At 44.7% G+C, this 288358-nt stretch overlaps 1 protein-coding gene across 1 annotated transcript; it reads right to left on the bottom strand.

Moving 5' to 3' along the window:
* Nucleotides 1–88795: 88795 nt before the first annotated feature.
* On the bottom strand, nucleotides 88796–274742 carry hcn2b (hyperpolarization activated cyclic nucleotide-gated potassium channel 2b). The gene is made up of 8 exons (XM_086004598.1): nucleotides 274069–274742; nucleotides 256117–256540; nucleotides 205916–206077; nucleotides 191912–192130; nucleotides 135142–135288; nucleotides 133244–133484; nucleotides 125476–125640; nucleotides 88796–90362 (listed from the first exon to the last, which is right to left on the bottom strand). Exons 1-8 carry the CDS (start codon nucleotides 274740–274742, stop codon nucleotides 89434–89436), a joined length of 2961 nt encoding a protein of 986 aa, XP_085860724.1. The 3' UTR covers nucleotides 88796–89433.
* Between the last annotated feature and the right edge of the window lie 13616 nt (nucleotides 274743–288358).

The following is a 288358-nucleotide window of genomic DNA, read 5'->3' as shown; positions in this document are numbered from 1 at the left end:
CATTCAAAGACCGAATGGATGAACTACAGAATTTGTTCATCCCAGATTGGCATAAAAATAAAACAAAAAAGGTGACCCAACCGTGGCTAACAAGGGAAATTAGGAATAGCATAAGGTCCAAGGAGAGGGCATATAAATTGGCCAGAAAAAGCAATAATCCTGAGGATTGGGAGCAGTTTAGGATTCAACAAAGGAGGGCAAAGGGATTAATTAAGAACATAAGAAATAGGAGCAGGAGTAGGCCAATCGGCCCCTCGAGCCTGCTCCGCCATTCAATAAGAAAGGGAAAATAGAATATGAGAGTAAGCTTGCAGAGAACATAAAAACTGACTGTAAAAGCTTTTATAGATATGTGAAGAGAAAAAGATTGGTGAAGTCAAGCGTAGGTCCCTTGCAGTCAGAATCGGGGGAATTTATAATGGGGAACAAAGAAATGGCAGACCAACTAAATACATATTTTGGTTCTGTCTTCACAAAGGAGGACACAAATAACCTCCCAGAGATGCCGGGGAACATCGGGTCTGATGAAAGGGTGGAACTGAAAGAAATCAGTATTTGTCGGGAAATGGTGTTAGGAAAATTGATGGGACTGAAGGCCGATAAATCCCCAGGGCCTGATAATCTACATCCCAGGGTACTTAAGGAAGTGGCCCTAGAAATAGTAGATGCATTGCTGGTCATCTTCCAGAACTCGATAGACTCTGGAACGGTACCCATGGATTGGCGGGTAGCTAATGTTACCCCACTATTCAAAAAAGGTGGTAGAGAAAAGGCGGGGAATTATAGACCAGTAAGCTTGACATCGGTAGTGGGGAAAATGCTAGAGTCGATTATAAAAGATGTAATAGCAGAGCACTTGGAAAGCAGTGACTGGATCGGACAAAGTCAACATGGATTGACAAAAGGTAAATCATGCTTGACTAATTTACTGGAATATTTTGAGGATGTAACTGGTAAAATAGATAAGGGAGAACCAGTGGATGTGGTGTATTTGGACTTTCAGAAGGCTTTCGATAAGGTCCCGCATAAGAGATTTGCGTGCAAAATTAAGGCACATGGGATTGGGGGCAAGGTATTGACTTGGATAGAGAACTGGTTGGCGGACAGAAAGCAAAGAGTTGGAATAAACGGGTCGTTTTCCAAGTGGCAGGCAGTGACTAGTGGGGTACCGCAAGGATCGGTCCTAGGACCCCAGCTGTTCACAATATATATTAATGATCTGGACGAGGGAATTGGATGTAATATCTCCAAATTTGCAGACGACACAAAGCTGGGGGGGAGGGTATGCTGTGAGGAGGATGTCGTGAAACTCCAGCACGATTTGGACAGTTTGGGTGATTGGGCAGAAACATGGCAAATGCACTATAATGTGGATAAATGTGAGGTTATCCACTTTGGTGGCAAAAACAGGAAGGCAGATTATTATTTGAATGGTAATAGATTGGGAGAAGGGGAAGTGCAAAGAGACCTGGGTGTTCTTGTACACCAGTCGCTGAAGGTAAGCATGCAGGTGCAGCAGGCGGTTAAGAAGGCAAATGGTATGTTGGCCTTCATAGCAAGAGGGTTCGAGTACAAGAACAAGGATGTCTTGCTGCAGTTGTACAGGGCCTTGGTGAGACCACACCTTGAGTATTGTGTGCAGTTTTGGTTGCCTTACCTGAGGAAGGACGTTCTTGCCATGGAAGGAGTGCAGCGAAGATTCACCAGGCTGATACCTGTGATGGCAGGAATGACGTATGAGGAGAGATTGTGTCGATTGGGCTTATACTCACTGGAGTTTAGAAGATTGAGAGGGGATCTCATCGAAACCTATAAAATTCTGTCAGGTCTGGACAGACTAGATACAGGAAGGATGTTTCTGATGGCCAGGGAGTCCAGAACCAGGGGTCATATTCTAAGGATAAGGGGTAAGCCATTTAGGACTGAAATGAGGAATTTCTTCACCCAGAGAGTGGTGAACCTGTGGAATTCTCTGCCACAGAGGGCGGTGGAGGCCAGTTCATTAAGTATATTCAAGAAAGAGTTGGATATATTTCTTAAGGCTAAAGGGATCAAGGGATATGGAGAGAAGGCAGGGACCGGGTACTGAATTTGGATGATCAGCCATGATCTCATTGAATGGCGGAGCAGGCTCGAAGGGCCGAATGGCCTACTCCTGCTCCTATCTTCTATGTATCTATGTGTCTCCTGAATCTCTTGTGAAAGCAGTGCAACTGGAGTGAGCTGAGGGAAGGACAGGGAATAAGCTTGAACATGCGCCATACAGGAGGAGGAATTGGGTACTTGTAGATTAGTTGGGGAGATGAATTACCTGCTTATTGGATCATTTTTAATATTTGATATTGAGTACTGTCTCATGCCCTGTACAAAAAAGCATTTCCTGTGCAAATCACAGCAAAGAAAACCTCAAATCATATTGGCATGGCAGATCAGTTGGAAGCTATAATAATGCTCCTTTGGTTTAAACTACAAATTAAGTTTCAGATCAATTTACTGGTGGAAGTGCTGTAGTGGTGGTTTCTATCAACATCCAATAGTACATCTTTTCAATTCAGTTATCATTACTCATAATGACCCTACACCTCATCAACAAGATAGTCCACCTGTGAGCTGAGAAGCACCACCCTCGTACTGGGAGGCAATCCTCCGGGCTATTCTCACAGTCACGGCTGCATATCTTTCTAGGTACACATGTAAGAATTGAATGACATACCATCATTACTTTTCTGCTCTTCTGATTTCTCTCCCATCTAGCTACTATTGTAATTACTTCAGTTCTCTGCGATAGTTCTGAGCCTCCCTCCACCTCAACTCCTGTTCCTTAGGTATGATATGTGCTAAAGGTGCATATCTTCTGGGCAGCTGACAGCAGAAGCTCCTCGTCCCCCTTGTGACCATATTCTTCGCTACTCTCCCTCATCACATGTAAACTTGTTTCACAGCTTCCCTTGCCCTCCAAGTTTTCATCTTTCCCAGGTATGGCCCCATAACTGTGTAACATGTTCTTCCTTTATATCTCTTAATGTCAACAACGCCTCTCAAGATCCATGACGTGGGGTACAGTAGCATAGTGGTCATGTTACTGAACTAATAATCCAGAGGCCTGGAATATTGATCCAGAGACATAAATCCCATCACAGCAGTTGGAGAATTTAAATTCAGTTAATTAAATAATTTTTTTTTTAAAAGCTAATATCAGTACAGGAAACTTTGGTTTATCCGGAGGTTGTATGTCCAGAAACCTCGATCTACCGGCAGAAATCAGGAGCCGTTTTGTTAGGTTTTTTTTTCTTCTCGTGGCTTTGTTTTCAACAGTCGGGCTCTGGAAAGTCTCTCTGAAGTTGTTGCTAAGCTACAGAGACACTTCCAAGGTACGGGCCGACTGTTTACAAGCTGTGTTTGTTGTCAGATACGGAGATGAAAACCTCCGTATGCTTCAACATTAACTTTGTATGTCCGGCAGTTTTGATAGATCGGCAACAGCTCGGTCCCGTCGGTGCCGGATATAACAAAGTTTCCTGTAATTGGTAACCATGAAACTACCGGATTGTCATAAAAACCCATCTGGTTCACTGATATCCTTTGGGGAAGGAAATCTGTCACTCTTACCTGGTCTGGCCTAAATGTGACTCCAGACTCTCACCTGTCCTCTGAAATGGCCTAGTAAGCCATTCAGTTGTATAAGGTGGCTCACCACCACCTTGTCAAGGGCAATTAGGGATGGGCAATAAATGCTGGCCTTGCCAGCGATGCCCACGTCCTGTGAATGAATAATAATTTTAAAAATTGTCCCCTGAGTGTTGTAATGAGCTTAGATTGATGGCATGTATAGTAGTTCTGCATCATGAACTAGAGGTCATACAGTTTATGCAGCACAAGATATGCCCTGCCATTCTAATAATTTTTTTTGTTCTATTCCACTGATTATAAGATGTCATAAATGTCACCAACCACCCACACCCAACACAACCAAACTCCTTGTAGAGAATTCACTTGGTCACTGCCTCACTCCTAGTTTTGCTGCTAAATTTTAAAATTTAAAAGTAAGTAAATCTAAAGAATCTGCTAATATGGACTAAGATCAATTGGTAGTATTCTCTTCTCTGAGCCAAAAGGTTATCTATTCAAGTTCCATTCCAGGACTTGAGCACATAATCCAAGCTGACACTTCAGTGGAGCACTGAGGGAAATGCAGTGTTTGCATGAAACATTAAGCTGAGGCCCTGCTTGCCTGTTCAGATGGATGTAAAAGATTCCCTGGCACATATTTTAAGAGCAGGGAAATTTTCTAGGTATCCTTGTTAACAATCTTCCCTTAACTAACACCACCAAAATAGAAAAACTAGACAAATTGCAGTAATACCTACAAAGTAGCAGTGACCACACTTCAAAAGTAATTTATTGGCCATGAAGCGCTTCAGGATGTCCTGAGGACATGAAAGATGCTGTATGAATGTAAGTTCTTTCTCTCTGAACTTCTCTCCTGCCCTAACTCCCTCAGTCTTGGAGAAAAAAACTTCCTCACTCAGTCAAAATTTCACTTCACCAAGACAATTACAAGAGACTAGGGCCTAGAAATTCGGCAGCGTCCAGTTTTGGGCACCTTACCCACAGAGGGTTAACAGCCCAAGCTCAAATCGGGAGGTCCAAGGAGCCCGGAATTTTGGGCATCGGACCTCATTATCATGTAGATGGCGCAGCGGTAGGAGCCCGCACAGGTTCGTGCGGCACTTTTCAGGTAAGTGATTGGGTAAGATCGTGGGGGTCTGGAGGAGGAATGGTTGGACCTCGGGGTGCAATCGGAGGGCTGTCGGGGAAGAAGATCGCGGGGGTCTGGAGGAGGAATGGCTGGGCCTTGGAGTGCGATCGGAGAGCTGTTAAGGTCAGGGAAGATGAGATGATCGCGGCAATCTGGATTATTGCTGGGGTGGGGGTGCTACAAGGTCGGGGCCGGGAGGAGATCAGAGGGGCCGGGAGGTTGGAGTCAGGAATGAAGTCGGAAATCTCTGGACCGGGAGCGGCGGTGATTATGGTAAGTACTTACCTTTTTTAAAAATTCTGTGCTGTTTAGCATTGGCTATCCCGGAGGCAAACCAGAGTTGCAAGAGGGCAGGCATTAGGACCTTATTTGCATATGTTAATGGCCTGCTTCAGACGTGGGTAAGGGACACCTCTTGTTTGGCCTTTACCAAGATGGCATCTGGCGCGGCCCACAAAAGAATTGTGCGCGCACGGCGCGGACGCCACTTTGGACACAAAACGGCACCCATAGTGCTGAAAAACCAGGTGCTATGGAGCTGAATTTCTAGCCCTAACAGTATAATATTTGACTTACATGATGCATAACCCATTTCAAAAGAATAAAAGCTCTGAAATTTTAAGTTTTCTACGTAGACAATATTTAATGTCTAATGTATAGTAAGAATCTATCAGTATACTGTGAATTGTTGTTCAGCCCATAGCTGTCTACTGCTGTGCAAAATGTTTCATGTTCTAACAGAAGTTGGCATATATTGTCAGTGCAGTGCCTGCTGTTGGTAATTTCGAGCTGAGAGCTTCACAAGCATTTGCCTGTCAGCAGTTCGACAATTAATTGGAAGTGTGTGGATTCTGGGTATTTTCAGGAGCTTTTGATGAGCTATTTAATGAAATTTCCGATGGGCAATGACTCCATGGAGCCCCTCATAGCCTCACATGGCGTAGGCAATGTGAAGCAGGGAACACAGGACCCAGGGCTTCTTGCCAGTTATAAGCCTGCCTTTTCTTTGAAGCATTACAAAGTACTTACAGCACAGAAACAGGCCATTCGGCCCAGCAGGCCTGTGCAGGTGTTTATGCTCCACACGAGCCTCCTTCCACCCCTCTTCATCTAACCCCATCAACCTATCCTTCTATACCTTTCTCCCTCATGTGCTTATCTAGCTTAACCCTTGAAGGCATTTGGTGGGCAGGGAGGGAGCAGCCAGAGTGATAGGGGAGGAATCTTGGTTGGGGTGATGAGGCCCAGTGCTGCCTCACTGCCTGAATTTTCCCTTATTCTTCGCTGCAAGACAGCCAAATTTCAGGGAGGACAACTGAGGAGAATTCCCCTCTCAAGTTTCTGCTGCAACTAACCAAAGCCAATTTTAATTCGTGTTACTCTGTCTACCTAAAGTCACTCAAAAAAAAAAATACATGACAGTTTTTTTCTCTATGATGCACCACTGAGCTCTGTTTTCATCACGGTCAACTCTTTGTTAACATTGAAGAGAATAAAGATTAGGTTTAAAATGTGCCCATGAAGTCAAGTGGACCACTGGGAACTTTGCGTTGTGCTTGTTAAAGAAATGGCACAGCTGCTGCAAAGCCGAAGCAGCGTCAGGTAGTCGCCCACTTCTTGCCTAAATTTGATTCACCCAAATTACAACATATAGTTTGTATTGATATAACACTGAAACTACTTTGCATCGACACAGTGTAGAATAACTGGCCTAAAGGGTTTTCTTTTGCACTGAATCAGGAGACTGAGGGTATGCAGCCTTCAGTTCACCTCTCTACCTTCAGTATTGTGATACAGCACAGACAGTGGACCTTTATTGCTGAAATAAATCACATTAAATCCATTGGATTTTTGTAGCTGTCTCACCTGCCAGGAAGCTGCCCACAGCCAATCTGTTCGATTTTTCCGTATTATTCCAGGGTTTGTTCAGTGAAGCAGGCCCTCCAGAGTTCTGACGTTATCCAGGAGAGGAGTTGTCTATTTTTGGATTGGTTGCTATTCCCAGTAATATTTCCATGCAATTCCTGTTCCCTTGAACTCTGCGGTGTGAGTGACAATGACTGAATTACATAGAAACATAGAAGATAGGAGCAGGAGTAGGCCATTCGGCCCCTCGAGCCTGCTCCGCCATTCAATGAGATCATGGCTGATCATTCAAATTCAGTACCCGGTCCCTGCTTTCTCCCCATATCCCTTGATCCCTTTAGCCTTAAGAAATATATCTAACTCCTTCTTGAATATATTTAATGAATTGGCCTCAACTGCCTTCTGTGGTAGAGAATTCCACAGGTTCACCACTCTCTGGGTGAAGAAATTCCTCCTCATCTCTGTCCTAAATGGCTTACCCCTTATCCTTAGACTGTGACGAATTGCTTTTAAAGATGCACCATTGGATGTTTCTGGAAACCATTGCTTTAGCATTTCTACCAGTAAATTGATCTGAAACTTTGTAATTTAAACCAAAGGAGCATTATTGCAGCTTTCAACAGGTCGGCCATGCCGTTAAGTGTGTGATTTGAAACACTTTACTGTACAGGACAGAATACTGGAGACCAATATCAAATATTTAAAGTTGTTCAAAATACAGGTAATGTAATCCCTGCACCCCCCGCCCCCACCCACTCCAAGGATCCAGAAGTACCTAAGTCATTGTCCTCTATGATGTGTGTTGAAGTTAGTGCTCTGTTCCACTCCATTAGCTCACACCATATTGGTTGCTTTTGTAAGAGTGATTCAGGAGACATTACTGGGGACCATTGCTATCCCAGTCTCCTTTGAGCTTTAAAGCCAGTCTATTACTTAAAGTGATAATGGACTGATTGATACTGAATGATTTAGCCCTGTGACCCAGTACTTTTCTAAATCTCATGAGGCAAGAGAGTGAGCAGTGCCAGTTTAGCAACATTTAAGAATAGATTAGTCATGTGGCTGAAGGAAAGGGAATATAGGGACACTAGAACAGAACAGACACATGGAATTAGGACCACTGATCATGTGGGGGATAAACTCCAACAGGGATTTCTTTGGCCAAATAACCCATTTCTGTGTTGTAATTTCTATAATTGTTTGCAGGCAAATAGAATAGGGATGGGGAGGCTAAGTGCACATTGGAAAGGAGCAGGAATTCATGCATGTGGAGCACGTGGGAGGGAATATCGGATCGGACGAGGTGAAAATAATATAGGGCTGATACTGTTGTCAACTCATTTTGGGGAGGGGAAATAAAACTCGTTAATGTAACCTCGCAAGATGCACAGACTACAGACATTGTAAACAGGAGACCATTTATGAATTTTGTGTTTTAATTGAAAAAGTTAAAAAATACAAAAATTGTATTCATCTACTGTGGAAAAAATATTGGCAAAAGAAATGTAATGCATTCTCATCAGTTACCTGAAGGGTATGTGTAATTGAAACAAAGTTAGCAGGGAGCCCTCAATGCAGCACGCCCTGTCGAAATTTTGACTAAGCATATGTGGTTATTTAAAAGTATTTTGAATGAAAATAGATAATTTGTTATCTTTATCCAGCACAAAATTTCTACATTTAAGAACATAAAAAAATCAGAGCGAGATAAAGACAATTTGCCGACTCTATTCAGAGTCCATATATCATTACTCTATCATGGACGTATCTCCCACGTTATCTGTTGAATTCCCTGGCTTTAGAGAACACTAATTTTCTTCACTGATCTCCCCAGGGGAAAAGAATCAAGCTGTCTTGTTAAAGAAAGACCTGAATTTTTATAACGCCTTTCATGGCCTCGGGACGTCCCAGAATGCTTTACAGCCAATGAAGTACTTTTGAAGTGTAGTCACTGTTGCAATGTCGGAAAGACGGCAGTCAAATTGCGCACAGCAAGCTCCCACAAACAGCAGTGTGATAATGACCAGATAATCTGGTTTTTATTTTAGTGATGTTGGTTGAGGGATAGCTATTGGCCAGAACACCAAGGAGAACTCTGTGCTCGTCTTTGAAATATTGTCATGAGATCTTTTATGTCCACCGGAGGTGGTTATTTAACGTCTCATCCGAAAGACGGCACCGTCGATAGTGCAACACATCCTCAGTACTTCACTGGAGTGCAAGCCTAGATTTTGTGCTCAAGTCTATGGAGTAGGACTTGAATCCATAATCTTCTAACTCAGAGGCGAGAGTGCTACCACTAAGCCATGGCTATCTCTATGACCCTCAATCTCACTCATCAACCATTATCGAGCAAGGTCCTTTTTTAAATGTCAAAGACTGAATCAACTGCCTTCTTATGGGAGTTTGATCCACATGTCAACTATCCTCTGGGAAAAACAGTTATTTTCTAATGCCTAAACTTTCTGGTGGATTTTGTACTTGTGTCCTCTAGTCCTGTGTTTCTTTTCCAAGTTAAATAGCTTGTTAACTTTCACCTCATCTGTTAAGTCTGTGTGTTATATTGAGAATTACTACACAGACCACAAGAGTAAAATTTAACAGGTCTTTACTAGTCGAAGGTCAGGGCGGAACTGCCCAATAAATCATTACACAGCACTTATATACCGGTGTGGTCACCACCGGTATTACAGTATACAGCAGCCAAGATAAAGTAGTGCAACTCTTAAAATAGTTCTCTTAAAGGTGGAATGGTTACATACACCACAATCCTCCCTTTATAGCTTAACAGTATATATTCCCCATTAACATAACATAATAACATATATACACAACTTCATGCAAAAACAGTTCACAGATTCAGTCTCTCTGGAGGCTTCCTGACTCGGTCCGGATAACGCCTCGGTGGTGTAGTAGTTTTCGGTGGTGTAGTAGGTTCTTTTGGCAAGGTCGATTCGGCTTGAATGCCAGTGTCGGGTTCATCTGGTTCCAGTATCACCGGATCGGAGGTAGATCCTATGGGTATCTCTGCTTCATCATTAGGCGTATAGAGTTGTGGAGTAGGTTGTCCCTTTTCGGATGACTCTATGATCTGGTCAACATGGCGCCTTATTATGCTTTCACCAATGTCCACGGTATACATCAGCGGTCCTAGTCGTGTGCAAATAGTTCCAGGCTGCCATTTCTCGGTACGGTAGTCCCGGGCCAAAACTTGTTGACCTATCTGGAAGGTTCTAGTTGGCCTTTCATTCATGCCTTGAAATTGCCGGTTCTCTACGTCCCTTCTGATGTTTGGCTTGATCAAATCCAGCCGGCATCTTAGTCTTCTATTGAAAAACATCATGGCGGGAGTTTGGTTTGTAACTGCATGTGTTGCATTCCTGTATGCCAACAAGAAGTTATCTACCTTATGTTGTAGATTTATGTCTTCCTTACCCATGGCCTTTATGGCCTTCTTGAAGGTCTGGACAAACCTTTCAGCTAATCCATTGGTGGCGGGATGGTATGGGGCGGACGCGTAGTGCTTAACCCCATTGTTTTTTAAGAACTTCCTGAATTCTTCGGACACAAATTGCGGTCCATTATCAGAACAGATCTGTTCTGGCAGCCCATTCCTGGCAAATATGGTCCTTAATACTGTGATGGTTTTTTCCGTGGTGGTGGAGGACATCTTTATTACCTCCGGCCACTTGGAGTGTGCATCCACCGCGATTAAGAACATTGAGTCCATAAATGGACCAGCAAAGACGATATGTACCCTTTGCCATGGAGATGAGGGCCACTCCCATGGATGTAGAGGAGCTTGTGGTGGGGCGTTTTGGACCTTCTGGCATCCTAGACAGCTCTTGGTCATTTCTTCGATGTCTCCATCGATACCTGGCCACCACACAAACGCTCTGGCTAGGTTCTTCATTTTCACTCCACCCAGATGCCCCTCGTGAAGCTCCTTTAGCACTTTATGCTGGAGTTTGGGTGGAATCACCACTCTGGATCCACACATCAAAGTTCCTCGGCACACTGACAGCTGTTCTCTTCTTTGCGAAAATGCTGGCAACAGTGGTTCGCCATGTGCTGGCCATCCCTTCACCGTTAAATCGTAGACTCGTGAGAGAGTCGGGTCATTTCTTGTTTCCTTTTCGATCGTAGAATTTGTTACTGGTAGACATTCCACTATGGTTGAGTGGAACATCTCCACTGGGTCCACTGTAGGCGCCTCCTCCACCATTGGCAACGGTAGGCGCGATAAACCGTCAGCATTCCCATGCTGTTTTGATCCTTTGTATTCTATGTCATATTGGTGTGCCCCTAGGAAAAGGGACCACCTCTGCAGCCTTTGCGCTGTCATAATGGAAACGCCCTTTTTAGGGTTGAATATGGATACCAACGGCTGGTGGTCTGTCAGCAGTGTAAACTTCTGGCCCTGCAGGTAATGATTAAACTTCTTTACTCCCCACACCAGGCTGAGAGCCTCCCTATCTATCTGAGCATAGTTGCGCTCAGCGGAGGTTAATGATCTGGATGCAAATACGACTGGCCTTTCCGAGCCATTTGGCAACTTGTGTGAGAGTACTGCTCCAATACCATAAGGAGAAGCATCATAAGCTAAACGAATAGGTAGCGTTGGGTTGAAGTGAGCCAACACTTCCTCTGAGGTGATCAATGCCTTGCTTTTGCGAAAGGCCTTCTTACAGTCCTCGCTCCACTTCCATGGTACTTCTTTCTGCAAAAGAGCATTCAGCGGGTGCAGCACCGTGGATAGATTTGGCAGAAACTTATGGTAATAGTTAATCAACCCTAGGAACGACCTCAACTGGGATACATTTTCCGGAGCGGGAGCCTTCACAACAGCTTCGATCTTGTCAGGTGACTTGTGCAGCCCCTCCTGGTCAATGACATGACCACAGTACGAGATCCGTTTCTGAAAGAACTCACATTTCTGGCGATTAACTCGAAGGCCATATTCCTTCAACCTGGTGAGCACCAGTTTCAAATTTGCAAGGTGTTCCTCATCGTCATCTCCTGTAATCAGGATATCGTCCAAGTAACATTGAGTGCTTGGAATTCCCTGTAATACCTGCTCCATGGCCCTCTGCCAAATTGCTGGAGCCGAAGCCACTCCAAAAACCAGTCTATTATATCGATACAAGCCTCTGTGCGTGTTGATTGTGAGATACTGGCGCGACTCTTCCTCAACTTCCATCTGTAAGTACGCTTGCGCCAGGTCTATCTTGGTGAAGCGTTTCCCGCCAGACAATGAAGCAAAGATATCCTGAATCCGCGGAAGCGGATATTGCACCGTGTGAAGCACCGGATTAACTGTGATCTTGAAGTCTCCACAGATGCGGACCTTCCCCGGTTCCCCTGGCTTGTTACTCGATGAACGCTTCATGACGGGAACAATGGTAGTGGCCCACTCACTCCAGTCCACCTTAGACAGTACTCCTGAATGCTCTAGCCCTTCCAGCTCAGCTTCCACAGCAGGTCGTATCGCATAAGGTACCGGTCTGGCTTTGAAAAATTTTGGGTTTGCATGTTCTGCAATCTTGATTTTTGCCTTAATTCCTCTCAGTGTTCCCAGTCCCTGTTGGAACACCTCTTTAGCCTCATCCAATATTCTGGACAATCGTTCAGGTTTGACATCTTTTTTTCCGGAATCTACCGTTATTGCGTTTAGGGAGTGCCAGTCCATATTTATTTTCCTGATCCACTCCCATCCCAGAAGTGGTGGACCTCCCTCAGGTAGTACATATATGTCCATTCCTTGGTGTTCTTTGCCCTTGTGTACCACCTTGATTTTTATCTTTCCGATGGGGTATACTCTTTGCCCCGTGTATGTCTGCAATACTATCTCCGTATCCCGTAGGGGAATATGTTTGAATAACTTTTTGTAATCTTGCTTATTCATGACCGTCAACGCCGATCCGGTGTCCAATTCCATCTTGACTTGGACTCCTGCTATCTGCAGTGTGACCCAGATAGTTTGTCGGTCAGCTTCCTTACTCACATTGTGAATTCTCAGACTACCCAGTTCCTTGCTGTTGGAGTCTGAATCCGAATTCTGTTCATCCGAACTCTTCTCAGCCACCTTATGTACCTTTCTGCACTTTTCCTGTGGTGACTTTTTGTTGCTGGTCTTCTTCCCTGACCGGCATACTTTAGCTATGTGACCAAGCTTGCCACATTTTCTACATTCCTGGTTTTTAAACCAGCATTGGTTCTGATCGTGTGTTGTCTTTCCACAACGATAACATTTCGTTGTACCCAAAGCCATTTGATCTACGCTGAGTACCGCTGCCTTCAGCTGCATTTCCGCAGTGCCTCTCGCTGCGGCTTCGTGCGATGCTGCAATAGTGACAGCCTTATCAAGTGTAAGATCATTCTCTTCAAGTAGCCGCTTTTGTGTTCCTTCTTTCGACAATCCACACATGAATTTGTCTCTCAGTGCCTCTGTCAGGCTTTCCCCAAACTGACAGTATTTCGCTAACTTACGCAGTTCAATTAAATACTCCGCGTTGCTTTCCTCTTTCAGTTGCGTTCTCGCATAAAATTTAAATCGTTCCGCTAACATCAGTGGTGTGGGGTTCAAATGATTCTTCAGGACAGCAACAATATTAGCGAAAGCCTGATCCGCCGGTTTAGCTGGTGATAGAAGATGCTTCAATAGCCTGTATGTCTTCGCACCCATTGAGTTTAGTAAGGTTAGTGCTTTATCTTCATCTGATATTTTATTTGCCTTACAATATATCTCTATGCGTTCTACATACATGGCCCAATCTTCAACATTGGGATCGAAATCGTTGATGTTACCACGCTTAGGCATCCTCGTGATCTTCTTGAGAACCAAAAAAAAGAAATTTTTCTTTTATTTATTTTTCTTCAAAATGGCGGTTTCCCACGCTTGTCTTCTTCCCCCGCCTCCGAAAATGGCGGCTTCCCGCATTTGCCTTTCTCCCCCCCCTGCTGGCTGTAATGGCGATTGCCGTATTGCTGCGTTCGCCCTCCCCCAGCGGTTTTCAAATCGTGCCTCCCAGCCCCTCTTGCAGTCCGGTCCTTTCCCCCGGCTGCGGCTGAGTTCTCCGCGGTTTTTTTTAAATTTTCTCCCGCGCCTTACGCTGACCCGGTCGCTGCGCCTCGCGGCCTCGGTAGCTGCCCGGCCTTTTTCACCGGTCGCGGTCGAGCTCTCTCTCGACGCTGTTGCGTCTCCCAGCCCGCTTGCAGCCCAGTCTTTTACACCGGCTGCGTTTGCATTCACCGCGGCTCCCATGCCTTACGCTGCCCCAGTCTCAGCGCCTCTGGCCCCGACTTCTGTCCGGCTCTTTTCCCCGGCTGTGGTCGAGTTCTCCGCCCTTATATCCTCCGTTTTTCCCTCCCCTACTTCACGCCAACGTGGCCGACTTGCTGCTCGTCGCTGATCGGCTTACCCACCACCGTGATAGAAGGGATGATCACTGCCTGTTGCTGATGGAAGGCTTCGTGTCAGAATTCTTCCTTTGCTCTGCAGACCCGAGTCTTTTCTCAGCAGAATGATGAGGGCGGATGCCTCCTCTCGACGCCCATTAAACTGCCTTGGATGTATCTCTGCCGCAGGGTAAGATCGTACTCGTCGCCACTGTTAAGTCTGTGTGTTATATTGAGAATTACTACACAGACCACAAGAGTAAAATTTAACAGGTCTTTACTAGTCGAAGGTCAGGGCGGAACTGCCCAATAAATCATTACACAGCACTTATATACCGGTGTGGTCACCACCGGTATTACAGTATACAGCAGCCAAGATAAAGTAGTGCAACTTTTAAAATAGTTCTCTTAAAGGTGGAACGGTTACATACACCACATCATCTATGTCTTTCGTTATTTTGAAGTCTCTCAATCGCTTCTCAAGCAAAGGGGGAGGAAGAAGAGTGGAAGTGCAATCGCGATAGGGGATTCATTGGTTAGGAGAACAGATAGGCGTTTCTGTGGACGCAGACGTGACTCCAGGATGGTATGTTGCCTCCCTGGTGCCAGGATCAAGGATGTCACTGAGCGGCTGCAGGACACTCTGTGGGGCAAGGGTGAACAGCCAGAGGTCGTTGTCCATATCGGTACCAACGACATGGGCAGAAAGAGGGATGAGGACCTGCAGGCAGACTATAGGGAGCTAGGAAAGAGATTAAAAAGCAGGACCTCAAAGGTAGTAATCTCCGGATTACTCCCGGTGCCACGTGCTAGTGAGTACAGGAATAGGAGGATAGAACAGATGAATGCGTGGCTGGAGAGATGGTGCAGAAGGGAGGGCTTTAGATTCCTGAGGCATTGGGACCATTTCTGGGGAAGGTGGGACCTGTACAAGCCAGACGGGTTACACCTCAACAGAGCCGGGACCAATATTCTCATGGGTAGGTTTGCTAGTGCAGTTAGGGAGAATTTAAACTAGCTTGGCAGGGGGATGGGCACCAGCATATAGGAGTAGAAAAGAGTGAGTGTGTTGGATAGTACTAGAGAAGAAAGTAATACTAGAGGCGGAAGTAGTACCATATTAGATAGGAGCAGACTAAGAAAGACTACGAAAAATTCAAAAATGGGTTTAGATTGCATGTACATAAATACACAGTGTGGTGAATAAGGTTGGTGAGCTGCAAGCGCAATTAGCCGTGTGGCAATATGATGTTGTGGCAATAATGGAAATGTGGCTTAAAAACGGTGAGGACTGGGCACTTAATATTCAAGGGTACAAGGTGTTCAGAAAAGATAGGGAAGGAAAAAAGGGAGGTGGGGTGGCAGTGCTGATTAAGGAAGTGTTGGAAAGGGAGAATGTTCTTGAGGGGACAAGGACAGAATCCATTTGGTTAGAGTTGAGGAGCAAAAGGGTATAATCACACTATTGGGGATATTCTGCAGGCCTCCAAATAGTGAGAGGGAGGTAGAGGAGCAAATCTGCAGGGAAATGGCAGAGATATGCAAGAGCTATAGAGTGGTGATATTGTGGGACTTTAATTACCCAAATATCGATTGGGATAATGCTAGGGTAAAGGAAAAGGAGGGGGAGGAATTTCTGAAATGTGTTCAGGAGAATTTCCTTGACCAGTAAGTTCTTGGCCCAACTATTGCTGGACCTGGTGATGGGGAATGAGGTGGGCCAGGTCGACCAAGTGTCTGTGGGAGAACATTTGGGTACAAGTGATCATCGTATCATAAGATTTAGATTAGCAATGGAGAGGAGCAAGGAACAATCTAGAGTGGAACTTATAAACTGGAATAGGGCTAACTTCAATGAGATGCGAAAGGATCTAGCCAGAGTAAAATGGAACCAAAGACTGACAGGAAAATCTGTAATGGAACAATGGGTGATCTTTAAGGAGGAGATGTTCCAAGTACAGGCTAGGTACATTCCAACAAGGGGGAAGGGTAAGGGAACCAATGCAAGGGCTCCTTGGATGACGAGGGAGATAGAGAATACGATGAAACAAAAAAAGAGGGTGTATGATGAACGTCAGGTGAATTCTTCAAGGGAGAACCAGATCAAATACAATAAGTTGAGAGGGGAAGTGAAGATGAAAATAAGATTGGCAAAGAGAGAATATGAGAGTCGAATGGCAGTTAACATAAAAGGGAACCCAAAAATCTTCTACCGGCATGTAAACAGTAAGCGGGTAGTAAGAGGCAGGGGGTCTGTTAAGGACAAAGAAGGTTATATATGCTTAGAGGCACAGGGCATGGCTAGAATACTCAATGGGTACTTTGTATCTGTGTTTAGTAAGGAGGTGGATGCTGACAAAATATCGGTAGAAGTGGAAAAGGTCGAAGCAATGGAAGGGGTGAAAATTGATAGACAGGATGTACTAGAAAGGCTGGGTATGCTTAGAGTGAATAAGTCACCTGGTCCAGATGGCTTGCATCCCAGGTTGCTAAGGGCATTGGGGGAGGAGCTAGCGGAAGGGCTTGCCATAATTTTCCAATCTTCCCTTGATGCGGGGGAGGTGCCTGAGGATTGGAAAGTGGCAACGGTGACACCATTGTTCAAGAAAGGGTGTAAGGACAATCCTAGTAAATACAGGCCGGTCAGTTTAACATCAGTGGTGGGTAAAGTTTTAGAAACAATAATCAAGGAAAAATTAACGGGCACTTGGAGAGGTTTAAGCTAATAAGCTATTAAGGAGAGCCAACACAGATTTGTAAAAGGCAGATCGTGTTTGACTAATCTAATTAAATTTTTTGATTAAGAAACAGGAAGAATTGATGAAGGGGATGCAATGGATGTTGTTTACATGGATTTTCAGAAGGCATTTGAAAAAGTACCACATAGAAGGCTGGTTAACAAAATTGATCCTCATGGAATAGATGGGTCAGTGGCAGCTTGGATAAGAAATTGGCTTAAGAACAAAAAACAGTGAGTTGTGGTAAATGGCTGTTTTTCAGACTGGAGGATGGTAGACAATGGTGTTCCCCAAGGGTAACTGCTGGGGCCACTGCTTTTTTTGATATATATAAATGACCTGGATATTGGAATAGAGTAGAATTTTTAAATTTGCCGATGACACCAAACTTGGGGGTGTGGCAAACAGTGATGATACCAATCAACTGCAGCAGGACATAGAAAGGCTAGCAGAATGGGCAGACAAGTGGCAGATGGAATTTAATACAGAGAAGTGTGAGGTGATGCATATTGGCAGAAGAAACAGGGAGAGGCAATATACACATAATGGCACAGTTTTAAAGAGTGTGCAGGGACAGAGAGACCTGGGAGTTAATGTGCATAGGTCCCTGAAGGTGGCAGGACATATTGAGAGAGTGTTTAGCAAAGCATAGAGGATCTTGGGTTTCATAAATAGAGGCATTGTGTACAGTTCTGGTCACCACACTTTAGGAAGGATGTGAAGGCCCTTGAGAGGGTGCAGAGGAGATTTACTGGAATGGTTCCGGGGATGGGGGATCTTAGGTTGGAGAAGCTGGATTTGTTTTCATTAAAGCAGAGGCGGTTGAGGGGTGATTTGATAGAGGTGTACAAGATTATGACAGGTTTGGATAGGCTAGATGGGGAAAGGCTGTTCGCATTAGTTGATGGTACAAGGACTAGGGGACACAGATTTAAGGTTTTGAGCAAGAAATACAGGGGGGACATGAGGAAAATCTTTTTTATGCAGTGAGTGGTGAGGACCTGGAACTCGCTGCCGAGGGAAGTGAGGGAAGTGGTGGAAGCGGAGACACTCGATGTTTTCAAGGGGAGACTGGATAGGCACTTGAGGGAAATAAACTTGCAGGGCTACGGGGATAGAGCAGGGGAATGGGACTGACTGGATTGCTCTACAGAGAGCCGGCACGGACTCGATGGGCTGAATGGCCTCTTTCTGTGTCGTTATGACTCTAATCACGAGCCTTTCTTAATTTTCTATGGTCTGAATTCATCCAGGTTTCTCTTCTCTGGACCCTCTCTAATGCATCTATATACTTTTTGAGGTAGGATGAGCAAAACCAGCTGCTGTATTCCAGAATTGACCCTACAATTGACCTACAAAATGTCCATATAATTTGTTTTAATAATCCAGTGTCCTTCAAATGCCCTCCTAGTGCCTCATTTGTCTAATTAATAACTCACATGAGGAACTTTGCCAAATGTCTTTTTAAAATTAAAGTAAACTACATCTATAAAATCCGTTATCCTCTAGCCCCTTTACCCCTCAAAGAATTCCAGTAAGTTTGTACGGCATGACTTATTACTTCTAAAACCAGGTTGACCATTTCCTCTCGATGCTCAGCTTAAGAGGAGACACGAAATTTGGGGGACAAACTGCACACCAATTACTACCTTTGTGGCACAAGATTCTGTTAGTTAAACTCTTGCATTGGACCCGTTCACTTTTTTTAAAAAGGCATTCGAGAAACAGCACGGGTAAATCTAAATTTTTAGTGAATCGTTTTCCAAAATTGTGCCTCTCCAAGCTTCGCAATTTAAGAATGATTAGCAAAGAGCATCCGGAGTGAAGTTATTTCTGGAGTAATGTTTCACGAATGCAGTTGGCACCTACAAGTGCATGTTAAGGTGCAGAATTATTGTCACTTCCTATTGTTGGCACGGTGGCTTGCTGACAGGTTTGTGGAAATTTGTGGTTACATTTCAAGTGGAAAGCAAGGATTGACAGTCCATTTTTTGTCAACACAACCTGTACCTTTCTAATTGCTAGGTTGGATTGAGTGAGAAGTCTGGCTGCTTCCATTGTTGGCTGTTAAGTTTACTATCCACCCGCAGTATTTTTATTGCAAACTTGAGTACGATCAGCATTTGAAGTGTATTACACGTGGGAATAGTGCCTCAGGAGTTAATTGCTCTCTTCTCGTCTCCAGCTACCAATTTGAAGAGAGGCAGCAGAGCGATTGCAGTCCATGTATTTCCATCCAATCAAAAAGCTATTTAATATTCCACACACCTCACGACCAGAGCAGTGTAACAGTCTTTCTGGCATTTTTGTTGTCAAGACGGGCTGCTCCTCTTTCATTTTAAACATGCCTGGACTCTGAACCTCAAAGGTTTATGCTTTAAAACATGCTTGCACATTAATCAACATAAACTGAGAATTACCTGTTATCGAAAGGGGTTGAAATTTCAAAACAGAAAAATGCTGGAAATACTCAGCAGGTCAGAACGTTCTGACGAAAGGTCATCGACCTGAAACGCTGACTCTGTTTCTCTCTCCACAGATGCTGCCTGACCTGATGAGTATTTCCAGCAAAATCTGTTTTTATTTCAGATTTCCAGCGCCCGCAATGTTGTGCTTTTGTATTGGAGGTTAAGATTTTTCTGTTTCTCAATGTGATCATTTTGGAGTTTCTTTGACTGGTGAATTTAATTTATGCTGCTTCCTTTTACCAATCCTAGTTGTACTTAGCCCCAGGCTTCATTTCAAAGCTCCTGCCTTTAGCTTTAAAGCCTGCCAGCATTGAAATAGCCTTTTTGCTTTGGAGAAGTAAATTCACAGGAAGCACAATCCCTTACTTTCATTTTAAATAAAAAATTAAAGTGAGACAAGTTGATTCTTGCATCCCTTTGATCTGCATTTTAACCTTTATCCCTTCTTTCTGTTCTATCTTTAATTTCTCGTATTCTGAAGTCTTGACGTTAGTGGATGCTCATTTTTTGTCCTTCTGTCTTGGATTCTCACAATTGTTTCCTTTTTCTCTGGCCTTTATGTCCATCGCTCTCCTGTTTGTGAAGGTTTGCATTTAACTTTGACCGAGTGCCTCTGTGAGCTTATCCATTGAGTAGCTAAGCTATACAGAGCAGGAAGACCCCAGGTTCAGTCGCCACTACAATTGGCCTTCGCACCCCCTGGATTAGGTAGGGGCAAATCGGCCAATTTCTTGCTGCTGAACGCTATTCGGTGACCTCTGCTGCAATTGCGTGTGTGTGTGTGTGTGTGTGTGTATGGTTGCAGAGTTCACTGTAAAAATGTGATGGTTTAAAAAAAAAAAATTATTTGAAGTTTTAGTGATTTTTGGGGCTTATAGCATTTATAGGTTTGACAGCTCTTCCTGTCAAACTTATGAATGAAGCATTCCCTGCTACCATTGGCTCTCCATGGCCCACGTGATTCCAGGGGACGCATCGAACTAACTGCGCCCCTGGGATACGCAAGCACTGCGCGCTAGCAGTTGGAGGAGGCCCAGGATCGGAATCCCACGCGGGCCCACAGCACAACGGCCGACGCGCTAGGTAAGTGCAGGTCAGGGACTTGCACCCGCGGGAAGCCCCCGACCCGAATTTCTGGGCCATTGTCTCCTTGGAGGATGATTGGCAACAAGAAATAACTACCTTCAAGAAAGAAGGGCAGAACATTGGCAAGGAGAAACAAAAAATATGGTTTCCTTTTCCTGTTCCTTCAGAGCTCATAAAAAATAATTAGACACTTGCCTTTAGCAGCGGGCCTCTTTGGTTCCATTGCCCGTGGAACCAGTTCCAACCTAAAATGACAATCGGGGTCTTATTTACGTCATAGGATCCCAATTTTCATATTCAGCCTGTTGCCTGAAAACAGAGGATGCATTGGACACCTGGTGACGGGCCCCTCTTAAAATTGAACCAGCCACGTTGCCGGTGTTTTCGGGGCAAAGGCTACTGACCCCGTTTTGAGGCCGTTACCGCCCCGTTAACGCCAGGCGAAGGGAGTCAAAATCGATCCCTTTTTCTTTGCATCTCTAACCTGAGCAAGCACTGTGTGCACAAGCAGAAAGAGAAGTTTGATGAGGCTGTGGAATTGCCGAGACCACCTCAAATTGTTAATCCTTAGCGCCATAAAGTAGCCCAGACAAAAGAGGTAGGTGAAATGTGGCATGAATAATAAATACTGCTGAAATTAAGACAGGCTGGAATTGTTCTGTAAAGGTTTTTAACTTGGAAATTGTGTGTATTTTGCAAGAGTTTCACATTTTTTATGTATATGATTTGTAAAGAAATAAATAACTTGCATTTATATAGCACCTTTCACATCCTAAGGGCATCCCAGATAGCTTTGTACCTGATGAATTACTTTCAAAGCGTAGTCACTGCTATTACGTAGGCAAATACAGCAGAAATTTGCACACACAAAGATCCCACAAGCAACAAATTAGATAAATGACAAGTTAATCTGTTTTGAGGATATGGGTGAGGGATGAATGTTGGCCAGGACATTGGGACAACTCCCCTGTTTTTCTTCGAATAGCACCATGGAATCCTTCACGTCCACTTAAACAGGCAGCTTGGGCCTTGGTTTGATGTCCCATCTGAAAGATGTTTTTTCTGACAATGAAGCATTCCCTCAGTCCTATTGCAGTGAGGTTATTGAGGACTGAGTGGTCAGTGGGAGTAGCTATAGAGGAGGAGTATCATGGGAGTGAAGGGAAGGACTCGCTCAAAGAGTGAAGACTGCTTTAATAAACTTTATATAACATTGAGACAAAAAACACAAGAGTTTTGTTTGGGCCTAATTGTGCTAAAGATTGTGGTCCAGAAATTGGATAAGGCCCAAAAACAGGCACAGAGAACGTGATACATGACTGCCCTGCACCCGTTCTTTCTGATGCAGGCAGCACATAAAGTTTGTGCTACCTGTTCATTTAAATGACAGCAGCCCAGCCCTGTGCTAAACATGCTGTTGAGTGGCTACATGCCGCAGCAGGGGGATCCAAGTTCGTGCGAGGATAGCACCAATTAAAGCCAGCCTGCACCTCTTAAAGGTGACTTGTTACTCGATTTCACACTCGCAGCCACCTGCTCAGACACTGACACTGTGCATACTTTAGAGGATAGGTTAGATGCGGGATCTGCACGTGGTGAGACGATGGCCATGAGTGGCCTGCAGCCAGGGCAGGGGGAAAGGGAAGCGCAGGTGCCAGCTCCCCAGAGGGCGAGGATGCACACAAGTTCTGCTCCATCGGACTCAGATGAGGACTTCGATGGGGCGGCCTACAGAAGAATACTGATGGCTATGCACAATGAAATACTTGGTGCATTGCCAGAAAACCTGAATGCGACATCAAGGAGTCTGGCATCAACCTTGAACAGGGCTTTGTGCAGAGCTTGGAGCCTATCCTTTCCAGCATGGAAGTGGTGGGCAACTCCATTAGTGCACTTGTGGACCCAACCATGATGCAGCTTCTGATGGCCAATATCTAAGCCACCCAACGTCTGAGTGCTGCAGTGGAAGCTCAGACTGAAGTCATGCAAATTCAGACTGCTGTCATCACGGCTGTGGTTACCAGTGTTGAAAGGGGCTTGCAGGGTGTCACAGCAGTCCAGCAATATGTCCTCCAACAGATTACTAGGATTGCTGAGGTGCTGCCCCAGGGGAGTGGCAGTGACATCGTGGAGCACGAGCCTGCTGTCCTCTCTCAAGGTGACAGAATTCATCCTCCAACCACTGCCACTCCGCCAGTGTCCTTGCTGTTGCCTGTCAGCCAGACAGCCCAGATTGCTGTTGCCCATGCCAAGGTGCTGCAGTCTAAAGCTGGGCCTTTTAGGCCCAGAGTTGCTCGAGGTCATCCTGCAAGGCCATCTGCAGTCTCCCCCACTGAAAGTCAGCAGCCTTCCACCAGCAATGCTGCAGCGACTGGGGTGGCACTGCGTAGGAGCACGAGGACAGGCAAAGGCATAAGGGAATGCACAAGGGTGCTTAGTTGACTTTGTTATATAATATTGGATGGATTAATGTATAAAGTTGGTTTGGAAAGTTTGTTTTGTGATGGCTTTGGATGAATGGGGAATTGGGGTTGCGTTCACTGGTACCGCAGTCAGATCAGTTGATCACAGGCAGCCCAGTTAGGAAGGGGCTGTCTTCTCCTCCCTTCCTCTTCCTTATCCTCTTCCTCCTCCTCAGCTCTTTGCTGTGTACCTGGTGGCAAGGGCTGTGCCCTCATGATGGCGAAGTTGTGCAGCATGCAGCAGACCACAACGAATCTTGAGACGCGCTCAGGCGAGTACTGCAGCGCTCCTCCAGAGCAGTCCAGGCAGTGGAAGCATTGTTTCAGGACCCCAATGGTCTGCTCGATCCATTTCCGTGTGGCACCGTGGCTTTCATTATATGCATGCTGCCTGTGTGTTGCACACCAGAGTCCTGAGCCAGGTGGTCAGCGGATAGCCCTTGTCGCCCAGAAGCCATCTTCTGGTTTGTTGTGGTGGCTGAAAAGCAGGTGGTACAGCGGACTCCCGCAGAATGAAGGCATCAAGCATGATGAGCCGAGTACGGCCGCACACCAGCTGGACATTGAGGGAGTGGATTCCCATCTGGTTGCGGTACATCTCTGAGTTCACATGCGGTGCTCGCAAAGCAGCGTGTATGCAGTCAGTGGCCCCCTGGACCATGGGGAAACCTGCTATCCTGGCAAAGCCGCATGCTCACTCCGCCTATTTCTCTCTGGCAAGAGAGAATGAAATGTATTCACCTCGCTTTGCATACAGAGCCTCAGTGACCTCCCTTATGCAACGGTGAACTGAGATATTGCAAATGTCGCCTGCTCCAGCCTTGAATGAGCCCGAAGCATAAAACTTCATGGCCACGCTTATCTTCACAGCCACTTTGTAGCCGAATTTCGCGGCCTGTGTTTTATAAGGGAAGTAATCGTTTATCGCTGGCCTTCATTACAAGAGGATTTGAGTACAGGAGTAAAGAAGCCTTACTCCAATTATATAGGGCCTTGGTGAGACCACACCTGGAGTACTGTGTACAATTTTGGTATCCTTACCTAAGGAAGGATATACTTGCCATAGAGGGAGTGCAACGAAGGTTCACGAGATTGATTCCTGGGATGGCGGGACTGTCGTATGAGAAGCGATCGAGTAAACTAGGCCTGTATTCTCTTGAATTCAGAAGAATGAGAGGGGATCTCATTGAAGCATACAAAATTATTTCAGGGCTTGATAGGTTGGATGCTGGGAGAATGTTTCCCTTGGCTGGGGAGTCGAGAACCAGGGGCCACAGCCTCAGGATAAAGGGTAGGCCATTCAGGTCTGAGATGAGAAGAAATTTCTTCACACAGAGGGCGGTGAATCTTTGGAATTCTCTACCCCAGAGGGCTGTGGAGGCTCAGTCATTGGGTATATTCAAAACAGAAGTCGATAGATTTCTGACTAGTAAGGGCATCAAGGGATATGGCGATAGGGCTGCTGAATGGAGTTGAGGCAGAAGATCAGCCATGATCTCATTGAATGGCGGAGCAGGCTCGAAGGGCCAAATGGCCGACGACTCCTATTTCTTATGTTCTTATTTAGTTTATGTTACAATTTCTGCATTTTGATGGCATTTAAATTAATTGCAGAAATGAAAGGATAACCATTGTAAAAAGAAGTTTAACAATGTGAAGGAGTGCATCCGTGAAATTAAGCTACTAAAGTTTTTTGTGGCCAACAGAATGGATGGATGTGAAATTTGGACCTTGAATACTTAAGTAAGATGATGACTGGAGGCTAGCTAGCTGGCTTCAAGACAGAAAGCAGAGAGTAGGGGTAAAGGGAAGCTATTCAGTGTGTCAGAAGGTGGGGAGTGGTGTTCCACAAGGATCAGTGCTGGGACCACTGTTGTTCACAATTTATATTAACAATTTAGCCCTTGGAATCAAAAACACAATTTCTAAATTTGCAGACGACACCAAAGTGGGTGGGGGGGGGATAGCCAATACTAAGGAGGACTGCAACAAATTACAAGACAACGTTAAAAAACTTGCAGAATGGGCATATAATTGGCAAATGAAATTCAGTATAGATAAATGTGAGGTATTACATTTTGGTAAGAAAAATAGGGAGAGCACATTACTTGTAAAATAAGAATCTAAATGGGGTAGAGGAACAAAGGGATCTAGGAGTACAAATACACGAATCACAAAGTATCGACACAAGTTAACAAGGCCATTAAAAAAAGCAAACCAAGCACGCGGGTTTATTTCTAGAGGGAAAGAATTGAAAAGTAGTGAAGTTATGCTAAACTTGTATTGAACCTTGGTTAAACCACACTTGGAGTATTGTGTGCAATTCTGGTCGCTGTATTATAAAAAGGATATAGAGGCACTGGAGAGGATGCAGAGAAGATCTACAAGGATGATACAAGAAATGCGAGGGTATATCTATCGGGAAACGATGAACAGGTTGGGTCTCTTTTCTCTTGGAAAGAGAAGGCTTTGGGATGACCTAATAAAGGTCTTTAAAATCATGAAAGGTTTTGATAGAGTGGATACAGAGAGAGTGTTTCCACTTGTGGGGAAGAGCAAAACTAGAGGACATCAATATAAGATAGTCACCAAAAAATCAAATAGGGAATTCAGAAGAAACTTCTTTACCCAGAGAGTAGTGAGAATGTGGAACTCGCTACCACAGGGAGTGGTTGAAGCGACTAGTATAGATGCATTTAAGGGGAGACTAGACAAGCATATGAGGGAGAAGGGAATAGAGGGTTATGCTGATAGATTTAGATGAGGAAAGACGGGAGGAGGCTCGAGTGGAGCATAATTATCGGCAGGGACTGGTTGGGCCGAACGGCCTGTTTCTGTGCTGTATAGCCTATGAAATTCTATGTAAATTGAGTTATATTGCTAGTTGTAAGAAGAAGATGCTGAAAATTAGTTGGACAAGAGGAATGATTAATGAGAAAGTCCTTGAAGTAACACAAGCAGAGCGAGAGATGTAGCGAGGTTAATTACAATGAGAACGATGGCATACGGGAATTATTTGGGAATTGCAAAGAAAGTTGAAGTTGTTAGGGTCAGGGAAAATTCATGGTAATAAATCAAGAGGCAGGCACGGAAGAATGTGTAGGTTCAATCCATTTGTACAGACATCAGAAGGTATGGAGTGCACTGGGTACCAATCTCCAGAATGGAGAAGGAACATAAAGGATAATTGTGCGAGTCTACATTGCCGATAGAGATCGTGGGCGGCACATGTCTGATATGCACTGCCAGCGGGCGAGGCCTCCCTACCCCTGGTAGCAGCTTGAAAGGATAATAATGTCAAGAATTTGCTTTAGCCATATACATATATTGAATTAAAATAGTTTCCGTCAGAATTATAACCCAACACTTCCAGAACGCCACCTCATTGATGGGCACTGAAGGTGAACAATTGACTCCCCTCTATTAAAACATTAATTAAAATTGGCTTCTGTACCATTTTGACCTTGCTTCCATCATGTGATAATTAAAATGCTGAAGCAAAGGCCATGAAATATACTGTGTGGATATTAGCATACGGAATTCCCTTGTCTGCTATTTAACTGAGGCGATTTAACCATTTTTTGTAAATATTAAGATCATTCTGTTAAAATAACAGACTTCATATGAATGTGTTAAGTGTTTAGATGCACAGCATAATTTCAGAGCCTGAATTTTGTCTGGGTATATCCGTGTTTCTCTTTCTATGGATTTTCTGTTAGTCTGCTCCTTCTCCTTTCTGTGTATCTTAGTTTATGCACATTTTACCCACCTTCTTTTCTTTCCCCTCCTCCTCCTCCACTAACCCTAGTTTAAAATAAAAACAGAAAATGCTGGAGATACTCAGCAGGTCAGGCAGCATCTGTGAAGAGTTTACATACTGTTTTCCAATCACAAAACAACTCAAGTACATTGAGGGGCACATTAACAGTAGAATCCCATGTGTCCTTCTATTCTTCGATGTACTGTATATGTTTCCTGTCCTTCAACTGACCTTGCAGTGCAGACAAAGATTTGTTGCCTGCGACAGCCATCTCATCACACATGCGGCTGGAGTTGTGGCTGCAGGGGAACTGTTGAAGCTGGAAATGACTACACGATACAAATCTGCATATCACAAATGCCATATTAAATCGCTATTAGCAAGAGGTAATGAGAAGTGAAGATCGTTCGGCAGGGAGGTAAATCCAAGTGAAATGAAGAATTACTTCAGGCTCCTTTTATTTGGAACAGCTTTATTTTCTGAGAAGTAACTTGCCCGTTAAGTAATACTTACGGAATATGCGTAAAAGTGGCGAGGGAATAATCCAATCAAAAGGTTCAGATGATGACGTAAGGCATCGGATTGAACATCAAACAATTTGTGATCATCTTCTGAAACCTGAAATTGGAATTAATCATTGTTAGGCACTGTCTTACTGAGTGTGGTTAGGAACCTTGCTCTGTCAAGCCCGTGTGGTAGCTGGTGTGCAACGGCCACCCCACGTTAAAAGAATTCACGCACAGGCATCTTCCACCCTTTTAAAATGAAGTTCGGGACCTGGAATGTCAGGACCCTCATGGATAACCCCAACGTCAACCCAGGCACCCCACCCACCTGCTCGTCCCTTCAACCACTGCCTGCCCCACCTGTGACAGAGACTGTAGGTCCCGCATTGGACTCATCAGTCACCTGAGAACTCATTTTTAGTTTGGAAGCAAGTCATCCTTAGTTCCGAGGGACTGCCTAAGAAGAAGGTAGTGGTTAGGACGCTGAGGTGTGATACAGGACAAAGGGTACTCTAACTGACTAAGTTCGATTCAAAAGTGTGCAGTCATATGGCAGTTGTCATAGTATTACAAGGTTATATTATAAAGCAGTTAATCAATTTAATATAAAGAGTAATGGAAGGAGTTAAAATGCAGGAACACAATTCAATGTCCTCAAGAATTTAGATCAAGTTACTTTAATCCTGATGTTGTCTCATTGCCTTTGGCAGACTTCTTTATTTGGCGAAAATCGAAAGATACGTCGGATTCTACGCTGACCTTGCAAACCAGCACTGAAACTAAATTTCTTGCCAATCGTGTTCGTATATGCCAGAATGTTTAAAAAAAAAACGTGTAAACAAGTGGAAATCGGATTAGACAACTGGGGCCCGAGGATAGAGCAGTCCTTGCTCTACATTCCTTCCTTAACTCACTCTTTGCCTATGAAAATTAAAGTTCAAAGCCAATAAACCATCACTTATGCACATCAGCCACAACATATTCAAGAAAATGCAACTGTGGAAGCTTTTCAAAAACACCATAAATAGTGAGTTTGGTTCCTGCTGTATCGAATTTTTCTTTGGTTTAAATCTACACCCGCAGAAATCTAGCGTAAATTCAGGAATTTCGCAAGAGTTTCTCTTTTGCATGGGGGCGGGTGGGGGGCTGCTGCTATGTTAATAGTTTGAGGAAACTGGGGTAGCGTAAAAAATGGTGTAAGTCACTGAAAATCGACCATACTAACACCACTGTTTCGCCGTAAGTTTCCAGGAAAATCTGGATTAAAATGGATTTTGTATGTGAAAATATTGGGCCGTAATTTGCGACCCCTACGGGTGCGTACGAGGTTTAGGCATGTGCGAAAAACTGGAACTTGTGATCTGTCAAGAGTTTTCTTGACAGATCCTACGCACCCCCAGGAAAAGGACCTCCGCGGGCGAAGATTTGGGCTATTTGCCCAACTTCTACCCAGCGAATGCCCGTGAAATTCTTACACTTGGTAAAGGCAGGTGTAAGGACTGCTTTTACCAGCGTAAGAGTTTTAAAAAACAGAAAAATAAAAATTTTTCAATAATTTATACATTTAAAAACCTGTGAAATAAGGTAAGTTTATTTTTAGCCCCTTTAAAACATGTAAAAAATAAACATTTTAATTAAATTTTTGTTTTAAACCTTTAATTAAATGCCATTTTAAATATGCGATTTTAAAAAATTTAGTTAAAGTGTAGAGGTATTTTTTGGGGTATTCCCAATCATTCTACAGTAATAGGGTTTCCGTACATACGGAATTCCCATAATCATGAATGGGGATTCCCTTCTGTCATTTGTTGGGCTGGTCCACGTGATCCCAGGGGTGCTTGCGAATCGCCTGCGCCCCTGGGATATGTGGGCCTCTACACATGTCAATGCATATAGGCCCAGGAGCATGAGTCTCCGTGGATCCCGAGGCAGAAGGTAAGTTCGTAGATTTTTTTGCGGGCCGTAGGCATCCACCCGCAGGAAGCCTCCGGCTGCAAATTCAGGCCCATTAAATACTTAGCAGGGTCCTTTTATCCACACAACAGCCATTCAAATCAAATCAAATCAAATCAACTTTTATTGTCATTGTTAGTGCACAAGTGCAGTGCAACGAAATGTAGGCTTGCGGCTCCCGAGAGTGTACAATTTGGATTAGGACACTTAAACATTTCAACATACATTTGTACATATATATTAGCATAAATATGACCATAATAAAGTGCATCGGCAGATGTGCAGGCTTTAGTGTTTATTTGTGGAGTTCAGTAGGATGACAGCCCTGGGAAAGAAGCTGTTCCTAAATCTGGTCGTACAGGTGCGAATGCATCTGTAGCGTCTTCCAGATGGTAGGAGGGTGAACAGACTGTGGCTGGGGTGGGTAGGGTCTTTGATGATGGACCGTGCCCTCCGTAGGCAGCGTTTCTGATATATATGTTCTTTGGTCGGTAGCCGGGTGCCGGTAATGCGTTGGGCAGTTTTGACTACCCGCTGCAGGGCTTTCCGGTCATGGGAGCTACAGCTGCCGTACCATACCGTGATACAGTTTGTCAGGATGCTCTCTATAGTGCAGCGGTAGAAGTTAGAGAGGATCGGGGGTGACAGATTACATCCCTTCAGCCTCCTCAAGAAATATAGGCGCTGCTGGGCCTTCTTCACCAGAGAGGAGGTGTTGAGGGACCAGGAGAGGTCTTCCGTGATGTGGACTCCGAGGAACTTAAAGCTGGCCACCCTTTCCACCTCCGCCCCATTGATGTGGATGGGGGTGTGACTTCCGCCTTTGGACTTCCTGAAGTCCACGATTATTTCCTTTGTTTTCTTGGTGTTAAGGGCCAGGTTGTTGTCGGCGCACCACTTCACGAGATGCTGGACCTCCTCCCTGTAGGCTGACTCATCGTTGTTGGTGATCTGGCCTACTACCGTGGTGTCATCTGCAAACTTGATGGTGTTGGAACCATTAACAGCCACACAGTCGTGGGTGAAGAGGGAGTAGAGGAGGGGGCTCAGCACACATCCTTGTGGGGCCCCCGTGTTCAGGGTCAGGGGGGGGGGGGAGGTGTGGTTGCCTAATTTGACAGACTGTGGTCTGTTTGTTAGGAAGTTCAGGGTCCAGTTGCAGAGGGAAGTGTTCAGGCCAAGAGTTTGGAGTTTGGTGGCCAGCTTGTTGGGGACGATAGTGTTGAATGCTGAGCTGTAGTCTATAAACAACATTCTGATGTAGGTCTCCTTACCATCTAGGTGATTCAGTGCCGAGTGTAGAGCAGTAGTGATTGCATCCTCCGTTGATCTGTTTGCCCGATAGGCAAACTGGTGTTGGTCAAGGGAGGCAGGAACACTGGCTTTGATGTGGGCTAAGACCAGTCTCTCTCAACACTTCATTATGATGGGTGTGAGTGCGACAGGTCGATAGTCGTTCAGACACGTCACAGCCGCTTGTTTAGGCACAGGAATGATGGTGGCGGTCTTGAAGCATGTAGGGACTACTGCCTGGGCCAATGACAGGTTGAAGATGGCGGTGAAGACATCAGCCAGCTGATCAGCACATTCCTTGAGTACCCGTCCAGGGATGCTATCCGGTCCAGTAGCCTTTCGTGTGTTCACTCTGGGTAAAGCGCCCCTTACGTCGGAGGTCGACAGAGTTAGCACCTGGTCTTCCGGGGGTGGCAAGGCTTTGGTAGCCGGCTCCTTGTTGTCCCTGTCGAAGCGAGCGTAGAAGTTGTTAAGCTCCTCCGGAAGGGAGGCGTCGCTGACCGGGGGACTGGTGTTTTTGCCCTTGTAGTCAGTGATGGCCTGGATGCCTTGCCACATGCGCCGGGGGTCCGAGTTGTTGCGGAAGTGATCCTCTATCCGCAGTGTCTGTTTCCATTTGGCAGTCCTGATACCCTTTTTTAGGTTGGTCCTAGCTGCTCTGTAAGCCGCCGCGTCGCCAGATTTAAATGCTGCATCGCGTGCTTTCAACAGTGAGCGGACCTCTCCGTTCATGCAGGGTACTGCACTGCAAAAGTAATTCATTGTGTGAAACACTTTGAGATGTTTTGATTTTTTTTTATTCATTCATGGGATGTGGGCATCACTGGCAAGGCCAGCATTTATTGCTCATCCTTAATTGCCCTTGAGAAGGTGGTGGTGAGCCACCTTCTTGAACTGCTGCAGTCCGTGTGGTGAAGGTTCTCCCACAGTGCTGTTAGGGAGGGAGTTCCAGGATTTTGACCCAGCAATGATGAAGGAACGGCGACATAGTTCCAAGTCAGGATGGTGTGTGACTTGGAGGCGGTGGTGTTCCCATGCGCCTGCTGCCCTTGTCCTTCTAGGTGGTAGAGTTCGCGGGTTTGGGAGGTGCTGCCAAAGAAGCCTTGGAGCGCTGCTGCAGGGCATCTTGTAGATGGTACACACTGCAGACATGGTATACCGGTGGTGGAGGGAGTGAATGTTTAAGGTTGTGGATGGGGTGCTAATCAAACGGGCTGCTTTGTCCTGGATGGTGTCGAGCTTCTTGAGTGTTGTTGCAGCTGAACTCGTCTAGGCAAGTGGATGTGACAAAGTGGTATACAATTGCAAGCTTTACTGTTAGTCTCAGAGCTGCCTCCGTTCCACCTCTAGAGGGGTCAGTGAGCACATATTACAAACATCTCTGGCATAGGCAAGTGTGTGATACCACTCCAGTGATGGGTTTTTCTAGTAAGTTACTTAGTTATTCATTGCCTCATGGTACATACGATTCAATTGATATATTTCAAGTGTCATGGGAAAGGTTAGTATATCAGTTAAGAAATAATGCATTTTAACAGATATAATTGACTCATCTCCTACAGTGTGCAGTCTAATTGTACTTGCATACAAGAAATCAGATAAGGAATAAGTGCATTCAATCTTCCTGCATTCAGGAAGTGAACCTTTTATTCTCAATACTATATTCATAACTCCAAAACCCACAGTCATCACCTCATATTTCTCCAGTTTTCCAGATCAGCAAGATATGATTATACTTGTGCTTCATGTGCATTTTGCAATGTTAAAAATCAACACAGAAGCCAAATATTACAGAAGCTGGTTTCTTTAAAAAAAAAAGAAAGTGCTTCCCTGGTTATTAATGAGGAGTGTCATTTTTTTTGTCTGTCAAATTCAATATGTAGACTGCTGGTATTTAAAAGATTCATTTTGCAGGGTGAATACTGATGTACAATTAGCATCGGAACTATTTTCAGATTAACATAACCTTTCCTGGAATTTTCCCATTTAACAGAGTTGTTTCAAATTGGCAGTGATCAAGTCAGAACATTACTCCCAACTCTTTTGGGATTTCTGGGTTTAATGAGAACATAAGGAATTGCCAAAAAAAATCCTAGCATTGTGCTCCTCTGAGGGGGGGCTTTCATTGCCTACATATTGGCTCCTAAACTGATGCCCGTGACCCTATTTTTCAAGATGGCAAAGTCTGTAAAATGGCAGTGACAATGTAAGAAGAGCTATGGTGCAGACCATTCTGGTACTCTGTGGAGCATACAGATTTTTTTTTAAAGAAGCGCAGATACAATTCTGATCTTCCACCCATTTATATTAAGGTTAGGAAATGTATGATCTCCGCCTCAGATTTGATTTATTTTTTAAAAGATTAGCCTTTGCTGTTTGTGGGAGCTTGCTGTGCGCAAATTGTCTGCCACATTTCTCACATCACAACAGTGACTACACTTCCAAAGTATTTCCTTGGCTGTAAAGCGCTTTGAGACGTCTTGAGGTTGTGAAAGGCGCTATATAAATGCAAGTCTTTCTTTCTTTAGACTGTTGCTAGGTCCAAGGTAAAGGCTATCACCCTGGCCTGGATGGTTTTGCTAGCTTTCAGTTAACACGCCATGAAGCTGAAATTCCCATTAATATTACACTAATACAGCTACTTAAATGTAAGAGTCACTTTAGTACAGGAATATTAATGGACCTTCAGTGGCATTGCTCATAGCTAGTCAGATGTATGTTGTATGTTTAGCTATGCTAACCTGGCCTGTCCCTTTAGAGCAGTGCTCAAATGCTCCTGTGGGAAAATGTGAACTCAGGTGAGTTCTGGTCACCATATAAAAAGGATGTAGAGGCACTGGAGAGGGTGCAGAGAAGATTTACAAGGATGATACCAGAAATGCGAGGGTATACATATCAGGAAAGGATGAACAGGCTGGGTCTCTTTTCTCTTGAAAAAAGAAGACTGAGGGGTGATCCAATAGAGGTCTGTAAAATTATGAAAAATTTTGATAGAGTGGGTACAGAGAGAATGTTTCCACTTGTGGGGAAGAGCATAACTAGAGGCCTTCAATATAAGATAGTCACCAAGAAATCCAATAGGGAATTCAGAAGAAACTTCTTTATCCAGAGAGTGGTGAGAATGTGGAACTCGCTACCACAGGGAGTGATTGAAGCGAATAGTATAGATGCATTTAAGGGGAGGCCTGACAAGCATATGAGGGAGAAGGGAATAGAGGGTTATGTTGATAGGGTTAGATGAGGAAAGACGGGAGGAGGCTCGAGTGGAGCAGAAACACTGTCATAGACTGGTTGGGCCGAATGGCCTGTTTCTGTGCCTTATATCCTATGTAATCCTGTGTAATCTTAATTGCTGTAAATGCCTCAGGTCAATCAGAGGGCAACTGCAACTGCTTGTAAAATTCTGGCTCCAGGTCAAAATATCTCATCATAAAATACGAACAGGAGGTAAGCTGTTTCACCCGTCGATCTGCTGCATCATTTTTTATTACTGACGTCAGTTCCATTTACCTTGATCACAATTCCCTGTCCTTTCTCAATATCTTTTAATATTTCTGTTTCTCAAATATGTGTCTTTTTCCCTTTAAGTGCCTCAGTTGACCTTGTATCAATGGCCTTCTGGTGTGTACATTCCACATTTTTGCAACTCTTCATGTGAAGATTTTTAAAATCCGGATTAGCTTTTAATCAACTTAGCTTGAATAATAAGATTATGTCCCCTCTGTTGGACTCCCCTTCAAGGGGAAGATTCATTCCCTGTCTATTTTTTCAATTCCCTTCATCATTTGTGACACTTCAATCACATCACACTTTAGCCTCATCTCCTGACAATATAGTTCAGGTTCATCTAGTTTCTCATAAAACAGTCACTTCATCCCAGGTGCTATCCCGATGAATCATCACTGGACTTTCTCCAAGGCTAGTATATCCTTCAACGACAGCAGCAATTTGAATTTATATAGTGCCTTTACTATAATAAAAATGTCTCCAGGTGCTTCACTCAGGTGTCAAGAGAAAATAGAGACTGAGCCAAAGGAGATTTTGGCTGAGAAATTCAGGCTTGCCCATTTTTGGGCATGCGGGGGGGAAGTGCAGGGTGCCCCAACGTTGGTGGCCGTGCCTTCAGCGGCCTGGATCCCAATCTCTGGAATTCCTTCTCTAAACACCTTTGTCTCTCCATTTCCCCCACCTCCTTAAAAAACGACCTCTTTAACCAAGCCTTTGAACACCCCTCATAACCAAAGTTCACGGTGGACCTCCCAAGCAGTCGGCTCACCAGCTTTTCAATGGGAAAAACCGCGCATTGCGCGCTATTTTGAATGCGCCGTGCAGCCCCTTAAAGGGGCTGTGCGTCCAAAAAAATTTGAAGGAAACATTGCTCGTAACATCTCCTACTTTAGTTTGGTGTCTATTTCAGTACCACGCATCAATGTTCCTGCTAAGCTGCGTGGTCGCGCGGCGGTCTGGAGGTCCCACGCAGGCCGTTCACCGGCTTTTACATAGAAGAAACCGTGCATGCGCAAAATTTGAATGGGCCGCGCAGCCAGTTAAAGGGACCGTGCATGAAAAAAGATTAGACAGAACCTGGCCACACACCATTCAATTTCTGTTGAATGTGTAAAACTGCTTCCAAAACATAAGATACCTTACTTGGGATTTAAGTGTCTTTGATGAAGACATTGGTTGCCAGGAAAGATTAATGAGAAAATAAATTTGAACGTGCAGTAATTTAGTCATGTAATGCTAAATTATTCCAATCACATTGCGATGTGACTTTAACACAGGTAAAAATATTTGTCACACTCATATGTATAGCAATTAACACATTAGCACCTTGAATAACAAAACTCTCAGGATTCGTGGGATGTTTCTGAAAATAAACATCAACACTACAGTTCCCATTAAAACCAGAGATAATTTTCATCATGCTCATCTTTTCTGGTTTGTGCTTCAGTGATGAACTTTTCAATCTTTACCAAAACCTCCCTCCCACAGCACATCTATCACAAAGCTGCATTCTTCCCACACACTGCTCTTACTCAGCTTTGCTTAGAAGTTCGTTCAAATAAGAATCAAAAATTCTCTCCACTCCTGCAATGTTTTATTCATCTTCAGTCTATGAATGCAAAATAGCCAAAGATATAAAAATCCTTGATAACATTGTTGAGTTGTGTGTGTGTGTGTTTTAAGGTGAGGTGAGGTGGAGAAAGGGAGACAGAAAGAGATTAAAAGGAAAACAAAAGTGTAAATCTGAAATAAAAGCAGAAATAAACAGAAATGAACAACAGGTCCAAGAAAAAAGATAGGTTAACATTGCAGTAGACCCTTTGTCCATTTTAATTTTGAGTAACCTGCTTCTAAACACCTTACATGATGGGGGAAGCAATGGATAAGCTGTTTGAGTTATCCCAATTAACGGTTATAAATCATACCTCATTATTTGTCTTTTATGCAGTTCACTATATTATGCAACATTATATAGACAGACAAGCATATTAAAGATCACAATAATGGGCACAGGAGACAAAAAAAGACAGAGAGAGGAAGTATCAGTGGATTGATTGATGGATAATGTGACAGATATTTCAGTTATGTAATGGGACGAAGCTTTAAATAAACAAAATACATCAAAGAAACAAATGGTGGGTGGTGAGGGTTGAAGAGGGGTGGGGGTGTGGCCTGAGCTGTTCCTATTGACCTGTTCTTTCTCCTTTGGCAGCTGATAGACACACTGTGACATAATAAAACTCACTACGCACTTGGTTTGAGTATAAAGCAAGGCTTTAATCAACTTGTTTCAGAAACATGGAGGTCTAGTTGTCCTTCACTAGTTCCTTGTCTTACAAAATGTCCCTGGAAGTATTTATACTCCTTGGACAGCGCCACCAGCTGGCCGTCCAGCGTTATTTCATGAGTAGTTTCTTGATGAATGATGAGATTTATAACACACTGTTCTATGCCAGGCATAAGAAATAGGAGTAGGCCATGCGGCCCCTTGCGCCTACTCCGCCATTCAGTAAGATCATGGCTGATCTTCGACCTCGGCTCCACTTTCCCGCCCGATCTCCATATCCCTCGATTCCCTTAGTGTCCAAAAATCTATCGATCTCAGTCTTGCATATACTCATCGACTGAGCATCCACAGCCCTCTGGGGTAAAGAATTCCAAAGATGATCTGGTTAAATTTCAAGCCAGCTTGAATTTCAAACCCGATCCCCTGGATTTCCAGTATGAACAAAAAGCAGAATACTACAGAAAAGGCTGGAAACACTCATAGGAACATAAGAAATAGGAGCAGGAATAGGCCACTTGGCCCCTCGAGCCTGCTCCGCCATTCAGTAAGATCATGGCTGATCTTGGGCTCAAAGCCACTTCCCCGCCCGTTCCCCATAACCCTTCACTCCCTTATCTTGCAAAAATCTGTCTATCTCCACCTTAAATGTATTTAATGACCCAGCCTCCACGGCTCTCTGGGGCAGAGAATTCCACAGAGTTACGACTCTCTGAGGGAAGAAATTCCTCCTCATCTCAGTTCTAAAAGGGCGACCCTTTATTCTGAAAGTATGCCCCCGAGTTCTAGATTTCTGCACGAGGGGAAACATCCTCTCTGCAGGCTAGCTTGAACACAAGCTTAAGGAACAACACCTTTAAGCTTTCTACAAAGCACTTTGCAGCCCTCTGGGCATAATATTGACTGAAACAATTTCAGACCTTAACTATTGCTCCCATTTTCTCTCTGGCAAGAAGTGATGGGAATGTTGGTTGGGTGTTCCGGCATTTCTGGAGATGGGGGAAGGAGTGGGCTGATGTTTGGGGTTAGTACCTTCTGGTACCCACAACACTGTGCTGGCAAGTGGGTCTGCACCCTTGGTGTTGACCTGCATTTTCTTCCACCAGGCTCCAGGGCCACTGGAGCCTGTTCCAATTTGGCAGTTTTTCATGCTTCGCTTTCTACTTGCCTATCCCTTACCCCATTACCTATTCACTCGCTCTCGGGGGTGGGGGGGGTGGGGATTTTAACCTAAAAAAAAACCGGAGGGTTGGGGTCATGTGGGAAGTTAAAGTGTTAAAAATCTGAATTCCGACCTGAGCCCGCTTGCAACCTGTCCACTTCCGGTTTTAACATGGGCGGGACGGGGGGGTGGGCCATCTATTTAAATGTTATAATGAGGCATCTGCTTTAACCTCCATTTTGAATTCAGCTAATGCAAGGCGAGGACTGCTGGATCCAGGAGGTAAGTGCCTTTTGTCGAAGTCTAAACCCCAAGTAAAGACTTTACACAAACTGGGTATCGTCAGAGAGACAAAGCTTTATTTTACTTGCATACAAGTGTATACAAGGAGAGAGCTGCCTGGACAAAGGCTAGGCCAACATCTCTAAAGGACATCAGCAAATGCAACATATTTATACACTCAAACAAGCAAGCGTTCCATAGATCACGTGTAATGGTATTGTATCATCTTAAACACATTAAGAGTTTAAACAAGGACAATCAAAAGGTCAGCAGGACAGAAATGTCTTCAGACAAAGTTAGTTAATTATATTCTGTCAGGAGGTTTTGTTTGAATCTTGTTACCAAAAAAATGATTTGCTCACTCATGTCTGATTATCATATTTATACAGTGAAGAACACAAGTTCAATATGATCATGTATAAAGAGAAACGAGATTGACCTTTAACAGAATTGTTTTCATTCTTTGGCCAGATGTCATTAGCAGTGCGGTTACCCAATAGTTCTGCAATGTATTGTTCTGGCAGGTTGTGATGAACTTAATTGCAATAGGTCAGAAGATTACGTTAGTTGCTGCTGACTCGGTTTTAGTCCACAGGCAATGGTACAAAAATACATTAGATGTCAAGTATCCCATCATGCACTAGTAAGGGCAAAATCATATTTCCACACTTTACACTTACTTCCTGAATCCAGAGTACCTACCTAACCCACCCCCTCCCAGGCCTCGGATCCCCCCCTCCCAGGCCTCGGATCCCCCCCTCCCAGGCCCCGGATCCCCCCCACGCCCCCGCAAGGCCTCTGATTCACCCCACCTCCCCCAAGGCCTACGGTCCCCACCACGAGGCCATCCCCCCGCCCCATGCTCCCCCGAGAGTATTCCATCTCCTGACTTGTTCCTTGTAGATGTGCATGTGTATGTATGGGGGCAATTTTAACCTAAAAAACGGATGAGTTGTGGGCGTGGGGGTACTTAAAATGTTAAAAAAATCGGATTTCCGATCTCAAACTGCCTCCAACCCGCCCACTCCCAGTTTTAACAGAGGTGGGACGGTGGAGACAGGCAGCCAACCTGCTCCCAGGAGGCGGGACATCAATTTAAATATTATAATGAGGGCGGAAGCCTCTTTTTTAACCCATTTTGTTTTTAACTGCATGTAGACGGGTTTAGCACAATTCGTAAAACCCGGCAGTTACAGCAAGGTGGGGACTGCTGGATCCAGGAGCTAAGTGTCTTTACACCTACCTCCTGGATCCAGGGTCCCTACCAAGCCCATCCCCGTGATGGGAGACCCTCACACGAGGCCTCTGATCACTTCCCCCCTCCCCCCCCCCCACCCCAACCCCAGGCCTCTACCCCACCAATGATTCTGAGGCTGGCCACAATCTTCTCCCCCACCCCACCCCACCGATCCTCCAGTGGCTAGCCACGATCTTCCCATCACCCACCACTGCCACCCCATCATCCAGAGGCCGGCCATGATCCTCTCTCCCACCCCGCCCCCTCCCCCCCCGATCCTCTGCCCAATGGCCCCCACCCATTCCTTTTAACGGCCCGGCCCCCACGTGAACCCTCCCTCCCGCCTCAGTGCGGCCTAGTGCTGCAGGCCTACCCGCCCGCAGTCAGCCAGCCTCTCAATCCGGCTTGGCTGTGGGCAGGAAACCGAGGCCTCGCATGCAAATCAGGCCCTGCCGTTAAGTTGGCGGGGCCTGCGGGAAACCCAACCCGCCCTCCTCCTTAAAATCCAGCCCTATGTGTCAAATTACCTAATTGAATTGTGAGGTATTCACTGTGCTTGACCACCCCCAAAACACCCCAATCAGTCAAACAGCCTTTTTTCCCCCCACCATCTCCAATATTTTTTATAATTAATAAACAAAAGTGTTCAAAGAAAATTAAAATACACGCAATTTATTTTTAAATGTCCCTATGATTTTTCTCCCGGAGTTGCTCGCAGCTGTGTCCAGGGGATTAATCTTTAATTCCTGGAGATGCCAGGACAGTCCTAATCATGGGGGCCACGTGAGATCGGCTTGCAGGATTGGTCAGTGGCGCTAAACCTGAATCATAGCAGCTCAATAATCTCTGGATATCACAGTATTTCCTCAGTGCATCGAGATGCTTCCATCCTGTCCTGTGAATACGACCATTCTAAAAAGTTACGCTGTTTCTTTTGCAAAGACTGCCATAGAGCTGTAATGAACAAAATTAATTACCATCAAAAATACTGTATGTTTGCTTTCTTCTTCAAAACAATTATAACTTTTGTGCCCACAATTAATTAAAAAAACCAGTGGGAATATTGACACTCCATGCATTTTAAGGCACACGTTTCAAACCATTGAAAGACTAATGCTTCTCTGAATAATTTCAGAGTGCTCGTTTTGGGAGTCTCGTATCGGGCATGCGGACAATGTGACCCGTCCATCGGAGCTGATTGAGCGTGGTCAAAGCTTCGATGCTGGGGATGTTGGCTTGAGCAAGAACACTGACGTTGGTGCGGCTATCCTGCCAATGGAATTGCAGGATCTTGCGGAGGCAGCATTGGTGATACCTCTCCAGTGCTTTGAGGTGCCTGCTGTACATGGTCCATGTCTCTGAGGCATACAGCAGGGCGGGTATCACTGCTGCTCTGTAGACCATGAGCTTAGTGCCGGGTTTGAGGTCTTCAAACACTCTCTTCCTCAGGTGACCAAAGGCTACACTGACACACTGAAGGCAGTGTTGGACTTTGTCGTCGACGTCTGCCCTTGTTGACAGTAGGCTCCCAAGGTATGGAAAGTGGTCCACGTTGTCCAAGGCCTTGTCATGGATTTTGATAATCGGGGGGGCAGTACTGTGTGGCAGGGGCAGGTTGGTAGAGGACCTTTGTCTTACGGATGTTTAGTGTAAGGCCCATGCTCTCATACACTTCGGTGAAGGTGTGGACAATAGTTTGGAGTTCGACCTCCGAGTGAGCGCAGACACAGGCACAAAATTAATTACCGTCAAAAATACTGTATGTTTGCTTTCTTCTTCAAAACAATTATAATTTTTGTGCCCACAATTAATTAAAAAAAACCAGTGGGAATATTGACACTCAATGCATTTTAAGGCACACGTTTCAAACCATTGAAAGACTAATGCCTCTCTGAATAATTTCTATTAACAGTGTGCTTTTCAAATATCATCTTAATGTGTGTGAAGTATAAAGATGAATCATCCGCCACCCAGACATGCCAAGTTCTCTGACGAGCTGAAATTTTAGTAATATCTATTGTCTGCTTTAAGATGCATGATCTACTTAGAAAAATTACTGGTTTTAGGGAGTGTCACTGCCATGTGCTTTCCTTGCCTCAGCTTATGTTAAACCTATAAAGGGTCAGCCTTTAGTTGCAAATGATGGACCTGGATCCTAATCTGGACTTTATCCCCAGCAAAGATTTCGCTAGTGTCTGACGCACATAAATCTTTGATGGGCTCTCTTTCATACTTTACATTTGGTCTCCTTATTTAAGGAAGGATATACAGGAAACTCTCGATTTACCGGCACCTAAATAACTGGAAATCTCTGTTAACCGGCAAAACTCAGGAGTAGGTTCAGGTAAGTTTTACTTCATATTAGTGGCCGTTCCTGGATCTGTGGCTGTGTAACTGGGGTTCATGCACCTGTTGCTGAGCAACAGGGACGCCTGGATCTTGTGGCCGGGGTTCCTGCACCTGTTGCTAAGCAACAGGGAAGCCTGCATCTGTTGCTGTGTACGGGGCTCTCGTAACTTTTACTATACCTCTCTGTAATCCGGGCTTTTTGATAAACCGGCACCACGCCTGTCCCGTCGGTGCCGGATAAAAAAGAGTTTCCTGTACTTGCATTGGAGGCAGTTCAGAAATGATTCACATGGTTGATTCCTGAGATGAAGGGGTTGACTTATGAAGAAAGGTTGAGCAGGTTGAGCCTATACTCATTTAAAATTTAGAAGCATGAGAGGTGATCTTATTGAAACATATAAGATACTGAGGGGGCTCGACAAGCAGAGAGGATGTTTCCCCTCGTGGGAAAATCTAGAACTCGAGAGCACAGTTTCAGAATAAAGGGTCGCCCTTTTAGAGCTGAGATGAGGAGGAATTTCTTCTCTCGGAGGGTCGTAAATCTGTGGAATTCTCTACCCCAGAGAGCTGCGGAGGCTGGGTCATTAAATACATTTAAGGTGGAGATAGACAGATTTTTGCAAGATAAGGGAGTGAAGGGTTATGGGGAGCGGGCAGGGAAGTGGCTTTGAGCCCAAGATCAGCCATGATCTTGTTGAATGGCGTAGTAGGCTCGAGGGGCCAAGTGACCTATTCCTGCTCCTATTTCTTACGTTCTTATTTAACACTCTGTGCATTTTACATAACATGTACTGGAGAGCATCAGAATTAGTTCCTAATTTAGTTCCATTGCTAAATGGATGATTGTGTTATCTGTTTAAAATGTTATGGCACAGTGTTGCAATCTGAAATAATTGAGGATCTCAGATAGACTCTTGCTACGGTCCAATGGGCTCCAATAATATTTAAGTGTACACAAAGTAGCAGTAGCATTTTGGGGAGCCCTTGTTGAGGTTACTAATGAGGGCCGTTCTACCCAGCCTAACCCATTTTCACTCCGTCATCCAAGCTGTCAATATTGGGCAAAACTTAGACATGACATTTTCAGTCATGAATCTTATACCTGAGGGGTGACCTCCCCACAAAAGCACAAACACATGTGCTGCAAGAGAATGCCACGATTGGTCAATGTATTTTTCCCTGCTTTTTTTTTGTCCACTTTCGCCTCTTTTTATTTTCCTTTCTATTTCTATTTCTTTCTTCACTGTCCTTCCGGCTGTGGGATTGTCTCTTGCTGGAAATGCATGCCAGGAATTGGCAGCACGGCCTATTCATACGTGAGATTGCAATTCTGAGGTGGAAGGACAGCAGCTGATCCTAAGTTAGCTGCGAGTGTGCAGCTTTCCCTGAATCGCTCAGTAAGTAAGTGTTTTGGCCGGTGTACTGATGAGCTAAATAGTATCAGCCGTGGCACAGTTGGCAACACTCTCGCCTCGTGAGTCAGAAGGTTGTGGGTTCAAGTCCCACTCCAGAGACTTGAGCACAAAAATCTAGGCTGACACTCCAATGCAGTACTGAGGGAGTTCTGCACTGTCGGAGGTGCTGTCTTTCAGATGAGATGTTAAACCGAGGTACCAGGTGGGCGTAAAGGATCCCATGGCACTATTTTGAAGAAGAGCAGGGGAGTTATCCCTGGTGTCCTGACCAATATTTATCCCTCAATCAACATCACTAAAACAGTATCTGGTCATCATCACATTGCTGTTTGTGGGAGCTTGCTGTGCGCAAATTGGCTGCCGTGTTTCCTACATTACAACAGTCGTCGTCGTACGTGTCTTCACACTGTTCCCTTTGGGGAACTGTATGAAGTGGTGGAAGGATTTCTGGCCGCGATTAACGCTCCTTCCGTGACCGTAACCATCTTCGTACCAGCCATTAGGGTGGTTAGTCCTATGGCGGGAGGGTTTTACGGGCTCCCACAACCCATACGAGGGGGGGGGCCACCCACACCCACGGACGCAAGTATCCCGCTGGATGTCAACCCAGAATTTAGAGCTGGAGCTCCGACTCCACTTGCCGGGACTGTCTGGAGCGGGGTTCGAAACCCTACGCCTTCTGGCCCAGCGGCGGGGATGCTACCGCTACGCCAAAGGCCCACTCCCATTACAACAGTGACTACACTTCAAAAGTGCTTAATTGGCTGTAAAACACTTTGAGACATCCGGTGGTTGTGAAAGGCGCTATAGAAATGCAAGTCTTTCTTTCTTTAAATAGATCCAGAAGGTCCCATTCTCGATCCCCCAGTGTGGGCTACAATTTGGTTCCCTTGTTCGGCTCATTTAATGTATGCTGGTTTGTGCAGTGTTGAGCTAAACAGATCCAGAAAGTCCAAAGTTCAATCCTTGGTATGTGCTGAATTAATTTAAACTATAATGGACACCTTCTGCTGACTCCCTTCATGGGCAGAGAACAAGAATCAACATTAAAACATCTGAAAATCTAGGACACTACATGCCTGAAAACAATGCCCAAGCAAGACATTTCTGTGACACTAGCTAAATGTTTTAATAGCAGAAACCAGTTATTATAAAATTCTCTCTTTCTCTCTCATCTGTTTTCTTCCTCACTTGTGAATGCATCACATGTTCCTCACTGGAAATTAATGAGACTAAAATTTAGTGGCAATACCAGCATGGTTCATTTACCTTGAAATTACCCTGTGTGGTATTAGCATTTCAATGCTTAATCTGTTCTAATGAAAAGAGCCCTAGTTTCTCCAGTCTCTCCTTCTAACTGAAGCATTTCATTACTGGTTTTATGTTAACAAATCTCTTCTGTATTGTATCATGACTTTGGCATCCTTTCCAAAGTAAGTCACCCAAAACTGGACACAGTATTCTAAGTGCAGCTGGACCAATGATTTTTAGACAATAGCAAAATACTGCGGATGCTGGAAATCTGAAATAACAACAGAAAATGCTGGAAGCATTCAGCAGGCCAGGCAGCAACCGTGGAGAGAGAAACAGAGTCAAGGGGCTGGATTTTCATTGAGGAGGCGTGTAGGAAGTGGAACTACAACTTTCGGGGTTGTAGTCCCGCCTCCATCGAGTTGTGGCCAACCCACGCGATTTTCACTTGATTGACCTTGTTGAGCCTGCCCAGCGGGCTCAGCAGGCCAATTAAGGGCCACCCGGCAACAGGTGACATTACAGATTGATATTTCATCTGTCAAGACCTTTTGACAGATGAAATATCGCGTTCGACAGCTCTTTGAAGCTGCTAAACACTGACAATCTGTACTCCAAGTTAATTCCTTCCTCTCAGGATGATTTAGAGATCTCTCCGGAACAGAAAGCTGAATGCTGCAATTTTTGATAGATCGCGGCCATTCTGCTTTCTGTGCCGGTGAGATGAGGGACTCCCGAGGCCTGAAGGAAGGAAGGCTGTAAAGGTAAGTAAAACTTCTTTAAAGACTTTAAACACACCAAACACACTTACCTCTGCACTCATGCACCCATCACTCACCTGAACACCGGACATCTCGACCCCTCCAAACCCTTCAGCCCGACGGCCCGCCTTGCTAACTTGGCGTGGTTTGGAGCCGTCGGGAATCCCACACTTCAAGAATGAAAATAGGGATTAGGCTAAAAACTGCCTGTTAACTACCTGTTAACAGGCAGTTAATTGGCACTAATCCCCTTCCCGCCTCAGGGAGGCGGGTCCCAGTGCGGGTCGGGTACCCGCCTCCTTTGAAACTAGCATGGGGGCGGGATGGGTTCATGTCCCCCGATTTCGGGATTTTAACCCCCCACACGCCTCCAATCCCACCTCCACGGCCCAATGAAAATCCTGCCCAACGTTTCAGGTCGGTGACCCTTCGTCAGAACTGGAAAAAGTTAGAGATGTAACAGGTTTTAAGCACGTGCAGAGGCAGGGAAAGGGGGAGGGAAAGAAAGAATAAAAGGAATGGTCTGTGCTCGGTTCAATGATTTTTTGAGGTTTGTCATTACCTCTTTGCTTTTGTACTCCATGTCCCTATTTATAAAAGCTAGTATCCTGTATACCTTTTGTTTTACAGCTTCATCAATTTGTCCTCCCACCTTTAAAGATCTGCTCCTTTGCTCTTTATAAAGGATTGCTACATATGTTCTCTCCTTATTCTTCCAAAAACGTATCCCCTCATTTCCTACATCACAACAGTGACTACACTTCAAAAGTACTTCATTGGCTGTAAAGTGCTTTGGGGCGTCCTGAGGTTGTGAGAGGCGCTATATCAATGCAATTCCTTTTTCTCTTATTACCTGACATTAAGTTTCATCTGACGTCTAGCTGCCCAATCTACTGTGTTCATTTTGCACTATGAAGAAGCAGATTTTAGATGAATGTGGATATTGATTCAGAAATAGCTTTTACATAGTTAATATCTGTTATAAGGGACTGGCTTCCAAGGCTGGATTGATGAAGGCACTATATGATGTGGTACTTAGCTATACAAGCCTGGGTGGCAGGGAAAGCTTGGCAATTAACCTCAACATCACTGGACTAGAAAATTTCGGCTCAGTATCCTGTTCCTGACGACTATCCGGTAAACCACTGCTAGAAATATATGCGTGTACAGACCTTGGATGAGACAGGGATTGTGCTCTCTGATTTTCCCATGGTCAAATCTCCTTCCAATACAACCTGCATAGGCTCATGCAAGAAGCCTGGCCATTCGGGCAAGGTACTGGAGGAGTACAAGTGCCTGTGGAAACTATATTGTCACCTTCGGGTCAGGAGAGAGAAAATTGAAAAAAGAAAACTGCCACAAGGCAGAAGGAATCTGAATTATGTTTCAGGGAAATTTGATTTTTTTTTTGTTGAGATTGGCTAGCTGGAATGCCTGTTGACATCTGCCTGCATTGTCAGGCCTTTACTGTGTAATTCTTCATTGATAATCTCAAATTACAAGAGGTTACGCACAAAGCAAGTATGCATACTTGAAGTAATATGGCTGTATTAATAAAAGTATCAATTATCATGCATTTTGCCTGGCGTGTTCATTGTAACTAATGATTTTACTCTTGAATAAAAGTGGAGATATATGTGAAATTGACTAATTGAAGCCCTAGATTTAATGACAAGCATTAATGAATTTTCTGACGCGAGTACCTCTGATAAAGGATTGCATTATTAGGAGCTACTAATCTGGTTAATTAATGTGTTGGTGGATTATTACATTAATCAGTAATGGATATTGAAACATTGGTAGAATGTGATTGAGTAGATTTTCTTGTTGCACTTGCTCAATGTGGTTGGTAAATAATGAAAATACCTAATTACAAAAGAGACAAGAGGAAGAAAAAAATTGGCCAATGGCTTGATGGTCACGACAGACACACAAAATGTTGTATAAAGATTGTGTTTATTGTAATGTAGCTTGACCGTCCTTTGGGTATATGTGAATATAGTAATCTGGGATGTTATGATTAAGGTTATCCACCAGGTGGTGCTGTAGCGAGTGCTGCTACTAGTTAAGGTCAGCGGAGGTGGAATGAGAGGATGCAGGCCTGTAGGTTTGTTACGCAGTTGTTTAATAAAGTACACGGACTAATTCTAATATCTCGCCTCTTCGAGTTCCTTGTTTCACTACATGGATTTATCACATTTGGCGATGAGGTAAAAGGACACTGAATAAAGAAAAGTCTGCCGGGACTTTTAAAAAAACCAGCTCACGAGCTAAAGTTAGCTACCAATTGGACGAGAGCATGGCTGCCACGGTAGGAACGGTCTCCGTTTTTGATATTCAAGCACAAACCTGGGAGGAATACTGTGAAGTGTTGGGTTATTTCTTTGAAGCAAATGAAATAAATGATGCCGGAAAAAGGAAAGCCATTCTGCTTAGTTCAGTGGGAAGCCAAACCTGCAGTTTGATGAAGAATCTGCTCAGTCCTGAAAAGCCTGGAGACAAATCAATTGTTGAATTAGTGGCCTTGCTAAAAGAACATTTCAACCCTAAGCCTAGTGAGATTGTACAGCGGTTCAAGTTTAATTCAAGGAACAGAAAAGAGGAAGAGAGTGTAATGGACTATGTAGCAGTGTTGCGTAAATTAGCACAAGATTGCAATTATGGGAACAACCTGAAGGAAATGCTGAGAGATAGGCTAGTTTGCGGAATAATGGATGACTGAATGCAGTGTAGATTATTATCCGAGTCTGGGCTTACTTATGAAAAAGCATTGGAACTTGCTCAAGCCATAGAGACAGTGAACCGAAATGTAAAAGAAATACAGGGTTCAGACAGGGCTAATGCTAAGCAAGTCACAGGTCAGGTTATTGTGCACAAGTTAAACATGCGTCAGAAACCACAACGTGAGCATGTGAAGGCATGTTATAGATGCAAGGGCAATCACCTGGTGAGTGAATGCCGGTTTCTGGAGGAAAAGTGCCACAAGTGTGGGAAACAAGGACACACAAAATGAGCATGGAGGGCAAAATCACCTGTGGAGGAATCCAAACCAAAAGGGGGAGGAAAGCAAAACCAAGGAAGAGAAGTGAAAAAACATGGAGCACACCACATCAGCGGGGAAGCTGAGGAAGAAGAGGACATGTTCATAATGTATAGCATGTTAGAGAACATTCCAAAAGTGGCTCCTATCACATTGCAACTGACAGTAAATGACTAAGGTGAACTTTGAAGTTGATACAGGGTGCGGTGTAACCATAATAAACAGGGCAGAGTACTCAAAATTGGGGAACTGTGCAAAAGTTCCAGAGTTAAAGTCTTGCTCTCTGCATCTTAAAACATATACAGGTGAATGAGTAGCGACATTAGGTGCAGCTAATGTAACTGTGCAACACAGGGACACAGTGGAACAGCTACCTGTAGTTATAGTATTGGGTACCGGACCAAACCTGTTAGGTCGGGGCTGGATAAAAGAACTTAAAATAGACTGGGGAGCAGTAAATCAAATAGATGAGGGCAAACAGTTAACTTTGCAAGAAGTGTTGAGTGAGCATGAGAATGTGTTCAAGGAGGAACTTGGCACATTTAATGGCCCCCCAGCTAAGATTTATGTAGACAAGGAGGCACCGCCAAGGTTTTTTAAACAACGACCTGTGCCTTATGTTGTGTCTGTGTATAATAAGACACAGACTGCAGGAGAACGGTACAACAGGTGTTTACTCAACGTGGCTCACCCTGGCAGCACGGTGGCATAGTGGTTAGCACTGTTGCCTCACAGCGCCAGGGACCCGGGTTCGAATCCGGCCTCGGGTGACTGTCTGTGTGGAGTTTGCACATTCTCCCCGTGTTTGCGTGGGTTTCCTCCGGGTGCTCCGGTTTCCTCCCACAGTCCAAAGATGTGCGGGTTAGGATGATTGGCTATGATAAATTGACCCTTAGTGTTAGGGGGATTAAATACGTGGGGTTACAGGGATAGAGTGGGATATGTGTTGGTGTAGGGGTTACGGGGATCGGGTGGGATATGTGTCGATGGGCCGAAATGGCCTCTATCTGCACTGTGGGGTTTCTGTGAACTGATCTGTACAGATTACTACTCAGTGCTATATACAGGTGTGGTCACTGCCGGTACTGCAGTATACATGAGCTGTAAAAGATAGTTCCCCCCTTAAAGGTATATACATTACAATTCCTCCCCTTTTAGATTAACAGTACCATAACACTCATTTAACAATTAAATATCAAACTAATTACAATTAACACTTTTAACATGCAACGTTAGCTGAATATAGTCTATTTATATATTCAGTCTTTGGGGAGGCTTCCTGATCCTTTCTGGATAGAGCCTTTCCCGAGTGTCTTGCTCTTGGTGCGGAGGCGATTCTGGCCCCCTGTCGTCGGTTGGTTCATCAGCTTCCGATGCTACTGTTTCTGGGGCAGATGCGACCTGTATGTCGGGTTCATCACCAGGTACGTATGGGCGAGGCATGGGGTTGACTTGTTCCTGTGACTCTAGGATCTGGTCAGCATAGCGTCTCATGATGCTCTCCCCAACGTCCACTGTGTACATTAGTGGGCCCTGCCGTGTGCATATCGTTCCTGGCTGCCATTTTTCTGTTCGGTAGTCGCGGGCCAAGACTGGTTGCCCTACATTGAAGCTCCTTGTTGGCTTCTCATGGATGTGCTGGAATTGCTTACTCTCAACATCTCTTCGTACGTTTGGTCTGAGCAAATCCAGGCGAGATCTTAACCTTCGGTTAAAGAACATCATGGCTGGGGCCTGGTTGGTGACTGCATGTGTCGCATTCCAGTAGGCGAACAGGAAATTGTCCACCTTGTGCTGCAGCGGAATGTTGTCATTGTACATAGCCTTTATTGCCTTCTTAAAGGTTTGTACGAACCTCTCAGCCAATCCATTTGTGGCTGGATGATACGGGACGGATGTGTAATGCCTTACCCCATTCTTTTTCAAGAACCTCCAGAACTCTTCGGACACAAACTGTGGCCCGTTGTCGGAGCAAATCTGTTCTGGCAAGCCATTCCTGGCAAAAATGGTCCGTAGGACTGCAATAGTTTTCTCCGTGGTGGTGGAGGGCATTTTGATGACCTCAGGCCATTTTGAGTGAGCATCCATGGCTATTAAAAACATTGAGTCCATGAATGGACCAGCAAAATCAATATGCACCCGTTGCCATGGAGATGAGGGCCACTCCCATGGGTGTAGAGGGGCCTGTGGTGGTGCATTTTGGACTTTCTGGCATCCTGAGCAGCTCTTGGTCAGGTCCTCGATTTGTTTATCGATTCCCGGCCACCACACATAAGCCCTGGCTAGGCTTTTCATTTTTACCCCTCCCAGATGACCCTCATGAAGCTCATTGAGCACTCTATCCCTTAACTTGGGTGGAATTACCACTCGGGATCCACACATCAAGGTCCCACGGCACACTGACAGCTGTTCTCTCCTTGTCGGGAATGCTGGCAACAGTGAGTCGCCATGTGCTGGCCATCCCTTCACCGTCAAATCATATACCCGAGACAGTGTCGGGTCATTTCGGGTTTCCTTTTCGATACAAGCGTTAGTTATCGGTAGGTATTCAACTATAGTTGAATGGAATATTTCGACAGGATCCACTGCTGGTGCTTCCTCCGCAGTAGGCAGTGGCAGGTGTGATGGCCCATCAGCATTTCCATGCTGTTTCGTGCCCTTATATTCAATCTCATAGTGGTGCGCCCCTAGAAAAAGGGACCATCTTTGTAGTCGTTGCGCAGTCATCACTGGAACGCCCTTCTTCAGATTAAAAATGGAGACAAGAGGCTGGTGATCAGTCAGCAAGGTGAATTTCTGCCCGTGCAGATAGTGATTGAACTTTTTCACTCCCCACACTAGGCTGAGGGCCTCCCTGTCAATCTGGGCATAGTTACGCTCGGCTGAGGTTAGTGATCGTGACGCAAAGGCTATTGGCCTCTCTGAGCTGTCCGAGAATTTGTGCGACAGCACCGCTGCAATGCCGTAGGGTGGCGCATCACATGCCAACCGAATTGGTAATGCCGGGTTGTAATGGGCCAATACCTCTTTCGATGTGATTAGTGTTTTGCTCTTCTGGAAAGCTCGTCTACATTCGTCACTCCACTTCCATGGCACCCCAGTTTGCAGTAGGGTGTTCAGTGGGTGTAGTATTGTGGACAAATTTGGCAAGAACTTATGGCAGTAGTTTACCAGCCCGAGGAACGACCTCAGTTGTGACACATTTTCCGGTGCTGGAGCCTTGACTACTGCCTCAATCTTCTCTGGGGACTTATGTAACCCCTCTTTATCGATAACATGGCCACAATACGAGATCTGTTTTCTAAAAAACTCGCATTTGGGGCGGTTAGCTCGGAGCCCATATTCCTGCAATCTAGTGAGCACCTGCTCCAGGTTGGCAAGGTGATCACTGTCATTTTCGCCCGTGACCAGGATGTCGTCCAAATAACACTGGGTCCCTGGGATCCCTTGCAGGACTTGTTCCATTGCCCTCTGCCAAGTAGCCGGAGCTGATGCTACCCCGAATACTAGCCGGTTGTATTGGTAGAGACCTTTATGGGTGTTGACTGTGAGGTATTTTTTTGATGCTTCTTCTACCTCCATTTGCAGATACGCCTGGGCCAGATCAATCTTAGTGAAGCGTTTCCCTCCAAGTAGCGAGGCGAAAATATCTTCAATCCGCGGAAGTGGATATTGTATGGTGTGAAGGACCGGGTTCACTGTTACCTTAAAGTCCCCACAGATGCGAACCTTCCTTGGTTCAACGACTTTTTCATCACAGGGACGATGGGTGTAGCCCACTCGCTCCAGTCTACCTTGGACAGTACACTTGAATGTTCCAGACTCTCCAGCTCTGCTTCGACGGCTGGGTGGATCGCATAAGGTACCGGTCTGGCCTTAAAAAATTTTGGGCTTGCGTTTTCTTCAATCTTAATCGTCGCTGTCATGCCTTTTAGTGTTCCGAGTCCTTGCTGGAACACTTCTTTCGCGTCAGTTAGGATCTTTGACAGTCGCCCAGGTGTGACGTCGTCATCCTTTTTGTCAGCCACAGTCAGTGCCTGTATGGAATGCCATTCCAGTTGTATTTTCCGGATCCATTCACGTCCCAGTAATGGTGGTCCTCCATCTTGCAATATATACAGGTCTAGTTTTGGTGTTTCCTTACCGTTATATATAACGGTCACCCTTATTTTTCCTTTGGGGTAGACTTTTTGCCCCGTGTACGTCTGCAAAATAATTTTTGTGTCTCTCAAGGGTATGTGTGAGAATAGCCGCTCGTAGTCCCGTCGGTTTATGACTGTTAGGGCTGATCCTGTGTCCAATTCCATCTTTACCTGGACTCCTGCTATCTTGAGAGTGACCCAAATGGTTCGGTGATCCTCCGTTGTGATCACATTATGTAGTTTCAGACAACTCAGTTCCCTGCTTTCGGAGTCGTTATCACTCTTTTGTTCGTCTGAACTATTATCCGTCATCTTAAGTACCTTCTTGTACTTTTCTTTGGTAGGTTTCTTATTGCTGGTTTTCTTTCCCGACCTGCAGACTCGTGCTATGTGTCCTACTTTTCCACACTGTCTGCACACTTTGTCTTTGAACCAGCAATCATTCTGGTCGTGTGTTGTTCTGCCGCAGCGATAGCACTTCTCTGTTCCATATGACATTTCGTTTGTGCCATATTCTTGCGGTCTCTGTTGTATCTCTGCAGCGCCCCGTGCTACTGCTTCATATGATACCGCAATGCTGAAAGCCTTTTCCAGCGTAAGGTCTTTTTCAGATAAAAGCCGTTTCTGGGTTCCTTCACTTTGAAGCCCACACACAAATTTGTCCCTTAAGGTATCTGCCAGTCCCGCTCCAAACTGGCAGTGTTTCGATAGTTTGCGCAGTTTTGTTAAATAATCAGCATTGCTTTCATCCTTATGCTGGTTCTGTTTGAGAAACTTGAATCTTTCTGCTATCAGCAGTGGTGTGGGGTTTAAATGTTCCTGTAGTATCGTTACTATGTCTTCAAAACTCTTTCCCATTGGCTTCGTTGGGGTTACTAGATTTCGTAATAAACCATACGTCTTTGCACCCATTAAATTTAACAATCCCAACGCTTTCTTGTCATCTGACACCTCATTTGCCTTGCAGTATACCTCTATTCGTTCGACATATGTAGTCCAATCTTCGACTTCATTGTCAAATGCGATGATACTGCCACTCTTCGGCATTTTGGGTGTGGTTTAAAATGGCGCCTCCCAATGGCTTAAAATGGCATCTCCCGCGCTTTCCTTCCTCCCCCGCTGCTGCCCACGCCGCTCCCGGCGGTTATCGTGGCAATGGCGGCGCCCTGTAGGTTTCGCGCGCTTCTCCTGCGCTGCTGCGAACGCCGGTCTCGGCGGTCCTCGTGGCAATGGCGGCGCCTCGTGGGTTTCTGCGCGTCTCTCTCTCCCTCTCTTCGACGCTGCTCGGCCCCTGAACACCGGCTGCGCCCTGTGCGCTCTGCCCTCTCTCTCTCTCTCCCCCGTCGACGCTGCTCAGCCCTTTGCTGTGCCGCTCGGTCGGGCTCTAGCCAGCTGCTGTCCGGGAAGGGTCTGCGCACTACCTGTTGCCAGCCCGTTTCGCTGGACCACCTCGACTGGAAAGCCAAGCCTGGCTCTCGACAGCCTCCCCCGCAATTCTCGAGTCTCTGCTGGATGACTGGGCGGTTGCCCGTGGTCGACGCCCGAGTCTCTGGCCTAGACCTCCAACCCACTGATCTCCAGGAACGAATCCCCGGGAGGTGATGCAGAGTTGCAGGTAGGTTCGAACTTGCCTCGTCGCCAATGTTGTGTCTGTGTTTAATAAGACACAGACTGCAGGAGAACGGTACAACAGGTGTTTACTCAACGTGGCTCACCCTGGAACTGATCTGTACAGATTACTACTCGGTGCTATATACAGGTGTGGTCACTGCCGGTACTGCAGTATACATGAGCTGTAAAAGATAGTTCCCCTCTTAAAGGTATATACATTACACCTTATGCCATGAAACCAAAGATAGAGGGTGAGCTTGACCGTCTATTGAGAGAGAACATAATGGAGCCAGTGAAATGTCAGAATGGGCAGCTCCCATAGTACCAGTTCTAAAACCGGACAATTCGGTAAGGCTCTGTGGAGATTATAAATTGACAGTCAATCGGGTGTCCAAACTAGAGCAGTATCCTATTCCCAAAACAGAGGATCTCTTTGCAAACCTGGCTGGAGGAAAGAAATTCACAAAGTTGGATATGAGTCATGCATACTTGCAGATTACACTGGATGACGAATCAAAGAAGTATGTTACCATAAATACACACAAGGGCTTGTTTACATATAACCGCTTACCGTTTGGGGTCTCATCTAGTCCAGCTATCTTCCAGAGGACAATCGAAGGAGTACTGCAAGGGATTCCACATGTTTCCTCTTGTGACGCTTCACCTTACGGGGTGGGGGCAGTTCTTGCACACCGCATGAAAGATGGAACTGAAAGACCAATAGGGTTTATGTCCCGAACTAACACCAGTGGAAAAATCTATTCCCAGTTAGACAAAGAGGGGTTAGCAGTAATGTTTGGGTTACAGCGGTTCCAGAAGTACATATATGGCAGGAAGTTCACCATATGCACCGATCATAAACCTCTTCTCTCTCTTTTCAATGAAATGAAAGCAGTTCCACAGATGGTGTCACCCCGGATCCAGAGGTGGGCAGTGACGTTGAGGGCATATGAGTATGTCATCGTCTACAAGGCGGGCAAGTACCATGGGAACGCAGATGCCTTGAGCCGTCTTCCACTGCCAGGCACACCTATCCTTGCAGCTCCAGAGGACAGAGTTTTGATGTTGGAGGACACTGACACGGCACTTGTGACTGCAGAACAAGTAAGAACATGGACAGGTAAAGATCCAGTACTGCCTAGAGTTTGAGAATATGTGGTGAGGGGATGGCCACAGCATCCGGAAGGGACTGACTTCACACCCTATAGTGTCAGGAAAACAGAGCTGAGTGTGCAGGATGGTTGTGTGTTGTGGGGAGCACGAGTGATTATTCCACAGCCAGCACGACAGTCTATCCTAGAGCAACTACATCCATGTCATCCTGGGGTGTCACGTATGAAAGCCTTGGCTAGGAGTTACTTGTGGTGGCCAAAGCTAGATGAGGAGATAGAAAATCTAGTCAAGACATGCAGCACTTGTCAGGTACACAGGAAGGCACCAGCAGTGGCTCCTCTCCACCCCTGGGAGTGGCCGGATAAACCATGGAGAAGATTGCACTTAGATTATGCGGGTCCATTCATGGGGAAGATGTTCCTCATAATCATTGATGCACATTCCAAATGGATGGATGTTTATCCTGTTAATTCTGCTTCCTCCACTACCACTATTGACTGCCTGCGTCAGAGCTTCAGTAATCAAGGGCTACCGGAGATCGTGGTAAGTGACAATGCCACTTGTTTTGTGAGTACAGAGACAAAAGAGTTCATGAGAAACAATGGCATAGTGCAGGTGACCTCGGCTCCATATCATCCGTCCTCGAATGGACTTGCGGAGAGAGCCGTACAAACATTTAAAGAGATGATAAAAAAAAGTGCAGAAGGGAATTTAGCAGCCAAAGTGTCACGGGTTCTGTTCAGCTACAGAATAACACCTCAATCCACCACAGGACTCTCTCCTGCTGAGATGTTATTAGGTCATAGACTACGCTCCGCTCTTGACCTTGTCCACCCAGACCTAAAAAGGAAAATGGAAAACAGACAAAACAAACAAAAAGAGAACCATGACAAAAGAACAAAGAGCCGAAGTTTTGTAAGAAGATGATGCGGTCCTTACCAGGAATTTCAGTTATGGACCAAAGTGGATTCCTGGCTTCATAGACTCAAATGACAGGTCCAGTATCATACAAGGTCATGTTGGGAGATGGTAGGGTAGTACGCAGACATGTAGATCAGATACTTCCCAGACAAGGGGAAATTGAAATTGAGGTTCCAGATGCAATGGCTGAGGACAGGTTTGCCCCCAGTTATCCAAGTGCATCTGTGGTGCCACCACCATGGACAGAGACAATTCCACAGGAACCCATTCGTCAAGAGGAAACCATCGTTGCAGAGTCAGATGCTCTGAGCACTGCTCAGGAACAGCTGGTGGCTTCACCACAAACAAGCAGGGACTTTACTGTTAGACGTTCACAAAGGACTCGCAAGCCACCAGAGAGATTTGTACTGACCTGTTAGATTTGTCAAGTATTGAACATAGTGAATGGAGACTTCTTATGTGACCCTGAGGAATGGTTGTTAAGAAATTCATACTGAAATCTTAAGGGGGGAGGAATATAGTAATCTGGGATGTTATGATTAAGGTTATCCACCAGGTGGTGCTGTAGCGAGTGCTGCTACTAGTTAAGGTCAGCGGAGGTGGAATGAGAGGATGCAGGCCTGTATGTTTGTTATGCAGTTGTTTAATAAAGTACACGGACTAATTCTAATATCTCGCCTCTTCGAGTTCCTTGTTTGACTACATGGATTTATCACAGTTGCACTTGCTCAATGTGGTTGGTAAATAATGAAAATACCTAATTACAAAAGAGACAAGAGGAAGAAAAAAATTGGCCAATGGCTTGATGGTCACGACAGACACACAAAATGTTGTATAAAGATTGTGTTTATTGTAATGTATCTTGACCATCCTTTAGGTATATGTGGAGCAATAAGGGCTGCTTCTCCAATACCCCCGTTCTCAAACAGCGTCTGAACACTGGGTATAAAAGCTAAATACTGCAGATGCTGGAGATCTGAAATAAAAACAGAAAATGCTGGAAACAGTCAGCAGGTCAGGCAGCATCTGTGGAGAGAGAAACAGTGTTGACGTTTCAGGTCGATGACCCTTTGTCAGAACGTTCTGACGAATGGTCATCGACCTGAAACATGAATGCTGTTTCTCTCTCCACAGATGCTGTCTGACCTGCTGACTGTTTCAGCATTTTCTGTTTTTATTTCTGAACAATTGGTGTTAATTCTCTTCGCTCTGATTCTGTCCCTGAATAGAACTGCGTTCAAATTTGCTGTATGATCTTTCTGGTGCCTGCACCTGACTATGCTTGAAGAGGGCACAGCAAAATAAATTACTTGCAGATGAATGCCAGAGGGCTCTGTGCACAGATTGCCTTGAATAGTGCTGAGTGTAGAATCAGGGGCTGTCTGGTCCCAGAATCGCCTACCACTGCTCCTACCTGAACTGCTGATTCGGTGCTGTCTGTCTTAAGGGACATGTTGGTATTATCAAGGTGGTTCTTTATTTTGGACTAAAAAAATAATTCTTTGCTTCAGAATTCATTAGAGAATGCTTTTAGATCGGCTTTGCCACCAGAAATAAACTCTATCAGATTTACACTTTGGGTACATCACTTTCAACTCATTAATGCTGCAGATTCCTCTGTGAACAGTCATGTGGTTTGAAAAAATGCATATCATTTGTACAATCCATTTTTCCTATTAATGAACATGGTTAATAGAAATACATTGATAATCTCTACGGGATCATCAATTAGTTCCCTTTATTATTTGAAAGGTTCTAAAATCTATTTGGAATGCTCAGGCTGAATATTGTCAATAAGAAGCAGGAGTTAGTCTGGCGAGCAGCCTGATTGTCCTTTTGTACATGCATGGGTAAATCCACTGATCCGGTGCTCCCAGCAGAGAGCTGTGCTTGAAAGAAGTGCTGCCTGGAGATAAGGCTGCCGTGCTGATGCTCTGACCCCACTTTGAGTGTTGCTCCACACGCAGAGCGTATGACTGTTAAATTTACCCTGTCGTGTACTGACCCATCCCATTGTGGCATAGATAAAGTTTATCATTTTTACGGGAGGGATATCATGCAGTCCCTGCTTTCTGTCTGACATTTGAGCTCTAATTTTGTGAGGCCTAGATGGCAGTGAGGAGGCCTTGCAGACAGTGGGTATACATAAGAAAATTGGGCGCGTACTCTCGCACAATTGAATCATGATGGCAATTTGGGGGACTAAAAACGAGGCCACACTACTGGTAAGCATGGCTTTATTTTATAAGTAAACATAGCTAGAAAGAATTTTAGGTCGAGTCTTGTACCTGTCATCAATATGCTTCCAGCTCATTAAAAGTGGCAGGGCTGGTCCTAGGACCCGAACTGCTCAGATAAGCCTCTTTAAGATCATTTGTGGCTTCTGTTGGCGCTCATTTTTTGCTTTTTATTTATCTCTTGCCAATCTTTGCTCCACGTATTAGTTGGTTTTGACGGGTAGTCCTGTACTTTTCTTTTCTCTTGCCAATGCTTAACTTTATTATTGTTCGTTGCAGCTGGCTTTGAAATCAAAAGAGATGAGGTTGGGTATTCCTTTGGGGGTTCTAAACACACTGTGCAATTGGCATAAGGGAGAAGAGTTCATAGGTGCCAACGAATGCAAGTGCACCTACCTCTGAGCTGTTATGGACACACCTATCATGACCCCAAGACCAGCATTGAGACATCTCCATACCACACTAAAGAGATTTGCCACCTCCACTTCATAAGGTAGGCAGCCACCAAGTTGTGCCATCTGCTGCACAATAACCTGCAGACGATGTCGTGATTAGGGATGCTCTTCCTGCAGAAGTGACGATTACCTCAGCCTGTAACTTTCATGCTATTGGATCCTTCCTAAGCCACCCCATATTTGGCAGTCTGTAGTGTGCATATGTATCAAACAAGTGACAAATGCTATGTTTGCAAGGGGCATCTTCATTGCATTGCCTATGGAAAGAAGGCATCAGGTGAACGAGAAACACAGCTTTCACTAGAACCAGCGACCCCGCTAGGCAAGTTGTCAAAAATGTCGGTCTTTTTATATGAACCCCGTGGACTTCATGAACAGAAAGGGTTTGTGTGTTCAGGTTGTATCTGAGCATAGAAACATCATTATGCACATTAGCGGTCATTATCTAGGAAGCAGCAATGGTGCTTCATTACGCAACATTCCACGATGAAGGCATTATTTCACAAGAAACACTGAGTGGATGGCTCGTAGCTCTCTGCATCCATGGCTGGTGGCCCCCACTGAGGAACCTTTAACTGCAGATGAACACTTCGACCTGGGCACTTCATTAACTGTTTGCTGTTTCTCGTTAGCTGTTCTTCAGCTGCTGCCTCCGCTCATTAAGCAGTTAGGGCATGAAAAAACAGTGTGGCTGTAGACGATACTTCAAATGGTAATTCCCAGAGGGTGTGAGAATTCCCAACTTAGGTTTGTGTGTTGTTTTATGGGCCACATCAAAACTTCCACTTTGCTCCTGATACCGGCAGACTTCTTCCTTATTTGAAGTCAGGTATGTGGACCCTGGGTGACTGTATTGACGGTTAGAAATCTCCATCCATTCAGCTGGCACCTGTACCTTTATTGGACATTGACCTTCAGTACCAAATATGGCCATCCCCCATTACTGCACCTCCCCCAACAGGACTCTCAAATCTTCCACATCTAAAGGAGCAGTGTTGCCCACATGCCTTCACTGTGTCTTTGTGAACAATTAGTTTGTTTTTGGCCACCAGTACAACTTCCCCTTTAATGCAACCCTTTAAGAGCCGTCGCATCACCTAATTTTTCATTTTCAAACTTTGCCTGTTCCAGTACCCCATCACCCAAATTTGCCACGGCCTCTGTGCAAGCCTGTGCGCTGGGCAACGTGCAAAACCAGAGCTTTGATGTAGTGTATTGATCCATTCTGTGTTTCCTACCTGGCATTTGGTGTAGAGCATTGACCCACTCCGTGTTTTGCATCTGACACTAGCACAATCTGATCATCGCAGGTCAGAAGTGACTGAGTGAGTAAGTGGCCAACAAGATCCAATTAGCACAGATTGGGCCTGAAATTGCAATCGGAGGCTTCCCGCGGGCGGCTGCCTCGACCTGTTTAAAAAAAAAAAAAAAATCTACGAATGTACCTGGTGGCCCAGGAGGTATGGAGGCTTGTGATCCTGGGCCTCTCCGGGTCTGTGCGGGCAGAGGCCCCATGTATCCTGGGGGTGCAGGCGGTTCGCAAATGCCCCTGGGATCGCATGGGCCGGCCCAACCAATAAAAGAAGGGAATCCCCCTTCATACTTATGGGAGTTCTGTACGTACAGAACTCCCATAAGTATGAATGGGGATCACTTACAAAATACATGAACACATGAAATTTAAAAAAAAATGACATATTTAAAATGAATGAAAATGCCATTTAATTAAATATTTTAAACGAAAATTAAATTTTTTGAAAAAAAAGTATATGTTTTAACGGGGCTAAAAAATAAACTTACCTTATTGGACAGGGTTTTTAATGTATAACTGAGTGATAGCATTTTATTTTTCTATTTTTTAAAACTCTTATGCTGGTAAAAGCAGGCACTATGCCTACTTTTACCAGGTGTAAGAATTTGGCAGGCATTCAGCGGGCGGAGGTTGGGCAAAAAGCGCAACTCTCCACCGGCGGAGGCCCTTCTCCCGGGGATGCGAAGAATTCTTGACTGATCGCAAGTTTCGGGTTTCAGCGCATGCGCTTCGCACGCCTAAACCCGGCACTTGCGCGGCCCCTATGGACGTCTGCGCACCTGTGGGGGTCGATAATACAGCCCATTGTGTTAGAGGGGGTTATTTCAGTTGTTTTCTGCAGTCAGTGTTCTGAATTCATGTCCTAGCCGTTATTCACTATTGTACCCAATATGGCTTTATATTCTCTGGTGCCATTCAATACTTTCTTATCTTTTTAATTCTCATTTTTAAATACATTTTCTCCTTTACTTTTTTATTTGCTTCCCCAGTGCTTTTCACTGATCATGAAGGTGGCCAGGTTAGACTTGAGGCCGCGATTTTCCCCACCTCTGGCGGGTCTGTGGCGGACGATGTGGTGGTGGGTCCCGACCCCGCTGCTGGCTCCATTCCAGCTTCCGGCATAACTTTCCCCTAATTGGACTTGTTAAGCCCACCCAACGCGTTGCCCGGCCAATTGCAGGAAGCGGGTCTGGTTACGTCATTTGATGACGAGTCATCAGCCGGTTTCCTTAAAGGGACCGTGGCCAACTTTATTTTGACATTTGTGCTGTCAGTGTTCTACAGCATTGAGGTGCTGCAAACACCCAGGCTCTCCCATGACTCCCTCCATATGCTCCTGGAGGGAGTCACAGCAGGCAGCAAAGTCCTCTTCCCTTCCAATGGGTGGAAGAGACCTCCCCAGGAGACCAACGCAGCCTGATTGCACATTGCACAAGAGGGCACAAGCAGCGATGTCATCAGGAGGACTAGGCTACAGTGGCGCAAGCCTTTCAATGATCTCAGTAGATCACAAAACGTTACTGCAAAGCCACACTCAACCTCATCCTGCTGTGCCACTCATCACATCCCCATCACTCTGCCTTCCCTACCCTACTCCTACACATCCTTACTCACACCAACTTACCTTGCACCTCCACCCATCCTTCTCTATCTACAATATCACTTCCCTGTAGTGTCCATGTGTTGACAAAGACACTGAAGACAGGAGTTGGTTCATAGGTATTTACTAAGCAAAGTCTGGGGGGGAGGGGGGTTCTAACGGATATACACAATATACAGGCTTATATAGCCCGAGTGGCAATTACCGGCATTACAGCACACCTGGGGCTCTTAAAGGCACATACACCACAATTCCTCCCCTTTTAGCTAACCAGTACATCATATTTTAAGTAATTATTAATTACATGTTGTAAGCAAAATAATATACATTGCTGTAGTTAATTAATTATAAGTTAGTCTCTCAGGAGGCTTCCTGACTCGGTCCGGATAACGCCTCGGGGGTGTAGTAGTTTCTGGTGGTGTAGTAGGTTCTTCTGGCAAGGCTGATTCGGCTTGAATGCCAGTGTCGGGTTCATCGGGTTCCAGTATCACCGGATCGGAGGTAGATATGGGTATCTCTACTTCATCGTTAGATGTATAGAGTTGTGGTGTAGGTTGTCACTTTTTGGATGACTTTATGATTTGGTCAGCATGGCGCCTTATTATGTTTTCTCCGATGTCCACGGTATACATCAGTGGTCCTAGTCGTGTGCAGATAGTTCCAGGCTGCCATTTCTCGGTACGGTAGTCCCGGGCCAAAACTGGTTGACCTATCTGGAAGGCCCTAGTTAGCCTTTCATTCATGCCTTGAAATTTCCGGTTCTCCACGACCCTTCTGATGTTGGGCTTGACCAAATCTAGCCGGCATCTTAGGTTTCTATTGAAGAACATCATGGCGGGAGTTTGGTTGGTAACCATATGTGTTGCATTCCTGTATGCGAATAAGAAGTTATCCACCTTGTGCTGAAGTTTTATGTCTTCATTACCTATGGCCTTTATGGCCTTCTTGAAGGTCTGGACAAACCTTTCAGCCAATCCATTGGTGGCGGGATGGTATGGGGCGGACGTGTAGTGCTTAACCCCATTGTTTTTTAAGAACTTTCTGAATTCTTCAGACACAAATTGCGGTCCATTATCAGAACATATCTGTTCTGGCAGCCCATTCCTGGCAAATATGGTCATTAATACTGTGATGGTTTTTTCCGTGATGGTGGAGGACATCTTTATTACCTCCGGCCACTTGGAGTGTGCATCAACCGTGATTAAGAACATTGAGTCCATAAATGGACCAGCAAAGTCGATGTGCACCCTTTGCCAGGGAGATGAGGGCCACTCCCATGGATGTAGAGGGGCTTGTGGTGGAGCGTTTTGGACCTTCTGGCATCCTAGGCAGCTCTTGGTCATTTCTTCGATGTCTCCATTGATACCTGGCCACCATACAAACGCCCTAGCTAGGTTCTTCATTTTCACTCCACCCAGATGCCCCTCGTGAAGCTCCTTTAGCACTTTATCCTGGAGTTTGGGTGGAATCACCACTCTGGATCCACACATCAAGGTTCCTCGGCACACTGACAGCTGTTCTCTTCTTTGCGAGAATGCTGGCAACAGTGGTTCGCCATGTGCTGGCCATCCCTTCACTGTTAAATCGTAGACCCGTGAGAGAGTCGGGTCATTTCTCGTCTCCCTTTCAATGGCAGAATTTGTCACTGGTAGACATTCCACTATGGTAGAGTGGAACATCTCTACTGGGTCTACTGTAGGTGCCTCTTCTACCGTTGGCAACGGTAGGCGCGATAAACCATCAGCATTCCCATGCTGTTTTGACCCTTTGTATTCTATGTTGTATTGGTGTGCCCCTAGAAAAAGGGACCACCTCTGTAGCCTTTGCGCTGTCATAATGGGAACACCTTTTTAGGGTTGAATATGGAGATGAGGGGTTGATGGTCAGTCAACAAGGTAAATTTTTGTCCGTATAGGTAATGGTTGAATTTCTTCACTCCCCATACCAGGCTGAGTGCTTCCCTGTCGATTTGGGCATAGTTACGCTCAGCTGAGTTTAATGAGCGTGACGCAAAAGCTATCGGCCGTTCTGAGCCATCAGGGAATTTATGGGATAACACTGCTCCTATGCCGTAAGGGGATGCATCGCACGCCAGTCTGATTGGCAGTGATGGGTTGTAATGAGCCAAAACTTCTTCGGATGTGATTAAGTCTTTGCATTTATGGAAGGCACGTTTACAGTCTTCGTTCCATTTCCAAATCACTCCTGTTTGTAGAAGTTCATTAAGAGGGTGTAGAAGAGTTGATAAGTTCGGTAAAAATTTATGATAGTAATTTATTAATCCCAGGAACGACCTTAATTGTGAAACATTTTCAGGTGCTGGGGCTTTTATAACCGCTTCAATTTTTTCAGGTGACTTATGCAACCCTTCATTATTAATTATGTGGCCACAATATGATATCTGATTTTGGAAAAATTCGCACTTGGGGCGATTCGCTCGTAGGCCCCGTTCTTTCAGCCTAGTGAGCACCTGCTCCAAATTGGCAAGGTGCTCGTTGTCGTTTCCTCCTGTTATAAGGATGTCGTCTAGGTAGCATTGAGTCCCCGGAATCCCTTGCAGGACTTGCTCCATAGCTCTTTGCCAGATAGCTGGAGCTGATGCTACTCCAAAAACCAGTCGATTGTACTGGTACAGGCCTTTGTGTGTGTTTATCGTGAGATACTTTTTAGAGGCCTCCTCAACCTCCATCTGTAGATATGCCTGTGCCAAGTCAATTTTGGTGAAACGTTTCCCTCCGGATAGTGAGGCGAAAATATCTTCTATCCTCGGAAGAGGATACTGTACTGTGTGAAGGACCGGGTTTACAGTCACCTTGAAGTCACCACAGATGCGAATTTTTCTCTGTTCTTCAGATTTATCTTTATTCAATGCTTTTTTCATGACTGGAATGAAGGGTGTTGCCCATTCGCTCCAATCTATTTTGGATAATACACCTACTTTTTCCAAATTCTCCAGCTCTGCTTCGACTGCTGGACGTATTGTGTATGGCACCGGTCTTGCCTTAAAAAATTTGGGAATTGCTGCATCTTCCACTTTTATTGAGGCGGTGATGCCTTTCAAGGTTCCTAGTTTCTCTTGAAACACTTCTTTGGCGTTGGCCAAGATGTCTTTTAATCGTTCAGGTATGATGTCATCGTTGTTTTTTTCCTTACTGGTCACCGTCAGTGCCTGAATGGAGTGCCAGTCTAACCGTATCTTCCTGATCCATTCACGTCCCAACAACGGTGGACCACCATCTTGTAGAATGTATAAATACAACTTTTGTATTTCTTTGCTGTTGTATACAACAGGCACCCTTATTTTTCCTTTGGGATATACTTTCTGCCCCGTATATGTTTTTAAGATAATGGATGTGTCATTTAGAGGTATATGCGAAAATAGCCTCTTGTAATCCCGTCGATTTATTACGGTTAGAGCTGATCCTGTATCTAGCTCCATTTTAACTGGGGACCCTGCTATTGTGAGGGTAACCCAAATGGTTTGGTAATCATCTTTGGCAAGTACATTATGTAATTTGAGACAGCTTAGTCTCTTGTTTTCGAATTCACTATCGCTCTTCTGGTCTTCGGAGCTACTGTCCGTCATCATTTGTACCTTCCTGTACTTTTCTTTATTGATTTTTTTTTTTCTGTCAGTGGATTTATTTTGTCCAGATCGGCATACCCGTGCAATGTGTCCAATCTTCCCGCATTGCCTGCATGCTTTGTCCTTGAACCAGCAGTCCCTCTGGTTATGGGTGGATCTGCCGCAGCGATAACATCTTTCGAAACCCTGTGTCATTTCATGGGTGCCGAAGTCCTGTGTCTTTTGTTGTATCTCTGCAGCTCCTTTTGCTGCTGCTTCGTATGATACAGCCATACTGAAAGCTTTGTCCAATGTTAAATCTTTTTCAGAAAGCAGTCTTTTTTGTGTTCCTTCACTTAAGAGACCGCAAACGAATTTGTCTCGAAGATAATCTGATAGTCCTGCCCCGAATTGGCAGTACTTTGATAGCTTTCTTAATTCGGCTAGGTAATCAGCGTTACTTTCATTCTTGTGTTGATTTCTCTTGAAGAACTTGAATCGTTCCGCTATCAGCAGCGGTGTTGGGTTTAAGTGCTCCTGCAGGGTATCAACAATTTCTTTAAAATTCTTGTCCTTTGGTTTGGCTGGAGTGATTAAATTTCGTAACAGCCCGTATGTCTTTGCGCCCATTAAGTTCAGAAGTACTGAAGCTTTTTTTTCATCTTCTATTCCATTTGCAGTGCAATATACCTCTACTCTTTCCACGTATGTGGTCCAATCCTCTATTTCGCTATCAAAAGCATCAATATTACCAGATTTAGGCATTTCAGAAAAGATATGGCGCTTCCCGCGCTTTTTTTTCTTTTCTGTAGCAAAGATATGGCGCTTCCCGCGCTTTCCCACCGCTGCTGCCGATAACAACGCTGTTTACTGCGGTTTCCGTTCTCTTTTTTTTAAATTTACTGTTGGGGTCTTGTTCCCGCCGGAGGTCTGAACGCTGACCTGCTTGCCGCGCCGGCCGTCTCCCGAGTGCTCCCTCCCAGTCCGTTATTGCTTGCCTCCGATTTTGCTGCCTGTCTCAGCTGTAGAGCCAGCCGCTGGAGCCCCAGCCTGACGCCCAGGAAGGATTAGCGCAGTACCTGCCACCAGCTTGGCCAGCTGGTGAAACCACAGCTTCTTTCACTTCCTTGAGTCTTCTGGACGCCCGAGGAATCGATGTCCTTGAGGTGCTGCCGAATTGCAGGTAAGTCCGTTTCCACTTCGTCGCCACTGTAGTGTCCGTGTGTTGACAAAGACACTGAAGACAGGAGTTGGTTCATAGGTATTTACTAAGCAAAGTCTGGGGGGGTGGGGGAGGGGGTTTCTAACGGATATACACAATATACAGGCTTATATAGCCCGAGTGGCAATTACCGGCATTACAGCACACCTGGGGCTCTTAAAGGCACATACACCACATTCCCCATCTCACTAGCCACCCCTCACACTCACTCTCATCCAAGTGCAATCATACCAATTAACAACACGCAGTTGGGTGTTTTAGCCAATGTTCATGTAAAGTTTCTGTTAATGTGGTGTCAAACATTGAAATCTTTATTTTCAACACTTTGTGTTCTTGGACAGATTTGTAAGCATCTTTGGAAGTTGCAGTGAATGGTGAGACATAATGGTACCCCCCGCAATGGTGATGAGTGTGAAAGGAATGGCTTGGGCATTGTAGGGATGCATTATGTTGTTGGTGTGGGGTGGTGCCAACCTGACGCATCATGTGGCAGCCAAGGTGTGCAGCATCAAGTGAAGTAAATGTGGCCATGTGGTCGGGTGCTGATGCCCTCTGTCCTGTGCAGCATCAGGTATTTGCGGAGAAGGTTGATGTGGTTGTTGGTGCTGCTGGTGTGCCTGCTGATGCTGATCTTTCGGCTGATCGTGGTCAGATTCTGAGGACCAAGGTGAGAGAGTATAAACCGTACCCATGCTGATGGAATAGATGGCAGATGAACTTGAGATGACAGAAGCGATCGGTCAATGGTGAGAGCGGTTGTTCCAATGAGGTGTCACTGGATAGAGAGTTTGCTCCAAACATTTGCAACCTGCATAAAGCTCAAACTGTCTTCCAAATGCAGTAAGCAACAACTTCTGAACTTGGAAAGTGAACAGGTGCGAGATGGGAGCTTTTATAGCACATTTCAAGCCGTCAAGTAATGAGATGATTACATGGCCATTGAACTCCCACCCAGCTTAACTGACGTGATCCCCGAGCAGCGTGGACCTCATTGGCGAGCTGGTAAATTCTAAAGGTGAGCTCAAAATTGTTGTTAATCCTCTGATAACAGGGTCCTAATGACCTGAATTGCCTCCCCCCACCTCTGCGTGTCTGGTCTGCTCAGCGCTGATGGACCCAACATTTGGTAAAGGCATGTGGCAGCTGGTTGACAGCGGGGTCCCGACCTGCTGTCAAAAAAAAACACTTTCCCACCCGACCCGCCACCAATCGTGCCTGCTGACCCCCCCGGAAAATTTCCCCCTCAGTCTCTGCTAATGTGGCTGTTTCGGCAAATATCAGGAAGTGAATGAACATGGCATAGGGTTGAATCGCTCTCTAAATTTCTGTGTCTGTCTGGAGAGACACCTTGTATCTGTCTCGCATTTCCTTGTAATGGGGTAGCAGAGACAAGGAACCTAGTACATGGTAAAATGAAATACAGTCTGTTTCCTACTACTGATGGAACAGGGCATTGGAGCACCTTGTACTTACAAGCAGCCTTGTGTAAGAATATTCACATCCACTTCATACTGTGTATTTAGATTCTACGGACAGATATATGCTGCTGTATTTATAATCACTAAACAAAGAGCAAGTTGTTTCTAATCAGGCCATATTGTAGCATCTTCAAAAACATTCTCTCATCTACTCTGTCACCAATATTCTCAATACAACAATTGGCATAAGCACTTAAAAAATAGAAACCATCCCGATGCCTCAGAGGTTTAGCGGTGCTCAGGTCGGGTTTGGAGGTGGGACTGCTGGCAAAATCAAAAAGATTGGCAGCGGGTCCCCAACCCGCCTCCAATCAATCTTCCCGGGAGTCGGGACCCCGATTTGCACAGGGACCCAACTCCTAGCGGTGGGAAGAGGATTATAGCCACTTAACTGCTTGTTAACAGGTAGTTAACAGGCAGTTAAGAGGCTTTTTCAAATTTTGACACTTCTACTGCGGGCTTCCCGACGTCGGGAAACTCCGCCAGGGTAAGTGGCGTGCTGTGGGTCTACTGTAATGTTTGTGTATAGATGACAGCTGCAGAAGTGGTGTGAAGGATCCAATGGGACACTGGTGAGTTGCAGAGGTAAGAAAATGTTGGGAAAGTCATTTTTAATGTGTTTAGAATTTTCTGTACGTGACAAGCTTTGAAGCGTTTGTGTAGTCCCACATCACTGGGAGAACCTCTCTCACCAGTGACACATCACTTCTGTAACCTCACCTGCAGCTGCCATCTGTTTTAGCCTAAGGAGAGTGTCACTGGAGAGCCTGGGTGCAAGGGCTCACCTTTGTACAGTGATTGTCAGTGTTTGCAGCACCTCAATTCTGTCAACCACTGAAAAAATCATGTCAAAAGAAATGGTGGTGGCCCCTTTAAGAAAACCAGCAGCTGACCTATCATCAACTGACGTCATCTGACACCGGCTTTCTCTCAATTGGCCGGCAAGCCCGCAGGGCGGGCTTCACATGGCCAATTGACGCAAAATAGCGTCTGTGCATCGGACGTTGCTGGGGGCGGGACTAGAACCTGAAAGGCAGCAGTCCCGCCCCCAACGTGCTTCTTCAGGTAAGATCCTGGCCATAGTCTCTGATCTGGAAATTCCTGGGGCCTCGTGTAAAGTGTGACAAAATAAAACCTCCACCCACCTTCACACAAGGCTGGAGGCCTTGTCACAAATTCTGTGGATGGGGTATTTGCATAGATGGGGCAGGCTGCTGGCGCCCGGCCTGGCTGGACCAGATCTGTCCTTGTACGGTGAAGTGGGGTTCTTTGGACTTTGCTTCTCTCCCCATGCCTGTACCATTACCTATAGAGTCCCCTGAGGATCTATCCTTGGCCCTCCTATTTCTCATCATTTAGTTGGAGGAAATTTCTGCTCATCTGCTTCTGAAACCCTCATCCATGCCTTTGTTACCTCTAGACTTGACTCACAACTGGCCTCCCATCTTCCACCCTACATAAACCTGTGCTCATCCAAAACTCTGCTGCTTCCAGTCCGGCAACGCCTCAATTTTAAAATTCTCATCCCTATCTCTGTAACCTCCTCCAGCCCTACAAGCATCCGAGATCTCTGCCCTCCTCCAATTCTGGCCTCTTGCACATCCATGATTTTAATAGCACCGCCATTGGCGGCTGTGCCTTCATTTGCCCTAAGCTCTGGAATTCCTCCCTAAACCTCTCCTCCTCTGTAACCTCTCTCTCCTCCTTTAAGATGCCCATGCAAACCTACCTCTGTCCTAATATCTCCTTTCGTGGCTCGGTGTCAGATTTTGTTTGATAACGCTCCTGTGAAGCGCCTTGGGACATTTTACTACATTAAAGATGCTATGTAAATGCAAGTTGTTGTTGTTTGCAGGTCCCACTGGAGACACTCTGATTAGAGAAGGTAGTTGTTCCCCTCCAGGATCTATTATTTTACTCTAGTGAAGGCTTGTGACCTTTAGAAGGCCTCAAAGATATTCACTCCATGCCTCAGTGTCAGTTCCGCTGAGGCTTTGCAAAGGCGTAAAAGGAGGAATTTCCCAAGGAAGCTTGGGAACTCCTTTCAGGCACGCCCCCTTGACGCAAGTGGGAGCAGGAGGAAGATCTGCCAATGGCCACCCGACAGAAATTTAACGGACTGGCCCAAATGAGGCCGGAATCCCGGTGGAGCTAGGATCCAGCCCATATTCCCGCCGCCCACCCTCGCCCAGGCGTAAATGTGACTTACAACTTCTCCAGCCCCAGGAAATTCAGGTTTTCTATCTTTCACCACATCAGTAAGATCCCAGGTTCAATCACATCCTCAGGACATCCTAAATGCTTTACAACCAATACATTACTTCTGACGTTTAATCACTGTTATGTAGGCAAATGAGACATCCAAATTGTGCACAGCAAAGTCCCACAAATGGAAATAAATGAATAGCCAGGATAATTTATTTTTGATGGTATTGATTGAAGGAAGAACGTTGGCCAGGGCAAGTCCCGTGGGACCTTTCACATCAACTTGAATTGGCAAATCGAGCCTTAATTTAATGTCTCGCCTGAAAGACAACACTTTTGGCAATGCAGCACTCCTCAGTCATGCACTGAAGTGTCAGCCTAGATTCCATGGCCCGATCCCACAAGCTTCTGGCTCAGAGGCAAGGATGCTATCAAATGAACCGAGCTGACAGTGTTGAGGCTGATGATGTGCAATTGTTTCACCTGCAATTGGGGGTTTTGGCTGTCTGGATTTTGACAGTTATTTGATCAACTGAACATGACCTGTTCACTCCAGGATATCCAATTTCCTTGCTTTGCATTACATTTGAATTTAGAAAAGGTAATTGACTGTTCAGTTGTACAGACTTTTAGGCTAACTTAATCAAAACAGAATCTTTGAAAGATCGTTCCAGCAATGTGTAGCCAAAAGAGCACAAGTATAGAAATGTACTTTTAAGCAATTATATGGACCTTTGTCACAAAATTTAAAATGGATTCTGCTGTCTGAAGACAAGATAACCCAGGGGAGAGATTGGTTACTTTATTTCATCTGTTTAGCATTTAATATTTAATGAAATGTCATTCTGTCATTCTCAATTAAGAGGGAATATTGTTATAAGTTTCTGGATCATAGCAAACATAATAAGCGTGAAAGCAAAATACCGCGGATGCTGGAAATCTGAAATAAAAACAGAAAATGCTGGAAATACTCAGCAGGTCAGGCAGCATCCGTGGAGAGAGAAACAGAGTTCATCACCCTGAAACGTTGACTCTCTTTCTCTCTCCACAGATGCTGCCTGGCCTGCTGAGTATTTCCGGCGTTTTCTGTTTTTATAACAAATGTGTTGTATATGTGCCAGTTACAGATTGCACAAAGCTCAGCTATTGCCAGAGATGCCCAATAAATACCAGCGTGATTAAAAGTGAGCTGAGTTGCTACATGTGCAGAACTTGAAGCATCAGATGAAGTGTTAACTTCTGTCTTTTATCAATTGTTGAAATTCAAATCTACATGGCTGTGGTTCTGGCAAATGACAAAAAGAGCATTATTGGGTTGAAATCATGCTGTGCGATTTTATTAACAAATGTGTTAAACAGATTAATGTGTCCAAAATAATAGTAATTTCATATGAATGCATTAACATGTTTATTATTTACATATTGCACAGTGCAATTTCAACCCTTATGGCCACAATTTGCATTTGTCTGCATAATGATGACTGGAGTTCAAAAGTGTAGTCTTCTTTTATTCAGTCACAATTTAACTATCTGTTAATTCCCCCTTTTTAGGTCTAAGTTTCCACTTGTTTTATTTCCACTGCTTATTTCAAACTATTGGATAATAAGATTGTTTTTATTGCAAAGGTTATCAGGAGTAGACTGTGAAGAAATATAGAAGATAGGAGCAGGAGTAGGCCATTCGGCCCATCAAGCCTGCTCCGCCATTTAATGAGATCATGGCTGATCTTCCAAATTCAGTACCCTGTCCCTGCTTTCTCCCCATATCCCTTGATCCCTTTAGCCTTAAGAAATATATCTAACTCCTTCTTGAATATATTTAATGAATTGGCTTCAACTGCCTTTTGTGGTAGAGAATTCCACAGGTTCACCACTCTCTGGGTGAAGAAATTCCTCCTCATCTCTGTCCTAAATGGCTTACCCCTTATCCTTAGACTGTGACCTCTGGTTCTGGACTCCCCGACCATCGGGAACATCCTTCCTGTGTCTAGTCCTGTTAGAATTTTATAAGTTTCAATGAGATCCCCTCTCATTCTTCTAAACTCCAGCGAATATAAGCCCAATTGACCCAATCTCTCCTCGTATGTCATTTCTGCCATCCCAGGCATCAGTCTGGTGAATCTTCACTGCACTCCCTCCATGGCAAGAACATCCTTCCGCAGATAAGGACATCCTTCCTCAGATAAGCATCCTGAAGATGTGATGAAGCTCTATATAAATACAAATTGCTTTTTCTTTCTTACATGTCGTCAGGTATTACATTCCACATTGTACAATCTCTTGGTTTTATTACAGAGAGGCAGAGAGTTCCTGATATCAATAACTGTCGAGGATTGATGAGTTACTTCAGTTTTAAATTTGGCTTGCTGGGAATCCACAGCTACAGTACCGAACTACTCTCAGATTGGCATCAAGACTATGTAAAGGATGAACAGAAATGGTTATGGAGTCTTTTCAATCTCAAAATAGTTTAATTCTTACTTTGATGCCTGTCTTCTAAAAAAAAAAAAATCTTAATGGAATTAGGTAACTATGTCTGCACACATTCCTTGTGGTGTCTGTTATGCATAAACATATGTTAAGGGCCTGAACTTTTTAGAAATGTAAAAAGGAGGCGTAAGGACTTAATTATTTAAGGTAAGTGGTCTATTATTTAAAATTATAACATTTTTTCCACAGCTTTATTGTTTTTAAGGACTTTGCAGTAAGGTAAGTTTATTTTTAGACCCGATTTCTTAAAAAATTATTTTTTTCAAAAATTTGATTAATTGTTTAAAATAGTTTTTAAAAGTTATTTATAGTTCATTTAATTAGTGGGATGTTTTTTAAAATTTTATTTAAAGTTTAAGTAGTGTTTTGGGCGCCCGTAGTTTTCATGAGTTTGACAGTTCTTACTATCAAACTCATGAATGAAGTTTCCCCTCCCCTGATTGGCTGCCCAGTGCTCACCTGATCCCAGCTGGCACATCGCACTAACTACGCCGCTGGATCAGGCAAGCACATCGCGCCGACATCTGAACCGGGCCAGTGACAGGAATTCCAAGCAGTCCCAGGCTTCAGCTGTCGGCGCGCCGGGTAAATGCACATCGGGGGCTTGCACGCGCGGCAAGCCCCCGATCCTAATTTCTGGGCCGTTGTCACCCTCAGGGCTTTATACTCAGCCTCACCTTGTTGTATCATTTTAACATATCCCAGGAGGCTGTCTGATGAATTGGCGCTGCTAAAATGGAGCGTGATTAGGAACAATTGCATTGTGAGGGCGATAAAGGTGAACTCAACATTGCTCTGACTCAACGTATACCTGAATTTGGAATGCTTAGAACTGTGACTGGATGCAAAGAATAAACAAATTCCCATCAACAGCAATATTGTACCTCATTTAATGACCTGCACATTGAAGATAATAGTCGGATCACAAACAAATCTATTTTAATCCCAATCTTTGTAAAAACAAAAATGTTTCTCATATGAAAATAACATATATCCAAATAGGTTAGCAATTATGGAATAACAATCTCTGATTACTGAATTCAATTAATTAGAAGTACTAAACAGTCGATAGAAACACTGTGGGTAATTTTCAGCTTCGGCCTCTGGGTGGTAACCTGGCAGAACAGACCGCCCGCCTGTTATAGAATCCGCCTGGCTTTTAATTCCATTCATTTCAATGGGGCGAAAATCAAGCGGGTTCTACAACAGGCAGGCAATTCACTCTACCAGATGGTGAGGGTGAAAATTGCCCCAGTTATATCTCAGATTGGTTGAAAAAAACAAACGAGGAGCTGACGTGAAGGATGAAGGTGTGCTTAAAGTGCTAAATAATTGATACACGATCAAAATGAATTAACTATAAAATAGTTACAGCTCTTTAATGTTATTAGTGTCCATTCATTCTCTTTTATGATAATTAGTAATGTTTATGTCTTATAAATAATACATTGCATTATAGCAGTACTTAGATTACAGTTGCTGATAAGGAATAATGTCGGAAATCAATATTTGAGGAAGTGACAACAAGCCCATTTTTAAAGAATTGTAGGAATAGTGTTATTGTGCTTTTATTTTCCAATTCTGTCCCTTTTCTCCTCTTTCCTGAAGGCACTGGTGTGCAGTTGCGGACAGTTGTTGGCTAGTCTTTAGTACTTTCCCATTCTTCATGTGTGAGCACAATCAGTGTCAGCAGACTATTCAATTGAAGGGGCATCACAGCCAATGCGTTGTTTCCAGCAGGGGTCATTGGAAAGAAATTGAGGAAGTAATTCTGCCTCACTAGCCCAGGGGTGTTGAAGCCTATTGTAGCTGTGCCCCTGGCTGAGAGCAGCTAAATGAATGCTGATGGAGGATCATTCCTTGGGCCTTGATGGTCTGTCTGCCTCAGTACATTGCGCAATTCATTTACCAACTGAGACACCAGGAGGTTTCTTTCTAAGACAAGTTGTGATTAACTTTGGAATACGGACATTAATGTTCAGCCCCTTTTAACATTAGCAACAATAGGTGGACATTGAAAATTGCCTTGAGTAATCATTAATAGTTGACTTAGTTACTACAGGAAACTTTCTGGTATCCGGCACTGACGGGACCGAGCTGGTGCCGTCCCATCAAAACTGCCGTAGAAACCAGCGCCAATGTTAAAACATACGGAGCTTCTGAGCTCCGTCTGAAGCAACAAACCCTGTTGCTTAGCAACAGCTTCAAAACAGTCGGCGCAGCTTGCAAGCGTCTCTGTAGCTAAGCAACAGCTTCAGCTAGACGCTTGCAGAGCCTGACTGGAGAAAAAAAGCGACGAAAAGTAAAAAAAAACTTATCTGCACCGACTCCTGAATTTTGCCGGTGGATAGAACTTTCCGGACATTTAACCTCCGGTTAAACGAAAGTTTCCTGTATATGAATATGGGCTTCACAAGGAAGGAATGTTACGGTTCTCCCTGATACAAGTCCACACCTACCCTACACTGATGTGTGACACCACCCTTCTTATAACATTAAATTGTGTTAGTGGTTCTCTTTCAAAAATATTTGTGCAGACTAAATTTCCATGCCATTGTGAAATTCGAGTGTCACCGTGACTCATTGGTAGCACTCCGCTGTTGGTCAGATGGCTGTGGGTTCCAGCCCCACTACAGACACAGGAGTACAGCATTGTTCGAATTGCCGTATTTCAGCTGAGATGTTACATGGGGGTCCATCAGCAGGTAGATGTAAAAGATCCCATACCATATTGGTAGACGAGCACGTAGTACCCCTGGTGCTCTCCCTCAACCACCGTCACCAAAAACACATGAGGTGGCCATTCCTTTCATTTGCTGTTTATCTACCGCATTTGCTTACAAAAAAAAACAATGTCTACATTTGAAAAAGTAATTCATTGGCTGTGAAGCACTTTTGGACATCTTGAAGACATGAAAAGCACTTTATAATTGTAAATTCGTCCTTTTTTTCCCTTCAGAACAAAACATGCGGAGATTATAAAGAAACGTATTCTAAAAATATTTTTTTCTTTTCTAGGGCTAAGGCAAAATTGCTTTATTGTGACCCTGCGCCTAAATAGGCTGGATTCAGAAAGAGTTAAACGAATACTCTGGGGGCAAGTACAATGCCTTGATGAAAAGCTTTGTTGAAGCAAACTGAAAGTGATGCCTGCTGGGCTTGCATACTGTATTTTTAGCAGAAAAGGATAGCTGTTGGATAAGGCTCGGTAGTGATAATGACATTTAATATTCATTCTAAAAGTACACCCTTGTATTAATTATTTGTATTTTGTTTATGTTATATATATATATATTTGTACCTGTCAGCAATCTTCCAATCAGGGTTACCAATTCAAAATCTAAGTAAAATTGCTATTAACCATTTCAGTACCTTATCCCTTATTTCATATTGAAAGCAATGCAGTACTTGCTAGGGACTGAGACATACACAGAGATGCAGCTCTTTCTGTTCGAAACAGCAAGAAATATCCTTGTTTTCCCTTATGATTGAAGCACAAACTTGCCAAAAGCAGTTAAAAATTAGTACTGCAGGTTGTATTCCAATACGAAAGCAATTCATTTTGCCTACCCCCACAACAAAATGCATTGTGTCAGTTAGTTCAAGTTGTATATCTCCAATACTTTGAGATTCCTGCCCTTGGAATTCCAATGCTATAGCCAGTGAATCACAGAAAACTGTTTTCTTTTCAGAACTATTATTGGACTGAATACTAGTTGCAAGAAGGGTAGCTGACTGCTCAGAAACTACTTGCCATATGTTCTTGTACTGAAGAACGTTAATGAGCTGTGCCTTTCAATGGGCAGGGCTTGTGGAATAGTTGGATAGGTGATATTTTTAATATTCCTGCACCTTGTTTCTATACAAGCCCATATGGGAATGAAATGCATCATTGGACAAAATGTTCCTCAAGCTGTTCACTGCACTCTATAATCTGGCAGTAGAGCGTCTCACTGCAACATTGAAAAGCTGGTTCTTGCCCCCTATTGGATTATACAAACAGGAGTAGGCCATTCAGCCCCTCGAGCCTGTTCCACCATTCAATTAGATCATGGCTGATCTGTACCTCAACTTCATTTATCCGACTTTGATCCATATCTCTTGATACCCTTACCTAACAAAAGTCTATCGATCTCAGCCTTGAAAATTTAAATTGACCCAGCATGCACATCCTTTTTGGGCAGAGAATTCCAGATCTCCACTGTGTGAAAAGTGCTTCTTGATTTCACTCCTGAAATACCTAGCCCTAATTTTAAGATTATGTCCCCTTGTTCTGGATTCCCCACCAGAAGAAAAGATTTTTTCTGTATCAACCCTATTGAATACTTTTATCATTTTAAAGACCTCAATTAGATCACCCCTCAGCCTTCTAACTCAAGGGTATACAAGTGAAGTCTATGCAACCTGCCCTCATAATTTAACCTTTTACGTCCTGGTATCATTTTGGTGAATCTGCACTTTAATATGAATCTTAGAATGATACTGAAGGAGGCGATTCAGGCCATTGTGCCTGTGCCAGCTCTTTCAAAGAACTATCCAATCAGTCCCACTCCCCTGCTCTTTCCTCACAGCGCTGTAATTTTTCCCTTTTGAAAGTTACTATTAAATCTCCTTCCACTACCCTTTCAGGCAGTTAATTCCAGATCGTAACAACTTGCTGCATTAAAAAAATATTCTCCTCATCTCCCCTCTGATTCTTTTGCCAATTACCTGAAATCTGTGTCCTCTGGTCACTGACCCTCCTGCCAGTGGAAACAGTTTATCCCTATTTCCTCTATCGAAACATCTCATAATTTTGAACACCTCTATTAAACCTCCTCTTAACCTTCTCTGCTCTAAGGATAACAATCCCAGCTTCTCTAGTCTCTCCACATAACTGAAGTTCCTCAAATATATCCTTCCTGAGGCACGGTGCCCAAAACTCCAGATGTAGTCTGTACAACTGAAGCATCACTTCCTCACTTATAAATTCCAGTCCTCTTGAGATAAAGGCTCATTCCATTAACCTTTTTGATTACTTTTTGTACCTATGCACTAGCTTCAAGTGATTTGTGTACCAGGACACCCAAATCCCTTTGTTCCTCCACAGTTCCTAATCTTTCTCCACTAAGAAAATGGTTAGTAAGATGCACAGCCATGTGTGGAACTGAGCTGTGAAGAGTAAGTAGGTCCCAGCTTTGATCCCTTCTCTGAGCTGAGTTAGCTTCTCTCTGTGGCCGTAGCGTTTATACACTGGCCTGTTTCCCTGAGGGGGGCGGGGGGTGGGGGGGTGGGGGGGTGGTGCGTGAATCACCCAGAGTTCCAGATCTTGATTGCTATTCAGAGATCTCTCTGAGAAAGTGCCAATGTGGATCTTGGGTAACAGTAGGATTGGGTTCGGAGCTGTGATACTGATTGTGATTGAATAGTCTGCCAATGACTGACTTGTGAAGTGAAGTGCCGACAGGCTGTTGCACCTTGTGAAGCTTTCACCTTCAGGAAAATAGGATAAGCTTGGGAGGGCGGGGGGGGAACCGTATCTGTATATGAAAAAGATAGCAAACACCCAGACACTTGGATTTTTGGCCATGACTATTTGGTTTGATTCATATGAAGTGATCAAATTGTTACTCATTCTGCTCAGTTAAATAGTCACATTCTGTGCAAGACATATGCGCTCACACATGCTTACTCACTCTCCTACAGGATGAAATCACGTTATGTGAGATTAGCATACTCGTTTATTTTAAACCATTTGCATGCTAATATCACGGTGTCATTTCGCCCCATTAGTTTGTGACAGCAGACTTTAAGTGAAGGGATGAAATCGCAATTTAATGTTAGAGTTGGAAAAATTGAACAATACTAAGAAAACGTACATAGTGCACATTGTTACACTTTATTTTTCTTTGGAATTTTCAACAGGCTTTTAACGAGTGGTTTAATCCATTACTATTATATCTGTAACACCATCGACATACTTCAGGCACAAACCAAACAGCAGCAGTAGTCTGTGCCAACACACAAAGGCAAGCACTATATTATGGAGGGAGATGGTATATTATTTTATTCAAACAATATTTGTAAAAGAAATAAACATAAAGACATTGAGGGAAATACTCATATCTTTACAAACACAAGTCTTTGTGATACAAGGTACAATAAGCAATTGGTAAATTCTCAAGGAGGAACCACATTATTACTTACGATGATAAAATAATTCAGGAGCTGAACTTTGACCCAAAGCTGTATGCATATTTCATAATAGGCTGCTTTATTTTCATATTTATTTCCTAGGAAGGTGGGAAGGGAGGGGGGAGCTTATGTAGTTGAAGTTCCTTTCACATCTAAAACAGATCAACTGGTCATTATCATATTGCTGTTTGTGGGACCTCGTTGTGTGCATATTGGTTGCCGTGTTTCCTACATTACAACTACATTGTGACTACACTTCAAAAGTACTTCATTGGCTGTAAAACACTTTGGGATGTCCTCAGGTCATGAAAGTCGCTATATAAATGCAAGTCTTTCTTTATTTCTGGTGTTAGTACAAAATTCCACCACAGTCATCATGTTAATTTATATACTGGAGATTAACTTTGCCTCACTTATTCATGCACATATTATATTCCAATCAAAATGAGGAAACAGAAAGTAAGACACTTTATCTGAATGACAACATAAATTAGATTCAAATATGAGTTAACTTATCTGAAGATGTAAGTGGCCTTCAGAGATATAGCTGTACAGTCAACTACAAGCTGTTCGCAGCATTTTAAAAAAAATGGCTTATTTAACATATTATATTTTTCTCCCTTATTCAGATTTCCGCATTACATTTCCTCCTTCAGCCGGGAAGGCAGGATCAATCTAGCGGAAGATTTCCCGAGTTTGCTGTCAGTACGTGAAGGAGAGAAAAATGGAGGGATACGGGGAAAGAGCGGGAGAGTGCGACTAACAAAATTGCTTTTCCAAAGAGCCGGCACAGACTTGATGGGCCGAATGGCCTCCTTCTGTGCTGTACCATTCTATGATTCTATAATTCCACTACACAGTCAGCAGGCAGTAGTGTGAGTTTGTAGCGTATGGACTGGCCTTATCAGTTCTCTGTTCATGGAGTCTGCTGTCATATGATACTGCACTTAGCCAGTTTTTGACTGACTGCTAAACTATCCAATACGCGGCTGTACTGTGTATATAAGACTTAAGGAAAGGTTTCAGACAATCCAAGGCTGGGAGTTAACCATTCTGCTACTGAAACGACTGGGGCATCTTTTTAAAATAGAAGCATCAATAAGGCAGTTTCAGAGGAGAAAGCATTGCTCCCACACTTTAAGCCATATTTCCTACAAGTAGTGGTGGCTTTGGTTGCATAGTGCCTAAACAACACATCATCTTAGTTGCTATGGGACTGTAGAAATGAAGGAAAAGCTCTGGCTGTCAGGTCCCTCCCACTTCCAAAATTCTACTGACACCATTGCTTTAAAAGAGAATTGCTTCACAACTCTGGCAACAATAAGGTCATCAGAAGAGTCAGGAATGAGAAAAGTCCATTCGGTCCATCATTTTGCATAATCCATGGGATTAAAAGGGTAGTGTCAGCGTGGATCCGTGAAAGGGTTAAAGCGAACCCTCTCAGTATTTGAAATGCAGGGCTAACAAACCACTTCAGACAAAGGGAAGAGTGGGGGGGTGGTTATGTGCGGATCACCAAGAGCTGAGAAGAAACCAGGTGGCGATACAGCCAGCCCAGCTCAATGACAGTGTACAATGGAGCTCTATAAGAACAAGATAAGGCACAGCCACCAGGCTACATACAGAACAATGCTGAAATGTGGGAAAGATTTAACAAATGTCAGCTAAACTTAGAGTAGTAACATAAAGAAACAAAATGGCTTGCATAAAATATTAATAGTTGTTTTGAGTTTCAGAAAGGTAGGAAAAAGGAACCTCAGCCTAGCAAATATGGTCTGGCAGTTTGTAGAACTGGACTTCATGGTCCAGATAGCAGAGATAAGAAGCAGAACAGAAAGAGTGGGCTCAGTTACAGATAAGTTGTTTGTAAGTAACCTATGACCTGCAGCCTAGTATTGCAGACCAATGAGGTCACAAGGGCTTAACTGCCAGAATCATTACAGGGTAGGGTCAATTAGCTATTGTACAATGTCCAATCAATTGAAAGAATAGATTTTGTTATAAATAAATTGTTTTTGACAGATTTTAACTGGAAGATAACTGTTGCTAAGGCAGTGATGTAATAACCACGTGAATTTATGTATTTTCACAGCTCTTTGAGGTGTATAAAAGGAGCCTAACAGCTATTGTAAAATGAGAAGGTGCTCGCACAGACCGCGGGGTCTGAGACGCTTCTCCCAGAGCTCTGATAATAAACTGCATCTTTTTACTTCTACACAGTTTAGATGTGAATTTATTTTCACCACAACAATCCGTAATTGGCTGAGAGACAGAAAGCAGAAAGGAGTGATGAACAGTTGTTTATCAGACTGGAGGGAAGTATACAGTGGTGTTCTCCAGCACTCGGTATTAGGACCACTGCTCTTTTGGATATATATTAATGACCTGGACTTGGATTTCAAAGTTTGCAGATGACACAGAACTCTGAAATGTAGTAAACAGTGAGGAGGATAGTAGCAGATATCAGGAGGACGTAACATAGGCAGACTGGTGAAATGGGCAGACACATGAAATTTAATGAAGAGAAGTGTGAAGTGATGCATTTTGGAAGAATGAGGAGAGGCAATATAAACAAAATGGTACAATTTTAAAGGGGGTGCAGGAACAGAGAGACCTGGGGCTGTACGTACACAAATCTTTGAAGGTGGCAGGACAAGTTGAGAAGGCTGTTAGAAAAGCATATGGGATCTTGGGCTTTATAAATAGAGGCATAGAGTACAAAAGCAAAGAAGTTACATTAAACCTTTATAAATCACTGGTTAGACCGCAGCTGGAGTATTGTGTCCAGTTCCGGGCACCACACTTTAGGAAGGATGTCAAGGCCTTGGAGAGGGTGCAGAGGAGATTTACCAGAATGATACCAGGGGTGAGAGACTTCAGAGAGACAAGAGAAGCTGGGATTGTTCTCCTTAGGACAGAGATTAGATTAAGGGTAGATTTAATAAAAGTGTTCAAAAATGATGAAGGGTTTTGATAGAGTAAATAGGATAAATTGTTTCCACTAGTAGGAGGGTCGGTAACCAGAGGGCACAGATTTAAGGTAATTGGCAGAGGTGAGATGAGGAGAATTTTTTTTAAGCAGCGAGTTGTTATGATCTGGAATGCCCTCCCTGAAAGGATGGTGGAAGGAGATTCAATAGTAACTTTCAAAAGCGAATTGGATATATACTTGAAAAGGAAAATATGCAGTGCTATGAAGATTATGGGGTGATAAAATTAAGGTGCTTAAGATGATTAAAAGATTTGATAGGATAGTTAGAGAACTATTTCCTCTGGTGAGGGAGTCCAGAACACGGGGACATAACCTTAAAATTAGAGCTAGTCTATTCAGGGGTGATGTCAGGGAGCACTTCTTCACACACAGGGTCGTAGAAATCTGGAACTCACCGTCCCCTCCCCTTCCCTCCAACCCCCCCCACCCCCCAAGCAGTTGAGGTTAGGTCAATTGAAATTTTCAAAACGGAGATTGATAGATTTTTGTTAGACAAGGGTATTAAGGGTTATGGAACGAAGGCGGGTAGATGGAGTTAAGACACAGACCAGCCATGATCTAATTGAATGGCGGAATAGAGTCAAGGTGCTGAATGGCCTCCTCCTGTTCCTATGTTTCCTTATTTCTTATGGGGAAAGAGCAGGGCAATGGGACTAATTAGATAGCTCTGTCAAAGCTGTCACACGCAGGATGGGCCGAAAGGCCTCCTTCTGCGTTGTATGATTCTTGATTCTATGAACCCCGAAGCTAAATAATACCAGCTAGTTTAAAAAAAAATAAAAAAATATTCAACGATACTGAGCAAATTTTATAATTGTCCACACTTACCAAGTTCTAGAAAGGATCGTGAATGAAAATTTGCACTTTTTATAAAGCGAAAATGGTGTAGTGCACTCTTCAGTCATGAATCTATTAGTCGGCAATCTTTCACCATCACACTCCACCCCAAAAAATAAACTGGAATGTAAAGGAGGTTGAAATATGATCGTCAGTGAGTGCCGTAGCGTGGGATTGGATTTACAACTTCACGCAAACTGTTAGATTCACCCTACTATATTCAAAACCGCAGCGTTACCACTGTTAGTCAATAAACTCCATGATTTTTCTTTCCATTTTATTACTAGAGTACCAGTTATTTTAATAAGATGGATGCTATTGAACTGCGCTTAAGATGTGCTTTAAATTCAGTATTAATAATACTATAGTTTTGATGCCTAGGAATCCATTTATGAAGAAATGCGCCTATAAATTCCTTTTTAATATCGTCTTTCCTAAAATTTATGGAGCTTATTAATTGAGAAAATGTTGAAGCCAATTACATAAGCAAAATTTTGTGCATTTTTATCTTGAAGTTATAAAATTAATCTCTTGTTACTGAGCTGTTTTTTGCTAAAGTGCACAGCTTCTTATAATTGCTTCAATTTATGTGAATATTACTGGGGGTTTTATTATATCTATGGCTGAAAAAGCAAAAACTCAGCAAAGCTTTTGTTTCAACCTAAGCCCTGAATTTATGCCCTGGGATAATCGCATCCGAACGCCAAACAATTTCGGCTGAAATTTCTCTCTGCACTATTTTAATGGGAGTGTTAGCTGGTTTATAATAAATGGGTTTAAACCTCTACTAAAATAACAATTTCAGATGTCCCCATTATGCATTTGTAGGCAAATATCGTATAGTGTAATTTTAGGGCCCTCCTTTTTAATTATTAATACTACAGGGAGGGTATTTGATGAGGCTTTGGGGTGTGGTTCACTTTCCAAAAGCAGGCTACCCTGATAATTCACAAGTAACAAGTTTATGAGTGAGTTAGTGTCAAAATGGGATATAATTAATAGCTTATCCTGCATGATACAAAGGCAATTAAAATTTGAATAGCAAGTTAGATGTAAATATATTCAATTTAAATATGAAGCCTACTACAGTAATAGTTCTATAAAAGCATTGACTGTGAAGTGTAATATGTAATTGCTTTTAATACTTACAGCTACTGAAGTGTGACTCCTATTTTTAATAATGAACTACACCTGTATTGACAAATTGCACAGTAAATTTGATGATGCCACTGGGAACTTCTTCTACAATCCTATCAAGTATCCATCACATTGTTTATTCCCATAAAATGCAAAAAAAAATCTCAAAGGAATCACCATACTTGTCCATTGTGTTCTGCCCATCTCGTAACAAGTCTCGCTCACCCATCACCCCTGTGTTTGCTGACCTACATTGGCTCCCAGTCTTTAACACCTCAATTTTAAAATTCTCATCCTGGTTTTCAAATTCCTCCATGGCCTCACCCCTCCATATCTTTGGAACCTCCTTCAGCCCTACAACCCGCCAAGATATCTGCGCTCCTCCAATTCTGGCCTCTTGCGCATCCCTGATTTTAATCGCTCCACCATTGGTGGCTGTGCCTTCAGCTGCCTAGGTCCTAAGCTCTGGAATTCCCTCCCTAAACCTCTCCGCCTCTCTCTCTCTTCCTTTAAGACAATCCTTAAAACCTACCTCTTTGACCAAGCATTTGGTCACTTGTCCTAATAGCTCCTTATGTGGCTTGGTGTCAAATTTTGTTTGATAACACTCCTGTGAAGTACCTTGGGATGCTTTACAATGTTAAAGGCGCTATATAAATGCAAGCTGTTATTGGTGGTGTTTTTGTTGCCCTAGATCAGGTCCTAACTCAAGTCTCATACATGAGATTCTTGAGCCATTTAGTAGAGAAGAGTAGCTGAGGTGGTTTCCCATTTGTCTTCCTCACGGTTTTTATCTTTGCAGTACCTTCTCTTGCATTACAACAGTGACTCCTCTTCAATAGTACTTCATTGCTGTAAAGCACTTTGAGACATCCTGGGATCATGAAAGGTGCTATATAAATGCAAGTCACTCTCTCTTGGGTGGGCTGCAACCTCTGCTAAACAGCCCCACGAACTCTTTATAATGAATAGGGTCACTTGTACCCATCAGATACAAGAACCCTCGCTGGGCGTCAACCCAGTATTCAGAGCTGGCGCTCCGGATTCCGCTCGCTGGGGCCGGTCTGGAGTGGGGCCCAAACACTTCTGACTCAGAGGCGACAGTACTACCACTGAGCCAGTGGCCACTCCGTTTGGATGTGCGAGTACCCTGCTGGATGTCAGCCCAGCACTTCGAGATCGCATTCTAGTCTCCACGCACTGGCCCTGCCTGGTGTGGGGCTTGAACCTTTTAACTACTGACGCAGAGGCGGGATTGCTATCAAAACGCCAAAGGCTCAATCCTATCACCATGTATGGTATGTTTAATACTGCCGTCGACATTAATACCTACTTTAGAGCAGTGCGAGCAGGCAGTATTTAGGAATACAACTGGCTTTACCCCCACTCTGCACTCAGGCAAAGCGACGCGTTTGGTATGCCGAATTTAAGCCATTCCCGGAGCCTCAATATACAGCATCAGAATGGCCATGAAATCTTTAAGATGTGTGGTGAACTAACGGTCTAGTCTAATATTAAAACTTAAAGGTGGTTCAATGGATATTTTCCATCTTTCAAAATAAAGTTTAAAAAGATGGGTTTGTGATGATTACAGTTACATTGCAGCAAGTTTACTATCTACCTCTTTGACCAAGCTTTTGGTCATCTGTCCTCATATCTCCTTATGTGGCTCGGTGTCACATTTAGTTTAATAGCCCTCCAATGAAGCGCCTTGGGACGTTATACTATGTTAAAGGCACGATATAAATGTAAGTTGTTGCACTGATGGGACATGAAAGCATGTTGCATTGACTCACAACCTGCAGTATAACTGGGCTATTGTATATCTGAATAATATAGGCCTTGAAATTCCATTGTGGGATAATATACACAAACACTTAAAATAAATGGGTCAACACAACTGCTAAAATAGCAGAGAGGGGAACTTCAGATGAACACATTATCCCCACTGTAATTTCAAGGCTTCTTTAATTAAAAAAATCCAGACACCTTTATGAATCTGCGTTATTTATCGTTACCTCAGGCATAATGCAAGAGAGCGGTTACGAGTAGCTGGAAACAATATAAATTATATACTTTAGCAAAATGTGACTCTACCTAGCTCACTGTAGCAAAAATAAAGGAATGGAACATGCATACAAATATTGGACCAAGTTCTGATATGTTAAACAAGTGTAATCTAGTTAAAACAGCTGCCAGTAAGAAGTGTAGCCCAGGTGGGCCTCTGTTAAGTCAGGACCTACAACTGGTTCAACTAGTATCTTGTTGGAAACAAAAACCACAATACACAAAATAAAAGAGAGAACTTTGCTGCAAAATACATTTACCCCATTGATAAGTCTACCTTATTGATACTGTCCCAGAACAATTTCATTCAATGAGCTTTCACACACTAACATGAGGCTTCAATGCATTTTTTGTCCCAATTCTGATTTTGCCAGGCACGAGCTTAGTCTACTTAATCACAGAAATAACAGGGAAACTTCATCGACATTCAAAAGCAACATGAACACTTGAAATGTTATAAGTGCAGTGAGAAATTACCTGCATTTAGGAATTATAAACACTCCACATTGCTTATTTTTTCATTTTCTTCCATAGGCTGGAAAGTTATGCATAAAAGGTGTAATTTGTTGGAACCAAAGGAGCTTATGTTTAGTCTATACATTATTTTACAGTGCAAACATACAACACTGAAGAAATACCGTTGCATTATTACATTTTAGGCAAATTCTAACATATATAGGATAACTCTTTCAAACTTTCTTACATTTTATGTTACAGAACAGTTAACTATTTGACATAGTATACATAATATTGGACCCCTGTATGGCCAACATAATGAGTGCACGAAAAGACATTCTATTCAATACGTACGTTCAATAAAGATTCTGCAAGTTTCTTGGTGATCCAACCTGCATCCTTCTCTATGAGACTGAAGGTATTAAATTCACTGGATGTCAGTGCAACCCCTGAACAGGCGTTACTATTGAATGCTATGCAATTACATATTAGTAGATCACAGAGCACACAGAGAAAGCATAATGTCGGACACAAAACCTGCAAAAATGAAAAAAATTGTTGCAGGAAATAGATTGCCACTTTAAACATTTAATAAAATCTCTATCCTCTTCTGTGCCTGAAGTGCATATATGGTGCTATACATGTTCTAGCAGTGTAAGGCTATGGAGTTGCTATAGGTGGTGAAAAGCCTGTCCTCGTGAAACAATGAATGTAAGATTAACATGTACCTGCTATTGATTTAGGTGAGGAATTTGCTTTTGACATATTTGCATATAAGTAGATTTGACTGCATAAACTTAAGACCAGTATTTCTATAGCGATATCAAAAAAGAAGTCACTGATTTGGAGTATGTGCACCTCAAAGTATTTAATCACTCATTCTGAAAATAAAAATGAAACTTGTGTTATAAAAATAAAAATAAATGTTCCGCTACACAGAAGGTGTTGATATGCATGGGCTGTGGTTATGAAGAAAAATTCAACGTGTGGAGCATGACAAGAATGAAGAAAATGGAGTCACTATAACTCTTCAATCGTGATCATGCACATAGGCCGTCAAGAATTCAGTACTCTGGGTACAAATAAAAAGTTTTCCCACGTATAACACGTTTTCTACATAAAAAAAATCAAGCTGGTCAATATACAACTCCAATCATTTTACAAATTAAGAAAACCCATTTAATTTGGCTTGGAAATTATTCTTAAATCTTTATTATATGGTTATTGGATTTGCTAATAGAATCCAAAATTGTATTGTGCAAAATATTGAAGTGAATGCTCATTGTGTATGCTCATTACCGGTGCAAATGGTGACTAGCTAATTTACAAACGTTGGAAATTGTGAATTCAGTAATAATGGAGAGCTATTTCATTCTGAATTTTCCTTGAGAGAAAAGCCTACATCGTTAATTTCACCGCAAACTGGCTCCTCCATTAATTTACACACAGAGAAAGTATGAATAATTACAATAAAATATACAGCTTTAACCCTCTAAATAAGGATTCCTTTCATCAGCTAGAGCACATCATACATTCTTCCATGTCACACGTAGCTGCCTATTGATTTAACATTAATTTCTTAAGGTTTCATCCCAGGCCAGATCACATTGTTGAGAACCGTGAATGAATGGTATTCTATTGTTAATATAACCCAACTTATAACTAATAACAAGATAAATGGCAACACATTATAGATTACCGAGACAATACCATAATGACGCCGCTTTACTGCACAATTTGTGAAAGATTGTCAATTCCTAGTACTATAGGGAAGCACTAGAAAAAAGCTCTAAACTTTCACATTTATTGTATAAAGGCTGCTAAAAATCTATTATAGGGTGGACCATTTATGCTACCAACAATGCACCATTCTAAGGAAGGAATGATGGTTGAAGCTTATTTGCCATTTTCAGATAGTGAGCAATCTTTGCCCATTTTCGTTTATACATTCAACAAAAGCACCTACCAGTTACTTTTTCTACACTAAAGATATGGCTGCAATGATTATAGACTCTTCAGTTGTGAGGGATAAGCTAACATGATCATCACTTTTGATAACAAAAAATACGGCTACATTCTTAACAAAGGCCATGAATAGCTCAGCAATATTATAAGCTACAATTTCTCTCTGTATTAAATCGCTCATCAGAAACCAGAACTATCTAAATACTTCCCAGAAAGGTTTCATTTCATGGTGTTCTCTATTGGAAGGAGGTTGTTCGCTTCTCCTTTTAGAAAAGGCATTTGATTCTGAACTTCATGAGCTCTTGAAGTACTGAGCTCTTCCAGTTATTTTAAATACTTCCACTTTGTTATGTAATATCTATAAGACTGTAATGGAGCACAATTGTAGCAACAGCTAGATTTCTTAATACAGATTTTTTTGGATGAATAAATACACCCCAAAATTGTAATTGATGTAATTTGGTGTAATTGCAGTCTTCGATGGGTTAACTGTGATGATTCATTTTCTCAAAGACAGCAATTGATCAAACGAGTGTAGGTCTTACCAGAAGTGATCTTAAAGAGCTACACTGGACAACCAAAGCGCCTATCTATTTTCCAATAGCTCCAAATGCATGTTGGTATTTGAAGTAAGAGCACCCCCACAGTCGCAGCTGTGTTCTGCATCTGAATATAGCTCTGTTTCGAATAGGTGACAATGTCGTACAAACTTTGTGATGTCAGTCACACGCTTTATTTGTGAACTTAGTCAAAACTCTTATTGCAGTGATGTGTGCAATTCCACTAATATATACAAAAAGGATGACTCAACTAACTGGTTCAGTTGTTCCTATTGCATGTTAAAGTAAGGGAAGATATCAAGTTCTTGTTAATAATTATGATCATTAATGTTGATCATTATGCCACCCTTACACCAGACAACTTCTTGGATCAGCAATGTTAACGCCCCCTGAACGGACTGTTGGGTGATGTTCGTACATCTTACACTAATTCAATAAGGAAAATATTGGTGGCTTGTAGAGTGCATAATGCTATTTGAAATCCACCAGTGCAACTTTCTACGTAGTTTCATGTAGAAGTACTTTTGGTCCTAATGGTATATACATAATCTATGTTTCAGTGCCCAGTTCCAGTAATTAATCATTTCCATTTACAGTAACACTAGACAATGTTTTTTTAATTAAATAGGAATCCATCAACTATCAAGATACTAAATATATTCAAAAGATTCAACAGAAAATCAGTCATTGATTTAGTTTCCTACAGCCTGGGGTACACCAGTAGATTGCCATTATTGTATTTTTCTGCTACATCATACAAGGAAACCCATAGCGGAAACACTCCTCATTTTTTAATATTAAAATAAAAATGATTTCTAACATAGACACCCTAAAAAAATGGAGGTTAAAAGCTGGTTGTTTCGCTGTTTTATGGTGGAGCAGCAATTTCTTAAGACATTAAAATTGTATGTATTGGGATAACCATTGACATCTAGTTATACAACGATACATAAGGCAGCAACACCATCACACCAAATACTACAATAAGATCTTTTTCTGAAAAAAAATCACATATTGCGTTTAAATACTCCTAATGCATCTATTACAGACGAACTGTTAAAAGAAATAAAAGCTGGTAACTATATCAAAGGATGCTGAGCTTATGTACATCTCCATCTGTCATACATTTGACATTTGAACTCTAACCCAAATTTGGAATTTCTGTACGATGGCAATTAAGGGCAGAATGTGCAATTAATTTAAGATGCACAGTAACCAGCAGCAATTCTTTTTTGGATCGCACAACCAACTATTAACTCTTCTTGAACTATAAACCTCTTCTTATTTACCACAAAAGAGCACGGTGCCCCCCAAATATCACAAGTTGGAGGAGAGCCTGGATTTGCCTGTGTCCGTATCTGTAACACATACAACAGAATCTTTCTTGGGAACACCTGAGTCCTGCTGTGCACCGGCCATCCCTGGCACTTGAAACATCGCACCTGTGGACATCTGGTGGGTCAAGGCCATCCTTGGTGGGACGGGTCCTCGGATTGATCCTTGGAGACCTCCTGTGCTTGGCTGCACAGACATCTGACCCCCTACTGATGAGGTTGATTCTCTGGTTGATTGCGGTGGACTTGAGGTTACTGTCTGGGAAATATTATGAGGCAATGAGGGTTGTGAAGCAGACAGTGGTCTTGCCTCTTGGGATAGGCTGCTAGTATGCAACGCCTGTGTACTCTTATGAGCCGCGGGACGCTGGGGAGGGCTGGGTGCCGTTTGCTGTGTTAGGGACAGCTGCGAGCCCGATTGCGCCTGTGATCCGTATTGGAAAGTTCGGTTTGTTAATGGGCTTTGGTTTGGAGGACTGGAGACAGCAGAAGGATAAGGACATGGTGAAATAGAAGCCACTTGTTGCTGTGTCTGCGATTGTTGACCAGGGGACACTGACAGCGGGCTTGCTGCACTCTGAACAGGCTGCAACCGCCTGACTGTCCTGGGTGATTGCACACCTACAGACCCGATAAAAAGGCCTGCAGATGAAGGACAGAAACTCATAGCTACGGCCTGCTGGAGAGTAGCAATTGCCGAATTGTTAGCAAGTTGGCCTTGGGAATTGAACATGGCGCCTCCATGAAATGGAGGAGTGTGGGACATGGCAAGAGGCCTCTGAAGTTCCACTTGCTGAACCATCTCTCTATCGTACTTCACGATCTCCTGTATAATCTCATTCTCACGGTTGTTGAAGACACCAGAGTTTAAATCATGCTGGACTTTGTGCAGCAAAATAGAGTTTTTCTTTCCTATGGAGAAATAACAAACAACATTTTAGAACAGTTTAATGACGCTAAATTGTAGATAAGCTAAAAGGTTTCTTATCAATTTTATTTAAATTAAACTGAACAATACTCCTGATGCCAGAACATTCAGGTAGACTTGTGTAGGCTTCTAGGAAAATACAGGGGCGGGGGGAGGGGGTGTAGGGGTGGTGGTGATTTTCAACTTCCGCCCAAAACAGCCATGAAGTCAGCAGAGTGGGAGTGATGCCAGCGATGGGATCATCATGATTTGGGCAAGCTGCCTGCAATAGCATTCAGCTCTCTACACCGGGGCGGGGAGGGGAGGGGAGTGGGGGCAAAGCATGAAGTCCGGCAGCTTTATGGGTGAGCTCAGCCGGAAGTGATTAGTAAAAGCAGAAAGGTGTCCCCCGGGGGGGCGGGGGGGGGGGTTTGTGGGCTGCAGTATTTGTGGGCGAGGAAGAACATTTCCATCCCTCCTAGCCCCACAAAAATCCACTCCAACCTCCCCACCCCTGAAACATTTCTGGGCTTTTTCGCTAGCGGCCTCTAGTGGTCCCTTTAAGGTTAGAAGGACCACCATGAGGCCGCTCACCATCTAGCACAAGTGCGCAGCGCATGCGCCACCCATTTGTACCTGAAAATTGCCAATGGGGTCCTGCATCTGGCATAGGATCCTGATTAGCATATATAGGCTGCATCCTGCCTGTTCCAGGCAGCCACGCTCTGCATCCATTTACAGGCCTGCCTGAAAATTGCAACAGTTGGCCCTTGGGTGCCCAAGGGGTGTTTGAAATGTCACCCCATCCCCCCTCCCCTCCGCCTCCCCCCCCACTTCAGGTGAGAAAAAGAGGTGGGTGGCAGTTGAAAATTGCCCCCTATATTTTTTCCCCCCAAGACTGGACATTGGAAGTTACTCTGTCTTCGTTACTGTGTTGCGGCTTGTCACTAATAAAGGGTAGGATTTTTTTTGGTATTTTTTCATTTTCTTTATTTTTTGAATGAACTTTATGCTTATGAAGGTGAGGGATGTTAGTCTTGGGAAATGGAAGGTCTCCACCACGCACTTCCAGGTCACCTACAACATAGTCAGTCGTGGAACAATATACTTCAATCCAAACTCTGAAGAACAGCTGTGTTGCACCAACGTGACATTTCTCAATTTCCCAGGAATAGGCCATTCAGCCCCTCGAGCCTGTTCATCATTCAATCAGATCATGGCTGATTTGTACCTCAACTCTATTTAAACTCACCATCCCTTGGCCTTTCTTGGATAAGATTGCCAATTCAGTATTAATTAGTGGCAAATTATGGGAAATTTTTGCTGTGCCCACTAATAGCTGGGCTAAGACTGCCCAAACTTAATTCACATAGGGCCCATACAGAGAGAGACAACTTTCATCCCATTAGTCTGGCTAGATTCAAACCCAGGTACCAGAGGTGGAAAATCAGTGAGCTAACCAATATTTAATTTTCAGTAATTATTAATTTATCTATCATTGCATAAACATGATAAAGGGTAAAGGAATAGTTCAAACAGAACATCGTCTACAATTGGAATTAATCAGGGCAGTCGAAACAAAAAGTGATAACGGCATCTCTCAAAATATAGTCATCTGTTACACAGTTTCTGACGGCAGTGACTTAACTGCAAGGTTCTATTTTTCAGGCATACACTGAATTATTCTGGCATGCATATGCAGATTCTGCACCAAAAATTGCTATAGGAATTTTCAATATTAGACCTTGATTCTCTTGTGCAGTTGAACAAAAACAAAAAACAAGTACTGTATAAAGTTAAACATCCATTGCGGTTACTTAATAAAATTAGGAGAGCTGTCCATTAAGAGGTGTTTCAGCAAATGGCTTTACAACAACAGCAACATTTAAGGAGATATTTCATAACTCTCAGCAAAGATATATTCCAGTGAGAAAGAAAGACTCTAAGAGAAGGAAGTAAAGGATGGTATCAAATTAAGAACAAAGACATACAATGTAGCGAAGAATAGTGGAAGGCCAGAGGATTGGGAAATTTTTAAAAACCAGCAAAGGACGACTAAAAAAATGATAGAGTAAGCTCGCAAAAAATATTCTTCTACAGGTATATAAAAAGGAAGAGAGTAGCTAAAGTAAACATTGGTCCCATAGAGGATGAGTCTGGGGAATTAATAATGGGAAACAGGGAAATGGCGGAGACTTTGAACAAATATTTTGTATCGGTCTTCATGGTAGAAGACACTAAAAGCTTCCCAATAATGGATAATCAAGGGACTATTGGGGTGGGGGGGGTGGAATTTAAAACAATCACTATCACTAGAGAAAAAGTACTAGGCAAACTAATGGGACTAAAGGTGGACAAGTTCCCTGGACCCGATGGCCTGAATCCTAGGATCTTAAAAGAGGTGGCTGCAGAGATAGTGGATGCATTGGTTGTAATCTACCAAAATTCCCTGGATTCTGGAGAGGTCCCAGCAGACTGGAAAACCGCAAATGTAACGCCCCTATTTAAGAAAGGAGGGAGACAGAAAGCAGGCAACTATAGACCAGTTAGCCTAACATCCGTCATTGGGAAAATGCTGGAGTCCATCATTAAGGAAGTGGTAACAGGACATTTAGAAAATCATAATATAGTCAAGCAGAGTCAGCATGGTTTTATGAAAGGGAAATCATGTTTGACAAATTTGCTGGAGTTCTTTGAGGATGTAACGAGCAGGGTGGATAAAGGGGAACCAGTAGATGTCATGGGCTGGATTTTCATTGAGGAGGCGGGTAGGAGGCGGGACTACAACTTTCGGGGTTGTAGTCCCGCCTCCATTGAGTTCTAGCCAACCCACGCAATTTTGACTTGATTGACCTTGGTGAGCCTGCCCGGCGGGCTCAGCAGGCCAATTAAGGGCCACCCGGCAACAGGTGACGTCACAGATTGTTATTTCATCTGTCAAGAGCTTTTGATGGATGAAATATCAGCGTTTCACAGCTGTTTGAAGCTATCAAACACTGACAATCTGTACTCCAAGTTAATTCCTTCCTCTCAGGATGATTTAGAGATCTCTCCGGAACAGAAAGCTGAATGCTGCAATTTTTGATAGATCGCGGCCCTTCTGCTTTCTGTGCCGGTGAGATGAGGGACTCCCGAGAACTGAAGGAAGGAAGGCTGCAAAGGTAAGTAAAACTTCTTTAAACACTTTACACACACCAAACACACTTACCTCTGCACTCATGCACCCATCACTCACCTGAACACCAGACATCTCGAACCCTCCAAGCCCTTCATCCCGACGGCCCGCCTCGCTAACTTGGCATGGTTTGGAGCCGTCGGGAATCCCACATTTCACCAATGAAAATAGGGATTAGGCTAAAAACTGCCTGTTAACTACCTGTTAACAGGCAGTTAATTGGCACTAATCCCCTTCCCGCCTCGGGGAGGCGGGTCCCAGTGCGGGTCGGGTACCCGCCTCCTTTGAAACTGGCATGGAGGCAGGTTGGGTTTGTACCCCCCAATTTCGGGATTTTAACCCCCCACACACCTCCAATCCCGCCTCCACGGCCCAATGAAAATCCTGCCCCATGTATTTGGAGTTCCAGAAGGCATTCGATAAGGCGCCACATAAAAGGTTACTGCACAAGATAAGAGCTCACAGGGTTGGGGGTAATATATTAGCATGGATAGAGGATTGGCTAACTAACAGAAAACAGAGAGTCGGGATAAATGGGTCATTTTCCGGTTGGTAAACTGTAACTAGTGGGGTGCCGCAGGGATCAGTGCTGGGGCCTCAACTATTTACAATCTATATTAATGATTTGGATGAAAGATCCGAGTGTAATGTAGCCAAATTTGCTGATGATACAAAGATAGGTGGGAAAACAAATTGTGTGGAGGACACAAAGAACCTGCAAAGGGATATAGATAGGTTAAGTTAGTGGGCAAAAATCTGGCAGATGGAGTATAATGTGGGAAAATGCGAGGTTATCCACTTTATAAGAACATAAGAACATAAGAAATAGGAGCAGGAGTAGGCCAATCGGCCCCTCGAGCCTGCTCCGCCATTCAATAAGATCATGGCTGATCTGATCCTAACCGCCAATCCACTATCACAGAACCATCTCCTGAATCTAACAGAATTAGACACACGAAATAGGAGCAGGATCAGGCTATACGGCCCCTGGGCCTGCTCCGCTACCCACAGGGCCATGACCGATCCGAACCTAGACTCATGTCCAAATTCCTGCCCGCTCCCTGTAACCCTTAATTCCCTTTACTTCTAGGAAACTGTCTATTTCTGTTTTAAATTTATGTAATGATGTAGCTTCTACAGCTTTTTGGGGCAGCATATTCCATGGACCTACCACCCTCTGAGTGAAGTAGTTCCTCCTCATCTCAGTTTTGAAAGAGCAGCCATTTATTCTAAGACTATGCCCCCTAGTTCTAGTTTCACCCATCATCGGGAACATCTTCCCCGCATCCACTCGATCCAACCCCTTCACAATCTTATATGTTTCAATAAGATCGCCTCTCATTCTTCTGAACTCCAATGAGTAGAGTCCCAATCTACTCAACCTCTCCTCATATGTCCATCCCCTCATCCCCGGGATTAACCGAGTGAACCTTCTTTGTACTGACTCAAGAGCAAGTATGTCCTTTCTTAAGTATGGACACCAAAACTGTATGCAGTATTCCAGGTGCGGCCTCACCAATACCTTGTACAACTGAAGCAATACCTCCCTATTTTTATATTCTATCCCCCTAGCAATGAAAGCCAACATTCCATTGGCCTTCTTAATCACTTGCTGCACCTGCATACTAACCTTTTGAGTTTCGTGCACCAGGACCCCCAGATCCCTTTGTACTTCAGTACTTTCCAGTTTCTTGCCATTAAGATAATAACTTGCTCTACGATTTTTCCTGCCAAGGTGCATAACCTCACACTTTCCAGTATTGTATTCCATCTGCCAAATCTCTGCCCACTTACTTAGCCTGTCGATGTCCCCTTGCAGGTTTTTTATGTCCTCCTCACTCACTACTTTCCCTCCCATCTTAGTATCATCTGCAAACTTTGATATGTTACACTCGGTCCCCTCCTCCAAATCGTTAATATAGATTGTAAAGAGTTGGGGACCCAGCACTGACCCCTGCGGAACACCACTAGTTACTGATTGCCAGTCTGAGAATGAACCATTTATCCCAACTCTCTGCCTTCTGTTAGATAGCCAATCCTCTATCCATGCCAGAATATTACCCCCAATCCCGTGATTTTTTATCTTAAGCAATAATCTTTTGTGTGGCACCTTGTCAAATGCCTTTTGCAAGTCTAAATACACTACGTCTACTGGTTCCCCTTTATCCACCCTATACGTTACTTCCTCAAAGAACTCCAGCAAATTTGTCAAACATGACTTCCCCTTCATAAAACCATGCTGACTTTGTCCTATTAAATTATGATTATCCAAATGTCCTGTTACTGTCTCCTTAATAATTGACTCCAAAATTTTACCTACCACAGATATTAGGCTAACCGGTCTATAGTTTCCAGCCTTCTGTCTACTGCCCTTTTAAATAAGGGTGTTACATTAGCAGTTTTCCAGTCTGCCGGGACCTTTGCCGAGTCCAGGGAGTTTTGGAAAATTATTACCAATGCATCCACAATTTCTACCGCCACTTCCCTCAAGACCCTAGGATGTAAGCCATCAGGTCCAGGTGATTTATCCGCCTTGAGTCCCATTATTTTACCGAGTACCACTTCCTTAGTGATTTTGATCGTGTTTAGCTCCTCCCCCCCTTTAGCCCCCTGTTTGTCCAGTGTTGGGATATTCTTAGTGTCTTCTACTGTAAAGACTGATGTAAAATATTCATTGTGTTTTTGCCATCTCCATATTTCCCACCATTAATTTCCCGGTCTCATCCTCTAAGGGACCAACATTTACTTTAGCCACCCTTTTTCTTTTTATATAACTATAAATCTCTTACTATCTGTTTTTATATTTTTTGCTAATTTACTTTCATAATCTATCTTCCCTTTCTTAATCAATCTTTTTGTTATTTTTTGCTGTCTTTTAAAGTTTTCCCAATCCTCTGTCCTCCCACTAGATTTGGCTACCTTATATGCCCTGATGGCTTGCATCCCAGGGTCTTGAGGGAAGTAGCGGTAGGGATTGTGGATGCATTGGTAATAATTTTCCAAAACTCACTGGACTCAGCAAAGGTCCCAGCAGATTGGAAAACTGCTAATGTAACACCCTTATTTAAAAAGGGTAGTAGGCAGAAGGCTGGAAACTATAGACCTGTTAGCCTAACATCTGTGGTTGGTAAAATGTTAGAGTCCATTATTAAGGAGACAGTAACGGGACATTTGGATAAACATAATTTAATAGGGCAAACTCAGCATGGTTTCATGAAGGGGAAGTCATGTTTAACAAATTTGCTTGAGTTTTTTGAGGAAGTAACATACAGGGTGGATAAAGGGGAACCAGTGGACGTAGTGTATTTAGACTTCCAAAAGGCATTTGACAAGGTGCCACACAAAAGATTATTGCTCAAGATAAAAAATCACGGGATTGGGGGTAATATTCTGGCGTGGGTGGAGGATTGGCTCTCTAACAGAAAGCAGAGAGTTGGGATAAATGGTTCGTTCTCAGATTGGCAACCAGTAACTAGTGGTGTTCCGCAGGGGTCAGTGCTGGGTCCCCAACTCTTTACAATCTATATTAACGATTTGGAGGAGGGGACCGAGTGTAACATATCAAAGTTTGCAGATGATACAAAGATGGGAGGGAAAGTAGTGAGTGAGGAGGACATAAAAAACCTGCAAAGGGACATAGACAGGCTAAGTAAGTGGGCAGAGATTTGGCAGATGGAATACAATACTGGAAAGTGTGAGGTTATGCACTTTGGCAGGAAAAATCATAGAGCAAGTTATTATCTTAATGGCAAGAAACTGGAAAGTACTGTAGTACAAAGGGATCTGGGGGTCCTGGTGCACGAAACTCAAAAAGTTAGTATGCAGGTGCAGCAAGTGATTAAGAAGGCCAATGGAATGTTGGCTTTTATTGCTAGGGGGTTGGAATATAAAAACAGGGAGGTATTGCTGCAGTTGTACAAGGTATTGGTGAGGCCGCACCTGGAATACTGCATACAGTTTTGGTGTCCATACTTAAGAAAAGACATACTTGCTCTCGAGTCAGTACAAAGAAGGTTCACTCGGTTAATCCCGGGGATGAGGGGGTGGTCATATGAGGAGAGGTTGAGTAGATTGGGACTCTACTCATTGGAGTTCAGAAGAATGAGAGGCGATCTTATTGAAACATATAAGATTGTGAAGGGGCTTGATCGGGTGGATGCGGTGAGGATGTTCCCAATGATGGGTGAAACTAGAACTAGGGGGCATAATCTTAAAATAAGGGGCTGCTCATTCAAAACTGAGATGAGGAGAAACTTCTTCACTCAGAGGGTGGTAGGTTTGTGGAATTTGCTGCCCCAGAAAGCTGTGGAAGCTACATCATTAAATAAATTTAAAACAGAAATAGATAGTTTCCTAGAAGTAAAGGGAATAAAGGGTTACGGGGAGCGGGCAGGAAATTGGACATGAGTCTGGGTTCGGAATGGTCATGGCCCTGTGGGTAGTGGAGCGGGCCCAGGGGCCGTGTAGCCTTGTTCTGCTCCTACTGTGTTCTAATTCTGTTAGATTTCAGGAGATGGTTTTATTCCTGTTCCTGGCTGGGGTGGAGATCGCCTTTACAGAAGGTAAGTACTGTAGAAAATATAGGGACAGAGTGATCTCCTGGAAGAATTTCGATCGCCTAGATGGGTCGGAGAGGAATTTCCCAGATTTTTTTCTCCCAAATTGGCCATTGGGTCTTTATCTGGTTTTTCGCCTCTCCCGGGAGATCACATGGGTTCGGGTGGATGCAGAGTGATAGAAGATTTGAGGTTAGGATCAGATCAGCCATGATCTTATTGAATGGTGGAGCAGGCTCGAGGGGCCGATTGGCCTACTCCTGCTCCTATTTCTTATGTTCTTATGTTCTTATGTTCTTATGTTTTTAGTCGAATACTATCCTTACTTTCTTTACTTAGCCACGGATGGCTGTCTTTTCTTTTACACCCTTTTCTTCTCAGTGGAATATATTTTTTTTGGAAGTTGTAAAATAACTCCTTAAATGTACGCCACTGATCATGTATCGTCTTACCCTTTAATCTATTTTCCCAATCCACTCTACTCAATTCCGCTCTCATACCTTCATAGTCTCCTTTATTCAAGCTTAGCACGCTTGTTTGAGATCCAACCTTCTCACCCTCTAGTTGAATATGGAATTCAACCATGTTATGGTCACTCATTCCAAGGGGATCCTTTACTAGGACATTTTTAATTAATCCTGTCTCATTACACAGGACCAGATCTAAGATTGCTTGCCCCCTGGTCGGTTCAGTTACATACTGCTCAAGAAACCCATCCCTAATACACTCAATGAACTCATCCTCAAGGCAGCCCTGCCCAATTTGATTTGTCCAATTAATATGATAGTTAAAATCCCCCATAATTATAGATGTTCCCTTATTACAAGCCTCAACTATTTCCTGATTGATACTGCGTCCAACAGAGTTGCCACTGTTCGGAGGCCGATAGACTATGCCCACTAGTGTTTTTTTCCCCTTATTATTCCTTACCTCCACCCAAACTGTTTCATTATCCTGATCTTTTGATCCAATATCATTTCTCTGTATTACAGTGATTCCTTCCTTTATTAACATAGCCACCCCACCTCCCCTTCCTTCCTGCCTGTCCTTCCTGATCGTTAAATAACCTGGTATGTTTAATTCCCAGGCATTGTCACCCTGCAGCCATGTTTCTGTAATGGCCACAAGATCATACCCATATGTAGTTATTTGTGCCATTAACTCGTCTATTTTGTTACGAATGCTACGTGCATTCAGATAGAGAACTTTCAAATATGTTTTGTGACACTTAGTTCCTGCTTTTGCCCTTTTTATTACTTTACATTTTACTCCATACCTTCTGCCCCTTCCTGACACGCTCTGGTTTTTAATTTCCCCACTGCTACCTAAGTCTATGACCTTCTCTGTTGTCATTTTTATTATTTGCACTCTAGGAACCTCCCCCCCACTAGTTAGTTTAAAGCCCTCTCTACAGCCCTAGTTATATGATCCGCCAGGACTCTAGTCCCAGCACTGGCCAAGTGAAGCCCGTCCCAACGGAACAGCTCCCTCCTGCCCCTGTACTGGTGCCAGTGTCCCAGGAAGCAAAACCCATTTCTCCCACACCAGTCTTTGAGCCACGCATTTAACTCTCTAATTTTATTTGTCCTAGCCAAATTCGCTCGTGGCTCAGGTAATAATCCAGAGATTATTACCCTTGTGGTTCTGCTTTTTAATTTGGCCCCTAGCTGCTCAAACTCCCTCAGCAGAACCTCCTTCCTTGTCCTATCTATGTCGTTGGTACCAACATGGACCACGACAACTGGATCCTCCCCCTCCCACTCCAAGTTTCTCTCCAGTCCAGAGGAGATGTCCTTAACCCTGGCACCGGGCAGGCAACACAGCCTTCGGGACTCTCGCTCTCAGCTGCAAAGAACTCTATCTATCCCCGTAATGATACTATCCCCTACCACTACAACATTTCTTTTAACTCCCCCCACTTGAATGGCCCCCTGCTCCACGGTGCTGTGGTCAGGTTGCTCATCCTCCCCGCAGTCCCTGTTCCCATCCTCACAGGGAGTAAGAACCTCGAACCTGTTGGACAAGTGCAAGGGCTGCGGCTCCTCCAACACTACCTCCTGGATCCCCGTACCTGCCTCACTTCTAGTCACACCATCCTGACCCTGGCCACGGACTACATCTGAATTAATTAATCTAATTGGTGTGAATACCTCGTGATACACAGAGTCCAGGTAACTCTCCCCCTCCCTGATGTGTCTCAGTGTTTGAAGCTCGGACTCCAGCTCTTCAACACGGAGCCGGAGTTCCTCGAGCAGCCAACACTTACTGCAAATGTGATCACTTTGGTAGGAAAAATAAAAAAGCGAATTATTATTTAAATGGGGAGAGATTACAAAATGCTGAGGTACAGAGAGATCTGGAAGTCCTTGTACATGAATCACAAAAAGTTAGCATGCAGGTACAGCAAGTAATTAGGAAGGCAAATGGAGTGTTGGCCTTTATTGCAAAGGGAATGGAGTATAAAAGCAGGGAAGCCCTGTTACAACTATACAGGGTGTTGGTGAGACCACACCTGGAGTACTGCATACAGTTTTGCTCTCCTTATTTAAGGAAGGATATACTTGCATTGGAGACAGTTCAGAGAAGGTTCACGAGGTTGATTCCGGAGATGAAGGGGTTGTCTTATGAAGAAAGGTTGAGCAGGTTGGGCCTATACTCATTGGAGTTTAGAAGAATGAGAGGGGATCTTATTGAAACATATAAGATTCTGAAGGGGCTTGACAGGGTAGATGCAGAGAGGATCTTTCCCCTCGTGGGGCAAGCTAGAACTAGGGGGCATAATTTCAGAATAAAATGGAAATGAGGGGGAATTTCTTCTCTCAGAGGGTCGTGAATCTTTGGAATTCTCTTCCCCAGAGAGCTGTGGCGGCTAGGTCATTGAATATATTTAAAGTAGAGATAGATAGATTTTTGAATGATAAGGGAGTCAAGGGTTATGGGGAGCAGGCAGGGAAGTGGAGTTTAGGCCAAGTTCAGATCAGCCATGATCTTATTGAATGGCGGAGCAGGCTCAAGGGGCCAAATGACCTACTCCTGCTCCTACGTCTCATGTTCTTATGTTAACTTGTATTTATATAGCGCCTTTAACGTATTAAAACATCCAAGGCGCTTCACAGGAGTATTATAAGACAAAAATTTGACACCGACCCACATAAGGAGAAATTAGGGCAGGTGACCAAAAACTTGGTCAAAGAGGTAGGTTTTAAGGAGCGTCTTAAAGGAGGAAAGAGAGGTAGAGAGGTAGAGAGGTTTAGGCAGGGAATTCCAGAGCTTAGGGCCTAGGCAACAGAAGGCACAGCCACCAATAGTTGAGCGATTATAATCAGGGATGCTCAAGAGGGCAGAATTAGACAGATATGAGGGGGGTGGTGCTTGTGGGGCTGGAAGAAATTAGAGAGATAGGGAGGGGCGAGGCCATGGAGGGATTTGAATACAAGGATGAGAATTTTGAAATCGAGGCGCTGCTTAACCGGGAGCCAATGTAGGTCAGCGAGCACAGGGGTGATGGGCGAACAGGACTTGGTGCGATTTGGGACGCAGGCAGCCGAGTTTTGGATGATCTCAAGTTTACGTAGGGTGGAATGTGGGAGGCCAGCCAGGAGTGCGTTGGAATAGTCAAGTCTAGAGGTAACAAAGGCATGGATGAGGGTTTCTGCAACGGATGAGCTGAGGCAAGGACGGAGACGGGTGATGTAATGGAGGTGGAAATATTTGCAAGCATTATAGTGTAATAAATGCAATTTATAATCAATATAATTGCAAATACCATACATATGCCAAACCATGTTTCATTGGCCTCCTTCCTCTGTAACTATGCTATATCTGTAATATATTAAAATTTTATTTCTGCACACATTTCCTGTCTACAAAACATCACTTTCCATTGTCACCTTTTTCTTTCAACTTTTCACATTATAAATTCTTATGTCCACATTTATATATAAGCTTTTCACACTGTAATTACACCTTCCCACCAGTGGCGGCACTGGAGTGCTTCATTTTTGCATCTCCTGGCTCCTCCGCATGTCCTGCACAGAAACTCCTGTGCTCCAACCAAATCTACTTCCTTGCTTTCCAAATTGCCATAGGTTTTGTTATTTAACTATAAATAATACTATAAAATCAAAGTACATAAAAATAAGGACAGATTGTATGACTTTAAAATGGGACTGGATTGCATCTGCATGCCCTGGTGCAATTATCCTGCATCCTCCATCCTCACTTCTCCTGAAGACTGCAATTAGTCTTGACTCCCTGTGTGTAACATCACAGGAGATGAATGTATATATATTAGACAATCTCCCATGGCATTGTACTTGGGGAGTCAAGACCAAGTGTCGTCACCAGGTAAAGCAGGTTCAGACATAATTCAGTCCTCATTTTGAAGTCATTCAGTCCTTATTTATATTTAATATTTTGACAAAACTTACAGCAATTTTGGAAACAGAGACTCAGGGGGGAATTTTCCGGGGGGTCGGCGGGCGCGATCGGTGGCGGATTGAGTGGGAAAATGGATTTTCTTGACAGCGGGTCAGGAGCCCGCTGTCAACCCGCTTTTCCCAAAAGTCGGGTCTGTCATTGTTGAGCAGACCCGACACCCAGCGGCCGGGGAGGAAATTCAAGTCATTATGACCTTGTTAACAGAGCATCAGGAACCATTTTCAGCTCACCTTTAGAGTTTACCAGGTCGCCTATGGGGTCCACGCTGCTCAGGGATCACATCAGGTAAACAGGGCGGGAGTTGGATGGCCATGGAATCATCTCATTACTTGACAGCTGCAAATGTGCTATAAAAGTTCCCATCTCACAGCTGTTCACTTTCCAAGCTCAGAAGCTGTTGCTTACTGCATTTGGAAGACAAATTGAGCTTTATGCAGGTTGCAAGTGTTTGGAGCAAACTCGCTACCCAGTGTCACCTCATTGGAACAACCTCTCTCACCATTGACAGATCGCTTCTCTCATCTCAAGTTCACCTGCCATCTATTCCATCAGCATCAGTGCCCTTGAAACTATTTCACCTTGGTCCTCAGAATCACACCACGATCAGCCCCAACACCAGCAGCACCAGGCACACCAGCAGCACCAACAACAACACCAACCTTCTCCGCAATCAACTGATGCTGCACAGGACAGAGGGCATCAGCACACGACCACATTGCAGCCTGGGAGGCCAGGGATGTTCTCACCATGGCCAGATTTCCTTCACTTGATGCTGTACACCTTGGCTGCCACATGATGCACCAGGTTGGCACCACCCCACACCAACAACGTAAAGCATCTCTACAATGCTCAAGCCATTCCTTTCACACGCATCACCATTGTGGGGGGTGTAGTGTATGTGCCTTTAAGAGCCCCAGGTGTGCTGTGGTGCCGGTGATTGCCACTCGGGCTATATAAGCCTGTGTATTGTGTATATCCGTTAGAACCCCCCCCCAGACTTTGCTTAGTAAATACCTATGAACCAACTCCTGTCTTCAGTGTCTTTATCAACACACGGACACTACAGTGGCGACGAAGTGGAAACGGACTTACCTGCAATTCGGCAGCACCTCAAGGACATCGATTCCTCGGGCGTCCTGAAGACTCAAGGAAGTGAGAGAAGCTGTGGTTTCACCAGCTGGCCAAGCTGGTGGCAGGTACTGCGCTAATCCTTCCTGGGCGTCAGGCTGGGGCTCCAGCGGCTGGCTCTACAGCTGAGACAGGCAGCGAAATCGGAGGCAAGCAGTAACGGACTGGGAGGGAGCACTCGGGAAACGGCCGGCGCGGCAACCAGGTCAGCATTCAGACCTGGAGAGAAACTCCGGCGGGAACGAGTCTCCAACAGTAAATTAAAAAAAATAAAACAAACGGAAACCGCAGTAAACAGCGTTGTCATTGGCAGCAGCGGCGGGAAAGCGCGGGAAGCACCATATCTTTTCTACAGAAAAGAAAGAAAAGCGCGGGAAGCGCCATATCTTTTCTAAGATGCCTAATTCTGGCAATATTGATGTTTTTGATAACGAGATAGAGGATTGGACCACATATGTGGAAAGAGTGGAGGTATATTGCACCGCAAATGGAATAGAAGATGAAAAAAAAGCTTCAGTGCTTCTGGATCTAATGGGCGCAAAGACATACAAGCTGTTACGAAACTTAATCACTCCAGCTGAACCGATGGACAAGAATTTTGAGGAGATTGTTGATACCCTACACTGCCAATTCGAGGCAGGACTGGCAGATTCTCTGCGAGACAAATTCATCTGCGATCCCCTAAGTGTAGAAACACAAAAAAAGGTATCTTCTGAGAAAAATTTAAAACTGGACAAGGCTTTCAGTGCAATAGGAGCTGCAAAGATACAGCAAAGGCCACAGGACTTCAGCACCCATGAAATGACACGGGGTTTCGAGAGATGTTATCGCTGCGGCAGATCCACCCATGACCAGAGGGACTGCTGGTTCAAGGAAAAAGCATGCAGGCGATGCGGGAAGATGGGACACATTCCACGTGTGTGCCGATCTGAAAACAAAAAATCCACTAACGGGAAAAGAATCAATAAGGAAAAGCACAGAAAGGTACAAATGATGACGGACAGTAGCTCCGAAGACCAGAAGAGCGATAGCGACTCCGGGAACAAGAGACTAAGCTCTCTCAAATTACATAATGTAATTGCCAAAGAAGATTACCAGACCATTTGGGTTACCCTCACAATAGCAAGGTCCCCAGTTAAAATGGAGCTAGATACAGGATCAGCTCTGACCGTCATAAATCGACGGGATTACGAGTGGCTATTTCCGCATATACTTTTAAAAGACACATCCATTATCTTGAAGACATATACGGGGCAGAAAGTATACCCCAAAGGAAAAATAAGGGTGCCTGTTGTATACAACAGCAAGGAAATACAGAAGTTGTATTTATACGTTCTACAAGATGGTGGTCCACCGCTGTTGGGACGTGAATGGATCAGAAAAATACGTTTAGACTGGCACTCCATTCAGGCACTGACGGTGACCAGTAAGGAAACAAATGATGATGATGTCATACCTGAACGATTAAAAGACATCTTGGCCAACGCCAAGGAAGTATTTCAAGAGAAACTAGGAACCTTGAAAGGCATCACCGCCTCAATAAAAGTGGAAGATGCAGCAATTCCCAAGTTTTTTAAGGCAAGACCGGTGCCATACGCAATTCGTCCAGCAGTCGAGGCAGAGCTGGAGAATTTGGAAAAGGCAGGTGTATTATCTATATATATAAAATCGGTACTTCTGTCTGTCATCGCGTGTGCGTCTGTCGGGTATGCGCTCAAAAGTTACAGGGCGTACCTACGCGCGCGTTACCTCCAAAGAAAGCTTACGCTTCCGAGACGGTTTTAAGCGTATTTACGTTTCGGCCGGGCTAAAATCGCGCCCGCGGTATCCGAAAAACCTTAACATTCCGCTCATTAGCATCTCATTATCCGCTCATTAGCGACAGAGTGACCTCGAGCTCGACCAATCGTACGCCGGGTTGCTGGCGTGTGCCGCCGGGCCAATCGGTGCGTGTGTGGCCGGGCCTTATCGTTCTGAATCGAGGTGAGTCGCCGCCATCTTGATTCCAAACTTTTCCTTTCTTTTTCCCGCTTTCTGCGTCTTTAAAAAAAACGTTGCTTTTAAAACACATTTTTAAAAAAAAAATGATTTAGAAACGAATTAACTTGTCTAATCTCATTAATTTTCCTACCTTTCCCCGTTTTTCCAGGTAGGCCTCGAAGCCTCGGCTTCTCCTTCGCACCCACGCCCGAGCTAGGCACCTCCCGGCCCCACTCGAAGGCTGGAGGGCTCAGCCTCAGCCCAGCGCCGCTAGGGTGCGCGCGCAGCAGGAGCTGAGACGCGGCGTCTCTCTCTGGCTCGGCCGGGGGGCGGGGCTTGCTGAGCGTCCAGCGTTACCCTGGCAACCGGGTCCGCCGGCCGTCTCGCACAGCCGCAATCGGCGGTCTTCACCTCGGGGGGGGGGGGGCGCGACCCTCGGGGGGGGGCGCGACCCTCGGGGGGGGCGCGACCCTCGGGAGGGGCCGCGACCCTCTGGGGGGGGGCCCGCGCGCGCAGCAGGAGCAGCTGAGACGCGGTGTCTCTCTCTCTGGCTCGGCCGGGGGGGGCGGGGCTTGGTCAGCGTCATGGTTACCCTGGCAACCGGGCCCGCCGGCCGAGCCAGAGAGAGACGCCGCGTCTCAGCTCCTGCTGCGCGCGCAATCGGCGGTCTTCACCTCGGGGGGGGGGCGCGACCCTCGGGGGGGGTGGGGGGGTGCGCGACCCTCGGGGGGGGGCGCGACCCTCAGGGGGGCCCGCCCTCCCTTCCCCCCCCGCCCTCCTCCCCCTGCCCTCCCTTCCCCCCCCCCCCGCCCTCCCTCCCCCCTGCCCTCCCTTCCCCCCCCCGCCCTCCCCCCCCAGTCGTTCCCCCCACTGGGCGCCCCCCCTCCCCCTCCCTCCCCCCCCGCCCCCCCTCCCCCTCCTCCCCCTCCCCTTCCCTCCCCCTCCCTCTCCCCCCTTCCCTTCCCCCCTCCCCCCCCTTCCCTTCCCACCCCCCCGCGCTCCCTCCCCCCCTCGCCCCCCCCACTCCTCCCCCCCTCCCCCCCTCTCGCCCTCCCTCCCCCCCCACTCCCCCCGCCCTCCCCTTCCCCCCCCTTCCCCCCTTCCCCCCCGCCCTCCCTTCCCCCCCTTCCGCCCCCCCGCCCTCCCTTCCCCCCCACGCCCTCCCTCCCCCCCCGACCCCCCGCCCTCCCTTCCCCCCCGCCCCCCCCTCACCCCCCGCCCCTCCCTTCCCCCCCGCCCTCCCCCCCTCGCCCCCCCTCCTCCCCCCCGCCCTCCCTCCCCCCTCCCTCCCCCCCGCCCTCCCTCCCTCCACCCCCTCCCCCTCCCCCCCCAGTCGCTCTCTCTCCCCCCCCCCAGTCGCTCTCTCTCCCCCGCCCCCAAGTCGCTCTCTCTCTCTCGCTTCCAACAACAACATGCCCTCGAAAAAGCCTCGGCACCGCCGGGCACTTCAGCTAGTCTAAAATAGATTGGAGCGAGTGGGCAACACCCATCGTCCCAGTCATGAAGAAAGCATTGAAGAATGATAAATCTGAAGAACAGAGAAAAATTCGCATCTGTGGAGACTTCAAGGTGACTGTGAACCCGGTCCTTCACACAGTACAGTATCCTCTTCCGAGGATAGAAGATATTTTCGCCTCACTATCCGGAGGGAAACGTTTCACCCAAAATTGACTTGGCACAGGCATATCTACAGATGGAGGTTGAAGAGGCCTCTAAAAAATATCTCACGATAAATACACACAAAGGTCTGTACCAGTACAATCGACTGGTTTTCGGAGAAGCATCCGCTCCAGCTACCTGGCAAAGAGCTATGGAGCAAGTCCTCCAAGGGATTCCGGGGACTCAATGCTACCTAGACGACATCCTTGTAACAGGAGAAAACGACAACGAGCACCTTGCCAATTTAGAGCAGGTGCTCACTAGGCTGAGAGAACAGGGCCTACGAGCAAATCGCCCCAAGTGCGAATTTTTCCGAAATCAAATATCATATTGTGGCCACATAATAAATAAGGAAGGGTTGCATAAGTCACCTGAAAAAATTGAGGCAGTCATAAAAGCCCCAGCACCTGAAAATGTTTCACAATTAAGGTCGTTCCTGGGATTAATAAATTACTATCATAAATTTTTACCGAACTTATCAACTCTTCTACACCCTCTTAATGAACTGCTACAAACAGGAGTAATTTGGAAATGGAACGAAGACTGCAAAAGTGCCTTCCATAAATGCAAAGACTTAATCACATCCAAAGAAGTTTTGGCTCATTACAACCCATCACTGCCAATCAGACTGGCATGCGATGCATCCCCTTACAGCGTAGGAGCAGTATTATCGCATAAATTCCCTGATGGCTCGGAACGGCCGATAGCTTTTGCGTCACGCTCATTGAACTCAGCTGAGCGTAACTATGCCCAAATCGACAGAGAAGCACTCAGCCTGGTATGGGGAGTGAAGAAATTCAACCATTATCTACACGGACAAAAATTTACCTTGTTGACTGACCATCAACCCCTCATCTCCATATTCAACCCTAAAAAGGGTGTTCCCATTATGACAGCACAAAGGCTACAGAGGTGGTCCCTTTTTCTAGGGGCACACCAATACAACATAGAATACAAAGGGTCAAAACAGCATGGGAATGCTGACGGTTTATCGCGCCTACCGTTGCCAACGGTAGAAGAGGCACCTACAGTAGACCCAATGGAAATATTCCACTCTACCATAGTGGGATGTCTACCAGTAACAAATTCTGCCATTGAAAGGGAAACGAGAAATGACCCGACTCTTTCACGGGTCTACGATTTAACAGTGAAGGGATGGCCAGCACATGGCGAACCACTGTTGCCAGCATTCTCGCAAAGAAGAGAACAGCTGTCAGTGTGCCGAGGAACCTTGATGTGTAGATCCAGAGTGGTGATTCCACTCAAACTCCAGGATAAAGTGCTAAAGGAGCTTCACGAGGGGCATCTGGGTGGAATGAAAATGAAGAACCTAGCCAGGGCGTTTGTATGGTGGCCAGGTATCGATGGAGACATCGAAGAAATGACCAAGAGCTGCCTAGGATGCCAGAAGGTCCAAAACGCTCCACCACAAGCCCCTCTACATCCATGGGAGTGGCCCTCATCTCCCTGGCAAAGGGTACACATCGACTTTGCTGGTCCATTTATGGACTCAATGGCCTAGAAATTCAGTTGCGTTCGCCAGCCGTTAGCGCCATAAGAGGGGTAGATTTCGAGCGCTAGGCACTTAGCGCCCGGGCGCAGGCCTATCTGCGCCTACGCCCAACTTCAGTTGACATTTAGCGCCGGCGCAAAGTGTTTGCGCCCGCTCAGCTGCGCGCGCAGCTTATGACGTCATTTCGTCGTGCAACGCTGTTTGTGCGCCCCAAACCGGAAATTCAGTGGTGCCCGCCCAATGTGGGCGTGGCGCTGTTAAGAACTGTGAAGTGGAACGCAGCAGAGGCCCTGCGGGCCTCGGGGAGCGATAATTAAAGGGCACTTAGACTGAACTATAAAGGCCAGCCATTTTGCTGCAATGACTTTAGTGCTTTGGATTTCTGGACAGAGATCAAGGAACAGACCTTACTGATTTGGGACAACATAGGAGAGGTATTTTTGGCTTCTGGCCAGAGCTTGGAAATTTGACTCATTGTGATTTCACTGTTTGCAAGTTTATTATGGGGGCTGCATGGGGTTCCAACCCTCAGTTCCAGCATTATGTGCGAAGGGCTCACAGACGCTGTGTGAGAGGGCCAGCCATGCCTAAACGCAGAGGGGCCATCAGGCGTCGGCAACGTAGGCCTTACCCACTCAGGGAATACCGGCAGCAGGTGTCCTATCTCACCATGACTGCCGCGCATTGTGTTAAGAGGCTGCGCTTCAGAAGGGAGGTGGTTGCAGAGATCTGCCAGCTGCTTCACAGAGATCTGCGTCCACAGCTGATGTGCAGGACGTCTCTGTCGGTGGAAGTGAAGGTCACGGTGGCTCTGAACTTTTATGCAAGCGGCTCCTTCCAAGCCGTTGCTGGGGACATAGCGAACATCTCCCAGTTCGCCGTGCATCGCTGCATCTGGCAGGTCACCGATGCCCTTTTCGCAAGGAGACACCAATTCATCTCCTTCCCCATGACCCTAGAGAGGCAGGAGCAGCGTGCAGTTGGTTTTGCCAGGATCGCCGACTTCCCCATGGTGCAGGGCGCCATTGACTGCACGCATGTGGCTATGCGGGCACCTATCGACAATGCCGAGGATTACCGCAACCGGAAGGGCTACCATTCCCTCAATGTACAGCTGGTGTGTGACCACAGGCAGCGCATCCTAGCTGTCAATGCCCGCTTTCCAGGAAGCAGCCACGATGCATTTATCCTGCGCCAGGCTACTGTGGCTGACATGTTCGAGGCACAGCCTCCACCAAGGGGATGGCTTATTGGGGACAAGGGCTACCCTTTGTGTACATGGCTCATGACCCCGCTCTGCACGCCCAGGACCCCTGCTGAGGAGGCATACAACGAAAGCCATCAAGCCACAAGGAACATCATAGAGCAAACGATTGGCGTCCTCAAGCAACGGTTCCGCTGCCTGGATCATTCCGGCGGATCTCTACAGTATTCGCCGGATAGAGTCTCCCAGTTCGTCGTCGTTTGCTGCATGCTGCACAACCTGGCTATCCGCAGGACTCAGGCACTGCCACCTCACGTTGGACCACCACCTCAGGAGGACGAGCAGGAGGACCATGAGGAGGAGGAGGAGGAGGAGGAGTACCAGCCCAGGAGGGAGCCACAAGGTCCAAGGGCCGTCCGCCGGCGGCTTATTGAACGACACTTCTAGGCCCCCTGTCAGGGAATGGCTTGTGGCAATGAACGCACCTGAATGCAGCCGCTCCGCAAGCCCTCAGCCGGTTAACGCAACAACCACTTGAAACATGACACCTGGACAAGCTGAATAAATAAAAAGCTTTATTTAACAAACTCAGGGCCCTTCCCACATGAAACAGAAAAACAGACAAGACCCCCAAAAAACAGTCAAAAACATATCTCACTCCCAGAACCTGGGGAGGAATAACAAAACTTGTCCATCCAATTGGCCTTCATCCTCGGCCTAACCAAGACAAACCCCCCCATACAGAACACAAACACCCCCATATAAAAAAACAGTTGCCTTCATCTTCGGCCTTACCAAAATAAGCCCCCCCCATACAGAACACAAACACCCCCATATAAAAAAACAGTTGGCAACACACTCTACCTGGTGTGCCGAGAGGGCGAGTCCTTGTGCAGGCTTCTCCGGCCCCTGCCCGACCTGTTGCTCCGCCTCAACCTGGGCCCTGTGGGTGTTGCAAGGCTGGGGGAAGGCTCCTGAGGGGCACAATGCGTGACGGCAGATGCCCTTGGGGGTCAGCCTAGACGAGGTCCGGCCCTGGAGGGGCCGGCTGCTGACTGCTGCAGCTGTGGCTGGGCAGCATCAGTCTCTGCAGCAGCTCGTCGCAGCTTGGCTGGGGGGGTGGCAGTGGCGGCTGCAGCAATGGGGGCAAGCTGGCTGATGCCAGGCGCTCGCTGGTCGCCAGAGACACTGGCACTCGGCCGGGCTGGCACTGCAGCAAGCGCAGCAATCTGGTGAAGGCCAGACCGCTGTGCTGCAGCAGGGCGGCGGGTGCCCTGGCGATGCCTCCGTGACACAGCGAGTGTGGCAGAAGTGAGTGCCCGAACTGCCCTGGTCTGTGCCCGCATCAGACCAGCCAGTGTCTGCACGGCACCACTCAGGAACTCTCGACTCGCGTCCTGTGCTGCCGCGAGTTGGTCGACACCCCTGGCCTGTGAGTCCCCGAAATCGGCCACACTATGAGCCAGGGACTCAATGGCCTGAGGCAACTGTCCCACAACCCCCATGAACTCGGTGTGGCGCCGCTCCGAGTCCGCGGACATTTCATCAAGGAGGCGCACCTCCTGGGCGAGGACCGTCTCCGGACTGGAGGCCGGACTCTCCCTCTGGGGAGAAGGCCGCCGAGCTGCCCGACCCTTCCCGCGTGCCTGGACGCCACTGGGCCCAGCAACTGCCCTCCCCTGCAACACTTCCCCCCTCTGGGGAGAAGGCCGCCGTGCTGCCCGACCCTTCCCGCGTGCCTGGACGCCACTGGGCCCAGCAACTGCCCTCCCCTGCAACACTTCCCCCCTCTGGGGAGAAGGCCGCCATGCTGCCCGACCCTTCCCGCGTGCCTGGACGCCACTGGGCCCAGGAGCTACACCCCCCTGCAACACTTCCCCCTGGCTCTCCTCCAGGCAAGACGTCTCCCCTCCATTGCCATCCCCTGGCGCGGATGAGGGTTCCCCCGATGTGCCGCCTTCCTCTTGGTCCTCGTCGTCCTCCTCTTCCGAGGGACTGGCACTCTCAGCTTCAGGGACCTCCTCCTCACCAGCTGAAAGCAGGAAGGCACAAGAGTAGCTTTAGAGTGAGGACAGCGAGGGAGGCATGAGTGGTGGCATTATGCGCATTGGTGGGACAGTGGCAAAGGATGTAGATCTGAAGCGCAAGGGGAACGAGAGAGGTGCAAACGGTCATGTCCTTAACATTGGGGCCCAGCACAGGGTCGGCATCTCCAATAGCTACGGGGCCAACCACCCGGGCACGCATGAGTCGAGCCACGCGCTCCTCCAGGTCACTGAGCTCCTGGAACTGGACACGGCCTCCCCCGGTGACAGTCCGGCTCTTCAGATTCTGCGCCAGCTTGGCCTGCAAGAGAAAGGACGGCCTCTAAGTACAGTGCGGTGCCCTGTTGTTGTGTGCACTGCCTCCCATGGTCGAATAGCTTGGCCAGTGTGGTGCCCTGTTGTTGTGTGCACTGCCTCCCATGGTCGAATAGCTTGGCCAGTGTGTAAAGTGCAGAAAGTGCTATTGATGATCATGCCAGTGCCATAGCTGCGGGAGGAGGGCTGGCCATTAGGCCTTTGAGGTCCCTTTGCCCATAATGTGAGGTGCACATGCAAGGATGAGGAGGACACTGGAAAGGGTACTCACCCTGACCAACCGAGTGAGGTCGTTGTACTTCTTGCGGCATTGGTCACCAGTCCTGGGGACATCGCTGTTGGCTGAGACTCTCTGGGCGATTTCCCTCCAGGCTCTCCTGTACTGCCTCCTGGGAGCCTTCTTGCCACTGTCCGGGCACAAGATCTCTCTTTTCTTTTCCAAACCCCTAAGCAGCACCCTCAAAGCATGCTCTGAGAAGCGCTGCGCTCGTTCACGGGCCTTCTGCATGGCTTCAGGCGCTATTTGGGTCCACCAGCAGTGTTCAGGCCTAGCTGCAGGGCTCCACTATCCAGGGCGTGGCAGCAGACAAAGTCGACCCTTCCCCCTTTAAGAGCTGGCCGGCGTCAGGGTGTCTGCTGTCAATCAAAACATGACCGCACCTGCGCTGCGCCCGGCCTCGGCGTTATCAGTCTGCACCGCCGGCTTAGCGCCTAAAGATAGGAGTGCAACGCCAGTTTCAGCGCTCGCCCAAACTCCTTGGCCAAAGCTACTGAATATCGGCGAAGTGGCCTCCACTTTCCGGCGGGCGCTAAAATTAGCGCCCGCCCGACTTTACCGCCCCAAAAGTGGCTATACTGAATTTCTAGGCCAATGTTCTTAATCGCGGTTGATGCACACTCCAAGTGGCCGGAGGTAATAAAGATGTCCTCCACCACCACGGAAAAAACCATCACAGTATTAAGGACCATATTTGCCAGGAATGGGCTGCCAGAACAGATATGTTCTGATAATGGACCGCAATTTGTGTCCGAAGAATTCAGAAAGTTCTTAAAAAACAATGGGGTTAAGCACTACACGTCCGCCCCATACCATCCCGCCACCAATGGATTGGCTGAAAGGTTTGTCCAGACCTTCAAGAAGGCCATAAAGGCCATGGGTAATGAAGACATAAAACTTCAGCACAAGGTGGATAACTTCTTATTCGCATACAGGAATGCAACACATATGGTTACCAACCAAACTCCCGCCATGATGTTCTTCAATAGAAACCTAAGATGCCGGCTGGATTTGGTCAAGCCCAACATCAGAAGGGACGTGGAGAACCGGCAGTTTCAAGGCATGAATGAAAGGCCAACTAGAACCTTCCAGATAGGTCAACAAGTTTTGGCCCGGGACTACCGTACCGAGAAATGGCAGCCTGGAACTATCTGCACACGACTAGGACCACTGATGTATACCGTGGACATCGGAGAAAGCATAATAAGACGCCATGCTGACCAAATCATAAAGTCATCCGAAAAGGGACAACCTACACCACAACTCTATACATCTAACGATGAAGTAGAGATACCCATATCTACCTCCGATCCGGTGATACTGGAACCCGATGAACCCGACACTGGCATTCAAGCCGAATCAGCCTTGCCAGAAGAACCTACTACACCACCAGAAACTACTACACCCCCGAGGCGTTATCCGGACCGAGTCAGGAAGCCTCCTGAGAGACTGACTTATAATTAATTAACTACAGCAATGTATATTATTTTGCTTATAACATGTAATTAATAATTACTTAAAATATGATGTACTGGTTAGCTAAAAGGGGAGGAATTGTAGTGTATGTGCCTTTAAGAGCCCCAGGTGTGCTGTGGTGCCGGTGATTGCCACTCGGGCTATATAAGCCTGTGTATTGTGTATATCCGTTAGAACCCCCCCCCCCCCCCCCCAGACTTTGCTTAGTAAATACCTATGAACCAACTCCTGTCTTCAGTGTCTTTATCAACACACGGACACTACAGGGGGTACCGTTATGTCTCACCATTCACTGCAACTCACTAAGCCACTTCCAAAGGTGCACACAAATCTGTCCAAGAACGCAAAATGTTCAAAATAAAGGTTTCAATGTTTGACACCACATTAACAGAAACTTTACATGGACATTGCATAAAACACCCAAGTGCCTACCCTTTTGTGTTGTTAGTTCGTAGGATTGGACTAGGATGAGGGTGAGTGTGAGGGGTGGCTAGTGAGATGGGGGAAGTGATAATGTAGATAGAGAAGGAGGGTGGAGGTGTGATAAGGATGTGCAGGAGTAGGGTAGGGATGCCGGGTTAATGGAGATGTGATGAGAGGCACAACAGGATGAGGTTGAGAGTGGCTTGGCAGTAATATTTTGTGAACTACTGAGATCATTGAAAGGTTTGCGCCACTGCAGCCTGGTCCTCCTGACAACATCCCTGCTTGTGCCCTCCTGTGCAATGTTCAACCAGGCTGCGCTGGTCTCCTGGGGTGGTGTCTTCTGCCCATTGGAAGGGAAGAGGACCTCCCTGCGTGCTGTGACTCCCTCTATAAGCATATGGAGGGAGTCATGGGAGAGCCTGGGTGCAGCTGTGCACCTCTGTGCAGTGCTTGTCAGTGTTTGCAGCCCTCAATGCTGTAGAACACTGACAGCACAAATCTCAAAATCAATTTGCGCATGATCCCTTTAAGGATACCGGCTAATGACGTATCATCAAACCTGCTTCCTTCAATTGGCCGGCAAATGCGCTGGGTGAGCTTAACAAGCCCAATCAGGGGAAAATCATTTTGGACAACGGGCTGGAACCAACAGTGAGGCCGGGACCCGCCACCGGTCGCCCGCCACGGACCCACTGAGGTTTGTAAAATCCAGCCCGTAGAGTTGGTTGAAGCATAGAAGATTTTCAGCAGTATATGCTGAGGCCCTGGGAACAGAAAACTGAAGTACTTTAGCATCACAACTGTTTGGAGGATATAATCACATTCCATTGTGGATTTGGGCATCGGAATTTATAATGGGCCGGATATTCCGACCCCCACGGGTGCGTACGAGGTTGTGTACGCCCCCGTAGGGGCCTCGCAAGTGCCGGTTTCAGGCGTGCGAAGCGCATGTGCTAAAACCTGGCACTTCCGATCTGTCAAGAATCCTCTTGACAGATCATTCACCTGCCCGGGAAAAGGGCCTCCGCGGGCAGAGAGTTCTGCAACTTCCGCCCGCTGAAAACCTTTCAAAATCTTATGCCTGGAATACTTTTAAAAATGGTAAGTTTATTTTTAGCCCCGTAAAAAACTTTAATTATTTTTTTCAAAAACTTAAATTTTTGTTTAAAATATTTAATTTAATGTAATTTTAACTAATTTTAAATACATGATTTAAATTTTTTTTTAAATGTTTAACTGTTTTTTAAGTGATCCCCATTCATACTTTTGACAGATCTATGCGTAGAAACCTGTCAAAAGTGTGAAAGAGTGAAGGGGGATTCCCTTCTTTGATTGGTTCCCCATGGCCCACGTGATCCCAGGGACGCTTGCGAACTGCCTGCGCCCCTGGGATACCTGGACCTTTGCGTGCGCGGACCAGGAGAGGCCCAGGATTGGAAGTCTCAGGACCTACGGGGCCAGCAGGTAAGTGTGTAGATTTTTCCCGATCGGAGGCCTTCGCACGCAGGAAGTCTCCGATCGGAAATTCTGGGCCAATGTAAGTGCTAACAGATGTATATATATAATAAAAACATATGTATCTCCAATAATTTGGACATGTGTTTCTCCTGGACTAGTTTCGATCTCTGAAGGGGGTTGGAGAGGAATTTCCCAGATATTTTCCCCCCAAATTGGCCTGGGCTTTTTATCTGGATTTTCGCCTCTGCCAGGAGATCACATGGTTTTGGGTGGGGTGGAGTGTATATATTGTGATGCACAAACTATCACAATTGTATGGGACAGGCTGGGTCTTTTTCTGTCCATCATTGTTTGTATGTCAGAAGACTGCCAGGAGCTTGGATCCTCCTTCATCTCATTAGCCAATCAGGGATTATGAGCAGCATTGATTCTGATTCAGGTCTACTTCCTGCTTCTGTTATCAAACCACCAAGGGAAATGGACCCGCCTGAACCTCCTCCCATATAAACGGGTTAAAATGCCACTAATCAATCATTAGAGACACAAATTAATAAAACTCATACCTTTTTGTAGACATTCCCAGGCAATCACAGTTACTTACTATGTTGAGGAACAACGATTTTTTTTTAGCATAACACAAAATAGTGTTGCACGTTTGTAGGTCATTTTGCCTCTCTGCACATGCATGCTACTATCTGACCTTATTAAAAGGAACATAAGAATCTGAATTTAAATTAGTCTGAATTTCACCTTTTCTGAATATCTGAATTTTTGCCCAGCTCAGGTTTGATGTTCATCTTTATTCTGCACAATTTCCGAAGCACAGTGCTAGTGTGAAGCCATTTAAATACATTGGAAAATGTGTTAATGGTTTTTTTCCTTTCCCAATCTTATCTTAAAAATTATTTTATGTTCTCCCTCCCTCTTCAACTCCATGTGGGCAAGTGCTATGCCTCCCTGCTTGGCACCTAATTTGGATAGCATGCTGGGATTGACAGCTTGACTTGCAAACAGATGAAGCACATCTTCCTCCCATCCTGTGTCACAGAGACACCTCTGCTCATTTCTTTTTTACATTACTTTTCAAATAATCGTTGTTTGCCTAATTTGCAATATGTCCTTTATCAGCTATTTCCTCTTTTACCATTAATCAATATTTTGCAGGATACTGACAGGCAATAGAAAGAATCCATTATTGAACGCTTCACGACTGCCACATAGAACACTCTAATGTTATAACCTGACAGAAATATTGAGAAAATGGAGAAAATTATGACAAATGTCATGGAGAAAATATTAAAATTGTGGCACAAGATGATAAAGTAGGAATGAGAAAAAGCTATTTTGGCTAGATTGCTTGCCTACAGTTTGTGTGTATAGTCAGGATCCATTCAAACGATTTTCACTTTCCTGCTTTGTCATCAGTCTGTATGAAAGGAATAGAAGGAGAGCTGTCTGAATTGTAAGACTGACAGACCGCATTGCGGCGCTGGAGCTGCGAATGGATACATACTGGAGCATTCGCGATGCTGAGGACATCATGGATAGCACATTTAGGGAGTTGGTCACACCGCAGGTAAAGGCTGCACAGGCAGGAAGGGAATGGGTGACCACCAGGCAGAGTAGTAGGCACAGGCAGGTAGTGCAGGGGTCCCCTGTGGCCATCCCCCTCTCAAACGGATATACCAATTTGGATATTGTTGAGGGAGATGGCTTATTGGGGGAAGGCAGCAGCAGCCAACTTCCTGGCACCGTGGGTGTTTCTGCTGCACAGGACGGGAGGAAAAAGAGCGGGAGAGCTATAGTGATAGGGGATTCTATTGTAAGGGGAATAGATAGGCGTTTCTGCGGACGCAAACGAGACTCCAGGATGGTATGTTGCCTCCTTGGTGCAATGCTCAAGAATGTCTCGGAGCGGCTGCAGCGAATTCTGGAGGGGGAGAGTGAACAGCCAGTTGTCGTGGTGCATATAGGTACCAACAATTATAGGTAAAAAAAGGGATGAGGTCCTAAAAGCTGAATATAGGGAGTTAGGAGGTAAATTAAAAAATAGTGCCACGTGCTAGTCGGAGTAGAAATAGAAGGATATTTCAGATGAATACATGGCTAGAGGAATGGTGCAAGAGGGAGGGATTCAAATTCCTGGGACATTGGAACCGGTTCTGGGGGAGGTGGGACCAGTACAAACTGGGCGGTTTGCACCTGGGCAGGACCGGCACTGATGTCCTAGGGGGAGTATTTGCTAGTACTGTTGGGGAGGGTTTAAACTAAAATGGCAGGGGGTTGGGAACCTGTGCAGGGAGACAGAGGAAAGGGAAGCAAGGATAGAAGCAAAAGACAGGAAGGAGAAAAGCAAAAGTGCCAGTCAGAGCAATCACGGGTTTAAATCCAACATGGCCACAGTAAATAGCAATTCTAAAGGTCTAAGAGTGTTAAAAAAAACAAGCCTGAAGGCTTTGTGTCTTAATGCAAGGAGCATTCGTAATAAGGTGGATGAATTAGCTGCGCAAATAGATGTAAACAGATATGGTATTATTGGGATTACGGAGAAATGGCTCCAGGGTGATCAAGGCTGGGAATTCAACATCCAGGGGTATTCAATATTCAGGAAAGACAGGCAAAAAGGAAAAGGAGGTGGGGTAGCATTGCTGGTTAAAGAGGAGATTAACACAATAGTAAGGAAGGATATTAGTTCTGATGATGTGGAATCTTTATGGGTAGAGCTGAGAAATACCAAGGGGCAGAAAACATTAGTGGGAGTTGTATACAGACCCCCAAACAGTAATGCTGAGGTTGGGGATGGCATTAAATGGGAAATTAGAGATGCGTGCAATAAGGACACAGCAGTTATCATGGGTGACTTTAATCTACATATAGATTGGGCTAACCAAATTAGTAACAATACTGTGGAGGAGGAATTCCTGGAGTGTATACGGGATGGTTTCCTGGACCAATATGTCGAGAAACCAACTAGAGATCAGGCCATCTTAGACTGGGTATTATGTAATGAGAAAGGATTAATTAGCAATCTTGTTGTGCAAGGCCCCTTGGGGTGAAGCGATCATAATATGATCAAATTCTTCATTAAGATGGAGAGTGAAGTATTTGACTCAGAGACTAGGGTCCTGAATTTAAATAAAGGAAACTATGATGGTATGAGGTGCGAGTTGGCGAGGATGGATTGGGGAACGTTACTTAAAGGGTTGACGGTGGATAGGCAATGGCAAACATTTAAAGATCGCATGGATGAACTACAGAATTTGTTCATCCCTGTTTGGCATAAAAATAAAACAAAGAGGGTGACTCAACCGTGGCTAACAAGGGAAATTAGGGATAGCATAAGATCCAAGGAGAGGACATATAAATTGGCCAGAAAAAGCAGCAAACCTGAGGATTGGGAGCAGTTTAGGATTCAGCAAAGGAGGACAAAGGGATTAATTAAGAGGGGGAAAATAGAGTATGAGAGTAAGCTGGCAGGGAACATAAAAACTGACTGTAAAAGCTTCTATAGATATGTGAGGAGAAAAAGATTGGTGAAGTCAAGCATAGGTCCCTCGCAATCAGAATCAGGGGAATTTATAATGGAGAACAAAGAAATGGCAGACCAATTAAATACATACTTTGGTTCTGTCTTCACAAAGGAGGACACAAATAATCTCCCAGAGATGTCGGGAACATAGGGTCTAATGAGAGGGAGGAACCGAATGAAATCAGTATTTGTAGGGAAATGGTGTTAGGGAAATTGACGGGATTGAAGGCCGATAAATCCCCAGGGCCTGATAATCTACATCCTAGGGTACTTAAGGAAGTGGCCCTAGAAATAGTAGATGCATTGCTGGTCATCTTCCAAAATTCTATAGACTCTGGAACAGTTCCCATGGATTGGAGGGTAGCTAATGTAACCCCACTATTCAAAAAAGGTGGCAGAGAGAAAATGGGGAAGTATAGACCGGTAAGCCTGACATCGGTAGTGGGGAAAATGCTAGAGTCCAATATAAAAGATGTAATAGCAGAGCACTTGCAAAACAGTGACGGGATCAGACAAAGTCAACATGGATTTACAAAAGGTAAATCATGCTTGACTAATCTACTGGAATTTTTTGAGGATGTAACTGGTAGATAGATAAGGGGGAACCAGTGGATGTGGTGTATTTGGACTTTCAGAAGGCTTTCGATAAGGTCCCGCATAAGAGATTAGCATGTAAAGTTAAAGCACATGGGATTGGGGATAAGGTACTGACTTGGTTAGAGAACTGGCTGGCAGACAGGAAGCATAGAGTTGGAATAAACGGGTCTTTTTCCGAGTGGCAGGCAGTGACTAGTGGGGTACCGCAGGGATCGGTGCTAGGACCCCAGCTATTCACAATATATATTAATGATCTAGACGAGGGAACTAGATGTAATATCTCTGATGCGCTATCAATTACTCATAAAAGACTGAGAGTTAGAAGAGTAACCAAAGGCTTTTATTAACAACAGAATGGAGGTCTGCCTCGCGTGGTCGACCGGTCCATGATACTAAGGGCTGGGGAGCAGTCACCTTTATACTAGGACCTGTGGGAGGAGTCAGCCGAGGCATGTCCAGGCATGTACACAGTGGAATACAAACAGGACAAACAGGAATACAAACAGTGGTTTACCACAATCTCCAAGTTTGCAGACGACACAAAGCTGGGTGAGCGTGTGTGCTGTGAGGAGGATGCAGAGAAATTCCAGTATGATTTGGACAGGTTGGGTGATTGGGCAGAAGCATGGCAGATGCAGTATAATGTGGATAAATGCGAGGTTATCCACTTTGGTGGCAAAAACAGGAAGGCAGATTATTATCTGAATGGCAATAGATTGGGAGAAGGGGAAGTGCAATGAGACATGGGTGTCCTTGTGCACAAGTCGCTGAAGGTAAGCATACAGGCGCAGCAGGCGGTTAAGAAGGCAAATGGTATGTTGGCCTTCATAGCGAGAGGATTCGAGTACAGGAGCAAGGATGTCTTGCTGCAGTTGTACAGGGCCTTGGTGAGACCACACCTTGAGTATTGTGTGCAGTTTTGGTCGCCTTATCTGAGGAAGGATGTTCTTGCCATGGAGGGAGTGCAGCGAATATTTACCAGACTGATACCTGGGATGGCAGGAATGACGTATGAGGAGAGATTGGGTCGATTGGGCTTATATTCGCTGGAGTTTAGAAGAATGAGAGGGGATCTCATTGAAACATAAAATTCTAACAGGACTAGACAGACTAGATGCAGGAAGGCTGTTCCCGATGGCGGGGGGAGTCCAGAACCAGGGGTCACAATCTAAAGATAAGGGGTAAGCCATTTAGGACAGAGATGAGGAGGAATTTCTTCACCCAGAGAGTGGTGAACCTGTGGAATTCTCTACCACAAATGGCTGTTGAGGCCAATTCATTAAATATATTCAAGAAGGAGTTAGATATATTTCTTAAGGCTAAAGGGATCAAGGGATATGGGGAGAAAGCAGGGACAGGGTACTGAATTTGGATGATCAGCCATGATCTCATTGAATGGCGGAGCAGGCTCGAGGGGCCGAATGGCCTACTCCTGCTCCTATCTTCTATGTTTCTATGTTTTTGTCTCATTTCAAACATCAAGCTTAATGCTGCTGCTCAGAAATGACTCTCATTCCGAGCCCACGACACAGCCACAGCCCAAGACTAGCTGATCTGGAAATGCTTCTGGTCTGTCTCCCAGTTCGATGGTCCATGTGAAAATGGAGCCCCATAAGGAGAGTGATTGGCTCTCATCTCATTCCTTCTCTAAGAAATATTGGGATAGAGTCACCATGACAATCAGCGCCTGAACCTCTCTGCTTTTTTCCTTAAATTGTATTTTGCGTAAGTTTTGTTATTTCAAGTGTTCACACCTTAAGGTATCTTATTATTTCAACACTTAATTTTACGTCCAATGATAAGCCTATTGTTTATGCTGACGTTTTGGAAAATGTGATTGCGGTTAGTGGCAATAAGAAATGTAGGCTAGCTGGAAATTTTGAATAGAAAATGCTCAAAATGATTTAAAAAAGGAAGCATTAATTTAAAAAAAATACTGGCAATGTGTTAAGGGTAGGGTGTGTGTGAAAGTGAATTATATCATACAAACCCCTCAAAGCTGCTGGAGCCTTGTGTTACATTCAAAGACATTTGCTGGCCTCGATTTAATAAATGGATTAAAATTCATTTAATAAATTGTTTCACTGCATTTGGTAAATGTAAAAGAAAATAATAAAGGCTACCATGAAATGCAGAAATGATCTTTCAATGAATAATAAAGGAAAAGCAATGGCTGCCGCCAGTAAGTAAGTCAAGTAAGCTTTGGTTCTGTTGTTGTTTTGGAAGTTGCTCTTGGGAACCAAGAACTCAATTCAGGGTTAAGGAAATCAATAGGTTTGTGTGGTTCTCAGCACATCCAGCTGCTCTCCACAATCATTAAATGGTCCCATGCTCACCGCAGTTGCTAGGCATTGTCTTTTCTTCACAACAGTCTAACAAGCACAGACGTATTTCAACCCACAAACCCGATAAAGTCCTGCTTCATTTCGCTGAGCTTTAAGTAATCCCCCTACCCCCTACAACAGAAAAGCAGCATTTGGATATAATAAGTGTCATTAAGTACAACAATATCTTAGAGTAAAGAAAATAATGGTAGCGTACAAACTCACACATTCCAAAAGGTTAGAAGGGTTATAGGTTAAAAAGAAAACTAGGTAGCAGTTCCCTCCAATCCATAACCAGTGAATGATTCTGGATTATTTTCTGTACTGACACACCCCATTTTATGAAGAATACACCTCGCAGATTGTGTAGGAATGCAATAATTTTTTTTTTAAGTGCACAAAACTGAAGAAGATGTGCAAAAAATAGCAAATATTTAACAGCTTTATAAAAGCCCACATTAGAATTTGGAGGCAATTGCTGAATGTGTTGCACTCGCAATGGCAATCCATTAAGTTGGCAAAGATTCTCACCATATCCTAGTCAGGTAGAATGCTATTGTGAATTAAATTTATTGTAAGTCTATAAAGGTGTGAAATCATGCTTTGCAATATTAGCATATGAACATATTCATAAATACGTATGAAATTCTGTTGCTGTTTTGCCAAGGCATTAGTGCACAAGTTAAAATAGCAGCATTTATATAGGGCCTTTCATGTCCTCACGATGCCCCAAAGCACTTCACCAGCCAATTAATTTTTTTAAATATTCGCTCCTGGGATGTAGGCGTCGCTGGCAAGGCCAGCATTTATTGCCCATCCCTAATTGCCCTTTAGAAGGTGGTGGTGAGCCGCCTTCTTGAACCGCTGCAGTCCGTGTGGTGAAGGTACTCCCACAGTGCTGTTAGGGAGGGAGTTCCAGGATTTTGACCCAGAGATGATGAGGAAACGGCGATATATTTCCAAGTCAGGATGGTGTGTGACTTGGAGCGGAACTTGGAGGTGATGGTGTTCCCATTTTATTGAAGTGCAGTCACTTCTGTTATGCGGAGCCAACATGCTTCCGTTGTAAAGTAATAATCTTGCCGAGTTAATGATTCATTCTTCACCATCAGAAACAAGTGCAGAGATTTAGAGAGCTAATTAGTAATGAAATAGGCTAAAAAAAAACTAACCTTGTATAAAACTGTCCATCAATAACTATTCAGTTTCGCATACTGTCTTTTATTTCTATGATGAAAAATATTTTTACTAATAATTGTGCTTTCAATTTATCAGCAATTCATGTTGCATTAAACGGCAAGGTCCCACAAGTGATAAATGCCCGGTTAGGCTATTTTCAGTCGAGGGAGGAATGTTGGTCAGGATACTGGGTGAATTCACTGCTCTTCTTCAAATAATGGCACGGGTTACTTTTCATCCCCCCTGAACGGGTAGACAGGATGTCAGTTTAACATCTCATCTGAAAGATGGCATTTCTGACAATGCAGCACGCCCTCCGTACTCATTCGCCTGGATTAGATGTCCCAGTCCTGGAGCAGGGCTGGAGTGCTATCACTGAACCAAGCTAACACCACCTCATTAAAGAACTGATATGCTAATATAACGGAGCAAGATTTCACCCTCTATGGCACTGCAATTTTTTCCATTAAGTATAAGACAGCAAATAATATATTTTAAACCCATGTTAATGGTCTTTTGTATGCAAACTGATTTATTTAAATGATTGCAATCCCTGCCAAATAAAATCACCTTCCATTGTAAAGTAATAATCTTGTCGAGTTAATGATTCATTCTTCACTATCAGAAACGAGTGCAGAGATTTAGAGAGCCAATTAGTAATGAAATAGGCTGGAAAAAAACTAAGCTTGTATAAGACTGTCCATCAATAACTATTCAGTTTCGCATACTGTCTTTTATTTCTATGAAAAATATTTTTACTAATAATTGTGCTTTCAATTTATCAGCAATTCATGCTGCAATAAATGGCAAAATATTCAATACCATAGTAATTACATGGTGCTTCTATCATGCAGAATAATACTCAATGTTATACAATACTTAATAATGTATATAAATTCAATAATTTATTGAAAAATGATGTGGTATAAGAGGATTATTTCTTTGTAAAGAAGTTTAATTTATCTGTGATAAGACTGCCTGTTGCTAGGATACCTTGGCCTAGAAATTGGGTTTTGGCGCAGCGACGGCTTTAGCGCCGGAAGTTAGTGCCGGAGCTATGTCGCGCTGGGCGGGCCAAAAATTCACTAGTTCTGCGCCCAAACGGCTGCCGGCGCTGCTGAAAGCTGTTTGCGCCTGAAAACTGGCGCTACGCGCTGAATTGCGGTGCTATTCCGGCGCTGCGGCGCCCGCTGCGGTGCGGCAGGTTCGGGAAGTGCAGGCCTCCTCCTTCCCTTAAGGAGGAGCTGCCTGCACCCGGCCGCCACCCGCGAAAATCATTGTAAAAATGAGCCCGGCACCTCGGACAAGTGCCGGGCTTGCATCTGTCCCGGGGGGGGGGGGGAGAAGTCCGGGGAGGGAGCTGCAGCCAGGCGGCCGGCGGGAAAGCGGCCGGCCGCCGCGGGGCCTTTTATGCGCCGGCGCAAAGTCCAGTAAGGCACCTCTGCCAGAACGTTGCTTGCGGCTGCCACGGGCGAGGCGGCCGCAAGTCAATTTCGGAGTTCGGGTGGGTTACCATGGCAACCGGGACGCTGCGCACACCGATGACGTCATCAGTGCCGGCGCAGCGCTAACGGCCTAACGCCGATTTAGGGACCCATTCAATTTCTAAACTGGCCATAACTCCGGCGCTAGGCCCTCTAGCGCCTCAATAGCGGCGCTAAGCCTACCGAATTTCTAGGCCATAGAGTTTTGAAGGGCATAGCTAGGAACACATATCCAACTGCACCGAGTGATGACTTTTCCTTCACTATAGTATGAAAACATATTCTGTACCTTCAGGGAGAATTATATTAAGAGAGGAGACGTTTAATAGTCTTGTAAGGATACCATGCCATACCTATTCTATCCAGTCTGTCGATGGCCACAGTCTCAAAGGCTCTTCGCATCATGGGGTATTCTTCTAACACCTCGTTAAAATGATCCACAGAGAGAGAATACAGTCGACAATAGGTATCGGCACGCACACTGGCAGTTCGCCTGCCTCTCGTCAACAAACAGATTTCTGCAAATTAGAACAGGAGAGTTAAAAGTTGAAATAACAACAGAAAATGCTGGAAATACTCAGCAGGCCAGGCAGCAGCCGTGGAGAGAGAAACAGAGTTAACGTTTCAGGTCTGGGACCCTTCATCAGGAGAGTTAAAAGTTGAGTACAGTTGTAGTTTGCAGATGCAACCATAACTCATTCATTGCCCAACTCTGTGTTCTGAAAAAGGTACAACAGCAAATTTTTTTTGTAATTGTAACATTGTCTTCAAATGACCGTTGATTACTGCTGGCAATGTGACTTTAGGAACATTGGCGCAGGAGGAGGCCATTCAGCCCCTTGAGCCTGTTCCACCATTCAATTCGATCATGGCTGATGGGTATCCTAACTCCATCTGATTCTGATAAAGGACAAGGAATTCAAAAGGAAGCTTCTCTGTTTCTCAGTAATAACAAGATGTCCTGGCTGCATGCAGGTTCAGGCCAAATACAGACAGTGCTTTAATGTAACTCTTAAACCATCAGTAACAATCTTCCAGAAGTAATGGGTCTAGTGCTTCAGGCACCATTGTGACAAAGCTGAATCTTCTTTCAAGCTCATTGGCCAAACGGTGATCTGAAAATGTACTGTACCAGCTTTGGCAGGATTTTCTATCCTTGTGAAATAACCGTTTGATTTTTTTGGTTCAGCACTGGTAGATATAGGAAAGTAAAACTTCTTATTAGGTTGTTGCATTTTATTTTATCTCAAATGCTGAAAGAAATTCAAAGGGTCAGAGAGTTAATCCTTTGAGAAATGATTTCAGTAATGTCAGCTACTACACATTCGCTAATCAACATACGACTGGAACTCTGATGCCGCTGTTTACAACGAATTATGTTTGTTGATTTTAAAATACATGAATTCAACGATTATTAAAATCTGAATGTTGGGTGTAATTACATTGTGCAATATTAGAATCTGACATGGGTCATTGTGGTTGATGTACTGGGAAGGGTACGGTAATATGAGGCTTACTTTGTGGATGAAGAGGTATCTGATATAGATGTAGTCCTGAACACAACATGACACCGGAAGTGAGAGGCTGTACCCATCAGGAAAGATTGAACAGGCTGGGCCTCTTTTCTCTAGAAAAGAGAAGACTGAGGGGTGACCTGATAGAGGTCTTCAAGATTATTAAAGGGTTTGTTAGGGTCAACATAGAGCAGATGTTTCCACTTGTGGGTGGGACCAGAACTAGGGGCCATAAATATTAGATAGTCACTAATAAATCCAATAGGGAATTCAGAAGAAACTTCTTCCCCTTCACTTTCCTCTGACCCTATCCCTTCTTCCAATCTCACCTCCTGCCGTGTTTTCACTATCCCCTCTGACCTTCCCCTCTCTGACCCCGAATGATCAGTCCTGAGCAAAGGCCTGAGCTTCATCCTCTTATGTCCCCATCTCAATGAATTTCAAGCTCAGCACGATGCTGAGCTCTTTTTCCGTCACCTTCGCCTCCATGCCCACTTCTTTGGCCAGGAGTCTTCCCCCCACACGGCTGACCCTTTCTCCTGCTTTCAGAATTCTTGTTCTACCTGGACCCCTCCCTCTGGCCTCTTACCCTCTCTAGATTTTTTCATTGCTAACTGCCAGCGTGACATCAGCCGTCTCAATTTCTCTGCTCCCCTCTCTCTCGAACCTATTTCCCTCTGAACTTGCAGCACGCCGTTCTCTGCGATCCAACCCTAACATTATCATTAAACCTGCTGACAAGGGTGGTGCTGTTGTTGTTTGGCGAACCGACCTCTACCATACGGAAGCTGAACGCCAACTCTCCGACACCTCCTCCTACCTCCCCCTGGACCATGACCCCACTACCAAACATCAAGCCATTGTTTCCAAGACTGTCACTGACCTCATCTCCTCTGGAGATCTTCCCTCCATGTCCGCCAAACTCATAGTCCCCCAACCCCACATAGCCCTTCCTTCCCAAGATCCACAAACAGGACTGCCCAGGTAGATCCATCATTTCAGCCTGTTCTTGCCCCACGGAACTTATCTCTTCCTATCTCGACTCTAATTTTTCTCTCCTTGTCCAGTCTCTTCCCACCTACATTCGAGACTCTTCCGACGCCCTCCATCACTTTAACGGTTTCCAGTTTCCTGGCCCCAACCGCCTCCTTTTCACTATGGATGTCCAATCCCTCTACACCTCCATCCCCCACCAGGACGGCCTGAGGGTGCTCCGCTTCATCCTTGAACAGAGGCCCAAACAGTCCCCATCCACCACCATCCTCCTCTGCCTGGCTGAACTTGTTCTCACATTGAACAACTTCTCCTTTGACTCCACTCACTTCCTCCAAATTAAAGTTGTTGCTATGGGAACCCACATGGGCCCTAGCCTTTTCATGGGATATGTGGAACATTCTTTGTTCCAGTCCTACTCAGGTCCCCTCCCTCACCTCTTTTTCCAGTACATCGATGACTGTATCGATGCCGTTTCCTGCTCTTGCCCTGAACTAAAAAAGTTCATTCACTTTACTTCCAATTTCCACCCTTCCCTCACCTTCACATGGTCCATCTCTGACTCTTCCCGTCCCTTCCTTGACTTCTCTGTCTCCATTTCTGGCGATAGGCTATCGACAAACATCCACTACAAGCCCACTGACTCTCACAGCTACCTGGACTACACTTCCTCCCGCCCCGCTTCCTGTAAGGACACTATTCCATTCTCCCAGTTTCTCCGTCTCCGCCGCATCTGTTCTGACGATGCCACCTTCTATACCAATGCTTCCGACATGTCTTCCTTTTTCCTCAACCGAGGATTTCCCTCTACTGTGGTTGACACGGCCCTTGACCACGTCCATTCCATTTCCCACACTTCTCCTTTCACCCCGTCCCCTCCCTCCTAGAACCACGATAGGGTTCCCTTTGTCCTCACCTTTCACCCCACCAGCCTCCACATTCAACGGATCATACTCCGCCATTTCCGCCACCTCCAACATGATCCCACCACCAAATGCATGTTCCCCTCACCTCCCCTTTCAGCATTCCGAAGGGTCCGCTCCCTGTGTGACATCCTGGTCCACTCCTCAATCACCCCCAACAGCCCTTTCCCTTCGCCCGGCACCTTCCCGTGAAAACGCAAGAGATGCAACACCTGCCCTTATACCTCCTCCCTTCCCACTGTCCAGGGCCCCAAACACCCCTTCCAGGTGAAACAGCGATTTACTTGTACTTCTTGCAATTTAGTATACTGGATTCGCCGCTCACGATGCGGTCTCCTCTACATTGGGGAGACCAAACGCAGATTGGGCGACCGCTTTGCGGAACACCTCCGTTCAGTCCGTAAGGGTGACCCCGAGCTTCCGGTCGCCTGTCACTTTAATTCTCCACTTCACTCCTACTCTGATCTCTCTGTCCTCGGCCTCTTACACTGTTCCACTGAAGCTCAACGTAAGCTCGAGGAACAGCCCCTCATCTTTCGATTAGGCACTTTACAGCCTTCTGGACTCAACATAGAGTTCAACAATTTCAGACTATAACCCCTGCCCCCATTTTTCAGGCTGTTTATGATTTTGCCATTCCCATTTGCAACATTTAATCTCTCCTGCCTCCGACCCTAGCACAGAATGTTCCTTCAGATCCTCCCCTCCTCTCCCTGCCTCTGCACTTGCTTAAAATCTGTTCCATCTCTAGCCTTTTCCAATTCTGAGGAAGGGTCCCAGACCTAAAATGTTAACTCTGTTTCTCTCTCCACGGATGCTGCCTGGCCTGCTGAGTGTTTCCAGTATTTTCTGTTGTTATTTCAGAGTTGCAGCATCCGCAGTATTTTGCTATTCTTTACCCAGAGAGTGGTGAGAATGTGGGTCTCGCCACCACAAGGAGTAGTTGAGGCGAATAGTATAGGTGCACTCAAGGGGAAGCTAGATAAGCACGTGATAGAGAAAGGAATAGAAGAATATGTTGATGGGGTTAGATGAAGAGGGGTGGGAGGAGGCTCGTGAGGAGCATAAATACTGGCATGGACTTGTTGGGCCGAATGGCCTGTTTCTGTGCTGTAAACACTTTGTACTTCATAACAAGATGAAGTATTATCAGCCTGAATGCAGTAATGAACACTTTTGTAAATGGAGGAAATTAAATAATGGGTGACATTACTTTGCACTGATGCTCTCTATTAATCTGGCCTGGCAGTAAGTTTATGAAATTTTAGCCAACTAACTGGTATGTAAATCTAAACCAGCAAGTCAATAATTCTTAATACAGGAAACTCTTGATTTACCGTCACCTAAATAACTGGAAATCTCTGTTAACCGGCAAAATTCAGGAGTAGGTTCAGGTAAGTTTTACTTCATATTAGTGGCTGTTCCTGGATCTGTGGCTGTGTAACCGGGGTTCCTGCACCTGTTGCTAAGCAACAGGGACGCTTGGATATTGTGGCTGGGGTTCCTGCACCTGTTGCTAAGCAACAGGGACGCTTGGATATTGTGGCTGGGGTTCCTGCACCTGTTGCTAAGCAACAGGGAAGCCTGGATTTGTTGCTGTGTACGGAGCTCTCGTACCTTTTACTATACCTCTCTGTAATCCGGACTTTTTGATAAACCGGCATCATGCCGGTTCCGTTGGTGCCGGACAAAAAAGAGTTTCTTTACATCAAGAACCATCAGTGGTTGGAACTAAATATGCAATGGTCTAATTCGATCTTTTGAATCTGAAGTGGTGATTCTTTGGTTTCAGGCAGCTAGTTACAAGATGCAAGAAAAACACAAGTAGCTCTGAAGGATAAATATATTATTCCCCAGCTATACTACAAGTGTGAACACCTGATTTAGAACAGTGAAAGTAGACAGCATCAAGTTATACTGCCCCACTAACCTGAATCTCTACTCAGTGGAGAGCACAGCTTTGCAAGCATACTGAAACCCTTGTGCAGCGGTCTGCTCACTAGCTGTACCATTTCCAAAATGAGTCCTGGGCTTTTTATAAACTTCAGTTTTAAAGTTGGGAGAGTTGGCTTTGCTCCATTTGTGACTATACTGCAGACAGTGCCAAATCAAAGTAGTGGGAGATCATGAAGATCAAACTGGCTGAGCAGCCACTCCTGCATTGTTTGATATTGGGGGTGCGCTGTGATTTATTTACTTGTCATGGCCGACTTGTGAGACACCCACTTGGACTAAAATCAGAATTTCTGACATCAACGAAAGTCAAATACAACGAACATGTTTCTAAGCAAGCATTGTAATTCTCAAAAACACAGAGACTCTGCATGTCCTAACACCTCAATAACCAGAAGCGAATGCTTTTCAAAAATGCTTTCCACACTCTGGTGGCGATACACAGAGTACTTGATGTGTCATGTTAAATTACTTCCGAAAGCTTATTGACCTGTTTGGCACTCACAGATTAGGTTTATTTTGAGCAATATTTTCATCATAACTGATACTTTCAGGTTGTCAAAGTTGACAAAACAATTAATTTGAAAGCACTTTGGGCAGAATCAGCTTAAAGCACCTGCAGTCACAAGTGACTCCTGACTGTAGGAGGAACTCCTGACTGGTGAAGGACTCCAGCAAGGCTTAAAGTGCTCTGCATCTCAGTCCCAATGAAAAAAAAACCCAAAATGAGGTGGGTCTCATCTTTGGTGCAAAAAAACACCCTTAAAATGAAATTGGTTAAGAATAAGAATCATCTGTTGAAGAACAACTGAAATGGCCCAAAGGCATTTTCATGCTCTTGTAACTGAGGGCATGAAAAGCCAACCACAAAGAGTGGGACTGGAGTTAAGTAGAGGCCAGGAACTTCAGCAGTGCAGTGCGGAGCAGGCGTGGGCCTGCTCTGGTCAGCATAACCTAGTCTACATGTAATCTAACTAGTAGCCCTTAAAGGGAACGTTGAAGGCCTCCACTAAAAATGTACTTTTTTTTATATACTTACCAAGACTGTTCCTCCCAGCTCTACAGCATAGTCAAACTATGCTCAGTCCCCAAGATGCATTTTAGCACTTGGTTAATGTAGCACTTATCAATGGTCTTGCATTGATTAGATACTTTAAGTGAATAATGGGTAATTATTCCAATTTTTCTCCTTTTCTATCATCAGCAAGGAACACATATCCATTATGTTCTTGTTTCGTTTTTGTCCATCAGTTGATATTTATTGATATTTAAATTCCATCCATACTTGTTTAGCCTATCTACTTAATTTATTTAAATCCCTTTCAAATATATCAATTTACCATGCAACGGTCACCTAGTCACACAGTTTGCTGTCAACCGCATTTGGCACACACAGAGTTCACTTTAGTTACATTCACAATTTTCAAGTGCCGACATTGGCATTGTTTTACTTTAGTAAGCTGCACAATCACCAGTTTCTATGGATGCAATTGGCGCGTTCATCATTTGACATTTGTCGATTGCATTTTGCCGGGTTTAGCATTGCCACTGGACCAGTCTGTTCAAGCTCCATCAGAAAAAGAAATGTCCCTACTTGGTCTTTCACCATTAACAAAAGAAAAACCAATGGTTTTTGATGTAAAAAGATTACTAAGCACTTGGTTTGAGTATAAAACAAGGCTTTAATCAACTGTTTCACAACCATGAGATTCTAGTTACATCACTAGTTCCTGGTTACAAAAACGTCCTGGGCAAGCTGGTCCCACGCCTGAGTATTTATACTCCTTGGACGGCGCCACCAGCTGGCCGCCCAGTGTTATTTCATGAGTCATTTCTTCATGAATGATAAGATTCATGACAGGTTTTTTTGTCTTCACCGCCTGAGCGCAGAAAGGAAAATGCAACAGGTTCTGTTAGGGTTGTGCAAATCTCCGCACCAGATTTCCCTTTCTGTGCTCCATCCAGGCAGTGCTCAACACCCAGGTGGTTAAGATGAAAACCGAACTCATTGTTGCTCAAGGGAGTTTCAAAGGCCATTGTTGTTGCTGTTGAGAAGGGACAAAGAAACTATTACATAGGTCTCTTGTTGCCTGGTAAGTTCATGTTTGAGGGTGGGGGGGAAGATACCTTTTGTTCTAGGGATATAAAACTCCAAAGAGGTGCCCAACGAGATGATCTGATATAACAACAGAAAACACTGGAAAAACTCAGCAGGCCAGGGCAGCATCCGTGGAGAGAGAAACAGAGTTAACGTTTCAGGTCGAAGACCTTTCATCAGTTCTGACGAAAGGTCTTCGACCTGAAACGTTAACTCTGTTTCTCTCTCCACGGATGCTGCCCTGACCTGCTGAGTTTTTCCAGTGTTTTCTGTTGTTATTTCGGATTTCCAGCATCCGCAGTATTTTGCTATCGAGATGATCTGATTGCTGTGTTTTCTTGATGAAGAAAATCCATGCTTTTCTGCGCTGCATGGTTACAGTTTCGCCTTAACAATAGATATTAGGCACGCTTTAATTGGCTCAAATTTGCATCCTTTTACGGTGAGATGGGAACATGGATGAATTATTGATTCAGTGCCATTTATGTGACTTAATCATTTAGCAACAGTGGAATACTGACCATGGAAACACAAGTTAACACCTGCATGTGACCAGTGCCACAACGTTACATTATCACACCAATAACATGTAATTCATTTGACAGCCCTAAATGAACGTGATTTGAATTTAGACACAGACCTCCAAAATATGAGCCATCTGACAGTTTCATTTCCTTGTTGCCCTTTGTGTGGACACTAACCACCCCATGCTGGATAAAGTACATCTTTTTTCCTATTGTGCCCTCACGGATTATGTAATCTCCAGGCTGGAACACCTCAAACTTCAGTTTGGTCAGCATGGCGGTCACGAAAATTGGATCCGCATTGGCGAAAAGTGGCATAGAGGCTACCAGTTTCCGGCAGTTAAAATTCACTATTTCCTGGATTTAAAAATAAAAAAAGTGCAAGTAAGTCTTATTGGTCTCAGCATAAGAATGGTGACAATTACATCAAAAGATCTTGTGCTTGACATTCCACAGAAATAACATGAACACATAGAGAATCATCCCACTGGCCAAAAAAAACTACTCCATACTTGATGTTCTATTTAATTTGTGCTGCTGTTCCCTGAGGAGGCACTGGCCTCCACTCCCAGCAGTCATCCTGTTTAGTCTATGTTGCCTTGGAGATAGTTAGAGTGTTGAACAGATTAGCAGATAAAAGTCTACACACTAAGGGTTACAACCCATCTATTTTTTCAGCTGGATAGTCCATTATTTTTAATAGCCATCACTTTTATTTAATTTGAAAAAGTTTATTTTTTGAGTGCATGGCCTAGTTTTTGCTCAGCCACACAGAGTCTGTAGCCCTTATTTTCTCAGTGTTTCTCTGTGTTTTTGCCACTTTGAAATTTGTGCATGTGCAGGAGTTGATTTCCGTTAAAATCAGTCGAGCCTCCCGTGGAGACAGTTGGAGGGGAAGTTCTGTGGCTCCCGCCAGGGAGTTAAAATCCACGCTTTTGTCTCCACCCTGGTGGCCAAGCCGAGATCGGGGGCTTGCCTGGAGAAAATTGCTGGTGCAAAAACCACGTCAACTCCTTGGCATGGTGATTTTGGCATGTTCATGCATTGCGCCACACGGCAACCAAATATTTGCTTCATCTAGCTTCAGCGTTCTGGAGTTTAACCTGTAAACATGTCTGAATATTGTCACACCAAGCTTAAGCAGTGCTATGAATAACAATAGCGACATATATCATCATACAAATAGAGTGTGTCCTCATCTTCTTTCTCTCCAAAGCAACTAAACCTACATAGGGTTTACTGAAGTGACTGCTCATGTGAATTAATTGAGGTTGATTTTCCAAGTATTTTATTTTTAATCATTTGATCTGTTATTCAATCGAATGCATCTTATTTTCTGTGCAATAGTGAAGTTCTGCCAACTCTAATACTGAAACTTGAATAACTTCTAGTTAAAAACAGAAAGTAGTGGAAATGTACAACAAGTCAATAAGCATCTAAAGAGAAAAATAGGTTAACAGTTTGGGTCAACTTTTCTTCCTCTTTTAGATGTTGATCCTCCTTACTGTGCATTTCCACCATTTTCTGGCTTCCAGCAATTGCAACTTATCACCACTTATTGTAGTTCGTTATTTTTATTTTCTTCTTTTCTATCCCTTCCTTATCATAATCGAGTGCCGGCTAGCTCAGTTGGCAGTGTTGGATTGGTCCTGCTCAGAATCTGGCAGGGTTGATTCAGCCTTTCATCCTTCCAAGGTAGGTGAAAAGAGTACCATATCATGGGAGGTTACAGAGAGCAGGGGACCCCAGGGACTGTGCGCACGTCGTGCTAAATTGCCACAAGTGCTATCTTCCAACACTCCTGACTCTCAGCAGTTGAAATGAAGAGCAGCACTGCCTCATGCTAGCATCTGGTGCTGATAAGTTTCTCTCTCATCTTATTTGCAGCTTGGTCTCAAGTGTCTCATGCAATATTCAGTTGAGTGTCCTAACAGATTACAGTAGTGAAATTGCCCCGAAATAGTTTACAAAATTAAAATACATAACATGTCAGTGCTTATAAATTTCAACTTACTTCTCTAAGTGGTTCATTTAGCTCTCCCAGTATATTGTCCTCATCAAACATTTTTCCCTGGTAACGATGTTCATAATAGTCATGAATCTTTTGCCGGAAGTCAGCAGGTAACTTGTGAAAAGACATGTACTGCTCCACTTGCTTGTACTGTATAGAAAGAAAGCCTGTCATTGGATACAGCATAGTTTCAGTCAAGTAGAAAATAGTGCTAATTGGAAATGTAAAATTACTGAGCATGAAACACTCTTACTGGGGACAGGCATGTATCAAATCAGGAACAATAGATGACCTTATGACAGAAATGATTTGCAGTCAACAGGTATGTAATAAACAACTCACTTGCTAATACCTAGGAGAATATAAATCTAGGTCATAATTCAATATGTATGCCAAACTATAATAATCTAATGCATGTAATGGGTTATCACAGACAGAATAGAAGGTAGTGAACACATTCATACTTAAACGTTTAGAATAATTCATCAGATGTATTATGCATTTGTATACTGGAGCTCATTTTCCACCATTCTGTTATAAATCACAATATTTCATACTTTATGTTGGAAATGATGTCTGGACTGCAGGAGTCAACATGAAGTCCATTACTACATTTCTGATATGTATTGCACAACATCAAGCCTTTGGCTCCTGTAATTTGCCACAGCGTGATTCTAATTAAACTTTTACACTGGTATTTCCTATCTCTGATGTAGTTATATTTTTCAAATGGTGACAGAATATCGCCAACAGGATAATGTTATCGTCCTCTGATAATCCCATAATGGACAAAAAGAGGGTACTTTCCAAGTCTGTGCCACCAGTGAGGGGTCTCAGCGTTAGCCATGCCATAATATTAATGGCTTTCCCAATAAGGGTTTCCAATGGACAAGGCTCCCCTTGCCCACAGTCTCAGCTCAGAAAATTGGCGTTAACCTTTATTCACAATGTACACACCACAAATAGAAGGAAAATGCACAGGTAATCTGAAAATGGAGTCAACTCCAGAATAATCAATAAAGTCAGTTCTTGTTAAATGAAGCAGCTGTTTACTGAAATTTTGTATCATGCATCAGGAATTCAATATTGGTAAGAATTCTCTGTTGCACACTTTTTCTTCCATAATTTTGATTGAATGGCAGGTTTTCCAAAACATACACAATGTGCAACGTACAATCTGGGTCTTGGAAACAGCAAAATTATGGGTAGAAAATGGCCACTTAACAGGAATTTACAGCTAAATTACTTTGTTAATAGAAATGTATAAAATTGCTGTATGACTTTTAGTCAAGCAGTGTGTGATAATCTGATTAGATGGGCAAATCTAAACAATTCAAATAGAGCCTGACCGAGTGATATTTTGGGACAAATTTTTGTGAGGTAACATTTCATGTGTGGAGCCTCCCTCAATAAGAAGGTAGATCAAGCATTCATTACAATTAACAACTACAAGATTGGGTGGGCGGCAAATTGGGCGCACTGACCTCCGTGTCTGATTCGCCGATCTGCCCTCCAATCCATGTAAAGAGCGCTGGCTCAACAATTTACCCCCCTTCGAATCTGATTGGTTGGCTCTGCTTTGCTGGGTTAAGCGGTTTGAGATTTTTCATTAATCACTTTGCTAATATTTGCTTGTCAGGTACATCTGGGTGGGATCGCTATAACTGCATAGTGTTTCTTTCCCCACAAAACAAGAAGTTAGGAAAACAATATGGGGGAAGATTTCTTCTGGGCTCTAGGTTTAGCCAGTTCATAAACCCAATCTTTTGAGGCATGCTGAATTTGCTACACCTGGCACTATGATGAAATCACTTTCAATCAATATTAATTAGCTTACATGTTGAGATTAGTTATGATTCAACTTGAAGTGAACACATTGTTGATTAGCCACATGTCTTTCTGCCTTTTTCCAATCATGTTAGAATCCTCTTATTGCCTTGTAACATGGGACATAGAAACCAGCCGACAGTATGGCAACTCTAACTGGGTGAAGCCACAATGCTATTTTTATACTAATTAAACTTCACTGCAGCAAATCTACCGTCAAGTATGTTCTTCACTGCAAAAATAATCAGGCCAAATCAATTCATGTACTGGGTTATAAGAACATGTATTAAAAACATGTGAAAGAGCTGGTCATCAGTCCTGGACAGTTTCCCTGTGATACTGGACTGAGTTTCAGTCTTCTCCTCAGTTTGGATAATCATTCTCCCATTACATGAACCTGAAAAGTTGAGGCTGTTTCCATTAGAACAGAGGAGATAAAAATTATGAAAGGATGGGACAGAATAGATAGAAACAGAGGGGAAAATTTTCATGGTCACCAAAGACCATGTAATCTGGCGGAGTGACTACCCGCCTGTTATAGAAGCCACCCGGTTTTCATCCCACTGACTGTTTCCAGTGATCGAGGTGTCTAGAACAAGTGTTATAGATTAAATGTAAGAGATTTAGGACAGAACAGGAGAAGCCTTTTTTACACAGCGGGTTGTGAGACTACAGAATGAACTACCGGAGTTAGAGATTTTTTTTATTCGTTCATGGGATGTGGGCATCGTTGGCAAGACCAGCATTTATTGCCCATCCCTAATTGCCCTTGAGAAGGTGGCGGTGGACCGCCTTCTTGAACTGCTGCAGTCTGTGTGGTGAAGGTACTCCCACAGTGCTGTTAGGTAGGGAGTTCCAGGATTTTGACCCAGCGACGATGAAGGAACAGCGATATATTTCCAAGTCAGGATGGTGTGCAACTTGGAGGGGAACTTGCAGGTGATGGTGTTCCCAGGTGGGTTTGGGAGGTGCTGTTGAAGAAGCCTTGGCAAGTTGCTGCAGTGCATCTTGTAGATGGTACACACTGCAGCCACAGTACCCCAGTGATGGAGGGAGTGAATGTTTAAGGTGGTGGATGAGGTGCCAATCAAGCGGGTTGCTTTGTCCTGGATGGTGTTGAGCTTCTTGAGTGTTGTTGGAGCTGCACTCATCCAGGCAAGTGGAGAGTATTCCATCACACTCCTGACTTGTGCTTTGTGGAAAGGCTTTGGGGTGTAAGGAGTTGAGACACTTGCCGCAGAATACCCAGCCTCTGACCTGCTCTTGTTGCCACAGTACTTATGTGGCTGGTCCAGTTAAGTTTCTGGTCAATGGAGCAGAGACCAAGTCAATATTTAAGAAAGGTTAGATAGGCGATTGAAGGAAAAGGGAATAAAGGGATATGGCAACAGAATGGACATTTGGGATTAGGACCACTGCTGATGGGGAGAATATACATCAACATTGGACCAAACGGTCTGTTTGTGTGTTGTAATTACTATGCAATTCTATATAATTCTATTACTGTTACCCCGTTTGTTGCAATTGCAATATCCTGCAATTGCACTGTATTGAACATGAAGATTTGTATTGTTCTATCTTAACCATCTGTTATTATCATAGTAAATTAAAAATATAACTTCTCATGTTTTTTCCCTGCCCAGCTACATCACATTGTTAATGCACAATAGACCAGTTTTCTAACTACTGTCGAGAGGAGAAGGCAATTAGAAGAATTCCTTTTGGCGGTTTAGCACATATCCAGTCACATCAAAACCAACTTTCTTCAAACCAGGGACTTTAATTACCACCAATACAAATATATAGTGATGCACGTACATATATTATATATATATGTATTATATATATATATATATATATATATATAGATATATATATATACGTATATACACATACACTCAAATGCATTGAAACACATACATAAATAATACAATGTTATTGTACTTACTAAAACATAATCCTGAAAATTAGACCTAAACTCAATTCTTTCACGTTTACTCAATATTGCAAGAAGGTTAACATTCCATTTCTATCAAGGAGCAATGGATTATTTGCTTTTCCTCTACAATTAATGGCCGGCAATAAATCATGGGAACATTCGGCTTTAAAACCTGTGATTTTGTTAGCCGGTTGTTAGATATGAAGAGGATGTTCATCCTTCTTTGTTAAAGGAATTTCACCTGTGCAGTGGAAGACCATCTCTCGGGCTTGCCTTTCGGTGAATGAGAACATTTATTTCAGATGGCGTCACCCACGACTCTGCGGGTAGCACGCCCACCTCTGAGTTAGCTGGTTGTGGGTTCAAGCCCCACTCCAGAGACTTGAGCACATAATCTAGGCTGCCACTGCAGCGCAGTACTGAGGGAGTGCTGCGCTGTCGGAGGTGCCGTCTTGTGGATGAGACACTGAATCGAGTTCCCGTCTGCTCTCTCAGGTGGATGTTAAAGTTCCCACTGCACTGCTCGAAGAAGAGCAGGGGAGTTCTCCTGGTGTCTTGGCCAACATTTCTCCCTCAGCCAACACCTAAAACATGATCTGGCCATTTATTTCATTGGTGTTTGTGGGGCCTTGCTGTGTGCGCATTGGCTGCCTTATGTTTCACATTACAACAGTGACTACACGTCAAAAGTACTTCATTGGCTGTAAAGCACTTTGGGACGTCCTGAGGTCATAAAAGGCGCTATATAAATGCAGATTCTTTCTTTCTTTATGGCGGTGAGCCACAGCTAGTACAATGCCCTTTTCTCTGCTAAGTGCATCTCTCTACGTCAGGCATTGTTAGTTTGCTGTCTCTCCCTTGCCCAGGTAATGATGACCAATGCTATCCATTGAAGGGAGTCTGGATCTCAATTATTGATAATATGGATGGGTAATAATGAAACCCTGCAGCGAGAAGCAATTTTTCACAGGAGTAGAGAAGTGGGTGTGCACAGCCCGGCAGCGGCCCACAGTATTGCTATGGGGCCAGGAGGAGGCAGTTTGAGTGAGGCAATGAAAGAATTTTCCACTGCTGTGTTAAGGAGGAACTGAAACCCTGTTTCGCCACTCACACCCCTATCCGTGTTTCAGCAGGCACCTGCAGCAGTAGAAACAGCTAGAATTTTAACCAATTATTCATTTTCCCACGGTACAGAGCACCATTGGCTGTATCTTTATAACTATTTGTCTGTCTATCAATAATCCTATGCATATCTAAATAGGAAGCGATATTCTTCCACCAACATGCAAATGGTATTGCTCCCCTAAGAGAAAAGAATACACATCAACAGATGCTTCCCTAGGTGTATGTTTTCATGTTGACAGGAGCAGGAAGGATATAGAGCTGGCTCCTTGGAGATCTGGTGCAGCCATGACGACGGAATCCCAATAGATGAACTCAATGATACAACTGGTTAGATGCTGACCTTTTCACCTCTGGGACCTGGCTGATAAAATAATTGTCTACTCTGTTGGCTGTAATGGTCTCATGTCTGAATTCAATACCTGGTGGGTATGAGCCTACACCACAACACTCCCGAACTTGGCAGTAATTAGCAATCTTACTCAGGGGCCACAGGATGGCTGACATGGGAAATTTTTAAAATGTCACACTGGTGTAGTGTTAGCTCATCTCAGGTTGGGGCTGAAACATAGTTAGCGTAGAGGAGAGGGAGCTTAACTCTGCATCTGTTTGTGCTATTATAACTGGCATGAGTGGAGTGCTTGATGCTGACATCAGAGCTAACATCCCTCACCTTGATGAACACAATACCCCAGTAGAGTTCACAGGGTAGATTTTCAACTTGCTGTCCTTTGTAAAACTGATGTTGCAGATTGGCCTCCCATTATAGAAACCATTGCCATTTCCATTGTCGTAGGTACCTTCTCAGGTCCCATGGCGCCAGTGGTCTGAGTGTCTTCCATTTACGGTTGACTGACACTGCCCTATATCTACTTCCACGATAGTGTAAACCATGGGCATAACAATAGCATCGCCTTGTGATTTGTACAACAACAACAACTTGTATTTATATAGCACCTTTAACGTAGTAAAACATCCCAAGGCGCTGCACAGGAGTATTTTAAGACAACAAATTTGACACCGATCCACATAAGGATAAATTAGGGCAGATGACCAAAAGCTTGGTCAAAGAGGTAGGTTTTAAGGAGCGTCTTAAAGGAGGAAAGAGAGGTAGCGAGGCGGACAGGTTTAGGCAGGGAATTCCAGAGCTTAGGGCCTCGGCGATAGAAGGCGCGGCCACCAATGGTTGAGCGATTATAATCAGGGATGCTCAAGAGGGCAGAATTAGAGGAGCGCAGATATCTCGGGGCGGGTTGTGGGGCTGAAGGAGATTACAGAGATAGGAAGGGGCGAGGCCATGGAGGGATTTTAAAACAAGGATGAGAATTTTGAAATCGAGGTGCTGCTTAACCGGGAGCCAATGTAGGTCAGCGAACACAGGGGTGATGGGCGAACAGGACTTGGTGCGAGTTAGGACACGGGCTGCCGAGTTTTGGATGACCTCCAGTTTACGTAGCGTGGAATGTGGGAGGCCAGCCAGGAGTGTGTTGGAATAGTCAAGTCTAGAGGTAAAACTGGACAATCATGTCTGTCGCACAAATGCGTCTTCAATCTCTCTGAAGGTGGACCAAGGAAATACTTGGTGAGAGAAGGTCTGATATGAATTCATAAGTTGCTTTGTTTCACAGTAAGGTGGCAATACAGGACAGCTGTTATGATCAAACTCACTTAATCCAAACAGTACAACTTAACGTTGCATAATGATAGAAAATAAAGGACACTCTAAGCTTCACCACATCACTGAATCATTTTACTTGACAAACAAGATGACTTCCAGCTCTCCCCCAACACTTTTGGGGGGGAAAATTCAGTTGTTTGCATCTCCCGTTAGCGCCTTAAGAGGGCGCTAATGGAGCGCAAAGCAACTAGCGCCCGGGCGCGGCGATGTTTGCGCCGCTTGCGAAATTAACTAGACCTTTTGTGGCGGCACTAAACACTACCGCCACGATCTCCTGCGCCGGCAGATCGTGACGTCAATCGAGTGCGCAACGCCCCGGTAGCGCCCCGGACCGGATATTGAGTGGCGCCCCCTGCCTTACCGCCTGCCGCTAGCAACGACAGGTTGAGGGGAATGTTTTGCAGTCAGAAAGGGACTGGGGGAGCGCTATTTAAAGGCGACCGCTTCCTGCCTTTTTTTGTTGGTGACATTTTTGCACCATGCATTCTGAGAGAGAGAGAGAGAGAGAGAGAGACTTCTGGAGAGATTGAACCATGTGTGAAGGAATTTTGAGTACTGAGCAGCACTTTGCAGGTTCATTTTGATTTGCCCTTCCTTGCTTCGCCAGCACTCTGAGGTAGCGCCTTGCTCCTCGGCCTTTGCACCTTAAGACAGGTGTGAAGCGTCTGATTTAGCGCTCCAATCACCTCCAGGGGCGATAAAAGCCAAGTTTGCCGTCGGAGGCGATAATTAGCGCCGGGCGCTAAACTTTGAGCACGGCCGATAATGGCGCCCCAAAAGGGGCGATACTGAATTTCTCCCCCCTCTCTTAGTCTCAACAAAAGTCTTTGCAGCGTTCTCTTTAAAACTCCAAGGGGGAAAAATTGAGTAGCGCCCCCTTTGGCCGGGGTGCTACTCTTAGCGCCCCGAAAAAATTAGCGCACCCGCGGCCAAAACGTCACACCGCGGTACTGCAGGCCTTCCTCCCCTTCTTAAAAGGGCGGGGCCTTGCGCACCGCGACCCGGGGCCCAGCTGGGCCACCAGGGATCGGAGTGCCGGCAAAAGAGCCCAGCACTCAAGAGAAGTGCCGGGCTCACGGAGCGCAGTCGGCACTCCGCGGGGGGGGCTGGTCAGGAGGTCGGGGACGGCAATGGGGGCAGGTGCTGGCAGGTGGCCAGCAACAAAAATGGCCGCCCGGCACCTCGTCTTTAATTAGCGCCGCCCCGGCTGCAGGTAGGCCCCCCTGACCCCGTCGGACATGGCGTCCAGCGGTCAGTCAGGGGGCGCTACCGAAGATCGCGGCCGAGGCGCGAGCGGGGCACTGCGCACGGCGATAATGTCTAGCGATGCTGCGTGCGGGGCGCTAAAGGTTATCGCCGCTGCTAACCTCCCGCTGAATTTAGCAGGAGGTGTTGGCGACGCTGTGCCTGGGCGCTAGTTGCTTTGCACCCCGTTAATGTCCTCTTGGGGCGCTAACAGGAGGCGCAAAGCAACCAAATTTTTAGGCCTAACTGCCTGCGCAGCATCCTTTATCAAACAGCCTCAGTGCCTGCTTGTGTCTCTATATCTGTTTTATATCATTCACTGTTCACAGCCGCGATTAGAGATCAAAGCCTTTTTAATGCAGAGGGTGTGAGGTGTTTATCAATTAATAAGATGAACTAACAAATTGCTTACTACCTACTGCCTATGAAGAAACAACATCAAAGTGATACCATTAGCAGTTTAACGACCTACTGCACCAGCTTAAAAAAAAAACTTGTCTGAATACTCCATGGTTTGAAAAAACCTGTCATTAAAAGTAATTATTTTTTCCAAATCTTCTCTGCGGAAAACTGGTTTAGAAATTTCTAAACGTGACACCCTTGCTATACTACAACTATTGTGCTGATCTTACTCCTGCAGTATAACTGATAGTACACAGCCACTGATTTGCTTTGGTTATGGTGCCTGTATGAGACTGACCCATTTTAGTGGCCTGGAGTTGGAGAACTGTTGTCAGTTCCGTGTAATACCAAGAGCCAACAGAATGACTTAGGGCTTACACTGGAGCTGGCTGCCAGTGCAGATCTGACCCCCTGCAGAGCACTGAACGACGTATGGATTATTAAATATAATTTGCGTGTGAATAGGCCATTCTGGCTTCATGAAAGAAAGACTTGCATTTCTATAGCGCCTTTCATGACCACCGTATGTTCCAAAGCGCTTCACAGCCAATGAAGTACTTTTTGAAGTATAGTCACTGTTGTAATGTAGGAAACGCGGCAGCTAATTTGCGCACAGCAAGCTCCCACAAACTGCAATGTGATAATTACCAGACAATCTGTTTTAGTGATATTGATTGAGGGAAAGAATATTGGCCGGGACACTGGGGATAGCTCCCCTGCTCTTCTTCAAAATCATGCCATGGGATCTTTTCCGTCCACCTGAGAGAGCAGACGGGGCCTCAGTTTAACATCTCATCCGAAAGACAGCACCTCCGACAGTGCAGCACTCCCTCAGCACTCCCCTGCAGTGTCAGCATAAATTTTTGTGCTCAAGTTTCTGGAGTGGGGACTTGAACCCACAACCTTCTGACCCAGAGGCAAGAGTGCTACCAACTGAGCTACAGCTGACAGTCACAAGCACCAGACCCTGAAGTTTCCTGTAAAATATTCAGAGCACCACACCATGAATGCAGTGCCCAATGTGTCTGCACAGTAGCCATCTGTGACAGAGCACACCATTGTGTGCAGTCAGCATTACCTGGCTGGCATTAATGAAGACGACATTAATTACTGTCTCTCATGCGGGCCAGGCTAGTATAACCGCGGCATAAAAAAAAGCAAAACTTAAACAACAGCATCACGCAGTCTGACTTCATTATCTGTAAAACCTTTTGATCCTTGTAAGAGATAACTTCTGACTAGGACTACAGCTATTGAGCTACTCAGCATATTATACCTTGCTCTGTGCACAAAGGTAGATTTTATAAATCTGCAGCATTGGCATAGAGCTGCGCCCACCAAAAATGCATATGGAGTATTTTGTGCGCTGCGGCTGGCAGGCCATGCAGGATTTTCTATCCATTAAAATGAACCGGTGGAAAATCCTGTGGGATCTAGTGACCACAAACGTGCTCTCAGCGATGAAACTCCAGGCTGTGATCTTGAGCACAGATAACTGTTCAGGTCTTGAGGGTTGTAGTATATGTGCTTTAAGTCAGAACTACTTTTTACAGCTCCTGTATACTGTAGTACCGGCAGTAACCACACCGGTATATAAGCTGTGCGCATGCCTCTGTACTCCAGTCTAGAGATGACCGTCCTCCAGTAAAGACCTGTTGTTTGTTTAAGTACAGCATCCGTGTAATTCTTTATCCACTGAACCACGGATCTAACAGTGGCGACGAGTGTTGATGCGAATCTACCTGCAACATTAAACAAAAAAACAAAAAAAATAAATAGTCGAGTCCAGGAACACGGGCATCGACCGCGAGCAACTGCCCAGCAGTCGGGCAGAGATCCAACTTCGCTGGGGAGGCTGTGGAGAGCCGGGCTTGGTTCCCCAACCACAATGAGCAGTAAGAGACCGACGACAGGTCCTGAGCAGACCCTTCCCGAGCAGCGGCGGCTGGAGCCGACCGACGGCAGAGAGAGAGAGCCGGGCAGCATTGACGGGGTAAGAAAAAGGGTGAAGAGAGCAGGGCGCAGCCGGGGGTTGATCACCGAGCGGCGTCGTGGAAAAATACTGCAAAACCGGAGAGAGAGAGGGTAAGAAACAGCCGGGTTCTAGACCGAGCGGCGTCGACAAATATCAAGAGAAGAACACGCAGAGCACGGCCAGGGATCACGGACTGATCAGGGTCCACGGGGCGAAGCAAGGGGAGACGCCATTGAGCCGCGGAGAAGCAGGGAGAGTGTGGGAGGCGCCATTGAGCCGTGGAGAAGCAGGGAGAGCGCGGGAGGAGCCATTGAGCCGCGGAGAAGAAGGAAGAGCGCGGGAGATGCCATTTTGCGAAGCCGCAGCGGAGAAGACGGGCGAGCGCGGGAAGGAAGGAAAGCGCAGGAGACGCCATTTTCTGCCAGCGGAGAAGAAGGGGAAGCACGGGAGGCACCATTGGTGATAGTTAACGCGCAACCAAGGATGCCGAAGAGTGGCAGTATCCCCACGTTCGACAATGAAGTCGAAGATTGGGCGACATATGTGGAACGTATTGAGGTGTACTGCAGGGCGAATGAAGTGCCAGATGCTAATAAAGCACTGGTTCTGTTAAATTCCATGGGTGCAAAAACTTATGGGTTACTGCGAAATCTAATAACCCCAGAGAAGCCGGTAAACAAGAATTTTGAAAGCATAGTAGAAATCCTACAGGACCACTTAAACCCCACACCGCTGCTGATAGCAGAACGATTTAAGTTCCATAAAAGGAACCAACACAAAGATGAAAGCAATGCTGAGTACCTAACGGAACTGCGCAAGCTATCGAAATACTGCCAGTTTGGAGCGGGACTAGCAGGCACGTTAAGGGACAAGTTTGTGTGTGGGCTACAAAGTGAAGGAACCCAGAAACGGCTTCTATCAGAAAAGGACCGTACGCTGGACAAAGCTTTCAGTATGGCAGTATCACATGAAGCAGCCGCAAGGGGCGCTGCAGAGATACAATGGAGACCGCAAGAATACGGCACCAACGAAATGACCTATGGAACAGGGAAGTGCTATCGCTGCGACAGAACACATGACCAGAAAGATTGTTGGTTCAAGGACCAAGTGTGCAGACAGTGTGGGAAAGCAGGACACATAGCAAGGGTCTGCAGGTCTGGGAAGAAAACCAACAGTAAGAAATCTCCACAGGAGAAGTACAAAAAGGTACACCAGGTGATGGACAGTGGTTCAGATGAACAGAAAAGTGACACAGACTCCGGAAGCAAGGAGCTGGGTTGTCTGAAACTACATAATGTAACCGAAATAGAGGATCACCAGACTATCTGGGTTACACTCAAGATAGACGGAGTCCAAGTGGAAATGGAATTGGACACAGGGTCAGCTCTAACAGTCATAAATCAAAGAGACTACAAGCGGCTATTTTCACACATACCCTTGAAAGCTACAGAGATTGTCTTGAAGACATATACGGGGCAAAAATTCTACCCCAAAGGAAAAATAAGGGTGAAAGTGACATATAAAGGTCAGGAAATACCTAAAATGGATATATATGTATTGCCAAATGGAGGACCACCACTGCTAGGACGTGAGTGGATCCGGAAGATACATTTAGATTGGCATTCCATACAGGCACTGAAGGTGGAGGCCAAAAAGGATGACGACGTCACACCTGGACGACTGTCAAAAATGCTAACTGACGCAAAAGAAGTGTTCCAGGAGGGACTAGGAACACTAAAAGGAATAACAGCAACAATTAAAATAGAGGATAATGCAAGCCCAAAGTTTCTGAAGGCCAGACCAGTGCCTTATGCGATCAGACCAGCGGTTGAAGCAGAGCTGGAAGGGTTGGAACGTTCAGGAGTACTGTCCAAAGTGGACTGGAGCGAGTGGGCTACACCCATCATCCCTGTAATGAAGAGGTCATTGAGTAATACGCCTGGGGAACCAAAGAAGATTCGCATCTGTGGGGATTTTAAGGTGATAGTGAACCCAGTCCTTCACACGGTGCAATATCCGCTTCCACGAATTGAGGATATTTTCGCCTCGCTATCTGGTGGTAAACGCTTCACCAAAATTGATCTAGCCCAGGCGTACTTGCAGATGGAGGTAGAAGAAGCTTCGAAACATTACCTTACGATCAACACCCATAAAGGTCTCTATCAATACAACCGGCTGGTGTTTGGAGTAGCCTCGGCTCCGGCTATCTGGCAAAGGGCGATGGATCAGGTCCTGCAAGGGATTCCAGGGACCCAGTGTTATTTGGACGACATCTTGGTCACGGCCGAAAATGACGGTGATCACCTCGCTAACTTGGAGAAGGTGCTCGCCAGATTAAAGGAATATGGGCTACGAGCTAATCGCCACAAGTGCGAGTTTTTCCAGAAACAGATCTCGTATTGCGGCCACGTCATCGATGAAGACGGGTTACATAAGTCCCCTGACAAGATTGAGGCAGTAGTCAAGGCTCCAGCACCGGAAAATGTGTCACAACTGAGGTCGTTCCTCGGGCTGGTAAACTATTACCACAAGTTCTTACCAAATTTGTCTACGGTACTACACCCGCTGAACACCCTACTGCAAACAGGGGTACCATGGAAGTGGGATGACGAACGTAGACGAGCTTTCCAGAAGTGTAAAGAATTGATCACATCAAAAGAGGTGTTGGCCCATTTCAACCCAGCACTACCAATTCGCTTGGCATGTGATGCATCACCCTACGGCATTGGAGCGGTGCTGTCGCACAAATTCCCGGACGGGTTGGAGAGGCCAGTGGCCTTTGCATCTCGGTCACTAACCTCAGCCGAGCGCAACTACGCCCAGATTGACAGGGAGGCCCTCAGCCTAGTATGGGGAGTAAAAAAATTCAACCACTATCTGCATGGGCAGAAGTTCACCTTGCTGACTGACCACCAACCACTTGTCTCCGTCTTTAATCCTAAGAAGGGCATGCCAGTAATGACTGCACAACGGTTACAAAGATGGTCCCTGTTTCTCGGGGCGAATCAATATGAAATAGAATATAAAGGCACGAAACAGCATGGGAACGCTGATGGGCTATCGCGCCTGCCACTGCCTACGGTGGAGGAAGCACCAGCAGTGGACCCTATCGAGATATTTTATTCGTCGATAATTGAACGATTGCCAGCAACAAACACGGATATAGAGGAGACCCGCAATGATCCGACGCTGTCACGGGTATTTGAATTGACGGTGAGGGGATGGCCAACACATGGCGACTCACTGTTGCCAGCATTCTCATCCAGAAGAGAACAGCTGTCAGTATGCCAGGGGACAGTGATGTGTGGATCCAGAGTGGTGATTCCACCCAAGTTAAGGGAGAGAGTGCTAAAGGAGCTACATGAAGGTCATCTGGGGTGAGTGAAAATGAAAAGCCTTGCTTGGGCTTATGTGTGGTGGCCGGGAATCGATCAACAAATCGAAGACCTAACTAAGAGCTGCTTAGGATGCCAGAAGGTCCAAAATGCACCACCACATGCCCCTCTACACCCATGGGAGTGGCCCTCCTCTCCATGGCAACGGGTGCACATTGATTTCGCTGGTCCATTCATGGACTCAATGTTCTTAATAGCAGTGGATGCTCATTCAAAGTGGCCTGAGGTGATAAAGATGTCTTCAACCACTACAGAGAAAACGATTGCAGTCCTACGGACCATATTTGCCAGAAACGGTTTGCCAGAGCAGATCTGCTCTGATAATGGACCACAGTTTGTGTCCGACGAGTTCCAAAAATTCATGAAAAGGAATGGGGTAAGGCATTACACATCCGCCCCGTATCATCCAGCCACCAATGGATTGGCTGAGAGGTTCGTACAAACCTTTAAGAAGGTGATAAAGGCCATGTACGATGAGGAAATTCCACTACAGCATAAGATGGACAATCTCTTATTAGCTTACCGAAACGCGACACATGCAGTTACCAACCAGACCCCGGCCATGATGTTCTTTAACAGAAGGTTGAGATCTCGTCTGGATTTGCTCAGACCAAATGGGCGAAGAAATGTTGAGGACAAACAATTCCAGCACATCAACGAGAAGCCGACAAGGAGCTTCAATGTAGGGCAGCCAGTCTTGGCCCGTGACTATCGAACAGAGAAGTGGCAACCCGGAACAATATGTACAAGGCAGGGGCCATTAATGTACACAGTGGATGTCGGGGAGAATATTGTGAGACGCCACGTTGATCAGATCTTAGCGTCACAGGAAGGCGTCAACCCCATGTCTCGAGTACCTGGGGATGAACCCGACATCTACTTCAGACCCAGTAGCAGTGGAACCCGATGAACTACCCGATGAAAAGGGGTCAGAATCGCCTCTGCACCAAGAACAAGAACCTTCGGAAAGGCGCTATCCCGAAAGGGTCAGGAAGCCGCCCCAAAGACTGAATCTATAAATTGACTTTTTGTTATTGAATGTAAATGTAAAAATGTAATTGTTATTTGAATATTAAGGGGGTATTATTAATCTAAAAAGGGAGGAATTGTAGTGTATGTGCTTTAAGTCAGAACTACTTCTTACAGCTCCTGTATACTGTAGTACCGGCAGTAACCACACCGGTATATAAGCTGTGCGCATGCCTCTGTACTCCAGTCTAGAGATGACCCTCCTCCAGTAAAGACCTGTTGTTTGTTTAAGTACAGCATCCGTGTAATTCTTTATCCACTGAACCACGGATCTAACAAGGGTGACATGTTCTGATGATGTACTAGATATCTGTTTAAACAATGCAGGTCATTTTAACCTGTTCCTCCACCCGCTCCCCCACTGCCCCTACTCTCCCTTCCGACGGGAAACTGAGGGTTACGAGTCGGGCTCCCATTTCACACCCTGCCTGATTTTACCTTCCACTGAAGCTAATGAAAAGTAAAATCAGACAGGATATTAAACGGGCGACTGATCCAATCCTGACGGTTTCCTGTTGGGTGGGGTTGATTAAAATGACCCTCAGTGACTCTAGTCGCAGCGGTAGCGTGATCATACCTTTGTGCTGCCACTTTCCTGCATTACAATTTTCAACTATTGCGAGGTGTACAACAGGACCAAGTATCTTACTGCTGCTGTCACTCTTCCCCATCCAAATAAACAGGGGAAAAAACAAGTGCATCAGCATTAACACACTCACGTAAATCTAACTTTGAAAAAAAACGCTAGCCTAGAAGTTATCTTGTCACAGGGCGGATTGGGCACTTGCAGTCCAAATCTGGCCAGTTGTACTGGATAGTCTGTGTTATGTTTCAGCCTTTGTTACTTTCCTTTAAGCTCTCTCTCCATCGACCTACCTCCATTAAACACAGGAATCAGCTGTGCGTGACGTAAAGCATGTTTAACTTAGCCGTGGCTCAGTGGGTAGCACCCTCGCCTCTGAGTCAGAAGGTTATGGGTTCATAGTCCCACCCCAGAGACTTGAGCACAAAAAATCTAGGCTGACACTCCAGTGCAGTACTGAGGGAGTGCTGCACTGTCAGAGGTGCTGTCTTTCAGATTAGACGTTAAACCGAGACCCCGTCTGCTCTCTCAGGTGGATGTAAAAGACCCCGCGGCATTATTTTGAAGAAGAGCAGGGGAGTTATCCCCGGTGTCCTGGGCCAATATTTATCCCTCAATCAACATCACTAAAACAGATTATCTGGCCAATATCACATTGCTGTTTGTGGGAGCTTGCTGTGTGCAAACTGGCTGCCACGTTTCCTGTCTTACAACAGTGACTCCACTTCAAAAAGTACCTCATTGGCTGTAAAGCGCTTTGGGACGTCCGGTGGTCGTAAAAGGCGCTCTATAAATGCAAGTCTTTCTTTCTTTTCTACTGCAGTTATTTCATAGACCACACTATGAAAACCAAATAAAAAGACTCATAAAAATAGGCATATCCCAGTGAACTAAAGGCAGAAATATGAAATAATGTCAAAATTATTTCCATGATTCCTATATGTTTCAGAGGTACAAAATAGAATATTCAGAACAAAATTAATACAAATTATAATACACTCCAGTGAACAAAGTGGATCTCACCAATGAATATCAAACTAAAAGACCAATTTATTGCGCTAGAGGGTGAGTGTTTATACTAAAAATCAATAATCCCAAACACCAGAAAATATTAAACCAAAACCTTTTCTTCTTTTCCAACATTTCTGCAACTGGCCATATTGGTATAAAAGGCTCCTGTTTATGTACCGTTCCTAAATCTTATACAGACTTCCTTTCTTTCCTTGAATGAGGGTACAATCCTGCTAGGTATTGCCTCCTTTAAGTTAACCCTTTTGTGATTTCTCTCAGATACACATCGATACACAGGAATAATCCAGATTCCAAACCCCTTCCCCGCAATCACTTGGAATGCATTATAAAATTTCCCCCCATTAAAATAGCAAACAATTATCGCACCGCGTAATCTCTAGGCTGTTTTTAGATGCACTAAGAAATAATGAAAATTAATCTAAAAGAATCTCTTCATCAGTCACTTTCAAACCCATTACTCATACACCTCTGCAGCGCAATTACCACAAGCTGGGGGGTTCAATCAATGATTTTTTTTACTTTATTGAGAATGTTTTCCATTTTCAGAGAAGCATGAAAATTTATTATTTGTCCATCGTGTGTATTGAACACCACACGGGAGACTGCAGCTGTGTTATCTTGATTGGATTTATTCATCACACCAGAACTTACATGATATCCTCTATTTAATGATTTTTTTTTACATAGCAGCTGCTGCAGGATTTGTAGATTGTCTGATTATATTATTCTATGCGATTGGGATTTATTATGGGCCAGAACTTCGTGTCCCCACGGGTGAGTACGTGCTGGGTACTCACACGTAGGCCCAACAAAAGTGCCAGTTTCGAGCATGCACTGCGCATGCGTGGGAAACCGGAACTTCCGTTCCCTGACAGGTCGAACGCGTGCGCCGGAGAGGCAGCGCGTTCGCCTGGAACTTCCGTTTTTTTTGCAGCCTTCTCCGGGAGGCTTCAAACAGCTGTCAAACACTGATATTTCATCTGTCAAAAGTTCTTGACAGATGAAATGTCAATCTGTGATGTCACCTGTTGCCGGGTGGCCCTTAATTGGCCTGCTGAGCCCGCTGGGCAGGCTCAACAAGGTCAATCAAGTGAAAATCGCATGGGTTGGCCACAACTCGATGGAGGCGGGACTACAACCCCGAAAGTTGTAGTCCCACCTCCTACACGCCTCCTCAATGAAAATCCAGCCCATTACCTCTCTTCCTATGATGAACTGGACAAAAATTACATTGCGGGTGATAAGGCTTTTAGTAGATAATCTCGGGGAGAAGGCAACCCTGTATCAGAAGTGTGCTAGTATAAGTAGGCCAACACTAAAACCTCATCTTGAATATCTGAGTTGGTTCTGCCTATCCCAATAACTGCTGCCAATATTGGATGGAGTCTCATCTGCATACTTTGCACTCCGTAAAATAAATGCTTCACTGGTGAAGTCATCTGAGTGCCAAACAAGAAGAAATCAGCACACAATATATAGAAGATACTATAACAGCACAAAGTAAATAGACAGCTGTTATTTTCCAGCATAAATGACTGCCACCACGGAGTTACTTGACAAATTGATTTCTTATTATCTTGCGTTCCACTGCATAGAGAAATTAATCGCAGTGGTTCAGTTCATTCCTCGGTTTGATGGGTTGTGATAGCACCAAACAATCTCTGAGTTTATACCGGTTTTCTCGTGCCGATCTAAGTCGCAACATATTTCCCAAATGGATAATGTAATCATTCTTCAGTAGCTAATGCACGTGTCATGAACTGAATGATCAGCTACTATCCATTGAGTGATTTAATCTCATATTTTCCTCCTTTATTCTGCAAATAAAGCATTAGTTGTCCTTCTTTATATAATTTAACAATTGTGCTGTGGGACTTTTGTGAAACACCAATTCGGCGCCAGGAACAACAGAAACCAGCCAATTGTGAAGCACGTGTAATATAATGCTCCTTTCACACTTCCCAAGTACCTAAATAGCCACTTAACAGAGATGGTTGCTTAAAAAAAAGTTTTGTAATCTACCTGTGTTGAGTAAGCAAAATTTGCATGGGGTATCTCCATGAAAATGCAAATTTACCTACAAGACTCAGTCATCCTGAAAAGTGAAATCCAAGGCTAAAATACATTGAAGTTACAACACAGAAACAGGTCGTGTGGCCCATGTCAATGTTTTACCTCCACGCGAGAAAATAGTTCTAATCACGTTTACCTGCCCTGTTCCCATATCCTCTTTCCTTCATCCAACTATCCAACCGAACCTTGAATGTTGACATTGTTTCTGCCTCAGCCACTAACCCAGGAGGTGAATTCCACAGCCTCACACTATTTCTGTAACAAAGCTTCTCTTGCTCTCTGTTCTTATGGGAAAGTGGAGTCGAGGTCGATGATCAGCCACGATCTTATTGAATGGTGGAGCAGGCTCGAGGGGCCGTATGGCCTAATCCTGCTCTTATTTCTTATGTTCTTATGTTCGAAATCTCTTACATATAATTTTGTATCTATGGCCCCTCATTATAGACCCCTCTACTACTGGAAACAATCTGCTACTGTCTGACCTGTCTTTTCAGGATTTTAAACACTTCTATCATATCACCCCGTATATCTCCGTTGCTCTAATGATAAAGGCCACAATTTTCTTCATATTTGTATTTCCTTATATTAGGCAGCATCCTAATGAATCTGCATTGTACCCTCTAAAGTCTTAATATCGTTCCTATAATGTGGACGGTAAGGATGTCTTATTATTGGTTTTATATAGGCTCATTGTTACCTCTTGATTTTAGATTCTACACCTCGTGATAAAACCTAGAGTTTCATTAACTTTTCTTAATGATCTTATCAACCTGAGGTGCTGCCTTTAATGTCCAGCGAGCCTGTACCTCCAAATCCCTCTGCTCTTCCACAGCACCAAGCCACACGAGAATGGTCCAAATCTCACAAGAATGTTACTGTAATAATGACTCTCAATTTCTGAGGGTCAGTTCATTTGTATAATTATCCACAGCGTGTGGTCCCAATTCAGGCGGTTGCAGGGAGCACACTAGTAGGAACAGAACATTATGTGTGGGTGGATTTGGATAATTATAGGAAAGTGGCAGAATGGAGGAACATATACAGCCTTTGGGAGGGCTCACATGCACCTTAACCCATAGGCAGCCTTTGCCAAGGCTTAAGGGAGAGAAAGTTAAAAAGTGGCAGGCATACATGAGGGGAAAGGGGGCCCAATGTACAGGCATAAGCCTGCAGGCAAGTGACAGAGCAGCCCAGCACCCAATGCCCTGCTTGTTGGCTGCTGATGTGAAGATGCCACTGCATGAGGTGGTTGTGAGGAGAGTTTCCCTCTTTTGCCCACTTCAAGATAGTGCCCCCCCCATTACAAGCAGGTCTGAGGCCACAACTACGATAGCAAAATACTGCAGATGCTGGAAATCCGAAATAACAACAGAAAATACTGTTCATTGCTGTTAGTGGCTGTGCCAGCCCTATGTTGCACGTTAGCTGCAGGTGTCCTTGCATCAACTGGTGAAGCTGGCTCTCAGCTGACCCAGAGCTTGTGAAGGCAGTTGCCCAACCACTAACCAGAGCTAGGTGCAACAATACCTGAAGTTATGGTTGGCATCTTGGCAGGTGCAGCCAACCAGGCTCTGGTGGCTGTTGACTACCTTGGCATGCTTTCTTTCATACAACTGGAAACATGACACGCTGTCAATGGGGTGCTACGACAGAATAATCTAGCATGATGGTTAGTCAGGCCCTCGCACACATCTATGTCATCGTGCCTGCTGTCGGACCATGTCTTGAGAATTGGAGACTCTGCATATGCTAATCTTCTGCCCAAGTGAACATAAGAAATAAGAGCAGGAGTAGGCCATACGGCCCCTCGAGCCTGCTCCACCACTCAATAAGATCATGGCTGATCATCGACCTCAACTCCATTTTCCCGCCCGATCTCCATATCCCTTCATTCCCCTAGAGTCCAAAAATCTATCGAGCTCAGCCTTGAATATACTCAACGACTCAGCATTCACAGCCCTCTGGGGCAGAAAATTCCAAAGATTCTGAGGGAAGAAATTCCTCCTCATTTCAGTCTTAAATGGCCGACCCCTTATCCTGAGACTATGCCCCCTGGTTCTAGTCTCTCCAGCCAGGAGAAACAACCTCTCAGCATCTACCCTGTCAATCCCCCTCAGAATCTTGTATGTCAATGAAGCACGTGCACCTCTGTCTGTAGGTGCCAGTGTGATGTTAGCAGCAGTTGGGCACAGAACATCTCTGATGCAGTCTGACCTGCCTGGCATCACTCCGTTGTTTTTTTTTTCCTCTTCCTTTCCAAAAAACTCACACGTATGGGCATTCTCATTGGGAAATGCACTAGAGACACTAGGCTCGATTTTGCCATTGGGGCCGGGCTGGGGGCGTGTCAGGTGGTCGTTGTGTCAGGACCCCGACTCCGATGTGAAGTGGGACAAAAGTGCGATTTTGCCCTATTTGGGCACTTGATTTCCAGCGTGTGGGCACCCCTGGCCCAATGAGCCTTTTCATACAGAAAGTCGCCTCCGATGACATCATCAATGCTGCTGGATTTAAGGCCTGCAAGCAGCCTTGCTTCTTTTTCAGCCTTTAAACTTTATGCCCATTGTTCTGAGCGCTACCTTCACCAATTATGTCCACCAGTAGACCAAAGTGTGCTCTAAGACTCGATGAGGCCTCCCTCCAAGCTCTGGTGGAGGGAGCAAGAGCAAATAAGGAGGTGCTCTTCCCTTCCTCAGGGAGGAAAAAGCCTCCCCACCAGACTAAAGCTGTGTGGTTGCAAGTGGCCCAGGAGGTAAACGCAATTTCCATGTGCAGCAGAACCTGGCTGCAGTGCAGGAAGAGGTTTCATGACCTTCTCCGCACAGGAAAAGTGAGTATGACATTCCCATCACCCTCAATCTGATCCCCATCGCCTCTCATCACCAGCACTCTGCTTTGCCAACCTCTTCCTCCACATCCCACTTGACCCTTACATCCCTGCACCCTTACCCATTCCCTCTCTCTCTATGATCACATTCACTTAACTATTCAACCATGCAGCCCTCACACTCCCTATCACTGTGATGCAATGACAACAACTTACAACACACAGGGAGGGCCCTTTGTTTCCTTCTAACCATCAATGATATGGATTCTCTACACTCACTCCTTCATTCTCACTCAAACTCCACTTGTATCCCTCATTGCAGGAAAAGAGAGCCCACAATAAGAGGGAAAGAGTGAGGACAGGAGGAGGGCCACCCTCAGTAGCCCAGCTCACCACTTCGGAGGAGGCGGCCCTGGAGATCGCCGGAGTGGAGGACGATTCGCAAGTGGGGGACCGACAGATGGGCGCATCACAGCAAGCTGGTGACAGAATAGTTTAGCATCTCTCTCATTGACATTGCATGAGTGACTGATAATGATTCTGATGCTCTAACAGATTGACTTATGATCATCTGCACAATTCAATGTGCATGTAACCTTGGCCTCACATCGCTAACTCTTTCCTTTACTCCCCCACAGGACCATCGAAAGCCCCCATCCCCACTGTCCAGGAGGAACAGCCTGAGCTTCCAGATTCCTCAGAGGAAGCTACAACCTCTGAGGGCGCAGCATCAGCAGAATCCAGCGCACCCAGCACCAGCGCAGACACTCACACCTCGGTGGGACCTTCGCGAGATAGAGTAGTGTTGTCACCTGGTGTATCACAGATCACAAGTGAGCATCAGCAGATGGTGGAGACAGGGACAGCAGTGGAGAGTCCTTGTCAGAGGGTGCAGGACTCTGCCAGCTCGGCTCAGCTGCATGTCGACCCTGTGCCTCCGGGTCCACCCAGAAGGAGAGCGGTGCTGGAACTCCAGGAACAGGTGCAGGAGTCTCCGGCAGGTTTTGTCTCCAGGGTCGCTGCGAGTGTGGAGCGTAAGGAGGAGTCCATCGCGAACATGAGCAGAGGCATTGGCGCATGAACGCATCACCACGGAAAGGATGGCAACCTCCGTGGAAAGGATGGCTGCCTCCGTGGTAAGGCTGGCTACCGTAGAGGAGAGGATGGCTATGGTAGAGGAGAGGATGGCTATGGCCATGGAGGAGCTTAGTTGCCAGGGTATTGAAAACATGGTCATTGTTCAGAATAGACCGACATCTCTTGAGGAGCGATGGTCAGCTATTGAGCATAGAAACCAGACCTTCATGGAAGTCCTCTGGAGTAGGACTTCCAGTGCAGAAACGGGTCCTCATGACCCCCTTGAAGTGCAGCAAGGTGCTGTCAAGCCACTTGCTAGCTCTGAAGTGGGGCTGACCCATGAGAGGGATGTTGGTGTCAGACAACAAGGAAGTGGGGCTCCTCTCTAAGCGCTCACCCAACAATGCCACTGCAAAGCCCTCGGTCGGAGCCCCACCAGAGCCCTCACCCAACTGAAATGGGCGTCTCAGCCCCTGCACAGCCGCAGGAGCAGCAGACTGTTGCTGAGCCCTCACAGGTACACAACCCCAGAGGACGGCCGCCAAGGGTGCCGAGACAGGAATAGCAAGAAAATGAGCAAGGGGCCTCCACATCTGCTGAGGCCACAGGGGAAGCATTACGTAGGAGCACGCATAAGAGGATGATAAAGCACAAGTAGTCACAAGGGTAGTCACTTGGGTGTTCTGTTGTATTGATTTTTGACAAGCCATCCTTGAATTGTTATGATAAACAGATTTGATGGCAAACTGTTGAAGTTGTGGCCTGTGTCATTTTGCAAATGGGACTTCCACATTGAGGGCATTAGGGCGACTTGCAATTGTCAGTATTGTGGTCAGAGTCATAATAATCCACAGGTTCTTATCCATTGTCGATGCTCTGGTAAGAAGGTGCGAGGCAAAAGTGTTTGATTGTGCAGGCTAAGCAAATCTGGCCAACATGAGTGCGTCCCTTGCATCCCAGGCAGCAATGTGGTTGCGCGCTGGCGCCTTCTGGCATGTGCAGCTTCAGGTGGGTGAGCAGCAGCTTGGCGCTTCTGTTGTTGCTGCTGCTGTTGGTGCTGCTGTTGTTCCAGGTTCTGCTGCTGCCGCGGCTGGTCTTCATCCAGATCTGATGTCCAGGAGGAAAGGAAATAAATGGTTCCCATGCTTCTGGTATATGCCTCAGTTGAGGAAGCGCTCAGTCAAGGTGGGGAGAGGGGTTTCCCAGGAGGTCACACTGGAGATGGGTGTCAGGCTCTAAATTTCTACAACAATGAATAGGCCTGCTAAAAGTTCCCCCAGACCTGAGACAACAAAGTTCTGTCACCTGCAAATGATGATTGCTGAAAACTCCTTTTTAATGGTGGAGCTGCAGCTGTTAGTTAGCAATCCACTTGTGAGGCCGCCAGGATTACCTGGCGTGTTCCAGAAGAGATGTGCAGGATGGGGGAAATGTGTTAAAATCAGAAAGGCCTCTCAAAATGGGATGATAGAGGCAATTAACTGGTTGTTAAGGGCCTTAAGGGTCTAGCCCACCTCCTGGAGGCCGGATGGAAATAGGGTCTGAAACCACGAGTGTGGGAAAATTGCTCAGAGGCGGGATGGAGGCGGGATCAGACCCACCCGCCATTTTTTGCGATTTTGACAACTCACACACCTCCAAACCCGCCTCCTCGGGCCTGGTAAAATCAAGCCCACTAATTATACTATTGGAAAAAAAATGGACCAGCACAGAAATAGTCACAAATGCTCATGAAGCCTAAGTGGCAGCAGATATGGGAAAAAAAAGTAGGGAGAAAATGGTGCAGAAATAACCTTAAAACTGTTTATGCAATCTTCTCACAATGCCCTTTAAATGAGCTTATACCTGCAACTATCTCCTAGCAACCCTGGATGCCCATCACACAGCGGCGTGATTATAACCCTGGAGCTGCAGCAGACTAAAAAAGACACCAAGAGTTATCATGACATCACCTCCTCATCATTTGAATACTTTAATAAGGCTCCTGCCTTCTTCCGGCCTGTCAAAAAAGTGCATCAGGCTCCAAGGGGAAGACATCCAGTATTATGGGTCTCTACCCAATTTTCCAATCAATTATATCTCACGAACTGGTGAATCAGAGGCTAAACAGACACAAAAATCAGCCTCGTAGAAAGAACAAGTTTGAGAAACAGAACTGATGATGTGCAATATTCTGCAGCTGTGTTGAAACGGCCTATTTGGTAGTTCTCTAAATACTGTTCCTCCAGTACTGCGTATAAAAGAAAAGCAACAGAAGCTGATGCATTTAAGAATATATCCATTTTGGGAAGAAAATCCTTCCAGTTTTAAAATAGCATGTAAAATCAGAGTCTAAAAATGTAAAACAATATTGCAGTTGTTTTATGTTTCCCACATTACAACAGTGACTACACTCCAAAAGTACTTCATTGGCAATAAAGCGCTGTGGACATCCGGTAGTTATGAAAGGCGCTATATAAATGCAAGTCTTTCCTTCTTATAAGTGATCTCAATAAATTAGTAATGGTAATATGAGGTGCCAGCTGTGGCTCAATGGCAGCGCCGTTGCCTCGGAGTCAGAAGAGCCTCTCATTCATCCCCATCCTGCTCTCAGTGCCAACGCCTCTTTTCCTGAACTGCTCCAAGGAATCAGCATAAAAGCAAATAGTAGTGGTCGTCTTTCACCCACCTGCGGCAACAGGCATAGGTGAGAGGGAAATTGGGGCCCGGGATGGGGAGAAACAGGGGTCAGGAGTGGACGAGTTGGAGGGAGTGGGGAAATGGTGGCTTGTTTCTGGGGCAGAGTGGGAACACTAGACTGTTACCTGGGATGAGGGGATTGTCCTATGAAGAGAGAATAAGTAGACTAGGTCTATATTCCCTACAGTTTAGAAGAATGAGAGGTGATCTCATTGAAACATATAAAATTCTTAAAGGGCTTGACAGGGTAGATGCTGGGAGGATGTTTCCCCTGGCTGGAGAGTCCAAAACTAGGGGGGTCGCAGTCTCAGAATAAGGGGTCGGCCATTTAAGACTGAGATGAGGAGAAATTTCTTCACTCAAAGGGTTGTGAATCTTTGGAATTCTCTACCCCAGAGGGCTGTGGATTCTCAGTCATTGACTATATTCAAGACAGAGATCGACAGATTTTTGGATACTAAGGAAATCAAGGGATATGGGGATAGTGTGGGAAGGTGGAGCTGAGCTCAAAGATCAGCCATGATCTTATTGGATGGCGGAGCAGGCTTGAAGGGCCGAATGGCCTACTCCTGCTCCTATGTCTTATGTCCTTATGTGAGGGGTCAGGGAGTGGGAGCACTCGAGGTATGTCAAAGGCCAAACAGACCTGTGCCTAGGGAATTGAGCAGCGGCTGGTCCGTGACTGAGGAGGTGGAGCAGAGGCGCTGAGGGCAGGGCGGCAAGAAGGTCTGTTGCTAAATCTGAGAGAAAATGGGGAGTCTGAGTAGGGTTGCCAACCCTCCAGGTTTGTCCTGGAGCCCCCAGGAATTGAAGATTCATCTCCATGACCCTGCTGGGAGCAACACAGGAGAAAAATCATAGGGACATTAACAAAAATCATTTCCTTTCAACATTTTTGTTTATTAGTAATAAAAATGCTGGCGTTATAAAGACGAGGCTGTTTGAACGACAGTCAATGGGGTAATGAAGAGTCGATTTGCTTTCCAATTGGCATGGGAAGGCATGGCTCCAGCGAGAATGGGCATGTTGGGCAACCAATGGGGGAGGTGTGGGGGCGGGGCAGTTGGAGGGAGGCTGTCGTGTGATGAAGCCTCCAGGATTACTTCCAGCCAGAGTTGGCAATGCTGAGTCTAAAGCTTCGGAGAAAAGAGGCTGGAAGCGTTCATGGCGAGTAGCAAAAGGCAAGGGAGATTAGGCTTCCTGAGGGGGATAGCTGCGGCTAGTAAGATCAAGTGGAATGCAGTGTTAAAAAGAGGTGAGGTACAAGACCGACTACCATTACTGCTACAGAAATTCTGGCAACTCCTCGCCTTCAGAGTTTTAGCACGATATTGACAATCCTGCATGTATGATAGAGTCAAAATGCTCACTTATAACTCCAATCAATTTTTAATAATTTCTCTTGGTTTGTTTTAAAACCCCAGATTAAAAAAAAAAAATTGTTCCTGGGATGTGGGCGTCGCTGGCAAGGCCAGCATTTATGGTCCATCCCTAATTGGCCTTGAGAAGGTGGTGGTGAGCTGCCTTCTTGAACTGCTGCAGTCCATGTGGTGAAGGTCCTCCCACAGTGCTGTTAGGTGGGGGGGGAGTCTCCAGGATTTTGACCCAGCGACGATGAAGGATCGGCGATATACTTACAAGTCAGGATGGTGTGTGACTTGGAGGGGAACTTGGAGGTGGTGGTGTTCCCATGCGCCTGCTGCCCTTGTCCTTCTAGGTGGAAGAGGTCGCGGGTTTGGGAGTTGCTGCCGAAGAAGCCTTGGTGAGTTGCTGCAGTGCATCGTGTAGATGGTACACACTGCAGCCACGGTACGCCGGTGGTGGAGGGAGTGAATGTTTAAGGTGGTAGATGGGGTGCCAATCAAGGGCTGCTCTGTCCTGGATGGTGTCGAGCTTCTTCTGGTGTTGGAGCTGCATTCATCCAGGCAAGTGGAGAGTATTCCATCACACTCCTTACTTGTGCCTTGTAGATGGTAGAAAGGCTTTGGGGAGTCAGGAGGTGAGACACTCACCGCAGAATAACTAGCCTCTGACCTGCTCTTGTTGCCACAGTATTTACATGGCTGGTCCAGTTAAGCTTCTGGTTAATGGTGACCCCCCAGGATGTTGATGGTGGGGATTCGGCGATAGTAATGCCATTGAATGTCAAGGGGCGGTGGTTAGACTCTCGCTTGTTGGAGATAGTCATTGCCTGGCACTTCTTTGACGCGAATGTTACCTACCACTTATCAGCCCAAGCCTGAACATCGTCCAGGTCTTGTTGCATGCGGGCATGGACTGCTTCATTATCTGAGGAGCTGTGAATGGCACTGAAGACTGTGCAGTCATCAGCGAACATCCCCATTTCTGACTTTATGTTGGAGGGAAGGTCATTGATGAAGCAGTTGAAGATGGTTGGGCCTAGGACAGTTAATGGCAAAGATTTCCTCATGTGCTAGGTGTTTGCAAAATCATAATAAATGTGCTTGCAATTTCACTACTAGTGCACAGAGGATGTGGTAGAAAATGGACACTGGGCAGAAAACAGGCAAAAAGGACCAATTTTGCAGCACCATATTGGGTCAGGCAATTTTTTAGACTTACCTGGCGGCCATCGAAAACAGGCAATGGGTCCTGTGCATTTGTTATTCAGGGGCCTAATGCCTGTTTTAGGAGCCCTTCCTGGAACTTGGACTGCCCTGAGTGGAGCAGGGGCCGGAACAAGATACGGCTAACAAAAAAGTAACTTGTAAAAAAAAACGCTAATGCCAGGAAGTGCAGGTAGCACAGTACTTCTGAGGGCACTTTCAGCCTTGATCCCCACTTCTGTTTTCTTTTACACCTTCCCCCCTCCATCCCAGGACTGGCAGTGAGGCAAGTGGCCCAAATTGGTTTGTGGAAAAACGGGAAGCTGTTTCTGGAGGTGCGACAGGCAATGGCAGCTCGCCACATTTATTAAAATGTGGCCCAATTTCAGACAAGCCTTGGGCTCTCTGTTCAGGCACGCATTATGCACCCGAAAACCGGTCCTAACATATTCCCTCCCACCCTTCTCCGATATCTTCCTCTATATGAAGAATTACTCTGAACTAGCATTGCAATCCACTGGAATTAGTAACAAAGAGTGGTAGATTCTTTGACATGTTCTTGGCACGATGACTTAGTAATATTTTGAAGCCTCATTTCTGACACAGCAGGTGTCTGGCAGAGTTTTACTGTTCCCTTGTGAAAGCAACTGCACTGGCTTTTCAATAAATATAACAACATTGGTTTCCAGGATGTGATTCTCACACAATAAATGTCATTTTAACTATTTGTCTGAAAAAATTTTTTTTTTACACAGGCCTTACAACAAGATATATTTTGCTAGCACGAAACTAATATGCAGCAAACATGCAGGTGCAGCAAGCAGTTGGGAAGGCAAATGGTATGATGGCCTTCATTGCAAGAGGATTTGAGTACAGGAGCAAGGATGTCTTACTACAGTTGTACAGGGCCTTGGTGAGACCACACCTGGAGTACTGTGTGCAGCTTTGGTCTCCTTACCTAAGAAAGGATATACTTGCCATAGAGGGAGTGCAGCGAAGGTTCACCAGACTGATTCCTGGGATGGCAGGAATGACATATGAAGAGAGACTGGGTCGATTAGGCTTATATTCGCTAGAGTTTAGAAGAATGAGAGGGGATCTCATTGAAACTTATAAAATTCTAACAGGACTGGACAGACTACATGCAGGAAGAATGTTCCCGATGGCGGGGGAGTCCAGAACCAGGGGTCACAGTCTAAGGATAAGGGGTAAGCCATTTCGGACTGAGATGAGGAGGAATTTCTTCACCCAGAGAGTGGTGAATCTGTGGAATTCTCTACCACAGAAGGCAGTTGAGGCCAATTCATTAAGTATATTCAAGAAGGAGTTAGATATATTTCTTAAGGCTAAAGGGATCAAGGGATATGGGGAGAAGGCAGGGACAGAGTACTGAATTTGGATGATCAGCCATGATCTCGTTGAATGGCGGAGCAGGCTCGAGGGGCCGAATGGCCTACTCCTGCTCCTATCTTCTATGTTTCTATGTCATTCTGTGATTGTGCAATTGATAAGCTGCAGCAATTTTCCAGTAATTATGTTTTCATGACTCAATGGGAAACGCAGATGATTTCATTCTTTGTTTTAAAAACAAAATCTATCTCACAACCTAAATGCAACTATAAGAAATGTATTGGGTTAGTCAACAAAAAAAAAGCCTGGACTATTACTATCACTCAGAATTAATTTCATTCACAATCTTCTATCAAGATCACTGATATCTCCGTGCCAATTATTAATATTGCTCCATGATAATTGAAACAACTGACATTAATAACCTTCTCTCCATTGTGGTATATCTTGGTACCATCCTGTGATTCAGAATTGGTTAGATTCATTGAACAAAGGCAAGCACATCAGAGAGATTTGCACCTCTGGAAGTCAAACACAGAAGATCTCAGGCTGGCAAGCACAGAAGTGGAAAACGCCAGCCATATGTCCTGGCTGGCACAATGGATTGGAACCTCTGGTCCCTGGGTTAGAATCCAGCCCAGATTGATAGATTAAAGTATTGGCATCCCTCACCTCTATGAGCATAAATAATCACTAACATAGCACAGAAGGAAGCCATTTGGCCCATTATGCTTATGCCTGCTCTTTCCCAGAGTAATCCAGAACTAATCCCACTGCCCTGTACTCTCCCCGCAGCCCTGTATCTCCCTCGGCTTCAAATAAATATTTTAAAATGTATCCGATTGCCATATTTAATCAATTATCATTGTATTCTGATGACCTATTCTTTACTTACATTGTTCCCTGTTTTACCATTACGAGCCCTGTGGCAGTGTACATTAGTGTGAGTGAGTGAATTAGTGCCAAATTAGGCACAGAAAGAGAAATAAAGAGTGGAAGAAAGATTGGATTAAGAGAGAGAGAGAAAAAAAGAGACAGAAAGGAAAAATAAGATTTTTTTTTTAAAGTTTAAAATTTGACATTTTTAAAATCTCTAACAACATGCAGGAATGAGACTCCACAGTTTAAGTTGTTCCCTTTCTGTGCCCGAGAGATTGATAGGCATTATCACATTGTTGAAAGGGTACTAACGCTAATAATTATGAGCCCTAACTTTTTGCAATGAGTTTAATGGGCAATTAATGTGCAAATCCAGCAAGTACTTAAAAATAACGGGGAGGCTAAGGACGAGATGCCTTTTGTGCGAAGCAAATGGGGGAGCGGTGCAAACCAACCAATAAGTTCTGGAGATTCGCAACTCATGGCATATCGTTTAATCCCCTGAATTTGCTGGCTGATTTGCACATTAATAACGGTGTGCGTCGTTAACATGCCGTTATTTTTCCAGCAAGATTTGGCCCAATATATATGGACATTGAATATTGTGGTGACATTCTTGCGGCATTTTGAAAAAAAACTGGATCAAAATTTGTCAGTTTATTCAAAAGCTACTGTTACTTTGGAAGCAATTTTAATAAATGTCCTTTATTACACACGTCTGCATTAAATGCAACAATACATTATATTTTGATTCATTCTTGTAGATACCAATTGATAAACACATATATCTGTGCACTGCAAAGTGCCAAAGAAATTTTGTCCTCACAATAGAGTATAGCAAAAAATATATTTCAACAGCTTTATTCTCCATTTGGATTTAATCTACATTCTATGCAGAATTAGATGTATTTCAACTATTTAAGTACAGGTGCATGCACTTGTAATTGTTACATTGCGAAAGATGCAGGTAAAAGATAAGGGATTGCACTGCTATCAGCTGCCAAGCAAGTGTGTAATATGCATCCCCTGCAGCAAGGACATACCGAACAATGGTGGACCACCTACCAAGGTGATGAGGACACAAAACATCTACTAATCATTTTTATTTTACTTTAGGGAATACTGCAGTAAATTAAGCAATGCACCTGTGCTGTAGGAACAGCAACTATTTTCAGTGTCTCGGTTGTAAGTATTCTTGTATACCAAATGCACTTAACACATGATGCCATTTCCGGCAGTGCCTCAGCTATTTTAAAATGCAAAACATGTTGGACTATGCAGCCCACCACTTCAATCAGAGTTAAACTCACCGGAGCTCAACTGCAAACCGTCTCTCCTCAGTAGTCTTGCATATGAATGCATTCCATGCGTACATGATATGAAACGTCGCCATGTGCTGTGCAATGCATACACATTGGGCCAGTAATTCTGGTCCCAACGCGTGAGTACGGACGGGGTACTCACACGTGGGCCCGTTGGAAGTGCCGGATTTCCGCATGCACAGCGCATGCACGGGAAACCGGCATTTCCTCCAAGGGGTTCAGAGGCCCAACGCGTGCGCGCAGGACTCTGCGCGCATGCGTTGAACTTCCTTCTTTTTGACAGGTTTGCCCGTGTGTAAGGGCCTGAACTTTTTAGACATATAAAAAGGAGGTGTAAGGACTTGATTCTTTAAGGTAAGTGGTCTATTATTTAAAATTATAAAACAATTTCCACAGCTTTATTGTTTTTAAGGACTTTACAGTAAGGTAAGTTTATTTTTAGACCCGATTTCTTAAAAAAATATTTTTTTCAAAAATTTGATTAATTGTTTAAAATAGATTTTTAAAGTTATTTATAGTTCACTTAATTAGTGGGATTTTTTTTAAATTTTATTTAAAGTTTAAGTAATGTTTTGGGCACCCATAGTTTTCATGAGTTTGACAGTTCTTACTATCAAACTCATGAATGAAGTTTCCCCTCCCCTGATTGGCTGCCCAGTGCTCACCTGATCCCAGCTGGCACATCGCACTAACTACGCCGCTGGATCAGGTAAGCACAGCGCGCCGACAGCTGAACCGGGCCAGTGACAGGAATTCCAAGCAGTCCCAGGCTTCAGCTGTCGGCGCGCCGGGTAAGTGCACATCGGGGGCTTGCACGTGCGGTAAGCCCCCGATCCTAATTTCTGGGCCATTAAGACATCTGACAAGAACAATCAGTTTAAACATCAATGAAAGCTTTCCTAATGGCTTAGTGGGTAAAGGCACGTAGGGGAGATTTTTCCGAGGGGGTCGGCGGGCGTGATCGGTGGTGGGTCGGGTGGGAAAATTGATTCTTTTGATAGCGGATCAGGACCCCGCTGTCAATCCGCCGCCATGCACATTTCCCAAATGTTGGGTCTGTTGGCGCTAAACAGACCAGACACGCAGCGGCGGGGGAGGCAATTAAGGTCATTAAGCCCATTAAGAACTATTTTCAGCTCACCTTCAGAGTTTACCAGGTCGCCCACGGGGTCCACACTGCTCGGCTATCATGTTAGGGAGTTGAGTGGCCATGGAATCATCTCATTACTTGACAGCTACAAATGTGCTATAAAAGCTCTCATATCACAGCTGTTCACTTTCCAAGCTCAGAAGCTGTTGCTTACTGCATTTGGAAGACAGATTGAGCTTTATGCAGGTTGCAAGAGTTTGGAGCAAACTCTCTATCCAGTGTCACTTCATTAGAACAACCTCTTTCACCATTGACAGATTGCTTCTGTCATCTCAAGTTCAGGACTGGACAGACTAGATGCAGGAAGGATGTTCCCGATGGTCAGGGAGTCCAGAACCAGGGGTCACAGCCTAAGGATAAAGGGTATGCCATTTAGGACAGAAATAAGGAGGAATTTCTTCACCCAGAGGGTGGTGAACCTGTGGAATTCTCTACCACAGAAGGCAGTAGAGGCCAATTCATTAAATATATTCAAGGAGTTGGATATATTTCTTAAGGCTAAAGGGATCAAGGGGTATGGGGAGAAAGCAGGGACCAGGTACTGAATTTGGATGATCAGCCATGATCACATTGAATGGCGGAGCAGGCTTGAGGGGCCGAATGGCCTACTCCTGCTCCTATCTTCTATGTTTCTATGTTTCACCTGCCATCTAGTCCATCAGAAACTATCTCACCTTGGTCCTCAGAATCCCACCATGATCAGCCCCAACATCAGCATCGCCAGGCACCAACAACAACACCAACCTTCTCCACAATCACCTGATGCTGCACAGGACACAGGGCATCAGCACCTGATCATATTGCTGCCCAGGGATGGCCTCACCATGGCTAGATTTACTTCACTTGATGCTGTATACCCTGGCTGCCATATGGTGCGCCAGGTGGGCACCACCCCACACCAACACCATAAAGCTTCCCTACAATGCCCAAGCCATTCCTTTCACGCTCATCACCATTGCGGGGTTACCGTTATGTCTCACCATTCATTGCCACTCACCAAGCCACTTCCAAAGGTGCACACAAATCTGTCCAAGAACGCAAAGTGTTCAAAATAAAGATTTAAATGTTTGACAGCACATTACCAGAAACTTTACATGAACATTGGATAAAACAGCCAAGTGGCTACCCTTGTGTGTTGTTAGTTGGTATGATTGCACTAGGTTGAGGGTGAGTGTGCGGGGTGGCTAGTGAGATGGGGAAGTGATAATGTAGATAGAGAGGGATGGGTGGAGCTGCAAGGTAAGTTGGTGTGAGTAAAGATGTGCAGGAGTAGGGTAGGAAATGGGGATGTGATGAGAGGCACAGCAGGATGAGGTTGAGTGTGGCTTTGTACTGACGTTTCGTGATCTACTGAGATCATTGAAAGGTTTGCGCCACTGCAGCCTGGTCCTCCTGACAACATCCCTGCTTGTGTCCTCCTGTGCAATGTGCAACCAGGCTGTGTTGGTCTCCTGGGGAGGTCTCTTCCACCCACTGGAAGGGAAGAAAACCTCCATGCTTGCTGTGACTCTCTCCATAAGCATATGGAGGTAGTCATGAGAGAGCCTGGGTGCAGCCGTGCACCTCTGTGCAGTGCTTGTCAGTGTTTGCAGCACCTCAATGCTGTAGAACACTGACAGCACAAATGTCAAAATCAGTTTGCGCATGATCCCTTTAAGGAAACCGGCTGATGAATCATACATGAAGAATGGCCACGTGGGTAAGTTACTGGGAGAATAAAATGGTGCCATATGGCGCCTTCAGTAGGGGGGAAAAAATGAAACAAATTTACACAGCTGCAGCATCGACCAAGGTAAGCTATGTATTGCTACCAAGTGTCAGCTGTAGCTCAGTTGGTAGCACACTCGCCTCCGAGTCAGAAGGTTGTGGGTTCATCGTCCCACTCCAAGGACCTGAGCACATAAAGGTAGGCTGACACTCCAGTGCAGCACTGAGGGAGTGCTGCACTGTCAGAGGTGCCGTCTTTCGGCTGAGATGTTAAACCGAGGCCCTGACTGCTCTCTCAGGTGGATGTAAAAGATCCCTCAACCAACATAACATAACAAAAACAGATTATCTGGTCATTGTCACATTGCTGTTTGTGGGAGCTTGCTGCGTGCAAGTTGGCTGCCGTGTTTCCCACATTACAACAGTGACTCTACTTCATTGGCTGTACAGTGCTTTGAGACATCTGGTGTTCGTGAAAGGTGCTATATAAATGCAAGTCTTTCTTTCTTCTATTGGCAAAGCTATTTTGAACCTCTTTGCAAGCTTAGCTCAGCTGGTACCATTCCAGGACATGACCACATAATCTAGGCCTAATCCAATGAGGGAGCGCTGTATTCTTGGAGGTGTTGTTCTTCAGATGAGACATTAAATTGAGGTCTTGTCTGCCTGTTCAGGTAGACTGTAAATATCCACTTGTACTATTCAAAGAAGAGCAGGTAGTTCTCAGTGTCCTGGTTAATATACCTCCACCATGTCACTAAAAACAGAAGAACTGCTTCACTTCATTTGCTACTTGTGAGATACTGCTGTGCGCAAAATGGCTGCTGCATTTACCCACATAACATCAGTCACCGCACCCTTCTAAACGAATCCATTCTTTGTGAAGCACTTTGAGATGATTCTGAACAACTGCAGTCTACTCCTGATAATTCAGTCACTTATGTTAAAAATTTGAACTAAACAATGTACCAAAGTAGGAATTTAATGCTAAAAAATAGGAATTGGCAGAAAATTTGAATTAAGCAACTCAGAAATAAGAGGAATAGACTGTGTATAAATACATAGGAACGTGAGTAGGCAATTCAACCCCTCAAACCTGTTTCGCTATTCAATTAGGTCATAGCTGATCTGTACCTCAGTCCCATTTACCCGCTTTAGCTTCATATCCTTCAATACCCTTACCTAACAAAAATCTATCTATCTGTCTTGAAAGCTCCAATTGACTCAGCATCCATAACCTTATGGGGCAGAGAATTACAGATTTCTACTACCCGTTAGGTAAGAAAGTGCTTCCCGATTTCCCTCCTAAATGGCCGAGCTCTAATTTTAGGATTATGTCTCCTTGTTCTTGATTCTTCCGTCAGAGGAAATCACTTTGAGTCCTTTAATCATTTTAAACACCTTGATCAGATCACCTCTTAATATTCTATACTCAAGGAAATCCAAGCCCAGCTGCAGCAACTTGTCCTCATAACTAAGCCTTGGTATCATTATGAATCATGGCTGCACCCCCTCCAAGGCCAATGTATCCTCCTGAGGTCTGGGGCCCAGAACTGAACACACTACTCCAGATGGGGGTCTGACTGTGATGAAATATTTCCATTCATCACTGCCTGTGATTGAGATACCAAGGCTCCATACAACTGAAGCATAACTTTGTCCCCTTTGTAATCCAGCCCCGTTGAGACATAGACCAACATTCCATTTGCCTTTTTGATTTTTTTTTGTACCTGTGCACTAGCTTTAATCTTACAAATCATTCCCTTTTTCCTATCGGAATGGCTAGAACATTACTTTCAAGCATGATACGACTGAATGATACAGCGGAAAAATATATTTAAATCATCAAACCCTTTTAAGGTAGCAGAATGATATGGTCCGATATGACGACGCGCCCCTACACAGTTACTGTGTGTAATTCAGAAGTAGGTAGATTTTAGTGGAGCTGGTGATTTCAGCGTGTGAATTTAGTCCATTTGGAAAAACAAAAGTCTGCCTTCTTGGAAGCAACCTTTATTTCATCTTTTGGGGAGCTGTGAATTAGTTGTGATTCTCTTTATTTACAGCTGGGCTTAATGAGTGTATGTGAGAAAATGAGCAATGTATTCTGTTGGAAATGGGGAAAATTATTCTAAATTGCACAGACATGCTGACTCGTGCATAAGGGAGGCCACTGTGCCTTATAGACCAGAATAAATGGCTGGCCTAAGTAGGAGGTAACAGGTCTTCCCTACAGGTTACTTTTTCAAATGAGCTGACTAATCTCGTAACAAGGGCATCGCTGTTATGCTGAATACGCATACGGTTGAACTTGTTCAGCAGATTTCTGTTTGATGTATTCTGCACTGTGTAAGTCATTATAATTGAGTAAAAATATTCAACTGCAAGAGAAAGGCAGATGGCATATTCTGTGCCTGACAGGCTAAAAGCACCAAACGTTTTTCACTGATGCGTCATGAAGACAAATGGCCAGAGGAAAGCTTTGCACTGACTTGCACAGAACTGATGAGTGTGATGATTTTCAGAGGCAGAGAATGCGCGCAGCACAATTATCTGGCTTACACATCAACATCTTGGACCAATTAACAAGCAGCTCAGCATCCGGCTGAAATCACGGCTTCCAACAGCGATTTCAAGAGAAGCAACAGAGCCTGGTGGCAGCTTCCCATCATTCTGAAACCACCACGCTTTCTGCCAGATGCAAGAAAGTCAAAGCAGTTACCTTGGAAGAACAATTTTACAGTTTGGTTAACAGGAAAAGTAAGCATAGAGGAGGCACTTTTAATACAAAGCACTCCCCTGTCTAAGTATTTTGTGTTAAAATAATTCTGCCTCATTTCCCCGACTTCACCCTGTGATGAAATATTCATCATCATCACTGCCTGTGACTGAGATCGGTTTCAGTGCCATTTCCCTTCCCCCAGACCTCATTGTATTGTGTACTGGAATGTGCTGTATTGTATACTGGAATGTGCTGGAATGTGCTGTGTGTAGGGCTCCGCCCATACCTGGCCCCGTTTGTAGGCTGGCTCAGTCTGGCCTCAGCCTCCAGAAGGAAGACATCTCTCTCGCTTACGTGTTACGTTCTAAGTTAATAAAAGCCTTGTTTTGTTCTGCTAACTTCGAGTCTCGGAATTATTGAGGCACATCACACCCCTAAAGCAGAGTTCAGCTGGAATCAAAGATCTCACCTCGTGGTATACTTAGGATACAATGGCTCCTGAACCCTGAATCCCAATGGCAGAAACACTGGGCGCGATCTTGCCAGCCCTGGAGAGGCGGGTTTGGAGGCGTGTTTGCCGAGAAAATAGCAGAATCTGGGGGCAAGTGCCCATCCCGCCCCCAACCCGCTTCCGTACCACCTTCCCAGGAGGCGGGTAGCCGACCCGCGCTGGGTCCTGTCTCCTTGGAGGTGGGAAGGGGATTACAGCCACTTAACTGCCTGTTAACAGGTAGTTAACAGGCAGATAAGAGGATTATCCCCATTTTACCTGCACAAGTGTGGGCTTCCCGAAGGCTGCAAACCTCGCCAGGGTCACCGAGGCAAGCAGTGGGTCAGCGGGGTGCAAAAGTGAGCTGTGAAGGTAAGTGATGGGTGCAAGTGTGGAGAGGTGAGTGTGTGAGGTAAGTGGAAAGTGGCAGAAAAAGTTTACTTACCTTTGTTTCTTCCTGCAGGCTTCAATCGTTGGGGATGCGGAGAGTCTCGCATCTCCGCGGCAGAGGTGACAGATGGCTGCTGCATTCTCCAATGCAAGAAACCATCTAATTTCTGCTAAAGAAAGAGGTTTGATGAGTCTTGAATATAAGAACTCATCAAACAACAGAGAATGTCAGTGTTTAACAGCTTCACAGAGCTGTCAGACGATGACAATTCATCTGTCAAAAATTTTTGACAGATGAAATGCCATATGCTGACATTCTCTGTAACCGACTTCCCCTTAATTGGCCTGCTAATCCCACTGGGCGGGCTTAACAAGGTCAATCAAGGGAAAATAGTGTGGGTTGGCCAGAGTCGATGGAGGTGGGACTAAAACCCGACAAGTGGGAGTCCTGCCTCCAAAAGCTCCCCATTGGCAAAATCCAGCCCATAAGTACTGCCTAGGTAGACAGAGCCACTCAGTCAGTATTGAAGTTCCCAGCTAGGGTGCCAACCTGTCACATTACAAAGAAAAATCCTGAATGCTGGAATTCTGAAATTAAAAAATGGAAAAAGGTTGAAAATGTGCACTCGTACATCTGAAAGGTTAGGGACCTTTCCATGGAAATCAGAAGGTGAATTCCAACCAAAATGTTAACCCATATTTCCCTTTAAGATGGTGACCTACCTCCTAGAATACCTCCTTATTGGCACCAAGACGGTAAAAAAGAGTGCACTTCCGGTGCAGCTAATCACCTGATGGCCCCCATAGCTGACACCAGTTCTGCAGCTTCCTGCTGAATGTGCAGTCGGCAGTTGAAAATCAGGAGGGTGATAGGGGAGAAGAGGAGGGGAGAAGAGGGGGGCACCTCGGTCGCCCCATTGATGCCCAGGGCCTGTCTGATGCAATTTTCAGGCAGGCCTGTAATTGGGCAAGCATCGTGCCAACCTGTTTTTGGCAGGGGGCTGTTTAAATATACAAATCGTGGTCCTATGCCTATTGCGCTGGACCAAACTAGCATTGAATTCAATGAACCACAAAATAGTTTTTGCTCAGTTACAGGAGACTCTCTTTTAACCGGCTCCTAAATATCCGGAAATCTCTCTTAAGCGGGAAAATTCAGGAGTAGTTCAGGTAAGTTTTACTATATATTAGTGGCAGTGTAACCGGGTTCCTGGATCTGTGGCCGTGTAACCGGGGTTCCTGCACTTGTGGCCATGCAACAGGGACTCCTGGATCTGTGGCCGTGTAACCGGGACTCCTGCACAAGTGCCATGTAACCGGGGCTCCTGCACCTGTGGCCGTGTACGGGGTTCTCGTACCTTGGTAAGTATACCTCTCTGTAATCCGGACTTTTTGATCAACCGGCACCACGCCGGTCCCGTCGGTGCCGGATAAAAAAGAGTTTCCTGTATAATCTTTAAGGGCAATTAAAATAAAATATTCTTCATTTCACATACCGCACCAATTTCAATTTTTGAAAGGTAAGGGAGTCAAGGGTTATGGGGAGTGGGCAGGGAAGTGGAGTTGAGGCCAAGATCAGATCAGCCATGATCTTATTGAATGGCGGAGCAGGCTCGAGGGGCCAAATGACCTACTCCTGCTCCTACGTCTTATGTTCTTAGTTGAACAATTGCTTTTAAATAGGATGTTACTGCCTTATTGTTAAATGTCTTATTTATGTAAAAATGAACTTAGAACTCTGTGGGCAGGATTTTCATTGGGCCGTGGAGTCGGGATTGGAGGCGTGGGGTGGGGGGGGGGGGTTAAAATCCCGAAATCAGGGGTCCCGACCCCATCCCACACCCAAACCCGCCTCCATGCCAGTTTCAAAGGAGGCGGGTACCCACCCCGCACTGGGACCCGCCTACCGAGGCGGGAAGGGATTAGTGCCAATTAACTGCCTGCTAACAGGTAATTAACAGGCAGTTTTTAGCCTAATCCCTATTTTTAAGGTTGAAGTGTGGGATTCCCGACGGCTCCAAACCACGCCAAGTTAGAGGAGGTGGGCCGTCGGGTTGAAGGACTTGGAGGGGTCAAGATGTTGGCGTTCAGGTGAGTGATGTGTGCATGAGTGCAAAGGTAAGTGTGTTTGGTGTGTGTAAAGTGTTTAAAGAAGTTTAAATTACCTTTTCTTACCTTTTCAGCTTTCCTTCCTTTAGGTCTCGGGAGTCCCTCATCTCACACACACAGAAAGCAAAATGGCTGCGAACTGTTAAAAGTGACAGCCTTCAGCTTTCTGTGCAGAAGAGATTTCTAACTGAGTCTGTGGAGAAGGACTCAGGTTAGAAGTAAGACTGTCAGTGTTTGACAGCTTCAAACAGCTGTGAAACACTGATATTTCATCTGTCAAAAGGTCTTGACAGATGAAATTTCAGTCTGTGACGTCACCTGTTGCCAGGTGGCCCTTAATTGGCCTGCTGAGCCCGCTGGGCGGGCTCAACAAGGTCAATCAAGTTAAAATCACGTGGATTGCCCACATCTCGATGGAGGCGGGACTACAACCCCGAAAGTTGTAGTCCCGCCTCCTACCCGACTCCTGAATGAAAATCCAGCCCTGTATTTCTGTACAGCTTGCATAGTACTTGAGCTGTTCTGCTTTTAAGATTTCTGCAGAGAAACACAAATCTAGTAACAAATTGGCAGCCAAGTTCCACTTAAGCCCATAATCTAGGCTGAAACTCCAGTACAGTACTGAAGAACATTTCACAGTGACATGTTAGATATATTTTAGAGGGCTTTTAAAAAAAAAACACCAGATAAATTATTCGATTTATGAAGCCACTGTTCTTTGGAATCCTCTTCCAAAACCACTTTGTCCTGGTATCTGTGTCGCTGTCTTCAAAAGTCTCCTAAAGACCTTTCTCTTTCACCATCCCTTCAATTTCAAACTTGCCCCTCAATCAATTATTTCAAATCTACGCAGAACCACCTCTCCCTCTTGTCAAGTGGACTGAGATGTTTTTATGTAAGGAGCCTTATATAAAAGTGACTACTTGTAAGCTTTATTTTGCAGGTCAGCATTAGTTTGTTTCCACTTTTATTAATCCTGCACTTAACTAAAAAGCATGAAATGTGTTGTAATGAGAAAGTTTACCATTGTATAACCTGCTCCTATTTCTTATGTTCTTATTGGGAAAGTGGCGTTGAGGTCGAAGATCAGCCCTGATCTTATTGAATGGCGGAGCAGGCCCGAGGGGCCGTATGGCCTACTCCTGCTCCTAATTCTTATGTTCCTATGAACTGCTGCTTTGTCAGAGTTGCCATCCTTCAGACAAGGGGGGGGGTAATTTTCGCCTAACCTGCCTGGCGGGAATCTGACTGAATCGGATTTGTTGCCCATTTTACATCCCAGCCGATTGGAGAGTAAAATCAGGTGGGGGGGGGGGGGGGAGGAGGTGAAAAGGGCGGCCTGTCCGATCCTGCCAATTTTCTATGAGCGGGTTACATTAGAATTATTCCCCAAGATATTAAATCAAATTCCTATCTGCATGTTCCACTGGTTAAGATGAATATTGAAAAAGAACAGGGCATCCTGGCCAACAGTCATCCCTCAACTCTACTTGTTGTTCACTCGATCTAGACACAATTGATTGATAAGAAGAACCAAGTAAAAAAGTTTCAGTTCCTGGCAACAAAATAATGCCATAAACTTAGATTTTCTATTGATTTTAGCACCACCAGCAACAAGGCTTTTGGTGGAGGTAAAATGCATGTACTCGGAGGAATTCACCACAGTAACGTACAACATCAGCCTGACTGCTGTATAACTGTAACCTAAAATTCTGCACACATCCACTTAAGTCTGTGTGTGAAAACCTGCAGAGATCATAACAAAAACTCCAGGCATCCGAGTGTACGTTTTGCAATGGTTAAAAATATTTTCTCAGATGAAACTTCACTTTGAACTTTATTTTCTTCAAAGAAAAACGACTGATGTAAAACATCACGATTGTAGCGCATGAAAAAAACAGGGTCAATCAAAAGCAGATTGACATCTGCTCACACAATATTACTTTGAGGACATACAAACAGGGTTACTCAGCCATTTTAGCGCGAGACACAACTGAGTATTTTATATATCCATCAAACAGAAACAATTCTGTAATCAGTGCATGAATGAATTATATCCGCAATGGAAAAACAAGAGTCTGCTCAAATATAAATTTCTGAAAGCATAAGTATAACCAAATGCACTGTCAACGACACACAGCAATTCACCCAAGGGTTACTTGACTCAGACACAGTTATTCACTAAAACGTCCATCATCGCCCAACTCCTGCCAAATTTTCCAGAAATATATTGCTGCAGTTAGGCAGTAATGAGACCTGAGTACTTAATCACCACCTGCCTTTCTAAACTGGTGTCCAATGGATCAAAGCTCAATGCAGTGATTGTTTTGTGATCTTTCCTACTTGAGCCATATATAAATACAAACCAGCGACTGAACTGAATTACAAATTGGATGTGGTCTCTCAATAGGGCTAGGCCTATGTTTCACAAAAAAAGACTTGCATTTATATAGCACCTTTCACGACCACCGGACATCCCAAAGCGCTTTACAGCCAATGAAGTATTTTTTTTTTGAAGCATAGTCACTGTTGTAATGTAGGAAACGCAGCAGCCAATTTGCACACAGCAAGCTCCCACAAACAGCAATGTGATAATGACCAGATAATCTGTTTTAGTGATGTTGGTTGAGGGATAAATATTGGCCTGGTCACACTATGAAACAACATGGTCTCAGAAGGGTGACATGAAGCTTTGTATAAATTTCTACTGGCAAAGAGTATTAGAGAAATAGCCGAACACGACATAATAACATGATATGAAGATTCTGCTAAGCAGAGTATGAGTATATCTTCATTGAAGAGGAGTGAAGAAAATATACTGCATTCCCTGCAGCTTCTCTTGGAAGGTTACAGCTAGTTCCTAATACACGGGAAGACCACAGCTCCGATCTTGACTGGGGCAGGTTTTCCGACGGGAGGGGAGGATTGCGGTCGGAACCCGGAAGTCCGAGTTTCCCTGCACGCTGTGGCGTCTCCACAGTGTGCATCTTTTTTCCCACCCGGAGGCCAGCCTGATTGACAGGCTTGCCTCCCTGTCGGGCGGGCAACGCTCCGGAGGAGGCCGCAGCCCAGGAGCAGGGGGGGAGCCAGCCACTGTGGTAATGATTGCTTGGGGCGGGGAGGGGAATGAATCTTTTGGGGAATGGGGGATCCGATCCGGGGGGGCGGGGCGGTGGGGTGGTCCAGATCATGGCAGGGGTTGGGGGGGGTGGGATCAGCGATCCTGGGGGGTGAGAGAAGCAGGTTAGCTTGGGGTGCCTGGGTGAGAAGCACTCTTGCTCCTCCTGGTCGACAAGCCGTGCTAGAAAGGCACTTAGCTCTTCCACACAGCAGTCCTCGCCTCACTGCCGGGTTTCCGGAGTTAAAATGTGAGGCATGCAGCCTCATTATAATATTTAAATGACCAACCCGCCCCCACTTGCTTTAAAATCTATCCCCTTTTCCTGTTTTTTTTCCAGTTCTGACGAAGGGTCTTCGACCCGAAACGTTAACTCCGTTTCTCTCTCCATGGATGCTGCCCTGGCCTGCAGAGTTTTTCCAGCATTTTTTGTTGTTAACCCGCCCCCTGGGTCGGGTTAGTTGCCCATCCCCGACCCACCTCCATTAAAACCGGAACTGGGCGGGTTAGGGACGGGTTTGAGATTTTTAAAAATGTTCACGTCCCACCTGACCCAAACCCACCCGTTTTTGAGAGATATAATTCCCCTCCACGTCTCACTTGGTTTAACCCATGATGGTCACCACATGGACTTATTTTTTCCAAGAGCAGAACTGTCTTAGACTAGACCCAATTAATCATGTCGCCCAACACGTGCCAACCATCAGCATTTTAAACTGACATCCATGTTTGAATCCATGTGTCAGCTCGTTGATGTTTCACAAGGAAAATCATCATTTTTCACTGGGATTGGAAGTTGTTAGTCTCAACCAATCAGGTCATTCAGAAAGGAGGTATTCCAGCTTCTCAGAGCCAAATTAGTTGGAGAGCAGGTCTGGAATCAACCAGATGCTACTTTTCCACTATTATTTGTTGCGCACAAACTTAAGGCAGAAAACTTTCAAATGAGCAGATGGTTCCTGAGAGTCGCAGTTACAGGGTATGTGTATTTAGTCCTTGTCCCCAAAGCAGTTATGTACAGTCTATTCCTCTAATATGAAGTTGTTCCCCTTGAATTCTGTAAATTCAAATTATTAAAATTGCTTAAAATGAACTTCTGGGTCCTTTGAATATTTTCTGGCAAGAAACAACTTTGGCCGCGATTTTCCTCACCTCGGCGGGTCCATAGCGGGCGATGTCGGTGGCGGGTTGTAGCCCGCTGCTGACTCCATCACGCTCTGGAAAATTATTTTCCATTGATGGGGCTTGTTAAGCCCGCCCAGCGCGTTTCCTGCCCAATTAGAGGAAGCGGGTCTGGTGACGTCATTTGATGATGTGTTATCAGCCAGTTTCCTTAAAGGGACCATGGCCAAATTTATTTTGACATTTGTGCTGTCAATGTTCTACAGCATTGAGGTGCTGCAAACACTGACAAACACTGCACAGAGGTGCACGGCTGCACCCAGGCTCTCCCATGGCTCCCTCCATATGTTTATGGAGATAGTCACAGCACGCAGGGAGGTTCTCTTCCCTTCCCATGGGCAGAAGAGACCTCTCCAGGAGATCAACAGAGCCTGGTTGCACGTTGCAGAGGAGGGCACAAGCAGGGATGTTGTCAGGAGGACCTGGGTGCAGTGCCACAAACGTTTCAATGATCTCAGTAGATCATGAAACGTTAGTACAAAGCCACACTCAACCTCATCCTCCTGTGCCACTCATCACATCCCCATCACTCTGCCTTCCCTACCCTACTCCTGCACATCTTTACTCACACCAACTTATCTTGGACTTCCACCCATCCCTCTCTATCTATATTACCATATCCCCACCTCACTAGCTACCCCTCACATTCATCCTCATTCTAGCCATCCCTGGCGTCCCGGGCTGCAATGTCATCGTGTGCTGATGCCCTGTGTCCTGTGCAACATCAGTTGATTGCGGAGAAGGTTGGTGTTGTTGTTGGTGCTGCTGGTGTTCCTGGTGCTACTGGTGTTGGGGCTGATCTTGGTGGGATTCTGAGGACCAAGGTGAGAGAGTATAAAGGGCACACATGCTGATGGAATGGATGGCAGGTGAAGTAGAAATGACAGAAGCGATCTGTCAATGCTGAAAGAGGTAATGAGGTCAGACTGGATGGAGACTTGTGTAAAGACTTGCAGCATGGCGAATCTGTTGTGAAAATGCAGTGAGGAAGAGCTTGTGGCTGAGGGAAGATATCTCTGTAAGGTGGGAGCTTTTACTGTACATTTGAAGCTGGCAACTCAACAGCTGATTCAATGGCCACTGAACTCCTGCCTCAGCTTGACATTCATGGCCCATGACCAGCATGGACCGTCGGCGAGCTGGCAAATGCAAAAGCTAAGCTGAAACTCATTCTTAAGTGGCTCTAAACATGCCACTAATTACTGGAAATGGGTCGCCCACCGCTGCCTGTCGGGTCTGCTCAGTCTGACAGACCAGACATCGGGAAAAGCTAACAGTATTTATGTTCTGTAATAAAAGTGATGGAATAAAAACAGAAAATGCTGGAAATACTCAGCATTTGTGGAGAGAGAAACAAAGTTAACGTTTCAGGCCGATGTCCTTTCATCAGAACTGCCGGACCTGATGAGTATTTACAGCATTTTTTTGCTTTTATTTCAGATTTCCAGCGCCTGCAGTATTTTTGTAAAAGTGATGGAATTTTGGGTTTACCCGCAGCTTTAATTGTGACAAAGATAGGTCCCACTGCACTCTCGGTCTAACGCCTAGCTTCACAAGTCACAGTCCCATATTTCAGAAATGCTTTGGAGCAGTGAGCTTTTTTTGGGAGCGGTGTCAACTCATGTGAAGCGGTTGCTTGGGCATTGCTCATTTTCCAAGTTAGCATGTACGTGCAGCCAAGCAACAAGCTGGCCAAGGAGTTCAAATGACATCATAAAGTATGAGAACGGCGAAAGAGCAGTTTCCAACTATCACCTGGATGGATTCAGATTAGATTACATCGTTGGAAGCGCCCCTCTCTTTTCTGCTGCTATTGATAAGATACACTGTTTTCATTTTGGGCAGAACTTTAGACCATTTTTTCTGCTGACAACAGCTGTCTGTGTTGGCACCTCTTGCCATTACTCTTGTCATTGGCAGACAATGACATTCACACAAGGGTATTAACAGTTGTGACATTGCTGCCATAAATGCATTCAGAAATAACCTGCAATTAATTCAAAAGGATTTCTGCATCTAAATTATGTCAAAGGAAGCCTCTCTGAGAGGGACTCAGGCTGTAACACAACACTAGAATTTTGATGTTTGAATAAACTGCTCCCACTTAACTGTTGCAGTCAATGTCAAAATACTTTGTGCATGCCACATAATTGAAACAAACTCTTAGTCAACCATTACTGTGCACGTAATGTACTCAAGCCACACAAAATGCTGTATTTAAATTATGCCCAGCACGATGATGGCTGAAAGTCAATGGATCAGCAAGATTTTACAGCATTCAGCTCTGGGCGAGGCTAAAGTAATTCACTCAGAATACAATTCTGAACTTTCCTTTAAGAATGACAGCTGAATGTCAGCTAAGGAGGTACGCAATTCAGTACAGCACACTGAAGGGGTCTATTTTCATTTTTATCCCCACTTGGCCCAGTGTGAGTAAGTGAACATCAAATACAGGATCTGTGATTGTACTGGCCAGTTTACACTCCACACACAAGTCCTCTTTCCTCCAAAATTCAGAATGCCAACTTGCATGTACTTTTTTTTTTAAACTACTGATGACAGGATTCTTAAATTAAGGATGCGATTTCCCCAACCTCGGTGGGTCCAGGGCGGGCGACGTCGGTGGCGGGTCCCGAGCCTGCTCTGTAGAATGATTTTATGTTAATTGGGCTTGTTAAGCCCGCCCAGCGCATTTGCCAGCCAATTGAAGGAAGTGGAACTGGTGACATCATTCGATGATGCGTCATCAGCCGGTTTCCTTAAAGGGACCATGCCAAATTGATTTTGACAGTTGTGTTGTCAGTGGTCTACAGCACTGAGGTGCTGCAAACACTGACAAGCACTGCACAGAGATGCAGGGCTGCACGCAGGAGACCAACGCAGCCTGGTTGCACATTGCACAGGAGGACACCAGCAGGGATATTGTCAGGAGGACCAGGCTGCAGTGGCGCAAACCTTTCAATTATCTCAGTAGATCACAAAGTGTTACTGCAAAGCCACACTCAACCTCATCCTGCTGTGCCACTCATTACATCCCCATTACTCTGCCTTCCCTACCCTACTCCTGCACATCCTTATTCACACCAACTTAAGTTGCACCTCTACCCATCCCACTCTATCTACATGATCACTTCCCCATCTCACTAGCCACCCCTCACACTCACCCTCATCCTAGTCCAATCATACCAACTAACAACACACAAGGGTAGCCATTTGGATGTTTTAGCCAATGTTCATGTAAAGTTTCTGTTAATGTGGTGTCAAACATTAAAACCTTTATTTTGAACACTTTGCGTTCTTGCGCAGATTTGTGTGCATCTTTGGAAGTGACTTAGTGAGTTGCAGTGAATGGTGAGACATAATGGTACCCCCCGCAATGGTAATGGGTGTGAAAGGAATGGCTTGGGCATTGTAGGGATGCTTTATGTTGTTGGTGTGGGGTGGTGCCAACCTGGCGCATTATGTGGTAGCTAGGGTGTACAGCATCAAGTGAAGTAAATCTGGCCATGGTGATGCCATCCCTGGCCTCTCGGGCAGCAATGTCGTCGGGTGTCGATGCCCTGTGTCCTGTGCAGCAACAGTTGATTGCGGAGAAGGCTGGTGTTGTTGTTGGTGCTGCTGGTGTTGGAGCGGATTGCGGTGGGATTCAGAGGACCAAGGTGAGATAGTTTCAAGGGCACCGATGCTGACAGTGTTGAGAGAGGTTGTTCCAATGAAGTGACACTGGGTAGAGAGTTTGCTCCAAACATTTGCAACCTGCATAAAGCTCAATGGCCTAGAAATTGGGTTGGGGCGCCAAAGTGGCGCAAAAGTCGCCTGAGCGCAGGATTTAGCGCAGCGTTCGAGGCTTTAGCGATCGTCAGATATTCAGTTTCATTGCTCCTCGAGGGACACGGGGCGAGGCTCGAGGCGCTCCGCGTCCCTCTTAGGGCGCTGAAACTGAATATTGCAGCGCAACGTGCCACAGCGCCACACGCTGTGGCACGGCACGCTGCGGTACTGCAGGCCTTCTTCCCACTGTTAAGGGGGAGGTGCCTGCAACAGCGCGATCCCCGCTCGCGAGTGCCGGCAAATGAGCCCGGCACCAAGGAGAAGTGCCGGGCTCTCGGGAAACAGCCGGCATTGCCGCGGGGGGGGTGGTTAGGAGGTCGGGGACGGAGGTGCTGGCAGGCGGCCGCCCCGCACCTCCACCTTAACTTGCGCCGCTGCCGGCACAGTAAGGCCCCGTGAACCGGGCGCGGGTAGCGAGCAGCGCAACTGCGGCGTTCGCTACCAAATATCATGAACGGGGCACGAATGGGGCGCTGCGCACACCGATGACGTCATCGGTGGCGGCGCAGCGCAAATGCCTAATGCCACCATTAGCGCCCCTACTGAATATCACGGGAGACGCAGCCAGTGGCGCTACAGCCACTGACTGCCTCTTTAGGTGCTAACAGGTGGCGCTACTCACCCAATTTCTCCCCCAATCTGTCTTCCAAATGCAGTAAGCAACTGAGCTTAGAATGTTATAGCACATTTGCAGCTGTCAAGTAATGAGATGGTTGCAGGTCATACAGCTCCTGACCTGCTTACCTGACATGATCCCCGAGCAGCGTGGACCCCTTGGGCGACCTGGTAAACTCTGAAGGTGAGCTGAAAATAATTCTTAATGCTCTGTTAACAAGATCATAATGACCTTAATTGCCTCCCCCTCTGTTGCGTGTCTGGTCTGTTCAGCGCCGACAGACCCGACATTTGGGAAGGGTGCGTGGCGGAAAACAAAGCAAAAAAATTGCTGCCTGTTGCCACTAACAGGTAGGGAGTGACTGGCAGTAAAGGGCAGCTAGCTTTTCCTTCCTTTGTCTGAGATAGTGGGACGGCCGTCCCTGTGCCAGGTTCCTGGCGGTTTAATGGAATACAGCAATTCCTCGGCAGTCTGGAGATAAGTCCATGTTCCCTCATAGTCTGAGGCGGGGGGGTGTCCAAACAATAGTTCACAGGCCACATGTGGCTCCTCAGCCATGGCGAGCTAATCCCAAAGCCCAGGGAACTCAGTCCTATTTGTGTTTCTATTTCTTATTTGGGCGCTTGTCCTGTTTGAATTTTGTGGGTAAAGAGCTTAGTGCAGCTGCCTCATTGGCGCATGAATCTTAAATTAGAACACCCAATCTGTTAGTATCAGCAGCTTGAGATATATGCAAATTAATGGCATCATGGATTTAAACTTTATACGCATCCCCCGAGGCTCTGCAACCCATGAAAAATAGATGACTAACCAAAGTGGCGTAGGGTGCACTTCCAATGCCGATTGGGCGCATGCAAATCCGTGCACCATATATTGTCCTTTTTAAAAAATTTGTTCATGGGATGTGGGCGTCGCTGGCAAGGCCAGAATTTATTGCTCATCCCTAGTTGTCCTCGAGAAGGTGGTGGTTCAAGCCGCCTTCTTGAACCACTGCAGTCTGTGTGGTGAAGGTACTCCCACAGTGCTGTTAGGGAGGGAGTTCCAGGATTTTGACCCAGCGACAATGAAGGAACGGCGATATATTTCCAAGTCAGGATGGTGTGTGACTTGGAGGGGAACTTGGAGATGGTGGTGTTCCCATGCGCCTGTTGCCCTTGTCCTTCTAGGTGGAAGAGGTCACGGGTTTGGGAGGTGCTGCCGAAGAAGCCTTGGCGAGTTGCTGCAGTGCATCTTGTAGATGGTACACACTGCAGCCACGGTACGCCAGTGGCGGATGGGGTGCCAATCAAGTGGCCTGCATTGTCTTGATGGTGTCGAGCTACTTGAGTGTTGTTGGAGCTGCACTCATCCAGGCAAGTGGAGAGTATTCCATCACACTCCTGGCTTGTGTCTTGTAGATGTCCTGCAGCATCCATTTTTCGGCTGAAAAACGAGCGCTGCGTAATTGAATTTCTAGGCTTTATTTGGCATTAGTTGTAATCAGTCATTTTTAATTTAGGTTTTTAAGTGATAGTGAATAGTGTATTTACTTACATTGATTTCAGAAAACTTAAAGACACAAAGATCACTGACAATTAGCCTAGTCTTTGAAATTGGCAAAATCGCAGAAGTGTAAGTAACGCACATTTATTTTGTGGGAATCAATCACATAACAAGCATTTTAGTACATCCTAATATTAAAAGGTGCCCACGACAGGGCTGATCTAATATTTACCCCACAATACGCTAACACTGTGTGAACTGTGCTATTTCTCTCTCTCTGACTACTGTCAGAAATATAACTTATTCAGCTCCTTGGTGGTGGCAGACCTACTTTAAAAGGATTTTTGTGTTGGTAGACTGTGGCTTCTGAAATGAAAGGGCAGCTCACATTAGATAGTGGTTAGTATTACTGTCCACTGAACTTTACAGTGCAGAAGGAGGCCATTTGGCCCAACACATCTTTGTGACAGATCAATCCAAAATTAAACTCACTGGCCCGCATGCTCCTCCAGCCCTGTATTAATCCAAAATTAATGGTCCCGTATCAATCACAAACTACACCCACAGCCCCTATTAAACCAATAAATAAATCCTATTAATATATAATTTAAATATAATATATCAATCCCACTTGTAATAATACCTATTAAAAGTAAATTTAAAAATTGTAAAATTATATTATTTTTAATGTAGTTTACTATCTTCCTGTAATTCTTCGTGGACTGAAATCTCTGTTGCCGAGAGTATGTGGACAGCCAGCTCCCCAACTACACCAAGTATTTCCCTTGATTGGCGTCTAGGAGATACCAACCAGGCAAGATATTCCTTTCCAGTTGTGCTCACCCCACCCCCAACCCCTAACTTGAAACTGGTGCCTCTATCCAGTATTTCCCGGGTCAGTGTAACTGAGATTTGAAACTAAGAAGGGGGGGGGGGTGAAACCTGCGGTTTTTCCACTGAGTATTAGGGCTCAATGCTAAAAATAATCTTCAATTCTTTTATTTTGAGGAGATTACTTTCTGTGTCTGTTGCAAGACTGAATATACAATGGGCTCAATTTTCCAAGCCCCGTGGAGGCAGGTTTGGAGGCGGGAGTGGTGGGAAAATTGCAGAATCGGATGGCAGGAACCCATCCCGCCCCCAACCCGCCTCCATGCCAATGTCCCAGGAGGCGGGTACCCGACCTTTGCTGGGAGCCGCCTCCCCGAGGCGGGAAGGGGATTAGTGCCAATTAACTGCCTGTTAACAGGTAGTTAACAGGCAGTTTTTTTGCCTAATCTCTATTTTTAGCCCTGAAGTGTGGGCTGTCCGATGGCACCGAACCACACCAAGTTAGCGAGGCGGACCGTGGGTCTGAAGGGGTTGGAGGGGTCGAGATGTCCGTTGTGCAGGTGAGTGATGGGTGTATGTGTGCAGAGGTAAGTGTGTGAGGTAAGTGTAAAGTGTTTTAATAAGTTTTACTTACCTTTACTTCTTCCTGCAGTTCTCGGGAGTCCCTCAGCTCACTGGCACAGAAAGCAGAATGGCTGCTGAACTGTCAAAAGCTGCAACCTCTGCTTTCTGGTCTGGAGAGATCTGTAACTGAGTCTGAGTAGAAGGACTCAAGTTAGAAGACAGATTGTCAACGTTTGACAGCTTCACAGAGCTGTCAAACGTTGATTTTTCATCTGTCAAAAGCTCTTGACAGATGAAATGTCAATCGTTGACATCACCAGTAACCAGGTGTCCCTTAATTGGCCTGCTGAGCCCGCTGGGCGGGCTTAACAAAGTCAGTCAAGGGAAAGTAGCGTGGGTTGGCCACAAGTCGATGGAAGCGGGACTAAAACCCAAAAAGTGGGAGTCCCGCCTCCAAAAGCTCCCCATTGACAAAATCGAGCCCAATGTGTAATATAGGAAACCCTAGTTTGCTCCACAAGTAGGACTTTGTAGAGCATGAGCTGCTGCAGAATAACGTGCATGGTCCACTGTAATCCCATTCCTTACTTTTTATGTAAATCTAGTGAGGATAAGGGACATTGCAATTTTAAGGCACAATTGCAACCACACAGGATTTTGCTCTTTGAAGAAAAGCACTATTAAGACAGCCAGCATCATTCTACACCTATTCTATTAAGATTACGTGGAGAATTATTCATGTAATCCAGTCACTAAAGGATGGTCCTGGACAAATCCAATCAATCAGGATTGGAAATTCACACTAATAGTCACGTCTAAATTGTCTTAACACTTAGCAAACCTGGGTGATATTTTATGAAATCTTAACATTTGCATTTCTCTGAATAAGATTAACCCCTCATTGCTGAATAAACTGGAATTCTAGCACAGAAAACGTTGTGATTCGACTTTTAAGGGTTGTTGCGTATAGCATTAGTTCCTGAAACTTCTGTTTGTGGAGAACCCCTCCAAATAGTGGCATATTCCTAAGGAGTCCGTCCCCGCCTAATTTCAGAAAGACACGGAACAAATATACAGCAAAAGAAATAAAGTGTTAGTAAGAACTTGTATTTATATAGCACTTCGGAATGTCCAAAGCACTTTACAGCCAATGAAGTATATAGGGAAATGTAGAAGCCGATTTGTACACAGCAAGGTCCCACAAAGAGCAATGAGATAAATGGCCAGATAATCTGTTTTAGTGCTGTTGGTTGAGGGATTGGCCAAGACATCACCCCGCTCTTCTTCGAATGGTACCATGGGATCTTTTACGTCCAGCTGAGAAGGCAAACTGGGCCTCAGCTTAATGCTTCATCTGAAAGACAGCACTTCTGACAGTGCAGCACCCCCTCAGTACTGCACTGATGCATCAGCCTAGATTATGTGCTCCAATCTCTGGAGAGGGAGTTGAATGAATAACCTTTTGTCTCAGAGGCAAGAGTGTTAGCAATTCAACAGTGAAAAATGCAGAAATTTGATAACCTTAGGGATTCCATGGGATCTCTTTGAGGACCTCCTAGGTCAGGGATTGCAGTTTGAAAAGCTATTTTATTATGTAACTACAGAACAAATACAAAACTGATTGAATTTATTTGCTCATTTTATAAATGCTCTTTTAAATAAAAATTTTCATTAAAAAGCAACCTATTCTCTGCTGAGAAGAAAATCAATATTAAAGCACAACTGGGTGACATCTAGGACTTTCAATCCTGCTTCCTCATCTTTTATCCGTTATATTTTCCATTTAAAAAAAAGTTGGCACCAAAGTTCAATTATTTTTAGAGTTCTGTTCTTGCGCCGTTTATTGAATTAACTGAAATGTGATCACGAATTAGGTTCAGCTGTTTGCTGCGCATCTTGGCAGCCACTCATTACATCACAGTACAATTAAACCACTGGAGCATGCAAATGACTGGTGCTTTCATCTTGGCTTCACTGAAGGGCAGATGCAATGACGCATGGTGAATCAATAACCTCAGTTAGAAAAGATATGTTGGATAATGGTTTCACTTTAGACTGTGATTCAGCAATTTTGAAATTATAACAGAACTGTATTCAGCTTCCCTTCCATGTTATTTTTTGCGCTGCTCTCCTGTGGGCACATTTCCTGGATGAACTTTCCATATCCCCCTGTAGCCCTGTGCTCTGGGTGTCATTTCTCTCAATCCCTGGTCTCTCTGAATGGTCTTACTTGCTACCGGGCCGACAGGTTTGGTGAGATTTTCAGAAAGAACCAATGAGTCTACCCATGTCATTTGGCCAAGGAAGGCATCACAGCCAAGCACGATCTTGTACTCATCTGATATCCGCTCCAACACACACACACACACACACAGACACAGACACAGACAAACACTTTATACTAATGGCCATTGGATATCAGCAGCAGGAACGCTGGCAGATTTTTTCCCCTTTCTAGTTTAGGATTGCTGAGGCCAATTGTCACACTTAACTGCGATTAGCTAACAGCTGAGCGCAATCAAACTTGGGAACCGCTGGTCTGTATGGCTTGGCATTATACTGGCAGTGTCCTTTTCCATAGAAAAAGGGGTCGATTTTCGTTGACCCGTGGAGTCGTGATTGGAGGCGTGTGGGGGGGTTAAAGTCCCGAATTCGGGGGTCCCAACACCATCCCGCCCCCAACCCGCCTCCAAGTAAGTTTCAAAGGAGGCGGATACCCGCCCCGCACTGGGACCCGCCTACCCGAGGCGGGAAGGGATTAGTGCCAATTAACTGCCTGTTAACTGGTAGTTAACAGGCAGTTTTTAGCCTAATCCCTATTTTAAAGCTTGAAGTGTGGGATTCCCGACGGCTCCAAACCACGCCAAGTTAGAGGAGGCGGGCCGTCGGATTGAAGGACTTGGAGGGGTCGAGATGTCGGTGTTCAGGTGAGTGATGTGTGCATGAGTGCAAAGGTAAGTGTGTTTGGTGTGTCTAAAGTGTGTAAAGAAGTGTAAATTATCTGTACTTACCTTTTCAGCCTTCCTTCCTCTAGGTTTCGGGAGTCCATCATCTAACCGGCACAGAAAGCAGAATGGCTGCGAACTGTCAAAAGTGACAGCCTGCAGCTTTCTGTGCAGGAGAGATTTCTAACTGAGTCTGTGTAGAAGGACTCATGTTAGAAGTAAGACTGTCAGTGTTTGACAGCTTCAAACAGCTGTGAAACGCTGATATTTCATCTGTCAAAAGGTCTTGACAGATGAAATTTCAGTCTGTGACGTCACCTGTTGCTGAGTGGCCCTTAATTGGCCTGCTGAGCCCGCTGGGTGGGCTCAACAAGGTCAATCAAGTTAAAATCGCGTGAATTGGCCGCATCTCGATGGAGGCGGGACTACAACCCCGAAACTTGTAGTCCCGCCTCCTTCCCGGCTTCTGAATGAAAATCACCCCCCAAGAGTTAAAAATACTACACTGTACTTTCTATATACTAGTATGAGCTGACTGTTGGAATCCTTTCATATCTGATATATATTGGAGAGGCTGATGAGAGGTCACCAGCCTCTTCCAAGTATTCTGGAGCTGCCGGCAGCTATCAAAGGTAAGTACAGAGGCGGGATTCCATGCAGTCCATCTAGCTTCTATAATAATAATAATCCTACCTCATTTATCCAGCAAGATCTTGCAGCCCCTCCCCCAATCACAACACCCAATTGGTTCTTGAATAATTCCAGGATTTTTTCCCTCTGTTCCCCTACCCAGAGGTCCATTCCACATGTTGATAGACTCGGTTGAAGAAATTCCTGACAACAGTCCTAAATTTGCTTTTCACTAGTTTGAATCTCTGCTCCTTTCTCTTATTGTCAAGATTGAATTTGAATTAGTTTTCAAGATTCACCTCCTCTACAACATTTACTGTGTTCATACGGCAGCTACCAGTCTCAGAACAGTGGCTGCAGTATGGGTTCCAGCCAGGCTTGAACCTTGAACTTCTCCTGCTCTGTAATGTTGTGGTTACACATAAGCAAGAGCTCCTCCAAAGCAGCTGAAACTTAAATGGTTACCATGTATGAATGTCAATGTCAAAACTCTGTAACCATTTAAATTAACTCCAGTTAGTCTAAAAAATATCCAAGAGCTCCAAGGGAAGCACTGAGCATGTTTTGAACCTAGTTTCATATCACAGTGGATCTAGACTTCATGTGGTGTCAAACTCCATTGCAGTGAGACTACCCCCTCCAGGGAGCCCCACTGATTCCCTCCAGGGTCAGAGCAGACCCTGACTCCAGATTTACACTACAACTTTAGCGTCGGTGTGACACACGAACCACTTTGCCACAATGCTAATAGCGTAAAGTCAATATGCCATTTTATATCTCGATGACCTTCCCCTCAGTTCTCTCTTTGAAAGATTGAAGTGCCTACGTTTCTCTATCTTTCCTCATAACTGAGTCCTCTGACACGAATGGTCAGTCTTGTGGCTTTTCTCTGTAAAGCTTCCAAGGTCCGAATGTCCCCCTTGGGTCTCGCTGACCAGAAATGGCAGCAATATTCTCAATGTGGATTGACCAATATATAACTTCCTCTGACTCGTACTCCACTGTCTTAGCTACACAGTTAAACTTTCTATTTGCTCTGTTGGATGTGCTGACCGCAGTCTACTAATATCTCTACAACTCTTTGAACTTCACATTTATCTGTTTCTATACCATTCGTGGAGTACTTATGTTGCCCATTTTTTTCTATGTGAAACACTTTACGCTTGCCTGAATTTCATTTCATTTACCACTTACATATTTTACCTAACTCATTTTGTAGGCCCCCGATTGCCTCCTCAGATTTAATTGCTCCCCCACCACTTTGGTATTGTCTGTGAATTTGAAAACTTTGGATTGAGCTGAATTCAAGACACTAATGTAAATTAAAAAACAGTCAGGTCACAACATCAATCCTTTCAGTACTTCCTCTACTCCAACATAATAACCCCCAACAAGTACCTACTGTCTAACCGTCAACCACTTTCTTATCCATTCCCAAGTTTTACCCTGAATCTCAAACAGTTTAAGCTCAACAGGCTTTCGTGCAGAAATTTATCAAAGCCTATTTAGGAGCCTAGATGCTCTTTACGTTGCAGGATGTTTACTTTGGATGTCACTTCCTGAACAAAATCAAGATCAGGCAGGAACTTCCCCCATGAGTCCATGTTGGCTGCTGTTTATTAAGTTATCATACAAGTAATCTTCAAATTTATTCTGAATAATCAGTTCCACAATTGCATCTGGTATGGATTTGAGACTGGTGGGTCTGTAGCTGCCTGGGTCTGTGTTGTTGGCCTTTTGAAAAATGGGCACCATTTTGTACTTATCAGTATCCTAAATATTGCCAATGCTTTCAGAGACACAAGATACAGTGGCAAGCTGAGGCTTAATAGAAACTAATGGCACAATCTTACAGGGTTTATTATGATCATGACATCCTTGCTAAAATTTGTGTACTGATTAATGTTGCTTCATTGAGAATAGTACTAATCCCAACATCTAGTGGACAATATTAAGTCAGTGCAGACAGTTCTACTCGTTGAAATTGTTTATATAAGTATCCTACCTTTTCTTGGTATTGACGGCGTGATGAATCCAAAGACTGGATCAGGGCAGTCGCATGACCGATAAACATGGCATAGCAGGTGGCACCCACTATCATGCTTAGCATTGTTAGCCAGATGTCTGACATGCTTTCTGGAGCTTGACGACCATACCCTATGCACAGCATGTGGCTCATTGCCTTAAACAGTGCAAAAGAATAGAGCTCACTCCAGGAATCATTCTGTTGTACAAAGAAGAAGAAAATGGAAAATCAACAAAGTATTTAAAAACATTAGTTCAGTACATTGTTTCCTTTCCCATATTTATCTGCCACACCTCTGCCTTTGTTTGAACTCTTCACATTTGAAAATTAAAAGCAGACCAATTTTTTAAAAAAGGTTGACATGAATCTTGTCATTCATGTGGAAATGACTTATGAAATGATACTGGGCAGCCTGCTGGTGGCGCTGTCCAGGGAGAGTATAAATACTTGGGCATGGGCCCAGCTTGCTCAGGACATTCTTTAACAGGAACTAGTGAAGGACGCAACTAGATCTCCATGTTGAAAAACAGTTGATTAAAGCCTTGTTTAATACTTAGACCAAGTGCCTAGTAGTTTTCTTACGCCAAAGGCATTACTATTTGAACCCGACATATTGTAACAATTTCAATTTTTTGGGGGGGGTGTGGGGGTGATGGGGGATGGGGCAGGAGGTTAAGGGCAAGGATAAGGGGCAGGAGAAAAGAGTCAAGAGTAAGAAGGTGGCGAGGAAGGGCGAGAGGAGTAAGCACAAGCTTGAAGAAGGGTAAATAGCATTTGTTTTGTAATTCAATGCATTTTGACCATATATTGCAATGCATTTCTATCTTAAGCATTTTACATATAGTGACACTTCCTGTGCTTACAGAACAGTCATGTAATATTGATTCCATCCTGCCTAGGTGTCACACCTGGGAGATAATCTTAAACTGTAAGGTGTGCATATTTACCGTTATACTTAACTTTCAGTTGTCCTGAGGCCACGTGATGCAGTCTACTACAGCCCCACTTGCTTCATCAGCTTGGCTTGATCCCCTCCCGCTCCCTGCTGCGGCCATCCGCACATTTTGTGTCACCGCCCGAGAGGAATTTCTACTCCCATATCTAATTTTCAATCCAAGGTGGAAATGACCCTAAAAGTTCTGCTTTCTTCAAATGCCCCAATGGTTTAATATTTAGTGGACGTCAATAAATTTTAATAAAACATCACTTCAAAAAAGCTTTTTGAGAGATGTGCTCAGATAAGCAGTAAATGTTTTTAGATGGCCTCACGCTTGAACTCTAGGGGGGAAAAATTCAGTTGCTTGTGCCGCCCGTTAGTGCCTTAAGAGGGCGCCAATTGGGGCACAAAGCAACTAGCGCCCGGGCGCGGCGATGCTTGTGCCGCTCGCGAAATTGACTAGACATTTTGTGGCGGCGCAAAACACTTCCGCCACGATCTCCTGCGCCGGCAAATTGTGATGTAATTCGAGTGCGCAACACCCCGTTAGCGCCCTGGACCAGATATTGAGTGGCGCCCCCTGCCTTACCACCTGCCGCTAGCAACGACAGGTTGAGGGGAGGTTTATGCTGTCAGAAAGGGACTGGGGGAGCGCTATTTAAAGGCGACCGCTTCCTGCCTTTTTTTGTCGGTGACATTTTTGCACCACGCAGTCTGAGAGAGTGAGAGAGAGAGAGAGAGAGAGAGAGAGAGAGAGAGAGAGAGAGAGAGACTTCTGGAGAGATTCAACGCTGTGTGAAGGAGTTTTGGGTACTGAGCAGCACTTTGCAGGTTTATTTTGATTTGCCCTTCCTTGCTTCGCCAGCGCTCTGAGGTAGCGCCTCACTCCTCGGCGTTTGCGCCTTAAGACAGGTGTGAAGCGCCTGATTTAGCGCTCCAATCACCTTCAGGGGCGATGAAAGCCAAGTTTGCCGTCGGAGGCGATAATTAGCACGAGACGCTGAACTTTGCGCACGGCCGATAATGGCGCCCCAAATGGGGCGATACCGAATTTTTCCCCCTAGGTCATTTTTATGCCCCGCTATGCAGAAAGTGACACACCAAGAATTAAAAGTTTTCTTTGTGCAGTTTTAATGCCAGCTTGTAAATTCCAATGTATGTTCCACACAGCAGTGAGCGTTTGATGCAAGTGGATTAACGGCTTCAGTTGAGTCAATTGCTGGGAAGGGGAAAGGCGTAGCTCCAATTAACTTAAATCATGTCGAATATTCACCAAACTCTTTGAGCACTGGAAGCCAGATTGGGACATGTTAATGATGCTGATAAAATGATTCAGTTTGCCTTTTTTTTTAATCAGCGGGAAGAATTTACAATAGGAAATGAGTGTGCACAGCAGACTGATGCATGTGGAGCCATCATGTACTAACAGCGATGATTTTCTCCGACACTACTGCTATGTGCACTAGGTCCTTTCTGCATCAGGTTTAATTGGTGTATTATTCTGTGGGAAATGGATGCAAATGCATCATTTATACGGAGTGAAGAATTTCTCTTTTACAATTACCAGAAGTGAAACCTCCGTCCACTTGAATGTATTAAGGAAGGGAGAACCCACAGGACAAAAATCACCGTATGTGATTGAACACTCTACAACCTGTAACAATTGTATCCAATCTATGAAATGGGATTGAAAAATCTGTATGAAAGGAGGGGAGGGGAGAAATGACAATGGAGACAGAAGTGAGGAAAAATAGCCTCTTTATTTACAGGATCGTTACGGTGCGGGCACACTTCTACTTCTACTCTAAAGCTAATACGTGCAAGTATGATTGCTTTCATTATACCCCGAGTAAGCAACTTTAATTAATGATAAACTAATGCTAACTCAAAATATATTCAATCCATTTTATCTGCAATTCTTGAAATAGCATCGAAGTCCTGGATACCACTAAAACAACATTGGGGTGAAATCCATCTTGGGCCACAGCACCAAACAGGCGATAGCAAATCGGCATTCCTGGGATGAGAGGGTTGTCCTATGAGAGATTGAGTAGGTTTGGGCCTATACTCGCTGGAGTTTAGAAGAACGAGAGGTGATCTCATTGAAACATAAGATTCTGAGGGGGATTGACAGGGTAGGTGCTGAGAGGTTGTTTCCCCCCTGGCTGAAGAGTCTAGAACTAAGGGGCATAGTCTCAGGATAAGGGGTTAGCTATTTAAGACTGAGATGAGGAGGAATTTCTTCACTCGGAGGGTTGTGAGTCTTTGGAATTCTCTGCCCCAAAGGGCTATGGATGCTCAGTCGTTGAGTCTATTCAAGGCTGAGATAGATAGATTTTTGGACTCTAGGGGAATCAAGGGATGTGGGGGTTGGGCAGGAAAGTGGAGTTGAGTTCGAATATCAGCCGTGATCTTACTGAATGGCGGAGCAGGCTCGAGGGGCCGTTTGGCCTACTCCTGCTCCTATTTCTTATGTTCTTATTTATACCCTACCCAATATTTATTTCCAATGAAGTCAATAGAAACGAATATCGGGTGGTGTGTAAAACGGGTTGCCGATTGGCTAGCGCCTATTTTGCGTTAACGCCCAAAGTGAATTTCACCCCCATGTATCATAGTTAGTGAATAAAAACTTGAAATTAGACGCTTTGAACTAGATGTTTAAACTCTTAATGCATTCCTGAGTCCATGGTCTTACCCATGTGAATAATGAGACAGCATACTGCTTTCACGTGATTTTGGCCTTTTACTGACCATTGAATCAGATTGATTATGCTTCTGTAAAGCACCTTGGCACATTTTTCTACATTAAAGGCAATATATAAATGCACACTGGTGTGGTTGAACTGTCATAAATGTTAACCACCAAACACTATGAAGGCAAGATTTTACTGGATTTTCCTATCTTATAACCAATCCACTGAATCTTTGGTCGCGATTTTGCCGGCGCTCAGAGGTTAAAGTGCTCCAAACAGCTTTCCCAAGTGTTGGGTCCCCGATTTGCACATGGACCCGACACCTAGCGGCGGGAAACGGATTAAAGGCAATTACCTGCCTATTAACAGGTACTTGTCAGTAGTTTTCAGCCTGTTTTTGGATTTTCCCACTTCTGGGTCGGGTTTCCTGACATCCGGACACCACGCCAGGTAAGTGTGGCGTGTTGTGAGTCTGGTGTAATGTTTGTGAAAAGATTTCAGCTGCAGAAGTGGTGTGAAGGATCCAATGTTGCACATGGTGAGTTTCAGAGCAAAGAAAATGTTGGTTACTGCATTTTTAAAACATTTACAGATTTCTTTAGCGTACAAGTTTTTAAATCCAACTATATGTCCAGTGCCACCTCATTGGGAGAACCTCTCTCACCAGTGACTGATCGCTTTTGTCATCTCACCTGCAGCTGCCATCTATTCCAGCATATGGAGGGAGTCATTGGAGAGCCTGGGTGCAAGAGTTTACCTTTGTGCAGTGATTGTCAATGTTTTCAGCACCCCAATGCTGTCAAACACTGAGAAATCAACTGTCAAAATAAAATTGTGCGTGGTCCCTTTAAGGAAACCGGTAGATGACATCATCAGACCCGCTTCCTGTTAATTGGCCGGTAAGCCCGCAGGGCGGGCTCAACAAGATCAATCAAGGGAAAATCACGTCTGTAGAGCGGAGGCAGCTGGGTGTGGGACTGGAACCCAGAAACCAGCTGACCCGCACCCACCCTGACACCGATCACAAAATTGCGGCCTATGAGTGGGCTCTAGTATCAGCTCTCAAAACTATCATGCCTTGACAGTTTCTGTAGTGCTATGACCAGCACTGTTGTCACTGAGGCCGCGATTTTATCGGCACTGAGGGGGCGGGTTTGGAGGCGGGTCAAAGGTTAAAATCGTTTTGATTGACGGCGGGTTGCGATCCCGCCGTCAACCCACCTCCGAACAATTTTCCCAATTGTTGGGTCCCCGATTTGCGCATGGACCCGACACCTAGTGGTGAGAAGAGGATTAAAGCCAATTACCTGCCTGTTAACAGGTAGCTGATAGTAGTTGACAGGCTATTTTTAAATTTTGCCGCTTCTGCCTCGGGTTTCCCGACATCCAGACACCACGCCAGGTAAGTGTGGTGTGTTGTGAGTCTGCTGTAATGTTTCTGGATTGATGACAGCTGCAGAAGTGGTGTGAAGGATCCAATGGTGCACTGGTGAGTCTCAGAGGTAAGAAAATGTTGGGAAATTCAGTTTTAATGCATTTACACATTTCTTTAGGTAACAAGATTTGAAATCCATGTACAGTGGCATTTTATTGGGAGAACCTCTCTCACCAGTGACAGATCGCTTCTGTCATCTCACCTGCAGCTGCCATCTATTCCAGCCTTTGGAGATAGTCATTGGAGAGCCTGGGTGCAAGAGCTCACCTTTGTAAAGTGATTGGCAGTGTTTGCAGCACTTCAATGCTGTCAAACACTGAGAAATCAGTTGTCAAAAAGATATTGTGCATGGTCCCTTTAAGAAAACTAGCAGATGACGCGTCATCAAATGACGTCATCTGACCGGCTTCCTCTTAATTGGCCGGCAAGCCCACAGGGCGTGCTTAACAAGGTCAATCAATGTAAAATCACGTCTGTGGGCCAGATGCAGTTGGGGGCGGGACTGGAAGCCAGAAACCACCTGACATATACCCAACCCGCCGCCAATGAAAAAATCGCGGCCTGATAGTTAATGCTTAGTCCTGCAAGAGCTTGTAATAAGATGTGGGTTTGGAACTGGAAATAAAATTATACCTATGTGTCCATTGTGCCAGAATACAAGCCCCCTGAAACAAATTCAGAACCACTTGTCAGCCAGAAACACTCATTCTTCTTTATAATAAGTACACCAGAGTGCATAATCGAAATAGTTACCACTGCATTAGCATAAGAATCAGTGAACAGCTATTCAGTTAATGCTTGAATGGAGATAGTCTCTGCAGTCCCAAATAATGTATTCATTTTTTTCCACTTTGTGTATTTGGAGATTATACCTTTTGATTACCATGTTTATCTGCTGATGCAAGTAGTTACATGAATACAATTAAGGACATCAAACAACTAACAGGCACGATTGTATCTGCATGGATGGGTGAATGTTTGGTGGGGCCACATCAACATTTCTGGCTGCTCATCCCTCTAGATAAAACACACTTGCATATCTCATCAGGTTGAAAGCAGATGACTTAATTACTGAGGAACAAATAAAGCCAAAATTGTTTAGGCAAAGGAGAAAAATTAATATTTTTTTACTGACACCAGACGGAAATGATCTCTGAGAGGAGTTAAGCATCAGCATTAAATGGGAATTTAATTTGGTGCATTTCAGGAAAAAAGTCAAATCAATGGCCTGGATTTTTGTGGTCGGTAATAACGGTGAACTGTCATCGTTCGCTGTCATTACCCCTCTGAAACTGAATGTAACTTCAGGATTTAGCGCATGCGCATTTAACCGTGGAAATCCTGAAGTTGTGGTCAGTCATTCACTGCTCCGACACAGGCTGCACAGGGTATGTCCCAATCTTTATTTCGCTCTCTGCAACATTTTTTAAAAAGTGCAGATAATCAGTGCTTTCCACTTCCTGGTTTGCTGTCTGTGAGAATTCTTCAATGCGATTGGCTGCTTAGACAGCTTGTTGACGTCACTGGAGCAGCGCACCCGGGATTCCCGTTACACGGCGCTACAAGCAAATTGCACGTCGAGAAAGGTAAAGTTCTTGCCACAGAAATCGCAAGATCTCTGTGGGCAGCTTTCTGCGAGGTCAGCAGTGAATGCCTTAGCTTCGCCGCTGATCGCAAATTATGGGCCATTGTTTCATGTTTTCAGTGCTACGCAGAGGGGACTTGCAACTAAACAGAAATGTAAAGATCACGAGAGATAGGGTTAGATAGATAATTTTTGTGCGTGTGTTTGTTCAGGAAAAGAAAGGAATATAGAAGTCAATTATACAGTCACATTGCAGGACCTCTATGCAGCATGTGCAAGTAACACGTGCAGCTAGCCTTCCTGCATTTTGTGTGATCAACTCAAATCAATACTTCCAACAAGCTCGCTGATGCACAAGGAGTGTGGTGGGGTCACAGAGTGGGATAGCTAGTGTGACATCACCTCTTAAAGCACTGCTGCTCTCAGTTAAAGCTGAGTTGCACATTTTCCAATTGAACAATTTCCTGAAGTATCTGTAAAATCCAGGACAAAACCCTTGCACGAGATACTGGAATGATATACTGTTTCATTCTGTTCTTCGTATCGACTTTTTGGTTTGGTGAATGAAACTATGGGGTAGATTTTGACATTTTGGGCAGCTGGTCAAAGGAACGTACTGTCTGCCTGTTCCGGAGGCAAAGAGGTCACTGCGGTCTTGAGGCCTGGGCCTCCTTTGAAACCAACCATGAGTGGTGGATGGCGAACAAACAAACTGAGGCTGTTTGCTGGTTGTGATCCACAGGAATGTTGGTCAGCCGGGGATGCTGGCAGCAACTGCGGGTAGATCCTGGGGGTGTGTGGGGGGAGGTTGGGGGGTGGGGGGGGAGCGGAAGGCACTCCTGGTGGTCCCTGCCCCAAAAAAAGAAAACACACTTACCGATGAGATCCTCTTCGACTGGACTACCAGCTGAGACTGGATGGAGCCTACATCAAGCATTGTTCCATCCAGTACTCTCCTAAAATGGCAATCATGGTCCTAAGTGCGTCATAGGACCTCGATTTGCATTTTAAATGGGCCTACTGCCTGACTTAAGGGGGCGCTCTGGTCACCCAGCGACAGGATTGTCGCGACCACAGCGACGGCAGGAACGGGGCGGTAAGTCATTCCCCGCAATTTTCGGAGCGCTATCGTCTCGTTTGTGCCGGTGGAACACCTCAAACCTCAGCTCTATGATTATAATCGCTCCACCATTGGTGGCCGTGCCTTCAGCTGCCTAGGCCCTAAGCTCTGGAATTCCCTGCCTAAACCTCTCCGCCTCGCTACTTCTCTATCCTCCTTTAAGACGCTCCTTAAAACCTACCTCTTTCACCAAGCTTTTGGTCACCTGCCTTAATATCTTCTTATGTGACTCGGTGTCAAATTGTGTTTGATAATGCTCCTGTGCAGTGCCTTCGGACGTTTTACTACGTTAAAGGCGCTATATAAATACAAGTTGTTGTTGTTGATGTTGTTATTTGTGTTGTGCATGCCTTCATTCTTCTGCACAGGGTAATTGATATTTCACACATGCAAGAAGAAAAATTTGGAATTACCAATTATCTGCCAGTTTCCATCAACCAACCAAGGTCCTCTTCATTATGGTCGATAATGGAAATTCGACTGTTAAAGCAAAATAGAGCAGACAGAATTTGTGATGTTGAGGAATCATGGAATTTAGAGTACAGAGGGAGTCCTTTCAGTCCACTGTGCCTGTGCCAGAGGAGACAAATTTCTTGATAAAACAATGTAACGTTAAGTAAAGTCTGAGCTGTAGATAGGGTGAGGTTGAATAACCTTTGCAAGTGATCATTTTCAAATTACTTTAATTATGGAGAGATAAAGGGCCAGATTTTCAGGGTGCCATGAGGCGGGCTTTTAGGCGTGCGGGGGGGGGGCAAAAATCCCGAATTCGGGGGTCCCGACACCATCCTGCCCAAAACCTGCCTTCACGTAAGTTTCAGAGGAGGCGGGTACCCGCCCCGCACTGGGACCCGCCGACCCGAGGCGGGAAGGGATTAGTGCCAATTAACTGCCCGTTAACAGGTAGTTAACAGGCAGTTTTTAGCCTAATCCCTATTTTGAGGGGTGTTGTATGGGATTCCCGACGGCTCCAAACCACGCCAGGTTAGAGCAGGCGGGCCGTCGGGTTGAAGGACTTGGAGGGGTCGTGATGTCGGTGTTCAGGTGAGTGATGGGCGCATGAGTGCAAAGGTAAGTGTGTTTGGTGTGTCTAAAGTGTGTAAAGAAGTTTAAATTACCTGTACTTACCTTAACAGCCTTTCTTCCTCTAGGCTGCGGGAGTCCATCACTCAGCTGGAACTGAAAGCTGAACGGCTGCGATCTGTCAAAAGTGACAGCCTTCAGCTTTCATTGCCGGTGACAGTTCTAACTGAGTCTGCGTAGAAGGACACAGGTTAGAAGTCAGTGTTTGACAGCTTCAAACAGCTGTGAAACACTGATATTTCATCTGTCAAAAACTCTTGACAGATGAAATTTCAGTCTGTGATGTCACCTGTTGCCGGGTGGCCCTTAATTGGCCTGCTGAGCCCGCTGGGCAGGCTCAACAAGGTCAATCAAGGGAAAATCGCATCGAGTGGCCGGACGTCGATGGAGGTGGGACCAAAACCCGAAAGTTGTAGTCCCGCCTCCTTCCCAACAGCTTAAGGAAAATCCAGCCCAAAATTTTCAACATGGGTGAAGAGCATTTTTTTTCTTATTGTTCTCTTCAAAGCATACCCTAAAGAAAAGGCTAAAAATACTTGCAGTCTGACTGATGAAGTTATTTTTTTTTAAGTCACAGGCTACAGGTATTCTGACTTGCCTTTTAGTAAGATATTTCCTTTTGGTGGAGGCAGCACATTCTAAATGAAAGGCTAATATCTTCCAACAACCTACCAGCTGTAAGAAATGTATCAAGAATAAATTTGTCTGTAATTAAGTTTGACAGAAAAGTGTCACATGATGGCTATGAAATGCTGGCATATGAGGCATTATTATTATATTACAAATAAATGTAGAGATGTATGAAACATTAACCTCCTCCCCACATGCATTTTCTATTCTTGAGAAAATGATGAAACATGGACAACCCTTATTAATATGATTATATTGGGAATAAGAAACTCATTTAATAGAAGTAAGACAGGGTATATTGATGAGGTAGTCAAAAAAAGTGAGACTAGATTAACTCGGAATAAAATACAGTTCATTGATCATAGAATCATAGAATAAGACAGCACAGAAACAGACCATTTGACCCTCATGACTGTGCCAATATGTCTCTCCACACAAGTCACCTAGTTTAAATTCCACTCTCCTGTCATACCCTTTAATATTCCACTTTCTTAAGCAACTATCTCATTCTCTTTCTAAAAGATTTTATGGACTTTCCTACAACCGTATTGTGTAACTTCCCTTTAATTCCTTCTGTGATTATCTTAAATTTGTGCCCCCCCCCCCATTGCCGTATCATGGACTAGTGCTAACAATCCATCACTATTTACTTATCATAACCCTTCATTATCTTGAAAAACACCAGCGGGTGGCCCCTTAACCCTCCGTGCCAGTGAGAAAAGCCTTAGCTTCTCAAGTCCTTCTTGTAACCATGCATCCTAGTGAAGCTACTCTATACCCTTTCCTTTGGTTTTAAATCTTGCCTCTAATGGGGTGGCCAAAACTGTGTACAATGGCCTAAGATCTACACTAAGTTTAACACTACTTCTTTGCTTTTGTATTCAATGCCTCTGATACAAAACCAAAGATTTCATTTATCTCTTTCAATGGCTTTATTACACTGAATCATAGAAATTTATGGCACAGAAAGAGGCCAGCCGACCCATCATCGTGCCTGTGCTGGCCAAAAAGGAGCTATCGAGCCTAATCCCAATTTCCAGCTCTTGGTCCGTAGCCTTGTAGGTTGCGGCACTTCAGTGCATATCCAAGGACTTTTTAAATGTGCTGCACGTTTCTGCCTCTACCACTCTTTCAGGTAGTGAGTTCCAGACCCCCACCACTTCTGGGTGATAAAAGTTCTCCTCAACTCCCCTCTAATCCTTCTACCAATTACTTTAAATCTATGCCCCCTGGTTATTGACCTCTCTGCTAGGGGAAATAGGTCCTTCCTATCCACTAAGCCCCTCATAATTTTATACACCTCAATCAAGTCTCCCCTCAGCCTCCTCTGTTCCAAAGAAAACAACCCCAGCCTATCCAATCTTTCCTCATAGCTAAAATTCTCCAGTCCTGGCAACACCCTCATAAATCTCCTCTGTACCCTCTCTAGTGCAATCATATCTTTCCTGTAATGTGGTGACCAGACCTGTACGCAGTACTCTAGCTGTGGCCCAACTAGTGTTTTATACAGTTCAAGCATAACCTCGCTGCTCTTATATTCTATGCCTTGGCTAATAAAGGAAAGTGTCCCGTTTGCCTTCCTAACCACCATATCTAACTGCCCTGCTATCTTCAGGGATCTGTGGACATGCACTCAAGGTCCCTCTGTTCTTCTACACTTTTCAGTATCCTACCATTTATTGTGTATTCCCTTGCCTTGTTAGCCCTCTCCAAATGCATTACCTCACACTTCTCCGGAATGAATTCCATTTGCCACTTTTCCGACCACCTGACCAATCCATTGATGTCTTCCTGCAGTCTACAGCTTTCTTGCTCACTATCAACCACACAGCCAATTTTTGTATTATCTGCAAACTTCTTAAATCATGCCCCCTACATTGACATCTAAATCATTGATGTATACCACAAAAAGCAAGGGGCCTAGTACTGAGCCCTGCAGAACCCCACTGGATCCAGTCACAAAAACACCCGTTGACCATTACCCTTTGCTTCCTGCCACTGAGCCAATTTTGGATCCAACTTGCCACTTTCCCTTGGATCCCATGGGCTTTTACTTTTCTGACCAGTCTGCCATGTGGGACCTTGTCAAAGGCCTTGCTAAAATCCATGTAGATTACATCAAATGCACTACCCTCATCAACCCTCCTTGTTACCTCCTCAATAAATTCAATCAAGTTAGTCAGACACGACCTTCCCTTAACAAATCCATGCTGACTGCCCTTGATTAATCTGTGCCTTTCTAAATGATGATTAATACTGCCCCTCAGAATTTTTTCCAAAAATTTGCCCACCACCGAGGTTAGGCTGACTGGCCTGTAATTACTCGGTCTATCCCTTACTCCCTTTCTAAACAACATTACAACATTAGCAGTCCTCCAGCACCACACCTGTAGCCAGAGAGAATTGAGAAATGATGGCCAGAGCTTCCGCTATTTCCTCCCTTGCTTCTCTTAAAATCCTGGGATACATTTCATCCGGGCCTGGCGATTTATCTACTTTCAAAGATGCTAAACCCCTTAATAATTCCTCTCTCACTATCTTTATCTCACCTAATATTTCACACTCCTCCTCCTTAACTACAATGTCAGCATCGTCCCTCTGCTACTTTTGATAGTCTGTATTTACATACTGTACCAAGGTCCTTCTACTTCTCTACTTCAGTTAAAATCTTATCATTTGATGTTTATTTTCTTTCCCCATTCTTACTTCCAAGATGTATCACTTCATATTAAGTTTAGTGATAGATATGAATTACACTGCACTGTAAATTGCAACAACACTCAGTCATAATAACATTTTGTTCCTTCCAACTTGAATGTTGTACAGTTCCATAATTTATAATAATTAGAATTTGACTGTGAAAATAATCACTTTCAAAGCAAACTCTTGCATAGTAATAAATTATTTTCAATTAATATTAATACAATTAATCATTTCTATTTGAGTTAGAGTTTAATCTTGATAAATTTAAAACTATATTGCCAAGAACTATTATGATTGGAACACGAATTCCATATATAGTTAATTTGCCAATATTTGTATATCATTCCTTTAATGGAATAATTCATTCTAATGAGAAAGCAAAGAACATATCACAACATTTTTAATGGTAAAGCAGTTAACTTTCATCCGTAAAGTTGTACTGTATCTAGACACGTTACAGTAACTGTGATATGGCCTTTGAAATAAACAAACCATTCTTGTATTTAAGAAATTGCTTGTACTAAATATGAATGAAAAAATCATGTCCAGTAAGTTACATTTTCCTTTTAAGTATTAACTTCCATTTTGATGCACATATAAGTCACCCCTCAATATAGATCTCACGGAAATTTAAGCACTCCCGGCAAAAATTAAAGGCCCAGAACTTCGGGTCTCCACGGGTGAGTACGCACGGGGTACTCACCCGTAGGCCCGATGGAAATGCCGGTTTCCTGCATGCACTGCGCATGCGTGGGAAACCGGCACTTCCGTTACTCTGAACGAAGAGGTTCAGAGGTCGAACGCGTGCGCGGGGGAGGCTGCGCGTGCGCATCAAACTTAGTTTTTTTTTTACAGGTTTCTCCGGGAACGTAAGCCTGCAGAATTTAGAAATGTAAAAAGCAGGTGTAAGGCCTGCTTTTTACAAGGTAAGTGGTGAATTAATTAAAATTAAAAAACATTTTTTCCACAGGTTTATTATTTTTAAATACTTTAAAGCAAGGTAAGTTTATTTTTAGCCCTGTTAGAATATAAAATTATTTTTTTCAAAAATTTAAATTATTGTTTAAAATAGTTATTTCATGTAATTTATAGTTAATTTTAAAAATGCGACTTTTAAAAAAATGTATTTGAAGGTTTAGTGCTATTTTGGGGCTGTAGTATTTATAAGTCTTGACAGCACTTCCTGTCAGAATTATGAATGGAGCATTCCCTGCTCCGATTGGCTGCCCATGGCCCATGTGATCCCAGGGGATGCATCGAACTAACTGCGCCCCTGGGATATGCAAGCACTGCGCGCCGGCAGCTGGACCAGGCCCCGGATCAGAATTCCACGGGAGCCCACAGCTCAACGGTCGGCGCGCAAGGTAAGTGCAGGTCGGGGGCTTGCACCCGCGGGAAGCCCCCGACCCGAATTTCTGGGCCAATTATTACCTCTTATAAGTGCCACACCTCCAACTGATTTGTTTTCTTTATAAGGGTGCAGTCTGTTCCTTATGTTAATAGACTACAGTGTCACCATTTTAGACAAAGGTCAAATTGATTTTGCCAGGTTAAAATAGCATTTATGGACTTTGGAACTTTACTTGATCTGGATCACAGCTAAAATAGAAATGCTTTAGCAAAGATTTTATATTTCATATTCATTCTCTTGCACCAGCCTAAATAGACCCTAACATGCTTTTTTGTCATGTTGGGGAAATACATTGCATGAAAGAAGTAACAGAAATACAAAATGTTTAGTGACAATGATAAAGATTAACCAAGATTAGGAAATGATGCTAATTCGGTACTTACCACCATATTATTTAAAGACACCCAACAATCATTTGGAAAGTCCTGAAGCAATGGCACAAGGAACTGTAGGCATCCATCCCAGTGGCACAAAAGAAGCATCATTCCAATAAGATTAAATATTCTCATCACTGCACTGGCTAGGTCATAGGTCATATGAAAGATCTTTTGGCAAGAGAAAAAAAAAACGAGGTTATAATTACAGACTTTGCTTTCATGTTCCAGACCATTTACATAAATACGGATAATTGGAAAGTGGAATGCAAATGGGAAGAATTATACAACTGGCATCAATAAGATAACTAACCTTAATGTCTGGTATTTATCAACGGAGCCCTGCAATTGTTTAACTGCTGAAATTAATGGGTGCACTAAACTCTGTAATTCTTGGAGATAATCGGCAGCATTTAATGATCTTAATGAAGTCAGATGTCCTTATGTTACACAAGATATCAAGCTTTACAGATGCTGTGCATATTAACTTGATCATATTAGAATCAATGGAGCAAAGTGGTATTTCAATATATACATAACACATGTCTAATTACAATTTAAGAAAATGCAATTCTTTTATCTATAATTTAGGACTTATTCAAAACTAACATGAATCTATTATGCTTATTTCAATAGTAATTAAAATTGCTATAAAGTTGTTTCTGAATATCACTTTTTTCTCATTTAAAATGATCATGGTACTTTCCGACTGGACAAGCATGCAATTAGTTAAATTTTCTTAGTCCACATTTGTCTAACTTTACAGTATATATACTTACTTGGATTTAATTCCATATTATGGATAATTTCATAGCCTGCTTAACTATATTTGTCTCTTATGCACAGTTTTGTCTCTGGTTATTTCTTGTCTAGCCTGAACTGTTTTAGCTGAACATAGCCCTATGTTCCCTATAAATTGTTTATTTGCATGATATTTTGCTCTGTAGTTTAATTACCACCCATTTGTTCACATTGCCTTTGAGTCTGCTGATATGGTTTCCACCAAACCCCTTGCTGTAATATACTTCATACTGTTTTTTAAAAAACACAGTCGCAATGACTGTTTCAATTTTAAAATAAATACAGCTATTTTTCAATCATTTATACCATTTTCTTATTTTCTGTTCCAACTACACAGATTGGAATGAAGCTAGGAACAGATAGCAACTTATGCGAGAGAGCTCATTCATTAAACAGAGATAACTTATTCAATTGAGTGAGAATAACCAGTCTAGTAATTAAGCGTAGACCCATCGTTGCAGCCTGTTCTTGTCCCACGGAACTTATCTCTTCCTATCTTGACTGTATTTTTTCTCCCCTTGCCCAGTTTCTTCCCACCTACATCCGCGACTCTTCCGACGCCCTCCACCACTTTAACAGTTTCCTGGTCCCAACCGCCTCCTTTTCACCATGGATGTACAGTCCCTCTACACCTCCATCCCCTACCAGGATGGCCTGAGGGCGCTCCGCTTCTTTCTTGAACAGAGGCCTGACCAGTCCCCATCCGCCACCACCCTCCTCCGCCTGGCTGAACTTGTTCTCACATTGAACAACTTCTCCTTTGACTCCACTCACTTCCTCCAAATCAAAGGTGTTGCTATGGGAACCCGCATAGGTCCTAGCTATGCTTGCCTTTTCGTGGGATATGTGGAACACTCTTTGTTCCAGTCCTACTCAGATCCCCTCCCTCACCTCTTTTTCCGGTACATTGATGACTGTATCAGTGCTGTTTCCTGCTCTCGCCCTGAACTAGATAATTTCATTCACTTTGCTTCCAATTTCCACCCTTCCCTCACATTCACTTGCTCCATCTCCGACTCTTCCCTTCCCTTCCTCGACTTCTCCATCTCCATCTCTGGGGATAGGTTATTGACAAACATTCACTACAAGTCCACTGACTCCCACAGCTACCTGGACTACACTTCCTCCCACCCCGCCTCCTGTAAGGACTCTATTCCATTCTCCCAGTTTCTCCGTCTCCGCCGCATCTGCTCTGACAATGCCACCTTCCATACCAGTGCTTCCGACATATCTTCCTTTTTCCTCAACCAAGGATTCCCCTCTACTGTGGTTGACATGGCCCTTGACCGTGTCCGTTCTATCTCCTGCACTTCTGCCCTCACCCCTGCCCCTCCCTCCCGGAACCACGACAAAGTTCCCCTTGTCCTCACCTTTCACCCCACCAGCCTCCACATTCAACTAATCATCCTCCGCCATTTCCGCCATCTCCAGCGTGATCCCACCACCAAACATATCTTCCCCTCACCTCCCCTTTCAGCATTCCAAAGGGACCGCTCCCTCCGCGACACCCTGGTCCACTGCTCTATCACCCCCAATACCCCTTCCCCTTTGCCCGGGACCTTCCCGTGCAAGCGCAGGAGATGCAACACATGCCCTTATACCTCCCCCCTTCCCACTGTCCAGGGCCCCAAATCCCCTTCCAGGTGAAACAGCGATTTACTTGTACTTCTTGCAATTTAGTATACTGTATTCGCTGCTCACGATGTGGTCTCCTCTACATTGGGGAGACCAAACGCAGATTGGGTGATCGCTTTGCGGAACATCTCTGTTCAGTCCGTAAGGGGGACCCCGAGCTTCCGGTCGCCTGTCACTTTAATTCTCCACTTCACTCCCACTCAGACCTCACTGCCCTCGGCCTCCCGCATTGTTCCACTGAAGCTCAACGTAAGCTCGAGGAACAGAACCTCATCTTTCAATTAGGCACTTTACAGCCTTCTGGACTCAACATAGAGTTCAGCAATTTCAGATCATAACCTCGGCCCCTATCATATATATATTTTTTGTTTGTGCTTTCTGTTCTTCTCTCCCACATGGCAGCTGTCTTTCATTCTGCCAGCGCAATTTATACTTCATCTAGAGCCATCCTTTGCTTCTTAGCCTGTCCCGTTACCATCTCCTCTTGCCTTGAATGTCTCTCAATGTCTCTTAACCTCTCCTGCCTTCCAGCCTATCACAGACCTTCCCTTTTGTTCTTTCATCCCCTCCCCCCTTTCCCAGCCCCTACACTTGCTTAAAAATCTGTTCCATTTCCTGCTTTTTTCCAGTTCTGACGAAAGGTCATCGACCTGAAACGTTAACTCTGTTTCTTTCTTCACAGATGCTGCCTGACCTGCTGAGTATCTCCAGCATTTTCTGTTTTTATTTCAGATTTCCGGCATCTGCAGTATTTTCTTTTTGTTTGTAGGAATTAAGTGTATCCTGCTGCCTGGAAAAAATAATCTAAACAAACCTAGTCATCACCAGGAGCAATTTCACGTGCTTATACACAGTTTATTATCTGATATTACATGGAATTCAGTGACGCACTTACTGATTTTAATTATTAACGGATATTTCATATATAGAATAAAGATCAGATATCAACTGGAAAAATCTAGTCACCCCACTACTTTAATTTCTGTCAACACATATAAATGATTTAAAAATAGATAGTTCCGGTGTAACATCTAAATAGACGGAATAGCAACAGTGACTCAGTTTATTGTGCAAATTTTAATCGTGAATCCAGAGATTCATTTGGACATTATTTGAGTTAGGATCTCCTCATAATCCATGCAATCAACTGGGGTAGATTTCAACTATCGGGTGGCAAGCCAGCTGCCTGATCCCATTTTGAGGGACGGGCCTCATTACCATGCCACTGGCAAGCTGCAGGCAACAAACGGACACCTGATTGCAGCTTGGTGGCATTGGGTTGGCGTAATATCAGGCAGGCCTGGAGGCTGAGCTGGGTCGGTAGGAAGATAGGTGAGGTGTGGGGTGGAATGGGATGGGGAGCCTGGGGCAGCAAAGGCCCTCTCCTTGACCCACAAATATAATTTTTTTTAAACTTACCTTCTTGCGGTCTCTACTTTTGTATCTCCCATTAAAGCTGGGCAGTGTCTCCATGGTGCAGGCTCCGCCCAGTTTTCCATCAAAATTGTAATGGCGGGGGGGGGGGGTGGTCCTAGTACTCTGATTTGCATAGTAAGAGGGCCTAATGCCTGATGTAGGCGGCACTCTGGATGCCCAGCAGAATGGCACAGCTGAAGCACTGGCCTAACAGGTGGGGGGGGGGGGGGGGAGCCATTTTCGGGCCTCGTTACGCCTGGCGGGCCAAGTGAAAATTGTATTAAAAATTTGTTTACCAGACCAGGTCAATTTCTTTTTTGACATTATTGCTATAGTGCTGTTTCTTTGCAGAGAATCGTGAGTGCGTGGGATGCTTTGCCACGGGGAATATTTGAGGCAGAGACCATTACATTTTTTTTTTAGCAGAAAAATCGATAAACATTTGAGGCAGAAAAAGTTACATGGCTATAGAGATTGAGGTGAGTGGTGGGTATAGTTTTGAATTGCTCGAGCGAAGAGATGGCATTACGTTTTAATGTTGGTGCTTTTTCAGTGGACTATGTTCCAGCATCCCCCTGGCCTGTGCTTAGCCTGCCATGTGAGATACAAATGCAAATGGCAGAGCCATCCTGAGGTTTTCTTAGATTCCCCCCGCTGAGAGAGTCCCTCCCTACCCACTGAGAGAGCATGCCAGCCCCATCCCACTCTTAAGATCTTTGGCAGCCTTACCCACTGAGAGAGCGTTAGCCTCAACACCTCGCACTCTGTTGTGAGAGATTCTTGGCCAGCTCCACCGAGAGATTTTACCACCCCTCACCACCACATCTCTTGACCCCTCCATTGGCCGGAATTTTAATCGGGAGGCGGGTTGGGAGCGGGGTGCTAGGAAGCAGTCGGGAAACCCGGGAGAACAGGTTTCCCGCAGACTCCTGCCCTGCATTTCAAACCTCTGTTTTCCATCGGCAGCCAGCCAGATGGAGATGCTGGCTGGCAGCGGGCGGGTAGGCCTGGGGCACTAGACCGCAGAGAGGAGGGAGGGAGGGATCAGGTGGGGGGTGTTCGGGGGCCAGACTCGAGCATCGAGGGGGAGGAGGGAGAGAACATCGGAGGCCGGAGGAGGATCGGGGTGGGGGGGGAGAGAGAGAGAAAATCGGGGCTGGATTCGAGCATTGGGGGGAGTGAGAGAGGATCGGGGCTGGCCTGAAGATCATTAGGGGGGGGCGGGGGAGGGGTGTCCGCGAAGGCGATCTGAGGCCTTATGGTGGGGAAATCGGAGGCCTGGGGGTAGGGGGAATCAGAGGCCTCGTGGGGGTCTCCGATGCGGGGTGTGAGTGAGGCAAGGATGCAGTCCTCGCCTTCCATTAGCTGTCGGGTTTCCCGAAGCCTGTGAAACCTGACCAGCCACAGTTAAATTTAACATGGTGGTTAAATTTGAGGCACGCCAGCCTCATTATAATATTTAATTGGGCGACCCGCCTCCTGGGAGCAGGTTGGCTGCCCATCCCACCGTCTCGCCTCCGTTAAAACCGGAAGTGAGCGGGTTGTGGTCAGGAATCAGTTTTTTAACACTTTAACCTCCCACCAAACCCTTTTTTGGGGTTAAGGGGGAAAAATTTGTTTGCTTTGCGGCGGGCAAAATTCAGCAGGAGGTTAGTGGCAGCGGTAGCACCCAGTGGCGCTGCACCCTGACCGCAAACTTGGCTCGCACCCCCTGACCTACCGCCGGACGCTATGTCCGACAGGGTCAGGGGGGCGCTTTTGCGGCCGGGGCGGCGATAATTAAAGGGCAGGTGCCGGGCAGCCTTTTTTTTGGACTGCCTGCCAGCACCTGCCCCCAGTGGCCTCCTCCTGCGGGGTGCCGGCCGTGATCCGGCGAAGTATTCTCCCCAAAGGGGGCACGAGCCAATTTTCCCCCCTAAAATTCTCCCCACTGTCTCTGATTTGTCATGCTGCTTGTCCGACATATAGTCCTGGATGAGCAGAAAATTCCTCCAAATAAATATTGGGAAGACCGAAACCATTGTCTTTGGTCCTCCCCATGAACTCCGTTCCCTCGCCACTGACTCCATGGGCCCGATTTTTGGCTTGTGTGGGAAATGGTCGGGTTTCCCCGAATGTGGGGTTTCTGACACACAAAAAAAAGTGTCAGCCAGCTCCATGCAATTTTCCCTCAAGTGGCCAATTAATTCCCAGCATGTGGGCAGCTTTGCTAATTGTCCAATTCGTGTCAGAAAGCCCCACAGTATGATGTCATCATTCGTGGTGCTTTCAAAGTGTTCAGCAAGCTTCTCCACCTCTGCAGGCTTCTCAACCACTCTTGCGCAATGGCAGAGGAGCCTGCACCAGCTGCTGCCAGCGGCAGAGGCCGAGCTGCGGCCAAATTCAACGAGACATCATTGCAGACCTTGGTGGATGGGGTAAGGGCCCACAGGGAGGTCCTCTACCCTCGCTCAGGGAGGAAGAGACCTCCCAAAGAGTCCACGGCTGCCTGGATGGAGGTGGCAGCAGAGGTAAACTCTCTGGGTGTCACCCGTCGCACCTGGCTGCAGTGCAGGAAGCGCTTCCATGACCTTCACCGCACAGGGAAAGCAAGTATGAAGTTTCCATCACCCTCAACCTCATCCCCATTGCCTTTCTCCAACAGCACTCAGCTTCAGCAAGCTCTTCTTCCACATCCCACTTCACAGTCACATCCATGCACCCTTACCCATTCCATCTCTCTCTATGCTCACATTCACATAACTATTCCACCATCCAGTCTTGTAAATAGTTTTAATGCCATCATTTTCCTGTACATAAAAAATCTGGTGCCAGCTGCTGCAGTTATGGCGTCTGTCATTTGGCGAATGGGGATGTCACATAGAAGCCTTAGGATAACTTGCAGATGACTGCAAGCTGGTCAAAGTTGTTGGAAAGTGCAGGCATGGGCCACTGTCCATGGTCAGTTAAGAAGCAGTGAGGCTGCAGTGTTTGATGTACCAGGCTACGCAAATCTGCCCAGGATGAGTGCGTTCCTTGCATTCCGCCCAGCAATGTTCTCGCGCACTGGTGACACTGGTTGGCGGGCCTCTGCAGGATGCTCATTTCTGTCCTCCTCCTCCCCCTCCTCCTCCTCCTCAGCATCATCCTCATCCGAGGCAGCTCTGTGAGGAGCCTCTTGGTCCTGCAGAATCGGCAAGCCACGACGCTGTGCCATGTTGTGAAGCACACAGCATTCCACAACGATTTTGGAGACCCTGGCCGATGAGTACTGTAGGGCTCCACCTGATCTATCGAGGCATCTGAAGCGCATCTTCAGCAATCCAATGGTTTGCTCGATAATGCATCTGGTGGTAATGTGGCTGGAGTTGTAGCGCTCCTCAGCTTCGCTGGCTGGTCTCCTCAACGGCGTCATTAGCCAAGAGCGCAGGGGATATCACTTGTCTCCAAGTAGCCATCCTTGAAGTTCGTTTGGCGGACTGAATAGCGGAGGCACAGTAGACAGGCGAAGTATGAAGGAGTCATGGCAGCTGCCAGGGAACCTGGCACAAACATGCAAAATCACCTTCTTGTGGTCACACACCAGCTGAACGTTAAGGGAGTGGAAGCCCTTGCGGTTGACAAAAACTTCTGGATTGCGGTGGGGTGCCCTAAGGGCCACATGTGTGCAGTCAATGATGCCCTGCACCCTTGGAAAGTCTGCCAGCTGAGCGAATCCACGCGCTCGCGTCCTCACACTTGCGCGATCCCTGGTGAAATGGATGTGATTGTGCGCGATGGCAAAGAGGGCATCGGTTACCTGCGTGATGCTTGTGTGTGCGGCAGCCTGGGAGATGCTGCTGATGTCTGCTGCTGATCCCTGGAAGGAGCCTGAGGCATAAAAGTTGAGTGCGGTGGTGACTTTGATGGCCACTGGTAAGGAGTGTGGACCTGTTGCTCTGGGCTCCAGGTCTTGCCGCAGCATTGCGCAGATGTCAATCACAACCTCTCGCGAAAGTCGGAGCCGCCTCTGGCACTGCTGCTCAGTCATGTTGAGGTAGCTGACCCTGTGTCTACACCCTGTTTGGGGGGTATCTCCTGCGCCGACGGCCTTCCATGCGCTGACCCCTTCTGGCCTGTGCTGCCTCAGGTGGCTGAGCCGCAGCCTGCCGCTCCTGCTGGTGTTGTTGGTGATGGAGTTGCTCCAGCCTCCTCTGCTGCTGGAGATCCTCTAATGCCAGGAAGGGAAGGTACCAAAGGCCTCCCATGCTTCTGGCAGATGCCTCCGTTGAGGAGGCGCTGAGTTAGGGTGGTGAGAGGGGCTTCCCAGGAGCTCACACTGGAGAAGTGTGTGAGGCTCCAACTTTCTACAGCTGTGCCTAAGCCTTCAAAAAGTTCCCCCAAGCCTTGATCAACAAGGTCCTGCAGCCTGCAAATGCTGCCTGTTTAAATCTCTTCAGTCCTCATTGACCTGCAGCTGCAAGCAAGCAAGCCAACTGTGTTCACACCAGGTCTCATCAGCGGGGTTCCCCGCAGGCGTGTTTCACGTGGGGAAAGCCCCAAAATCGCAACGGCCCCTCAAAATCTACTTAAACAAGGTAACAATTGGTGATTTGTGTTCCGACGGCCAGTCCCGCCAGCGGCGGGTGGGACTGAAGCGGGTCGCAGAGAAACGGCGGTCCAAAAGTCGGACGGGGCGGGGAAACAGGCCGGGGGGGGGGTTGCGACCCGCTTTTTCGGCGATTTTTGGCCCCTGGCTGCCTGGAAAGCCGCCCGACGGCTGGCAGAAAATCGGGGCCCATCCCTCTCCCTGGTCCCTGTCTGAGGCTGAACCAGACTATTCGCAACCTTGACGTCTTATCTGACCCTGAGATGAGCTTCCGACCACATATCCACTCCATCACCAAGACCACCTACTTCCACCTCCATAACAGTGCCCATCTCCCCACCCCTGCCTCAGCTCATCTGCTGCTGAAACCCTCATCCACGCCTTTGTTGCCTCTAGACTTGATTATTCCAATGCTCCCCTGGCCAAACTCCCATTTCCCACCCTGTATAAATTTAAATTCATCCAAAACTCTGCTGCCCCTGTCCTAACTCACACCAAGACCCATTCACCCATCACCCCTGTGCTCACTCACCCAAAATGACTCCCAGTTTGGCAATGCCTCAATTTAAAAACTCTCATCCTTGTTTTCAAATCCCTCCATAGCCTCACCCCTCCCTATCTCTGTAGCCTCCTCCAGCCCTACAAATCTCCGAGATCTCTGCGCTCCTCCAATTTTGTCCTCTTGCGCATCCTCGATATTAATTGCTCCACCATTCAGTTGCCTGAGTCCTAGACTCTGGAATTCCCTCCCTAACCTCCGCTGCCTCTCTCTCCTCCTTTAAGACGCTCCTTAAAACCTACCTCTTTGACCAAGCATTTGGCCACCTGTCCCAATATCTCCTTATGTGGCTCAGTGTCAAATTTTGTTAACGCTCCTGTGAAGCATCTTGGGATGTTTTACTACATTAAAGGTGCTATATAAATGTAAGTTGTTGTTGTTGACCATACATGCTACAGAGTCAAGCTGCAACTTAGAACTGAAACTTGTCACATTTGTATCTTAAAGGGGCTCCGCACAACAAATCATTCTAACACAACCTAGAAGCATGCTCAATTACACATGCACATGCAAGCTGCCGGATGGGCACCTCTGTCCTCTTGAAACATGCAACATCTCAAGACTACTTATTTTAAAGGGAAAGACTCAAATGGAGGGAGACTCCACTGCAATTTAAACCCCTTGAACATTGTGTGGACGATTTTGTCAATGGGGGCGCGTTGGAGGTGGGACTGCTGCTTGTTGGGTCGATGTCTCACCTCCATCGATTTGTGGCCAACCCACGCTATTTTCCCTTGATTGGCCTTGTTAAGCCCGCCCAGCGGGTTTAGCAGGCCAATTAAGGAAAAGCCGGTTGCAGAGAATGTCAGCGTGTGACGTTTCATCTGTCAAGAATTTTTCACAGATAAATTGTCATAGTTTGACAGCTCTGAAGCTGTCGTAGTTTGACAAGTTCTTGAATTCAAGACTCATCAAACCTCTTTCTTTTGCAGAAATTAGATGGTTGTTGCATTGGAGAATGCAGCGGCCATCTGTCACCTCTGCCGCGGAGGTGCGAGACTCTCCGCATCCCCATCTCTTGAAGCCTGCAGGAAGAAACAAAGGTAAGTAAACATTTTCTAACACTTTCCACTTACCTCACATACTCACCTCTCCATACTTGCACCCATCACTTACCTTCACAGAGTACTTTTGCACCCCACAAACCCCCGCAAACCCACTTCTCGCCTCAGTGACCCTGGCGGGGTTCGCAGCCTTTGGGAAGCCCACACTTGTGTGGGTAAAATGGGGATAATCCTATGATCTGCCTGTTAACTACCTGTTAACAGGTAGGTAAGTGGCTGTAATCCCCTTCCCGCCTCCAAGGAGACAGGACCCGGTGGGGGTCGGCTACCCACCTCTTGGGAATGTGGCACGGAGGCGGGTTGGGGGCGGGTTGGGTACCCGCCCCCAGATTCTGCCATTTTCCCAGCAGTCCCGCCTCCATACCTGCCACCCCAGGGCTGGCAAGATCGCGCCCCATAGACCATGACAACACTATAGGAATTGGGCGAATGTGAAGCCTGAAGCCTCTCACAAACTCTGGTTAAAACTGTCTTGCTCTTGTTACCTTTTATCCCCCTACTCACTCACTGTCGCTCACATTCACATTCACTTATGTAGGAAAGCTCAAGCCCAAATCCATCACAGATATTGCATGTAAGTACTGTTTAATGGGGTGTCTTGCAGCCAGCATTATAACAAATGTTCCTCCTCTGTTTTTTGTAGGCCTGGATGAGCATCTAGCCAGCACCCTCTGTAGCTCATATTAAGCCAGCATCTCATGGTGGCACAAGTAGGCTAACAGTGTAGCTGTAAGGGATCCCTTCCTGACAGGTGATAACCTTATTGGTCTTTAACGCTGGGTAGGCACAAGACAGGAAAACAGAAAAATAATGGTTTATTTGGCTTGGTAATGAAACTCTTGCACATTATATGCAACAGGGCACACCACTGCCTAACATCAGGAAAATAGCCTGGGGTGTGAAGTAGATGGGAAGCCAATGGAGTTTAATGCACAAATTTATGGAACCCCCCCCCCCCTTACTGGCCTAGTTCCTGCTGGGGGAAGTACTTTCACTGGCAGGAATTTCTAGGCTGCTGCTTTAAATCCGACCGACAGAGTAAGAAGATGAAGGTCACCTCTTGCTGACAGTTATTAAGTGTTACACATGGACAGCGCGCCCTAGCAGTCTCACTCCAGTAACCAGTGGATGTGCCGGTCAACAGGCACACTTTGACTTGAATTTGGATTGGAAATAGTCCAAAGCATACAGCATTTGTACCACCACAGACCTTTTTGGGTATCTAGGTAGACCAGCAAAGAGCTGGATTCTCCTTGTCTCAAGTCACCTCTCACACCAGAGCTGCATTTATACAGCGCTGATCAAAATGATCCTATTATACCAGTTGTAACGACATGTGGATGAATGAATTTTGTACCAGAACAACAATAACATGGCAATTTTATATGCGCAATACAAGATGGAGTCTGTAATGGGATTCTTAAAGCCTAAAATTTGTAGTATTAATGTCACTGTAAGGACAAACCAGCTTTAACATGACATCTATATTTTCACTCTCAAATCTAAATGGCTGAAAGCAATGTGGGAAAGAATGAGTAAGGCCCATTTTGGGCTCCATGTCTGGACTGGACAGGACAGATGAGCATGGTGCGCTTTGCACCCAGATTTGAGGAAGACCGATCCCACTGGAAATTCCAGCTGTGAAATCCCAGCCCATATTGGGGCGTTGATTGGAAGGGCTAGGGGGGCAAAAATCACATGTTAGAGGACTGCTGACAAGGGCTGTTGGAATCATTTAAATGGATGAAGTCACTTAAAGGGAGTGGCCACAAATGGGGCTAAATTCGCCATCGCTTTATGACCTGTTTTCAGACGGTACGGGGGACAGTAGGAGGAGGGAAGTCAGCCATTTCACTAGCTCGACACTGGTCTTCGACACTTTGGGATTTTCCTCCATAGGTGACCGCAGATACTGAGTAGGTGTATTCAAATAGCAATGTCCACCATTGCTAAGGAAGGGGTGGTTTAAATTGTAAATGACCCTCAGTCCCAGTGCAATCGATCATAGGGTGGGTGGTTGCACTTGGTCAGTGTACCAAACTCAAACCTTCTAAAATTTTCAAAGAGTGCTTCAGCTACCTGTTTCAGCCAGTGGCTCAGTTTGTAGCACCCTTCGCCTCTAAGTCAGTAAGGGTTGTGGGTTCAAGCCCCACTCCAGAGACTTGAGCACAGAAATCCAGGCTGACACTCCAGTGCAGTGCTGAGGGAGTGCTGCACTGTCTGGAGGTGCTGTCTTTCGGATGAGACGTTAAACCGAGGCTCCATCTGCTCTCTCACAGTTGGACGTAAATAGATCCTATGGCATAATTTCAAAGAAGAACAGGGGAGTTCTCCCCGGTGTCCTGGCCAATATTTATCCCTCAATCAACATAACAAAAACAGGTTATCTGGTCATTATCACATTGCTGTTTGTGGGAGCTTGCTGTGCGCAAATTGGCTGCCGCATTTCCTACATTACAACAGTGACTACACTTCAAAAAGTACCTCTGTAAAGCGCTTTGGGATGTCTGGCAGTCGTGATAGGCGCTATAGAAATGCAAGTCTTTCTTATTATTGTTATGTTCATTAATAACTAGACATTCTTATTATGAACAGCTAGCTTCTAGCTAGTCATTTATTCAGTACACGTTCTCTAGGTACAGCATCTGTAGAGATCCAGCATGTGTACTTCTGTGTGCAGGCAGCCATCTTGACTACTGCCTTCTGGGTAGCCTAGTGCATCGTGGGTAGTGTAGTCTTAAACACATACAACTAAACATACAGCTCTATGGCTCCATCTAGTGTACTATTCTAGAATGACATGTTATTGATCATTACATCCCCCTTTCTTTGAGGTTAAACAAAATCAACATCAATCAATATCAATCAACTTTCAAGAAAAACGATAAAGATGACATCAGTAACACTTTTGTTAGTGCTCTATAAACATAAACAGTTTCACAACAGTTAACACATTTTCAAAGCTTTACTTTATACTCAAAGATTAAGTCTATCAGGCTTCTTTACTTCACGTGTGGATCTTCTCAACACTGGTAAGTCTGATGTGTTTTCATGAGATTGTTCTGGTGGTGAGTGACATGTCTCACATTTGCCTATCATGTTCTCAATGTCCTTATTTATGCCAGGCCAATAAACAGTGGCCTAGAAATTCGGTGGGGTTAGCGCCCAATTAGAGGCGTTAGAGGGCCTTGCGCCGGAATTATAGCCGCGATCGAAATTGCGTTGGGCCCTACCATCAGCGTTAGCCGGTAGCGCTGCGCCGGCACCGATGACGTCATCGGTGTGCGCAGCGTCCCGGTTGCCGTGGTAACGCGGCCGGACGCCCAAATTCAGTTGCGGCCGCCTCACCTGTGGCAGCCGCAACCCATGATTGTTCAACGGGATGTTGCAGCACGTAGCACCGGCGCATTAAAGTGGAGCGGCGGCCGGCCGCTTTCCCGGCGGCCGCCTGCCCGCACCTCCCTCCCCGGACTCCTCCACCACCCCCCCGCGGCACTGATGTGTGTGGCCCGCGAGCCCGGCACTTCTCCGAGGTGCCGGGCTCATTTGTCGGCCGAATCGACCGGTCAGCGGTCGCCTGCAGGCAGCTCCTCCTTAACAGAAGGAGGAGGCCTGCAGTACCCCAGCCTGCCGCACCGCATCGGGTGCCGCAGCGGGGGATTAGCGCTGCAAACCTGCATTCAGCGCCCATAGCGAGGCGCTGAAACCCTCCATTAGCGCCCGCAGCCGTCTGGGCGCGGGGCAGCTGAATTTTTGGCGGGCGCAGCGGCAATTATCGCGGGCGCAAAATTTCGGGCGCAAAAGCCCTGGCGGAGGCAAACCTAATTTCTAGGCCAGTGTCTCTTGCTCTCCTTTTGCATTTTTCAATTCCGAGGTGTCCCTCATGAATCCTTTTGAGCATGTCTTGATGTAGAGCCTGTGGAATGACTATTCTGTTCTGTTTTAGTAATAGTCCATTTGCGACACTCAATTCTGACCTTACGTGAAAGTATTTTGGACAGGAACCTTTTGGCCAACCATGATGAATGTTCTCTATTACTGTTTGTAACACTGTATCTTTTACTGTTTCTTCTGCTATTTGCTTTGATTTTGTGTCTGACACGGGCAGCGCAGCAGTGACCATACTCACATGAACATCCACGTCTTCTTCAGTAGAGCTCACTTGACTCATTGTGGGTGCTCGGGATAGTGCATCTGCTAACACTATGTATTTGCCTGGTGTGTAGATCAGTTCAAAGTCATATCTTTGCAGCTTCATCATGAGTCGTTGAATCCTTGGAGACATCTCATTCAGATTTTTTTTAATGATGGCAACCAGTGGGCTGTGGTCTGTCTCAACTGTGAAGGTGGGAAGTCCATATATGTAGCCATGGAACTTTTCTAATCCAACTACCAAGCCTAGACATTCCTTTTCAATCTGGGCGTATCGACACTCAGAATCAGTCATAGACCTGGAGGCATAGGCAACAGGCTTCCAATCTTCACCCTCTGCTTGTAGCAAGACCGCGCCTAGGCCATCCTTTGATGCATCCGTTGACACTTTGATTCTCTTTGTCGGGTCAAAGAAAGTGAGTACAGGTGTGGTTGTCAGCACTGTTTTGAGGTTCATCCACTCTTGTTCATGTCTTTCTGTCCATGCAAACTCATTTGTTTTACGTAGCAGGTCTCGCAGACAGGCTGTCTTGGCTGGCAAGTGAGGAATGAACTTTCCAATGAAGTTTATCATCCCCATGATGCGTAGCACTCCTTTTTTGTCAGTGGGTCGGGGCATGTTGAGTATGGCATTTACTTTTTCCATATCTGGCTCTATTCCTTTACCAGATAGATTATCTCCTAGGAAAGTGACTTCCTGGATGCCAAACTGACACTTGGCTTTGTTGAGCTTCAGTCCATTCCGGCGTATGCTCTGTAGCACTTTAGTCAGTCTCTCATTGTGTTCTTTCAGTGTGGAGCCCCAGATGATGATTTCATCAACATAGACCCGAACTCCTTCCAGACCTTCAATTATTTGTTCCATCGCTCTATGAAAGATTTCAGATGCAGATATTATCCCGAAAGGCATTCTGAGGAAACAATACCTGCCAAATGGTGTGTTGAAGGTACAGTATTTGGTGCTCTCTTCATCCAGTTTTAGTTGCCAAAATCCTTGTGAGGCATCGAGCTTTGTAAAGTATCTGGCACCTGACATTTCACGAGTGATTTCTTCTCGCTTGGGAATCTGGTAGTGTTCACGTTTTATGTTTGCATTTAAGTCCTTTGGAACCATGCATATTCTTAGATCATTGTTCTTTTTCTTCACACATACCATAGAGTTAACCCAGTCTGTTGGCTCTTCGACTTTCCTGATGACTCCTAGTGTGGTCATTCTGTCCAGTTCTTTCTTGAGCCGGTCACGCAGGGGTGCTGGAACTCTTCGTGGAGCATGTACCACTGGCTGAGCATCCTCCTTTAGCTGGATCTTGTAAGTGAATGGTAGAACTCCAAATCCTTTGAACACATCCTGGAAATTATTTACTACAGAATCCACTGAGTCATCTGGTCTGTTTATGGCACAGTTTATACGGTATACTCTCTTGACCAGTTCTAAGTCCTCACAAGCTTTGTCACCCAGCAGTGAATCAAGTCCTTCAGCCACAACAGAAAACATGAGATGATGCACTTTGTCTTTGACTGTCACTTTAAGTCTGCATACACCTAAGCTATCTATTTTCTGTCCATTATAGTCCTTCAGTAGTACTGACTTTTTCTGTATTTTGGGCTTTTCTTTCATGTTTTTAATGTCACTCATACTGATTAAGTTTGATTTTGCCCCAGTGTCCAGTTTCAATGTAACTAATGCTCCATTTACCTGCAGTGGGATCATCCATTTGTCCTCTTTTACTGCATTGACGTTATGTTCAGTATTGTTTATTCCTGAGGGCTGCACATTTTCTGTATCCTTTTCTATATTGTCACATGACACCATTCCTACAAAAAATGTCTCACTTAAATCAGTGTCCTCAATCATATTGACTTGTTGCCCTTTCTTTGTTGTTACTTTTGAAAAGCATTGTTTGGCAAAGTGATTCTTTCCATGACATTTTGTGCACATTTTTCCAAACACTGGGCATTGTCTTAACTGGTGTTTGTAACCACAGCGTTTACAATTAAAATTTCCTTCCTCCGATTGCTTTTCATTTCTGTTCTGCCCATGCTTCTTCCCTTTGTAGGACACAGCACCGACAGCAGCACTTACTACAATTGCATCATTATTGATTTCACTGAAAGTCTTCGCATGCTTTTGAGCTAGCTCGCTGGCTTGGCATATTTTCACAGCATTTTCCAATGTTAGTTCGGTTTTTCTCAACAGACGTTCCCTGACCTTTTTATCATGAATACCAAACACAATTTGGGCATGAATCATGGATGCTTTCAGCTCAGAGAAATTACATGTCTGTGCTTTCAGTTTCAGATCGGTCACAAAGCTATCAAAAGTCTCATTTTGCCGCTGTGTCCTTGAACGGAAAACGTATCTTTCATAGGTCTCATTCTTTTTGGGAGAACAATGTGTATCAAACTTCTTTAGCACATCGTCTAAATTTTCTCTGTTCTCCTCTGGATTATATACAAATGTATTAAATACCTCTATCGCCTGTGGGCCTGCAACCGTAAGCAGCAATGCTACTTTCCTTGGGTCTGGCTTCGTACTGAACCCGATGGCAGCAATGTAGAGTTTGAATTGTTGTTTGAAAGCCCGCCAATTATAGTCGACATTTCCCGTGAGATTCAAACCTCCTGGTGGCTTCACAATGTTTAGCAGATTTTCACAACTCCTGGTACCATGTTATGTTCATTAATAACTAGACATTCTTATTATGAACAGCTAGCTTCTAGCTAGTCATTTATTCAGTACACGTTCTCTGGGTACAGCATCTGTAGAGATCCAGCATGTGTACTTCTGTGTGCAGGCAGCCATCTTGACTACTGCCTTCTGGGTAGCCTACAAAGAAGGTTCACTCGGTTAATCCCGGGGATGAGGGGATGGACACATGAGGAGAGGTTGAGTAGATTGGGACTCTACTCATTGGAGTTCAGAAGAATGAGAGGCAATCTTATTGAAACATATAAGATTGTGAGGGGGTCGGATCGGGTGGATGCGGGGAAGATGTTCCCGATGATGGGTGAAACTAGAACTAGGGGGCATAGTCTTAGAATAAGGGGCTGCTCTTTCAAAACTGAGATGAGGAGGAACTACTTCACTCAGAGGGTGGTAGGTCCATGGAATATGCTGCCCCAAAAAGCTGTAGAAGCTACATCATTACATAAATTTAAAACAGAAATAGGCAGTTTCCTAGAAGTAAAGGGAATTAAGGGTTACGGGGAGCGGACAGGAATTTGGACATGAGTCTAGGTTCGGATCGGTCATGGCCCTGTGGGTAGCGGAGCGGGCCCAGGGGCCGTGTAGCCTGATCCTGCTCCTATTTCGTGTGTCTAATTCTGTTAGATTCAGGAGATGGTTCTGTGATAGTGGATTGGCGGTTAGGATCAGATCAGCCATGATCTTATTGAATGGCGGAGCAGGCTCGAGGGGCCGATTGGCCTACTCCTGCTCCTATTTCTTATGTTCTTATGTTCTTATTGCATCATGGGTAGTGTAGTCTTAAACACATACAACTAAACATACAGCTCTACGGTTCCATCTAGTGTACTATTCTAGAATGACATGTTATTGATCATTACAATTATCTGGAAACAGCTGGCCACGTTCCATTGTTGCAGATGCCCAAGGCCTGTAATAGCAGCTTTCCTTCCTCTCCGATCATCCACCCGCCCCCCCCACCCCCCCGCCTCCCACCCCCACATCCCCCAATAGTCACAGCTAGAAATCCCTCTGGGGGGCCTACCCAACAGTATTCAGCCAGCTGATTCAGGAAAATCTACCTAGGTCTGCATTGGGAGCCATGGGCAAGTGTAAAACCCATCCGCCACAGTTCCTGAGGAATTACCACCATGGAGGGAATCCTAGGCCGAAAGAGTCAAACATTTTGTTGACAAAAATATGACAGGATTCCCATGGGGAAATCCATTGTTCCAATGTGTAGAACAAACAGAACAAGAGACTTATAAATCATCACTCAAAACCATTAACTATACTTGCTATGTATCCCTTTTAATCATTTCCCCCTGTATCATAGCAGCTTACAATCCTGGACTCTTCTTTTCATATGTACGAATTTGATGCAACTGCGCACATCTGATGTAAATACTGGGAAATTAGGTGGATGTCAGAATGATGTCATATCCACCATGTCATTAGCATGTTACAATTAATTTCCTGCCTGAAGTTTATGGAAGCTTCCTGCATCTGTCAAACACCTGCCCAAAAATATGCAAGGGCCGAGATCTGGCACACACACACACACACACTTCTGGTTGGTTATGTTCCATTTCTATCCATGTATGGGGTATAGCCAATTGCACTAATATGCTATTGCAGTTAATGAAGTATCAGTCTTGGCTCAGTGGTAGCATTCTTATTTCTCAGTCAGAAGATATGGGTTCAAACCTTCTCCAAGGGACTTCAGCATGTAATCTATGCTGATGCGTTAGGGAGTGCTAAACTGTTGGAGCTGCTGTCTTTCAGGTGAGATGTTAAGCCAAGGCCCTCTCTACCTAGGAATAAAAGATCCCGGCATTATCCTAGGCAGCATTTATCCCTTACCTACTCAACTAAAAGCAGATTAGCTGGTCATCTATCTCATTGACATTTGTGGGCCCATACTCTCTGGAGTTTAGAAGAATGAGAGGTGATCTCATTGAAACATACAAGATTCTGCAAGGGATTGACAGGATAGATGCTGAGAGATTGTTTCCCATGGCTGGAGAGTCTAGAACTAGGGGGCATAGTCTCAGGATAAGGGGTCGGCCATTTAAGACCGAGATGAGGAGGAATTTCTTCACTCAGAGGGTTAAGAATCTTTGGAATTCTCTACCCCAGAGGGCTGTGAATGCTGAGTCTTTGAGTATATTCAAGGCTGAGATCGATAGATTTTTGGACTCTAGGGAAATCAAGGGATATGGAGATTGGGCTGGAAAGTGGAGTTGAGGTCAATGATCAGCCATGATCTTATTGAATGGCAGAGCAGGATCGAGGGGCTGTATGGCCTACTCCTGCTCTTACTTCTTATGTTCTTATGTTCTTTTGATTGCTGGGTTTGTCTACATTACAACAGTGACTACACTTCAACTGCAACTTATTGGCTGTGAAGCACTTTGGAACATCCCGAGGATGTAAAAGGCGCTATATAAATGCAAGTTCTTTCTAATGCATACTTTTAATAAGACATTTATCTCTTTAATTAGAATCTATTTCCAAAACTTATTGATGGTTACAAAGGACCATTTCTACTTTCCAGGAGTACTTTGACTTGTAGGTGCCATGTTTTGAAATAGTAAAATTAAACCAAGGTTGTATTTTACACAATTGATATGAAATCAGAACTGAAAGCTATTGAGATGATGGTGTGTTACATCTTTTGAATATTATAAAAGCTGATGCTACTATAGTATCTGTCCTGAGATAACTTACACCTCCAAGTCCAAAATGATTCACATCTTTACGTCAAGTTTGCTAATGCCACAGAACCTCTGCCATGGTCAAATGTCCACTCATAATAAAAAATGTCAAAAATACTGCAGACTAAGGAAAAAGGCAAATGACTGACAGTGAGATTAAGCACCAACTGAAGTTCAATTGTCTCTAAACTACATGGTTTATGATATTTTTACATCACTGCCAGCCTTCTGCTATTTTATATTTGTTACACTGTTGGACTATAATACACAGCATGATTGGCCAACTGGACGTTAAGTGCAAGATGATATTTGTCATTACTGCCCAGTAACTATTTCCCCAGTGACAGCAAAAAGTGCAGACCTGGAGAACTATTTAATTAATGCGTATTTATTATGTTACAAATATTACTTGCAGCTGAACAGAGTGGGTTTCGTGGGATAACAAGATGGCTTAAAGCACTAGAAATCATTTCTGCAGGCATTAGATTGGTTGGTTTTGTGGTAGTAGCTAGTTCCTGATTGTCCCTAGACAGGTAGGAAAACGTACCATTGCCAATCAGTTAGTTGAGCAAATCAGCATGTTAACTGAACAGATAATGACTATTTAAGCTAATCAGACTAATGTCATATCTTAAATATGTTTGCAACATATGCTAGATCTAAGACTTTTCATAAAGATACTACAATTTATCCAGTAAATATAATGTTAATATATTATTATGTTAATATTACTTTGTTTCAGAATAATATTGTTGCAAATGCTGTATTGGAAACACCTTCATAAACTAAATGCAGTCCGAATGGTGGCTGCCAGTGATTGAGTCGTTGCAGAGTTGGTTGGATCGCTGCACATCACGAGCACAAGTAGTGGGCATGGCTGACTTCATGCTATTTCATGGGGGTCCACTCATTTTATTCATTTCTATAATACTGCTGTGCAAATTGGCTGTTGCACAGGATACGTGCTGAGGTCGCAGGGCAGAACATCTGCTGAAGACTGCTGCTTGCAATTAAAGGCGACCTGTATAATTCCAGGCATTACTGGAGTATGGTAGCAAGGAGGGACAGAAGCAGGACTGCTCCTTCTGGAGGTGCTACTCCAGGAGTTGCAAAGGAAGGTTGGACTCTTTGGAACTGAGGTTCAACTTGTTTGACTGGAGTTGGGGGCGTGGGAGTCAATGCAGCCTCTCATGTCTACAGGTCATGGGTGCAGATGTACAAGGTTTGGATGTTCATATTTTCACAATGACGAAGCACTGGGCTAAAACACTAGGTGGAAAAAATTCGGTATCAACCATTTTGGGGCGCTAATTAGCGCTGGTGACCACAAAATTGAGTTTTAGCGCTCCAAGAGGGAAGTGGAGCACTAAATCAAGCGCTCCACTTCCTTCTTAGGGCGCTAACGTCGGAGAGCAGGGCGGAGACTTCAGCAGCGCTGCACACTGGGCCGTGCAGCATTGCCACGTTCAAAGGCTCCTTCCTTCCCTTAAAGGGAAGGGCCATTGCTGCAGGCTCTGCAATAGAAAAAGTACCTACCTGGACCACCAAGGCAACCGCAATCCTGCGCGATCAGCCCAGCACTCAAGCAGAGTGATCGATCGCGGGCAGGAATCTGCGAAATAAACTAGAACAGGAAAGGTAAGTTTTTTTTTCCACTTACCTCATCCACCTCGCCTTTAATCATTGCCCCCGAAGCGGCCGGCCGGCCGATACACACCTCCTGTAGCTGTCAGTGTTTTCGACCGGCGCTGCTGCAGGGGGTGGAAGTCAATTTCAGGTCCGGGGCGCTACTGGTGCGACGCGCACGGCGATGAGGTCACGATCTCCGGGCGAAGGAGATCGGGGCGCAACGTCGTAGCCCCGCCACAAAACTCCCACCATAGCGCCGCACCCGGTCGCAAAGCCATTTGCGCCCCATTAGCGCTGCCTGGGGGCGCTAACGGGGGGCGTAAAGGCACCCAATTTCACTCCCTAGGAGCACACATGCATATCACAATATTAGAGAAAATAAAATGGGTTTATTTGAACTGTGTCCTGAAACTTCCATTGGGTTGAGGCAGGAAAAGATAACAGCAGAAGAAACCCACGGTAGTTTGATGTAGGGCAGAGGGCGTAGGAATGATATATTGATGATTTATTCGGCATATGTGGACATAGCTGGTTGAGCATTGGGCGGAACAGGCAAGTAAGTGAAGGTCTTTCCAATGAGCAAATATGCCTTCAGGCTATGTCTCAGTGGCCAGTGATGGACTGTTTTCCCATTCTATTCATAAAGTCTGCGGGATTGGAGGGATTGGAGGTGGGGACCCATAGGATGAAACATGTGCCATGACTAACTGCCTGCATTTTGAAGGAATGTGCTGTTGCCAGCCTTCAATGGGGAAAATGGATGAAGGCGTTAGCCCTAGCAGACAAGACAATGATCACTTGCTTGATTCATCAACGGTTGCAAAATCTGCCACATGTCCTTTACTGTTGCTGGAGAGAATTCAGTAGCATTGAAGTTCAAGGCTGCATTCAACTGGATAGCCACTGTTGGAGCTGTCGCTATCATGAACTTCTCTGAAGGATGGTTAAGGCAGATATTTCTGTGACTGCCTCCCTAGTGAAGTATAAGCGGTGAAGCAAATTTTCTCAGACAAGTCTAGGTAGATGTTGGTCTGTAGACATGGATGGGTAAGGACAGGTGGACAAAACCGCCCCAGGTGTAAACCCACCCCCCCTGCCATGCCACCTCAGATCTTCCTCTTCCTCCTCCAAATCCAGCAGACGGAAATGCACAAGCCCATGAATTCGCAGCTCGAGAACTGTAGTTGTGGCTACTTAAATTGCAGCTGCCAACAAGCCATAGATGAGAAATAGGGAGTTGACACAAACAGCAACAAATGCAAACAAGTAGATTACAATCCAAATCATTCATAAATAATGCAAAAATACAGAAAGAATTGAATATGGCAGTAAAACCGTACAGCTAATAATAGCTCCTCTTTTAGTGTTTTATCTCAAATGACTGAACGGCCTTCCAATCAGCACAAAACAGTCCCAGCAGGTGCTTTGAATTAAGTACTACAAATTTCTCATTAGCACTGCGATTGACCACTGCTGCTAAATTGTGGGCTGGCTACTGAATGGTGCTCTGTGCACTTTGGGTGAGAACGGGGCTAAGGCCTGCCCACCTGATGATATGCCCTCTCGCTTGGCCTATCCCTTAATTGGCCCTGATATTTTCATTAATCTTGAAAATGCAACTATGCCAGTATTAGCATATAAATGCTGAATACAAGCTTATGAAATTCTTCCATGCACAATTTTAATAGAGGCCATAATGCAATTATTTGAAACCGGTTTAACCCCTCTATTAAAATAGTAAAGAAGATTAGTGTTTGTTCACTAAACTGCGTGACTTCAAGGGCATCAAGAATGAACACCAGCTGCAATTTTTTGAATTCAGATAAGAAGTTGTAAATGATATCTACAGTGCCTGAGACGATAAGCAACAACCACCAAATAATCAGTTACTAGGAACAAAAAGGAAGATTCGTGATGGGTTTGATGGAGGTTGTATATCCAACCATCTGTGCTCAATGCAACATGCTTCCTGTCACATCACCCATTCCCTAGCAACAGCTATAGCACCCAAAAACACTTAAATAAAAACAGAACCAAGAGCACATCACACTGATTATTTCAATAAAATATAAAGACACAATTTTACCTTATAAATACAAAACACACCAGGTGATTTTGAATATGAGGACACAAGCACAACTTGCATAAGTGTGAAGAAAATGATCTCAAAAACAAACAGAAATGCAGCATTGAACTATAAAAACTGTAAGATACAGCACCTGATCAAAGCGCCAACTAGTCAAAGTAGCCACCGTCACGGTCAGAATGACAGTTGTCTTTTGCTTCATCATATTTATAAACATAAGCATTGCATTTTATTCATTGTGCGTTATTTGAGTTTTTTTGTTTCTCTGTTTAACTGTGCTTTTATCAGTGTTTTTCTGGTTGCTGTGGTTAGGAAGCCAAAAATGGCATTAGTGTCTGAGATACTCAGGTGTTAGATGTTTGCTACTCTGTATAATCTTCTCCTAAAAGTCACTTTATTTGCTGTTAGACATTGTAGACCTGGTCTGTTGTATACATAGGGCGACAATATGCTGGAATATGTTACGAGTCACTAACCCATTGAAAGATTCTGATAATAATCTCTGACGTAGGGGAAACAAAGGAGTAGCTGCTCACCCAATGTTTATATTGGGGTGCAACGTACCCTCAACCTGAAAATGGCTTCCTCTTCCTTGCTCAGGGTGAATTCATTGCCAACCGGTAGCCAGCCAGCGCGTAGCTCATGGGTGGGGAGGACAAGAGTTAGGGACGTAGCTCTGGCTTGCTCATGAGACTCTCTTGAAGGCCTCAGGCCCCAAATTTCCCACACACTCCCTCAGTAAGTCAGGCAGGAGTGCAGCGGAAGGCCTAGGAAATAGATTGGGACCTGGACATTTCCTCGCTACCAGTTTCCACAGGGCATTGTTTGGGTTCGAACCGCCGCCTGCCCCTAACAAGATCACCCATGCCAGAGGAGGCGTTAGGTCAGACTCCAGCAACACAAAATTCTTCTTCTTAGGCAGTCCCTCGGAACCGAGGATGACTTGCTTCCACATTAAAAATGAGTTTGCAGGTGACTGATTAGTCCAATGCGGGACCTACAGTCTCTGTCACAGGTGGGGCGGACGGTGGTTGGAGGGGCGGGTGGGTGGGGTGCTTGGGTTGACGTGCGCTCCTTGCGCTGCCTGCGCTTGCTCCCGGCAAAGAGACTCGAGGTGTTCAAACATCTAGTAGAGCTTTGGCTGACATTGTTGGGTCCTCCAGCCAATTTGCAAGCCCCCAGTTCAAATTGATGGGTATGTTAGGTCAATGCAAGAACAACTTACATTTATATAGGTCTTTTCACATAATAAAATGTCACAAGATGTAAAGGCCTTAGAAAGGATACAGAGGAGGTTTACCAGGCTGTTACCGGGGATGAGGGACTTCAGTTATGAGGAGAGATTGGAAAAGTTAGAACTTTTCTCCTTGGAACAGAGAAGGTTAAGAGGTGACCTAATAGAGGTTTAAAGATGATGAAAGATTTTGATAAAGTAGAGAGAGAAAATCTATTCCCTCAGGTGAGTGGGCCAATAACCAGAGATCATAGATTCAAAATCATTCGCAAAAGATCTAGAGGGAAGATGAGGAGAAATGTTTTCACTCAGAGTATTGTGGAGATCTGGAATGCTCTACCTGGAAAGGTGGTGAAAGCTGATTCCATAAATAATTTTAAAAGAGAGTTGGACAGGTACTTGGGGATGAGGAACTTACAGAGCTACGGACAAAAAGCGGCGATGTGGGACTAAGCATGACTGCTCTTTCTAAGAGCCAAGCACAGGCACGATGGGCCGAATGGTCTCCTTCTGTGCTGTAGGTTTCGATGATTCTATGAAGGTGCTTCACAAAGGAGGAACGTAAGGCAAGTGCTGCAAGATGATTTAGGAGCGATGACCAAAAACATGTTCTAAATGCTAAGTTTTGAGAAGGCCTTTAAAGAGAAAGATAGAATTAGCAAGATGGAAGGATAGGGGTGGGGTAGCTAAAGAAAGTAGGGCTGAAGCAGTGGAAGTTCTATCACTAATGGTGGAGTATAAAGGGTATGATGCATAGGAAGCTGGAGTTAGAGGATCAAAGGTTACAAACTAGGACTCAGGACGGTGCACAAAAGCAAAATACTGCGGACACTGGAAATCTGAAATAAAAACAGAAAATGTTGGCAATACTCAGCAGGTCAGGCAGCATCTGTGAAGAGAGAAACGGAGTCAACGTTTCAGGTCGATGACCCTTCGCCAGAACTGGAAAAAGCTGGAGATGGGACAGGTTTTTAAGCAAGTGCAGGGGCAGGGAAAGTGGGGAGGGGAGGAAAGAACAAAAGGGAAGGCCTGTGATAGGAGGGAAGGCAGGAGAGATTAAGAGCCATTAAGAGAGATTAAGAGATGGTGCAAGGCCAAAGGAGATGGTAATGGGACAAGTTGAGGAACAAAAGATGGCTCTAGATGGAAGGCAAGGAGACGTAGGGCTGGAGAAGGTTGCAGGTCTAGGGACAGTGAGACCATGGAGGGACATTTTGAGAAACAGACAGGTGTAATGGGTGAGCAGGAGAGTGAAACATGATATGGAGGACAGAGTCTTTGAATTTGGATGATCAGCCATGATCTCATTGAATGGCGGAGCAGGCTCGAGGGGCCGAATGGCTTACTCCTGCTCCTATCTTCTGTGTTTCTATGTTTGACAAGTTGGAATTTGTGAAGGATGGAGCTTGGGAGCTCAATGAAGGTAGCACTGGAGAAGTCAAATCTGGAGATAATGAAAGTGTGCATAAGAGCCACAGTAGGAGTAGAGGAGAGATAAGGACTGAGGCAGATGGTGTTATAGAGATGGAAGTAGAGAGTCTTGGTGAGAGATAGGATGTGGAGTTTGAAGCTCAACTCGGTGCAGCAGTCAGTTAAGTGCCATGTCTTGGGTAGTGCTTGAAGAAAGCGACATTTATTGAGAGAATAGCTTAATGTTATTACATGAGGATGGTGGAAAATATAAACTACCTCCATCACCACAACAACGGTGACAGGCTTTACAGGCCAAAACTTTATAAGGCCCTCCTCGGCCATTTCAAAAATTGTCTAAAGTATGTAGGGCCCCTCTGACCTGCAGTAACATGTGTCCATCACTTTCACTTGTTTTAGCTTCTATAACAAGAAAAGATATTGGCCCGGAATTTGAGGTTGTAATGCCGATGAAACTGTTAGCGTTCGCTGTCATTACTGTGTAAAACAGACAGCAACATGTAGAGTTAAACGCGGAAATCTGGATGTTGCCGTCAGTGATACCCTGCTCCTCCACAGGGCAAGGTGCGCTGTTGCAGTCTTCGCAGATGCAATCAAGGCAGAATCAGTGAATTGACGTGAACTTCAACATTTTATGCATTATTCTTGCTGTAAAAACCATTGAAAATGTTAAGCCTTGTTCAATGAAGTATAACTGAGTTTTTTATGGCGTACTAAGTCATGATTACTGCTGAACAACCTCTCTGGCCTGAAAAACTAATTTTATAAGTGTGGACTTTCATTCCCTCGGAAGAACATTTAAAAATGGACGTGTTTATTTGCAACACCAAAAGCTCTGATTGGTCCCCTTGGAGGACAAGATGCACCCAGCAGTTTCTCTGGAATGTGTAAATAGATCCTCCCTGCCTATGTAATCAGTTACTTTGCAAAGTGTAATTCGAGCCATTCTGACAGCCTACTCCAGACAGAATAGTGCTCACTTGGAACCCCCCCCTCACCCCGATCCGGCACAAGTTCCTGAACTCCCGCCGCTCAAGTTTCTGAGCCCCTTTCCCCCACCCGAGTTCCTGACCTTCTCCCCCTGCCCACGTTCCTCCCCCCCCTGGATTCATGACCTTCTCCCCCTAACAAGTTCCTGATCTTTCACCTCCCAGCACCCCCCCCCCCCATAGATGGGGCATTGTGTGTGGGTCACGGATTGTTAACAGGTTTATTAGGTATGAAGGGAATAGTGACAGTGTTGTGACTTCCGGATTTCGTCCAGTCCAATGATATCACTTGTCACACATACACCGAGCTTTCTGAGAAATCAAACAGATCTAGGGGGAGGAGAGGGAGAACATGGTGCGGGTATAAAGGGGACGGGGTTGGAAGCACGTGATCCGTCTTACCATCTGGATCACGTTCTCGCTCTCATCCCCACCCTTTTAGACCTGGATCATGTTCTTCCCCCATCCCCACGGTGCTCTCCGTACTCTTTACCCCCACCCCTGAGTTCTGACCTCCTCTCTCTGCCCCCTTTGATTCTCTCTCCCTCTGATTCCCTCTCTCTCTCCCACCAATTTCCTTTCTCTCTCCTCCTATTCCTTCTCTCTTTTCCCCCCTCTCTCTTAAAATGTGAATTATAATCCCTGCTTTTTACTTCCTGGTTTGCTGTCTGTGAAAATTCTTCAATCTGATTAGCTGATTAGCTTGCACTGTTGCTAGACACCACAGATGGCGCCAAATTCAAAGTCACATCGGAATAGAGGAACTCAATGCTCTAGAGCCTGCTACATCTTTTTGGGCAGCTATTTTGAGGCCAATGGGGAGCGCCGTCCCTTCATCGCTGACCGCAAAATCTGGGTCAATATGTTTGCTGAAAATTCTGCACATAACTCAGTATTATTTTTTGATACCTGTTATTTTTTCCTCAATGTTAATCACAATTAGTTACTACACAGAGACAGACATATGAGGGGAAGAGTTCCTCTGTGTGTTACTTCTGATGAGTTTGTAAATCCTGTTGTAAAGGAAGAGTTTACATTTTTGTTACACATGGCACACAGAGGAAATCTTCCTGCTATGGTGACAAACATTTTATAATTGGGAAGCTAATCCTGGGATTAACCAGAAAAATAATTGCTTTAGCGCAGTGTTTCAGTTTAAAAAGTAAGTACTATATTTAACTAATAAATCTCCCATGTTGTTGTTCACAGGCTGTCCAAGATCTTGGGACACTGTGGTTTCTGGTGGTCCCGCAGCAGCCTAAACATGACAGCCATTGCTGCAATACACTAAGTGTATGGAAGCAATATATCACATGACAGACACAAGATAAAAAATGACACATGCCAATGATAGTGAAAGAAACAGGCATCAAATATATATCTGTAATACGATTCACTTAAGAGGCAAGCAACTTGGTTTGTTCTTCTCTTCCAGAGCATCTCATTCTCAGTTATTTACATTACACAATGTATAATCCTCCCACGGAGATTTTGCTTAAGCTTCAAGTACTTTATTTATTTATTCATTCTTTCTTTCCTCCTCTTTTTCCAATACCTGTTGTGCTCAGTTATTTATGTGATTATCAAAGTTTATTTTTCTCTCCCTTAGTTTACACAATCGATTTGTGGCTTCCACGCAAACTGTTGTTGGTATAGCACTGCTACAGGGAGGAACTTTCCGCTGTCAATTCTCCAAGGACTTTGAACAGGTAATCATTTGCCATGATCTGGGCCTGGCTAACAGACTGACTGACCTCGATCCACATGTCTGATTTCAATATCAAGGTACCTCACAAATACTTCCTTCGGTTCCCCTCAGCGACACAAAAAGAAATCTCATCCCGAACAACACCTTCAGCTAAACTGTTTTAGATGCAGTGACTGTAAGGTCCTTTCTGTTATTTATTTTATCATAAAGCTAGTTTTGGTTTGCCATAGTAGTTCTCATTCAGACTCTGTACAGTGACGAATATAGTACATGGTGGAAAATGACAGAAAATGAGAACCATAATTAGGCCTTGTGTTTCACATGCTGTTTAGAAGAGAAATTAATATTGTAAGTTTAATAGTTAATCTATTTGTAAATGATACAGTGGAAGTATCATTGTAAAATGGGTTCTGCTCACCCTGATGTGGAAAGTTCACCCTCTAACAGCAAGTGCAATACTTTTATTTCCAACACATAACTAAACCAGGCCCACATTGAATCAGACTGTGCACTTACCCCATTCCTGCTTCCCCAGTGTCTGACATAAGTTGGTAATTATGTTAGCTGTGAATGTGTGTGGTTCTGCACTGAAGTGTCAGCCTTGGTTCAGTGCCTGAGCCAGAAGTGAGTTCAAGCCCCACTCCACGACTTGAGTACATAATCTAGGTTGCCACTTCAGTGCAGTACTGAGGAGGGAGATCTGCATTGTTGGAACTGTCTTTTGGATGAGACATTAAACTGAGGCTCCATCTGCCCTCTCACATGGATGTAAAAGATCTCATGGCACTATTAGATTAAGAACAGGGAGTTCAGCTGGTGTCCTGGCAAACAGTTATCCCACAATCAAAAATAGATTAACTGATTATTCATCTCATTGCTGTTTGTGGGGCTCTGCTATGTGCAAATTGGCTGCCGTGTTTGCCTACAAAACAACAGTGACTGTAAAAGTAGTTCATTGGCTCTAAGATCCTTTAGAATATACTGAGGATGTGAAATACATGATATAAATCCCTACTCAACACCATCTTCAAATACTGGCTGTAATGTATGTACCTTTATTAAGGGGGAGAACTACTTTTTACAGCTCCTGTATCCTGTAGTACCGGCAGTGACCACACCTGTATATAAACCCTGAGTAGTGCTCTGTACAGTCAGTTGCAGTTTGAACCCTCATTCAGTAAACACCTGTTGATCGTTCCCTGCAGTCTTTGTCTGATTATTGAAGGACACCACATTAAGATACCCGGATCTAACATTGGCGACGAGAAAGATTCGCACCTACCTGCAACTCTGCATCACCTCCCAGGGATTCGCTCCTAGAGAACAGTGGAAGGAGGTCGAGTCCAGAAGCACGGGCATCGTAGGGGAGGCTGTCGAGAGCCAGGCTTGGCTTTCCAGCCACGGTGGTCCAGCGAAACGGGCTGGCAACAGGTACTGCGCAGACCCTTCCCGGACAGCGGCGGCTAGAGCCGACCGAGCGGCACAGAAAGAGGCCGAGAGCGTCGACGGGGGAGAGAGAGAGGGCAGAGCGCACGGGGCGCAGCCGGTGTTCAAGGGCCGAGCAGCTTCAATGAGAGCGAGCAGAGCGCAGCCAGTGTTCAGGACCGAGCGGCGTCAACGGGGGAGAGAGGCGAGAGAGAGCAGAGCGCAGCCGGTGTTCAAGGGCCGAGCAGCATCAACGGGGGAGAGAGGCGCGCAGGAAAACGTGAGGTGCTGCCATTGCCACGAGGACCGCAGAGAGCGGCATTGGCAGCAGCGCAGGAAACCCACAGGGCGTCGCCATTTGCCAGGAGGACCGCCAAGAGCGGCGTTGGCAGCAGCGCGGGGGATGCCATTTTAAGCCGCTGTGGGGAAGAAAGGAAAGCGCGGGAGATGCCATTTTAAGCCGCAGCGGGGAAGAAAGGAAAGCGCGGGAGACGCCATTTTAAGCCAGTCTAACCACACCCAAAAAAAAATTAAAAATAAAAAAAATGACGAAGAGTGGCAGTATCACAGCGTTCAACAATGAAGTCGAAGATTGGACGACATATGTCGAACGCATAGAAGTATACTGCAAGGTGAATGAAGTGCCAGATGACAAGAAAGCGCAGGTATTGTTGAATTCAATGGGTGCAAAAACGTATGGCTTACTATGAAACCTAGTAACCCCAGAGAAGCCAGTAGAAAAGGATTTTGAAAACATAGTGTCAATCCTACAGGACCACTTAAACCCCACACCGCTGCTGATAGCAGAAAGATTTAAGTTTCACAAAAGGAACCAGCATAAAGATGAAAGTAATGCTGAGTATTTAACGGAACTGCGCAAGCTATCGAAACACTGCCAGTTTGGAACGGGACTAGCAGATACTTTAAGGGACAAGTTTGTGTGTGGGCTTCAAAGTGATCGAACCCAGAAACGGCTTCTATCAAAAAAGGATCTTACGCTGGACAAGGCTTTAAGCATTGCAGTATCACACGAAGCAGCCGCACGGGGCGCTGCAGAGATACAACGGACACCGCAAGAATATGGCACAAATGAAATGTCATACGGAACAGTGAAGTGCTATCGCTGCGGCAGAACAACACACGACCATAATGATTGCTGGTTCAAGGACAAAGTGTGCAGACAGTGTGGAAAAGTGGGACACATAGCAAGAGTCTGCAGGTCGGGAAAGAAAACCAGCAGCAAGAAATCTCCACAGGAGTAGTACAAGAAGGTACATAAGGTGACGGAGAGTAGTTCAGACGAACAGAAGAGTGATACAGACTCCGGAAGCAAGGAGCTGGGTTGTCTGAAACTACATAATGTGATCAAAATGGAGGATCACCAAACTATCTGGGTCACGCTCAAGATAGCAGGAGTCCAAGTGAAAATGGAATTGGACACAGGATCAGCCCTAACAGTCATAAACCGAAGGGACTACAAGCGGCTATTCTCACATACACCCTTGAGAGATACAAAGATTGTCTGGAAGACGTACACGGGGCAAAAAGTCTACCCCAAAGGAAAAATAAGGGTGAACGTTATATATAACCGCAAGGAAACACCAAAAATGGACCTATATGTATTGCCAGATGGAGAACCACCACTACTAGGACGTGAATGGATCCAGAAGATACAGCTAGATTGGCATTCCATACAAGCACTGACTGTAGATGCCAAAAAGGATGACGACGTCACACCTGGACGACTGTCAAAAATGCTAACTGACGCACAAGAAGTGTTCCAGCAGGGACTCGGAACACTAAAAGGCATAACAGCGACGATCAAAATAGAGGAAAATGCAAGCCCAAAGTTTTTTAAGGCCAGACTGGTACCTTATGCGATCCGCTCAGCCGTCGAAGCAGAGCTGGAAGGTTTGGAACGTTCAGGAGTACTGTCCAAAGTGGACTGGAGCGAGTGGGCTACACCCATCGTTCCTGTAATGAAGAGGTCGTTGAGTATTACGCCTGGGGAACCAAAGAAGGTTCGCATCTGTGGGGACTTTAAGGTGACAGTGAACCCAGTCCTTCACACTGTACAATATCCGCTTCCGCGGATTGAAGATATTTTCGCCTCGCTATCTGGAGGGAAACGCTTCACTAAGATTGATCTGGCCCAGGCGTACCTGCAAATGGAGGTAGAAGAAGCCTCGAAACAGTACCTCACGATCAACACTCATAAAGGTCTCTACCAATACAACCGGCTGGTGTTCGGGGTAGCATCAGCTCCGGCTATTTGGCAAAGGGCAATGGAACAAGTCCTGCAAGGGATTCCAGGGACCCAGTGTTATTTGGACGACATCCTGGTCACGGGCGAAAATGACAGTGATCACCTCGCCAACCTGGAGCAGGTGCTCACTAGATTGAAGGAATATGGGCTCCGAGCTAATCGCCACAAATGCGAGTTTTTCCAGGAGCAGATCTCGTATTGTGGCCACGTTATTGATAAAGAGGGGTTACATAAGTCCCCTGAAAAGATTGAGGCAGTAGTCAAGGCTCCAGCACCGGAAAATGTGTCACAACTGAGGTCGTTCCTCGGGCTGGTGAACTACTACCATAAGTTCTTGCCGAATTTGTCTACCGTACTACACCCACTGAACACCCTACTGCAAACAGGGGTACCATGGAAGTGGAGTGAGAAATGTAAACGAGCTTTCCAGAAGAGCAAAGCATTGATCACATTGAAAGAGGTGTTGGCTCATTTCAACCCAGCACTACCAATTTGGTTGGCGTGTGATGCATCACCCTATGGCATTGGAGCGGTGCTGTCGCACAAATTCCCGGACGGCTCGGAGAGGCCAGTAGCCTTTGCGTCTCAGTCACTAACCTCAGCCGAGCGTAACTACGCCCAGATTGACAGGGAGGCCCTCAGCCTAGTGTGGGGAGTGAAAAAGTTCAATCACTATCTGCACGGGCAGAAGTTCACCTTGCTGACTGACCACCAACCACTTGTCTCCATCTTTAATCCAAAGAAGGGCATTCCGGTGATGACTGCGCAACGGCTACAAAGATGGTCCCTTTTTCTAGGGGCGCACCAATCTAATATCGAGTATAAGGGCACGAAACAGCATGGAAACGCTGATGGGCTATCACGCCTGCCACTGCCTACTGCGGAGGAAGCACCAGCAGTGGATCCTGTCGAAATATTTCATTCGACTATAATTGAATGCTTGCCAGTAACTAACGCTGGTATAAAGAAGGAGACCCAAAATGACCCGACACTGTCTCGGGTATATGATTTGACGGTGAAGGGATGGCCAGCACATGGCGACTCACTGTTGCCAGCATTCTCATCCAGAAGAGAACAGCTGTCAGTATGCCAGGGGACCTTGATGTGTGGATCCCGAGTGGTAATTCCACCCAAGTTAAGGGAGAGAATACTCAATGAGCTTCACGAAGGTCATCTGGGAGGGGTGAAAATGAAAAGCCTTGCTAGGGCTTATGTGTGGTGGCTGGGGATCGATCAGCAAATCGAGGACCTGACAAAGAGCTGCTCAGGATGCCAGAAGGTCCAAAATGCACCACCACATGCCCCTCTACACCCATGGGAGTGGCCCTCATCTCCATGGCAACGGGTGCATATTGATTTTGCTGGTCCATTCATGGACTCAATGTTTTTAATAGCCGTGGATGCGCACTCGAAATGGCCTGAGGTGATCAAAATGTCCTCCACCACGGAGAAAGCTATTGCAGTCCTACGGACCATTTTTGCCAGGAACGGCTTGCTAGAGCAGATTTGCTCTGATAACGGACCACAGTTTGTGTCCGGAGAGTTTCGAAGATTTATGAAAAGGAATGGGGTAAGGCATTACACATCCGCCCCGTATCATCCAGCCACAAATGGATTGGCTGAGAGGTTCGTACAAACCTTTAAAAAAGCAGTAAAGGCCATGTGCGATGACGACATTCCACTGCAGCATAAGGTGGACAATTTCCTGTTAGCCTACAGAAATGTGACACATTCAGTCACCAACCAGGCCCCGGCCATGATGTTCTTTAACCGAAGGTTGAGATCTCGTCTGGATTTGCTCAGACCAAATGTACGAAGAGATGTTGAGAATAAGCAATTCCAGCACATCAATGAGAAGCCGACAAGGAGCTTCAATGTAGGGCAACCAGTCTTGGCCCGCGACTACCGAACAGAGAAATGGCAACCAGGAACGATATGCACACGGCAGGGGCCACTAATGTACACAGTGGATGTTGGGGAGAACATTGTAAGACGCCATGCTGACCAGATCCTAGAGTCACAGGAACGAGTCAACTCCATGTCTCGGCCATACGTACCTGGCGAGGAACCCGACATACAGGTCGCATCTACCTCAGAAACAATAGCATTGGAAGCTGATGAATCAACTGATGACAGGGTGTTAGAATCGCCTCCGCACCAAGAGCGAGACACTTGGGAAAGGCGTTATCCAGAAAGAATCAGGAAGCCTCCCCAAAGACTGAATTTATAAATAGACTATTTCCAGTTAATGTTGCATGTTAAAAGTGTTAATTGTAATTAGTTTGATATTTAATTGTTAAATGAGTGTTATGGTACTGTTAATCTAAAAGGGGAGGAATTGTAATTTATGTACCTTTAAGGGGGAGAACTACTTTTTACAGCTCCTGTATCCTGTAGTACTGGCAGTGACCACACCTGTATATAAACCCTGAGTAGTGCTCTGTACAGTCAGTTGCAGTTTGAACCCTCATTCAGTAAACACCTGTTGATCGTTCCCTGCAGTCTTTGTCTGATTATTGAAGGACACCACATTAAGATACCCGGATCTAACACTGGCCAAGATCCTGTCTACAAGAGTGCAGTCTTAGTCCTGGTCTAGCCCATGTTGACCAAACAGACTTCATTCAGATCCGTCACTCCGGGGACAATAGCAGATGCCTTTTCGACATTGTGCATCACTGTAACAGAACCAAAATACCTGCCCTAATACTATCCCTGGATGTAAATGAAGCAATTGAGCGAGTAGAGTGAAGATTCCAGTACTCAGGTGAATGGCCTTTGGTTATGCATTCTGGAAATGGATTAAAATCCTATCCTCCACTGCCGCATCTGCAATGTGTACCAATGGCCTCAGTTATCTTGCATTTTACCTTCAATGAGGGATTGAATGAGTGTGCTCTGTATTCCCCCTCCTTTTTGCAGTAGCAATTCAGTCCATGACAGCAAGCATCAGAATGAGCCCAGTGCTCCATGAAGTAGAGGTTGGAGGAACCAAACACAAATTATCACTGCATGCTGATAATGTATAACTTCATTAACTAGTGTCTCCACCTCACTTCCCAACATCTTCCAAAAGAATCAAGTTTAGCCAACTCTCAGGATACATACTCAACACCAACTTGGGGAAAGAACAGGGGGCTGGGACTAGGGGGGGGGGGGCTAATTGGATAGCTCTTTCAAAGAGCCATCACCGGCACGATGGGCTGAATGGCCTTCTTCTGTGCTGCATAATTCTGTGCTAAACTTCTCCAAAATGGGAGGGATGTTCCTCAGACAAGAGATCCACCAACAAGCCCTCGCATGGTTAGGATTTGGTTTCAAATTTGTGGTAAAAGTAGACCCCAAACTCACTGACTGACAATAAAAGAAAACTTTCAACCCAGCCTGGCCAGCGTACACTGTGACCCGGACAGGTGGAAGAAGCTACTCGTATCGCTTCTGGGAAAGGAACACTTAATAAATAATTAATATACTCCCTCGCTCCTCTACCTGTTCAACATGATACCAATTAGTATCCCAGTGAACTATTGCAAGACCTTGGTACTTGCATCTCCAGATTTCTATAGGTAGGTATGAACCCACAAATATGTCATGGATATCCAAGTCTACCGAACCCCTGCTTTCCTTTTATACACATTTTTGGGGAAAGGAATGTGTAGCAAAATATTTTTTAAAAGGTTTGCCAAAACTACAGAGCGTTTTTCAGTTAAAAGTGATTGTGAAGCCATAGGATAGAAAGTCCTAATTGTAATGATATCAGCAAATAGTGATGATATTTGTCTGTGTTTGATTACTTATGCCTTACAGCATATTTGTCTGTGTTTTTGATTGCTTGTGCCTGAGCAGCAGAGGTCATGTGTCACAGACAAGCAGGCTGAGGGTTTTACTTTCAGTTTGATTCTAGATGCATCACAGCTTGGTGTGTTCTGTAAAGGATGTTAAAAAGAGTTGAATATACTTTAGATTAAACAACATTCTCTTTCAGAAATGAGTCGTTATTGAACCCACAAAGAAATCAATACATGATGTCAGAAGTGGCTGAAAGAGAAAAAATCTGAAGGTAGCAACTTGATGGGACAGTGAAAGGAGTTGTGGCAAGTAAGCGAAATCAGCTCTCCACATATTAGCAAGCCAGAAGAGAACATCGTTGCTTACCATTAGAGAATAGCTAACGAAGTGAAAAATGGAAGGTTTACTCCCACCGGCGACGCTTCAGTTGTTAGGTAATGTGGCTGAAAATTGGAGGAGATTCAAACAACGTGTAGGGTTGTATTTATCAGCAATCGGAGCTGACGATAAAAGTAATAAAAAGAAATCGTCACTGTTTTTACATGTCGTGGGTGATGAAGCGCTCGAGGTGTATAATAACTTCACATTTGATGTTGATGGAGACAAAATGAAGCTAGATAAAATAATGGAACAGTTTGAGGCCTACTGCATACCTAAACGCAACATGACCTTTGAGAGGCACAAATTTTTCACATGTGTACAGAAAATCAGCGAGACTATTGATCAGTATGTGGCTGAACTGAGAAACCGGAGCAAATCGTGTGAATTTGGGGGACTCACAGACTCGCTGATAAAAGACAGACTGGTGTGTGGTATTCCAGATAATGGTCTAAGGGAAAGACTGCTAAGAGAGCAAGATCTAGACCTGGGAAAAGCCATAGCACTGTGTAGGGTTACAGAGACTGTGAAGTTGCAGGCAAAGGAGCTGTTCAGTGACAGTAGCTGCAACGTGGATGCAGTGAGAAAGAACGGATACAAACCGTTTAACAAAGAGAGCGCCAATGTGAAAAAAGAGAAGCGGCCAGCAAACGAAAATGAAAGGGACAATCGGAAGTCATGTAGTCGATGCAGTACACAGCATCCACCAAGAAAGTGTCCAGCATATGGTAAAACTTGCAATAGTTGCAACAAGAACAACCATTATGCCCGTTGCTGCAAGAACCAAGTGCAACAAAGCAAGGTCCATGCAGTAGATGAAAGCGACATAGAGGAATTCTATGTAGATGTTGTGTCTGAAAACAAAAGAGAAGAAAGAGACTGGATGTTGACACTAAAAGTGAACGACATACACATTCCATTTAAATTGGATACTGGAGCACAAGTTAATGTGATATCAGAGACCGATTTTAAGAGAATTAGACCCAGACCAAAGTTACATGGAATACAAGTGAAAGTGACCGGATACTCAGGTACTGATATACCAGTGAAAGGAAAATGCATTGTCAAAGTAACACACAAGGACAGAGAGCACACGCTAGCATTAATCGTGGTGCCTAAGGATGTGCAAGCCATACTAGGTTTAAAAGCCTGTGAGAGAGTGAACCTGGTAGAGTCCTCGTTGTGGAAAGCGAAGGAGAGACAGTCTATGATGAACTCATGAAAGAGTACAAAGACCTATTTAAGGGTCTAGGCTGCATTCCAGGAGAACACACGATCAGAGTAGATAAAAGTATGACACCGGTCATACATCCATGCAGAAAAGTTCCGTTTGCTCTTCAAAAGCAACTGAAGGCAGAGTTGGACAGGATGGAAAGCCTGAACGTGATCCAGAAGATAGATGAGCCAACTGAGTGGGTGAGTTCCCTCGTCGTAGTGGACAAAAAGAATGGAAAGCTCAGAATTTGCCTGGATCCAAGAGATCTAAACAGAGCAATAAAGAGAAAGCACTTCAAGCTTCCTACACGTGAGGAAATCATGGCACAGTTTGCAAATGCAAAATATTTCAGCAAGTTAGATGCATCCTCAGGATTTTGGCAGATGAAGCTGGACGAAGCAAGTTCAAGACTGTGTACGTTCAACACTCTATTTGGCAGATACAGATTCCTAAGGTTACCATTTGGCATTGCCTCAGCTCCTGAAGTGTATCACAAGACTATCCATATGATCTATGAGCACCTGGAGGGAGTTGATACATCAATGGATGACATCATAGTATGAGGAACCACGAGAACTGAGCATGACGAGAGACTGAAAAAAGTGCTGGAAGCAACAAGGAAAACAAACCTGAAGCTGAAGAGAGAGAAATGCCAGCTCGGGGTGACAGAACTGACATTCGTGGGAGATATCCTTAGCAGTGAGGGCATCAAACCAGATCCCAGAAAGGTGTCCGCCATTGAGAATATGCCAAGGCCACAATGCAAAAAGGACGTGCAGAGGTTTAATGGAATGATCAACTACATGGGTAAATTCATATCCAACCTCTCAGAAAAAATAGCGCCACTGAGAAGACTAACTGAAAAGAACATAGAATGGGAATGGAATCATGAGCATGAGAAGTCATGGAGCGATCTAAAGAAACTGCTCACAGAGGAACCAGTTCTGAGGTTTTATGACCTAGCGAGACCCATCAAGATATCATCAGATGCATCACAGAGTGGGCTCGGTGCCGTTCTTCTGCAACAATACGACTACTGGCAACCTATTGCATATGCATCGCGCTCAATGACAGACGCGGAGACGCGATATGCTCAAATAGAAAAGGAGCTGCTCAGCATCACATACGCCTGTGAAAGATTTCACCAGTTTGTGGCAGGACAAGCAATCAGTGTAGAGACTGACCATAAGCCCTTGATTGCATTGTTCCAAAAGCCACTAAATAGCTGTCCGCTTAGAATACAAAGAATGATGATCAGGCTGCAACGCTATACACTGAATGTTGCATACACACCGGGTAAGCTGATGTATACAGCAGACACGTTGTCCAGAGCTGTTGACCCAAGTGAGCCCGCAAACACCACAATGGATGAAAAAGTGAACGCCTACGTGGACATGATCACAAGTGCACTGCCCATAGCAGATGCAAAAATGGAGCTCATAAAGACTGAGACAAACAAAGATGAAACAATGAGACGACTGAGAAAAAGCATCTTGGATGGATGGCCCAACATGAAGCAAGACTTCTCACCTGATATAGCAGAGTACTGGAACTGCAGGGCAGAACTATCAGTGGTCGAAGACATCATCTACAAAGGAAGTAAAATAGTTATCCCAAAGAGTCTGAGAAGAGAGATGCTAAAAAAGATCCATGGAGGACATCTGGGAATCGAAAAGTGTAAGAAAAGAGCACGAGAGGTGATGTACTGGCCACGAATCAACCAAGATGTGACAAATGAGGTGTCAAACTGCACAATATGCCTGAAATATCGAGCAAGCAATCTGGTAGAACCACTAAAGCCACACCCAGCACCAGACAGACCTTACCAGAAGGTAGGCGCTGACCTATTCGTATGTCAAGGGAAGGACTATCTTGTCATCACAGACTATTACTCCCTGTATCCAGAGGTTTGTAGACTGTACACCACCACTGCAGAAGCTGTGATAAGAAGTATGAAAGCCATATTCTCCAGACATGGCGTGGCAAGCGAGGTCTTCACAGACAACGGACCCCAGTTTAACAATGCAAATTTCCGACACTTTGCCAAAGAGTGGGACTTTGTCCACACAACGTCAAGTCCTCACTGTCCACAGTCCAATGGACTAGTGGAAAAATCGGTCCAGACAGTGAAAAGACTGATGTACAAGGCAAAAGACAGTGGAACTGACTTCTACCAAAGCATGCTTGTATACCGCACAACGCCGCTCGAGTGTGGTATGTCACCAGCCCAACTCCTGATGGGACGTCGGCTAAGGTCAAACCTACCCATCCCGGAGAACCTCCTGAAAACAAAAGAGGGGGAGAAAGTGAGGAAGTTCAAAGAACAACAGAAAGGAAAGCAAAAGTACTACTATGACAGAGGAACACAAAACCTACCTGAACTCCACACTGGTGACCAAGTAAGGTTCAAAGACAAAACAAACACATGGACTCAGAAGGGAACTGTCCTGAGTGAAGTTCAACCAAGATCATACACCATTCAGACAGATGAGGGTGCTGTTCTGAGAAGAAATCGTCGAGATCTTCTCATGGGACCAGCCACAGCAGGTCAAGAGACTGATACTGTTGAACAACTTGATCACACAGCTGAGAACCAATCATCTGAGGCAACAACTCAGATTCAAGGACAATCAATCAGAAAATCCTCAAGACACGTGAAGCCTCCTGAGAGACTCATTGAGCAAATTTAAGAACTATTGTTATAGAAGGAAGTAATGTTATCTTATTCTTTCTTCAAGTTCTAGTGTATTGACATATTTCATGTGAACACACAAAGCAAGGGTAAAAAACCTTGATCATCATAATGATGATGTAAGTTCATTAAATGTTGTTAGTTAAAAGTAAAATACTTTTGTTTTAAGAAAGGGAGATGTAATGATATCAGCAAATAGTGATGATATTTGTCTGTGTTTGATTACTTATGCCTTACAGCATATTTGTCTGTGTTTTTGATTGCTTGTGCCTGAGCAGCAGAGGTCATGTGTCACAGACAAGCAGGCTGAGGGTTTTACTTTCAGTTTGATTCTAGATGCATCACAGCTTGGTGTGTTCTGTAAAGGCTGTTAAAAAGAGTTGAATATACTTTAGATTAAACAACATTCTCTTTCAGAAATGAGTCGTTATTGAACCCACAAAGAAATCAATACACTAATTATGTGGCAATATTATATATTAAAATACAATTTAAAAAATAGAATTTGGAATTCCTGCAATTTATATAGCGTTAATTTCAGATCAAGTTGCAATAATACAATCCGCCTACCTCCAAGGTCACTTCTTCTATAACTGCCCGCCAGCTATAAAGGTTTTATTTGAAAAGAATTTTGACAGTCTCAGCATAGTATTTGGGCTCGTGGTGTAAAATCGCCCCAACTAAGCACTAACTGGCACAAACTGGCATTCTGGGGTGCCACAATGTAACCTGGTGTGGGAAGCGGAAATGTCAGTAAGGGGCACACTTCTGAAGTTACGATTAATATATATTGTTGCAGCAGTGTAGAGGAACCTTAACTTGATGTCTAACTGATGCCATAGTTGATACTGTATGGCCAAATTGAGAAAGATTCCCATTCACTGTACTGACATCGCTCACTTTGATTAGTACAAAATTCACCATTTTATGTAAAAATATTAGATTTTATGTTCATCTTTCATGATTTCACATCAAAATCCATTTTGTTTTACCATTATGCAGTCAATTTATTTTTACAAAGCTGTATCCACACACTATACAAAAGGTATTACAGCTCGTATATGTCACACACGAGTAACTTTATGCACTTATCCAGAAGTCAAATGTAAATATGTCTTCTACTCCTAAACCATTAGGCTAACTTGCAATTACAACATGTTTCATCTTGACTAAATTTTGTGTTTGAACATATATACCCATAATTACTTTTTGATATTACTGAAAGCATTTTAATTTTTAAGAACTATATGGCAGAAATTACTGTTGCCGATATTATTATATATAAATGCTGGTATCAAATTCCTCTGTCCATTATTTTAACGGAGGCATTATCCATTTAAAATAAACTAATTTAAAATAAATGGGTCAACACCTTCATTGAAATAGCAGAAAAAGGAATTTGATATAAGTGCATTAAGCATTTGTACAATAACATCGAGGATAGTGATTTAAACCCTTATATCTTTGAGATAAAAATGTATTTGCTAAACTGTCAAGCAAGTAAGGAACTATAATAGATCGCTACATTTTCTATACAACTTTCGGTTATAATCAGCCAACTTGTTTTACTGTAATATTATTGTAACTTTTTTTAATACACTATTATTGCTAATACACTATCCTCGATGTTATTGAACAAATGCTTAATGCACTTATATCAAATTCCTTTTTCTGCTATTTCAATGAAGGTGTTGACCCATTTATTTTAAATTAGTTTATTTTAAATGGATAATGCCTCCGTTAAAATAATGGACAGAGGAATTTGATACCAGCATTTATATATAATATTGGCAAATGTAATACACATTATTGCTAAGACCATGCTTTTAATATTGGAATGCAAGAGCTAATGATATTATCTGAGATTACAGTGTGAATCAATAACCTAGAAACTGCATGGTGCAACATTACTGTAGTTTTGTGTGAAGTTTCTCAGGGAAACTGAATATGTTCGAAATGGAAAAAAATATAGGGTATGAGAACAGGGGATGTGAACAAAGTGGATAGTGCTTTCAGAGAATGGCACAGGTATAATGGGCTAAATAGCCTCCTTCTGTACTGTAAAATTCTATGATTCTATAAAATGAATACAGTCCTGCTTGAAAGTGAAGAATTTCAAAAACCTTTACCAATCCGGTTATACTGCATTCAATCTCATTCTTCTGGTACAGTGTGAGCACCCTTATAATACTTATAGATCTGTACATGGCATGTATCCTATCTATTTTAACCCTCACTTTTTAAAGTGTTTTATGTTCTTCCTCTCTTTAAGTCTCCACTCCCAGCCAGTACTGCAGACATCAAACCTGTCTCCAGGAATCCGTTCAAAGGTAACAACAGAAAATGTTGGAAACATTCAGCAGGTCAGGCAGCATCCGTGGAGAGAGAAACAGAGTTAACGGCTGTGATTTTATTAATGGAGGTGGGTTGGGAGCGGGTCAGATGGTTTCCGGCTTCCAGTCCCGCCCCCAGCTGCATCCGGCCCATAGATGTGATTTTGCCTTGATTGACCTTGTTAAGCTTGCCCTGCGGGCTTGCCGACCAATTAAGAAGAAGCGGGTCAGGTGACATCATTTGATGACGCGTCATCTGCCGGATTCCTTAAAGGGACCATGCACAATTTTATTTTGACAGTTGATTTCTCAGTGTTTGACAGCATTGAGGTGCTGAAAATACTGACAATCACTGCACAAAGGTGAGCTCTTGCACCCAGGCTCTCCAATGACTCCTCCATAGGCTGCAATAGATGACAGCTGCAGGTGAGGTGACAGAAGCGATCTGTCACTAGTGAGAGAGGTTCTCCCAATGAGGTGGCACTGGACATGGATTTAAAAACTTGTAACCTAATGAAAAGTGTAAATGTATTAAAAATGCAGTTCCCAACATTTTCTTTCCTCTGAGACTCACCATAGATTACACAAAAGATAGGAGCAGGAGTAGGCCATTCGGCCCTTCGAGCCTGCTCCACCATTCAACGAGATCATGGCTGATCATCCAAACCCTAGCACCCGGTCCCTACACCGACAGCCATCCCACCCAAGCCCTATCCCCGTAACCCCACGTATTTAATCCCCCCTAACACTAAGTGCCAATTTTTATCATGGCCAATCAACCTAACCCGCACATCTTTGGACTGTGGGAGGAAACCGGAGCACCCGGAGGAAACCCACGCAAACACGGGGAGAATGTGCAAACTCCACACAGACAGTCACCCGAGGCCGGATTTGAACCCGGGTCCCTGGCGCTGTGAGGCAACAGTGCTAACCACTATGCCACCGTGCAACATTGGATCCTTCACACCACTTCTGCAGCTGTCATCAATCCAGAAACATTGCAGCAGACTCACAACACACCACACTTACCTGGTGTGGTGTCCGGATGTCGGGAAACCCAAGCCAGAAGCGGTAAAATTCAAATATAGGCTGTCAACTACTGGCAACTACCTGTTAATAGGCAGGTAATTACCTTTAATCCTCTTCCCTTGCTAGGTGTCGGGTCCATTCACATATCAGGGACCCGACACTTGGGAAAATTGTTTGGAGGTGGGTTGATGGCGGGATCGCAACCCGTCATCAATCAAAATAATTTTAACCTTTGACCCGCCTCCAAACCCACCCTCTGAGCGCTGGCAAAATCATGGCTAACGTTTCAGGTCTGTGACCCTTTGTCAGAACAGACCTGAAACATGAACTCTGTTTCTCTCTCCACGGGTGGTGCTGCCTGACCTGCTGAGTGTTTCCAGCATTTTCTGTTGTTATTTCAGATTTCCAGCATCCGCAGTATTTTGCTATTGTATCTGTTCAAAGGTGTTCTGTTCAAGAGATCTATTCAAGAGGAGACCAATGTAATGCCTCTGATTTTCCATCCTATTATGTTGAAAATCAGCTAACCTTTAATGAACCCCTCCTCCTGAGGTCCTGGTTGAGATCTGGAGTTTGTGACATGGGGAGCCCTAGGCATGAATTAATCACCACATCGCACATTGTGCCAGTGTTCTACTAGCTTCCTGAATGAATCTTGACAAAATGTGCTAGTAGTTTGAAAGAAATTATAGCTTTGCAGTTTGCAGAATCCTTGTAATGCCATGAATATAGCAAACAAAATGGAGAACAAGATCTTCAGTGGGATATATATATATATATATAATAATGGCCCAGAAATTCGGGTCTCCACGGGGGAGTACGCACGGGGTACTCACCCGTAAGCCCAATGGAAGTGCTGGTTTCCTGCATGCACTGCGCATGCGCGGGAAACCGGCACTTCCGTTCCCCTGAAAGCAGGGGTTCAGAGGTCGAACACGTGTGCAGGAGAGGCTGCGCGTGCGCATCGAACTTACGTTTTTTTTTACAGGTTTTCCCGGGAGGGTAAGTCTCCAGAATTTACACATTTAAAAAGCAGGCGTAAGGCCTGCTTTTTACAAGGTAAGTGGTGAATTAATTAAAATTAAAACATTTTTTCCACAGGTTTATTATTTTTAAATACTTTAAAGAAAGATAAGTTTATTTTTAGCCCCGTTAGAAAATAAAATTATTTTTTTCAAAAATTTAAATTATTGTTTAAAATAGCTATTTCATGTAATTCATAGTTTATTTAAAAAATGTGATATTTAAAAAAATGTATTTGAAGATTTAGTGATGTTTTGGGGCCCGTAGTATTTCTAAGTTTTGACAGCTCTTCCTGTCAAACTTATGAATGGGCATTCCCTGCTCCGATTGGCTCCCCATGGCCCACGTGATCCCAGGGGACGCATCGAACTAACTGCACCCCTGGGATACGCAAGCACTGCGCGCCGGCAGCTGGAGCAGGCCCCGGATCAGAATTCCACGAGGGCCCACAGCTCAACGGCCAGCGCGCAAGGTAAGTGCAGGTCGGGGGCTTGCACCCGCGGGAAGCCTCCAACCTGAATTTCTGGGCCAATATTGTTCCTGAGATCCTTATTTGAGTCTTTTTCCCTTTTAAGGGCACTTAAAGAAACTTATGTTCATCTTGTGCAAAAACGTGTTCAAGAGAATAAAATTATATTCATACAGAATTGACAGTCATCACAGTACAAAAAAATGATAATGCTTTTGTTACTGTTTAAAAGAGTTAATTATAAATATTGATGGAAAACTGAACATTGTGAGCACAAATGTTTGTTTACAAAGAATTCAAAAGTTGTCTTCCTGGTTTTCATTGAAGTTTGAATCATGCATTGCTCATTGGCTGGGTATAGTTTGCATTGTACTGATATTCTCAGAAATACTTCATTAATTTAAAAATGGTTACAAGTGCACATTACATTAATATTTAAATGGAGAAGTTAGGACACCAATGGGACAAATATGTATGATTATTGAAAGAAAGAAAGAACCATTCATAAGAACATAAGAAATAGGAGCAGGAGTAGGCCATTTGGACCTTCGAGCCTGCTCCACCATTCATTAAGATCTTCTACCTCAACTCCACCTTCCTGTACTATTCCCATATCCCTTGGATCCATTGTATTCAAAAATCTATCGATCTCTGTCTCAAATATACTCAACGACTGAGCATCTACAGCCCTCTGGGGTAGAGAATTCCAAAGTTTCACAACCCTTCGAGTGAAGAAATTTCTCCTTATCTCAGTCCTAAATGGCTGACCCCTTATTCTGAGACTGTAACCCCTAGTTCTAAACTCCCCAGCCAGGGGAAACAGCTTGTCAGCATCTACCCTGTCAAACCCCCTTAAGAATTTTATACATTTCAATGAGATCACCTTTCATTCTTCTAAACTCTAGGGAATATAAGCCTAGTCTAATCGATCTCTCCTCATAGGACAATCCCCCCATCCCAGGATTCAGTCTAGTGAACCTTCATTGCACGCCCTCTATGGCAAGTATATCCTTCTTTAGGTAAGGAGACCAAACCTACACAGTGCTCCAGGTGCGGTCTCACCAAGCCCCTATATAATTGCAGTAAGACTTCTTTACTCTTATACTCCAATTATTTTTTAATAAAGGCTAATATACCATTTGCATTCCTAATTGCTTGCTGTACATGCATGTTAACTTTCAGTGATTCTTGTACAAGGACACCCAGGTCCTTCGGAATACAACATTTCCCAATCTCTCACCATTTAAAAAAATTCTGCTTTTCTATTTTTCCAACCAAAGTGGATAACTTCAGATTTCTCCACATTATATTCCATCTGCCATGTTCTTGCCCATTCATTTAACCTGTCTATATCCTTTTGCAGCCTCTTTGCGTCCTCCTCACAGCTTACTTTCCCACCTAGCTTTGTATCATCAGCAAACTTGGATACATCACTCAGTCCCCTCAACTAAGTCATTGCTATAGATTGTTAATAGCTGAGGCCCAAGCACTGACCCTTGAGGTAGCCCTCTAGTTACAGCTTACCAACCCAAAAATGACCAGTTTATTCCTACTCTCTGTTTTCTGTCCATTAACCAATCCTCAATCCATGTTTATGTAATACCCCCAATCCCATGAGCCATAATTTTGTGTAATAACCTCTTGTGTGGCACCTTATCGAATGTTTTTTGAAAATCCAAATACACTACATCCACTGGTTCCCCCTTATTTACCCTGCTAGTTATAACCTCAAAAAAACTAACAGATTTGTCAAACACGATTTCCCTTTCATAAATCCATGTTGACTCTAAGTACCCTGTTACCACGTCCCTAATAATAGACTCTAGCATTTTCCCTACTACTGATGTCAGGATAATTGGTCTATAGTTCCCTGTTTTCTCTCCCTCCTTTCTTGAATAGCGGGGTTACATTTGCTACCTTCTAATCCTTGGGGACTGTTCTAGAATCTAGGAAATTCTAGAAGATCAAAACCAATGCATCCACTATCTCAGTAGCCACCTCTTTTAAAACCAAAATGACCCATGATCTCAGGACTTCCCAAATTGTCTTACAGCCAATAAAGTATCTTTTTGAAGTGTAGTCACTGTTGTAATGTATCAACCCCAGCAGCCAAATTGTGCACATCAAGGTCCCACAAACAACAATGAGATAATGACCAGATACTCTGTTTTAGTGATGTTGGTTGAGGGATAAATATAGGCCAAGACACCAGGGAGAACTCCCCTGCTCTTCTTCGAAAAGTGCCATGGGATCTTTTGCATCCACCTGAGATGGAAGACAGGGTCTCGGTTTAACGTCTCATCCAAAAGACGGCACCTCCGACTGTGCAGCACTGTCCCAATACGTCAATAAAGTGTTAGCCTACATCATGTGCTCAAGTCTCTGGAGTGGGACTTGAACTGACAACCTTCTAAGCAAGAGGCGAGAGTGCTACAACTGAACAGTACATTATTTGAACATTTTGCATACATAGAGAAACAAATTATATACTTTTAATTGATATCAGATTTGGATAGTTTTGTTACATATTCATCAAAAGGATACTAATTGCTATATAATACAGGGTATGTAATTCTCCTGTAACAAGCTATGAATAAAGTGAAATATATTAAACAAAACTCCAAACCACATTAGCTCAAATCAAATTACGTCACATCTATTGATTGTGGGAGCCTGCCTTCTATCGGGTTCTAACCAGACACCTACAGATGGGAAAAAATAATGGAATAAAACCACCCAACTGGACTACACCGCTAAATATTGGCCCAAAATTTGCAGTGGCAGGGCAATGAACAGTGTCCGCTGTTTGTTAGATTTCCCTTGCCCATTTAATGTCGAAGATATTTTACATTGCAAGTTGCTGGAATTGCAAGATGGAAACGACATGCCGCCCTCTACAGGGCATGCCGCCCTCTACAGGGCATCTGGGATCTGAGTGAACAGGCCAAGCAACTGTGTATCTCCTTAACCAATCAGTTTGAAGGATTGTGAAATTAACAGCGCAAGGACTGAGAAGGAAGTGTATGTTAGAGTGGTGAATTTAATGTCAAATCAGGTACAGAAAGGGAAATAAAGAGAGGGAAAGAAAGATTGGATTAAGAGAGAGAGAGAGAGAGAAAGGAGTCAGAAAGAAAAAGTTAAAAAAAACTTTTAATTTTAAATTTCTTTGTATTTAAATCTCCAAAAACAATTAAAACCTGAAGGAATGAGACTCCCGCTTGTAATCGTTAATTTTCAGTACCAGAGAGGTTGACTGGCAGTAATTAACACTAATCACATCGTTAAAAGGGTACTTAGACTTGAAATGACTTGACTTAACTTTCTGTGGCATGTTTACTTCATATCTACCATGCAAGTACAGGAACTTCACACCACTCAATGCATTTGAATGGGGAGCCAGACAGAGAACTGCCGTTCTCGCAAAGTTAACGGCGGAGGTGCCGTCTTTTGGATGAGACGTTAAACCGAGCCCCTGTCTTCAACAGCAACTTTTCAGATTTCCATGTTTAATCGCACATCTGGCATCGCCTGAAGTTATTGTGGCATTTGAGAATAAATAACGGCAAACGCCAGTAGCCTCACTGTTATTTTGACAGCCAATTTTGGGCCATTAAATAGAGTAACACAGGATGTAATATATTTCAAGGATGTAGCATACCATGATAATGATAAACAGCTTGAATTTCATTTTCATTATTTATGGGGTAGGAAAGCCTCCAGTGATACTGTAAACGTAATTTCCATTGTTTTATATTTCTAGTAAAATTGTAAGTATGTTGTAAAAGAATGTGTTTATACATAGAATTCCGTGGAATGTACAACACAGAAGCAGGCCATTGGTCCATGCTGATGTTTATTCTCCACACAAGCCTTCTCCCACCCATCTTCATTTAATCCTACCAACATAACCTTCTATTCCTTTCTCCCTCGTGTGTTCATCTAGCTGTCCTGTAAATGCATCATTATAACTTCATAGAAATACTGAGCAAAGGCAATCTTCATGAATACATTCACAATGTTATTACATAATGGGATATGTGATATGTCTTTCAGCTGAGATATTAAACCGAGGTCACGTCTGCCCTCTCAGGTGGACGTAAAAGACCCTCTATCACTTTTTAAAGAGGAGCAGGGGATTTTTCTTGACGTCCTGGCCAATACTTACCCCTCCACTAACATCACTAAAACGGATTATCTGGTCATTATCTCATTGCTGTTTGTGGGAGCTTGCTGTGTGCAAATTGACTGCTGTGTTTCTCTACATTACAACAGTGATTACACTTCAAAAGTATTCCATTGGCTGTAAAGCACTTTGGAATGTCCTGATGTCATGAAAATTGCTATATAAATACAAGTTCTTTCTTTACTGCCCATTTTGGCCTTTGTCTTAACCCCTATGTGTCATGTGATAATGGTATCATCTTAATTTGATTAAATTAATTTCATAAAATCAGTTTGCTAAACATCCTAATTCATCAAAATTATTTCCAAATAGCTTTTCTACCACTACTATCACTCATCAAAAGCCAATGTTCAATCTCAACTGCACTGGGATTTATTATGGAAAAATATGTTGCAAATTGTGTTCCGATTAATACATAAACACCAAAAGTTTATACATACTTCTAATCAATTTCGCAAATGGGTTCGGAATGAGCCCTGCACTCATTTCAGGTGGCCACAATGCTGCCTAACAAAAGGCACTGCCGAATTTAGCTGTGGCCTGGATACATGCACAAATCGGGCACAGGCCTTCCCACTGCTAAATTTGTCGTTGTTGTGCCCGTTTAACGCCCATAAAACTGGCGCAGCGTTGTTGAATTTCCACCCCGTCATGTTTAAGTTGCTACAACTGTAAAGATGTAGCACTATTATATAGAAATATGCATAAAGGAAATTCATTTAAAAAGTCTTACCTCTTCCCATTGGTGGATATACCTAATCAATCTTGAGAGTCTCAATAATCGTAAAAGACTGAGAATTTTTGTAAAACGCACAATCCGTAGTGCTCTGGCAGTTTTATAAACTTCTGAATCGATTCCTTTTTCTACTATCAAAAATATATAATCCACGGGGATTGAGGAGACAAAGTCTACAATAAACCAGCTTTTTAAATAGGTCATCTTAATTTTCTGTGGATCCAGTATGATCTCTGTGTTATCTTCTATAACAATTCCAGTTCTGAAGTTTAGGACTAAATCCATAAGGAAGAAAGTGTCAGACACGACATTAAAGATAATCCATGGAGTGGTGGTTTCTTCCTTGAAAAAGGTGATTCCTACCGGGATAATTATGAGATTTCCAACCATAAACAACAACATTGTGAAATCCCAGTAAAACCTGTAAAGAAAGATAGTAATTTAATTAAAAGCCTCAAAATATCCTTTCTACCATTCTTTTAATATCCGAGTGTTATGAGTGGAGAGTTTGTTGACATTCCTTTAAGAATCATTGAAACGTAATTACATCAAGTTAAACAAAATTAATTATTCAACACTGAACAACTGATAATGAATTGTTATAATGTTTTGCCTATTCTATAATTCTATTACAACATTTAAAAAAAAATCAAGGACAAGGAAAGACCCATCAAACTCATCTCTTCAGTATTTCAAATAAACGAGCCTAGCTCTAACTTGCATTTTGATCTTCACTTTAATTCCATTACCTTACCTGGTAGATCATTTCAAACCTTTATCATCCTTCGAATAAATATGGGTTTTTTTCCGCAATCACTGTTAAATTTGCTTTTCACTACCTTAAATTGTGTGCTCATGTTCTACTGACCTCACTTAGCTTAGAGTAATATTCAGTCTATCTTGTCTTTATCATTTCATACTTTATATACCTCAATGGGGTCACACTTTAACCTTTTTCTCTCTGAACTGTTATGGTTAGACATCTCTAATCTTTCCTCATAATACATCCTCTTTTACACTAGGGATAATTCTTGTCACTATTCTCTGCTTTCTCTTCATGGATATCCCTTTTGAACTGTAGTGATCAGAATTATGCACAATATTCCAAATGAGGTCTGTAACAGTGCATTATAAAACCTCAGCATAGCTTCTTTGGATTTAGAACGCTGATGCTGATTCTTTCTTCCAATATGGAATAGTTTGCATTTGTTAGTATTAATTTCAATTTACTACTTGTCTCCCCAATTGTACAATAAATCTAATTCCTTCTGCAAAACCTTAACAGCACCCTCCATTCTGACTACACATTTATTAAGCTCACAACAGGTATATGCATCCCAGTCATTTGTGTAGATGAGAAACAACCGAGATGAGCGTAGTCTGTTACTTTGGACCATTATTCTAAATATTAAGAGAAATTTGTCTCCTCACCGGGTCTCTCTCAGTCACCCTGTTAACTTCTTTTATGTTTTAGAAGTGCAGGTTACAGGTATCCTGGGAGCAGCCATTTTGTGTAGAAATCCACACTGTGATATCATGACATTTTATTTGTGATATGAGGAATAAGGAGGGCTGCCCACAGTCCATGTGGTCTCTAACCAGCAGTTCTAAATCATGGCAGCAAAGGCTATTGAGGCACACCAGTAAATGCAAAGGTTTATTACGTTCAGATTTATGGTACAATTCAGTACACCATGGGGGAAAAATTCAGTTGTTTGCACCTCCCGTTAGCGCCTTAAGAGGGCGCTAATGGGGCGCAAAGCAACTAGCGCCCGGGCGCAGCGATGTTTGCGCCGCTCGCAAAATTAACTAGACATTTTGCGGCGGCGCTAAACACTACCGCCACGATCTCCTGCACCGCCAGATTGTGACGTCAGTCAAGTGCGCAACACCCCGTTAGCGCCCCGGACCGGATATTGAGTGGCGTCCCCTGCCTTACCGCCTGCCGCTAGCAACGGCAGGTTGACGGGAGCGTTATGCTGTCAGAAAGGGACTAGGGGAGCGCTATTTAAAGGCGACCGCTTCCTGCCTTTTTTTGTCGGTGACATTTTTGCACCACGCATTCTGAGAGAGAGAGAGAGAGAGAGACTTCTGGAGAGATTCAACGCTGTGTGAAGGAGTTTTGAGTACTGAGCAGCACTTTGCAGGTTTATTTTGATTTGCCCTTCCCTGCTTCGCCAGCGCTCTGAGGTAGCGCCTCGCCCCTCGGCCTTTGCACCTTAAGACAGGTGTGAAGCACCTGATTTAGCGCTCCAATCACCTCCAGGGGCGATAAAAGCCAAGTTTGCTGTCGGAGGCGATAATCAGCGCCAGGTGCTAAACTTTGCGCACAGCCGATAATGGCACCCCAACTGGGGCGATACTGAATTTTCCCCCCCCATGTATCCCCCTTTTTACGTGAAAGTGGCACAATATAATTTCAGCAGACACAATATGATAAGAAATGCAGAATATTGTTTTTGAAACACATTCCTGTTTTAGAAAGATAATTCATAGCTCAAGTAAAAATACACAGTCTGAGTAACATATATAGCATTTCCCAATGATAAATATCTTACAGTGACCTTGTGAACTATCAATTAAACTACCAAACCTCTGCAACAGCCAGGCCAGCTGATGAATTATTACCTGCAATGACACGTTACATAAACACCAGCCCTACAGATAAAAAACCATGTATTTATGTTTTGGCTGTGAACTGTTTTTAAATGAAGTTCTAAATAATATTCACTCCCATAAGTTTATATCCTTCAATAGTTTATTGAAACCCAAAATTCACACATTACTGTGGAATACTGCTCCTGCTAAGTGTGTCTAATGTGGACAACTTTCTGCAGTCATTGTCAACACTGCAGGTCCCAGCCTGTTAATTGTCCATCTCCTGAAGCATAGTTATTGTACTTTCGCCATCTATACTTCCTTAAGTTGATATTACACTCTAAGCTCTTTAAGCAGTATACACCTATTGTTTTATTTCAACATAAAATATTTTCCAAATAAAGTAATTCATCTGCCATCGGACAAACTTATTAAAGCCTCTCAAGTGTATGTAAGGTTCTTCTCAACTGAATGAATAAAAAAATGTTGAAAATTAGTATCACGGAAATTTTTCACACACTTTACGTCCACTTGGTATGCTGTTGCTATACTTGTTGAAAAATATAAAAGATATGAAAGACTTAGCAGTCCCTGCCCGGTGGATTGTGTATCATTAAGTTTCACATAGCTCGTGTATTTAAGTAAAGACTGCCTTGAAATTTTATTTCAGTGTACGCCATGTAAAACAAATTGTTGGTAGCAATTTGGCAGTTCCAACCATTTTTAACAGTTAAAATGCATGGTGAACTATACAATACAGTATATGTAAAGTAATCTATTAGAAATGTAAGCACACCTAACACACATATAACATAGTGTGGCATATTAGGCAGCAACATATAAGAGCTTGACAAGACATCATAGGTAGTGAAGTTTATTGTTAATTTATAGTTTTGTTTATTGACATCGCAAACTTGAAAAGCATTACTAGCTTGGAATACACTGCAAAATATTATACTGCATAATATATATTAAATTAACATTACTTGCCATTTTATATTTTTATCTTATTAATGCCAGAGGTGTGTAATGACTGACAACAATGGATAGAAGGCTTCCCTTAACTGAATTACATGACTTGAACAGAAAAGATATTGTGCCATTTGATTTGAACAGCAGTAATATTTGCGATCTATCCTGAAGCATGTTAAAAGGGAATATCATTGTTTGTATATAGTGTATCCCAACTGTGGCAGCAACATGCTAGGGCTATGTTGGTGAGTTAATGCAGGGCATACAGAACAGAAAAACGCAAACCTAATACAAAGATGTAGGAGGCATCAGAAATAGAGAAAGACAGTGAGGAGAATATGGGGCAAAAGGCACGATTGGAGAACAAGACCAGGCTAAGATATTGTGAGGATTCAGCTCAGAAAAAATGGAGAGATGCCAGGAAATTCTCAAGACAGACCCAGGAGATCTCTGGCACATCATTAAAAAAAGGCAGAAAAGTTCTACTGTTGTACTACAGGTACAAGATTTACAAATGGTGTGTGAGGCAAGTAATCCAAAATGATATTGCTGATTCTACGTAACTCTTTGGTCGGGGGAAATGGAGTCCCTTGCATGTACTTGCTTGTACACAATGCAGCGTTCTGCTCATTCCAAGTGATAGATTTAAATGTGGCAACGAGTCAACTGTCTTGTAGGCACTTGGCTAATATTAAGACAATTAAAAACTGATTTTATGAATGGGCCATCTGAGAACTTTTTAGACCGCACTTTTCACCAGCTACACTCAGACAGCAGCCAGTGTGAAGCTAAAGTCATGTGAAATTACCCCCTGAAGGTGATTTCTGGATACAGTTTGGGTGACTTCATGTCCAATTACTGTATGCATTTTGCATCCAAGTAAAATCAAAACTACTTTGCATCAAACTGTGTAAAATAACTTTCCTAAAGATCACAGCGACAGCGCGGGGAAAATGAATTACAAAAGGCAGATAAATTATGAATAGAATAAAAATGGAGGAAGATTAAAGAGGATCATGGAAACAGAAAAAATAATTAACAAGCGAGACAGTTAATCAAAGCAAAAAGGGAAAAAATGAGATAGGGATTGTTAGAACCTGATGGAGAGATAAAGAATGGAATATATCAGTGCTCATCTCAATTCAAAGTCCATTAATTCAAATTATCTGATAAATCATTATTTTTAGTTCTAAATTCTGACTTTCCTAAGTTATTTATGTTCTTAATTCAATTTTTTGGATGATTCGGTTTTTTTAGCCCAAAAAATGACTTTGAATTATCAGTAGACTGTATACTAGATAGAAGGGAACTGGTTAAAAGAAAGTAAATGAGCAAGAGGGGAAAGGATGAGGAAAAATATAAAAATGGCATTTAGGTGAACGAATCAATTATTTCATTAAAAAAAACCAGATTCTATTATAGCCACAATCAGAAAGACGGTAATGAAATACCGAAGGAAATAACCTTAATCACAAGATACATAATGACGTTACACAGCAGAACTACTGCCCTTATCGCCGGCGCTCAAGCAGCAATGAATCTCTAATAGGCTGTGGTAGACACCGTTGATTTAAGGTCACTAATGTACTCCAGCTCTGCTGGATCAGGTGACGGTGTCTCCTTGTCCGCAAGGTCGCTACAAGGAGAGGCTGACTGCGGGTAAAGCTCACACAGCAGGGTTAGGCTGGTAGGACATCTGCAGGCTTCCTTCCGAAGAACATTAAACACCATTAACTATCGGCAGGAGGAGGTATTATCACATGGGTATTGTATTCAGCTGGTGTGAATTAGCTATAAAATATGGTGTCTGGTCTTCGAATGTGGGGCTCTCATTGGTACTGAATCCTATGTGATAAATGTCCTTCTGCTTGCGGTGCCTAATCATCAAGACAAAAAAAAATCCCTGATTAAAATAGCAAGCAGGCTTGAACAGTAATTGCTGTATATAGACGATAGAAAACAAAAGATTGACAGCATGGGCTCGATTCTTTCCCCCATTATAGGGCTAGTCATTAAATATAAACAGTCACAGTGTCAATGATTTGAGCTACGAGTCCTATATTAAAATTGACATCAATGTGATTTTTTTTTAGTGTGATTGTGACTTTCTGGAATGATTGTACTACGGTGAGCAAGGAGGATCAAGAATGTTGCAGGAGAGGGGGGACATCATATTTTAAAGCTAAACTGGTTTACACTCTGCCTGAATCAAATTTTGTCTTCAATGTCATTCAGGATGTTTTTATTTTATTTAAACTCCAAATTGGAAGGAAATGGTGTTTTATGGTGTATTTACAGCACCGTGGAGTCATTTGGAAGTCTGATATTGCTTCTGTGCTTAAAAAAGTCAGGCAAGTACACAGCAGGCAATGCAAAAATCCCCAGCACAGATACTACAATGTAAAAATGTTGATTTGTCAGTAGAATTGTTCAGTATTACGGACCTTAGCTGCAGCTACTATGACTAACTGGGTGGTACAGTATTGATATTGGAATTTACATTGCAGAGAAAATCCTACTGAAGGAGTAAGTTTTGTGGCACTTCACGCTTCAGCACCAGAAATAGCTCCATGTCGGTGCAGACTCCAAACATCCCGGGTTCCTGCAGCAGACGCCACCTATCAGTGCCTGTACCAGAGAGAGAGAGATCTCGCCTGGAGTGGTACTCGGAAGCCCCAAACTCCCCAGTCAGATTAGATTATGCCTTAGGCAATTCCTGCGATGACACGTGTAAAGGAAACAAATAGAACAGCGAGGACAAGATTGCTATCAAGAAAAAAAACATGTGGCTATAACGCCAAAATCGTATTAACATACATAACGGTCTCAAGGTTGTCTCCAGGTGAAGCACTTTGAAAATGTATACATACACTATAAATACCCTTTACTCTTAGCTTTGCTCGGTCTTTATATCAGTGGGAAACTTTATATTTGTCCCAGAAGAGGGGCGATTGTTACCTGGTCAAGAATAAAATTGTACAAAACAAAGTTTAAAAAAAAGCTTTCAGAGGAGAAGGCGAGTTCTGTCCTCTCTCAGGGGACCTTTTCAATGCATAGTTTGTGAATTCCGTGTTCATCAGGGTGAAGAATGTTAGTGCTGAGGAATGGAATACTTTTCATTGCAGGCTCCGAGCCACAGCATCAAACATACCCGAGTCAAGAAAAAGCACGGTTCGATGCGTTTTCCCCAACAGTATACATAAGGCCCAAATCTAGACGAGCACCTCCCACTGTACTTATGTGAGTTTCCATTTCCGCCCCAGTTACACTGCAGCCTCTCTGAGCGAGATTGCTATTTACTGCTGAATTAGTAGTTTAGTGCTTCTGGGCCCATACCCAACCAGAAACTGTACTGAGACAGCTCAAACTCATCTCACATGGGGTCCTCCCACAAGAGACATCCGTTCTGTAAATCAGAGCTGGATTCGAACCCAGACAAAGGAATGAAAGGTCAATATTTAAACCAGCTACACCACCAAATCACACGATTTGTGGGCATGTAGTATATCCATGGCGTAATTTGCTCATTAGTTCTAATAATTTACTATAACTGTGGAAAGCATGTACATCTCAAATAGCACCTTTAAGATGCTATTTATATTAGCTTTTCAAATTACAAATCTGTGGCTAATTGGCACCCTGCTCTGACCAATGTGCCAATCTACAGTGATATGAAGCCATGGCAATTTTGGAGCTTTAAAATAGTTTTTCCTGATCACAGGCTGATATTGACACAATAGGCCTTGTATGAATATTTACTGTGCATTGCCATGGTACCCAGACATTAAATCAGTACTATTATACTTTATATATGATTTAAACTCAAGCTATAAAAAGCATTCTCATTGTACTGACCAGCAATTGTGGTTGTTTATGGCCTCTGTGAGATTATAGATTAGTAGGAAGATATTTAGATAGTGTGCGTATGTATATACTTGCACACACATGTGCAGGCGAGTTATAAAATAAAATCTTCCCTTAACCATATGTCCAGCCCCTTGCACATTATTTCTTTAAAAACATTGGGTTTGATTTCCTTTGTGTGCTAAAACCACAAACATGTTCTTTATAAGCATGTTGACAACTTTGCTGTACATAGAAAACAGGAAATCCATCTTAACCTTTATTTACAATAAGAATCTATTGATTTAGTCACTGTTCTTCAGCATTTTACGGTGGCTAGGGTAATGTACAGGTAATTGCTCATCTTATGCTCTAGATGGCTCTATGCCTAGAATCACTAACCAAGCTGGCTGTGATTGCTTAAATTTAACAATTTACTTTGCTGCAGCACTTGTGGTTGTCACTGACAGAACACCTGAGATTGGGAATTCAACTGTGTGGGGAATCACATCACAAGCCAAGATCCTACTACTGTGTCATAGAATGAGTTCCTTGCCTAACATGGCATGCCCACCATACTGCTCTTAATCAGGTGAATTACATATTATAGTTGAATTTCTTTATACCAAATTTAGATACAGTGAAAAATTCTAACAATCCAATTCATTGAGCATGCGACAGCTATTGTTATAATTGACATCTCTTTATAAGCTAGTGAAAGACTTTCATTGTTTAGCCCTTAAAAGAAACTATTATGTATCTAGATCATTAGTAAAATAAATGGAACAGTTCATCCAGTTGGTTGAGTTGGCAGGGATTAATAAATGGCTAAACAGCCATTTATCTATTAATAATGATAATTAAAGTTGCAGTGTTTTATGCTAGAATATACTCTTTAATCATCTCTATTCCAGCATAAAATGCTGAAACATTCATTTCTGGTATAATAGAAACAAATGCCTTTAGGAATAAAACATCTCAATGCATTTGCTGAATCTCCTGAGGATACTTTCTTAAGTTAGAATTATTTTTGGAAGTGCTGCAGAATTAATTTGAAAATAGATCAACATGTGGAGGTCCTCATCATTAAGGTGAATATAATTCTTCATCATGTTCATCTCTTTCTGCTTCTGATTGAAGGTCTGTTTCATACCCGACATGCTCCCTTTATCGTGATGTTGTTTTTCATATATTTACATTAAATGCGACTATTAAGTATCTGTGAATCAAAACTGAAAGTTAATCTATTATACTACATTATTATTCTAGAGTAAATCAGGCCACAGCTCAAAGCATAATTTTACTGTGATATATAATTTCATTACAAAAGGGTTCCGCTATGTCTCTGTTGAACAAATGAATATACAAGACAGTGATTGAACTTTTAATGTTACTAAATGTTTATTTATTCAACATTTTTGTACTTGTTCAGTGATGCCCTTAGCTATCCTGTGGCCTGATTTACTCTAGAATAATGTAGTATAATAGATTAACTTTCAATTTTGATTCACAGATACTTAATAGTCACATTTACGGGGAATGGTAGCATAGTGGTTATGTTACTGAACTAGTAATCCAGAGGCCTGGACTAATGATCCAGAGACGTGAGTTCAAATCCCACCACAGCAGCTGTAGAATTTAAATTCAGTTAATTAAATAAATCTGGAATAAAAAAGCTAGTATCAGTAATGGTGACCATGAAACGATCGGATTGTCGTAAAAACCCATCTGCTTCACGAATGTCCTTTAGGGAAGGAAATCTGCCATCCTTACCTAGTCTGGCCTATATGTGATTCCAGACCCACAGCAATGTGGTTGACTCTTAACTGCCCTCTGAAATGGCCCAGCAAGCCACTCAGTTGTACACAACCACTACGAAAAACAATAATAAGGATAAAACCAGACAAACCACCCAGCATCGACCTCGGCACCGGCATTGGATATGACAACGGCACACCCAAACCAGTCGACCCTGCAAAGTCCTCCTCACCAACATCTGGGGACTTGTGCCAACATTGGGAGAGCTGTCCCACAGACTAGTCAAGCATCAACCTAACATAGTCATACTCAGAGAATCATACCTTTCAGCCAATGCCCCAGATTCCTCCATCACCATCCCTGGATATGTCCTGTCCCACTGTCAGGACAGACCCACCAGAAGTGGCAGCACTGTGGTATACAGTCAGGAGGGAATGGCCCTGGGAGTCCTCAACATTGACTCCAGACCCTATGAAGTCTCATAGCTTCAGATCAACCTCAGGTAAGGAAACCTCCTACTGATTACCACCTACCACCCTCCCTCAGCTGATGAATCAGTACTCCTCCATGTTCAACACTACCTGGAAGAATCACTGAAGGGCACAGAATGTACTCTGGGTGGGGGACTTAAATGTCCATCACCAAGGGTGGCTCGGAAGCACCACTACTGACTGAGTTGGCCAAGTCCGGAAGGACATAGCTGCCAGACTGGGCCTGTGGCAGGTGGTGAAAGAACCAACATGAGGGAAAAACCTACTTGACGTCATCCTCACCAATCTGCCTGTCGCAGATGCATCTGTCCATGACAGCATTGGTAGCAGTGATCACCACACAGTCCTTGTGGAGACGAAATCCCATCTTCAGACTGAAGACACCCTTCATCATGTTGTGTGGCACTACCACCATGCTAAATGAGATAGATTCGGAACAGATCTAGCAGCTCAAAACTGGGCATCCATGAGGCGCTGTGGGCCATCAGCAGCAGCAGAATTGTATTCCACCACAATCTGTGACCTCATGGCCTGGCATATCCCTCACTCTACCATTACCATCAAGCCAGGGGACCAACCCTGGTTCAATAAGAAGTGTAGAAGAGCATGCCAGGAACAGCACCAGGCATACCTACAAATGAGGTGCCATTCTGGGGAAGCTGCAACACAGGACTACATGTATGCTAAACAGTGGAAGCAGCATGCTATAGACAGAGCCCACACTCAACGGATCAGATCAAAGCTCTGCAGCCCTACCACATCCAGTCGTGAATGGTGGTGGACAATTAAACAACTAATGGGAGGAGGATGCCCCATGAATATCCCAATCCTCAATGATGACAGAGCCCAGCACGCGAGTGCAAAAGACAAGGCGTTTGCAACCATCTTCAGCCAGAAGTGCCGAGTGGATGATCCATATCGGCTTCCTCCTGAGGTCCCCACCATCACAGCAGCCAGTCTTCAGCCAATTCAATTCACTCCACGTGATATCAAGAAACGGCTGAGTGCACTGGATACAGCAAAGGCTATGGGCCCCGACAACATCCCAGCTGTCGTGCTGTAGACTTGTGCTCCAGAACTAGCCGTGCCATTAGCCAAGCTGTTTCAGTACAGTTATAACCCTGGCATCTACCCGACAATGTGGAAAACTGCCCACAAAAAGAAAGGCAAATCCAATCCGGCCAATTTTGTTTATTTTTTTCAATTTGTTTATGGGATGTGGGCGTCGCTGGCAAGGCCAGCATATATTGCCCATCCCTAATTACCCTTGAGAATGAGGTGGTGGGCCGCCTTCTTGAACCGCTGCAGTCTGTGTGGTGAAGGTACGCCCACAGTGCTGTTAGGGAGGGAGTTCCAGGATTTTGACCCAGCGACGATGAAGGATCGGCGATATACTTCTAAGTCAGGATGATGTGTGACTTGGAGGGGATCTTGGAGGTGGTGGTGTTCCCATGCACCTGCTGCCCTTGTCCTTCTAGGTGGTAGAGGTCGCGGGTTTGGGAGGTGCTGCCGAAGAAGCCTTGGCGAGTTGCTGCAGTGCATCTTGAGTGCAGCTCTAACAACACTCAAGAAGCTCGATACCATTCAGGACAAAGCAGCCCGCTTAATTGGCACTCCATCCACCACCTTAAACATTCACTCCCTCCACCACCGGCGTACCCTGACTGCAGTGTGTACCATCTACAAGATGCACTGCAGCAACTCGCCAAGGCTTCTTCGGCAGCACCTCCCAAACCCGCGACCTCTACCACCTAGAAGGACAAGGGCAGCAGGCGCGTGGGAACACCAACACCTCCAAGTTCCCCTCCAAGTCACAAATCATGCTGACTTGGAAATATATTGTTGTTCCTTTATCGTCTGGGAATCACTCCCTAACGGCACTGTGGGAGTACCTTCACCACACGGACTGCAGTGGCTTAAGGTGGCAGCTCACCACCACCTTCTCAAGGGCAATTAGGGATGGGCAATAAATGCTGGCCTTGCCAGCATCGCCCATATCCAAGGAACGAATTTTTAAAAATGCATGTAAATATCTGAAAAGCAACATCGCAAAAAACTAGCCATAACACATATGCCGTTCATGCAGCTATTTATCACACACCATATATATTGAATACTTAGCAGTTATTACTTTTCAGTGGTTTTGGTCAAATATTCCCATTGCTGCAGTATGTCATTGTCAAACATGTCGACTACAGCTCCACTGAGATCTCACTAGGGCCCAAACTTGCATTCAGCATGCAGCAGTCGCTCTCTCTCTCTCTCTCTTCCTCACACACACACACACAGTGCATAACCCTCAATATTTGAGAATGTTCCCTACACCCATTGTTATCAAAACTAGAATGGCAGCAAGCAAATCATATTTAATTGGTGCTATTGGGTATCAAAACAAAACAAACATAACACAGGATAAACATCTCAACCCTATACTAAAAGACAACTTTCTAAAAGGGATGAAAACTCCTTTATTAGTTTTCAGACCACTGTACATTTGAATACAAAAATCTAGGCTGACACTCCAGTGCAGTACTGAGGGAGTGCTGCACTGTCAGAGGTGACATCTTTTGGATGAGACGTTAAACCGAGGCCCCATCTGCTCTCTCAGGTGGACGTAAAAGATCCCAAGGCACTATTTCGAAGAAGAGCTGGGGATTTATCCCAGGTGTCCTGGCCAATATTTATCCCTCAATCAACATCACTAAAAACAGATTATCTGGTCATTTTGCTGTTTGTGGGAGCTTGCTGTGCACAAATTGGCTGCCGCATTTCCTACATTACAACAGTGACTACGTTTCAAAAAGTACTTCATTGCTGTAAAGCGCTTTGGGATGTCTGGTGGTCGTGAAAGGCACTCTATAAATGCAAGTCTTTTTTTGTACATACCTTGGTAATTATCAGTTGTCCATCCCTCCCTGTTCAATTCTATGTAATCGCCCTTGCTTTCTCTCATTCCATGAAACCAGCTTTTAAATCAAACATGACCACAGCTCCATCTTTTCTCAAGCTCCTCCATTCACCCAAATAGCAGCTTTCCCTTCAACCATCATCAAAGTGCAAAAGAAGCTGATCCTAGTGAGAACATGATATACTGCTCTACCAGTGACAAACCTGAGCCTTAACACAATGATCAATTGAAACCTACCCAACTCATTTATAAAAGCATAATGCAAATAAAGTTTGTGAAATAATGAGTACAGCAAATTAATAACCAACTGTTTAGAATCTGTAAATGGCTGAATACATTTTTTGTTGAATGCATAATTCTCACTTGATCTCCTCTCTTATCCATATGGAAGAAAAAAAGTATGGCAGCCTGGAGAGTATTTTACTTCTTATAAGTCGGATGAGTTAGAAATTATTAATAGAAAGAAGTCATGAGATAAGAAGGAAAGAAAAAAATACCCCCCCCCCCCAGGGAATAACTATATCTGTGCAAAACACGTGCAAGACATTACAGTCATGGATATGAGTGTGTGAAATGTTTCAATAATTCTCACAACTGGAAGCAATCATTGGAGCAAGGATGATCTCATATGTATTAATTATGGCTTTAAACTCGTAAGACGGGGGGAGGGATCTACAAGAAATGAAACCCGCCCCTAAATATAAACAAAACAGGAAAGGAAAGCATAAGAAAGAGCAAAGTAAGGGAGGACATTGATGGCCAGGGAATAAATAGAGTTATAGAACAGGAGTTTAAAAAGATGGTTAAATATAAAGTGAGAGGAACTGCTATTAAAAATGAGTTAATCTGTCTGTACAGCAATGCACACAGTGTCCATAATAAAACAGGGGAGCTGGAGGCAATTATGAGTTGCGAGGAACCAGACATAGTAGGGATTACTGAGGCATGGCTATAGAAAAATCAGGTCTAGGAATTAAACATTGCAGGGTAAAACATATTTAGAAAAGATAGAGAGGGGAAAAGGGGAGGTGGAGTAGCTGTACTTATTAGGGATAACATAATGGCAGTAGAAAAATGTGATGCAGCTATCAGCAAGACAGAAATAGAATCCATGTGGATAGAGATAAAAGATAATAAAGGATTAATCACACTAATAGGGGTAGTCTACAGACCACCTAATAGTGGAAGGGAGGTGGAGGAAGAAATATGCAGACAAATTAGGGAAATGAGTAAAAAACAGAATAATAATCATGGGGGATTTCAACTACCCAGATATTAATTGGACAGAAGAGGTAGGTAAAGGGGATAAGAGCATGGAGTTCCTACAATGTGTACAGGACTCCTTTCTAACCCAATATGTAAAAAGCCCAACAAAGGAGGATTCACTATTGGATCTAGTAATGGGGAATGAACCAGAGTAGATAAGAGAAGTAAAAGTGGGGGAACAGATAGGCAATAGTGACCATAATATAATACGCTTTAAGATAATAATTGAGAAAGACATAGGTATGACAAAGACCAAGGTAATAGATTGGAGAAAAGCTGATTTTGAGGGGCTGAGAATAGGACTTGGGAAAATAAAATTGACAACAATATTGGCAAACAATGATGTAGAACAACACTGGGAAACATTTAAAATGGTTTTCAACAGAGTCCAGGAAAAATATATTCTGCTAATAAACAGGAACAAGCTAAACACTAATGAGACATCATGGATGAATAAAGCCATAAGGGAAAAACTGAGGGTAACTAAAGAGGCATACATTAAGTACATGGACAGCAGGGGAGAGCATGATAAGGGAGAATATGAAGGGATTAGGAGAGAAGTCAAAAAAAATTAGGAAGGCAAAGAGGAACTATGAAATTAAATTATCAAGGAACATAAAACAAAATAGTAAAATATTTTACAGGCACTTAAATAAAAAAAGGAAGGTCGGGATGGGAATATGGCCACTAAGGGAGGGAGAGGATAATGCCACAGGCAATAATAGAGAGATGGCAGAGTTTTAAATAATTACTTTGCTTCAGTATTTACCAGGGAGATAGAACAGGTGGAGATGACTTTGGATGATGAGATTAGTAATGAGTTAACTGCATTTAAAATAATGAGGAGATATAATAAATAAACTAAAAAAAAACAAAGCGGATAAAACCCCTGGTCCGGACAGATTACATCGTGCATTTTAAAAGAATCTAGGGAAGAAATAGCAGAGGCATTACTACACATATTTAGTAATTCATTAGAAAAAGGTGTAGTGCCAGAGGACTGGTGGATAGCTAATGTAATACCTATATTTAAGAAGGGATAGAACATGTCCAGGGAACTATAGGCCAGTCAGCTTAACATCAGTGGTAGGAAAAATAATGGAATCCCTACTAAAGGAGAAAATAGAAGAACATCTAGAAACAAAAAATATAATAAATAGTCAGCGTGGATTTCAAAAGGGAAAGTCTTGCTTGACCAACCTAATCAAATTTTTTGAAGAGGTAACAGAGAGAGTAGACAAGAGTAATGCAGTAGATGTAATTTATCTAGATTTTCAAAAGGCCTTCAATAAGGTACCACATAATAGACAAATGAATAAGGTCAGGGAATGTGGAGTCAGGGGACAAGTAGCAGAATGGATAGCTGCTGGCTTCAAGACAGAAAGCAGAGAGTAGGGGTAAAGGCTAGCAATTCAGAGTGGAAGAAGGTAAGAAGTGGTGTTCCACAAGGATCAGTGCTGGGACCACTGTTGTTCACAATTTATATTAACGATTTAGACCTTGGAATCAAAAACACAATTTCTAAATTTGCGGATGACACCAAATTGGGGGGATAGTCAATACTGAGGAGAACTGCAACAAATTACAAGAAGACATTAATAAACTTGCAGAATGGGCATTTTAAATTCAACATAGATAAATGTGAGGTATTACATTTTGGTAAGAAAAATAGGGAGGTCACATATTATTTGGAAAATGTAAATGGGGTAGAGGAACAAAGGGATCTCGGAGTACAAATACACAAATCACTAAAAGTGTCGACATAGGTTAACAAGGCCATAAAAAAGCAAACCAAGCACTAGGGTTTATTTCTAGGGGCATAGAATTGAAAAGTAGTGAAGTTATGCTAAACCTGTATTGAACCTTGGTTAGACCACACTTAGAGTACTGTGTGCAGTTCTGGTCGCCATATTATAAAAAGGATATAGAGGGTGCAGAGAAGATTTACAAGAATGATACCAGAAATGCGAGGGTAAACCTATCAGGAAAGGATGAACAGGCTGGGTCTCTTTTCTCTTGAAAAGAGAAGGCTGAGGGGTGACCTAATAGAGGTCTTTAAAATTATGAAAGGTTTTGATTAAGTGGATACAGAGAGAATGTTTCCACTTGTGGGGAAGAGCAAAACTAGAGGCCATCAATATAAGATAGTCACCAAGAAATCCAACAGGGAATTCAGAAGAAACTTCTTTACCCAGAGAGTGGTGAGAATGTGGAACTCGCTACCACAGGGAGTGGTTGAAGTGAATAGTATAGATGCAGTTAAGGGGCGGTTAGTTAAGCATATGAGGGAGAAGGGAATAGAGGGTTTGCTGATAGAGTTAGATGAGGAAAGACTGGAGGAGGCTCCAGTGGAGCATAAACACCTCATGGACTGGTTGGGCCCAACGGCCTGTTTCTGTGCTGTATATCCTAATGTAATCCTATGCACTGGACCCAAAGAAGGCAATTGATGGTGTACAGAAAATATCCAAAGATATTTGCTGGAAGTATGTAATCTGAGTCTAAAGGATAAGATTACACAAATTCGTCAATTTATTGGAATTTCACCACTCATAAATCCAATATTTGGTCTGTTCCACACTTTAGTGGTGTTTGGAGAGTAAAGCACCAACGATTACAATTAAATTAACGGAAATGTTGGAGACATTGCATGGTCTGAAATCATTAATAATTGTGGTAACACTTGTAAGTGGTAACATCCACTGGATCACCCGTTAGGTAAGTAGACTAACGTGAGCGAAAATTGAACTATGCTAAGAATTACATCAAGAAAGGGTGAACAATAATTTGGGGTTTTTTTCAGATTAAAATGAAAGTAGGGGTTTTATTTTACATCCAGGACGTGTTAGGCGTGACTTTTATGATTGCAAAGAGTGAGAGATTGCAAACCTATTTAAACTTGTGGAGCTGTCTTTATCTTTTGAATGAGATCTATCAAAAATCTAATATTTTTAAAACCAGAATGCGTGAGAAATGACAGGTTTATGGTTGTTAAATGTTGGATGTAATAGAAAAGTGACAGTATAATTTCGGAGACCGCTAACATGAGAGGCAGGACATTCCGGGAGGTCATCTCACACCGGTTGGAGTTGCAGTATAATTCCAGCCTCAGTCCAGAACGGATTGGGATGTATTTCCCCCACTGGACTGGAAACCGAAAAATGATGCTTTGGTTGTGGGGACCAGGTCTACAAAGACCTAAAGTATTGTTTTAGAAAATAGCCTGTAATGGTGATAACAGAAAGCACCTCAGCCCCTCCCGAACAGACAAACACACGCCATTCCCACCCCTGAACCCGAGGTCGTGGTGATAAAATGCCTCATCTTCTAAAGGGGCGGGGTGATGTGGGTAACAATGCCGCCAGCCACCACACTGCCCAAGGACAGAGACGCAACAAACGCTCGGAAATGCATCTATGCCAAAAATAAAACGCTAGGTCACCTCTACAGATCGTACCTACAGTACTTAACACCAAACACCAAGGGAAAAATCCCTTCATTCAAATTTCAGTTGGCACTGTATTCGTTGCGCACGATTTTAATAATCTGTGCACATTTATTAACAGGTACAAATACTTCTAGCGCAAACGGTTATACGATTGCAGTGTGGCCCAGTGTGAATGATATCTCCGATTGTAGGCTGCCCAGGAAGTTAAGTCGGCAGTCTTGCTGCCGCTGGGACCACCTGCACTGTCTGAGAACTCGGCAGAAGCATCAAAATGTTACTTCTTTGGAAACAGAATCGCAATTCCCGTCCACTGCAGCTCTGCGGCGTCTTTCAGAGAACAAAACCAGATCCACTCTTAAAAACACACACAGCTCCAGCCCTATACATAAGGGACTGCGTTCAGGGGTGTGTATTGATGGGGCGGTCCAGGTTTTCGGCTGGTGTTCTCTTAAAGGTTGCTTATTAAATAATCTCTTTAAATTTCCATACCGGGGGCCTGTTAACAAAGAACCATTGAACATGTTAATGTCAACCGACCTTCAGTCTTACAAGTGACAACTGACTCAGTTGGTGTCGACTCGAGTGCAGCAGTATATATGTGTTAATGCATGTGTCTGTATCATGTTTAATAGCAGAGGGCTAGTCTCCTCTATTGCAGCACTCACCGAAAGTCACTGTAAGGGTGGATAATCCATGCTCCGGCCGATTTGACTCTTTCCTGTTCCTTTTCCACAGCTTTTTGACTGCCAAACATACGCAGGGAAAACTTGTTAACGCCGGGCTGGAGCATGGCCCCAAACTGCCTCTGCATGAAGCTAGCCTGACTGCCGCTCTGCTCTCCATCCTCGGGCAGGATCTGCTCAGCCCCTTCCGATTTCAGAAAGCTCACGGAATTCCTCCCCTGCTGCTGGAGCTGGGATGATTTTCTGCTGGGCGCCGCCGAGAAAGCCACTTTGGTTTCTTTCTTCTCCTCGTTGTGGGAGGAACCGCTTCCCTCCATGGCAGCTGGCTTCTTCTCCTCGCCCCTGTCGTGTTCTGCCCTGTTGATGGACGATTGGCTTCCCTGGGTCATCCTGCAATCCCCGTTCGTGTTGCATTTCATGCTCACCACCGTCTCTACCTCTCCCTGGTTCGATTCCCCTTGCTTATTGTCATTATTATTGTGATATCCTCGGCCGGCTCCCCCTCCTGGGGGCGATGGCATCGCTTTCATCCTAATGCTCTTGCTGCGAGTGTCCTCCTCAGTCTCGTCGTCCTCGTCCATGATGCTCGTTTTGGGACCTATATGCTGGGGCAGGCTGTACAGCCTTCTTCGCATAGTAGGGCGCAATTTGTCCATGAATGCTCAAATGGTTGGAGAGGTATGCTTTGACGTGTGCTGAGCTTCGTGTGCGTGACATCTTTGCTTAAACGGCGTATGGAGCCAGGGACATTGTGTCCTAGTCCTTTCTTGAGGAGAAGGTTAACCGACCCACCAGGCTGCATTCTAAGAGAGAGCTCCCAGAACTCCGTCCACCTTAAGATGTCCATTTAAAAAAAAATATATATATATATAATTTAGACATGACGACTCATTCTTTTCGCCCTTTAGGCGGCCGTATCCTTGTACAATTAGAGTTAAGCACCACACAAGGGTGAATTTAAGCTTACCTGTGGAAAAATATTTTAAAACAAAGAATTATATTTATTTAGCGCCCTCATGCGTCTGTTTGACATTGTTCGCCTTTTTAAATACATCCACAAAGGAAATAAGGTTTCAGTTCCCTGTAATGCGTGGACGCTTCTTGTAAATGTATGAAATTAATCCACAAGTCCAGTACTTAATATGGCAGGAAAAAGAAAGTTTAATAATTTTTAAAAAAACCTGACCAGCCGCCAGCTAGTTGCTGCAGAGGTCGCTAAAACTGGGCATCCACCTGGAATAGTAATATTGCTGCAGCCTTTTAAAAATACATTAATTCATATACAGCACATAGGAAAAATCTCAATTGGAGATCACAGTTTCTTCCTTTGGCCTGCAGACGTTGGCAGGAGTGTTGTGATGTTATAGCTCAGGTAGGAGACTGAGGAAGGAGGACGGGTTAGCAGAAACTGGACCTAAAAACCATACTGTGTGAAGCTACAAAGTAGTCTCTGGCAGACACCTGTAACAAAGGGCAAAGGCACCAATGGGTGAATGTAATGGTGCCCATCTAAAAATAACCCAATTTCTGAAATGATCCAGCGCTATGCTTTAAGGATTAATACTAAAGCTCTAATTATCTAGGGCTGTAGAGAGGGCTTTAAACTAATTAGTGGGGGGGGAGGCTTCTGGAGAGCAAATAATAGAAATGACAACAGAGAAGGTCATAGACTTAGGTAGCAGTGGGGGAATTAAAAAACAGAATGTGTCAGGAAGGGACAGAAGGTATGGAGTAAAAAGTAAAGTACTAAAAAGGGAAAAAACAGGAACTAAGTGTTACAAAACATATTTGAAAGTTCTTTATCTGAATGCACGTAGCATTCGTAACAAAATGAATGAGTTAACGGCACAAATAACGACATATGGGTATGATCTTGTGGCCATTACAGAAACATGGCTGCAGGGTGACCATGACTGGGAATTAAACATACCAGGTTATTTAACAATCAGGAAGGACAGGCAGGAAGGGAGAGGAGGTGGGGTGGCTATGTTAATAAAGGAAGGAATCACTATAATACAGAGAAATGATATTGGGTCAAAGGAGCAGGATAGTGAAACAGTTTGGGTGGAGATAAGGAATAATAAGGGGAAAAAAACACTAGTGGGTGTAGTCTATAGGCCTCCGAACAGTTGCAACTCTGTTGGACGGAGTATTAATCAGGAAATAGTTGAGGCTTGTAATAAGGGAACAGCTATGATTATGGGGGATTTTAATTATCATATTAACTGGACAAATCAAATTGGGCAGAGCAGCCTTGAGGATGAGTTCATTGAGTGTATTAGGGATGGGTTTCTTGAGCAGTATGTAACTGAACTGACCAGGGGGCAAACAACCTTAGATTTGGTCCTGTGTAATGAGACAGGATTAATTAAAAATGTCCTAGTAAAGGATCCCCTTGGAATGAGTGACCATAACATGGTTGAGTTCCATATTCAATTAGAGGGTGAGAAGGTTGGATCTCAAACAAGCGTGCTGAGCTTGAATAAAGGAGACTATGAAGGTATGAGAGCGGAATTGATTAGAGTGGACTGGGAAAATAGATTAAAGGGTAAGACGGTACATGATCAGTGGTGTACATTTAAGGAGTTATTTTACAACTTCCAAAAAATATATATTCCACTGAGGAAAAAAGGGTGTAAAAGAAAAGATAGCCATCCGTGGCTAAGTAAAGTAATTAAGGATAGTATCCGACTAAAAACAAGGGCATATAAGGTAGCCAAATCTAGTGGGAGGATGGAAGATTGGGAAGTCTTTAAAAGACAGCAAAAAATAACTAAAAGATTGATTAAGAAAGGGAAGATAGATTATGAAAGTAAATTAGCAAAAAATATAAAAACAGACAGCAAAAGTTTTATAGTTATATAAAAAGAAAAAGGGTGGCTAAAGTAAATGTTGGTCCCTTAGAGGATGAGACCGGGAAATTAATGGTGGGAAACATGGAGATGGCAAAAACACTGAACAATTATTTTGTATCAGTCTTTACAGTAGAGGACACTAAGAATATCCCAACACTGGACAAACAGGGGGCTCTAGGGGGGGAGGAACTAAATACGATTAAAATCACTAAGGAAGTGGTACTTGGTAAAATAATAGGACTCAAGGCGGATAAATCCCCTGGACCTGATGGCTTGCATCCTAGGGTCTTGAGGGAAGTAGCGGTAGGGATTGTGGATGCATTGGTAATAATTTTCCAAAACTCACTGGACTCAGCAAAGGTCCCGGCAGATTGGAAAACTGCTAATGTAACACCCTTATTTAAAAAGGGTAGTAGGCAGAAGGCTGGAAACTATAGACCTGTTAGCCTAACATCTGTGGTTGGTAAAATGTTAGAGTCCATTATTAAGGAGACAGTAACGGGACATTTGGATAAACATAATTTAATAGGACAAACTCAGCATGGTTTCATGAAGGGGAAGTCATGTTTGACAAATTTGCTTGAGTTTTTTGAGGAAGTAACATACAGGGTGGATAAAGGGGAACCAGTGGATGTAGTGTATTTAGACTTCCAAAAGGCATTTGACAAGGTGCCACACAAAAGATTATTGCTCAAGATAAAAAATCACGGGATTGGGGGTAATATTCTGGCGTGGATGGAGGATTGGCTCTCTAACAGAAAGCAGAGAGTTGGGATAAATGGTTCGTTCTCAGATTGGCAACCAGTAACTAGTGGTGTTCCGCAGGGGTCAGTGCTGGGTCCCCAACTCTTTACAATCTATATTAACGATTTGGAGGAGGGGACCGAGTGCAACATATCAAAGTTTGCAGATGATACAAAGATGGGACGGAAAGTAGTGAGTGAGGAGGACATAAAAAACCTGCAAAGGGACATAGACAGGCTAAGTAAGTGTGCAGAGATTTGGCAGATGGAATACAATACTGGAAAGTGTGAGGTTATGCACTTTGGCAGGAAAAATCATAGAGTAAGTTATTATCTTAATGGCAAGAAACTGGAAAGTACTGTAGTACAAAGGGATCTGGGGGTCCTGGTGCACGAAACTCAAAAAGTTAGTATGCAGGTGCAGCAAGTGATCAAGAAGGCCAATGGAATGTTGGCTTTTATTGCTAGGGGGATGGAATATAAAAACAGGGAGGTATTGCTGCAGTTGTACAAGGTATTGGTGAGACCGCACCTGGAATACTGCATACAGTTTTGGTGTCCATACTTAGTCAGTACAAAGAAGGTTCACTCGGTTAATCCCGGGGATGAGGGGGTGGTCATATGAGGAGAGGTTGAGTAGATTGGGACTCATTGGAGTTCAGAAGAATGAGAGGCGATCTTATTGAAACATATAAGATTGTGAAGGGGCTTGATCGGGTGGATGCAGTGAGGATGTTCCCAATGATGGGTGAAACTAGAACTAGGGGGCATAATCTTAAAATAAGGGGCTGCTCTTTCAAAACTGAGATGAGGAGAAAGTTCTTCACTCAGAGGGTGGTAGGTTTGTGGAATTTGCTGCCCCAGAAAGCTGTGGAAGCTACATCATTAAATAAATTTAAAACAGAATAGATAGTTTCCTAGAAGTAAAGGGAATTGAGGGTTACGGGGAGCGGGCAGGAAATTGGACATGAGTCTAGGTTCGGAATGGTCATGGCCCTGTGGGTAGTGGAGTGGGCCCAGGGGCCGTGTAGCCTGGTTCTGCTCCTACTGTGTTCTAATTCTGTGTTAGATTTCAGGAGATGGTTTTATTCCTGTTCCTGGCTGGGGTGGAGATTGCCTTTACAGAAGGTAAGTACTGTAGAAAATATAGGGACAGAGTGATCTCCTGGAAGAATTTCGATCGCCTAGATGGGTCGGAGAGGAATTTCCCAGATTTTTTTCTCCCAAATTGGCCATTGGGTCTTTATCTGGTTTTTCGCCTCTCCCGGGAGATCACATGGGTTCGGGTGGATGCAGAGTGATAGAAGATTTGAGGTTGGGATCAGATCAGCCATGATCTTATTGAATGGTGGAGCAGGCTCGAGGGGCCGATTGGCCTACTCCTGCTCCTATTTCTTATGTTCTTATGTTCTATCCTAACACTACACGATTTGCTACAGTCGTTTCCAAACGAGTGTTGTTTGATGTTTCTGAGGGTGACAGTGCCCAGTCCTGTAAGTGTGTACTGCAGCAAGCGTCCAGCAGTAAGGTGACAGGAGCACTCGGCCTCTCCACTCTTAACCAGGGCGACGCATTACTTAGTACTTTCGTAATTCTCTAATTTTTACATTACTGTATCGAGGTTACATTAGACCAGGTCATGTTATACCTGCTGCAGGTTAATAACCAACACGGTTATCCCATTCGTTGAAATGCAAAATAAAAAATCCTCAATGCAGTACTCATTTTCTTTTTCTTCTGTTAATCATTTTTGAGGCTTTCTTGCTTGCTCATTTTGCTACGTTTAACTCTACTTTCTAGCTTCAATTCATATTGGATAGTCACTGAATAAATTCTACATGCCCCTATTGACTATTGAACTCACATTATCGAAGCAAATGTGTCTCCTATCTATGAGGTCAATGTTATGCTTCAATGCTAGGGGAATAGGATGAATCAGAATATCCTAGGAGTTTAAATTATATGTTACACTGGATTTTAGAGAATAGTCATATCGTGATGTTTTTCAACAGAGGTCAAATCAAAAAGCTAGTCACATTTGTGTAACTTATTTGATTATTACTTTTGTAATTCTGTAAATTATGCATTACTTTGAAACATACAACATTCTTACAGGGCTTGACAGGGTAGATGCAGGGAGGATGTTTCCCCAGGCTGGGGAGTCTAGAACCAGGGACCACTGTCTCAGAATAAGGGGTCGGCCATTTAGGACTGAGATGAGGAGAAATTTCTTCACTCAGAAGGTGGTGAATCTTTGGAATTCTCTGCCCAGAGGGCTGTGGAGGCCCAGTTGTTGAATATATTCAAGACAGGGATCGATAGATTTTTGAATATTAAGGGAATCAAGGGATATGGGGATAGTACAGGAAGGTGGAGTTGAGATAGAAGATCAGCCATGATCTTATTGAATGGCGAAGCAGGTTTGAAGGGCCAAATGGTTGCATTCGACCAGGTAATGTTATACATGCTCTAAATTAATAACCATAGAAACATAGAAGATAGGCGCAGGAGTAGGCCATTCGGCCCCTCGAGCCTGCTCCGCCATTCAATGCGATCATGGCTGATCATCCAAATTCAGTACCCGGTCCCTGCCTTCTCCCCATATCCTTTGATCCCCTTAGCCTTAAAAAATATATCCAACTCCTTCTTGAATATATTTAATGAATTGGCATCAACTGTCTTCTGCGGTAGAGAATTCCACAGGTTCACCACTCTCTGGGTGAAGAAATTCCTCCTCATCTCAGCCCTAAATGGCTTACCCCTTATCCTTAGACTGTGACCCCTGGTTCTGGACTCCTCTGCCATCGGGAACAGCCTTCCTGCATCTAGTCTGTCTAGTCCTGTTAGAATTTTATAAGTTTCAATGAGATCCCCTCTCATTCTTCTAAACTCTAGCGAATATAAGCCTAATCGACCCAATCTCTCTTCATACGTCATTCCTGCCATCCCAGGTATCAGTCTGGTGAATCTTCGCTGCACTCCCTCCATGGCAAGAACATCCTTCCTCAGATAAGGCGACCAAAACTGCAGACAATACTCAAGGTGTGGTCTCACCAAGACCCTGTACAACTGCAGCAAGACATCCTTGCTCCTGTACTCGAATCCTCTCGCTATGAAGGCCAGCATACCATTTGCCTTCTTAACCGCCTGCTGCACCTGCATGCTTACCTTCAGTGACTGGTGCACAAGGACACCCAGGTCTCGTTGCACTTCCCCTTTTCCCAATCTATTGCCGTTCAGATAATAATCTGCCTTCCTGTTTTTGCCACCAAAGTGGATAACCTCACATTCATCCACATTATACTGCATCTGCCCAATCACCCAACCTGTCCAAATCATACTGGAGTTTCTCTGCATCCTCCTCACAGCGCACAAACCCACCCAGCTTTGTGTCATCTGCAAACTTGGAGATATTACATCTAGTTCCCTTGTCTAGATCATTAATATATATTGTGAATAACTGGGGTCCTCGCACTGATCCTTGCGGTACCCCACTAGTCACTGCCTTCCACTTGGAAAAAGACCCGTTTATTCCAACTCTTTTATTCCTGTCTGCCAGTTTTCTGTCCAAGTCAGTACCTTACCCCCAATCCCATGTGCTTTAACTTTGCACGCTCGTCTCTTATGCGGGACCTTATCGAAAGCCTTCTGAAAGTCCAAATACACCACATCCACTGGTTCTCCCTTATCTATTCTACCAGTTACATCCTCTTCTACCAGTTACATCCTCACAACCAACACAATTATCCCACCTGTAAACACATAAGAATTTTATCCTTACTTTTTTATAATAAAATTGAAAAAGTATAAATCTAAATTCACATTAAAGATATTTTTTAAAGAACATCTATTTGTTGGACACTATAGTAGAATAAAACATATTCTGTAAAATTCAAATACTATACTCAAAAATAATTTTGGAATATAATCAATATGAATGCCAATTTTAAAATAGTGTATTGTTTAGAAAATAGTTTTCTGAATTTAAGGAATCCTGGTTAATTTCATTAATTGGGTTCTTTGTAGCTTGGACATTGAGCCCAATTGCCTCCATCTCTATACTAGCCAAGATCAGCTAACTCACCTCAGACTAGGAATCATCAACAAAGCTGCCCTTTAGTGGTATCATTCATTGTCATGCGGTCAGCTTTGAAATATATGCTGCGAATATCCAGATCAAACCCTTTGCTACCACCCTTGACTCTTCAACCATCTGTACGCTGTCTGTTGCTTAGCCATGAGCAAGAATGTCCTTATACCATCCTGTTCAACTCCCATTGAAAACCCAGGACCTCAGCCCCCACTCCATTTCTCTTCCTAGCAGTTTATTCAGGCTGAGTCTGATGGAAGCAACTTCAGTGTCCTGTTTGATGCTGAGCTGAGCTTCAAACTCTAAAGCCTAGCTGCCACCATCAAGACCCCCTTTATCCAATGTCACAACATCACTCACTTTTACTGCTATCTCCCCCCTAATGTAAGCGAGCAGTTTTTACACCTTATTCTAGTCTATTACTTAGATTGGACCTATTTTCACTATAATTTTTTTTAATCTAAAGGAGCATTAGCTTACAGGAAAATGTTTAGAATTTTTTTTGCTTCTTCATAATAAGCAATAATTCTCTTGGATCTTTATTACCTCTAACCAAAAGGATTGCCAAGCATTTTGCCATGAAGACAATGCTCTTTCAATTCCTTAAGCAAGGTTAGAGTTATTCGATTTTTTTCCGTTGTAAGTGAGTTAAATAGACGGTAATTACAGCATTCTTTTCTAAACGTGGAAGGTTGAGTTCTTCAGAAAATAATAAAGAAAGACTTGCATTTATATAGCACCTTTCATGACCACCGGATGTCTCAAAGCACTTTACAGCCAATGAAGTAGAGTCACTGTTGTATTGTAGGAAATGCAGCAGCCAATTTGCGCGCAGCAAGGTCCCACAAACAGCAATGTGATAATGAAAGGATAATCTGCTTTTGTTATGTTGGTTGAGGGATAAATATTGGCCAGGACACCGGGGATAACTCCCCTGCTCTTCTTCAGAATAGTGCCATGGGATCTTTTACGTCCACCCGAGAGAGCAGATGGGGCCTCGGTTTAACATCTCATCTGAAAGACGGCACCTCCGACAATGCAGCACTCCCTCAGCACTGCACTAGAGCGACAGCCTAGCTTTATGTGCTCAAGTCCCTGGAGTGGGACTTGAACCCACAACCTTCTGACTCAGAGGCGAGGGTGTTACCAACTGAGTCACTGCTGACACCCCACTGTGAGGCGGGTCCACTGTCAAAATCAAAAAGATTGACAGCGGGTCGGTATCCCGCTGTCAACCTGCCTCCATGTCAGTTTCCCAAGTGTCGGATCTGTCACCCCTGAACAGACCCGACACCAAAGGGCAGGTCAGCCAATTCAGATACTTAAAAGCTTGTTAAAAGGTACTTAAGTAGCATTTTAGCATGTACTTACCATTTTACCAGCTTTTTCATGGGGTTCCCGGTGCGCGAGGATCATGTCAGGTAAGTATGTCGGGTTCTCAATGACTCTCCATTGCTGTGAATAGGTGACAGCTGCAAAAGTGGTATAAAACTGACCATTTCACAGCTGTTCACTTCCCAATCTTAGAAGCTGGAGCCTTCAGGATTTGGAACACACTTTTGAGCTTTATGCACTTTGGAAGTGTTTGGAGTAATCTCTCTATCTACTGTCATCTCCTTGGAACAATCTATCTCAACACTGACAGATTGCTTCTGTGTGGTTAGCACTGTTGCCTCACAGCGCCAGGGACCCGGGTTCGAATCCGGCCTCGGGTGACTGTCTGTGTGGAGTTTGCACATTCTCCCCGTGTTTGCGTGGGTTTCCTCCGGGTGCTCCGGTTTCTTCCCACAGTCCAAAGATGTGTGGGTTAGGTTGATTGGCCATGATAAATTGACCCTTAGTGTTAGGGGGATTAAATACGTGGGTTACGGGGATAGGGTGGGATATGTGTTGGTGTAGGGGTTACGTGGATTGGGTGGGATATGTGTCAGTGCAGGCTCGATGGGCCGAAATGGCCTCTATCTGCACTGTGGGGTTTCTGTGATTTCTGTGATCTCAACTTCAGCTGCCATATATAACATCACAATGGGCGCGATTTATGCTCCCTCACCTTGGTCCTCCGAATCTGATGACGATCAGTTGCAGCAGCAGCAGAACCAGCCACACCAGTAGCAGTAACAACCAGAGCGCCAACCTTCTCCTGAATCACCTGATGCTGCACAGGGCAGAGGGCATCAGCGCAGGGCTGCACCGTGTCAGAGGTGATACCCCTCAAAACAGAGTGTACAGGCAGAGGATGAGCTTCCTCAACATAACTGAGCAGCAGTGCCAAAGGAGGCTCAAGTTATCGCGCCAGGTCGTCGCCGACATTTGCACATTGCTGGAGTAAGACCTGCAGCCCAGAGGAAGGGGTGGACACCTCTTACCAGTGGCTGTCAAAGTCACCAGCAGCCTCAACTTCTTCGCCTCAGGCTCCTTCCAGGGATCTGCAGCAGACATCTCCGGCATCTCGCAGTCAGCCACGCACAGATGCATTACACAGGTCACTGATGCCCTCTTTAACAAGTCCGCAAATTATATCCACTTTGCGAGTGGTGAAGGCAGTGTCAATGAGCGGGCACTCGGCTTTGCAGCTCTGGCTGGCTTCCCATGGCAGGGCATCATCGACTGCACACATGTGGCCCATCAGAACCAAGTAGTATTTGTCAATCACAAGGGGTTCCACTCCCTCAACGTACAGCTGGTCTGAAACCATAGGAAGATTATCTTCCATGTGTGCACCAAGTTCCCTGGTAGCTGCCATGACTCATACATCCTATGCCAGTCCACCGTCCCTTAGCTCTTCACACTGCCAAACAGTCTTTCCAGCTGGCTGCTTGGAGACAAGGGCTGTCCCCTGAAGACATGGCTGGTGACACCTATGAGGAGGCCAACAAATGAGGCTGAGGGGTGCAATAATCAAAGCCACGTCTCCACGAGAAGTGTCATCGAGCAGACAATAGGATTGTTCAAAATGCGCTTCAGATGCCTCGAAGGATCTGGAGGAGCCCTTCAGTACACACCAGTCAGGGTCTCTGGAATTGTCATGGTCTGCTGTGCCCTGCACAACATAGCGCAGTAGCAAGGATGAGCACTGGATGAGGAAGATGGCGCAGAGTGCACTTCCTCTGAGGAGGAGGAGAAGGAGGAGCAGCATGACTTTGAAAACGAGGATAAGGAAGACCTGGAAGAGCCGGAGGTGCCATTGCAAGCAGTACATGACCACATTGCTGCCCGTGATGCCCTAATCAATGGCACATTTACATAGCTTTAAAAGCTCAGACATGTGTCTGGCACAGGCGTACGCAGGTTGGCATCACCCCGCACCAACAACACAGAGCAGTCCAACAATGACCATTCCATTCTTTTCACTCTCACCACCATTGGTGGAGGTCAAATGAGCCCTGACGGTTCACTCTGCCACTTCCATTTGAGCACACACATTTGGCAAGGACTGCAAAGTGTGAAAAATACATGATTTATTACAGCTACATCATAGAATTTCAACATCACATTTATAATGAAAAACAGACCTGTGTGACTACCCTTGTGACTATTTGTGTGGCATTTTTCTTTTCCGAGTGCTTCTACGTGGTGCTAATCCCTGTGGCTTCAGCAGAGGTAGACGCAGCCTCCTCGACTGCCTGCTGTGCCTGCTTAGATGCCTTTGGCGGTCGTCCTCTGGGATTTGGAGCCTGTGAGGGCCCCACCAAAGTCTGCTCCTCCTGCGGCTGTGAATGTGCAGACTCGGCCATCACTGTCCGGTGAGGCATCTTTGGTTCTGACCGAGGGAATGGTAAAGGGATGGAAGTCTGAGTGCTTGGAGAGCAGCCCCCAATTCCATGTGCCCTCCCACCATCATCCCTCTCATGGGCCACCCGCACTTCCCTGCTAGCAAGTAGCTTGAGAGCGCCCTGCTGCACTTCAATGGGGCCATGAGGGCCCTCGTCTATACTGACACCCCTTCTAGAAAGGACGTCTATGAGCCTCTGGTTTCTCTCCTCCATAGATGCCCAACTACATTGAAGTGAAACCATGTTCTCATGAGACTGGTGTGTTATGTCCTCCATGCAGGTGGCCATACTATCCATGGAGGAAATTATAGTTGCCAGTGAGTGCACCACGGTGGTGCTCATGTTTGAGATGGACTCCTCCATTCTCCGCACACTCACAGTCACCGTGGTCAAGAAATCTGTCAGAGCATCCTGCACTTGTACCTGCAGCTCCAGGATCGCCCTCTTCCTGGATGGCCCCTGAGGCACAGTGTCTGCATGCAGCTGAGCAGAGCTAGGAGACTCCTGCGCCCTCCGACAAGGAGTCTCCACTGCTGTCACTGTCTCCACCATCTGCTCTTGCTCACTTGTGATGTGTAATACACCAGGTGACAACACTACTGTATCTCGCGATGGACCTACCGAGGTGTGCGTCTCTGTGCTGGTGCTGGCTTGCCTTGTATGAGGTGACGCTGCATCCTCAGAGACAGGAGGCTCCTCTGAACAGTCTTCTTGCTCTTCCTCCTGGACAGTGGCGGGGGGGGGGGGGGAGAGGGGGGCTCTTGATGGACCTGTGGGAGAGTAAAGACATCAGTTAGATATATGAGATGTCGACTGCAGATACATACCATTATCCACATGATGAGCATTCATTTTCTGTTGACATCAGGCCCCATATGAGTGACTGATGAAAGCCATGGAAAGTGTATGGAAAATAATTCTGTCACCAGGTTCTTCTAATGAGCCACTCTCTCCGTCCCCCACTTCCGGCTGGTTGACCACTCCTGCGATATCCAGTGCTGCCTCCTCTGCAGTGTTCAGATAGGCCATGGCTTGAGGTCCTCCTCCCGTTCTCTCCCTCTCCCTCTTATTATGGGCTCTCTTCTCCTGCAAGGAGGGAAAGAAGAGAAGGTTGAGTGAGAGTGATGGAATGAGTGTAAGGAAAGGTTGGGTTACATCTTTAGAGGGAGAATGTGATGCAGTGGGGTACCAATACCAAGGTGCCCCCTTTTGTGTTGGTAGTTGATGTCATTGCATTACAGTGAGGCTGAGTGTGAGGGGTGCATAGTAAGATGGGGACCTGATAATGTAGGTAGAGAGAGAGGGATGGATGAAGGTCCAAGGGATGTTGGGGTGAGTAACGTTGTGCAGGAGTAGGGTTGGCAATGCTGAGTGGTGGGGATGTGATGACACGCACAGCAGCATCAAGGTAAGTGTGGCTTTTTACTCACTTTTCCTGATCTTGGAAGATCATTAAACCTCTTGTGGCACTGCACCCAGGTCCGAATGACCACTGACATGCCTGTCACCTCCTGCGCAATCTGCAGCCACGCAGCCTTCGTCTGCTGGGGAGGCCTCTTCCTACCGCCCGTAGGGAAGAGAACCTCCCTCCGTGCTCTCACTCCCTCCACAAGATAATGGAGCGAGTCCTCACTGAAGTGAGGCACTGCTCTTTGGCAATGGGAGCACATTGTGCACACCTACACACACTGACAGCACTGCATTAAGTGAAATTACAACTGACTACAAATGGGACCATGGCCCTCTGACGTAAGAAAACTACTAGGCACTTGGTCTAAGCGTTAAACAAAGCTTTAATCAACTGTTTTACAACATGGAGGTCTAGTTGTGTCCTTCACTAGTTCCTGTTAAGAATGTCCTGCGCAAGCTGGGCCCATGCCCGAGTATTTATACTCTCCCTGGACAGCGCCACCCACAGGCCGCTCAGTATTATTTCATAAGTCTTTCTTTCATGAATGAATGATTCATGTCAGCCCCTTTAAATATACTGGCAAGAATCGCGTCATCCGCATAACTTTTAATTGGGCTGGGAAACGCGCAGGGCGGGCTTAACATGGCCCATTACGGGAAGATCTTATATTTCAGTGGGATCAACGCAGCAGCGGGGTTGAAACCCGTCACCGGCCTCTCCCGCCATGAAGCCGTCCAGGTAGGCAAAATCATGGCCCCAGAGACAGATTGGGGGAAAAATTGGGTGTCATAAATTGCAACTTCTACAAGAAGTAACTCAGGAAGTACTACTGGACGGCCAGCTGAGGGCACCATCCGGGGAGTATAAATACTCGGGCGTGGGCCCAACTTGGCCAGAGACAATCTGGAAACAGGAAGCTAGTGACTACTAACTAGACCTCCATGTTTTGTTACAAGTTGATTAAAGCCTTGCTTTATGTTCAACCAAGTGCGTAGTGAGTCTTTATTACATCAATTTAACTGACTTGTTATCGTCTCCACGCTTTGGGTGATTCGGAACAACTAGCTGCAACTCGAACCGCAGAAAGGAACTTGGGCAAGAAACTGATCCATCATGGAAAAACTCCTTAGACTCGCTCGTCTCGACCTGGATCCGAATGCACCTGCGGCAGCGAAGGTATGGAAGCATTGGTTTCGTACCTTTAGCAACTTTCTTGAAGAATGTGGGGCGGATGCCCCTAATAAGTTATGAATGCTTATTAATTACGTATCCCCTCATGTGTATGATTATATTGAGGACTGTATAGACTATGATGCTGCTATCCAAATTTTACAGCAGCTATTTGTCAAGTCCCTGAATGAAATCTTTGCTCAACACCTACTGGCCACAACTCGGCAGCA

The sequence above is a fragment of the Somniosus microcephalus genome, chromosome 13 (genome assembly GCF_052327205.1).
Source record: "Somniosus microcephalus isolate GS21.2 chromosome 13, FLI_Smic_1.0, whole genome shotgun sequence".
NCBI classification, from domain to species: domain Eukaryota; kingdom Metazoa; phylum Chordata; class Chondrichthyes; order Squaliformes; family Somniosidae; genus Somniosus; species Somniosus microcephalus.
The sequence above is the reverse complement of the archived record's forward strand: the minus strand, read 5'-3'. Positions and strand labels throughout refer to the sequence as shown.

Coding starts and splice junctions, on each gene's coding strand:
- hcn2b (XM_086004598.1), bottom strand. CDS start 274,742: ATGGACAAATTGCGCCCTACTATGCGAAGAAGGCTGTACAGCCTGCCC. Junction 133,485..135,141: donor TAAATGAACCACTTAGAGAA/GTAAGTTGAAAT, acceptor TTTTAAATCCAG/GAAATAGTGAATTTTAACTG. Junction 90,363..125,475: donor CGACAGACTGGATAGAATAG/GTATGGCATGGT, acceptor ATTTCTCCATAG/GAAAGAAAAACTCTATTTTG.